Below are 241,565 nucleotides of genomic sequence, written 5' to 3'. Positions count from 1 at the left end.
CTTGGAAGGAGGCTTGAGCCTCTTGGAAGGAGGCTTCCAGGCCTCTTGGAAGGAGGCTGAGCCTCTTGGAAGGAGGCTTCCTGAGCCTCTTGGAGGAGGCTTCCGGGCCTCTTGGAGGAGGCTTCCAGGCCTCTTGGAAGGAGGCTTCCGAGCCTCTTGGAAGGGAGGCTTCCAGGCCCTCTTGGAAGGAGGCTGAGGCCTCTTGGAAGGAGGCTTCCAGGCCTCTTGGAAGGAGGCTTGAGCCTCTTGGAAGGAGGCTTCCGAGGAGCCTCTTGGAAGGAGGCTTCCAGGCCTCTTGGAAGGAGGCTTCCGAGCCTCTTGGAAGGAGGCTTCCGAGGCCTCTTGGAAGGAGGCTTGAGCCTCTTGGAAGGAGGCTTCTGAGCCTCTTGGAAGGAGGCTTCCGGGCCTCTTGGAAGGAGGCTTCCGAGCCTCTTGGAAGGGAGGCCTGAGCCTCTTGGAAGGAGGCTTCCAGAGCCCTCTTGGAGGAGGCTGAGCCTCTTGGAAGGAGGCTTGAGGCCTCTTGGAAGGAGGCTTCCTGAGCCTCTTGAAGGAGGCTTCCGAGGCCTCTTGGAAGGAGGCTGGAGCCTCTTGGAAGGAGGCTTCCGAGCCTCTTGGAAGGAGGCTTCTGAGCCTCTTGGAAGGAGGCTTGAGCCTCTTGGAAGGAGGCTTGAGGCCTCTTGAAGGAGGCTTCCTGAGGCCTCTTGGAAGGAGGCTTGAGGCCTCTTGGAAGGAGGCTTCCGAGCCTCTTGGAAGGAGGCCTCTTGGAGGCTTCCGGGCCTCTTGGAGGAGGCTTCCGAGCCCTCTTGGAAGGAGGGCTTCCAGGCCTCTTGGAAGGAGGCTGTTGAGCCTCTTGGAGGAGGCTTCCAGGCCTCTTGGAAGGAGGCTTGAGCCTCTTGGAAGGAGGGCTTCCGAGCCTCTTGGAAGGAGGCTGAGCCTCTTGGAGGAGGCTTCCAGGCCTCTTGGAAGGAGGCCTGAGCCTCTTGGAGGAGGCTTCCAGGCCTCTTGGAAGGAGGCTTCCAGGCCTCTTGGAAGGAGGCTTTGAGCCTCTTGGAAGGAGGCTTCCAGGCCTCTTGGAAGGAGGCTTCCGAGCCTCTGGAAGGAGGCTTCCAGGCCTCTTGGAAGGAGGCTGAGGCCTCTTGGAAGGAGGCTTCCAGGCCTCTTGGAAGGAGGCTGAGCCTCTTGGAAGGAGGCTTCTGAGCCTCTTGGAGGAGGCCTGAGCCTCTTGGAAGGAGGCTTCCAGCCTCTTGGAAGGAGGCTCTGAGGCCTCTTGGAAGGAGGCCTGAGCCTCTTGGAAGGAGGCTTCCGAGCCTCTTGGAAGGAGGCTTCCAGGCCTCTTGGAAGGAGGCTTCTGAGCCTCTTGGAGGAGGCTTCCGAGGCCTCTTGGAGGAGGCTTCTGGAGCCTCTTGGAAGGAGGCTTCTGAGCCCTCTTGGAAGGAGGCTTCCGAGCCTCTTGGAAGGAGGCTTGAGGCCTCTTGGAAGGAGGCTTCCGGAGCCTCTTGGAAGGAGGCTTCCAGGCCTCTTGGAAGGAGGCTTCCGAGGCCTCTTGGAGGCTTTGAGGCCTCTTGGAAGGAGGCTTCCCAGGCCTCTTGGAAGGAGGCTTCCGAGCCTCTTGGAAGGAGGCCTGAGCCTCTTGGAAGGAGGCTTCCAGGCCTCTTGGAAGGAGGCTTGAGGCCTCTTGGAAGGAGGCTTGAGCCTCTTGGAGGAGGCTTCCGAGCCTCTTGGAAGGAGGCTTCCGAGCCTCTTGGAAGGAGGCTGAGCCTCTTGGAAGGAGGCTTCCAGGCCTCTTGGAGGAGGCTTCCTGAGGCCTCTTGGAAGGAGGCACCAGGCCTCTTGGAAGGAGGCTTCCAGGCCTCTGGAAGGAGGCTTCCGAGGCCTCTTGGAGGAGGCTTCCGAGCCTCTTGGAAGGAGGCTTGAGCCTCTTGGAAGGAGGCTTCCGAGGCCTCTTGGAAGGAGGCTTCCGGGCCTCTTGGAGGAGGCTTCCAGGCCTCTTGGAGGAGGCTTTGAGGCCTCTTGGAAGGAGGCTTCCAGGCCTCTTGGAAGGAGGCTTGAGGCCTCTTGGAGGAGGCTTCCGAGGCCCTCTTGAAGGGAGGCTTCCGGGCCTCTTGAAAGGAGGCTTCCGAGGCCTCTTGAAAGGAGAGGCTTCCGAGCCTCTTGAAAGGAGCCTTCAGGCCTCTTGAAAGGAGCCTGAGGCCTCTTGAAGGAGGAGGCTTCTTGAGGCCTCTTGAAAGGAGGCTGAGCCCTCTTGAAAGGAGGCTTCTGAGGCCTCTTGAAAGGAGGCTTGAGGCCTCTTGAAAGGAGGCTTCTGAGCCTCTTGAAGGAGGCTTCCAGGCCCTCTTGAAAGGAGGCTTCCAGGCCTCTTGAAAGGAGGCTTCTGAGGCCTCTTGAAGGAGGCTTCTGAGCCTCTTGAAAGGAGGCTTCCGAGCCTCTTGAAGGAGGCTGGGCCTCTTGAAAGGAGGCTTCCTGAGCCTCTTGAAGGAGGCTTCTGAGCCTCTTGAAAGGAGGCTCTGAGCCTCTTGAAAGGGAGGCTTCCTGAGCCTCTTGAAGGAGGCTTCCAGGCCTCTTGAAAGGAGGCTTCTGAGGCCTCTTGAAGGAGGCTGGAGCCTCTTGAAAGGAGGCTTCGAGGCCTCTTGAAAGGAGGCTCGAGGCCTCTTGAAGGGAGGCTTCCTGAGCCTCTTGAAAGGAGGCTTCTGAGCCTCTTGAAAGGAGGCTTCCAAGCCTCTTGAAAGGAGGCTTCTGAGCCTCTTGAAAGAAGGCTGAGGCCTCTTGAAAGGAGGCTTCCGAGCCTCTTAAAAGGCGGCTTCCGAGCCTCTTGAAAGGAGGCTTCCGAGCCTCTTGAAAGGAGGCTTCCGTTTTGTCCTTTTGATCTCTTGTCCCACTGCACTATGGTCCAGTATACAGATTTACGCGAAAAGATGCATTTTACGCCAAAACTATATTTTTTAGAAAAAAAATCATGATTTTAGTAAAATTGGTAGAACTTTAAATAAAAAAACATATCCCCAATTTTTTGACATAATAAATTTTTCTTTCAGAAAAACGATTATAACTTTTTATCGGAAAAAGATATTAAGCATATTTTCCCATCAAAAGTTGCACTTTTTTGAGCTCTAAAAGTCACCTGAAGACGACTTTTTTGAGAAATCTAAAACAAAAAAAGTAGATCAACTATTTTTTTTTTTTAGGTACACCCTAATCCAATTAGGTAAAATTGCTCTAAATCATCCAACTTAAGAGCTACAGAAAAAGATTTTTTAGCAAAATTGATTGGAATGAGCTGCGCTACAACTTTGTAGAACATAACATTTAAATATTCCGAGAAATAAAAAAAATATTTTTTTGTATGATGGGCCACCCTATTTTTAGGTAGCACCATAATGATGGCCTGACTACTTCGAACAATTTTGTAGAACAACAGCTTTTTTCTAAAAAATATAGTTTTGGCGTAGAATGTATCTTTTCGCGTAAATCTGTATCCTGGAACATAGTGCACTGGTTGTGGTGGGTAAGATTCAATAAGCTTTGATATACTGGTCGCCATGCATATTACGTACAATTCAAAGTTTAAAAATAAAAAAAATATACATAATTACATAATTATTTGAATTTTTTAATACATCCGCCATTACGCATTTTTGTTCTAGGTACCCCCTAGGGCCAGTAAAAGTACATGTACCCCAGGCTGAAAACCGCTGATCTATTCGAATAAAATGTGGCACGAAAACTTTTCATTTAGTGTACCGTCGTCGGGGGTGACAATGGGTCAAATGGGGGTGAGAATGGGTCACTGTTTCAACTACTTAGAATGCTTGTAGAATGGATTAAATGTATCTGAGGGCAAGAAGACTAAAATATAAGAGACCTTTTTGAACGATTTTGTTCTACGACCTCCAGGCTGCCGGTGAGAGCGATGACCCATTCTCACCCTCCAGACCCATTGTCACCCCCGATGGCGGTAAGGAGAAAAATTATTTGGACAACATCCCATTTTTTATACCATCATTTCTGCGGCAATAGTGTATTTTTCCCTAAAATATGCATTATTTTATATTTATGACAATAATTCTTATCTGATTAAAATATCAATTAATTATTTCTCACAATACTTTATTCCGACTGTATTTGCTCTTATCCACGACAGATAGGACGTGGTTCTTGTATTTACACTCGGATAAGAACTTGCACAAGCCACCCCGTAGCTTATCACTCCAACGTGGAACACTACTTCGGTGTTAGGGTTGGTGTAAAGCACTGGTCCCCCTGAATCATACTGACAGCTGTCTCGCCCGTCTGCGTACGTACATATCTGATTCTTAGTGATTCCCGAACTGCTCAATATCTGTCGACACGTCTCGTAGCTCACCACGTTTAAATTGGCCTTTCTCAACACCAACGAAGCAGGAGCTCCATAATCAACCGTTCCCCATCCAACAGCTTCAACCGACACACCATCAAACGAAGCCGTTGACCATCGCCACGGCAGACAGGCTGGTCCAACTCCAGCATTGAAGACTATTTGATCCCGTGTGCGCACTATGGCTATGTCATTGATGACAGACTGCGCTCGATAGCCATTGTGGATTGTGAATGTGCTGATTGCCATCAATGTAGAGTAGGGGGTGTCGGCTCCTGTTGAGATGTCATGATCCCCCACAAGAAGGGCCGTGTTGGTGATTCTCTGTCCAGTAAGACAATGTGCGGCAGTCAGTGCATGGCGATTCGATACTGAAACCGATATAAACATAAAATTGAACGTGAGCTTAATCTAGAGCCAAATTTTGTATCTCAAAACGATATTATTGTTTGACAGTTTATATTAATTTCAGAACTGAACATAGACGCTAAACTAAATTGAAATTTGTGTCATATTTGAGCTTAATTCGAGAACTAAAAAGATTGTGTTCTTACTGATAGTCGCCCCACAAAAAACTTTCTTCGCAGATGAGCTCACTAATCCTGCAACCATTGGAAACTCGTTCACCAATGTCGGCATGCCATTGACGATCTTCACAGTCCTCCGACGGCCGCAGTCACATGGCGGAGGTTTGGCTACAATCTGACAGCGAAAGCGGCCCCCACTGGAAGCTTTCGGTGATCTCAAACCCACAGTCAGCTTGTTGGCAGTAGATTGCACGATAAACGATGCTAGTCCACAGTAGCGCTTTGCTCCCGATAGCAGAGCATTTCCGTTGAGAGATACCTCGATACGATCAACCGCACAATTAGTACTCTACGGAAATATATGTGTGTTACTAGGTTAAGTTGAATAATAACAAAATAAACGAAAACCTCACACTCGGAAGAATAACATCATAACAGTTCATGTAGAGTTGGAACCCAGTTGGCGCGTTTAACCGCCATCGGCAGTTGGTGTTCGGTTTGTAATAGCTCCCGTAGCCTGGCGATTGGATGTAAAACACTTCATTCTCCTGCACGGCTCGAACAGTGTCGCATCCAGAGAATGCGGCGAGGCTATTTACACTCGAGAGTGCGCTAAGGATGCTAACGATTGTAATCGATGCTGAAACGACGCCGTTATTGTATGTTCTCAAATGAAAGACAGAAGCAAAATAAGGAAGGAGATCTGAAACCCACCAATCGGATAAACGTGCATTTTGCAATAGGACCCCGAGCTGCTAAATTTTATCAACATGGTGGTAAAACAATTTGTCAGATGTTTCCTTATCTCCACAAAAATGAACAATTGCGATAAATAAACGTCCACGCTGTCAACGTGTCACAAGGTATCACTGATAACTAAATTTTTTGTAAACAGAGTTTTATCGTCTAAAAATGACGATGTTATAGAAACATATGCTCAAAGACAAGTAGCACAAACGTAATCGCAGTTATACACATTTTTACCACATTCAAGCATATTTTAAATTATAGCCTGAATTGTGTTTATTCTTCAATAAAATGGCTGGATACGACCGAGGTTGAGTCGATAATCATTTATACAAAACTTTTCTACGAACAGGAAGGTTACTTATTCTAGTACTACTTATAGATTTATTTTGTAGTGAGCAAAGAACAAAGAATTACCAATTCGAAAACATAAGCGCAAACACGCCACGGCATGGTGGCTAAAATCGTGTTTTTATCGCGTTTACCTAATAGTACCTTTATTATGTGATTTAGCGTAATGGCGTTTTTGAGAGTAAGTAAGTCGAGTAAGTCGATGCCCTTCTTTGGAAGTACCGTTTTGACTCAAATCCCGAGCATCATATTCCAAACACTGGCGTTTAAGCGACCTCAAACTAAAACATTGATCGGTTTTCGGCACTGACGATCAAGAATTCAAACGAATTCAAGATCCTACGGAGATAATTACATGATTAGAGCCAAGATGGTTATATCAACGCGAGTTTTCTGAATATGAATCATGTTCAGAATATAAAAACGGTATTCAGTCCCCCTAAGGTATACGGGAGGTATATGGAAGGTATACGTCTTCGCAAGAGTTGTAGCAAAAGTTCTACTGTCTTAGTCGAAGACACCAAATTCGTGTGGGGTTTGAGTAAAATGCCTTCAGCGTGTGTTAATAGATTCACACATCAGCGTGTCCATCGGCGAGCAGCAAGCCATGATTTTGCCCCCTTCTAGTCAGACCTCCGCGGCTTGCACACTCATCCACGGAGATATGCTGTCATAACTTCGTTCCGGCCATTTGGGGCCACACATTTTAGCGATCCTGCCAGTCTATTTTTTGGATCATGTCGCTGATTTCATGAGGTGAGTTGAATTAAAGTGTTTAAATTGTAACGAGTGATATATTTCAGTTTGCGCCTTTTGGAAGACCGTGGGCAAATGTTTTGTGGTTTGCTAAATCACAAGACGCGTCTCGAAGACCGTCGGAAAATGGTTTGTGGTTTGCTAAATCACAAGACGCGTCTCGAAGACCGTCGGAAAATGGATTGTGGTTTGCTAAATCGCAAGACGCGTCTCGAAGACCGTCGGAAATGGTTTGTGGTTTGCTAAATCACAAGACGCGTCTCGAAGACCGTCGGAAAATGGTTTGTGGTTTGCTAAATCACAAGACGCGTCTCGAAGATCGCCGGAAAATGGTTTGTGGTTTGCTAAATCACAAGACGCGTCTCGAAGACCGTCGGAAAATGGTTTGTGGTTTGCTAAATCACAAGACGCGTCTCGAAGACCGTCGGAAAATGGTTTGTGGTTTGCTAAATCACAAGACGCGTCTCGAAGACCGTCGGAAAATGGTTTGTGGTTTGCTAAATCACAAGACGCGTCTCGGAGACCGTCGGAAAATGGTTTGTGGTTTGCTAAATCACAAGACGCGTCTCGAAGATCGTCGGAAAATGGTTTGTGGTTTGCTAAATCACAAGACGCGTCTCGAAGACCGTCGGAAAATGGTTTGTGGTTTGCTAAATTACAAGACGCGTCTCGAAGACCGTCGGAAAATGGTTTGTGGTTTGCTAAATCACAAGACGCGTCTCGAAGACCGTCGGAAAATGGTTTGTGCTTTGCTAAATCACAAGACGCGTCTCGAAGATCGTCGAAAAATGGTTTGTGGTTTGCTAAATCACAAGACGCGTCTCGAAGACCGTCGGAAAATGGTTTGTGGTTTGCTAAATCACAAGACGCGTCTCGAAGACCGTCGGAAAATGGTTTGTGCTTTGCTAAATCACAAGACGCGTCTCGAAGACCGCTGGAAAAATGGTTTGTGGTTTGAAAAACATCAAAGCCTCACCTGGAAGACCGTAAGAAATTGGTTTGTGGTTTGTAAAATTACAATGCGCGTCTGGAAGATCGGCGGAAATGTTTTGTGGTTTAGAAAACTATAAGGCGTGTTTGAACGGTGACCGAAAAAAATGTATTGTAGTTTGTGAAACTACAAGGTGCGTATGGAAAACCAACGGAAAATGATTTACGATCTAGAAAATTCCAAAGTACTGCGTGCATTGATTTTGATTAAAACAAATTAAGATTTCATGAAGCCACTTGGCGATCTACATGAGACTACCAGTTGCGCTATAGTATATATAACGAAATCTGAGAGAAATGGAGAAATATTCAAATCTGTACTATTCGAAACTGTTCGGAAAGACAAATATATTATCTAGAAATTTATCTTGGAATGTACTGACTTAGTAGCCATAGCGGGATTACCTGTAGTATCAGATATCTTGGAGTTTGAAAAATTAATAAGGTTGCCGGATTTTACAAAGCTATTCGGAAGTTCGAATTTATTAAGCTTAAGATTAGTTTGGAGTTATTGGCTAGCAATACTTGTTGATGGAAAATGGTTGATGGTGTACTATACGCGAAACTAAAAGTTGTATTAAATGTACGCATTTGAATTGAATTTGAAATGGATTTTGGATTGGCTTTGTATTGGATTTGGTTTGGATTTGGATTGGAATTGGATTGGATTTAGATTTGGATTAGATTTGGATTTGGATTTGAATTGGATTTTGATTGGATTTGGATTGGATTTGGATTGGATTTGGATTGGATTTGGATTGGATTTGGATTGGATTTGGATTGGATTTGGATTTGGATTGGATTGGATTTGGGTTAGGATTGGATTTGATTTGGATTGGATTGGATTTTGTTTGGATTTGAATTGGATTTGGATAGGATTTTGATTGGATTTGGATTGGATTTGGATTGGATTTGGATTGGATTTGGATTGGAATGTTTTTTTTTTTAACTTTATTAGAGTGATTTTTAAGTTTTGACAAAGTTCATCACTTTGGATTGGATTGGATTTAGATTGGATATGAATTAGATTGGATATGAATTAGATTTGGATTGAATTTGCATTGGATTTGATTTGGATTGAATTTAGATTAGCATGGATTTTCTTACCTTTATTAGGTTGTTCTTAAATTTTATTAGTAATGAAGTTTAACACCGCTTAGTTTTAGATTCACTTGGGTAAGATTTGGAATGTTTTTTGGATGAAATTGTCATTGTACATATTTTACAAACAAAAGGAGGCCACTGGCTTCGTAAATTTGTTGTTCTCTAATCATCCAACGAAAGTATGAATCACGCTTTATCTTCACGTCCCACAGTTTGGGAACCCACACTCTGAATCATTGTTCTGGTAAAACCATGATGTTGAGTCAAGTTATTTTGGTGAGCAGTTTTAAATGAAATTAACCGGTTGCTCAATTGCATCCGATGTTCACCTTCGTCTCATTTAAATAACCCATGAGAAAAACAAGCATTGCATCCTATGCTAGAAGATTTTTTTGCGTTTTTTTTAATGAGAGAAGAAGGGAAATGTGGGGTTTAAGTAAAATGTCTTCAGCATGTGTTAATAGATTCACACATCAGCGTGTCAATCGGCGAGCAGCAAGCCATGATTTTGCCCCCTTCTAGTCAGATCTCCGCGGCGTGCACATCCACGGAGAGTTGCTGTCATAACTTACTTCCGGCCATTTGGGGCCCCACAGTTCGTAATTTAATTATTTTTGAAGATATATTGTTTTTATGCCAACAAGCCTCGAATAATTCCGACGAATAAGCATATATACATGCCAATGAAAATCGACTTTTCAAATTTCAAAAACGAATAGTGCTCAAAAGTTTTATCTCCTCGAAAAAAGGCCCTATGCAAAATTTCAGCTAAATCGGACTTCGTTAAATGTTTGACCAAAGCGGTCAAAATTTGACTATTTTGAAACACGAAAATTTCCCAGGAAAAAATCTAAATCATTTTTTTTATGCCAGATGTTTTAGAAATGCATGAAACGTCGAGATCTGATATCACCTCGAAAAAAAAATTTTTGAACAAAAATTGACACTTTGGGACTTTTGGCAAACTTTTGGCACTTGAAATTTTTTTTCGAAATTAAAAGTGTTTTAGCGTGCTTTGCGCAATAGTATTTTGGCCATAACTTCTGATCCCATAATCCAATCTGGCCAATTTCCAATGGCAAACAATGGGACAGGATTCTCAGTCAAATGTCAAACTTGTTGCGAGAAATTCGGCCAATGCTAAGTTCCAAAAAGTGTGTCTACAAAAAATACACACATACACACATGCATACATACACACAAACAGACATCACTGAGTCGATTGGTATATAACACTATGGGTTTCCGAGCCTTCTATCAAAAGTTTGGTTTTAGAGTGATCATATATAGCCTTTACGTATACTTAGTATACGAAAAAGGCAAAAAAGTTATGCCAAATGACACAAAAATGCATGAAACGTCGAGATCTGGTGTTATCCCGAAAAAAAAATTTTTTTGGAAACAATTGACTTTTTAGGACTTTTTAGTCTCAAAAAGTCAATTTTCCTCAAAAATTTTTTTTTAGTTAACACCAGATCTCGACGTTTCATGAATTTCTAAGACATCTGGCATAACAAAAAAAATCGGTTTCGAATTTTCCCTTGGGAAATTTTCGTGTTTCAAAATAGTCAAACTTTGACCGCTTTGGTCAAACACTTAACGAAGTCCGATTGAGCTGAAATTTTGCATAGAGACTTTTTTCGAGGAGATAAAACATTTAAGCACCATCCGTTTTTGAAATTTGATGGTCAAATTTTCCCTATACATTCCGTTGGCACCCTATTGGACATGCTACACATTTACCGTCTACTATAAGCGACAATGTCATTGATAGAATAGCTGAATAAGTTTTCCGTGCGATTATAAGAAAACGAAATATTATACATATTCAGTTGATTTTTCACCAGATGAATTAGGCAGCAGTTGTTAACAGAATCATAGATATATTGCAAGTTACTGCCTTGGTGTGGAGTAAAGGAAACTCTAAAATTTTAAATACTGATGACCGTAGGCTGCGTGAAAAACTTGAAGCTGACGGAAGACTTGGTTACCGCCAAGACGTCTTTCTCCGAAGGTACGTTTCATACTTCGCCGAATTAGGAGCTGTCATCCAAAGCGCTTTCGATCAAAGGAAAGTTCACCTAATTTCTCAAGATATATCGAACGCTTTTAACCGCACTTGGACCGCACTTGGACCGCACTTGTGCTCAAGCAACTGGAGGACTGAGATTTTATTGGTAACATTTTAACTTTTGTTCATAACTTCCTCTACCGGCTGCCCTCCTCGGTCTTTATCGGCCACCATCAAGATTAATTGACAGCCGATCACAAACCGGAAACTCGTCAAATTCCTCGAAGTCCCCATCGATCGAGGACTGTCCTTCATCCACATTTGCAAGCAGTCAAAAACCGGTTTCAGTTTCCGGTTTCGTTCCCTCTACACCCGCTGAGGCTGCCTGCGCCAGCTATTTGACGAAAAGTCGCCGCATACGCTTCCACCACATCTGGAATCCACAGGATCCCTCTCCTTGTTCAAGGCGTCAGTCTCTCTCTCCAGATCTACTGGCACGGAGCGAGGAGCTGGCACTCCTCCATTGCGAAGCGCTTTAAAAGAGGTAAGAATACGGAAGATCTACAAAGATCAGTCGCCGAGCTGCCAAACACCGAGTTTAGAAACCTTCAGTGCCGCTACACTACATTAACGATTCCCTTTGAGAGAAGGGGTCGACATAGCTGTTACTGATAGCAATACTGATGCCGGATCATTGAGGGATGCCAGGCGTTGGTCACCAAGGCCAGCGTTTCACGGCATCGGTTCCTACGGCTGACATTAAAGCCAGGAACAGAAAAATTGACGGCCAGGATTGGGCAGCTTCCAAGACCACGCAAATAGGGAAGGTCAAAAGATCCATGACACTCTGGTATGACATGTCCAGTCTCAAGTACCACCAATTCACATCCCGCTTTCGCACTGGTCACACCTGATTTTCACATAATTTCAGCGGAAGCCCCCTCCATACCACTCGTGAAATCTGCAAGGTATAAAACTCAGTAGAACTTGGCATTTCCCGGTGTACAAAGTTTAACATTCGTCGATCCAACTACGGAATATCGAACATATTAAATTCCTTGGGTATCCCTCACCTATCAGCCCCCATCTGCTTCCTCAACGATGGAGGGCTGTTCCACCAAATCTAGATCCATGTTGGGCCTCCCGCGCACCCAAATTTTGGTGTAAGCCCAGCCACGGAGGATTTCGGGCCTCTCTCTCCCTGGTCTTTCCAAGGTTGAAAGTCTCCCGGGCCCAGGATACCCAGCACCCCAAATTGGGTCGAAAGTCCTCTACTTCTCAGCTATAAACAAGGCCAGTTGGTCTTATTTTGCTAACATCGTTTCCTCATTTTGACATCAACCGACATCTCCTGTGTATCAGGAACTCGAAAACTCTCGATCTCAGAATGAGTCAACCGTTCTGCGTTCTTTTTTTTATTTTGTCTGACTGCGATTTGGATGTTGCCATCGCTTAGTTGGCCTTCTGATCAGTTTAATGTGGAAATTCTCCGCTCCGAATAGTTTTTTTGTGGTTTCCCTTTTTGATTGATTTTATGGATCGATGTTATGTGCTGAGTTTGGGTTTCCAGCAGGTTACAGCGATTCAACTCCTGAGAACAGCGCTTTTCAAACTTTGGATTTCTGGTTGTTCGTAGGTACATCCATTTCAGCCTTCACTCGTACTAGTGTATGAGAAAGGCAAAAATCTAGAATTGTGTGTCACTGTCAGCGGGAGTGACAATGGGTCTAGGGGGTGAGCATAAGACATCACTTTTACTGATAATCTGAGGTTCTTATATCAAATCCGTTCGAGGAGGTCTCTTGTAATTTAATTTTGTTGATCTCAGATCCCCTAGATCAACTTTCCATCCTTAGAGTGATTGTAAATTCTAGTAAAGTACGAGACATTGAAGACGACCTTGTTGATGTGGAAATACGAATATGTGAAGTTACAATCAAGTGGTGGAATTAAATTGGGTAGTACTAACTCGTCTTATGACAAGTCCTATTTCCGTGGGTCGAGGGGGATCCCGTTCGTATGAATATACGAATAAAAAAAATCGTGGGTCCAGGAACGATTGTTCTAGATTAAGGCTTATAGTATAGAGGTATTTGCCGCATAGTGTAGTCGTATTTCTGTTGATGAATAACTACAGTCGTTTAGTGTTCTCATCTGATACCACCATGTTTCACTACCGATCTTGATGACATTCCACTAGTGGTCCACGCTGCCACTTTCCAGAATATCTTTCGTTTCCATTTTTGGCTGTAATCTTTGTCTTAGATTGGCAGTAGGGGAAGAGGACTTCGTGAAAATCGTACCACTCGTGTCGATCCCTGCCCTTCGTTCATGCTGCATTCTTCTCTTCCACTAAGTTGAGTCATGAGTTTTCCGGCAACAGAATATCACCACTTTTTTGAAATGTGAATATTATCAATATGATTGAGATTTTTGACAATTTTTGAATGGCATCAACTAGCTATCTTGTTTAACTGATGCGTAATGTAAAAATACCCATGAATAGCGTTATAAATAAGACAATAAAGCAGTGTTTACTTAGCTAGGGCATATTGCAGCCCCTTCCCCTAATATGGCCGGATATAGCCAAATTCTTTTGCTAATTTCGGTCTAAATTTAAAACTTTATCTAATCGAATTTCAGATTGAAGTATGTACATTAAACTTATACCCTGAAAGCTGGATATGGGTATGATATGGGTCATGACTAAGTCATAATAATTATAAGAAGCCTGAATGATGCATATACATACATTGTGTATTGATAATGATACCGTTAGGATTTTATTTTCGACCTACAACAATGTGTGCTCTTCAAAGAATTTCCTGGAGTTTATAATTATATAATCCTCATATAAATACTGGCGAAACCTATATAACATATGTACCGGTCTTCCGCGTATAATCATTCTCATTCTAGTGAACTACAGATAACACATGGAGCGTATGTAAATAGCACCCGTTGCGCTTGTTTTTGATTATCTTCAGATAACATGATCAGCTCATAGAAACAGTAAATTATTCCCCAAATTAACGAATGAAAAACATCAGAAGGTTGCGTTTGTTCGCAACGCTTTATCTTATTTCAAAACAAGGTCCTCAAAAAAATGTCCTCCAAGTACATTCATCTTCATATACGTGGAATGGTGTCCACTTCCCTCCAAACCTCTACAGATCAACGGAGATCATTGTGATTCGAGTGACAGAGCGGAGTACAGTTCGCCGGATAAAACAGTTTTATTCTTTAGACGTATTGTTTGAACAACTGCCTCTCTCAATATTCGCAATATAGCTAGCTTTATTAGTTTATAATGTAAATTCACTTGCCGTCGATTTACCAATCGAAATTTGTACTTAAAACTGCCCAGTTGATAGTGGGAAAATGTGGTGGTTATTAAAGTTGATAGTTTTTGTGGTGTTACTTGATTCAAGCCATGGGCAAAGCTACGCCGGATGTGACTATACGTACAACTATAATTCCTACGCTGTAGGTTATATCCAATCTCCGAACTGGAGTAACTACTATACGCCTGGAACAAACTGCCGGTTTACGATCCAGGCACCAGCCAGACACTATCTGTACGCTCAGTGCTATGATATGTATCTTCCGTCCAGCTATGGGTGCTACTACGATAAACTGCTAGCGTCTTTGAATGGTGATTCCACCCTCGCTGGAGCCCAGGTTTACTGCGGATCTACTCCGTTCAACGTGGCTTCCAGTGGAAACAAGCTGGTAATAGCACTTCAGACCTCTCCCTATATGAGCGGGGGACGCTTCCGATGCCAAATCTCTGCTATTCCACTAAAATGCAACTGTGGCAGTCGAAAAACGGTGAGTTCTAAACATTTGATTTATATCATTCTTGTTGGTAATAAATTGCGTTTTGTTAGCCGCTCATTGTAGGAGGAGAGTCCACACAGGCGAATGAATTCCCTATGATGTCTGCAATTATCGACATCTCGTCCAAAGCACTCATCTGTGGTGCTACCATCAGTGAGAGAATTCATTGATTTAAACTCAAATTCAAAATTTATGAATATTTATTTCTTTTACCAACAGTTACTGACCGCCACGCACTAACTGCTGCCCACTGTATCGTTGGGCGTTCAATTGCAAACAGTGCACTTCTGGTAGGAGACCAGAACATGAATACTGGTACGGATACTCCTTATGCCAAACTGATGAGAATTTCAACATTCACCGCGCATGGCCAATACAGTGCCAGTGCCAAAACCAACGATATTGCCTTAGTTCGGACAGTGGACGAGATCATCTTCGATGCCGGAGTCAGCCGGGCTTGTCTTCCCTACGTTTATGCTTCTGCTAGTTTTGATAACATCAATTTGGAGGCCCTTGGATGGGGAACGTTGGATTTTGGTGGACCACAGGCAACCGATCTACAGAAGGTTAGTCTTCAGGTGATGAATTTGACAAGCTGTCGCAGTCAACTGTCGGGCATGAATTCGGTACAAGATAGCCAAATCTGTACTTATACTCCCGGGAAGGATAGCTGTCAGTACGACTCCGGTGGTCCACTGCTCTATACTGATCAATCCGGAGGGGTGGTCTACGCCATCGGAGTCATCAACTACGGTATAACGTGCGCTTCTAAATACCCCAGCGTCAGCGCCCGTGTCACATCCTATCTTAGCTGGATCGAAACCAACACCGGGTACGACTTTTGTGAGAAAGTGTAATAAAAATGCACACTCTGCATCACCAAGGAAGAGGAAAAAAAGGCGCATGAAATAAAACACGACAACGGAAATAAAAAGCATTTGCTGTGTTAAAAGTGCTTTTAAAAATAATTAATTGTTGGCATTCATTTGCGATTCCATTCACACTGCCGGCCCACAAGAGTCCGGCTGGCAGCAACCGGAAACCAAGTCAACCGGCGGACTCAACTAGAGTCTGCAGTGAAGAATCTCTGAATTAAATTTGGTCGAAATGTTGTGAGTTGGACAAATTTACCACAACAGTAGGGGCCCTCCTTAGCCTAGCGGCTATAACGCAATACCATGCTGATGGTGGCTGGGTTCGTCTATCATCGTGTTAGCCTCATGATACACGAATGCAAAAATGGTAACTTGGCTTAGAAACCTCGCGATTAATAACTGTGGAAGTGCTGAATGAACACTAACCAGCAAGGCGGCAATGTCCCAGTAGAAGAAGAAGAAGAAGTAGTTTTTAATTACAGAATCTCGCTCTGCAATATTTATTGATTGGGACTTAAGGACGAACTTTTCGGAATCCAGTTTATTTTCTCCTCGCGTTTTCGATAATGAAGCAACTAGCAACTGTTATCTTTTTATTCCACGCTTGCTGCGACGCAGCAAAGCTAAAATAAAATGATGACAACTATTCGTTGCTTCTTTGTTGAGATTGGTACCTCTGAAAATGCGAGGTGAAATTTATTTGAATTCTGGACAGTTTCACCTTAATGAATTGTTGCTAAGCAATCTAACATACAGGTAGTTATCTGGTCGGTTAAAATGAACCTCGGTTAAGGATCTTTTCGGGATCCAATTTGATTCCACCTTTCGTTTTCAAGGGCACCACTCTCAGTAATTAAGCAACGACCAACTGGCATCTTTTCTATTACACGCCACTGCGACGCAACAAAGCTAAAATAGAAAGGGGCCTTTCACAAATTACGTAACGCTGAAGGGGGAGGGAGGGGATCAAACCGAGCGTTACGATCCTTACAAAAAATTAAACTTCCCATACAAAAAGTGTTACGAAGAGGAGGGTGGGGGTCCAAAATCACCAAATTTAGCGTTACGTAATTTTAGAAAGATCCCAAAGATGTCAGTTATTCCACGGACAAACAGACATAACACTCGTGAAATTTTTATCGTTCACTAATTAACTGGTCAATTAAAATAATCATAGTCGGCCAATCACTCACTCGTGGCGTACGCATTGGATTTGCATGAGTTTGACGTTTGGCCACTACCTCCAACTGGTTCGCAATTTGACTAACTTAGTGAAAACAATAGATGTCGTTAGCGTTTTAACGTCAATGAATTAGATGAGAGAATATTCAATGTGTTAAGTCTGTTTATCTGTGGTTATTCGTTGCCTTATTGTTGAGATTGGTGCGAGGTGAAATTTATTTGGAATCTGGACAGTTTCACCTTCAAATAGATGCACAACCTGAGATTCGCGCAGCTGAGATCATTGAAAAAATTAAGGGTTTTGAAGAGTACTTTAAAAAGGTAATAGGGGAGGAGGTTCGGTTGTGGGCACCCTTTTGTGTTTGGTCCATAACTTTGGCCCTGGTTGATCTTATGTCGACATTTGCATAGCAATCGAAAGTTAAACTTATAACCTTACTACTAGCAAAGAAATTAATATGAGTTCATCGATTTAGAAAAAAATATTGACAATTTAGAAAATTTGACATTTTTGGACATTTTCATTTCGTGGTTCGGTTGTGGGCACCCTTGAAAACTTAGCAAAAAATAAAGAAGCATGAATAAAAACCACCCAGATTTAAAGACAAGGAATAGTTTATTCATTCTAAAAGCCAGGAGACGCTAAAAAAACTCAAATCAATTCACCTAGCAGTGATGATGCCTCCCTCGGTGCATTAAGGAGGATGTTGAAAAAAATCACCAAAGAAAGGTCTAAATAGCACTTTAGGTAAATGGGTTTTAATTTTTCATTGATTTACGTTTTATTGGTATGCATCACAGTCAAAAAAATCCTGATTAATCACCCTAGCGGCAATAGTGCCTTTCTCGTTCATTTCAAAAAATAATATTTTGGCCATAAATTTTGATCCCATAGTCCAGCGGTTCTCAACCTGAGGTACATGTATCCCTGGGGGTACCTTCGCTGGCCCTAGAGGGTACCTCGGACAAAAATGCGTAATGGCGGATGTATTACAATTCCAATCAAAACTCATTGATATAGTGTTGATAATTGTGTATTTTTATATCAAAAATTTATATTGTACATAATATGCAATGCGATCAATAAATCCCAATTGAATTCTGCCTTCCACAACCAGCACAATGTATAAAGGGCTGCGGAACAAAAGATCGAACGAGCAAAACGTCGAATGAATAAAATGATTTTTTTTCACTAATGCTCGGTTGCTTCGTTGTAAGAGGATCAGAAGCATTTTTCTTGGAAGCCTTCTTCCAAGCAGCTTGAAGGCCTTCTTACAAGAGGCTCGGAAGCCTCCTAGGCACTTCAGAAGCCTCTTTTCAAGTAATTAGGTTGCCTCCTTTCAAGAGGCTTGTAAGCCTTCTTTTAAGAAGCTCGGAAGCATCCTTTTAAGAGGCATGGAAACCTCCTTTCAAGAGATGCGGTAGCCTTCTTTTAGGAGGCTCGGAAGCCTTTTCCAAGAGGCTCAGAAGCCTCCTTTCAAGTGGCTGAAAAGCCTCTTTCCAAGAAGCTCGGAAGCCTATTTTCAAGAGGATCGGAAGCCTCCTTCCAAGAGGCTCAAAAATCCCTTTTCAGAGGCCCAAAAGCCTCCTTTCAAGAGGCTCGGAAGCCTCCCTTCCAAGAAGCTCAAAAGACTTCTACTCTAGAGGCTCAGAAGCCTCCTTTCAAAATATTTTCAAGAGGCTTGGAAGCCTCCTTTCAATATCTTTTCAAGAGGCTCGGAAGCATGCTTTCAATATCGTTTCAAGAGGCTCGGAAGCCTCTTTTGAAGAGGCTCAGAAGCCTACTTTCTAGAGGCTCAGAAGTCTTCTTTCAAGAGGCTCAAAAACCTCCGTCCAGGCTCAAAAGCCTCCTTCCAAGAAGCTCGGAAGGCTCCTTTCAAGAGGCTCGAAAGCCTCAATTCAAGAGGCTCAAAAGCATCCTTTCAAGAGGCTCAAAAGCCTCCCTCTAAGAGGCTCGGAAACGTCATTTCAAGAGGCTCGGAAGACTCCTTTCAAGAGGCTCGGAAGCCTCCTTTCAAAAAGCACGGAAGCCTTACAAGAGGCCCGGAAATCTCCTTTCAAGAGGCTCAAAATCCTCCTTTTCTAGAGGCTCGGAAGCCTTTTTTCAAGAGTCTCAAAAATCCCTTCCGAAAGACTCAGAAGCATCCTTTCAAAAGGCTCAAAAGCCTTCCTTTAAGAGGCTCTGAAGTGTTCTTTCAAGAAGCTCAAAATCCTCCTTTTCTAGAGGCTCAAAATCCTCTTTTCAAGAGGCTCCTATCAAGAGGCTCGGAAATCTCCTTTAAACATCCTTTAAAAAGGCTGTGAAGCCTTCCTCGGAAGCTCGGAAGCCTTCCTCGGAAGCTCGGAAGCCTTCCTCCAAAAGGCTTAGAAGCCTCTTTTCAAGAGGTTTGGAAGTCTCCTTTCAAGATCCTTTCAAGAGGCTCAAAAACCTCCTTCCAGGCTCAGAAGCCTCCTTTCAATAGGCTCAAAAGCCTCCTTCCAAGAGGCTCGGAAGACTCCTTTCAAGAGGTTAGGAAGCCACATTTCAAGAGACTTAAAAGCATCCTTTCAAGAGGCTCAAAAGCCTCCTTCTAAGAGGCTCGGAAGCGTTTATTCAAGAGGCTCAGAAGCCTCCTCCTTTCAAGAGGCTCGGAAGTTTCCTTTCGAGAGGCTCGGAAGCCTTCTTTCAAGAGGCTCAGAAGTCTACTTTCAAGTGGTTCGGAAGCCTTCTTTCAAGAGGCTTGGAAGCGTCGTTTCAAGCAGCAAAGGAAGCCTCCTTTTCAGTGGCTCAAAAACCGCCTTCAAGAGACTCAGAAGACTCTCTACAAGAGGCTCAGAAGCCTCCAATGAAAAGGCGCGGAAGTCTACTTCAAAGGGATTGAAAAGCTTAAAGGAGATTCCCTTCAAAGGGCTCGGTATTATTCTTTTAAAAGGATTGGAAGCCTAATTTTGAGAGGGGGTACCTCAATTAATGCAAAAGTTCCAAGGGGTACCTCTCAAGAAAAAGGTTGAGGACCCCTGCCATAGTCCGATCTGACCAATTTTCAATAGGAAACAATGGGAAAGCATTCTCCGTCGAATGCAACTTGTTGCAAGCAAATCGGTCAACGCTTTGTTCCAAAAAGTGTGTGTATAATGACTAGACATGCCCAAAGAACAAAAATATTAAATAAACTTATTATTTCGAACAATTATGTCAAACTAATTTAAAAAAAATGCCTTAAAACGTTATTAAAATAAGTTTAGGGACAAGTAAAACGATATTGAATGATTTATCAATAAAATGAGGGTGCCTATAACCGAACCAATAAAGATGCCCATAACCGAACTTCGCAGCCTTTTTGGAACGAGAAGAAAAAAAAATTCGCGCTAAAATTTTGATGGCAATCGACATTGGGCCTCAAAATAGATTAAATTTACTGTGTAAATACGCATTAGAACTCACTTTTTGAATAAAATCCTTTAATTTATGACACTTTGGAAAAGGCCAAAAAAAAACTTTCGTGTTGTTTTTCTTGTACGAAAAATTTATTTGTTTCTATTTCAAAGTAGAGATGCCCATCCGGTTTGATATTGAGCACAAAACATCATGCTATTATAACAAACAAATGATGGTTGTCAGAATGACAGCATCTCTTATCTGTCAAAAGATACATAGGGGTGCCCATAACCGAACAGTGCCCACAACCGAACCTCCTCCCCTATAATTCATGTATAGATCTTTCTGGTCTAATTTGAATCCTTAACATCATATTTGACTACAACAATTCATTTTTTTTTCAAAACTGTTAACTAAGGTAATGGTGAACTCCTCCATGATGAAAAACGTTTCATGTCAACTATAGCTTCTGATGGGTGCAGCTCATGATGAAGGTGGCATGCTTTCAATTCTTCGTCCTTGCCATTCTCTGGAATCAAGGAAGGGTCCCAGTGTGCTTCAGGAATCGAAGAAACTTCGGGCCGCAGAACCAGCTACTGTTCTTGTTGAAGTATGGCCATACGCCCTAACATTGTTGCTTCGTCTGCTGACTTCGTTTAATATCGTGTCCATCTCCTTCCATTCTTCACGCTTCGTTGTCTTTAGAATTTCTCCCACGCGATGAGAAACAAATAGACAATATTGCTGTGGGTCTTTGTGAATCCATGTATAAGCAGTACTTGAGTCAGTCCAAAGAAACCGTTGAGTTATTGGAAGTGTATGACCGTCCACTACTAGTTTCATTATACGCGTTCCTAGGACACAAGCATGAAGTTCCAGTCTAGGGATGCTAATTGGCTAGAGTGGGGCTAATTTTGCTTTCGCAGCTACAAGAGCTACTTCGACTTCTCCCAAGGCATTGATGATACGGAAGTAGCATGCACAAGAGAAAGCTAATGGGCTAGCATCTACAAATATATGAAGATGAATGTTTTCTAAACTGTTGATGTTCGGATGTCGAAAATAGCATCTAGGAAGACTGGTTCGCTCTATATCGTGAATTATACCAATCCACAAAACCACATGCACCGAGGGTCGACTGATGCTAGTTCATCTACTGATGCTTTGTGGGCGTATCCTTTGTTCACGTACTCTTGAGTTTGTCTTTGAAGTGCGTCTTTCAGAACATTTGCGTTGTGAACACACTGCAACTTCCTGAAAGCCATGGGGTAAGTGTAACTCGAACCCAACATACCTCCACAGAAGACCTGATTCATACCTTTCGCCAAGTGATACGGTGGTTCGTTCCAGTATGTCCAGTGCCCGTTTCTCTTCTTTCGGAAGACTGTTCACTGGTGAACGGGCGCCTATCTCATCCATTTTAAAATATGCGAAAAATGTTTCTTCAATTTTACTTTGACCACCGCGCCACAGATATGGAGGTTGTTTTCTGGTTGTCTTCTTTTTTCTCCGCCATATATACCTCAACCAAAGCGTGTTTTTAATGCCACTGGATGCCCTTTTCCTCCCTCACGCACTTTCAAAGGTAGAGCCAGCTTAAGGTGATCTACCAGTAATCGTGGAATTGCGTTACTGTATTCCGCTATTAGAACTTCACGAAGATGTGAGTAGTGTTGTTTCATCATCTATCGCCAGCGATTGCGTTGGTAGGTCCAGAGACGGAACAGTTCCGACATGGCTCATCCAAAAGCGTTTATTTCCGACAAGTAGCGATGGTCATTTTGACATTCAGTCTCTTACTCTGTGGGGGTTGTAATACCTTCATCTTCCATTTGTATCCACTCTGTGAACCTCCTGTGCATCGTTTGGGCGTGGAACACCCTGCACGTCACGTGCCTGACACTCACCTACCCGGGCTTTGATATTGCCAACAGGGTTCCGGACAGGTACCTTGCAGGTGGTACCAGCCTGTTGACATTTCGTAGCCCAGATAGTCCTCAATTAGTGTGGTGGTCACCCCATCCTGCAACAGAGTGGCACCACTTACCTTACACGTCTCCAATTTCTGAGGTACCGCAGAAGCATCAACCCCCCGACACTCCTGCCAGGCCTCACCAGACTTCAGTCATTCTAACACTACCAAGCATGCGTACCATGCGAGGCTTATTTGTGTACTCACCCATACACTAGGTCCCTCAATCTATGGGGGTATTACGAGAAATACCCCCAGCTCCCATTCGCTTGCATCACATGTGCACTACTTGGGGGTGAGTAGGTATCACCCGCTTGCCACCGAAGCAGCCATCACTCTGTGGAACCTCCACATGCTCCGTTAACGACCTGGCTAATTGTTACACCCCCAGGTCATTCATCCCTTCGGCACGGTTGCCTGACACCTTGGGATTCGGGGTTAGGGACGCCATATTGTCAGCTTCAGTGTTGTACTGAGCCTGGCAATATGGCCGAATTTACACCGTTACGCACTACTTCTGCGTATCCATTTCCCAACGTAACGGGGAAATAATATTATTTACTGCATCTCGACCAAACGATGTGTACGTTTAATCAAGTTAAGCTTAGCACTTCTTTAACTATTTGCACAATATGTACGAAACACTACAGATTCGTGGGCATTTCTAGATCATTGCACTGAATTTGCAAAAAAAAAACCGGAACGGGTTAGAAGATGATTAAAATTGCTGAAAAATTTTTACCTGAGATTGCTTTCAGCTCTTACTGACCATGACAGCTGTTTCTTGGACCTAATTGAAGTCGGTTGATCGGTTTTTGTGTGTCTCATATGCACAAACACATCGTCGGGGTTTAGCCAAAGCACACCAAGCGCCAACTAAAAATTACCAATTTTTCTGCTCAAACTTTCGTTTATCAGATTTAATTGATCGCAAATCGTATTGGATATCCCTCAACCCCATAACTGAAGATATCCTACTGCGAATGTATGCTTAAATTGATATGAAACAACTTCTGTTTTTCTTGAACGAACAAAATATCACAAGTCAGCCGAAAAGCCGCTTGGTGCGGTTTGGCTGAACCCCGACCACATATACAAGGACAAACAGACAATAGCTCAGTTCTTCGAGCTGATTGTATACACTGTATTCTGTTTTTACACGATTTACAGTTTTTAAATTTTGCACCCATTCTAAATGTTTAACGCAAATTAATTACCATGTGATTTTTCTTTGAATTATTTAAGATTTTTTGAAACATGTTGCAAAGATTTTGGTGAATTGAAGTCATTCGATCAAAAAGACGAGCGAAAAAAAACGTGTGTATAAGACTATGGGCCGACCCTCCAATAAAAAAATTAGATTTGGAAGTGAGGATAGCCTTCTGATACAACTTTTTGTATGAGAAAGGAAAATTATTTCATATCGGGTAAACTGCTGCCATAGAAACTTTGCGGCCACATTTGTGAAAAACAATTTGAGATACATATCTTAGTGCATTTTAGAAAGCTTCACAGGATTTTTCTAGTGAGCAAACCTATGCTATTATCAATTCTCTATCTGCGTATACTCAAGGCGGAGTATCCCACTGGATAAATAATAAAATCTAAGCTTTTATTTTCTAATTTCAAGTTAGCTCAATACCATAAAACCACGCTGATGAGTGAATATGAAGTATGCTTCTGTATAATCACATAATTCTTAAGTGAAATAAGGTTTTGAACGAAATTTGAAACGAAGAATCACAAAACTTCTATATTTTTATATACTTATAATTAATATAAAACTGAACTGATTGATCAGTTTCGGGAGCACACGCTCCACGATGTATTCCATTCAAAGCGGCACAAATGCTGGGATATTGCCTCATCGCCAATGGTATATAAATGGAAACGCGGCGATTTATAACAGGCTGCTTCTTCTGTTTTAATAACTCTTTTCGTCGCAAAACAGTTAGTTGACTTTGAAAAGTGAAATGAAAATACCGTACATAATGTAAAACCAATTTAATAAAAATTTCGCGGAAAAAAAATAAAATTTGATTTCGTATCGTTTCGAGTTCTCGAAAGAAAATCTATATTTCGTTTCGTTTCGAATCAACATAGACATTTTAAATTTCGTTTCGTTAGGAAAAAGTGTGTTATCGCATACCCTTACCACTGACTCTACAATGTTCGCGTCCGGAAGACACCGCGTACATATCCAATCACGATTAGCTGCAGACGCTGTCGCTCCGGCACATGAAAAGTGCCACCATTTGTTGCACTTATCGCAGCATACGAAATCATCAGCCGTATGTGGTCACCCAGTGGCCCCAGTAGAACAATTCGAACCGGTTTCGTTGTAGCAACTCAAATGTAACCGAACTCAGCTGTATATAGGTAACAGAAACCTCACTCAGGACCACTAATTAATCAGCTTTTCTCGTTGACAGCAAGTGATAGCGCTGTCCTTTTCCCTTGGTAGAAGCGGCGGTAAGTTGTCCGGATCAGATGAGATTGGAAACTCGATACTTAAACACCTATATAGCAAATACCACCTTCCCGGAACTACTTAACCAAGAAAAGTGTGGCCAAAAATTTCCGGAGGATTGGCAGAAGAGTTACGTCAATCGAATTCCAAAGAGCAAAGTCACTGGTCGAGAACGGTTCAGTTTTCGGCAGATTCATTTGACCTCCTAGCCTAGAGGATGGTGCTACGTGAGGAACTAGAAAAACAAGACAAGAATAAGGACACCCTGAATGCTAAATCATTGCTAGTTTCACGTTCGTCGATGACATTCTCCTAGTCTTTATTGGGAATGCCCCGGGACGTACCAGGACCGAAGCCGCTGACAGCTAGCAAATGGGCCCGGGACATGTGTGCAGAGGTAGGCAACAGTTATGATGCCACAACATCAAGTTAGGAGAACAATCCATCCCCAATCGTAAGAATATGAAAGCTCTGGGAGTATAAATCGATCAAGGACTCACGTTCCTCCACCACTTTCAATCCATCAAAGCTGCTGGACCAACTTGGTAACCCTTGTCAGGTCACACAAAAGCTGAACCAGTTTAATCGTATATAATGAACAGATTCGCAATATTCATACCAAAGTGGAGGTATGCCAATATTCATACCAAAGAAAACACAAAGTCTTGAACTTGTAAGCTATTTGTGAACTCTGTTCATCTTCAAATGAATTGGATTTTTGTCCAAAATAAACTGTGGAATTTATATCATTGCAGTTGCTTGATGCTTTTTGTATTTTGTATGGTTTCAACAGTATTACGATTAATATATACATTAATTCACACTGATGTAGGGTACTGCAAAGTATATAAGCTGGTACGACTGGTATGACTGAATTGTGATTAACTTCCACTTCAGCAGAAACTATGTCTTTCTTTTCTAATGTCTTTCGACAATAATCTGACAGAGTGCGAAATACAATGCAATTTTGATTTTTGACTGACACAAATGCTATTCTGTTTGCAGTTTGCAATACGATATTTTACTGGTTTACTGGGGACGTTTAACCGAAGCGTTCGGATTGCTTCTAGGTTACTCTCCTCCATACCCGCCGAATTTGCCTACTCCGAGGCAGCTATTGTGCTTTTTTACCACCATCTATCTGTCGCATTGCCACCATAACAGCTCCATTGCTCAACGATTTCATAGGGTGACATCTCAGAAGTGCTCAGAAGGTCACAGGCAGAATTTTCGAAATGACGTGTAATGAAGATCACGAGATGGGTCAGTGTCGAACCTGTAAAGTCGAAATCAGGGTCACCGGCTTTAATCTAACGATCTCAGCCAGTCTGCCGGACCAATGCGGCCGACCGTTTTGCCGATACACGCCCGTCGAAGAAGCTGATCCTAGTTCTCACCGACTCAGCCAGCGTCATCTGTACGCTGCAGAGTGAGCAGCTTAAGCACCACTGGATCCAGATTTGCCTAGTTCAAAACAAATACGTAAATGTTTAAATTATTTTTATTGTCATTTTTCGGCCACTTTCCGGTCACGCTGCATCGGTCTGGTGATAAGAAACGAAGTGAGCAAAACATGGCCTGGGTTGGGTTCGTTTGTGCTCGCTGGTCGTGTGCAGCAAGTAGGTACCAGCTTTGCAGGGAACGTCTTGTGCTGCTGCTGCTGTCGGCGCTAGAGCCACTATTTCAAACCGAGTGCCTTTACGAAAATGGAAGCTAGTGTAAGCGCGGGGTGCAAATGTGTTGTTTACTGTAAGTTTTTATTGCGTTATCAATCTGGTAGCACCAGCGAGAGAACAATGTTGTACGTGGTATGCCACGAACAATCGAAACAGTGGGATTATCATTAGATGGAAAACTGGACTTTGAATCTGGATAGTTTGCGTCAAACTGCGTATTTCAAGTTGAAGAAAAATTGACAAAACTTAATTCCAATTCTTATACAGAGTCTGCGGTATAAGCATATTATACTAAATTTATTGTATTCAGGACTTGTGATTTCCTAGATTAGTGATAAAATATCGAATGAAAATAAAGCAGGAAAAATACATTGGCTTTGAAACCTCGCAGTTGAAAACGCTCAATGAGCAATAAACTGCTACGCGGTAATGATCCCACTTGATTGATGAATCATCCTCAGCAATGAGTTTGATGAAAGAAGATACTCGCAAAAAAAAAACTTCAAATTATCCAATTGAAAACTTTTCCATAAATCACTATTAATGTAACAAATTGCTCGAAGCTGCTGCGAATAAAACCACCAATTACCGCATTATTTAAACCTCATTTGCGTCAAACTTTCCCATAGTTGCCATTATTCTCCGTTCAACAAGAAAGAATCCACCCTTCAACCGCCACAGTGCCATGCTGGTAAAACATTCGCTTGGGTATCATAAATAGCCTCACATCCAGCCAACATCCACCGAGGAATCCTTTGCTTCCGCATCACGAATTTTCTCGCCAATTCATTGGGCGCCCGATCATTGTTGTCGTTGGCACTGTCAGCGACAGCTGAGCTTAATATTTATACGCGACCAACCACCGCCCGCTCCAACCGAATATTCACCAACCAGCCAGCAGCCACCCATTTCTGGTGCTTTCGGAAAAATGGAAGCCCCACAGCACAGAATTTTCCATCTCCGTCCCCGTTTATGTGTTGTGAAATTATTTTACATAGCATTAAAAAGAAAGGCCTCGCAGCAACAACATTCAGCCAAACTTGGGACATCACCATGCGAGTCACACTTTGCTGGGGGTGAAGCGGCCGACCATCACCGAAACGAGTCTTCGGGGAACGCTTAGGATGGGCGTTAGTCATAAATTTTCTACATATCCACGATTTTACGCCTACTTCGAGATATCTGTAATGAGATTGTTGTCAAAATGTGACCTTTTTTTAAATTTAGAGAAATTGTGTTGTTGAAAACGTGACAAGTATTCACATTATACATCTAATCAAACGCAGATCATTACCAATCGAAGAATGTTGGACAACGAATGGTAATGTTCATTAAGAAATTTATATTTTGTTATTATTTAAGATAACAGATCTAAGACTTATCACTTCGAATCAGAGAAAATGCTAACAATATCAAATATATTGAATATAATTTAGTGCACGGTATGCAGAATTTTTGTATGCCGTGAGTTTAATGAAGAATCGAAATCTGAAGAATATTTTTGTAATCTTCTGTGCCTCTTCAAAAGTTTATAAAAGCAACCTCATCTTGGACTATGACACTTTACAACACTGTTGAAAATTCTATTGTAAAACCGTGATACGGTGATACCCTGGAAAATCATCAGTTTATTTTATTACTCTTTACGATTTCAAATTTTATTTCTTCGAACAAATATGTCGAAAGGCATGTTTCACTTTTACTGTCAGATCGTCTTCTTCGGTGGCTCTACATTTCAGCTGGCATATGGCCTATTTTTCATCTTAGTGTTCTATTAGCGTTATTGATTGACAGTTAAGTACTTTTTGCTCGCCATTGCATGAGTATGTATTTTGTGTGGCATTGGATGCACTTATGCCCAGGGAGCCGAGAATGTTTCTTAGGCCGAACCGAGAATCGAACTAGCTTTTTCCGGAATGGTAATCCTACGCCTTTGTCACAAGGCTAGTTGGAGACCCTAGTTTTCAGATAACACTTACAAATTTATGAAGGTCCATAAATATTTGAAAAAATATTAGGACATTTATTCCACAACCATTTAAAAAGTACCAAATACTGCAAACCTTATTAAGAAAACGTTCATGCATGAAGCATGAAAATGATTGAGAAATTTCAGGAATACAATAAAATAGGTACACTCAAATCGGATTAGATTTCTAGACATCGCTATAAAAATCATCAGTCTTGCCCTCAGATTTATCAACAATGTTTGAACGAACCTAAAATGGAGGGTTTATTTACTTTTACTCATGGGTTTTGCACTATCTCTTTAACATGGCAAAGCTTAAATTTCGGTCGACTTCTTTTATTTCTTTACTGGCAGACTCAACAAACTTCATCTCGCCTACAATTTATTTAGAAGTAATAAGGGGGGTGATAAGACTCTTCTACACAAAAGGGATACTGCCGCTAACCGCAAGTCGAGCACATCTGTATATGGCGTCCATAACAATATGTGCTCGACTTGCGGTTAGCGGCAGGATAGGTCTCGAACCACCATAGAAACGTTTTTTGTTTGAAAAAACCTCCTTATACTAAAATTGTCTCCGTTTGCTCGATCAGTTCTCAAATTAGTCTTAGCATTAGTATTGTTATGGTGTAATTCGTAGATTGGACACTAGTGTTACTCATGTTTTACTTTTGAGATCCTTATCTAGAATGCTATCAGAAATCAAGAAGGGGAGTGGTCCTTGATTCCAGTCTTAAACAAAAATAACAAAAGCATGAGGATTACTACTCCTGGCCACGCTCATCTTCACCGTAACTAGGGAGAGGAAGGAAGTGTTGATGTAGTACTTACTTAACGAGAGGCCACCGACTTAGCGACACCCTCATAAGTACCATGGAGTTGGATAATGAGGAAGGTATTCATTGGGTCAGGATTTGCCTGTAGCTGGCAATGTAACCGTGGTAGATCTTACCCCGTAACACACCACGTAAAGGTGTCTACCCAGCATGACGGGTCAAAACTCCGGCCATTTGTAAGTCCTACGTAAACTCGATCAGTTCCCAAATTATGCGGAAACATTTTTTGCCTTCACAAAACCTACACACACATACTAAATTTGAATCCATTAGCTTGATTAGTTCTGGAGTTGTTCAGAAATTTGTGTTTCATTTGTATGGGAGCCCTCGCTTGCACATGAGGGAGGGGTTATAAACCATAATAAGGTACCCCGTTCGACAGTATAAAGCAGAATTGGTCCCACTTGCCCCGTTTGAAGGGGTAAGTGGGTCCCACAGGTAAATTTATTTCTGTCACTACCAATATTTTTTGTAACTGAATAAATGGCTTACAACACGTCCACACTTCAACAACGGAAGCATATAATGATGTATCCGTGGTTAATGTCCTGAAATACTCTGTTTTCTTAGTATGCGTAAACAATTGTGTTGAACTAGCGTTTTTTTAGGTCCCACTTGCCCCGGGGTACCTTAACAACTTTCCCCGGCCCCAAAAATCCTTGCATAAAATTTTTTACGACAATCGGCTCAGTTTCGAGTCTATAAGGTTCAGACAGACAGAAATTCATTTTTATGTATATAGGAGATTGAGGCAGCAACGCCATGAACCTCTGGGTCTGCCTCTACTGCGATGTCCCTCTGGGTTCCAGTCTAGTGCTTGTTTATAGATTTCTTTTCCGGTCCTACTTAAGGTGTCGCCGACCAATCACTATTCACTAAACGCACATATCTACAGAATAAACCTTGTCGATAGCAACTTATGTAGGTGCGGAGCCGGTTACGATGACATTGATCACGTAGTTTGGTATTGCTCGGAAAACGACGCTTCCAGAGAGCAATTATTGAATACCCTTGCGGCCCGAGGTAAACAACCCTACAGGGAAGTAAGAGGTGTCTTGGGGGATCGTGATGTGGTGTATATGCAGGCTATTTATGCCTTTCTTTGCTCGTCTGACATCAAAGTTTAAAAGCTCTATATTTTTTCTTTCTCAGTTTTTTTCTTGTCTCTGTCTTCTTGTTCCATGTACCATGAAGCATTGGCAATCCGGAAGATGCTCCCGAACTTCCTGACCACAAGTCGAGCACGACGCCAAGCCATACCGTAAATGACGTGAAATACCCGGATGAGCAGCTGTAACACCTCAAACCTAAATTCCAAACTCGTCCGTCTCGTCTGAAATTACGCAATCTAACCTTGAGTCGCCACGAGTATCTTGGTCTATGTCCCTTTCCCCTTACTAATTGTTGATAATAAGAAGACTATGTCTGAAACTTGATTATGCATATGTACAACATGTGATAGATTTAGTTCGGAAAAGGTATTGGAGGGTAACCGCCCCTTCGGTGGGGTTTGATCCCACGACCCCAGTTCGCATGACAGGTGCTTTCCCTACTAAGCTACGAAGGACCTCCGTCGTCCTCCGCAGCTTAGCGGGTACTGATGAAACCAAATTCCCAGCACCAGGTACCAGCCGATCTCTCGCAATACATTTTCAGAACTAACTCTCTCAAATGTATTTTGTACACAATGTCAACCAAGTAGGGATGAGTATTTAATATTGTCCGGCTCCTACACACTTGCTTCATCAGCAACGGCGCTCAATGAAGTAGGGTTGTGTGAGGTTGTGCCAGTTTGGTCGTCAGATCCCAACACGACCACACAAGCGAAGAGAGATCGCCACTCGAGATCAGTACATTCAAAGTTAATTGCCTATATGCCGGGTATTAAGCCACCCGGGTGGAAATTAATTACTATGTCTGAAACTTGATTATGCATATGTACAACATGTGATAGATTTAGTTCGGAAAAGGTATTGGAGGGTAACCGCCCCTTCGGTGGGGTTGGATCCCACGACCCCAGTTCGCATGACAGGTGCTTTCCCTACTAAGCTACGAAGGACCTCCGTCGTCCTCCGCAGCTTAGCGGGTACTGATGAAACCAAATTCCAGCACCAGGTACCAGCCGATCTCTCGCAATACATTTTCAGAACTAACTCTCTCAAATGTATTTTTGTACACAATGTCAACCAAGTAGGATGAGTATTTAATATTGTCCGGCTCCTACACACTTGCTTCATCAGCAACGGCGCTCAATGAAGTAGGGTTGTGTGAGGTTGTGCCAGTTTGGTCGTCAGATCCCAACACGACCACACAAGCGAAGAGAGATCGCCACTCGAGATCAGTACATTCAAAGTTAATTGCCTATATGCCGGGTATTAAGCCACCCGGAGTGGAAATTAATTACTATGTCTGAAACTTGATTATGCATATGTACAACATGTGATAGATTTAGTTCGGAAAAGGTATTGGAGGGTAACCGCCCCTTCGGTGGGGTTTGATCCCACGACCCCAGTTCGCATGACAGGTGCTTTCCCTACTAAGCTACGAAGGACCTCCGTCGTCCTCCGCAGCTTAGCGGGTACTGATGAAACCAAATTCCCAGCACCAGGTACCAGCCGATCTCTCGCCGGACAATATTAAATACTCATCCTACTTGGTTGACATTGTGTACAAAAATACATTTGAGAGAGTTAGTTCTGAAAATGTATTGCGAGAGATCGGCTGGTACCTGGTGCTGGGAATTTGGTTTCATCAGTACCCGCTAAGCTGGCAGGAGGACGACGGAGGTCCCTCGGAGCTTAATAGGGAAAGCACCTGTCATGCGAACTGGGGTCGTGGGATCAAACCCCACCGAAGGGGCGGTTACCCTCCAATACCTTTTCCGAACTAAATCTATCACATGTTGTACATATGCATAATCAAGTTTCAGACATAGTAATTAATTTCCACTCCGGGTGGCTTAATACCCGGCATATAGGCAATTAACTTTGAATGTACGAATAAGAAGACATCAATTATTGTAAATATCATAAAGAGTCTAGGCTCCGTTAAATGTAATACACGCCTGAGCCTGTCAAAAAAACAATTGACAGGCTCAGGCGTGTAACCTATGTCAACCTTGGTACCGCCGGCTAACGTCATTTAGCCACCAACATATTTCAAGCTTTCAACATTCACCTTTGATTGCCCGGCTAGTATGAAACATGTTTACATCCAATGATATGGTTTTGCTGAAGTTGATGACTAAACCTGCCGAAGAGGAGCACTCGGCAGGATCATTGAGCTTATTCTGCATATAAGAGAGGAGTGAAACGTCATCCGCCAATTCGAAGTCGTTTAGCTGTCCCATGGCTGTACTGCCTATGATTGCATATCAGTGCCATATAGAAAAACATCAAATAGAGAAAATGAGAAACAAACATCAAGCCAATCATTATTGATTAATTGGCATTTATCGGTGAGTACAACATCTAAAGCTCAAAGTAAGAGGGAGCGCAACAATGAAGAACAGTATGGATAGGTGTCACAAGCGAGCGACGAGTATGAAGCGAACAGAAATTGAAATTTTTAGTAGAGGGCCAGTTGTGAGAACAGCATTGTTGAAATCGCTGTTATTCTGCCTAACGTCCACCCAGGAACAGCCGTTACATTATAGGTTAGTGCCACTAGGGCGTTTTGCTTCGCCAAAATGTTTGTTGTTTCTTCAAAATGTTGAAATTTTTGGTTTTTCCGACCTTCCCATATTTACACTATTTTGAAACTTTTTTCGCCTAACCTACATAATTTTAGATCTAGTTTTGTTACGGACATCTTAATGACGGTAAATATGAGGGAAACCACAAAAGGCGTTTTGTCTCGGGGGCGTTTTGGGGCCTCTTCCCCTAGTCAATTCTTGTATCTTCTATTTCAAGGCCATCTTTCTATTTCAATAGTCAAAAAATATTTGGGGAAGATGATGATGATGATACTACCATCTATTGTAGCAAGGCACCTGCCGATAGCACTGGCCATATCTGACAAACGATTTGATCATGACTATACTACTGTTTGTATTTCATCAGACTCCTGTATGAAGGGCCAAAAATGGGTGTGGTGGTTCCATAAGCAGAGGACACATTCCAGCGTAACGCGACACCATGAGGAGTCGACTTTCAATGAGAAATTAGGTCCGCATTCGAAAATTAACTTCGGGGACATATGATTAAACAGGTTTAAAATTATCCTCACTAAATTTCCTTTCTGATGGTATATTAATTTTAAGATTTTTCGCTTTGAATATGATTAATATAACGCGCTGCATTTCGTAACGCGACACCATCGCTGAAATGCACTTTTTTGCAATTGGCAATGCAAGTGCGTTTTTTAGCTCTGGTATAAGGTTTGGAATCTCGGTTTATTCCAAGCATTTCTCGTATACAATAAAAGAAATGAGGATGTGAATTCAAATTACGGATAAAAACGGATATTATATGAAAAATTTCTGGATTGATTTAAAACCCGCCGCGTTACGCTGATCAACGAACAGTGTTCTGCAAATGGTGTCGCGTTACGCGAACGTGTTTATTGTTGATGGAGTACATAATTTCAGTCGATCTCGATGCGGCATGTTGCATTTTACGTGGAATATTATCACATTATCTATCGTTGAATTTAGTTCCAGTTAGTGGTCGCGATCTGAAGTTTCGGCTATTAAGGTTTTAGGGACTAATCGGCCCGAATTCGGTACTGAACCAAAACCATTCACGTCACATATCCAGTTTTCAAAACGAAATCAATGCTAATGGGTTCACTGATTTTCAAATAAGTCACACCCAGGTATGATCAGGATCGGTTTTTCAATACGCGGTCAGATGATCGATCCCCCTAGAAGTGAGTTATATTTTTGCGTTGAAAAGTTCTATGTTGCTTTTTTCTGCGTTAACCATTTTGAAAGGTGATGATGACCCAAGCAAATCAGAAATGTTGAAGATGCACCTTTCTGTCGTTTTTTACTCTACGTTTCTACTGGAACGTGGTCTGTTTTCAACTTTTTATTTATACCCTTCCAAAGACATTGGTGTATGTTTCATGCCTCAACAAATGTTCATTACAAGAGAGTGCACTACTTAAGTGCATTTTAAATCTTTACGCTCTAGAGTCAATATTTTAAGTAAAATGAGAATTGCCGATACCTCCCATTTAAATTACACGGTCTGTCACGTGAGACGTGTCAGATTCGACAATTCTCGAGTCATTCAAGACGCATAATTGGCACAATTGTTGTATATTCAAGATCAAAGTGAAATTCATTCCAATGTCTAATATAATATGTCTTTATTAAGGACATTCCTCAAGGAATCCTAAATTAAATGCACTCGCGTTACCCCACTCAACAATAAAGCAACGCACAACTGCCATGTCCGTGAAATGGTAGAAGGAAACCGTGTTCAGGAGCAAATTGTTCGTTACGTATACTCTTATGAGTACATACCTGATGATGTTGAGTGCAAAGATGTGCGAGAGATGTTTAAAAAAGCCTCTATTCCTCTGAAGCCAATCTACTCAAACAAAAAATAATTGAGCCCTAGTTTTACGAGGGTTATTTATGGACGACCCCTATGAGTTCTACGAAACAACCAAATTTGCAATTTCAATTTTTCGTAACATTTCTTATGAGGGAACTCATTTTTTTAGTATGAACAGTTACCAAATGACACACCCCGTTCCACCCCCTATTTTGTTACGCTATTCATGTACAAACCCTTAGATATAAAATAGTTTTTTTCTTTTTTTGAACCATTAATTGTGATACTGTATACATAAACCGAAAGCCGTATATCCCTCATTCCAGAAGCACATTGAATTCGCGTAACGCGACACCATATTTTTGTACCTAGTGTAACCACATAAATAATGATCCGATTTTGGATCTTAATATATGAAAAGAAAGCTTTTGACGAGTACCGTCAACTGGGGGGAAAATGATCATTGAGGTGAAGATGATCATTTGATGTGTCAGTCAAAAGTGCCAAATTTTTTTATGAAACGGTAGTAAACAATATTCTCCGTTCAAGTAATGTTACCGCTAGGTAGAAATCCGAGTTTTTCTATTATAATCATGAAAATGTATTTTGTAGAAGAAAGAGAGAGATAGTCATAAATGACGCTATTTTTGTTTCAAATATTGACTTCGTAGACTTCTTTACGTAGTAAATTCAACATTCATACAAATAACCTAGTGTATTTTGACTACTAGGTCATAATGATTTTAGTAGAGCTGTCTTGATCAACTTCACCCCAAACCAAATTACTCAAAAAATATGTGATAATTTAATTTATTTTAATAAATGCGAACGCATTTCAGAAAACTAAAGTTGTTGATTATTGCAACGTATAGCAGTACATGTTTTGAAAATATTTGTTTCGATTTAAAATGTAAACACACATTGTTATTGCATGTTTTGTCTTAAAAATGATCATCTTCCCCCCAGTTGACGGTACTAAGAGAATCCAGATTATTACTTTTCCAATATGTGTACTTTTTGTATTGTATCAATAATACGAATATTTTCGTAACGCGACACCTTTTCAATGTCACTGTTTTAAAAATTTAAATATTTCATGAAAACAAAAATGTTCGAAACAATATAATTGGTACAAAAAATGTCATTATAAGCTCTACTTTATCATGTATTCATTAATATATTTGAACCCAAATAGGTGCGATGGAGCACATTTGTAAAAAAATGATTACGAAGTCTTTTTCTCATGCTAAAAGTCTACTACTTTGATTGGCTGATAAACTATGTTCCTAAACCAATTCTCAGTGGAAAAATGTTTTTTCTTATAATTCAATATGTATGTTTTCGTGTCCTATTGATACTGGACCCTAATTTTCAGTTTGAAATGTTGGTCCTTTGGCGTAGAAGTGCGTGGAATGTGTCAGAGACACTTATGCGAATCCACGGGATAAATAGAGAATCTCCTTCCAGAAGAAAGTTCGTACATACAATATTATAATCTAGCCTTCGTTTCCCAGATTGACCCAATAGATGGGGAGAAAAGCCCGCCCTTTATCCACGAGATGTTAACAATAGGAAGTTGGCGATTCCACTCTTCCTATCCAAATCGCTTCAATCGGGTGCCCTGATGGTTTTTTTAATGGTATATAATCATATAGTTTCAATATAGGTAATTTGGTAAATATATAAAATGGAATTCTCGCACCAAGTTTCAATTCCATGTCCTGGACGAGGAAGGACCTTTCTTCAACGCCAGCTAGTTATAGATTTATGCCTTCAGAGATAGAAAACCAATTGCTCTTCAAAAGATGTTCTGGTTTAGATCGGGAAATATGCTTCATTCTGGTTCAAAGATCGAGAAATAGACTTCTTGATTTCTGAAAAGATGAAATAAAAATACGGATGGCAGTATCATGAATAATGACATAATTGTTTTGATTGATATGAATATGTATTCTGAATTTTTTGCCTTTATCGTACAACGACCTTTTTTTCAGAAACATTTTTTTGATAAGTACAACACAACTATATTTTGAACTGTGGTGGGCTGGTTAATCAACAAAAATTGACAATAACTCTACAGTGATCTAATACGATCTAATGGAAGAATACGAAGAATTTGAAATACATTTCTTCTCTAGACATAATACGAAATGACAAAATATGAAAAGTGTTTGCTTATATGTAAACCGTTTGTTTAAAAAACTGCATATGTGACATTTTTGGGCAAAATGAGATTTTTATATATTCTGAATCCTCGTCCAAAAATACGTAATCTGGCAAAAAAAACGTAAAAAAATTTTGTTCGAAAACGTATGACTTTTTTTTTCGTACGCACTTTGAAGATTACGGAGATTATAAGTATTAATATAAATATAAGTATAAGTTTGCTGTAGCTATGGATAAGTTTTCAGCCGTTTTAAAGTGTCATGAAATAAGAGTAATGCTTTCTTAGATTTTCGATCTACCATGGTATTCTGAAGAAGTGAGAGATTCCTCTACTCAAATTGAAGAAATTGTAAGAATATTTTAGGGTTCGAAATTATTCAATAATCTAAAATATAGATAAGAAAATTATTTTGAGCTTTTTAGTGGAATGTTTTCACCTGTCATAAGACGAGTTTATACAATCCCACTGAATTCCACCACTTAATTGTATCTCGACAGATACGTATTTCGACCTCAAAAGTAAGGCCGTCTTCAGTGTCTCGTACTTGACTCGACTTAGTCGAGTTAAGTACGAGACACTGAAGACGGCCTTACCTTTGAGGTCGAAACACGTATCTGTCAAGATACAATTAAGTGGTGGAATTCAATGGGATTGTATAAACTCGTCTTATGACAGGTCTAAAATGTAGTTGATCATCATAGATATAGAGACATTTATAATAGGAAGTCTTCTTTATCTTTTTGAAAGCATTCAAGATTTAATTAAAATAAGTTTATAAAAATAATTCCTGTAACCACTCTCCGTACGGGTGAGAGTTTGACTAGGTTTTAATAATCCTAATAGAATTTTTCCAAGATCTGAGATTTTTATCATTGGAGTTAACAACGATATCTTTTTGTTTTATAATTCGGAAAAGGATTTTACAGATCCTAGAAGAAATTATCAAAGTTGGAAATTAAGACACAAACTTTCAAAAGATGGGTACGAGCCTGTCTCCGGCTGAAATATAATAAATTCAAAATAAATATTGTAGGAAATTTTGAAATAAATTTCTTATAATTTTTGGTCCGATTTTGTGAATTTCAAATTTATGTTATTTTGCTAGTGGACATTCAAAAGCATCCTGAAATGAACAATTCCTGGAATAATTTAACTGATCTACTAAATGAGTTAGTTAAATTCATGTTCTACAATTTTTTAACTGATCAGTATATATCCTCCGACTTCAAGGTCTTAACAGACTTGCCTATCTGAGGCCGAATTATATTGAATGGCGAAAACTGTATTAAAGGACTATAATAATAACTATGTTGAAATAAAGCTTGGTGGTGATCCAGCGATGGATGAGGTTGAATGTCGAGCAACCATAGAACGATCGGCAATTTGTCTATTATGCTACGTACAGCTATGATCCAATTGAGTGGGCTTTACATATTGTGTCCGTCGTCGTCGTAGTCTTCGATCCTCCATTTAGATCAAAGAACTATACGCAGCACGAGTCTACCAACAGGTTCATACATGAATTTAACAGACTACAAGATGTAATTTCTACAAACATGATAACATAAGTAATTCGTGATAGATTAAGATTATTTTAAGAGGACAATCGTATGTGTGACCATAATCATGTGTATTATGTATAAGTACACTACAAAAATTCCACACATTTTTATTGGCAAAAATCCATTAATTCAATTCATGATTCTAATTAGTGCACACATAACCACTCTCCACGCGAAGTACAAATATAATCTATAATCAAATAAAATGTATGTGTGGTCTCTAATATGCGTCAAAAAATATTTGGGGAAGAGGCCCCAAAACGCCCCCTCGAGGCAAAACGCCTTTTGTGTATTCCCTCATATTTACCGTATTTGACATGGCCGTAACGAAACTAGACGTAAAATTATGTAGGTTAGGCGAAAAAAGTGTCCAAATATCATATAGGAAGGCTGGAAAACCCGACAATTTCCACATTTTGACGAAGCATCTAACATTTCGGTGAGGCAAAACGCCCTAGGGCAACTAACCTACAACATACTACGCGTCTCCACGCACTGTCCATACCAGAATGCTGATTCGCCGACGCGTGGTGCGTTGTTCCCTAATAGCTACCAGCAAGAAGGCGTTTTGCCTCATAAGTTTTCCGGCAGCGAAATATCACCACTTTTTTGAAATGTGTTGCATGAGATAAAAATACCCATGAAAATCGTTACAGCTAAGACATTAAATCAGTCTTTGCTTAGCTAGGGCATATTTCCCCTCCTTCCCCTTCATCAAACTTGAGAATATGATAAGTCAAGGAAATTGTATTGCATTCAAACACATTGAATTTCGTTATAAATCGTAAGGTGGACGGATTCCGGTGCTGAACCAATTTTGGTCCCCTACGGTATGGCAGTTTGGAGTCCAACAGAAAACCGAGATCTGTCACATAGTGCACTGTTCCAATATTTGTTGCGAACAGGCAACAGTTAAAGGTGATCAGTTGCTCTTTTTTTTTCGAGTTGTGATCGAGCATTTTTTCGGGTTAAGCATTTATCTTTTCTTGCAGTAAGCGACAATCGGGTATTGTGCAGATGCACAAGAACGCAATTTAATATGGGAGGTAAACATTTAAAATGAGTCCAAAATTGTACAACTATAAATCGTGTAAAAACAGAATTCATGTACCCAAATCAATACCATTCGAAAACAAAAAATTGGTGTGCAAAACACGACACAAAATTAGCCTAAATTGCCCATTTTGCATGATATAGGAGCATGTTATTAATAATGAAGCAGATACCCTATGTAACAAGCCATGTAAGGCGATTTTTTTCAAAACATATTTGCCGTTATAACTATGGATCAATAGACTAGATCGGACCAATGATAATCGATCTCGCCCATCTCTGAATTGGCAATTGTACGCCTTTATTGGTTTAATCACCGTTACTTAGTATGTAGCTTTCTTTTTAATTTTTGGCATCAACAAGAAAGCCACATACAAATTTAAATAAACGCTTAAAGGGTGCTATGAAATACTACTGAATGTATTAAAAAACGAGACAATTGAAAAGTAGTTTGCGATAAAACGGTTTATGAGTAAAATTTATTTCTGAATTCATTCTAACACATTACTGATTTCATTTCAAAACATTAAAAAATCTACAGTTCTACACCTCCGCACGGGTTTATAGAGTTGACAAAGCACACAGATTTAGTAGCCAATATTTTATATCTACTTTGTTCGTTCATAATTCATCCAATCTCGCGCGGCACCCAACTCACGTGGTAATCCTCGGTCTACAGCTTCGGGAAAAAATATGACCCAAAATCATCCACGGTGAACCTTTTTTGTGCTTTTCTATCCAATGCTGCAACACGCAACGACTTTCACAATATTCACATCATTCGCGCTTACAATGGGCCACAAACTTCAATTTTGCGCGAACAACCAGTTTGAATGTTTTTAATCTTTCCTATGATTTACAGCAAGGAGCATTTTGACTATACAATCATTTTTTTCCTGGAATTTAAATAGAATGATATTCTTCTGAATATTGCATTTTGAATCTAACTCTCCCTTTCCGGATTGACAGTTCAATCTCAAAACAAAGTGAAGTCCCGAGAATGGGAACATAAGAATCATAGTTGGGAGGAAGAACAAATGCATTCTATTTCTTATTTTGCAATAATTGATTAACATAAATTTCTAAAACGTGTAAAATTTTGTCACAAAATTTAAATTCGTCGCCCATTGTAACGCCCTACTGCACGCAAAAGGACGTGTAGCTGTTAGCCATAATCCAGTCCAAAAAATCAGTCACTCTGGTGTTAACACTGGGATTTGTCGTGGCACAGGCGAACCCATAGCTGACAATGCCAACCTCGTAGACCAAACCGCTGTCGGGTTCGGTATAGAAAAGCGGCCCACCTGAATCGGACTGGAACAAATAAAAAGCACAAACACAAAAGTCAGTCGCCAATTCTATGATAAACGATAAAGTCAATCCGACAAGCCCTCCTCCGGTACCTGGCATGTATCCTTTGTCGGCGCGTAGGTGCACATCTTCTGGCGTTCAATGGTCGTGTTCAACCTAGTGGAACACTCCTGATTGCTGATAACGGTAAGGGCCACCTTGTTGAGGACATCCGACTTCGGTCCGCCAAAGTCCAAATCTCCCCAGCCGCAGGCTTCCACGGTGGCACCATCGAAGCTTTCACTCCGATATTTCCAGGGCAGACATACAGGGCCAACACCTTCGTTGAAGTTCATCGGTTGACTCGTCCGGATCAGTGCGATGTCATTCGAAACAGGGTTCGATGTAAATCCAGGGTGGGTCAAGAGCTTAGATATGCGATACACTCGGGCGTAGCTGGTATCGGATCCTGTGGTAAGATTGTGGTCACCTACCAGCAACGCAGTATCGTCAACGCTTCTCAACAATAGGCAATGTGCCGCCGACAGAGCGTGTTCGTCGGAAACTGTAAGTTCAGAGAAACGATTCTGTTTTTCAATTTTAATTGAAATTCATAATTTACCTACTAATGGTGGCCCCACATACGACGCCTCGTGATCTGATATCCACCAGCGCTGCCATCATAGGAAATTCGTTGACCATTGTCTCAACGCCATTGACAATACGGGTCTATAGAAAGAAGATTTAATTGGATAGAACGTTCAACAAAAATATTAAAACTATCAAACACACCCGTTTCTTTTTACCACAAGTACAACGTTGCGAGACTATTGACAACGTACAAAGGAAACGACCGCCACGACTTGTTGGTGCAGCTTTGATTCGCATAAAGAGTCTACTGCCCACAGAACTCTCTCGAATGACGCCTGTCCCGCAATATGTATAGGCGTCTTGTAGGTCTTCACGGCCAGTCAGAGAAAGGTAAAATGCATCTTGCCTGCAGTTCTCGCTCTGTTTTGGGGGAAATTTTATATATACGTTGCTTAAATAGTCTATTATGTCTAAGTAAACACCACCACCATGATATACGAATGCAAAAATGGTAAGTCGGCTTAGTAACCTAGCAGTTAATAACTGTGGAAGTGCTAAACCCTCTCCCGCCCTTGGTGTCTGTGGAGCACCTTCAAATTTAGCACCTACTAGCATTCATCGAATTATTGAAAACAATCAAATTAACTATTGATTTACAGTCAAAAACTTATTTTTTCGTTTTCCACTAATTTTAGCTATGCCAAATAACTTTTGTTCTAGCATTTTTCTCAAAGATGATTCCTTTCTATTAAAATCTTTGAAAAACGTCATGGGCGGGAAAGGGTTAATGAACACTAAGCTGTGAGGCGGCAATGTCCCAGCAGCGGGATGTAATTCCAGCAATGAAAAAAGAACACCACAAATTTTGAAACCGTGTGGCTAATAGTGAATAAAATGCAGGGTGTTGCTAAAAATTTCATCCGCATTTTTTAGAAAAAACAATAAAAAACAAACTCATTCGGTCGGAAGATATTTGGCCGAATGCCACTAGGCCGAACAAACCATTAGGGTGAAACCCATCTGGTCGAAAGGGTCATTAGGCAGAAAAGATATTTTGGCCGAAAGGGTCATTTGGCCAAACGGGTCATTTGGTCGAAAGGGTCATTTTGAAAAGTGAGAAATTAGGAATTAGAAAAGAGACGTCTCATTTTCACTCTTCATTTTTCTCTTCTCACTGTAAAAAGTGAGTAGACGTCTCACTTCTCACTTCCCATTTCTCACTTCTCGCTGTAAAAAGTGACTAGTGAGACGTCTCACTACCCACTTTGTACTACTCACTGTCGCACTTCTCACTCCTCATTTCTCACTTCTCACTGTAACTGAGACTACTCACGCTTCTCACTTTTTACAGTGATAAGAGAAAAACGAAGAGTGAGGCGTCTCACTATTCACTTTGCGCTTCTCACTTTTGACAGCGAGAAGTGAGAAATGAGGAATGAGAATTGAGACGTCTCTCTTCTTGCTCCTAATTTCTCACTTTGGGGCTGTCCATAAACCACGTAGACTCTTGAGGGGGGAGGGGGGTTTCGAAAAAGTCTACGATAGTCTACGAAGGGGGACGGGGGGCTTACCAAAAGTCTACGTAGACTTTTTATTTTTTTAACGATTTATACAGCAGCTTTGTGAGAAGTTCACTCGTTTGATTTTTTTTAGGATTTTCCGGTTTTTTTTTCTCCATAAAATGTAATGAATTTCACTGAAGTAAAAATCATGGATTTCACCAGGAAATTCTTCTGTGTTGAGTAGGAAAATTCTCCAAAGTATTCTATAAAAACTTTCGAAAAAAATTCATAATCTTCACTTGGATTTTATTGCAGCTTCTACAATTTTTTTTTTATTGTCGGCAGACACATCTTTGGAAACTATGGAAATTAAATAATGTTGTACTTCAACGGATTTTTTTGGAATTTACAAAGGAAGCATTTTGGAATATCCAAAAAAAGTCTTTGAAATGCCCAAAAGATATTCTTTGGAACTTGTAAAGGGGATTCTCCGAAATTTACATGAGAAAACCTTCAGAATATCCATCAGAGTCCCCGGAATTAAATAGGGGGTCCCGTAGCGTAGTTGGCTACACGTTCGCCTTACAAGCGAATGGTCATGGGTTCAATTCCCAGCCCCCCCACCAAACCCTCGTCAGTCGCCAGATCCCCAGCCCATACGGTGGCGTTTGGGGTACGCGCCTTACCGTCACGGCTGCCTGATGACGACTGACAACTTGTTCTTCTCGGAGGCATTCCTCCAACGTTGATTAATGACAACCGAACAATGCAACGATCATTGAATACACGACATGGACAAACGGACACAATGGACTCACGATGAGATGGACTGGCAACGACAACAATATTGGTAATGGAAATCTAAAAATAGATTCTGTGTGGATTCTGTAGAGCAGAATACCACAGTAGATCTCAGCACAGTAGGGGTTAAGTAACACAGAGTGCCTAACAAATAAATAAAGGAATAAAAAAAAATAGTCCCCGGAATTTTTTTTCTTAATTTCGAAAATTCTTCGGAATTTTTGCGAGGAATTCTTTGGACATATAAGGAAAATTCTTCGAAATTCCGTGGATAATACTTCTTTAATTTCTTTGGCAGTTCTAATGCAAATTCTTTGGAATTATCGATGGAAAATCTCCGGAATTTCTAAATAAATTGTTGAAAACTTCCACGAGAAATTATTTGAATTCCCCACCAAAAACTGTTTGAGTTTCCACAACAAAAAATTGTTTGCAGTTTTTGTAAAAAAGCCTTTGTAATTTTCATGAAAATTTATTCGAATTTTTTACGAGAAATTTGCAAAAAAATTAACTGAAAATTCTCCATAATTTCAACCGAATATTATTCAGAAAATTCTTTGCAAGAAAAAAATTGCGAGATGAATTTAAAAAATAAAGGGTATTTGCCAAATGTTGAACGGCTAATTTCTTCGCCAATTGTTGAACGCACGTGCATTTCTTATGAGAGTTCTACAATAGACGACAAAATTAGCCGTTCAACATTTGGCGGTTTCCCCTAGTAGGAAACCATTCTAAATTTCCACAGGAAATATATCGGAATGTCCGATTAAACTTAAAATTACCTCGGGAAATAATTCTACATTATAACAGAGAAATACTCGGTTTTTTAACGGGGAAACTTTTGGAATTAAGAAGAATATTCTTGGGATATCAAAAGATGATTATTCAGCGGAATATTGCATGAAATTTTATTATCACGGAGAGTTATTTGGAGTATTATCTGGTAGCTTTCAAGGTTATCAATTGGGAAATTTTCACGAAAACTCCACGCAAAACTTCTTGGAATGTAGACTTGACACTCTCGGAATTTTAACTCGAAATTCTGAAAATACTTCGTTTTTCACAAATTTGAACCGGCGTTCAGTTATAGGACAGATGCATGACAGATTTTAAGCAGTGGCGCGCCTATGCAAAAGTGTCGGCGATGGAGGCGCACACCTCTAGGAGGGATCGAATGCAACAGAAATTAAATTAATTGGCATTGAAATTTGATTTCTGGAGCTATGGACAGAAGATTAAATTTGATTTCCTTTCAAAATAATTTTTGTTTTGTTCAGTTTTTTTTAGTTATGTTTGAAATTCGAGTTTTATTGTAAAACATGGGAATGGATTTGAATAGCTGAATTGCTTGAAACGTATTTTTTCCAATCACATATGATGTTTTGTAAAATTTGGAAAAGTCTACGTCGACTTCATGGGGAGGGGGGAGGGGTTTCGGAAAAGTCTACGAAAGTCTACTAGGGGGGACGGGGGGGTTTAAAAAGGTGAAATTTCGGTCTACGTGGTTTGTGGACAGCCCCTTTCCAATTACCTATTCGGCTAAATGTCTTATTCGGCCAAATGTCCTATTCGCCCAAATGACCCTTTCGGCCTAATGACCCTTTCGGCCAAATGAGCATTTCGGCAAAACAACCCTTTCGGCCAAATGACCCTTTTGGCCTAATGACCCTTTCGGCCAAATGATCCTTTCGGCCAAACGACCCTTTCGGCCAAACTAGCCATTCGGCCAAATGACCGAATGGTCTGTTCGGCCAAATGGTATATTCGTCCAAACTACTTTCGGCCTAGTGGCATTCGACCAAATGACCCTACCCAGCGTGCGGAGAGCAATATTTGTGATGGTATAAATCTCACGACCTTTCTTCAGTCAGCACAGGACTGTTCGTTGAACGCAACTTGTTGCAAGCAATTCGCATTATGCGTCCCTTTTCTTTTTTACTCGTTATTATCTGAAGAAAATGTATTTTGGCCATAACTTCTGAGCCCGAATTAGCCAGTTTTCAATAGGAAACAATGGGACAGGAATCCCCGTCGAAGCATAGCGTTTGAGCCCATAGTTTTATAGTTGGCCAATTTTTAATAGGAAACAATGGGACAGGATTTCCAGTCGAATGCAATTTGTTGCAAGCAAATCGGTTAAAAAGAAGTGCTTGAAAAATGAGCTATACTTTTTTAAAACTTTTGAGCCCATACACACACACGCACACACAGACATCACCTCAATTCGTCTTTTTTTTTTTTTTTTTTTACAAGGGAGAATGCATTTACACACTAACCCAGTACACGTGCATTGTAGTTGCCAAACTACCACACGGAAGTGTTCTGGAGTGTCGGACTCGACCATACCGGTAATACCGACTAAACTCCCTTGGGCTCCACCGTCGTTTCCCCCAGGAACTACCTCGCAGTACTACTTCTGGGGGGACGGCAGTACTAAGCGTACTCACTCATTATCGCTCACACAGGCACTCGTCCCACGCGAGACTGACTTGGGTGCTCGCACCCCATTCACTCCATTTGAGTCTTACTTGGATGCTCTCCCGGACGCTCCGCTGCCATGCCTCGAGGTGTCAATAGCGGTAACTGCCTGGGCCTACAGATATTGCGCTACGACACTCTGCCTCAGCACGAGCAGATCAATCACACCACTGCCGAAGCAGACCATACGCTACCCTGCCGAAGCAGGGACACTCCCCATGCACCACATGTGCACAACTGTAGGTGTGTGGGTACAACCCACTGCTACCCTGCCGCCGAAGCAGCTTCTCCAAAGACCATTCGCTCCATGTGACCCTTTTCGGGTGCTCACTCTAACACTCCACTGCAATGCCTCGAGGTGTCGATGGGATACCTCGACTCCTGCCTCAGCATGTGCAGTCCATACTCAGACTTCTGCTGCGCTTTGAGGTGACAATAGCGGCGGAGACACGCTATGACACTCCTGCCTCAGCACAACCAGATCACTCACTCCCTGCCGAAGCAGCTCACGCGCTACCCTACCGAAGTAGGTACACTCCACAACTTATTCTAATACTCCACTGCCATGCCTCGAGGTGTCGATAGCGGTATGTGGGGACTAATCAACGATACTACGCTACGACACTCTTACCTTAGCATGTGCAGTCCATACTCAGACTTCTGCTGCGCTTCGAGGTGGCCATAGCGGCGGCGACTCGCTATGACACTCCTGCCTCAGCACAAACAGATCACTCACTCCCTGCCGAAGCAGCTCACGCACTACCCTACCGAAGTAGGGACACTCCACATGCCAGTTGGCACTCCCTCCCTGGGCTTGTGCTTTTGAAGCGGCACACAGTCGCTTTGATAGAGTCCGCTTACGGGCACTTGTGGTTTTTTGGGAGGGATTTTAGCAGAGCCCACTGCTAAATCCCACCACGCCCTAGGCAGTTCTCCCTGACTCGCAGACAGCTGGGGAGGGGTCGTCAAGCCCTTGGACATGGTCCATGCTGTCCCTACTGTCCCTGCTGCCCCAACCTCAATTCGTCTAGCTGAGTCGATCGGTATATAACACTATGGGTCTCCAGGCCTCTTAAAAAAAAAAGTTTGTTTTGGAGCGTACGTGTAAATAGTATTACGAGAAAATCAAAAAAGAATAAAAAATGGATTAAAAACGACAAAACAGGAAAAAGAGGAATATTGATAAGAAAAAGCAAAGAAGAAGAAAGAAGGAATAAATAAAAAGTTAGAAGGAAGGTAGAAGATAGAAATATAGAAGAGAAAACAGCCCGAGAGTTGCGTTTTGCAACCTATTGTAGTATTGTTAAATGGCATTCGGTCAAATGGCATAACTCCAAGTGGGACACAAAACCCAACCGGTACATCCACCCTATTGAGAAACCAATCACAGTAGAGGAAACTGGGGAGACTTGATCCCCTTTTCTCATTTCCGATATATCACAGCCAAAAATGAATCGCACATACTCTCTAAGAAATATATAATTTGACTTTACTGGTATGTGACAGTCTGTAAATTGTTGTTGTTATTGATACATAATTGTTTAGAGTTTTGTCAAAAATCGAATTCAAAAATATTCGGGAGGAAATGATCCCTCTCCAAGAACTTGCCTTGCTTTGATAAAATTAGAAAAGAGCTCTCTAATTTTTCAAATATTTTTTCTCCAGATACGTAGATTTTCCTATCTGCTATGTGCAGGGATCGTAATTGTCACTCATTCTTACGAGCAGAGAATGCTCCCTCACACTGATTTTCCCCGAGAAATCGGTTTGTGGGAAAAGATAAAAGGTGTCTCCCTCACTACCAGTGCCGCGAAAAGTTGATTTGCTCGTTTTCTCACCCCTTTTTGCCTTTCTCGTATACTAAGTATACGGAAAGGCTATAGAACTGCTCCAAAACCGAACTTTTTATAGAAGGCTCGGATACCCATAGTGTTATATACCAATCGACTCAGCTCGACGAATTGAGGTGATGTCTGTATGTGTGTATGTATGTGTACAAAAATGTGAGACACGTTTTTGGGCATTTATCGTTATCCGATTTGCTCGCAACAAGTTGCATTCGACGCGGAATGCAGTCCCATTGGCTCCTATTTAAAATTAGATCGATTGAACTTTGCGTTCCGGAGTTATGGCCAAAAAACTGTTTTTACGTGCAAAAAAAAAAGCAAAATGCTCCAATTTGGATTCGAACTCGTGATCTCTTGATCGGGAAGCGGCTACTACACCACAGCACCATCAATACACAAAGCATGTGACAAGATACATACAAATATAAATCATCGAATTGGGTATCTATTCATTATCTCTATAAGCATCAGAGTTTATCCTGCTAGGGTACCGATTCCTATACTGGAAGTATTAATGTATCGAGAAAAGAAAATATTAGCTTTTACCGTTGGTTATTAAAATATACAGTTTCAATACATTAACTTAGAGCAAGATTGCCGGTGGTGAGTATAAGCCGTTTGGCAGCGCATGCAGTATCATTACTTGACACTTTTCCGGTCGCTACTAAACGCGCTGCTAAAACAGTAGCGCAGCGGACAGGTGATCAAATTTGGTAGCGCGATAACAGCGCTGCTATTTGATGAACTATTAAACGTCACCTGTACGGAATGCAGCCACCAAAATGATAACCGAAAATAGTGACCAGTGCGAAAAAGAGTGACTAAACTAAAATGACAGCGCTGCGAGGATGATTAAAACACTCAAGCCCAGTAATGATGTTCTAATAGATAAACTATTGAAATCGCTTGGATACGCTGTTACTTTAATTGAGATAAAAGTAGATTCACTATTGATTCGAGGATGTTAATGCAAAATTGTATTGGTATAATTGCATAATTACATCCAAACTAGTAGACACATATGTGTATAATAATGGGAAGTATCAATAAGAACCCCTTAGGTTAAGGGTGCCCTATGCAAATTACTAAATAGTAATTTAGGGTAACTTTTTTACAATAGGATATCCGTTCAATAATCCTCTTCTCTGGTAAACGTTAGACATAACTTTTCTCATGTCTTATTGCTATCAAGCGCTAAGAAAAGCACAAATACCCTATATAACAGCCTGTAAATACTCCTCAGTCCTCATAAAGCAATTTCAAAAAGCATTGTGCTTTGTTTAACAAGTTCAACGCTCTCCCGTTCGAATGCGCATGGCAATGTGCCATCGCGCAGTGGTGGTCCCCCATACAAATGCTCGACTAAACCTACGATTGCGCTTAAAATTTAGCAACTGTAATTTTGTAAAGCTGAATTCATTTTGAAATTTAAATAGTTATTCGACATATGCTATCCAAATACTTCTGGAAGCCCATGACTTAGGATCACAGCAGCGTCTTAATTCTAACCTTGAAACAGTAAATTTCCCGCTTTTGTGCAGCAAGGCGCAATTCGCCAAACTAACCATTGTTAAGTTACAAAATATATATTTCAATTTCGGAGACGAGCCAGCCTCGGGCTGAAAGTCTCTTTAATAAAGACAAAAAAAAAATATTTCAAAGCATCATATCAGTTCTTTCCGAATCTTTCCCGATACAAAATTTAGTTAAATTTAATTTTCCCATAAATATATGTTTAGGAGATACTTTACACCATCAACTTGAACCAAGTCACCAAAAATTAAATTTACCAACTACAATTAACAAATTGAGGAATTATCATTGACTAAATGTGCAAAATTAAAATAATATCAGCTTCACGAAAGAACGATTTGTTTTGGTTTTTGTCTGGGTTTCCGCCACTGTGGATCGGTCGGCTTAACCATCATCGTAGCATCAGCGGCAAGCCGTGCTTCTGTTCTATTTTACGCATATGCATGCATCATTCTTTGTGGCGTTCAATCAGCATATTGGAGCGCAGCTGGTGTGCGGGAAGACGCAGGACGCATGCGCATTCGCTTCAGTCTCTTGCCGTCGGATGAATATTGCCGAAGGAAGCAACACACATCGCATTGCGTGCGGCAATGTTCTATTTTTAGCTCAGCGATCCGAGCAAATGAGATTTGGGGAAACAGGTTCATGAGTATGTATTACGGAAAAAAGAAAATTTTGTTTAGCTCCGCGGAAATAACGCGCAGAGGGAAATCCCCGGTCTCAATTCCTTATATAGCGTCGGCTGCACCATAAACTCGCAAGCTTCTAATTTTATTGAATAATTATGTCTTTTCTATTCAGTAAAGCATATTTTCTTTTATGCATTGAAGCAATAGAATAGTATTTCCTACTTATGTTTACTGTCTATTGAAACTCGGTGGGCAAGTTTGATTACTGCCAAGATAAATCAAAAGCTATTTATTTTCTGCTAACAATCATTAAAGAAAACTGTTGAGTACATATCGATTCTCAACTTATGTATTTATGTTTCATTTCCTACCTCCATCATCTAAAGTTCAGACCTGAATTCTTTCAAATATTCCAAATAATCAGATGGATTCAATTATAGAAATGTCATGAATATGAATATAAACAATACACAGCATTAGGTTCCATTGATTATTAGCATGGAAAATATTAAATACAATTTTTTTTAAAGGCGCTTGAATTTTCTAGTATTCAAAATTTTTCTTGCAATGCGTATTACCACACACAGTCTTGAAAAAAAAAAGATGGCTTACACGAGGATCGAACATAAATCCTCTGAATGAGAGCCTATCACGTTACCACTGAGCTATCTTTGCTTCTTGAGATATTAGTGTTCGAAGAACAAGATGCTACGCGATTTGCAATAAATAACTATTCCACTACATCAAGCCATCGGCTGCTTGTGCATCCAGCATTTTACGAGCGCTAATGGCCGCCACAATCCAACTCAGTTTTTGGTAGGGTGGAAACAGTTTGAAGTTTGGCTTGTGTCGTATGACACAAAAACGATAAGTTTTCATCATCATAATGATGAATTCATTATGATGATGATCGCTGCGGTATCATACGACACAAGCCAAACGTCAAATCGAATGCATCCTGCCAGAAAGTGAGTTAAATTGTTGCGGCCATTACCGCACGTAAAATGCTGGATACGTGCGGTAACGCACCGGGGGCTGTGCTTTGGTTCGGTGGCATATAATCTGAACCGATAAAAAGTTTAGTTATATCGGAATATAAGTCATGTTCGGGATTTGAGTCAAAACGGTACGATTGAGTTTACGTCAGGTGCTTTTGTGTCATTTCATTCAAATAAGTCACATATAATATTCTTATTGTTTTGGTGCGCAGGGAAGCAACTTCATAATCAATTTCAACATTTTATTTTGAATCCTCTGTAAATGCATTCTTCCTGGCGTTGCAGCAAATAACCCATATTGGCACAGTATATGTAAAATATGGCTGGCCTAACAATTAGTTTGTAAATCAAAAAAATATTTTAAGATTTTGATTTTCTATGAATATTCACTTACTTTTTTTTTTTTTTGTTTTGTCAAATTGACGGCTGGGACCAATGTGATCCATCTCGCCCTTACTATTATATATTACTATTATAATATTATAATATAATATTATAATATTTGTACCTTTTTGCTTGCATACCTTCTGTGTGGTTTTTGATAGTTAATTCATTCATGCTATACATAAGTCCTAAATCTTGGACTTCGCTAGACCAAATAATTGGAACCCCGTTCATAGTGACAGCATGTCTGTTAGAAGAATTCAAATAAAAAGCACTCGGATTATGTAGGAGAAAATGAGTTTTGGTAGGCTTCGGAGAAAATTTTCTATTTTTGGAAGTCAGTAGAAAAAGTATTCAAACTTTTCTATAATCCAAGTATGTTTTAGATAATTCAATAGTCTTAGTTCGATCATTGACAAACTACAATGACTCATTCCAGAGGTTAAATGTCAAAACGTGTTACAGCAGAGTTCTAGTGCGATTATTTTTCTACAGCTCTGCCTAATAGTTAGTTGTATTAATTCAACTAATAACAGAGTTAAAGCACTAGTTACTAATACTAAATGATAACAAAATTTCGATCAGTCTGTATACTAAGTTACTGCAACTAGCGCTATAACTCTGTTATTAGTGCAATAGAAACAACAATTAGGCAGAGTTGTAAAAGCCTACGCTCTAGAAGTCCTCCACATATCACTTTTGAAATTTAACCTCTGGAATGAGTTATTGACAAACTACTAAATTTTCGATATTACTAAATGATCGAAAACAGCCTTGCTATAATCCATAACAAATTACACGAAGGTAAGCAACGATTTTCGATTTTCCGATATAAGTTATCACTACGATATAAGTATTGCGCAATATGAGCTCAAGAATGCTGATTTTGGTAACACTAGCTCTGTCACGCGTTATCTATCAGATTTTGTGCTTGAATCGTTTACCTGTAAAGAGTGATCTGATAAATAATTTTGGATCAGTTTAGAAATTGAAATATTCAATTTTAACCATACATTCATCAGTTCAATCAAAGGTAATTGCCTATTTCCGGGGATTAAACCACCCGACTTGGACGTTAATTTACAATGTTTTGAAAACTCATATGTGAATATGTACGTTATGTGGAAGATATTGATTTGGAAAATGTATTGGAGGTAACCACTTTCCCTTCGATGGGACTCGAACCCATGACCCTACAGTACGCTAGACTGGTGCTTTAACCAACTAAGCTACGAAGGACCTCCGTCGGCCTTCGCAACCTAGCGGCTACTGAACGAGCTCGAGATTCCCAAATTGGACGCATAGTCAAATCACTCGCAATCCATTTATCAAGCCAATACTTCCACATGTGTATTATACACGTCCACATAGCTTACACAACCTCACTTGATCAGTACCGTTGCTGATGAAGAATGTGTATAGCCGCCAGACATTCTAAATACTCACGCTCCTCTAATGTGGGCGTGTACAATACACATGTGGAAGTATTGGCTTGATAAATGGATTGCGAGTGATTTGACTATGCGTCCAATTTGGGAATCTCGAGCTCGTTCAGTAGCCGCTAGGTTGCTAAGGCCGACGGAGGTCCTTCGTAGCTTAGTTGGTTAAAGCACCAGTCTAGCGTACTGTAGGGTCATGGGTTCGCGTCCCATCGAAGGGAAAGTGGTTACCTCCAATACATTTTCCAAATCAATATCTTCCACATAACGTACATATTCACATATGAGTTTTCATAACATACATTCATACCAATTACTGCGAAATGCAATTCATACCAATTACCGGAAAGCGCAACCCCAGTAGAATTCTCTTCCGATTTTTTTAAGTCGGATCAAATTGAAAAGTGTTTGAATAAGAAAATTATTTTGAGCTTTTTAGTGGAATGTCTTCACTTGTCATAAGACGAGTTTATACAATCCCATTGAATTCCACCACTTAATTGTATCTTGACAGATACGTATTTCGACCTCAACAGTAAGGCCGTCTTCAGTGTCTTGTACTTGACTCGACTTTGACTTCGAGACACTGAAGACACTGAAATAGCTATAGCTCCCCTATCATCACCGGCAAAAGATGTTCCGGACAGCGACAAACTTTATCTTGTAACTAAAACATCTTTTGATTTAATCAGGGGGAGAAGGCGGAGCACTGAATCCCTACCCCAACATGTGCGACATCTGGATTTGGTTCTAAACTGTAAACAACAGTGTTAATTCTCTACCACCTTTTTGTTAAGACGAGGCAATTTTTATGCACACTTTTGTTTTCGATATTTTATCAAAATTAAACACTCAATCATGCAGCAATATAACGATGTGGGATGCTTGAAATTATAGGGACTCGAAAAAGAATTTATTTGCAGTAAGGCCGATACAAATATTAAAAATCAATTTTGTCTCCCCCCCTCGGATTTTTTTTTGCCAAAAAATGGTATTTTGAGGGGGCAACAAAATAAAATTCGGATAATTTTGAGGATTTTCAAAACATTCTATAACAAATCCGAGGAGATTTTTTATTTTTTTCATTTTAATATTTATTTTTTATTATCCCCCCCCCCCCTCTTGACCTTTCGGAGACTAGTAGGACAAAAAGTCAATTAAATATTTGTAACGGCCTAACTAACCGAATATAAAAATGTTCACATTAACGATTGCGCCCTAACACCGGTTCTAAGCTTCGATGCAGAGTACACGAGCTTTGTTCGCCAGTGACAGGCGTATGAGGCCCTTGGATTTAATAGTTAGAGGCTTAAAAAAATATGGGTTCTTTGGGAAAGTTGACCTTAAATAATCCAAAGAATCGACTGAAATAATGGAACGAAATACAATTTTTGACGGGAAGGGTCAACTGAATTTTTATTTATATGAAGAATCATATTATTCAAAACAACAATTTCAAAAAAGCTAACTTATTGATTGGATGATAGAAGTCTAAGCTGGATTCTGGCTTCAAAACGGAAAGCACTCGAAAGTTTGACAAATGGAAACATTTGTTTTTTCTCACCACCGTTTTTTTGCTTTTCTCGTATTCAAAGCAATACGAACTTTTTCAGAAGAAGTATGTGTATGTGCATGTGTGCAAAAAAATCTAACTCATTTTTCTAAATCTTATCCTGAACCGATTATTTAAACGGCGAATCCTGTCCCATTGTTTCACATTAAAAATCAGCCCGAACTCACTATGGGCTCAAAAGTTATGGCAAAAATACAAATTTTTATACTATGCCTGAAACTCGATTTGTGCAATTGCACAACCTCATCGCATTCTCCGGGCACTTAACCTCATCCGATTTGCTTGCAACAAATTGCATCCGGCAGCAATTATAACAAATGTGAATTTTCAATTCATTCTATCTTTATTTACGAGATTCTCGACCCTAGGCCGGTTCATCTGGTATAAATAAATGTGAAAAATAAGTCTTATTCACCAATTGTTATTTTAGACTTTTCATATATGTTTATCAACTATTTTGAACGAGCGAGAAAGGCACCATCACCGCTAGGTGGATTAATCAGGGTTTTTTCCTTTTCGTGTCATCACCAATTGCAAAAAGAATGCCTTTATGGAACAAACAACCTAAACCCTACATGCAGTCGATGTGGTGGTATGGCTATAGTGACCGCATCCCATCGCCATTTTTGTTGATGTTCTAGGTTCGAATCCCGTTGCGGTCATAAATTTTTTGTAATTGCATATCGAAAATTTTCGCGGATAGTTAGTGAGGCGTAAAAGTGATGAAACGGAAAAAGAAATTCATCAAGTAGGCGGCACGACTTTCGCTTATCTTCTAGTTTCGCTCTAGAGAAAAGAGTGTTGGAAGAAATATGTTTTTCACTACAAACTCCGAAAAAAGATTCTCCTCCGACCCGAAAATTGCTTGATTTCGTCTCATCGAAACGAAAAGTACGAACCCTGGCTATGTGTATTCAAAAACGATTTTTTTATATGGAATTCGACAGCGCATGCAATCTTAGAATGTAGGGAGACTTGATTCCCTTTCTATGATATACTACTACTCAATAAATATTTTTTCCAATCCTTCATCAAATCTGTCAACTCTTCACAAAAAAAGCCACCTGAGAACAAAATAACAATTTATTCGGCAAATTTTTGTATGGATGGCTAATGGGAGATCAAGTATCCCCATATTGACGAAACAACTCAAATTTCAAATATCCTAAAATTGTGATGGAATGTTGACATTTTGACCACCTACAGATCATTTAGCATATTTATTGGTTTGCGCTGTTAAAAGAAATATTTCATTTGGTCATTGTTAGAAACTAAAAAAATCTTTAAGAGGGTCAAAACAAACAAACCGTCCTGCAGAATAAATACGCTTGCCAATCAAAAGTATAACTCACCACATAACGATCATTTGTAAAATCTATACTAGAATATGCTAGAACAAAACTTGAGAAAGATTTTAAAATAGATGTGCGAAAACTGAGGTGAGGTTGATTTCTAGGTGTCTTAACCTATGTATGTTCGCTAAGTACTTCTTGATTACTTAAACGATTTCAACCAAATTTGGTACACAAATTCTCTATCCTAAGGAGAAGATAACAACGGGGATGGGGAAGTAATTGAAAAGGGAGGAGGGTATGGGGGGGAGCGGTTCTCTTTAGAAAACGAGCTAATCAGAGTAACTAGCAACCCCCTGATCCGATTTCAACCAAATTTGGAACAAATATTCTCTATACTAAGGCATCGATTATATGGGAAGTGGGAGGATCATTGGAAAAACGGGGAGGGGGTATTGTTTGGAGAATGACCAATTGAGCGATAAAACTGAACCCTCGGACCGATTTCAACCAAATTTGGTGCACACATTCTCTATCGTGAGGAGAAGATAGCAAAGAGGGTGCAAGTGACATTGGGAAAAGGGGAGGGTATGATGTAAAGGCACAGACAAACAGGCGTAACTCTTAGGGAAAATCAGTTGAAAAAAAATCTTCATCGAGAATACTAGTGGCATCTGTTGCACATATGCTCGAATTATTGAAGCTCCACTTCTCAAGGGATCGTCTTGATCATCCATTTCTGCCGCAACACCAACTTGCTCATTTCTATAAGCTAAGCTTGTAGTCGTTGCTGCTATGGCGAATGTAATGGAATCAGCTGGAATCAGGAGTAACATCTAATGGACTCTGTAGCAAAAAACACACATTTACGCTCTAGTTATAAATCGATTTGAAACTTACACCATTTGTATGTGCCACTTCCAAAAATACTCAAGCACTGGAATTCTATTACCACTACCATTATAAATAAACCAATCCATTACATTTTAATTTTTGAAAATTTCAACGGTCATATAATTTCTTACACTGGGAATACGGAAATCCTCGCAAACGAAGCTGATTCTATTGCCATACGGAGCTCTGACTTCGTACGAGCAGTTCGTACCGGGAGGGTACAGTTGAGGATACGAGGGGGACGATAAGTAGTAATCCGAACCGATCTTCATATCCAACGAATAAAAACACTCAGCATTGGTTCCCGATAGAATCCAACTGCCAACTGGCAGTAGAACTAAACACACTACGGCAACGGTATCCATTCCGACGGTACTAATTACCACTGATTAACTCCCACCTACTAAGCCGTCCCACTGGCAACGGACTACTTTAAATAGGAAAGCCGGTGCTACCTATAGGTTGAACTTCTGTTTGTCGAACACTATAGTTCCAGTTCCGATAAACAAGAATATCCTATGAACCATAAATTCATTGTTGCTCAGCCATAGCATAGACAATCAGCCGTAGCAACCAGTACATTATGTTTTAAAATTTATGCTACCACCACTCTACTGCCAACTAGTGTTAAACGCAAAGTAAAAACGTAAGTTATATGAAGTGAGTGCCTCTGATTCAAAAGCTCGAAATCATTGAAATAAATAACATTTTTGTTTTCAATTCGTGGTCGATCATATCTCCATTGCTGTATCTGTTTGTCTGTGGCACGAATAGAGCCACTATCAATAGGTCGCTATTCCTATAACGGGTTTCTACCGTGGTGACACACATATGGATAATGTTAAATGTGAAGCACTGTGACCCGATATCCACTCATGGAAGTATGATAAAAGTCATATGAAGTAGGAAAAGTTCGATTGGATTCCATTCAATATTATTATGTACGAGTACACTGACCTATTGATTTTACCCCAACTATGTATGCTAATCCTAATAATTTTGAGGTATTAACAGATATGTTGGTATAAAAAAATATTAATGAAAGTTTTTAGTTGAATGTCTGCACGAGTGGGAATTATTTCTTTCATTTCAAACATTTGATTGTAACTTCATATATACGTGTTTTGACCTCAAGACAAGACAACATTACTGCATTTGAAATACACATTTTCAGAGTAACAATTAAGTTTTGTAGTTCGATGGTTTGTTGAACATTATTAGGTATATTTTTCGTGCTTCTGATGGTATTCAACCTTTCAAATATCACTCTAAATACCACTTATGTGGGTACTGTGTGCCACCAATTTTCGGATATGAACAGTAGGAATGAAAAATGCAAACCAAGCCGGGTAATAAATCTTCATTTCGAAAACGATACCCCACAATTGTTTTCATGATTTTGATTAGAATTTGATTGGCAGCACAAATGGGCTTCGTACATTTTCCAAACCCTCGCCCTCATCCCCAACGAAACACAATGTTAGTTGTTTTCACTTTTTTTGGAAGCCCCGATACTGTTTGGATGAGAATAGTCAAACTTGATATGCATCGGCTTGCATAGTGGTAGAACTTCGGTGCTGCAGTGATTATTCGTCCGTTCCGATGTTAGGCGCCACTTTCATTGCAGTCTGTCGTGCTGTGATATCCTGCAGCGAACAGCCGGATAGCTATCACCCACAGCTGGTACTGAGTTACGTGTACAATTTTTTGTTTGTTTCTACAATCAAATTTCGTTGGTTGAATTATTGCGAAATTACCTTTCATTGCCCGCTTTAAAACGGCATATAACTTTATACTTAAAATAGATAGACGCATAGACAATACATGAATAGAGGTTTGAGAAAACTAAGCTCATACTATAAATCATGTACTCCGGGTCTTAGCAATTGTTAGCTAAATTGCTGAGGCATTTTCGAAATAATCATTTCAAATTTGGTATGTATAGATACCTACGAATAATTTCACCCTATCTTCTAAAGAGTTTACATACAGTAAGTGTGATAACGTTGAAATATTATGATTCTAAGTGATGAACTTATGTCAGTAATAAAAAAATCATTTTAATAAAGTAATTAAAAACATTATGATTGTTCATCATTACATCTCTCACTGGGACATTGCGAGGTTTCTAATCCAAGTTGGCATTTTTTCATCTGTTTTTCATTATGCTAACACGATGATACTTTACGCAGCCTGCTTCAGCATGACCTTGCTTTGAAGCCGCGCGTCTTACACCGCACGACTTAGGAAGTCTCCAGACATTATAATTAGAAAGTCTAAAATAAGCAGACGAATGTAGTATTGGGAAACGAACTATGAACTTCCCCTAACAGTCCACCGCTCTCTCTATAATTCAAGACAACATTTTCAAAACGACTTATCTGCTTTTGTAAACAAAGATTCAAACGACGATTTGACGAATCTGATAGCTCTCCCACGCAAACCAACACCATCAACAGGTAGTGCAAACCTTCACCTACCTATTGGTGGAGTTGGTTTGCGTGGGAGAGATTTGAATTTGAATTATCTCCTTCAGATGGATAATATGTGATCCAAATTTTGTTAAAATTGGTCAAGGGGCTTAGAAGTTATACTGAAACACATCTTCTTCTTCTTATTGGCATTACATCCCCACACTGGGACAGAGCCGCCTCGCAGCTTAGTGTTCATTAAGCACTTCCACAGTTATTAACTGCGAGGTTTGTAAGCCAAGTTACCATTTTTGCATTCGTATATAATGAGGCCAACATGATGATACTTTTATGCCCAGGGAAGTCGAGACAATTTCCAATCAGAAAATTGTTTAGACCGGCACCGGGAATCGAACCCAGCCACCCTCAGCATGGTCTTGTTTTGTTGCCGCGCGTCTTACCGCACGGCTAAGGAGGGCCCCTGGAACTGAAACACATACAAATATGTAGGGGGAAAGACGGCTTTGGCAGGTTTTGTTCTATTATTGGCAGGGGGGTTTTTGTCGACCAAATTTTATGAAATTTGGCCACAAAATTCTTTGATATGCAAAGAATGTTTAGGCCAAATTTGAGCCTAGTCAGTCATGAAAAACCCCCTTGCCAATAATAGAACAAAACCTGCCAAAGCCGTCTTTCCCCCTATATACATAAATACAAAATTTAAATTGTATGTACCTACATTGACACATTGAAAAAAAAAGAATGCAAACAATTATAAAAACTATAGCATAAATGCACAATACACTGTTCAAGTTCAGGCTTGCCCAACCAACTATGTTATCACAATAGCATAAACCACTAATGCATTTATTGCGTACCATTTCCCGAATTCAATTACACGCGCACCCAATCCAAATGTACAACACCTATGCTATAATTTTGCATACGTAAACAAACCATCATCGCATAGATACATGCACCGGTGCTGTTTGCTTGTATAATTTATTTCCGCAATGTGATGGCAGCCAGCAGCAACAGCAGGCTATCATTAAATTTGCGACACCCGGTGAGCAGTCAATGAATGGAGTGTGAAGAACCGCACTGTTCATTCACATCGTGGGGCTGCTGGCTAGTGAGGAGGAGTCTACTACGTCTATAATATGCGACAAGTTCTCTAAATGTTCAAGCGTCAGCATTTCCTGCAGGTGGCGCAAACGAAATATAGGGAAGTTTATGTTTTTAAAAACCCTAATAAACTCCTAGTTATTTTTCGTTCTCAAAGCTTCCGTAAACAAAACGCTTTCGAGTACTTGCATTCAACATTGATGCTAGTATACGGAATCGTCGATGGGTGATGCCAAATTTTAAAGCTACCAAGCATCCTACTCATAATTTTTGCAACATTAAAAACTGAGGTTTCAAGAAAAAATGTTAGATTTTGTCCAGCTGAATTCGACAGATTGGTTGGTGCCTTTCTTGTAAATTCATTTCATTTATTTGGCTTGCATCTAAACAGATGTATGCTGTCCCAGGAACTGATAACACAGTAAAAATAAAAAGGATAAAAGCATTTATTGTTGATAAATTATCAAAGCATGTTTATTCTTATATGGTTTCTCTATATCTTATATAAACAATTCATTTTCACTGTCTACAATTACACTACTTATAAACAAGATCTCGAATTGTCCTACGTGCTTCATTGGGCGTCGTACAGACTTACTTCCGATGATCTTGGAAACTCGTTTCCAATATTCTGCAAAATGTTTACACAGTTTTAGCTGGTGCAACATGTTTACAAACGTATAAGTATCCTAGAGACCGGAAGAACCGCATCTGCAGAATATACCGCCAATTGTTTCACAAAAGAACTCACATACATTATCGACAAACACGTTCTGAAGTGAGAGTTCTGGAAGAAACAACGAATCCTATGCATGGCTAAACCAAGAGCTCAAACAAAATGTTATCCATATCAAATTGACTGGTTCCGTTGAAAATCGCCTATCAACCTGTGCAGACAATTGGCCAACTTTTCCAGGCCCATTTTGATGAATTCAGCTCCGATACCATCCTTAGCAGTTGCTTTATTGCTCTTGAGTTGTTGGATGGGTCCTCGACTTCTCTCAAGGTGGGCGCTGACGCAGTCGTCTTCTCCACTGTTTTGACTTTTACTCCCGGTACTCTAAGCGCCATTTAGGTGTTCCTCGAAGTGCTGCTTCTGTCTTTCGATCCCCAAACGTTTTTCAGACAAGATGCTCCAATCCTTATCCCTATCGAAGCCTTTGCGGGATGCGTTGAGCTAAAAGCTAAAAAGCACCTTGTTTCCGTTCAGTTTCATTAAAGGCATTTGTTGTATACGCTCCTGGCGTATAAACGCACCTTCTCATACAACACTACCAGCTCACACATCATCATATGAAGGTAAGGTACAGAACCTGCTATTTGCGCTCGTTGGTAAATCGTCACGACCAGATCTATTGTACACAAAAGCACAACAAAAAGTGAAAAGTGTTATCGATCGCTACACGTTCCCATCCTATCTAATACGCTGAATTTGCGCCTAATTATAAAGATTAATTAAAGTTAGTGACCAGTGAACTCAATTTGGTAATATTGCCCTATATATTATATGTATTATTGCCTAAATTATATGGATTATCCATCTCTAGAGTGTTCCCTTAAAATAGTGAATTTGTTCTAACCTAAATTCTACTTAAATTCTAAACCTACATGCGAAGGTAAATTTATTAGCCTAAATATTGAATAAATATTTAAGTCTAGATTGTTTCAGTACGGTTAGAAGAATAGAACAGTGAGATAGAACACTAGATAGCACGAAAGTTGAGACAGACCTCCTACGACCTTTGTGAATCGGATGACCCGCAATATTCTTGCACAACGGGACTAAACGTAAGTCGAAATGGGAAAAAACTAAACTGATTAAATAACAAACATAGGAAATAAGACACAAAGCATGTAAATCAAAACACATTTATACTCCATTACAGGAATATAATAATATCCACCTTTAAACATAAAACCTAAGTTTACGGTCGTTTTGTGTGGTATTATTATTTTGGAAAACCCCCAGTGCCGTGATAAGTTGGCAAATTCCAACAGCATTGACAAAACATCAAATCACAAATAAGTTGCATGAACATGTCAAAAATATTCAAATTCGGATCAATGTTTCATCAACATTGCAATGCAACACGTGTTTGGCAGTTGGAAACAAACAACCAAAGAATGCTGCACTGCATGGTGCAGGCATGGAACAAAAACGTTAAGTTGCATATGTTGTACCACGTTACATTAATGCGTCTTTCAAATTAAATTGTTTATATACATAAATTGATTTAGAGAAAAGTGGAGAGAATCTTCATATTTGACTTTGCATAGCTCAACGTTTTGAGTATGAGTAAGATTTTTTTTTTAGAATGGTTTTTATGCTTAGTTAACATGCAGTCGCTTAGAAGTTTTGAATGGTGCTGTGGTAGAGTGAAAGACTGTCATTCAAAAGATCCATAAATTGAATTGAATGTTTTATTTTTATTCTGCGGTAATAGTTTGCAACATTATTGCATTTTATTTTTGCATCCGAAGGATGTTTCCATAGGATCCACCACTTGCGATTTTTAGATCACATAAGCAACAGTTGCTTTTTCTGGAAAGTTGCAGTACAGTGAATTGTTCAGTAGTGAAACAAGTTGTGCTGCTTGGGTTACTTCAAGTTTATAGGAAGGCGACACGACATATTTTGCTTCTGATGAACATAACGTCAATAACGCCGATTGATATTGAATCCAAGACCGAACACGCTTCCCACTCAATCAACACAGTGCATAAAAGTCAAATGAGTACTGTAAAACCTCTTTTTACGCTCCCTTCTTCTACGCTCCCTCTTTTTACGCCCCTCTTTTTTCGCTCAAAATTACGCTCCCACTTTTTACGCTCCAAATTAGAAATAACGCTTCCTTTTTTACGCCCTATAGGAGCGCAAAAAAAAGTTTCAAGCATTTATATGAGGCAAATTTGGATTAGTTTCGGAGGTTGTTTTTATGTAATCTAAGTATTGCAAATGTTCTAGGAAAAGAATTTATGCTCGCATGCGAAGTGGTATTACCTGTTGTCATGGGTTGAACTCGATACAGTCAAAGCAGTGGCATAGCCAGAAAAATTGGGGGTGTCTGAACTTTTTTTTAATTGAGAGGGTCCGAAAAAAAATTTCTTCTAAAAATTTTGTCTCTGGGGGGGGGGGTTATGTCCAACACCACCCCCGTGGCTACGCCACTGAGTCAAGGTCTTCGGATCAATCTCCGTAATGGCGGCAGTTATCGAAGAATTAACAATTTGTGTGACCTTTTCTTAGTGTATGTTTGCATTCCAAGTAGTTCTTGTTGTTGTCATTGGTTCCAGGTAGTCTACGAACTCCATAGAGTCAAAGTCTGAGAATCAACCTCAGTAATGGAGGCAGTAAACAAGTCGTGTGACCAGTGTTGGTAAAAACTCAAAATCTCAAAACTCATGGATGATTCAAATCAAGCGTGAGTTGAAACGCCCCAACTCAGCACCTAAAAACTCATGGATGAGTTGAATCATCCATTTGAATCATCGTAGGTTTTCTTTTGTTCTCCTTCGTTAAAAACAGTGAATGGACGTTTGTTGCATAAATGTTAGACACTCTTTAATGTATAAGCAATAAATTGCCCCCAAATTCATTTCAAATGCGTTTTTAAACCAAAATGATTTTTTGGCAAATGAGTGAAATGATGCGTTTTAGCATGAAAAATTCAAGCGTGATGCATTCCTTTAAAATCGCAGACGATTTCGATCGCACGGGAGCGCTCATTGATTGAGATTTATGAGTGATTTTACCAACACTGCGTGTGACCCCTTCTTGCTACATGTTTGTATTTCAAGTAGATCTAGAGGTTGTCGTGGCGTTCAGGTTGTCTGGGAACTCCATGGAGTCAAGGTCTATCGAAATTAATGTAGGGCAAAAGACCCAATAGTGGAGGAACTAAGCTAGTGGAACCACCATTTGTTCGTTCACACCAATTCTGTACTTTATTTCGCTTACCTTAAGTATGTATTCGAAAGCTTCTCAATTATAATTCAATCTAAAAATGGTCGAATCGCAGTAGAATCCATCGTTGTTACCTAAAATGATACCTCCAATTATTGGTGCAATGTTCCAATAGTTGCGGTATTTTTTAATTTGTGTTCCTATAGTTGCGAATCCCATTGTTTTCATATGATACTCGCAACTATGGGAACACTACCGCAATTATTGGTGCAAAGCAGAGACAAAGATAAGGTATTTTAGTAATACATTACCGATTTTGATGCGATTTTCAACCTGTTTTATTTTATTTCACGTAATGACAGGTCAACAAATTGAATATTCACATGGGTTGCTGCGTTTAATACGTAGATTGTGTGAAAATAACACTACCGCAACTATAGGAACACCCACGACTATGGGAACTTTTACCCTATTGGCTTTTTTCGGTAATAATTATACTACTCAAAGCGAAAGGGAGTAGATGAAAGTAATGAAGATACAGATTTGATTGACACCGCAAGCGAGCGGCAAGTGTGAAATCAATGGAAACTGAAGATTAGCAGAGGGCCATATGAGAGAACAAGCATTGTTGAAATCGCTGTTATTCTGCCTAACGTCCACGCAGGAACGGCTTGGAAAGTGACGTGGTGATCACAGGCAATTGTTGAATCCTGTATCTGTATCTTCATTACTTTAGTACTCCCTTTCGCTTTGAGTAGTATAATTATCACCGAAAAAAGCCAATAAATTAATTTCGATAAAGTCACGCGGTGATCAAAGCTTTCCTTATTATAGAATCCAATTGACGAAATGAAATTGATGAAATACAGTTAGAATAAGATTCAATTTGGGCGAAGTATGAGCTTGCGAGATTTATGCCTGAAGATATTTAGCGCGCTCTTGTATAAATCTCTGAAAATATGCCACGAATCAATAGAACTGTTTACGCTTGCCGAACAGCACATTAGTAGATAATTATCACCGAAAAAGGCCAAAAAATTAATTTCGATAAAGTAACGGGGTGACCAAAGCTTTCCTAATTAGAGTCATGGTCTGTGGATGAACCTCCGAATTGGAAGCAATTATTGAAGCCCTTACATATACCCCTTCTTGGTATATGTTTGTATTTCAAGTAGTTCTTGTTGTTGTCGTGGGCTCCATGTAGTCTACGAACTCCATAGAGTAAAGGTCACTTGATCAACCTCCGTAATGGAGGCAGTTATTGAACAATAAACAAGTTATGTGACCCCTTCTTGGTATATACTTGAATTCCAAATAGTTCTTGTTGTTGTCATTGGTTCAGGTAGTCTATGAACTCCATAGAGTAAAGGTCCAACCTCCGTAATGGGAACAGTATTGAAGAATTAACATGTTGTGTGACTCCTTCTTGGTATATATTTTTATTCCAAGTAGTTCTTGTTCTTGTCGTGGGCTCCATGTAGTCTACGAACTCCATAGAGTCAATCTCTGTGGATCAACCTCCGTAATATGCAATGAAGGCGTTCTATTCTATGTACCACAAAGGGCATATACCACTTTTGAAACAATCCGAAAGATCTCTGGCTACGTGTGTAGATCTTAAGGCCTTTTCCAGGGTTTTCTTGGATGACCATGAACCTACGCAACGAACACATGATGATGAACGTCTTACTGTGCGTCATCAAGGATCTGCACCACTTATGGCTTCTTGATTTCTTGGCGTACCAAGAACACCTTTAAGCCTCAGCACTCAAACAATTGGACGACCATGATAACGAAAACAATTTTACGACCTTCTTCTTCTTATTGGCATTACATCCCCACACTGGGACAGAGCCGCATCGCAGCTTAGTGTTCATTGAGCACTTCCACAGTTATTAACTGCGAGGTTTCTAAGCCAAGTTACCATTTTTGCATTCGTATATCATCATCGTACGATGATACTTTTATGCCCAGGGAAGTCGAGACAATTTCCAACCCGAATTTGGACGACCCTTATACCGAAATTGGTAAAAGACACATCTTAAGGCTAAAAGTAAGTTAAATATCAAACTTTGCTTACCTAAAAGATTGCAAACTTTTTTACGCTCCAAATTCCAAATAGCGCTCCCTCTTTTTACGCCCTAAATTCGAAATAACACTCCCTCTTTTTACGCTCTGATTCAATTTACGCTCCCCCGTTTTGGGCGCAAAAAGAGGTTTTGCAGTACTACATTTGAAGTGAGAGCATGTGATGACACCCAGAAATAAAATGTTCAATAAACAAAAGGTATATGCCGGCACGGAGTACGAGAGATAAAGCCGTTCAAATATGAAACTCCATTTTTCTTCCAAAACAATCACCCTACATTTCCAGCTATTACATATGAATTACATAGCCATTGCCTGTAAATCTCTTGTATTCTTGTTCAATTATATTCGAAACGCTTGTTCAACACAAACAACTTTAAAATTAATTACTTGTAATGTCCGCGATTTCGATACATAATAGAACTTCATAACGTTAAATGATCACATCCTCGCGTTTATTTTAGTTTAATGGTCGGGTAAACACTTACAATGACCCAGTTTCGGTCGTTGTTGACCGAATGAGCAGGCTCGTGTTAGCTCTCCTGGCACAAATCATATTTATTGGCAAAATTAATGCAATTTCATGTGGTAAATTACTTTACGCAGTGGATACAGTGTCTAATGAACTCCGAATGGGTGATTCCCATGACTGAGCGGAAAGTTTTCGAATAGAGAAACAAACAGGTAGTTAAGGCAGGGGCACCCAACCCAACAAATAATAACTTCAAAGTTATTATTGACATTTGAATTGGCCATTCGTGTGGTATTTTCCTGAAGTGTAGTATTTAAGCAGATTCATTTAAAACCGCCTATTTTATCTCATCTTTGTTGTGACGTCATCACAGTAAGTATCAGAATCAATTTTAGTCTAAGCCACACAATTAGAATAAATTCCTCAAACTGCTTTAATCAATGGTCATCAAAACAACAATCAACATGCTATATCCTCACACTTCACGTAGCTCATAGCACTTTTATAATTGTCCTTATTTCCTAAATTGAAATAAAAACGAATGAATTCTAAGCCACTTCAAGCCAAACCATTCATTCCAACCAAAACCCAACGTCGAATGGCGCTGACTGAGTGGCAGAGAAGGAAAATCTAAAACCCACATAAAAATTCCCTTCCGGGAAGACGTGTACCGTCCATGTTTGCGTATTAACGCGGAATCATCGCACTCGCCAACTGAACATCGGGGACGGACTTTATGATGATCGTCGTGGTTTCGAGGGGTGGGTGGGTGGCGAGGGTGGTTGCAATTAATTTTTATCTTTTCTCTCCCACCGGGCACTCATGGTGCTTCATAAACAGGTAGCCACAATTGGAGTGAAATAAAAAACAAGATGCCCAGTGTCACACGACGATTTCCGTTGATTTTGTTTATTTGTGAATTCGGTCCTTTTTAATGGTATACAGAACAACTAATTGTATTATTATTAAAGAAACAATGTATGAAATGAAATTTGATTTTCCTCCAAGAATGCTCAATTCTTAATTTCATGACTTATTAGAATCGTTAAAACACCATTGCGTATTTGCGTACTTCAATTCACATTAGTTTTTTTTACAGAAATAATGCAAGCTTTAGCAAATAAAGTCCTGCTGAATGGAAAAAAAATCCGAAAAAGGAAATTTTTACAATTAAAGTGCTCAGATACAAAGTTAGAATAATTATGTTGGAAGTACATAGATAACCTTTTAAATTCAAAAACTGAATATTAGAATGACTCATAACAGTGTGTAGGAAGTGTATAAAACGTCTATCATTTGCCATCCAAACAACAACAACAAAAAACATTTAAAATCTTATCTTAGCTCTGCTTCACAGATTCCTATGTCATCAGTAAACATTTCCCTCGTCTGAGATTAGTAGCTTGCGCCGCAGGAAGACGGCACTGAACAAACTGGACTAGACGTGAGCCTTCTCATACCTAAGAAAGATGTGGGAATCGAATCGAACAATAAGAATATTTGTTTGAATCATGTCTGGTATAAAGAAACTTAGAGCTAGCAGATTAGAATTAAACCTATTCATCATATTTTTAAGAAATTCAAAAAAAAACCAAAGGTTGATCATGGTGAGAATAAGAATTCGCAGGACTCATCGTTGAAGACTTGCGCGTGCTCCTGATGGTACTCAAACATGCAGAAAATAAGCGAAAAAAGCAAATATAAACAATCCAAAATTTCTGGATATGTATGAAGCAGTCGAATACTTTAGAGATTTGATAACTGGTCGTGAATTTCGAACCTAAACAGATCACAAACCTCTCGATACCGCATACCACGTTTCCGGTCAGGCGAAAATGGCTGCTGATATGCACATTTCAGTAGATTCGACAAAACGTTACACTTCGTCACCGTCTTATCAACCTGTTTCCGGAAAATAAGCTTGCTGTCGAGGGTCAAGTCAAGCCTCAGCCTTAAGAATGATTTTACAATCCTCAGGCGGAACAAGTTCAAGAGATTTCTAGTGGGGGAAGGTGATGACCTGGGTTTTCGCCGCGTTGATTTAGATCTTCCAGCTGGTGAGGTACACTGCCAGGGCATCCAGGCGTCGATGGAGTTTTGCCACTAGCGCTCTGATCACTCTACCTTTGTAAACGAGAAAGGTGTCATCTGCGAACAGAGACAGAATGTATTTTGTATGCCGCTGTCTCGAGCTAGTATGACCTGCGTGATCACTAAATGAGTCTGCTGAAGCTACTTTCAACCAAGCGTCTCCACCAAGTTGGCAAAATAAAAGGAGTGAAATTGTCGATGAAATAGCAAAAAAAATTTGTCCTCATCTGCAGTGGATAAAGACAATGTTGCGTTCCATTTTAGCTGCAACAAATATGGTAACAGTTAGGTAATTTCTGTGAACTTTTCAAATTGCTATAGTTTGTATATTTTAAAAGTAAAACACAAATCATGCCAAAAGATGGCTTTATCATTGATAATTGATATATTTTTAACCGAAAACATTATCGAAAACCGACTAATTTTCTAAATGCGCGGCAGGCGATCATTGTCCTATTCTGATGCAGTTTGGGACAAACGCTTTTTGCAAGTTCATTGGGTCTCAATATTTAGAAGAGAGGACAATGCTGTAATTGGCAAAGTGGTAGTTTGACATTCGCTGCATGAAACCAAGACCATACCGAACAAAGGCTGTCTAATACGAAGATTTTAGTGTGGCGGAACACAAACAGGAGAAGAAACTACATAACGCCCTCTCCCGCGAGGTCAAACGCATTCAAGATTATTCATATACCACGGTGACAGCTAATGGGGTAGGTCTATTGCAAATGTCCATGACTCTCCAGAGACGCCTCGTCTATACGTTCTATCTATTCATGGAACAGGTAAACATTTTTAGATCAGAAATAACTTAATATACTTAAAAAATATTTCTGAACAATTAATTATTCGGGTAAATAATTTCTCAGGTAAATTTTTTAAACAATATTTCACGAGATATTTCCAATAAAATTTTAACATCTAACAAAACAAATCTTCTTCCACCTGGAACTTGGCCTGCTTTTCAACTTAGTAACAGCGGGAATGGAAAGAAAGGCTCGGAAAGAATATAACAAAGAAGCACAGTTCAATCTGATATACGTTACATAAAGAGTTGGCCTTAGTCTTTAAACTCATATTAATGAATAATAGCACATGGTTCGTGGTCCGCCGTCCAGTGTAGTTTAATCTTGCAGGTATCACATGACCGCTGGACGGCTGCCATTTCCGGATGATGCTTCTAATCCTGTGGATGAGCTGCTTCGTGTCTTTGGCCTTCCAATCACCTTTGTATACAATGGAACTCAGTAGACCAATAATCCTTTAACAGTTTTCGAGACATTTTCACGTTTAAAATTGTCCATCGTGTGCTTTTTCCACGATCTTTGTTCATTTGAAAGAATTGTACAATGCGAGTTGCAATACTTCCTGTTTTAACGGCATGTTTAAACAACTGAACATGTTGGAATAGAAGTGTGTGGCCGACCGTTTTCTGAATACTCCAAGGATTCATTCACATGAAAAAATATTTCTCTGAAGGCCTCATTGTTCTCATAGAAAATTATTGAAGTATTGGAATTTCCGTTTTTGAGTGACCACCCGTTATTTGGGTTTTCTCTTGTTTCGGACAGCAGAACGATGGCGCGATCGGCCGAAATATTGTGTTCTGCATTGCGCGGCCGGTAATAAAAATCAGTTCAGTGCGAGATTTCTCTTGTTTCGGACAGCAGAATGATGGCGCGATCGGACGAAATATTGTGTTCTGCATTGCGCGACCGGTGATAAAAATCAGTTCAGTGCATGATTTCTCTTGTTTCGGGCAGCAGAACGACGATCGCGCGATCGGTCGAAATATTGTGTTCTGCATTGCGCGCCCGGTAGGCCGGTAGTTAGTTTGTACTACTTTTCGCGCCCGATTCATAGCTAGGTAAAATCACTGTGTATAAAGAATGACACGGTCGTATCGCTTATCAGAGTGAATCCAGATCCAACGATGCCTACCAATTAACTGATAATCCTTCCTGTGGTTTTTGTGGAGACGCAGAGGTAAACACGGTCTTCAAATAGCAAAAACCACCTACTAATATTCCTTCCTTCTTCCTAACTGACTACAAGGACGTGGCCGGCGCCGTTATTGATCATTTGAATTTTAGAGTCACTGAAACTTGCACACTGAGAATGCTTGAACAATCCCAGTCAATCATTCAGTTGATTCTTTGTGCAATTTCACTGATTCTGGTCAATCACGGAGTAGCAACCATAGATATGTGTAGTCAGTCAAAGCTAAGCTAAGCTAAGCTAAGTGACCACCATATTAGATTAAATGCACAACTTGTATTTGAAATCACTCAGCTTGATGCATATTTTTAGCAGGATGGTGGAATAGGCGTACCAAAAGTCCACGAGACGCCCCTGGCTCTAAAATTTTTTTGCAAATTTGTAGATTTATGTTCGAAGTATTTTTGGAAAACTTCCTTCAGGAGAGAGAAGAAATTCACGAATTCACATATAACAATGAATCAACAATTTGAGGCCACAATACACGGTTCGAGGCCGCATCTCTCCATCCTCGGATACGCCCCACGCTCGCCAAGTCGTTTTGCACCTGGTCTGCCCATCTCGATCGCTGCGCTCCACGCCGTCTCGTACCTGCCGGATGGGAAGCGAAAACCATCTTTGCGGGGTTGCTGTCCGGCATTCTTGCAACATGTCCTGCCCATCGTACCTTTCCGGCTTTAGCTACCTTCTGGATACTGGGTTCGCCGTAGAGTTGGGCGAGCTCGTGGTTCATTCTTCGCCGCCACACACCGTCTTCTTGCACACCGCCAAAGATGATCATAAGCACCCGTCTCTCGAATACTCCGACTGCTTGCAAGTCCTCCTCGAGCATTGTCCATGTTTCATGTCCGTAGAGAACAACCGGTCTTATTAGCGTCTTGTACATGACACATTTGGTGCGGTGGCGAATCTTTTTCGACCGCAGTTTCTTCCGTAGTAGGCCCGACTTCCACAGATGATGCGCCTTCATATTTCACGACTAACGTTGTTGTCAGCCGTTAGCAAGGATCCGAGGTAGACGAATTCCTCGACCACCTCGAAGGTATCCCCGTCTATCGTAACACTGCTTCCCAGGCGGGCCCTGTCGCGCTCGGTTCCGCCCACAAGCATGTACTTTGTCTTTGACGCATTCACCACCAGTCCAACTTTTGTTGCTTCACGTTTCAGGCGGGTGTACAGTTCTGCCACCTTTGCAAATGTTCGGCCGACAATGTCCATGTCATCCGCGAAGCAAATAAATTGCCTTAATTGCCTTAAAAATCGTACCCTGGTTGTTACACCCGGCTCTCCGCATGACACCTTCTAGCGCAATGTTGAACAACAGGCACGAAAGTCCATCACCTTGTCTTAGTCCCCGGCGTGATTTGAACGAACTGGAGTGTTCGCCCGAAATCTTCACACAGTTTTGCACACCATCCACCGTTGCTTTGATCAGTCTGGTAAGCTTCTCAGGGAGTCTGTTCTCGTCCATAATTTTCCATAGCTCTACGCGGTCTATACTGTCGTATGCCGCCTTGAAATAAACGAACAGATGGTGCGTTGGGACCTGGTATTCACGGCATTTTTGAAGGATTTGCCGTACAGTGAAGATCTTGTCCGTTGTCGAGCGGCCGTGAACGAAGCCGGCTTGATAACTTCCCATGAACTCATTCACTAATGGTGACAGACGACGGAGATGGTTGGCTTCCATCGTCCGCTGAACTGACGTAGTCATCTCCTCCGCTGCCTTGACTTTCACTGCCTGTACTCTCAGCGCCATTCAAATGTTCTTCGTAGTGCTGCTTCCACCTTTCGATCACCACAGGTCGTCCGTCAAGATGCTCCCATCCTTATCCCGGTACATTTTGGCTCGCGGCACGAAGCCTTTTTGGGATGCGTTGAGCTTCTGGTAGAACTTGCGTGTTTCTTGAGAACGGCACAGCTGTTCCATCTCCTCGCACTCCGCTTCTTCCAGGGGGCGTTTCTTCTCCTGAAAAAGGCGAGTCTGCTGTCTCCGCTTCCGTCTATAACGTTCCACGTTCTGCCGGGTACCTTGCTGCAGCGCGACTGCCCGCGCAGAGTCCTTCTCCTCCAGAATCTGTCTGCACTCTTCGTCGAACCAATCGTTCCGTCGACTTCGTCCCATATATCCGACGTTGTCCTCTGCTGCGTCGTTAATGGCTGCTTTGACTGTATTCCAGCAGTCCTCAAAAGGGGCCCCATCGAGCTCACCCTCTTCCGGCAACGCTGTCTCGAGATACTGCGCGTATGCAGTGGCGACATCCGGTTGCTTCAGTTGCTCTAGGTCGTACCGCGGCGGTCGTCGGTACCGAACATTGTTGATGACGTTTTGATACATTTGATGATACATTTAAATATTTCTAAAATTTCTCCAGGAAATCCTCCAAGAATTCTTTCAGATTCGGATTCTCCCCTATTAATAATTTATAAAATTCCATTTGTCGTTCATTTTGGATATTCCTACAGGGATTCTTTCGTAAAATCTCCCGTAAAGCCTTTTTAAATATCTCTAGAAATTTAAATGTAAGATTCCTTCCAAAATTCATGCAGGAATCATTCCGGAAATTTGTTGAAAAAAATCATATGATATCAAAATATGGAAAAATGTAATAGGAAATCCTGGAGGAATTTTTAGAGGAGTTTCTAACGGAAATTTCAAAGGATTTCCTGAAGAAACTCCGTAAGGAATTTCTAAAAAATTCTCGAAGAAATTCCCAAAATAATTTCCAAATGAAACTTACGAAGGATTCTTAAAACAAATTGCAAAGGATTTTTTGAAGATATTCCTGAAAGAATGTGCAAAAGATATTACGAAGGAATTTCAAATAGAAATCCCGAGGGTCTAAAAGAATTTCTGTAAGAATTGTCAAATAAATCCGAAGAAATACCTAAAATTATTCTCGAATGAAATCCTGAAGAAGAAATTCCAAAGGGAAATTTCGTATGGAATTTCAATAATTTCTTCCTAGAGTTTCCAAAAGGATTTCTTGCGAAAGTACTGGCAGAGTTCTTAAAATTTATTTGGAATAAATTTTCAACGGAATTTCCAAAGATAATCCGAAAACGATAATCCGAAATTTTCTTATTGTTTTTTCTTTGAATTTTCGAAGGAATATTATGAGGAAAATCCAAAGAAATTTCTGGATTCATCACCGATGAAATTTCCGATAGATTTTCAGAAGAAATCCCAAGACATTCGGGAAGAATTCTTGAAAGAATGTCCAAAGAAATTCAAGAATGTCGAAATTCCACTGAATTTAATTTGAAAAATCCGTTTTAAATTTCCTTTTTCGAATTTGTTTCAGAAATTCCTTTGGAAATTCCTTTAAGAATTTCTTTGGAAAATTCTTCGGAAATATCCATCGGAAATTCTATCAGAAATACCTAAGCAAATTGTTTTAGGAATACCTTCGGATATTGTTTTAGGAGAAATCCTTCAGAAATTTCTCCAGAAAATTCTTGGAAAGTCAAAAATATTTTCGGAAATACCTGGGAAATTTTCTCGAAAATGCAGTTTTTTTTTTCAGAGTAATTTTGGCGTAAATAATTCAATTTCAAGGAAAATATTCAATTTGGTGGTGGGTCACGAGCCCCATCGTGCCGCAGCTTAGCTCCGCCAGTGACTACTGGTACTTGGTTTTGGAAAGATTATTTTTTTAAATTATTTTCTTGTTGTATATTGATGGAAGTATTAAAATTCATATTCGTGATAAGAAATCGGATCGTTTTTCTTTTCTGGAAATCCGATAAATTGATATACATCAATTAAGTATCTTTAAAATATCTCGTCTAGCTCAAACCGTTTTAGGGGTATATGGCATTACCATCATCATCATGATTTTCTGCTCGGCAGTGTCGAGATCATCCAGCAGTTTGACGGTAGTGTGTCAACGAAAGCTACGATCAAGAAAAAACTGGAATCGTTTTCTCAGGCGATGACATCAGCGGCCGAGCATCATGAAATCTTTGCACAATCTCAACCTGTCATTTGAACAGCTCAGAAAGAAAATCGACATCTAATATGTCCTTCTCAGTACCACTAATAAACTTACTATAGAGTTTTTCGTAGAAGAATAGATACCAAGGGTACCAAGGTGAGGAATGGTGCCATAATATTTTTTTCCTCAGTAACGCAAACAACAATTTCTACAAAAATAAATTAAAAAATATCCAATTAAATTAGATTCCTGAAGTTTATTGACATCGTATGACTTTAAGTTTTTAAGTTCTCAAAACAGAGAGCTATCATGGACATTTGATTATGTTGATTTATTCATTGATTTATATCAATCACTGCTAAAGAATTTTGCGTTGCTTTCTAAAATAAAAATTGTCGATTAATCTTGGTCAAAGAAGTTTGCGGTACACATCGATGAAAAGGTAGTGCCAATGAACGGTATTCATTGGTAATGCGTGGCAAATTATTATCACTTGCAAAGCTTTATCCAACAAGTAATTCACAATGGTATGCTTCATCAAAAAGTTGGCGCTTAGGCTTCAGCTTCGCAATGAAGAAGAACTGAAGATATTGTCGTATTCCAGCCGAAAACGGCTGATTGGAATCCGCCGTTGAAGAGCGGTGCGACTGTTCGTTTTAAAATTCGACAACAAACTGCCGGTGCAATCTTCGTCGTTGCTACTCCACCCGATGGCGCTACCAACACCATCTCACACTGCGCTGGCAGCAATGCGCCATACCCCGCCGCGCAACCTCTCCCAGCCCCTCACAAGCTACCGATTCATTGGCACACGCTTAAATGAAGCAGAGTTCGTCAGAAAATTCAATATGTTGCTCTCCATACTCTCAAATACGCAATCATGCACAGATTCTTCCACGATAGAGATCAGTATTAGCGCATATGCAAAATTGAGAATTCGAATCAAGTCTAATGTAAAACTTTCCACATTGTACTGTAAATTGGGGCACGCGAAATATGTGATTTCACGATTTTTGATTGCTGATGTTTAATGTACTATCCGCAATAGCAGAATCAATTCATAGTCTACAATCACTTAAACAAACTGAAATCATTAGCCGCTTGCTCTGAATACTACAGATATCATAACAAATTATTTCGCCAACAAGTGGTTTACAATGATATTATTCATCAATGGGGTGCAACTTCGGCGTCAGCTTCTGAGTTGCTATGCTATAACGAAGAAGTTAAGTCGTAACCAGTAAGGAATAAAAGTCAGTGGACAATTATCAACCTTCATTCATACCAATGACGACTACGTCGCCACCGACAGCAGCAGCTTAGTGAGATTTGAAGTTTTGGCATATAGTTAGTAGATGGAGATAGGAATTCTTATCTTTAAAGCAAACGGTTCTTCCGAGAGCTACTGCTAGACTCACTAAATAGTTTATGTTCAAAGTTATCATTACCCTTCGCGTAAAATACTCTAGAAATAGTTGTACGCAAAAAGCAGATTTTCAAGATTTTTAATAAAAAATGCCGACAAATATATTTGAAAAATAAATCCTGTCACACAAAAAACAAACACACCCCCCAACCCGCCGAATTATGTTTCTGCCCTAAATCAACAATAAAATTTCCCGAAAATTTTGATGATTTTCAAATTTGCTTTAAAAAGTACAAGGAGTTTTTTATATTTTTCATTTTAATATTGTTTTTTTATTATCCCCCCTCTACCTTTTGGAGACCATTAGGACATAATTTTTATTAAATACTAGCAGACCCGACAAACTTCGTTTCGTCTAAAATTGGTTTATTCTCTGATTAGATCTCGAGTTATGAAGAAATTGGTGTTTCATTTGTATGGGAGCCCCCCTTTCCAGAGCAGGGAGGAGTCTCGAACCATCTTAAGAATCTTCCCCGGCCCCAAAAACCTCTGCATACAAAATTTCACACCGATCGGCTCAGTAGTTTCAGAGTCTATATAAGGTTCAGACAGACAGAAATTCATTTTTATGTATATAGATTTGTAACGGCCTAACGCAAAAACTAAAATCGAATAATGGGTAATGTCTGAAACATATCCGCGAAGTTTACGTAGGACTTACAAATGGTTGGAGTTTTGACCCGTAACGCTTTACGTAGTGTGTTACGGGATAAGATCTACCACGGTTACATTGCCAGCTACAAGCAAATCCTGACCCAACGAATTCCTTCCTCACTATCCAACTACGTGGTACTTATGAGGGTGTCGCTAAGTCAATGGCCTCTCGTTAAGTAAGTACCACATCAATATTTCTTTTCTCTCACTAGTAACGGTGAAGATGAGCGTGGTCAGGAGTAGTAATCCTCATACTTTTGTTATTTTAGTTTAAGAATGGAATCAAGGACCACTTCCCATCCTGAATTCTGATACGGATCTCAAAAGCAGAAATGACAAAATAAGTTATCAGTTTGATATCATATAATACAATTTAGAAATCTACAGCAAAATGAAATTAAAACATATAATCAATCACGAAAATTAGACCTTGAAAACAAATCATGATTTTCGCTGATATCAGACTTTGCACGGGAAGCGATGTACAATGGCTTTATTCATCAAAGGGGCGGAGCTTCGGCTAGTGTTGTTCTGATATAATGACATAATCATGGCTCACGCAATTTCAGCTTCAGCTTAAATTTTATCTTGACCGGTTGGTAGGCAACCAACATCCAGCGACAGTGGTGATTATCAACAAAATTATCGTTTTACATATTTTCATCAATGACAAAAAATCAAAAAAACAAAAAATCGAATATCGATTAATAGCTTTCTATATTGAGGTATTTTTTTCCCAAATTGGTCACGAAAATAATAATAATAATAATGTTTGTACTGATTTTTTTTAGATTTAGACATATAATGCATCCTTAGTCATGGGCGTAGCCAGAGGGGGGCAGGGGGGGGGCCGTCGCCCCCCCTAAATTATGGAAAGATTGAACGGGTACTGAAATGAATTCCCTCAAACATGTGCACTTTACGATCCAATCATATACAGAAATAGGTGGTTGAAATTCAAAAGATTCCCAAAACTTATTAGGGCATCCCGGATCCATAATATATGAATGTTCAAAACAACTCGAAACATTTCGAGCTCAAGAATTCTCCTTGAAATCCTTCTAGAAGCTCCCCTGGGAACTTCTGAATTCCTCCGGAAAGTTATCCACAAATTCCTCTGAAAATCGTTCGAAAATCCTTCTCATGTAATTGTAATTCCTCCTTATCTAGAAACCCCCCAATTATATTTTTTTTAGGAAATTCACGAGGAAATTTCTTGAAGGTTTCTTTTCTTCTCTCCAAGATTTACTTCTAGATATTTCTTCGGCTATTCTCTCTTCAGGAAGAATCCGGCATTTCCTTCAGGGATGCCTTCGAGAGTTCCTTCAAGAATACATACGGAATTTCTTCCCAAAATTCTACCAGAAGTTTCTTCAAAAATTTATGACGGAAATCCTCCGATTTAGCTCCATAATTTCACTTGTAAATCTATAAGAAATTCCTTCGGAAATTCTTCTAGGAACTTCTCCGGGCATTCCTCTCGGAACTCTTCCTTTAATTCCTCCGGAATTACTTCCAGGAAATTTTCCGGGAATACCTCCAAACATTCAATAGCGAAATCATCTAGCATTCCAATCTGGAATTCTTTTCGCAATTACTTCAGAATATCCTTCAAGAAATCCTCTAGAAATATCTTCATGAATTTCTCCTGGAATTCGTCCAAGTATTTCCCCAAAAATTCTTACAGGTATTTTTTCGGGAGTTTCTTCAGGTACTTCTCCAGGAATTCCTTCAGGAGTTTCTCCGGGAGATTTTCCGCGGAAGTGTACTAGAATTCTTTCCGGACTTCACTCGGAATTTATTCGGATCTGCCAAGAGTTCTTCCAGAAATTTCTTCAGAACAATACGCAGGGATTTTCTTCAGCAACTCATCTGGGAATACTTTCAGGATTTCATCTGGGAATTTCTGCTTTCATTCCTCCAGGTATTTTTCTGGGAATTCCTTCAGATATTTTTTCGGAAATTCCTTTAGGACTTCCATGTGGGAATTCCTTCGGAAGTGCTTGTGGGAGTTCCTCCGGGAGTTCTTCCACGAGTTTTTCCTAGAAATTCTCCGGTAATACCTCCAGGAACTTCACAGGGAATTCCTGGACGATATTTGGCAGGAAATTCACGGGAAATGGGATTTCGGAAGTTCCTTCAGAAATATTTTTTCTCTTTCTCTAAGGTATTCCACCGGATGTTCCTCTGAAGTTCCATCAGTAGTCCCTTCGGAATTCAATCAGGCTTTTTTCCAGGAATTCATTTATCATTTCTTTAGGCATTTATCTACAAATTCCTCCAGAAGTTCCTCGGAGAATTTCTCTGGGAGTTCTTACGGGAATTCCTCCGGGAGGTTTTTTTAAAGAATTCTTCCAGGAGTTCCTCCTGGAACTCTTACGGAAGTTCCTTTGGGAGTTCATCCTAGAATTCTTACGAGAGTTCCTCCAAGATTTTCCCCGGAAATTCTTCCTGCAGTTCTTCAATAAATTCCTCCAGAAGTTCCATCGGCAGTTCCTCCGAGAATTCCTCTGATAATTTCTCCGGAAATTCCTATAGATAATCCCCCGGGAGTTCCTCCGGAAATTTCTCCGGGAGTTCCTTTTCAGAGAAACACCCGGAGAAACCGCGGGTGAAAATCCCGGAGGGATTCTCGTAGAAACTGCTGGTGGATCTCCCGGAGGAATTCCCGAAGGAACTGCCGGAGGGGCTCCTGTAAGATCTCCCGTAAGAACTCCCGGAGGAATTTCAGGAGGAACTCCTAGAAGAATTCCTAGAGGACCTCCCGGATGAGCTCCCAGAGGAACTATCGGAAGAACTTCGGGAGGAATTTCCAGCTTAATTTCTGAAGAAAGCCTAAACGATTTCCCGAAAAAAAGCCTGAATAATTTCCTGGAAATGCTTCTGGTGGAACTCCCAGAGGAATTTCCGGAGAAATTCCCGGATGAATTGCTGGTGGAATTCCCGGAGGAACTCTCGAAGGAATTTTCTGGAAGAATTTCTGAAGAAACTCCCGGGAGAATGTTCAAAGGAACCCCGGGGAAACCAGAAGCATTCTCGGAAACAAGAGAATTCATCTTATAGACAAATCTCGTCTAGCTTTCGAAACCTTTGCTGGGGTTTGTAGCTGGACCATCATCATCATCAGAGGACCTCCCGGAGAATTCCCTTAGGAGCTCGCAGAGAAATTCTCGGAGGAGCTTCTGGTGGAAAATCTATATAAATTCCTGAAGAAGCCTAAATAAATTCCAATTCTGTCGAAATTCCCCGAAGAATTTTCAGAGGAACTGCCGATAGAACTACCTGAATAATTCTCGAAGGAAATCCTAGAGAAATTCTTGGTGGAAACGCTGGTGGAACTCCTGGAAGAATTTCAGGACGAATTTTCGGAGAAACTCCTGGAGGATCTCCCAGTGGAAATCTTGAAGTTTACACCGGAATTCTTTCAGGATTTCATTGCGAATTAATCTAGGAATTTCTCAGAAAATTCCGTTGTTGATTTCATTTTCGGTATAATTTCTGTATAAATTTCCGGTGGAATTCCTGGAGAAATTCTTTGAAATTTTCACAAGAAATTATTCGAAACAATTCACGGAAAATTTTATGGAATTTACACAAGAAATTCGAAGATTTTTCGTGAAATTCTCAGGAATGTTTACTGGCAATTCTGCGGAATTTCCACGGAATATTCTTATTCTTTAAAATAATGGGAAACAGCACGAAATTATATGAATAATTGCAGGGAATTCTGCTGAACTTATTAAGAAGTTCGTGAAGATTTTCTTGGAGTAAATAATGATGAAATTTTCGGATCAATTCCCGGCAAAATTTATGGTGGAATTCCTGAAGACACTGCCGAAGAAGTTGCTGGAGGCATTCCTAAAGAATCCCTGATAGAATTTCGGATAGAATGCCTGGAGCAATTGTCGAAGGAATTCCTGGAGAAAGCTTGCATATTGATTTTTCTGCCTATTTTATAATAAATATTATTTCAGAGAGGATTTGTTTAGAAATTCAGATGTATGGTTCTAGTTTTCTTAAACCTATGGAAGAATGCAGGATTTTTATAATAATTGTTATAGCCGATTTTATATTCTTTCTGAATACTAAGTTCGTTAATATTTTTCTCACTTTATTTAAAAATATCTGATGAGCAATAAATCACGCATTTTTAAATCCATTATTGTTTTAATCACTATTGTTTCGATTTGATTTGGATTTGGTTTCATGTGTTAATATTCATGTGTTTTTATAAAACTACTATAAAACTACGATTTAGAAGGCCAAAAAAGTTGCCCCCCCCCTTCTCGAAATCCTGGCTACGCCCATGTCCTTAGTGCATGACCAAGTCAAGTCCTACGTTCACCTCGCGATTATGTCACTGACATTATCCACTGTTTGTTCGGTTCCGAACGTGTAAATTTACTAAATTAATGATTTCGTGTGTGTTACTTCTACGTGAAGTTAAACGATTTACAATGATATGGAAATGCTAATATCTCCACTGGCTCCACAGCTTCCACACTGATATTCTTCCCTCCCCTTCATGATAGCATTAGAGGCAGAAGAATTGATAGTTCCGTCGATATGTGCCATCACAAGAATTGCCTCCGCTTTCAAATCGACTTCTATAAAAACATTCTTCATGCCTGCCGTATCCTAACGGAACTATCAATTCTATACTTTCGCCTCTAATGCTATCATGAACATGTACGTCCAAGTTTGGAAGATGATATTAGCATTTCCATATCATTGTGTAAATTTAGTTTGAGCTTGTATTTATTTTCCTATATTTCATTTCCTAAAAGGATGTTACCTCATTACCCCCTAGTAATAGTTAAGTCTAATAGTCATGCACCTTTATAGTCCTTTCCCCCCAATTCTAGAAACTATAAGCAAAATAAATATCGTCTTGCCCCTTCTCTGTATGTCATGTCCAATGCAAGCTTCATCCACCAGGTTAGGTTTTTGTTTTCTTTTGTTGGCGTTGCCATCGTAATGGGTGGAGCTTATTAGGTGTCAATTGACACACACACACAAACAAGCAAACCATGTATAAAAAAGCCGCTGCTGCGCAGTGAATTTTGATTTTGTATTTTGTCGCTACGGAATAAACATTAAGAGGAAAAGCGAAACCCGAAGTTTTTACTGCCAGAAGCACCTCCCGATCCAGATTCCACTGCGCCGCTGCCGGAGAGCCGATCGCTGCTGCTGATCCACTGCCATACAGTCCACCCGTTCTGCCGCTCATCGGAGCGTCGTCGGAGGAAGCCAAGGAGGAGGCAACAGTCAAAATTGTCCTTCGATACGATCCATATTAGACCCCACCAGTGGTAATCTAATGTGGACACCGTTTCGACTGCACACGGACAATCTGTTGTTTTCCTCAGTCAAGATCCCGCTGCTGGAACCTCACCAAGAGACAACATTGTGTCCCAGCGATCCGATCCACTATAAGACCCTTCCGGTAATCTTTTGTGGATATCGGTTCGCCTTTGCACATGGATTACATGTTGTTCTCTGGCCTGTTGAGTGTTGGCCAGTAGCAACATTTTGACTGCACCCCCGGAAGGAAGAGTCCGTTTCCCGTTCCCATTTGTGACGTTGTGCACCGCACATTGTTTGGTCCAAATCGACCCGGATAGCAGCATCAGTGCCTTGCAGCTGCAGTAGGAATTCCCCATTTTGGCTCTGGTAGTATTTCCGTCGTGAGCCGACCATCCGATCGGCATCGTTCGCGTTCCGAAAAGTACAGTCCGCGCGAGTGAAGTGAAAAATTGAAACACGTCCGAACAAGTTTCGGCCAAGACAGTATAGTTGTGTGTGTGCCCGCTTGGGGCGAAGATAGATAGAGACAGTAAAGTAGTGAAGTGAGTGTGTGGTGCATCAATGTCGTTGAAGCACACGCCCCAGAAAAGTGCTAACGACAAAATGGCGGAGTTGAAAACACTTGTGCACCTCCGTGGCCAAGCGAAGGCCAAGGTGACCAGGATCCGGAAAGCAGTTGAAGGTGTCGAAGAAGCCGGTGTCGTTCAATTTACCCTCGCCCAGCTGAGGGTGTATGTGAGGAATTTGAGGTCTCACTTCCAGGAGTACCTCAATTTTCATCACCAAATCACCGCAATGCTATCACCGGAGAAGCTAGACGACAATGACGCAACGTACATCCAGTTTGAGAACCATCATATGGAAACCGCAACGATGGTGGAAGCTTTAATTGAATCCGCAACCCCGCAAGTCACTCCCGTCCAACCTTCAGGTGCTCAGCAGTCGCAGATTGTTGTTCAGCAGCAACCGCTTCCGCTTCCCATCCCCTCCTTTGATGGGAAGCCGGAAAACTGGCCACGATTCAATCAAATATTTTCGGATATCATGGCCCGATCGAAGGATTCCAACGCAGTGAAGCTACACCACCTTGAGAGAGCATTAGCGGGAGGCTCAGCTGCCAAGATTCTCGACCCGAAAACACTTAGCGAAGGCAACTTCACCCACGCCTGGGCGCTGCTGCTTGACATTTTTGAGGACGAGAGGAAGGCAGTCGATGCTCACATCCATGGGTTGCTGAGCCTAAAGCGGATGAGCAAGGAATGTTCCAAGCAGCTGAGGGAGCTGCTGAACGAAGTAACCCGCCACGTCGAGGGATTGAAGCTTTTGAAGCAGGATTTGGAAGGCGTTTCTGAAAGGTTTGTCGTCGTCGTTCTGTCCGATGCTTTCGATCCCGAGACGAGGAAGCAGTGGGAAGCCACCATTCCCCATAAGGAAATCCCGACATACGAAGACACCGTGCAGTATCTGAAGGAACGATGTTCGTTGTTGGAGCGTTGTGAAGCAAGCCATCCGACGTCAGCTAAGGAGTCCAGCCTGAAATCCATCCCGAAGCCCCCACCGGCGAGATCGTTCGCTATGGTTACACCGGTAACTAATAGTGAGACAATGTGTGAGATCTGCAGTGCGAGCCACCCCAATTTCAAGTGCGACAAGTTCCTATCCCTGACGGTACCCCAGCGTAGAATCAAGGTAAGAGAGCTTAATATTTGTTTCAATTGCCTGAGGAAAGGCCATATTGCCTCAAAATGCCCTTCGACAAAATCTTGCCAGGAGTGTCAAAGCAGACATAATACACTACTTCATGAGCCCAAGTTTGCCAAACCAAATCCAAAGCCCGTTGTTGAATCCCCAAGAACCAAACCTGAACCCACCCAAATTGTTGGAAGTACTCATGTTCCGCCCACTGTTGAAAGTGTTTCGTCCTTGTCCAATCCCGTACATAAGGTTTCTCATTCCGATGGCACGCTTTTGCTCACGGCCATGGTTGATGTCCTTGACTGCCATGGAAATACCCACCCTTGTCGCGCATTCCTCGATTGTGGTTCCCAACCACATCTAGTTTCCCGTTCCTTTGTGGAAGGCTTGGGAATCAGCCAGTTACCCACCCATGTGCAAGTATTTAGAGCAGCCGGTAAAAGATCGGTACTTGATAAGAAAACAACACTTACATTCCGTTCCCGTTGTATGAACTACCAAGCTCAAATCGAGTGTTTGGTCACCGATGTGGTGACAGGTACCCTCCCTGGTCAAAAATTGGATCCTCGATCATGGAAAATTCCCTCTGGTTTGTTGCTTGCCGATCCTACCTTCCATATCCCAGGTGAAATCCAATTATTGATTGGAGTTAAACTGTTCTTCCATTTGATGCTTCCCGGACAGTTGATGCTAGGCAACAGGCTACCCATTCTTAAGGAAACCAGATTGGGGTGGGTTGTTGCTGGTGGTGCTGAGGATGTGGATGATAATCAGCATTGCTATACAGCCAGTCTACGGCCATTATCAGAATGTATGGAGAAGTTTTGGTCTGTTGAGGCTGTTGAGTCTGTCGATGCCGTGTCCAAGGAGGAGCAGGATTGTGAGCAAATCTTCAATTCCACTACCTTTCGTAACCTGGATGGAACCTACACTGTCCAACTACCGTTGAAGGAATCAGTAAGCGAGCTAGGAACCAACCGAACGTTAGCTTTGAAACGATTTCACATGCTAGAGCAACGATTATCCAAAAATGCTGAGTTGAAGAATGCGTACACTGACTTCATCAATAAGTACAAGGATTTGTCCCATTGTAAGCAAGTTTCCGATTTTGACGACCCCCCTGGAAAGTTGGTTCACTACTTGCCCCATCACGCAGTCCTAAAACCAAGCAGTTCCACCACCCGTTTGAGAGTTGTTTTTGACGCCTCGGCACGAACAACAGGACCATCTCTAAATAATGTCCTAATGATCGGTCCCACTGTTCAGGATGACCTGTTTTCCATAATTCTCCGATTCCGTAAACATCGCTTCGCAATAACAGCCGACATTTCCAAAATGTATGGACGAATTCGTGTTGATGAGAAGCATTCCAGTCTACAGAGAATTTTTTGGAGGGATAATCCCAATGACCCACTCCAGATCCTCGAATTGACAACCGTGACCTACGGGACTGCCAGCGCCCCGTATTTGGCTACTCGAACATTGTTACAGCTTGCCCGAGATGAATCCCAGCGTTTCCCAATAGCGTCGAGGATCGTAGAAGAAGACGTATACGTAGATGATGTGGTAACAGGAGCAGATACCATCGACCAAGCTGTTCAGCTTCGTTCTGATTTGACGAATTTGATGATGTCAGGAGGTTTCCCGGTTCATAAATGGTGTGCAAGCGATACAACCATTCTGGACACCGTCGCTGAGGAAGACCGGGAGAAGTATTTGGAATTTGAAAATTCTGATGTGAACAAAGTCATAAAAACTCTAGGCCTACTATGGGATCCTGATGCCGATTCCTTCCGCTTTCATTGTGGATTGCCATTCCAACTTTTGACACCGCCAACCAAACGTATCGTACTCTCTGAAATCGCTCGGTTGTTTGATCCGTTAGGAATGGTTGCTCCCGTGATCGTCCTAGCGAAGGAGATCATGCAACGTTTATGGAAGGATGAAGTAGGATGGGACGACCGCTTGGAAGGTGATATTCTGCAGTCTTGGCTTACGTTTAGACAATCCTTGAAGTACGTTGAAATGATAAAAATTCCTCGCTTCGTTGGATTGGTGGACGCTGAATGTATCGAAATACATGGTTTTGCCGACGCTTCCAGTCGTGCTTATGGAGCAGTTATTTACGTGAGAGTTGTTTCTAGCACTGATGTTAAAGTTTCGCTACTCTGCAGCAAGTCAAGGATTGCCCCACTTAAGCCATTGACAATTCCCAAAATGGAGTTGTGTGCCGCCTTGTTGTTGTCCAGATTGGTTCCCAAGTGTGTATTATCGTTGAAGATTGACGTTCAGCGTATCTGTTTGTGGTCTGACAGCCAAATTGTACTCGCTTGGTTACAAAAGCCCGCCAGCCAACTAGATGTTTTTGTCCGCAATCGTGTGACGGAGATCAATTCATCCACCAATTATTGCGTTTGGTCGTATGTCCGTTCCGAAGATAACCCGGCAGATGTGGTATCTAGAGGGCAGTTGCCTCAGAGTCTTGCGATGAATAGTCTGTGGTGGAACGGACCACCCTTTTTGAAACTATACCAATATGATGTCGCCGTTCCAGACTCGTTACCAGAGTCAGAAGTACCGAACATGATTCCGACGTTACCGACTACCTGTGTTCCAGTTGTTCTACAAGACGTTCCTTTTCTCGAAACCTTTGGTTCATTCCGAAAACTACAGAGAGTTGTTGGTTATGTTTTTTGCGAACATCTGCAGACTCAATCGCGCAGATCGAGTATGTCATAACCATTTGACAGTATCTGAATTGCGCAAATCGCTGATTGCTATTGTTGGATTGTGTCAACGCCTTGAATTGTCCGATGAATTTGACTTAATTTCCTTGGGAAAGCCCAGCCGTCGTTTAGCAGCACTAGATCCTGTATTGGTAGATGGCTTGCTGAGAGTAGGAGGAAGACTAGAAAACTCTCGCTTGCCGTATGATGCTCGACACCAAATCTTGTTACCGAACAAAAGCCATGTTTCTGAAATGCTTATACGTGATATGCATTTGGAAAATCTCCACCTAGGACCATCCGGACTAATGTCGCTCATGCGTCAAAAATTTTGGTTGATTAACGCCAAATCAACCATTCGCAAGGTGTTGAGAAAGTGCGTTACCTGTTTCCGATCCAACCGTTGTCGTTGTCTGCAGCCCGTAATGGGACGTCTACCCGAAGCACGTGTAGTTCCAGCTGCACTGTTTTCCTGAACCGGCGTGGATTTTGCCGGACCAGTATTCATAAGGGTAGGTTTTCGGAAGTTCGTACGAGTAAAGGCCTATATTTGCATTTTATATATTTCGTGACCAAGGCCATACATTTAGAATTAGTATCCGACCTGTCATCTGCGGCCTTTGTAGCAGCTCTACAAAGATTTGTTAGCCGTCGTGGTCTAGTAGGCGAAATCCATTCCGACCGTGGCACAAACTTTGCTGGAGCAAAGTCAGAGCTCCACGACCTATATTTGATGTTCCGTGATGATCAAGCCAAAGGAAAATTCAATGACTTTTGCTGTGCCCGTGAAATTGTCTGGAAATTCATCCCACCTCGTTCGCCAAATTTTGGGGGTTTGTGGGAGGCTGGGGTGAAGAGCACAAAAACCCATTTAAAAAAGGTTCTGTCCAATGCCTGTCTTACGTACGAAGAGTTTTACACTGTGCTCACCCAAATTGAAGCAGTGCTAAATTCACGTCCTCTTTTCGCCAACTCTTTGGATCCCCATGAACCGTCTGCCTTAACCCCTGGACATTTTCTAATCGGCAGAGAATTGGTCGCTGTTCCAGAACCTACTCTTGAAGGAACTCCTGTAAATCATTTGACCCGTTGGAAGTATCTCCAGTCTCTCCGTGAAAAGTTTTGGAAACGTTGGTCAAATGAGTACCTGAACACATTGCAAGCTCGCTCAAAATGGGTTAAAGGATCTCCAAATGTAGTTCCCGGGCTTATTGTCCTAATAAAGGAAGACAATCTTCCCCCTCAGTCTTGGAAATTGGGTAAGATTTTGAAGGTGTATCCTGGCAATGATTCGGTGATAAGGGTGGTAGACGTAAAAACATCTACCGGGGTATACCGTCGCTCAGTCTCTAGACTAGCACCTCTTCCAATTGATGAAAACGATAAAGCTCTCGCACCTGCAGATCCACATATCAGCCCGGGGGGAGAAATGTTCAGTTCTGAACGTGTAAATTAAGTTTGAGCTTGTATTTATTTTCCTATATTTCATTTCCTAAAAGGATGTTACCTCATTACCCCTAGTAATAGTTAAGTCTAATAGTCATGCACCTTTATAGTCCTTTCCCCAATTCTAGAAACTATAAGCAAAATAAATATCGTCTTGCCCCTTCTCTGTATGTCATGTCCAATGCAAGCTTCATCCACCAGGTTAGGTTTTTGTTTTCTTTTGTTGGCGTTGCCATCGTAATGGGTGGAGCTTATTAGGTGTCAATTGACACACACACACAAACAAGCAAACCATGTATAAAAAAGCCGCTGCTGCGCAGTGAATTTTTGATTTTGTATTTTGTCGCTACGGAATAAACATTAAGAGGAAAAGCGAAACCCGAAGTTATTACTGCCAGAAGCACCTCCCGATCCAGATTCCACTGCGCCGCTGCCGGAGAGCCGATCGCTGCTGTTGATCCACTGCCATACAGTCCACCCGTTCTGCCGCTCATCGGAGCATCGTCGGAGGAAGCCAAGGAGGAGGCAACAGTCAAAAATTGTCCCTTCGATACGATCCATATTAGACCCCACCAGTGGTAATCTAATGTGGACACCGTTTCGACTGCACACGGACAATCTGTTGCTTTCCTCAGTCAAGATCCCGCTGCTGGAGCCTCAACAAGAGACAACATTGTGTCCCAGCGAGCCGATCCACTATAAGACCCTTCCGGTAATCTTTTGTGGATATCGGTTCGCCTTGCACATGGATTACATGTTGTTCTCTGGCCTGTTGAGTGTTGGCCAGTAGCAACATTTTGACTGCACCCCCGGAAGGAAGAGTCCGTTTCCCGTTCCCATTTGTGACGTTGTGCACCGCACATTGTTCGTTTTTTAATGTAATATCATTATATTATTGTAATATTCTCCAAAATAAAATATAATAATCAAATTTTTGGTACATGTACCATGGTATCAACTTTCTATGTCGGATAAGTGTTGAATAAGGTAATAATACCCATGCGAAACGTTACTGCTTATACTGCCGCTAACAGCAAGTCGAGCACATCTGTATATAGAGGCCCATATACAGATGTGCTCGACTTGCGGTTAGCGGCAATATATGTGAAGCACATGTGTGAAAGTGTGAAAGATTCAGTAGCATCGCAGGAGGATTAATTAAAGTTTTCGTAATAGACATCTAAAATACTCTCCCCAAAACAGATTTATCTCATTCTAGTATGGACTGCAAATCTAACAGTCTGTGAGTTTAACGCCCGGAGGAGAGTTATTAAATTTGTGAAACGAAAATAAATTGATGCTCAAAAAGTTTTTGCAGAAAATATTCCACGACCATTAGAAAACGGTGACAACTGTAGTCAAATTTCCTCCAGCCTGTAGGAGCTGTTTGTGCTGGAGTGGCATCATTTCCCCAATCTGGTCTCGAAGGCACTATTTGTGTCGATTTGTTGGTGTGATTTGACAAACGAAGCGCCCCTGTGCAGGAGGGAGTGAAAATGAAATTAGGCTTGTGTTTGGGTAATGATGATTATTTCGACACGAGATAATTGATTCTGTTTGTTAATTTGGATAAAATTCTCGTTTGATGAAGTTTTCTTTCACAATTACGATTTAGTTTAAATTTACTAGGCTTGAGCTTCATCATTAAAATTGCTTCAAGTTTCATTATAATAATAGTTAATACTATATGGACTAGTGAGCTTCCAATGCCATCCTACAATGTTTATGTTCCGAATAATTGAGTGTGAATATATCAAAATTTGTTAAGCTCATTAGTGTATCTGAATCAACATAAGTACCGTTGTATCTGTGGAGACGCGTGGTAGCTCATAAATTTAATCCGTATTTTCAGCCAGCATGGTTTTCCTTGCGACCCTCGATCAATCCGCATTGGCACAATCGGCCGCCTGTGGTTACTATACGCAAATTGATTCTGGCCAAACCTTCGCCATTTACTCGCCAAACTACGGAGGGCTTTATCCGGCGAACACCGACTGCCAATGGGTGCTAACGACAACACCTGGCTCCAGGATAGCGCTATCCTGCTCGGATGTTTACATACCACAGGTAAGGTAAATTCCTGCAATAAGGCTTCGCTTGACCGGTGAAGGCAGAGCTTGCTGACAAATATTGAACCATGCGCTTTGTGCTCTTTCGGACAAACAGAGCCCGTCTTGCTACTACGATAAGCTGGTGATTTCCACCGGTGGTAGAATGGATCTGGCCGATGCCAAAGCATATTGCGGAACGGGAACGGTTGCGGCCGAGTCGACCGGCAGCTCGATGGTGGTGGCACTGCAGGTGCCATCCACAACCTATGGGGGGCGGGTGTACTGCACTGCTTCGAAGATCAGTTGCCAATGCGGTATGCGGCGGAAGGTGAGTAAACTTCCAAGAAGAAGTGTGTTTGCCTTTTCGGAATTTTAATCACGTGATCAATTTTCTCAGAAAAAGATAGTCGGTGGCACTGAAACGCTCATCAACGAGTTTCCGATGATGGCCGCTATGGTGGATGTGGCGAGTGGAGACGGGATTTTCTGTGGTGCAACCATAAGTAAGTAAATAGTGCTATCATTCTGATAAGCTTAGGATAAAAAGTAATGTACATAAGCGATGAATTACAAGCACAATTGTTATCATGCTCAGTCCCAGATGGCTTGTCCAGTTACCATTTATCCACCCAAAAATAAGAACATAAAGGCCCCTACGCAATACAGCGGATCGGCGATGGAAATGACATATATGACAGTTTGCTCATAGCTTCTTCTTCAATGGCTCTACATTCCTACTGGAACTTGACCTGCTTTTAAACTATTCTATTATCAATCCCTTGGTTATCAATTGGAAGCTTTTCTATGCCCGCCATTGCATGAGTATGTATCTTGTGTGGCAAGTACAATGGATACACTATGCCCAGGGAGTCGAGAATGTTTCCAACCCGAAAACATCCTCCACCAGACCGAGAATCGAACTCGCCATCTCCGGATTGGCAATCCTACGCTTTTGCTCGCAAGGCTAACTGGAGACCCAATATATCTTCTATAAAATTTTCCGATTCCGTATTGTCTGGTTGCCTTGAAAACTGTTGGACAACGTCTTACCCTAAGATACTCTGTGTCAAATCGGAGTCTAAAGTTGGGGACCGTCACAAATTTATGTAAGATTTTTAACGTTAATAGCGCCTTTATTTTTCGATGGATTTCATAGATTTATAAATTAATCAACTATAGGAAGCTCTCCAATGGCAACTTTTATTAGGTTCTATTTGCGAAAAATTGCAAATAAATTACTTTGCAAAAAATCTAAATGGTAGCCCATTTAGGAATCGGATTGCTTTATGTTTAACTTAATACTAATAATTGGATAACCTAGCTACTACATATACTACCAAAATTGGATAGGGTGGTGACTAGCTCCGGGATCACTGGGTGATCGGATGCCAAGCAACGATCCTTAAACCGATCTTTACACTCACCAAAGCCCTCGTTAAGTGTTTGCAACCCTGTCCCTGATGTGCGAAGGAGTGTTCAGGATCACCTGCAGGAATTTGTGTTGGATCCGTTGGTGATGGGCTTTAGCGCAGCTCTCCCCGGGCAGCATGCCGTATTCGACCACTGGAAGGATGATTTGCTTGTAAGCAAGTCTATTTTCAGAGACAATGACGAACGACAATCGATCAGCGAGTACAGTAACTTCGATAGACCGTTACACTTCGTCAACGTTTTGCCAACCTATTAATAGGCTTACTGTCTAGAGTCAAGCCAATATATACGGCCTATAGAATTTTCCATAAAACAAAAATAAATTAGCACTCCTAAAAGCAAAGATTGCAATTATAAAAGAACAATTTTCCATAAAGATATCAAAATTTTTCATTGAAAAAAAAAAATTCCATAAACAAATCAACATTAGCAATAAACAAAAATTTTCACAAAATTAATACGTTTTTTTTTGCAGAAAAATAAAAACTTTCTCCAAAAAATCCCTGAATAATCCCGCCAGCGGTGATGTTGCCTTTCTCCTGTATTATAAAACAAGACATAATAGTAACAAGAAAAGCACATAAGAGAGGTCAAAATTGCACTTCAATTCACATTTATTCACGTCCATTTGAATGCACTGCAGCAGTTTTATGAAGAAGAATTTTTTATTTTTTTATTTTGAATTTTTTTTTCCAAGGCGGAGGGGGGGGGGAATGGGGAAAAACAATGTTTTTTAATAACTCCGGAACGCAATAGCCGATTGGGCCAATTTTCAATAGCGAAACATTAGGAAGGATTCCGAGTTGAATGCAACCTATTACAAGCAAATCGAATAAGACTAAGTCCAAAAAAGGGTGTCTCACATTGTTTTGTACACACGCTCATACATACATACATTCTTAAAAATCACTCTAATAAAGTTTAAAAAAAAAATACATACATACATACATACATACATACACACATACAGACATCACATCAATTCGTCGAGCTAAGTCGATTGGTATATAACACAATGGGTATCTGAACCTTCTATCAAAAGGTTTTGGAGTGATCATATATGTAAGAGAGAGTGAGACACACGACGATCCCTGAAGCAGACCTGAGGAGAGAGCTTAGGCAGTGTATCGCGAGATCCTAGAGCAACCGATCGAGTTTTAGCGTTGCTCCGCGAGCAGTGTGTTTTTTAAGGAAATCCCGTTTAATTATACTTTTTGTTATATTGAAATATCTTTAATAAAAATAAACAATCTCACATATAGCCTTTACGTATACTTTTTATACGTGAAAGCCAAAAAGCAATCCAGCTTTTTACGCTAGCCATAAATCTGGAGAGGGGTGATTCAAAGTGACAGATACTGTGTACAACTTTTTACACATGCATCCTAGTAGCCTTTTTATTTGTTGTTTCTTCTTAATGGCATTACATCCCCACACTGGTACAAAGCCGCCTCGCAGCTTAGTGTTCATTAAGCACTTCCACAGTTATTAACTGCGAGGTTTCTAAGCCAGGTTACCATTTTTGCATTCGTATATCATGAGGCTAACACGATGATACTTTTATGCCCAGGGAAGTCGAGACAATTTCCAATCCGAAAATTGCCTAGACCGGCACCGGGAATCGAACCCAGCCACCCTCAGCATGGTATTGCTTTGTAGCCGCGCGTCTTACCGCACGGCTAAGGAGAGGTTGTTTATCATCTATTATTATTCTTAAGGTCACTCCTGACGGAATCCAAGATTAAAAGTGCTCGCGTTTTCGGGGGCACACCACTCGATTCGGAGGCGGCGCACAACTGTCATTTTTGTTGATTTACCTTTGCTGCGTCGCAGCATGCGTGAAATAATAAAAATGACAGTTGTGCGTTGCTTCCGTACCGAGTGGTGTGCCCCCGAAAACGCGAGCACTTTTAATCTTGGATTCCGTCAGGAGTGACCTAAAGATTCCTTAACGCAGTAGGTTGTGTTGATAACATGCATAATAATAATTGTTATGAATTTCAGGCGTCCTTCAGTTATTTTCATAAATCGTCGTCACCATAAATCATAAATGCGTAATCACTCGATGCATTATGATATGTTTCGACACGGCATGCATAATTCCCAACCGTAAAGAATTGTGCATCGGCGGGAAAACCGCGACAATAGATTGCTTCTCATAAGTTTGAAAACGTATTAAATGGAAGATTTACTTTATTCCAGCAAATTGAATATCATGTCTAGATTTTATTGACTAGAATTATTAGAAGTTACAATGTCCCATAACAATGTTATTTAGATCTAGGCCCAGGTTCAGGATTAAAGGTTACCATTAAAGAGAAAAATGTGCCATGGCAGGAAACACTGCTCACCAAAGTCGAATCCAGTGAATAGATTTACAATTTGTAGCGTTAGAACCAGGATTTAGGCATTTAGGGGCTTTCCACAAACTTCGGCAGAATCATTTGTGACGTAAGAACCAGAATTTAGGGACTTCCCACACTCATTTGCAGATTCGGCAATGCTTCAAACCTAAAACGATATTAGAAGTAATCAATTAAAGTAGGGGTAATGACGGCTTTGGTAGGTTTTGTTCTATTATTGGCAGGGGGGTTTTTTATGACTGATTATGCTCAAATTTGGCTCAAACATTCTTTACATATCAAAGAATATTGTGGCCAAATTTCATAAAATTTGGTCGACAAAAACCACCCTGCCAATAATACAGTCAAACCTCCATGAGTCGATATTAAAGGAACCATCGACTCATGGAAATATCGAGATGAGGAATAGCAAATCTTTGGAAAGCCGTTTGAAGGGACCATCACAGTAACCCAGAAAATATTTTTTAATATGGCATAATTTGCTTCCATGAGTCGATATCGAGTCATAGAACATCGACTCATGGAGGTTTGACTGTAGAACAAAACCTGCCAAAGCCGTCTGTTCCCCTATTTTAAAGTATGAAATGAAAATAAAACAGAATTTTACAGACGACGATGAAAAACTTTGACGTTGTCATTTAAACAACACATTTTCCAACATATTACAGCATACTATGATCAAATTCGCCGCCTCCAAGAATATGGCCATTCGCAGCACCTACTTCCAACACAGCCTCCCGTATCGGTACACCTGGAGATCACCACTGCAGACAGAATCACAAATCGACCACGTTCTGATTGATGGACGGCACTTCTCCGACATTATCGACGCCAGGACATATCGTGGCGCTAACATCGACTCCGACCACTATCTGGTGATGGTTAAACTGCGCCCAAAACTATCCGTCATCAACAATGTTCGGTACCGACGACCGCCGCGGTACGACCTAGAGCGACTGAAGCAACCTGATGTCGCCACTGCATACGCGCAGCATCTCGAGGCAGCGTTGCCGGAAGAGGGTGAGCTCGATGAGGCCCCTCTTGAGGACTGCTGGAATACAGTCAAAGCAGCCATTAACGACACAGCGGAGAACAACGTCGGGTATATGGGTCGAAGTCGACGGAACGATTGGTTCGACGAAGAGTGCAGACAGATTATAGAGGAGAAGGACGCAGCGCGGGCGGCCGCGCTGCAGCAAGGTACCCGGCAGAACGTGGAACGTTATAGACGGAAGCGGAGACAGCAGACCCGCCTTTTTCAGGAGAAGAAACGCCGCCTGAAGAAGCGGAGTGCGAGGAGATGGAACAGCTGTGCCGTTCTCAAGATACACGCAAGTTCTATCAGAAGCTCAACGCATCCCGCAAAGGCTTCGTGCCGCGAGCCGAAATGTGCCGGGATAAGGATGGGAGCATCTTGACGGACGAACGTGTGGTGATCGAAAGGTGGAAGCAGCACTACGAGGAACATCTGAATGGCGCTGAGAGTACAGGCAGTGAAAGTCAAGGCAGCGGAGGAGATGACTACGTCAGTTCAGCGGACGATGGAAGCCAACCAGCCCCCACCTTGAGGGAAGTTAAGGATGCCATTCAACAGCTAAAGACCAATAAAGCAGCTGGTAAGGATGGTATCGGAGCTGAGCTCATCAAGATGGCCCCGGAGAAGCTAGCCACTTGCCTGCACAAACTGATAGTCAGAATCTGGGAAACCGAACAGCTACCGGAGGAGTGGAAGGAAGGGGTTATATGCCCCATCTACAAGAAAGGCGACAAACTGGAGTGTGAGAACTTTCGAGCGATCACCATCCTTAATGCCGCCTACAAAGTGATATCCCAGATCATCTTCCGTCGTCTGTCACCATTGGTGAATGAGTTCGTGGGAAGTTATCAAGCCGGCTTCGTTGACGGCCGCTCGACAACGGACCAGATCTTTACTGTACGGCAAATCCTTCAAAAATGCCGTGAATACCAGGTCCCAACGCACCATCTGTTCGTTGATTTCAAGGCGGCATACGACAGTATAGACCGCGTAGAGCTATGGAAAATTATGGACGAGAACAGCTTCCCTGGGAAGCTTACCAGACTGATCAAAGCAACGGTGGATGGTGTGCAAAACTGTGCGCCGGGGACAAAGACAAGGTGATGAACTTTCGTGCTTGTTGTTAAACATTGCGCTAGAAGGTGTCATGCGGAGAGCCGGGGTACGATTTTCAACAGATCCAGTCAATTTATTTGCTTCGCGGATGACATGGACATTGTCGGCCGAACATTTGCAAAGGTGGCAGAACTGTACACCCGCCTGAAACGTGAAGCAGCAAAAGTTGGACTGGTGGTGAATGCGTCAAAGACAAAGTACATGCTTGTGGGCGGAACCGAGCGCGACAGGGCCCGTCTGGGAAGCAGTGTTACGATAGACGGGGATACCTTCGAGGTGGTCGAGGAATTCGTCTACCTCGGATCCTTGCTAACGACTGACAACAACGTTAGTCGTGAAATACGAAGGCGCATCATCTGTGGAAGTCGGGCCTACTACGGGCTCCAGAAGAAACTGCGGTCGAAAAAGATTCGCCACCGCACCAAATGTGTCATGTACAAGACGCTTATAAGACCGGTTGTCCTCTACGGACATGAAACATGGACAATGCTCGAGGAGGACTTGCAAGCACTCGGAGTATTCGAGAGACGGGTGCTTAGGACCATCTTTGGCGGTGTGCAAGAAGACGGTGTGTGGCGGCAAAGAATGAACCATGAGCTCGCCCAACTCTACGGCGAACCCAGTATCCAGAAGGTAGCTAAAGCCGGAAGGGTACGATGGGCAGGACATGTTGCAAGAATGCCGGACAGCAACCCTGCAAAGATGGTGTTCGCTTCCGATCTGGCAGGTACGAGACGGCGTGGAGCGCAGTGAGCGAGATGGGCAGACCAGGTGCAAAACGACTTGGCGAGCGTGGGGCGTATCCGAGGATGGAGAGATGCGGCCTCGAACCGTGTATTGTGGCGTCAAATTGTTGATTCAGTGTTATCTGTTTAGATGTAAACTAAATAAATGAAATGAAATGAATGATCAAATTATAAATATTATAGTGGACTAGATACACAAACGTCAGAAAGGAGTGATTCAAAATTTATAACAAGATCTGCGTAAAAAGCTGGATAAAACTGATTTTGATTTTTTCGTGCATTTTTCTTATAATTGTAATTTTTGCTAATTTATTTTTGTTTTGTGGGAAAATTTTAATTGTTTATGGATCTTTGGCATTATTTAGGGAAATTATGTATTTATTTATTGCTTATACCCTGATTTCTTTATTTGCAATTTCCTATCGTCGTCTATCGTATTGTAGCCGTCCAATGTTTAGCCGCGGCGAACTCCGACGCGTATTGAACACCTTCGAGAGATAGTGGTCGAACGAGGTAGTGGTCGGATTCAATATTCACACTGCGGTAAGTGCAGACGTTCCTGATGTCGGAGACTGTCGATTAGAACGTGGTCGATTTGGTTTAACGTTTCTTGGTTAAGTGATTTCCATGTGGCCTTGTGGATATTCTTGCGGAGGAAGAAAATTCTTCGGACTACCTTTCCACGGCACGCTGCAAAGCTTATGTGTCGCTGGCTGATGTTATTCCATACGGTATGCAGACTATCCGGTCCGACCACCGGTCTATACATTTCATGTCACCGAGGACGATTTTGGCGTCCCACAATGGGCATCCATCATATGTCTGCTCCAGCTGGGCAATGAACGCTTCTTTCTCGTCGTCGGGTCTCCCTTCGTGTGGGAATTCAAAGGTGAACAGGTTGAATAGTAGGGGCCAAAGGATACTGCCCTGGGAGAAACCTGCGATGACGTCGTACCTGTCGTATACGCACTTGACTCAGTCGAAGAGTCATTCACATACATGAGAAATTCACATACATGGTATAAACATATTTTAAATAATCAGATGGTCTATCGTATTCACTACAGTACCCATTGGCATTCGCTCCACTTATTGAGACCCGGAATGTGCTCGCTGAAAGATAGATGATGATAATTTTCACCAGGTAGCTGAGAAGATTATAGTGTTGTAGTTTGTAAACCAGACCGTCAATGCCTTTTCAACATCAAGTAAGGCCATGGTAGAGGTTTTATAGACAAAACTTGTTCTGTCTGAGGATGTTAATTACTCAGGTCACGGTTGTTGCACGGTTCAACTACCGCTAAACGAAACTGTGCCTCGAGGCTTCCGAATGGGGATTATTTTCGCTTACTTCCAGGATGATGGGCAGTAGGTGAGTCTGAGGCACTGATTAAAGATTAGGGAAAGGTTCTCGAAGAACAGAGTCTTCATGTGTTTTAGCTCGAGATTTAGATTACTGTCGAAGCCTACGGCATTCATGTTTTTCGATGATTTGATATAGGCTTTCAATTCGTCAACTGATATCTCCAACTCCTCCGAGAAGTCGTGGAAGTAGTGTTGATAAAAACTCAATTTCTCAAATCTCATCCACGATTCAAATCGAGGCAAACCCCACCCGACTCATGGTCCAGAGAATCGTCCATGATTCGATTCGTGATTTCTGTGATTTCTTCTTCGTTCAATTCATCGGAATAACTTTCTTTACTTAAAACATTGCAATGGATTATAAATCCATACGTAAACATAAAATACGCTTCAATTGGGTTTTGACACTTTTTGGAGCGAAATCATTTTTCGTCGTATGAGCGAAACGATGCGATGCGAAACGATTATGCGTGAAAAACTCATGCGCGATGCTCTCCGTGCAGAATCGCAAGCGAGTCAGCTCTCGCATAAGGATTCGGTGAGAGAGATTTGATCACGATTCTTCCAACACTGCATGGGAGTTAGATTTAAATGGATGTTGCTCAAATTCTCGATTGCGGACTGACGATATTCTGTCGAACATTATTCGAGCTGATAAAATGATGTCCTATTTCGGTGGCTTTCTCTGCAGGAATTATCAAGCGATCCGATTGTTATCTAATGGGATTAAAGGCGGAATGAGTCGTGGCCTGGATTGTAAGATATTGATCAATTGAGAGAGCGCGGATCTCAGCGGCTTTTTAACTGACTTGTGATATTTTGTTCGAACAAAAAAAAATGGAAAGTATTTTATGTGAAATCATGCGTACATTTATTCTACGATATCCTCAGTTATGGAGTTGAACGATTATTTTATTTATTCAGACTAAGGCCGAAGTGGCCTGTGCGGTATATAAGAGTCTTCTCCATTCGGCTCGGTCCATGGCTACACGTCGCCAACCACGCAGTCTACGGAGGGTCCGCAAGTCATCTTCCACCTGATCGATCCACCTTGCCCGCTGCGCACCTCGCCTTCTTGTGCCCGTCGGATCGTTGTCGAGAACCATTTTCACCGGGTTGCTGTCCGACATTCTGGCTACGTGCCCGGCCCATCGCAGTCGTCCGATTTTCGCGGTGTGAACGATGGATGGTTCTCCCAGCAGCTGATGCAACTCGTGGTTCATTCGCCTCCTCCACGTACCGTCCGGAGTTGAACGATAGCCGATGCGATTTGTGATGAATTGAATCTGTTACACAAAAACTTTGGCAAAAAAATGGAAATTTTTCATTGGCGCTTGGTGTTATTTGGCAGAATTCCGACCATACGAAAAGTTGACTAATGTTTCACTTTTTTTTGGATTCAAGATCGACAAATCAACATTTAAATGGTATTTTATAAAAGTAAAATGCGGTTCCTTTATGCCACAAATCATCGGAGAGAGGTACTTAGAAGCAAATTTTAGTTGAACAATAGTTTAGTATTTAGAGCCTAATTCAAATTTGGGAAATAGTAGGTCCACAAAATTTTCTAGAAGCATTCCTTGATAAATTCCAAAGAGTCAGTTGGGACAAGCGGAATTCGTTTTCAATTCCGAGTTAGACATTTTAGTATGAAAATAGCGCTCTACCGCGAGAGACTTTAAATGGTATTTTTTTAAAGTAATTTATAGCAGATGAGAACGATAGAGATAAAAATATAGCCCACAAATATCACTCCAATAAAAAAATCCATTCAAATCTTTTCGTTGCAGTAACAAACTACCATGCATTAACCGCCGCTCATTGCCCAAGTGGACACAGCATTTCCAATCTGGCACTACTTGTTGGTGATCATAACATATCCACTGGAGTGGACTCCAGCTATGCAGCCCTGTACAAGGTAGCCTCGATTAAAATTCACGAATCGTACAGCAAAGTCACGAATCTGAACGACATAGCTTTGATCAAAACCAACAAGGAAATCGTCTTTTCAATTGGTGTAAGCCCCGTGTGCCTTCCATTCAAATACTATGGAGCGTCTTTTGTGGGCAACGAAATGGAAGCCGCTGGATGGGGTTCCACAGATTTCGGGGATCCTAAATCGAACGTTCTGCTAAAAGTTGCATTACCTGTGATCGATCCTAGTCAGTGTACCCAGACGTATCCTAACTTTGCTGTGACACAACTGTGCACCTTTGCTACAGGGAAGGACACATGCCAGAGTGACTCAGGTGGACCCCTGTTCTACACGGATTACTACAACGGGCTGCTTTATTTGGTAGGCATCACCAGCTACGGAATGGCATGTGCTACCAATGACCCGAGTGTCAGCACCAGGGTCACGGAGTATCTCGACTGGATAATGCAAAACACCGCTGAGTGGAATTATTGTTATCAATAAACATGTTTACACAACTGCATAATATTCAAGGTGAGTCTGGCTGAATTTTGTTTTATTATGATGTGAATGTCTCGATCGTTAACATCAGTAGCTATGGGTATTCCGTTGCGATCGCTGTTTTTGGCTGCATTGCTGCCTACGTTGATAAGTGCTTGGTTCGAGTCATGCGAACAACAGTTCCAATTAACTGAAAATGCAGATGTTCGGCTTGTTTCACCTTTCTATCCCAATCAAAATTATCCTTCAGGAAGTTCTTGTCGTTACACGCTCATCGCTCCTCTGGGGTATAGTATTCAAATGACTTGTGATATTGATATCAGTACGGCGCAAGGTGCATGCTCAACAGAATTATTCTACATATCGACCGAAGGTTTGACGGCCTTGGAAGGCAGTGAATACTTCTGTGGTAAAGGAAGTTTGAGCCGTAACTCCCTGTTTAATAAAATTATGGTTGCATACACTTCTTCGAGCACTACTAATGGGGGTAAGTTCGATTGCCGAATAAAGGTGGCAAAGCAGGACTGTGACTGCGGATGGTCTCGATCGCAAAAGATTGTTGGAGGTGTTGAAGCTGGTATCAATGAGTACACATCAATGGTTGGATTACTCGATGTCGTATTGGCAAGTGTATTCTGCTCAGGTGTAATAGGTAAGCAAATTAATAACTTCCAACATTTATCGTACAAATGCTTGAACTCACAATGATAACACATTAATCAAAATGAACTTACAGTTAATTACAGATACATTTTGACGGCTGCTCATTGTGTTCAAAATACGCCAAGCCCCCAACGCATCCAAGCTTTAGTCGGTGACCATAACTACAGAACCGGCCTTGATACACCTTATTCTCAAATTTATAATATTGAGAGCATTGTGTGGCATGAAAATTACAACCAAAATACTCGCGATAATGACATTGCTGTGTTGAAAACTACCGTGGACATGCAGTGGAACCGTGGTGTTGGGCCAGTCTGTCTGCCATTCAACTATTGGTATTACGACTTCAATAAACTGCAAGTAGATGTAGCTGGGTGGGGAACTACCAGCTACGGAGGACCCACCAGTTCAACGTTGCGGCGAGTGACGCTAGACGTTATAGCCAATGCTAACTGCAATGTTCAATACGTCAACAGTCAAAAGATATGCACATTTACACCCGGGAAGGATACCTGTCAGTATGATTCAGGTGGTCCGCTGTATCTGCGGGGTGAGCAACGGATGTATACGATCGGAATCGTTAGCTACGGAGGAGCCTGTGCTGCTTCTACTCCATCTGTCAACACAAGAATCACCGCCTATTTGACTTGGATACAGAGCAAAACTACGGATGCGACCTACTGCGTAAAGTAGATACTGGAAAAAAGACTCATTTGAAACCCGTAAACGCTCGCATAAATCGACTTTTATTCTATTAAACTAAATCATAACTAAAAATAGTAAACTTTGCGATGTTTAGATATATAGATATTCTAAGATGCATTAATTTGTCAATTCAATATATATATTACTGCAATAACTGCAGAACATAATTATCATAAATAACAACCGACAAATATGTTTTGATCATACAAACACTAGCATTACATATACTTTTAAGCTTTTTTCGAAAAATTTTTGCTGGGTAATATTTAGGCCGATCCAAATATTAAATTTATTTTGTGTCACTACCCCCACCCCCATCAAATTTCCAAAAATATTAAGGAAAAGTAAAAAAAAAATTTTTTAAGTATTTTTTTTATTATAGAGGCTTCTAGGATTTGTTTTTAAATTTTGAACATTATGCATCATCGTTTTTATCTTAGTACGAAATATATCTAATGTATCATTTATAGACCATAAATTTGTCACTAAGAGTAATTTAAATGAAAATACGAGCATATATCTCTATCGGCATAAATATTCTATTTCCTATCAGTTCACGAATATTAAGAGGACTCTTGCTTACAGATTCCGTCTAAAGCTCCCTTGCAATATGTTTTTAGACATCATCTGCATCATCTTTGCCTATACATAACACATTTCACGATAGAGTAGTAGATCAATCGTGTTGGGTCTCCAAATATTATGAAAACTCGTGAAGGTAACCCCAGCCTTGCTGACTCGAGAATCCATGTCGATCTCGAAATCCTCCGATCGTCCGTCGGCTACTGCAAAGTATGAGATGCTGTTTCCGTTGACAACCATCTGGCCATACTGACATTAATAATGGGACACGCCGCAAAGAAGCATACGGTCAGCTCGTTGAGTCCACTCCGCATGTAAGAACGTCGCAGAACTAATATAGCGTTTCGTAACCATTTACCACATCAGAGTCGTCTATATGTTCCACAATTATAAACTGCCAAAGCAGCTCAAGGTATGGTACACGGTCAATCGCCCCACCAAGATCGTATCGATTTCGCTGAGAAGTAACAGCCACCCTCAGCATGGTCTTGCTTTATAGCCGCGCATCTTACCGCTAGGCTAAGCTCCGACTCTATCAGAAAATCAAAAGATATTTTAGTTACAAGATAAAGATTGTCGCTGTCGTCGCTGTCCGGAACATCTTTTGCTGGCGAGGATAGGGGAGCTAAATGTCAAAGAAGGAAAATCCATACGATTTGACAGCTTGGTACCCAACATGTTCCGGACAGCAGAACAAAGGGAACCGAAGCGACAATCTTTATCTAGTAACTAAAATATCTTTTGAAAATCCCTTGCATCTCTACAACACAGATTTTCATGTTTTAACCTTTACTCCACAGGAAGAACTGCGGCTCGCATTGTACAATTCTTTAAAGCAAGCAAAGATTGTGGAAAAAATACTCGTTGAACATTTTGTGGTATTCTAGAATAACAGTGTAGATCAGGAAGTGAGGAGTTTGAAATAGACGTGTATGGAGTGTCAATGGAGTGAAAATAAAGAGCAGTAGTTTTGGTGACTATTGGTGTGGAACTTGATATTAATAATGGTAATGTTTAGTATTGATTATGGAATATCACACATTTTTAAGCATGAAAATGTTTCGAAAACTGTTAAAGTATCTTTGGTCTACAGACTCCATTGTATACAAAGATGAAAAATAGCGAATAAAGGGACACTTCCAGCTTGTTGACTTACACCAGAATGACAAAATATTAGGTAATGATTGCTACAACATTCGCACATCAACCTCAAGGCCCCTTTAGATTCGGAGGCTGCTTTTTGAAGAAATCTGGCTGAGACTTGAAGAAGCCATCCGAAGTGCTTGAACCAACATTTCAGCTGTCCAAGTCAGTGAGTAATTGCTTTTTTTGTCTTTATTATCGAGACTTTCAGCCCGAGGCTGGCTCGTCTCGACATCTCTGGTTGCTGCAGCCATCCTTTCTTCATCGTTCAAGAAGTCCACCCATGCCCACCTGTCCAGCCTGCAGCACCGCCCGACTGCCACTTACAGAGATATTTACCGTTGACGGGACTCGTACTTTGCTCCTTCGATTCTTCCCGTTCCACAGCCTTTGCCTCTCTACGCTCCTCAATCTCCCATTGGATTACATTTGTAATCCATTCTTTTTGCTGAGTGCGCAGCTCACCCAAGTATTGTACTTCCAGTTGAAAACCGAAGTGAGCTCTCGCGACGATTGAGTTTTTCCTTATTTCCTGATGTCGCAACTGCATCGCGACTAGTGCGCATCTATGCCACCGCCGTGCGCCGTGATGCGCACTAGTCGCGACGTAGTTGCGACAAAAGGAAACGGGAGAAAACTCGATAGTCGCGAGAGCTCACTTCGGTTTTCAACTAGAAATACAATATTTTTTTTAAATCTTTATTAAGAATGTTTTTAGCCCTAGGCTAGTTTACCTCAGAATCACCCAAGTTGTTCTCGACGGTTTCGATAAAAGCATTCTTCGCCGCTCACTTCTCTTCTACACTGTCATCTACCAGGATGTCCACTACTCGAGTCTTCAACGAACGATCTCTTCAGAGCTGGATATTCTAGTCCATGTTGTTTGTTCAAAAAACAGCAGACACGGCTGATGCCGATCGACTAGACAATATCAATCCCTGGGAAATGCGTGATAGCAGAAGAAAGTTTATTCATAAACTCTAAATCGTTTCTCCACGGTCTTTCTATTTTCACTGGATAGTACGGACTAATTTATAAACAATAACATACATTCATGAACAATACACATCAATACTTATGATTTGTCAATTGTCTTGGTCACACACATACATTTATCGCTACAATGAGCCAAGGTTATTGTCTATCCGGAACACCGGGCAAAGGCCGCTAATAGTGAAACCAGAAGTGTAGCGTTCACCGTCGGTAGTGATTTTTCGTCGTGGGTGATTGACAGTGGAACCAGTGCTCACATGACATCCGATGAGTCATTCTTTTCCTCACTGAAGAAGTGCGATATGGGGTCGGTTACCCTCGCTGATGGTAAACGTACACAGATGCTTGGTCACGGAAGTGGCGTGTTGTTTGGTGTCGACGACAAGGACAATACAGTGAAAATCGAAATGGATAATGTGCAGTACGTACCCGGGCTTGCATCAAGTTTGATTTCCGTGAGCCAGTTGAGCCGGAAAGGATTGAGTGTAAACTTTGGGAAGGATGTTTGCAACATATGCGATCAAAGTGGAAGTGTAGTGGTAACCGGAACGCGAAATAACGGACTGTATAACCTGCGGCAAGGAGTGACGTCATTGAGTGCCTCTGTTGGTCAACATACAGAGCATTGCCAACATCAGTGGCATCGGCGGCTAGGCCACCGTGATTGGGCTGCGGTCGAGCGTCTGTTGAAGGATGACATGGCTACTGGAGTGAAGGTAAGCAAATGTGATTTGAAAATCGTTTGCGAATGTTGTGCTGAGGGAAAGTCGGCTCGCGCTCCGTTTCCGCCGGTTGAGGAAAGGAAGTCTAGTCAAGTACTGGATATCATCCATACCGACTTATGTGGCCCTATGAAACAAACGACTCCGAGTGGCAACAGATATGTGATGCATCTTATATTGTCTATCCGGAATAAATTTATACCGCTTTTATACCGAAGTTGGATTTTTCTCCAGATACAGGCAACTTTCCCAACTTCGGAAGTAGTGCGCTGGATTCGCCTAAAGATGCGCTAAACAACGCATCAATTAGTTTGACAAATAAAACTTCGGAAGAAAGTTCGGTTCGGAAGTCCCGACTTCCGAATTCTAACTTGGTGCTACGCCGACATTAGATGAACACAGCCGTTTCACTGTGACATTTTCGTTCGATGGATAGAGAATGTATTCGGGCGTAAACCTCGTGTGATCCGCTCTGACGGCGAAGGAGAGTTTTCAAGCTCTGAGTTGCGAAGCTTCTTTAAAAAGGAGGGAATCGTACCGCAATATACTACGCCGTATTCACCGCAGTCTGACGGAGTCGCGGAGCGGAAAAATCGCTCAATAACAGAGATGGCAACTCGTATGTTGCTGGATTCTGGTTTGGAGAAGCGTTTTTGGGGCGAAGCCGTACTGACGATCACCTACCTCCAGAATCGGCTGCCGTCAAGATCTATCCAGCGTACTCCCTACGAGCTGTGGTAGGGAAGAAGGCCGGACCTCAGTTACATAAGAGTGTTTGGAAGTGAAGCCTATGTGCACATACCGTCAGTGAAAAGAGCTAAAATGGACAGCAAAGGGCGTAAACTCACCCTGGTTGGATATTCCATGGAGAATAAGGGGTACCGGTTTGTCGATCGAGAGACCAAACAAATCACTGTGAGCCGTGATGCACGGTTTAATTGAACTCGGAAATGGTTCGTCGTCGTTGCGGAGTTCTCGGTTGTTCCTGAGAAGGAGCAACGAGCTGTTATGGAAAAAGCTGGGTGGTGCGGATAGAATCAATTTGTCAAACTGAAGCCAATATTTTCTATTGTGCCGGAGCCAAACATTGAAGATTGTGGTTATGTTCGTTTTAGATCTTATATTGAGAAGTATTGTTATTATTTGGGAAAAAAATAAACTTAGTTTGAGTTTTGCATTCTTTGTAACAAATATATTCACATTATATTTCGAGTGGATAATTAGTAGGAATGCAACTAAAAAGCGAGATTTCACGAGATTCAGCAACTGATTTGGAGTAGGAATGTATGTAAACCATTGTAAAGTCATGTAGAGTCTCGCGCATTCGTGCATGGAAAGCATGGAAAGAGAAATTCGAAGAGCGGAAAATGTTTGACAGCCGGAGAACTGCAAAATAATTCTGCTTATAGGATTGATTTTAAAATATCCCGCTACTCGCTTGAGAACAGAAAATCGGCTCTATCCGCAGCACCCAGGGAAAAAGTGAAAATCCTGCCGTTCAAGAAAAACGGAGAAGAATCAGTGGGTGTGAAATCACCGCAAAGTGTACGTGAAGACCCTCTTAGCACAGAGAAACAGACGTCTCACTTAGAACAAAATGCAATCAAAATAATCGTCACGAAAACATGGTTGCCCAATGCTAAAATCACGGTGTGGCCAAGCGGCCCCACAACCAGTCGATGAACTGAGTGATAGTGAAAGTGTATACGACTCGTTGAGCGACAATTAGCATGAATCATGAAGAACAGAGATCGGCAAGGAAGACCCATGGTGTTAGGCACCAGTATTTGAACGATTTTGTGCTGGACATTGTAGCAGGAAGTGCGGAATGTTTTCAAGAAGAACCGAACAGTGTCGAAGAAGCTAAACAGAAGCAAGTGTGGCGGGATGCAATGATCGAAGAACTAGAGTCGCATCGAAGAAATGGAACCTGGGAGCTTGTGGCGATTCCGAAAGGACGCAAGCTCATCGGTTCAAAATGGGTTTTTAAGGCGAAGAAAAACGAGTTGGGACAGGTAGTGAAGTGCAAGGACCGCAAGCTATGCGCAGAAGTACGGTGAAGATTTCGACCAAGTGTATGCTCCGGTAACGCAACAAGCTACATTCCACATATTCCTTGCTGTGCCGCTAAGAAAGAACTTGCAGGTAAACATCTTGATATTAACACGGCGTATTTGAACGCGGAGCTTCAAGAGGACGTGTATATGAAGCAACCGCCATGTTACGCTGTATCCGGCCAGTAGGAGTTGGTTTGTCGGCTCAAACGCAGCATATACGGGCTGCGGCGGTCGGCGAGGTGTTGGAACAAGAAGCTTCAGGAAGTTCTGGGTCGGCTTGGTTTCCAACAGTCTACCGCTGATCAATGTTTATTCATCAACGTACCTTACGTGACACAACTGTGTTTCTATTGGTCTATGTGGACGACATTCTTGTCGCATCCGTCGACGAAAGTGAGATTCAGCGAGTTATTGAGGCCCTCAATGATGAATTTCAACTGACTTGCTTGGGGAATGTAAGCTATTTCCTTGGTATGGAGGTGAAACGTGAAGGAGGAGCATTTAAATTACGTTTGCTGGCGTATATTCAACAGCTGATTGACAAGTTCGGGAGTAGTCAAGCCGAATCCGCGAAATGCCCAATGGATCCTGGGTATGTAAAGACCGTAGATACTAGTAGTGATTTCGAGAGCGTTACCCAATACAGAAACTTGGTAGGCGATCTGCTCTACCTATCGGTGTGTGCCCGACCGGATAATGCCGCTGGTGCGGCAATCCTTGAACGAAGGTTTGCGAAACCAACGGAACGTGATTTGAAGGCTGCTAAACGTGTACTGCGCTATTTACAGGGTATAAAAGAGTACTACCTACATCCGAGAGCCGGTAGAGATAGTGTTCTTTCGGGGTACAGCGATTCGGACTGGGCAGATGACGCAGAAACACGCCGTTCAACATCGGGGTTTGTCATCAAGCTTGGTAACGGAGCGGTCGTATTGGCAAGCAGACGTCAAACGCGAGGTCAAACGTGCGTGACTCTCAGCTCCATGGAAGCCGAATATGTTGCGCTTTGTGAGGCCAGCCAGGACGCAATCTGGCTTAGGAAACTGCTAATTGACCTGGAAGAGGAGCGATCAGACCGACAATTATTAGAGAGGACAATCAGAGTTGCATATCATTTGCGAAGACTGGTCGATCAAGTCGAAGGTCGAAACATATCGACACGAAGGAGCGATACGTAGAGGAGCTATGTAGCAGTGGACAGTTGACCCTGGAGTACTGTTCAACCGATGTTATGGCAGCGGACGTCTCAACAAAGCCTCTTGGGCCTACGAGGCTCGAGCGTCTCCGGGATGTGCCCGGGGTTTGAGCGTAAAATGGCTGCAAATTGAGGAGGAGTGACGGAAAGCAATGCTTACGCCTTTTTTCGTTTGTTTGTTTGATCACCCCTTGCTTCAGAACAAGTAAGCCGAACTAGCAACAATGTTTATTTTTCCATACCAAAATTGTTTTTGTATCCGCGTGGACGCGACTTTTATTCGTTACTAATAAAGTTCCATTGAAAGTGAGTTTTCCTCGCGATTTATGTTTCTTCAACCTGAGTTCCGATTTCTTTCCGACGCACTGGTGTTTGACCGCTGTTCGCTGTGCTTTGTTTGCTCTGCTTATCGTTGTAGCAGTTTCCGCAACTCCCGTTGATAGTCCGACAGTCAATCGATTACAGATAAACATGGCTTTCTTTTAATATATTGATCTTACTTCTATGTCATGAAATGCGTCCTTTACAAGCTTTTTAAAATTGTGCCACTGGTGGGGGGAATTTAGTACAAATTCAGGACGTTTTAAAATCGCTAGATTTTACTACTTAACAATATGTACGAAAGTTTAAATGAACTTTATCACTTCCAGTATACCTAAATATGCATACTGTTTTAGGTTCATTTCCTGCCAATAAGATGGTAATTTAGACTGATTCCAAAATGGTTCAAACTAAAGAGGCTAAAGAGGCACTCATAACAAAGAGATGAAGTGTCAAAATTGGAACAGCGCATTTACTGTCAAATCAGTTGTTCCAATCGAGCACAAGGTTGTTAAAGGTAGGAGTATTGCGTCTCTTTGTTTTTCCAGGCTCGTTAGTTCAAACCATGATTGGATACCCTAATCTTTTATTGTGCATTTAGACCAAAACTGTTTATTGTCTATCCGGATAAAAGTTAGACCGATTTTTATACCGAAGTTGAATTTTTCTCCAGATACAGGCAACTTTCCCAACTTCGGAAATAGTGCGCTAGATTCGCCTAAAGATGCGCTAAACAACGCATCAATTAGTTTGACAGATAAAACTTCGGAAGAAAGTTCGGTTCGGAAGTCCCGACTTCCGAATTCTAAGTTGGTGCTACGCCGACAATATATGGCAGCAAGGCCCACTTCCGACGAGATTCACACGGAAAAATAAAATAAATATGCAGCACTGCACGGTGTTATCTGTCACAAAATCGAGCTTGTTTTGTCGCTGACAACGTCGCTGGCACCAAATTGAGGTTCGGAAGTCGATTTCCACACTTCCGAACGCTCTTCCGACAATGTTTTGGTAGCAAATTCAAATTTTGTTCTGACGTTCATGATGTCGGAAGTAAGTTCGGAAGTAAAACGTCGGAAGTCGGAATACAATTTAGTGCTGGCGACACAATAATAAAACAAGACAAAATTTTCAAAACGACTTTTAAAGGAACCTGCACTCAGAAATAAAATAAATCCGTAAAAGATTTGAAATTAACCTATTTAGACATTTTTCACTGTTATACTTTACGTAGTATAAAAAGTATACTATCCAGAATTATTAATTATACTAAGTTGGAATAACGCGAACTTATTTTTGTTTGTATTTTGTCTTTTGCGGAGTTTTATATTTTCTCCCATTTACGCCATTTTCTCCATTGCTCTAGTCCAGTGAAGTCGACGCGCTGAAATTTTTGTTTTGAAAATTTCAAATTTGTAAGTTTTCGGACTGTTACATATTGGTTTTTTTTACCACTGGGAAGGTAAACCTCTGAACACCTCAACCATTAGAACATGGTGAGATTAGACAAAGAAGGAGCGGCCAGCACCGGCTTTATCCCATCAAGGCAAGTGGGAACAGCGGCAAAGTTACTCCGGGAAGGATATTTGATTTCGTTATCATGAGCTACGCTGCTGGCGAAATTGTAAGGAGTATTTTTTTGCATATGCAGAACAAACATAAATTAAAGTGAAATTTTTTTTAGATTGCCGCGCAAACCTGAGATGAAGCGCATAATCGTAATCTACAACTTTTCGGCTTGCAACGGGTAGCTATTCATCTTGCTATCAGCCCTGATAAAATGGAGGAACATCGCATAGCTCGAAATCTTGAAGTACTGTTGTACACGTTGATGCTTCGTCTGATATGCGATTGTAAAGATGGTCATTTTCACGTATATGCCGGGCACCAAACTAATGGTTTTCTATTGGCGCGAGCTGACTAACAAAGATCTTGCCGGAACTCGATAACCATCTGATGATTTATACGGAACGGAGTGATACTGGTAAGCGCAACTGATAAATTTCATATCTCTCGACTGACGTTTTGATCTCATTCGGCAGGCTATGTATCATATTGCATCGTGCAAAATGTGTCTACCTGCGGGAAGTGGACAATGTCGTTCGATCCGAACTATTCTCTATCCTCGAAAGACAACCCAGCATAGAACCAAGGACCAAGGCACACGCATTCACTTCCAGCTTACTACCTCCAGATGGTCCTAAGAGCGATCTATTCTCATCAGCATATCTGATCATCAAATGGTGTTAATAAAAATAAACTTTCTCTGTGCAAAATCCATGCTTTAGTTTTTATTTTCATTTTGACAATAAAAAAACAACAGACGAACCTAACCTAGAAACTGTAAACATATCCTAAATAACATAAAAAGTTATAAAGCCTACTTATACTAGCGAATGTTTTTCTTAAAGTTATACTATCCCGGTATTGTTGGTTGGAATACGAATTTGGGGTCAACCAGGTGAATAGCCATTTAGAATGACTTTTAAGCTATTTAGTATAAATTTATTTCTGAGTGTGGAAAGAAAATTTTATTTACACGGAGAACCGAAACAACTCAAAATTGAGTCTTTTTCACTCAACTTGACAGCAAAGTGCAACAACTCAAAATTGAGTTATTCGCTAAGTACTCAATTTTGAGTTATTTTACTAAAACTTTGGTTGGGTGATTTTTACTTATAGTCAATGAGTCGACTCTGAGTGAAAATTACTAAAAATCTGGTTTTTACGGTAGCAAATTTTGGGCGAAATGAGGATTTGTTTCGTATCCAGCTTTCCACGCTCGGTAATGGCGGCTTATCGGTGTGTAAAAATCAATTGGTCACTGTACTGTTTGACACTAGCTGGAGGAAAGCCCACTGGCGTTCCTGGGTGAGGGGAAGGGAAAAAAGGCCTTTTCGGCACTGAGTTTTCCTCCAGCTAGTGTCAAACAGTACAGCGACCGATTGATTTTTGCACACCGACAAGCCGCCATTACCGAGCGTGGACAGCTGGATACATACTAAAATCTATAAATATCATCATGTTTTCATTTTTTTATTCAAACTATTTTAAAAATAGAAAAACTAACATAGTAATGACATATTGATAATGAATGACTTTAATGATCCTGCAAGATGTGTGCCGTGTCCTCTGCTGTCACGATCAAATAGTTGATGGAAACAACGTTTCGAATCTGTAAAAAGAAGAAAAATTGCCGAATTACTCAGAAAAAAGTCATGAAGGAAGTTGTAGGTAAATTTGGCTACGCCACTGAATGCCGGTGTCTTTATATGTAGTTTGAGGTTAGATCCCATAACCGCAAAAATTAATAAGCAATAATTTACTTGGGATATCAGGTATTTACATATAAAAATTAGTTCTAATAACGTCGTACTTACCTTGCGGGATTTGTGATAAAATCAAAGAGGTGGTTTCCGAGGTGATTTCTTGATGATTGCCGGTAAAATCATTAAGCCTTCCTAAAACTGTACGCAGAATAAATTAGTATTTCAGATATTGATAAGAAACTAATTGTAACTCACCCGCAGTGAAGTACCTTCCTCGGAACCTTGCATTTCGTTCCATTTTTGGCAAATTATCACACACAATTATCAATTTAAGTTGAAATTTAAGTTCGAAACTTCATGAAACGAACTCAGCTTCGGTTAAAATGGTTGTAAGTAAATTTTCAGCCAAAACCGTGTTAAGTGCCAACACTTAATTTTGGATACTTACATATAAACAAAATAACTCAGTGGAAAGTGTTGAGGGTAAACTTCGAAAATAAGTATAAATCACCCAACAACCAAAATAAAAATATATCCAAAATGGGAGTGTTGGCAGATTTCTCAAATTTGAGTAGTTTCACACTTGATTTTGGATAGTTTCGAATCTCAGTGTACGGTTCTGTGTTGAATAAATACCCCTCGGCGCTCTACTTTGCCGATTTGTCAGATTGGAAAAGGAAAATATGAACATAAGGGATGCCAGATGATATTTTCCAATGTCTTCACAGTCGTTTAAAAATGTCTTCAAATGTCTTCAATATTGAGATTATGATTATCAGCGAAAAATTTCAAAATCCAATAGGTCTTCTTCTTCTTCTTCTTCAATGGCTCTATATTCCAATTGGAACTTGGCCTGCTTTTCAACTTAGTATTAAATTAGCATTTCCTCAATATGCCCGCCATTGCATGAGTATGTATCTTGTGTAGCAAGTATTTATACAATACCCGGATAAAAAATATCATTGAAAAACAATAAATTTTATTGCTACAGCACCATTTAGTACATAATAATTACAATTGAATGTAATGGAAATTTTACAATGAAAGTGCATACAAATTTATTGTTTTGCACGATAAATTGAATGGTTAATTGGACTGGTACAATAAAAATAGGGGTTGTTATGTATCTTTACAATAAAAAAATCGAAAATTTTCCATACAAAATTCAGAGCAAAACAATTGATTTTACGGTTCTTCAATTGGATGATTTCTATAGACGAAACAATAGAAAACAATGTGTTTTAAATGTTTTTCCCCACTTTTTTTTATTGTTTTACTATACAAGTACTATCCAGTTTTCCGCGAGCGGTAATGGCCGTCAACTTGCCTGCGAGTTAGTCTCTGATTTTACGTTTGTGGATGTCAACTGCACCCACCGTTCCGAACATTCTGAACGATGTGGCATATAAGAAGGTGCTGATGAAATGAACGCAAGCCTTCTAATAGACTAACGCAAAATGAACTCCCCCAAGAAATTATGACGTTTGAGCGGGTCGCATAATGAACGCAAAATGAACTTTTGTTCGATAAGACGACCCGCTCAAATGTCAAAATCCATCGGGTGAGTGAATTTGATGAACTCCTGCACAGGTCTATATACCACATTGATCAAAATGCTCGGAACGGTGGGTGCAGTTGACCTCCACAAACGTCAAACTAGATACTAACCCGCAGGCAAGCTGGCGGCCATTACCGCTCGCGGAAAACTGGATAGCATTTAGAATGAATTACACTCCAGTACTACAATGGAAATACAATACAATTTAATGTTTTACAATTAATTTTTCTAACAGAGAAAAAATCACAGTTTTTGTTAGATGCAAAAAATACTGCCATCCTTACCAAACATCATTACAATTTGTAATTGGAAACAATCACTACATTTCTTAAAAAATAAACTGAACTAGTAAAATTTTTTTTTTTCACCATTTACCTTAAATATTCGAAGGTTTCATTTCAAAATAAATTAAGATTAACTTATTCTACATAAAAAGAAACTCTTGCACTTGTTCTTCCTGGAGCACACGATTGGCATTTTTCATTCGTAGTGACAAACCCTCTTCGCCCTCCTCGTCACGACGCTTGGTGGCTCTGAAGCAAGAATTCATTTCACTGTACTGTCGGTTTCTGGTGATCCATACTCTGGCGGTTTCTCGTGGTCCAACCAGCTCAACCTAGAATATAAAAAATCAAATTTTGTTCAGGATTATTTTATTTGTTCCTAATGAAGAAAACTTACCAACTAAGTTGAATCTAACACCGGAGCATATATTGCGATTCAGGATGTTGACACTATGCGGTGCTGCCGGAAATACACGTCGAACACCATCAAGGAAAATGATTGTTGCGGATGTCCAAGTGGGAATCAGAAGTCAGCTGACCTGATCTGCCCTTCAACCGTTTGGCCAGCGGCTTCCAACATTACTGCAACAGAAAACACTTTAACAAACACTGTCTCTTTCCGAAACTTGTTTCATGTTTTGGTGCGGAAGAAAACATGTCAAATCGCCAGCATACACACTCAACGGAAACTACGAAATACTCAAATAAAATAAATTAAAAATTTTAAGTTTATTAAAAAATCGATAATATAAAAGAATAATAAACATCTCGTAAAGCATAAATTGATGTTAACAGAATATAAAAAAAAAATGAAAAAAAAACATTTTTGTTCAAACAATAGAGTCAATTGAAACTTTACTGTTTTTAACTGTTGTTTATCATGAAAAACATATTCGAGGAATCGTTTATTTTTTATCTATAAAAATGATTTTCAAAACAATGGAATAGAATAGTTTTAACATTCTGTACATTTTTGATAAACAATACAAAACAATACAAATATAATAGAATGTATTAGTAACATTTTAATGTATTGTTCTTATAATGTGCCTACAATAAAGATTTTTTCTATCGTCAAAAAATTACAATGAAATTACAATAGATGGTACTGTGTACCATAAAATTTATAATATTTCAATGACTTATACCATACAAGTTACTGTAATTTTTTATCCGGGTAGATACACTATGCCCAGGGTGTCGACAATGTTTTCGACCTGACAACATCCTAGACCGGACCGAGAATCGAACTCACCATCTCCGGATTGGCAATCCTACGCCTTTGCTCGCAAGGATACTGGAGATCCCAATAGGTGTGTAAATTCAATAGTCTCCTTGTATTAGTGATGTTGAATAATGTTTATTTTTTTACCATTCAAATTGTTAGAATTGGGTCCTAAAATGAAGAATCGATATTCGATTTTCTTTCAGGGAACGATGAATGTAATCATTCTAATCGTGTCAGTTTTTCTTTAGACTCAAAAATCGAAAAGAACATTGTTTAATTTGAAATTGAAAAATAGATGAAAAATGCTTCCTCGACATTTTCGGTCTTGTTTGACGTACGGATTCAAACGCACTAGCAAAACACCGCAGGGCACTTGACTCAACCTTTGACAGTTTATATATGGGGATGACGTTTTGGGCTGATGGTTCATTCGTTCTGAAATGTTGCACAGCCCAAAATTTAAGACAAATTTTGTGTCTTAAACACAAAAATATTATTTTTACTGATTTAGAATTTTACCAGAATTTTTATAACAACGGTACAAGTATTCTTGACCGATGCACTATCGTTTGCAACCATAAACGAGGTAGGGCTTTAGGACCCAATTCAAGAGAATATGTTTTAAAATTCCTTATTTTTTTTAAAAACGAGTCTACCCTGGATTTTGCACTGAGTCGGATTTTTAAGCTGAATTTCCACGTTGAACTCTTCCAAATTTCTTTTTAAAGAATACCCTGTTGGGATTCAAAATTTACTGTGAAATACTTGAAAAACATCAAGAGAATTTTCTGAAGGAACGTCCGGATAAATATCTAGATCAACTTCCGGATAAATTCCCGATGGAGTTTCTTATCCAGCTTTCCACGCTCGGTAATGGCGGCTTGTCGGTGTGTAAAAATCAATCGGTCACTGTACTTTTTGACACTAGCTGGAGGAAAACTCACTGGCGAAAAGGCCTTTTTTCCCTTCCCCTCACCCAGGAACGCCAGTGAGCTTTCCTCCAGCTAGTGTCAAACAGTACAGTGACCGATTGATTTTTACACAGCAGCAAGCCGCCATTACCGAGCGTGGAAAGCTGGATAACTTTCTTCTGGATGAAGCTTCTTATTATTTCTGTAAGTCTCCTGAAAAAAAAATCTTGACACACAAAAAAAAATCGTTGGTAAAATTGAGAGAATCGTTGGTAACATTAAGAAAATGAGTTAGTGATTTTCAGTAGAAAGTATAGAACTGTTAAAGTTACCAATGCAAATACTGTGCTTCAGCAAACACCAATTGTTTGTCAAATCAAAAGTTATCCTCTCAAAATGAAATGTGGTTTTCTATTTGTAATTACTAGTGATGCTCTCAAAACAACGGGATTCATTAGCTTTCAATTTAAGTTAGTATTGTTTAATACAATTAATAAATGAAATAAACAAATTTTCAAAATTAAACATGTTGTTTACTTTATTTTTTTCTTGTATTCAGTAATGCGAAAAAACAGAAACTATCAAAAAATGAAACGCTCTTCATTGACCATTGCCAGCAGCCTGCCATCACTCACGAACCCGCATCTTATTATGTACTTCTCAGTACGGTCGCCTCACTCCGCTTCCCGGTTCTCCTCATCGGGTTTCAGGTTTTCTCCATTTTCGCATGGACACGATCCCTTCCAGCTCGTCGATTCCTTCTAGCTCGTCGATTCCCTCCGTTAGCAGAGGGCCAAACTATTCATGCAGTGTACGTAGGTCGTGCTGCACTTCAGTCATCTGAAAAAAAGCACATTGAGCCCCAATGAAAACTCCATTGAAAATCAAAATGCCGCAAATAAAAACGTACCTGGCCTTTTGTTCGTCAGAATATCCTTCGGTTTGGTGAACAGGGCGCGGTTTCCCTCTAATTTACCAACCAAGTACCTCACTTTGTCGGTTGAAAATTGAAATTAAACTCTGGAAATCGAAAAAGAGAAAACTCCGTTTTTTCAGATCTCTATTATGACATTATGAGTTGATTTTTTTTTCTTGTCGGTGTTGCCGAAAATGTGAAATATGAAAGTTAGTTTGAAATTTTTACAATTTTTGTTCTGAGTGCTCCAACTGTGAAAATCACAATTTTCAATTAGGGAAAAAGCTTTTAAATCAACGATTTTGTATTTGACTGAAATATTTCAGCACTCAAAAATACCAAAATTTGCAGACTTTTAAATTAAAATTGAAAAATGTTAAAAACACAACTTTTTTTTCTCTGTGGAGGAATTCCTGTTGGAACATATAAAAGATTTACTGAAGGAACTTCTAAAGAAAGTTCTGAAGGAACTTCCGGAGGAATGCTTGGAAGAACTTAAGGAAGGATTCCTGTAGAATCTTCAGGATGCATTCCGGAGGGATTTTAATGGAGGAATACCTGAAGGATTTTCCTGATGAATTTCTGAAGGATATTCCTGAATTTTCCGGCAATTTCCGGTGGAAACTTCTGGAGAAATTCTTTGAGATAGTTGGAGAAGCTTCTTAAGTATTGCTGCAGAAAATTCCGATAAAAATCCTGGAGGCATTCTTGGAGAGTAATTCGGCCACCTTGAAGGATCTTCCAGAGGAGGAACATCCGGAGGGATCCCTGGAATAGCTTCCGCAGAAATCCCGGGGGAAACTTTTAAAAGAATTCCTGGAAGAACTATTAGAGGAATTCGTGAAGGAACTATCAAAGGAGTTCTGGAGGATTTTTTTAAATAATCCCTGAAACTTCCGGACAATTTCCTGGATGAATTTCGGAAAGAATACCAGAATGTATGTTTGAAGAAATTCTTAGAGGAATTCTCAGAGAAAATACTGGAAGAATATCTAAAAATATTTCTAGAAGAATTATCAAAGGAATTCAAGGTAGAATTTAACGAAAGTGTGTCACAAGTTTCCTTTGATTTTGCTACTTAGTCTTTAATTAAAATTCTCTCGATTTTTTTGTGGACTTTCTCTGAATTTTTTAGGAACATTTTCACGTAGAAATTGACCATGGAAATAATGAGAAATAATTATTTAACACCAGAACAAATTCAATTTCTTGTCGGCAACCGTAAAAAAATTTATTAAAATTAATTGAGACAATTTTCTTGTGGAAATTAAAAGGGATTTATTGTGGGAGTTCAGAAAAACTTGTGGAAATTAAGGAGAATTTTCAATTTAAATTTTGGAGGATTCCCTTTATATCTTTTTACGGAAATTATAAGATATAAATTTTGAACTGAATTCCCAATTTCAATTCTCATGAGTTTAGACAAGAAATTCCTCATAATTTTCATCGGAAATTCTTCTTATTTTACACGAAAAATTCTTTGAAATTTTCACAGAAAATTCTTTTAAAAATTCACGGAAAATTTAAAGAGTTTCCCGACGGATATTTAGAGGAAAGTCACATAGAAATGCCGAAAAGAACAAATGAATTCAGAAGGAATTAAGATAAAATTGCAGGTTCTAGCTCAACGGTTGAATAAATTAAATTAAGTCATAGAAGAATTCAATCAATTTTTGCGTTCCGATGTAATAATCGAAATACCTTTTAACAAACACGTCAAAAACGCCGCCGCCGCCAAATTCTGCCATCGGGAATTTTTAACCAGCGCACAACTCAAAGTTATTATTGCGTATGAGGCGAGGTATGAGGTCTGAAAGGCGTTACAATTATCAGCCCGCTAGTGTGAAGGTATTTTTATGTTTGAGTTTCTAGGCCCGAGACAAAGACTTTTGTAATTTTGTTTGTATAATTTACATATAGAAGTCGCATAGTTTATAAGTAAAAACAATGTATTTTCCACTCGCTGGCTTATTGATTGTCTTCAAGTATCTTCAAAAAAGTAGATAAGTCTTCAAATACTTTGAAAAGTCTTCAAAATGTCTTCACGAAATAAATGTCTTCACAGAGATTGAAATGTCTTCAAATCTGGCATCTCTGAAATGACAATGACAGATAAATAATCAATGATTTACATATACGATATTTATAAGGTAAGGAAAAATTCCAACGACAAGCGTATTAGTATGCGGAGAAAAATGTAAACAAGAACTAGCATCCATAAATTACGTAACGCTCAGAGGGGGGGGGGGGGTTTGTCTGAAGTGTGACAATCCATTTAAAATTTTCAATTATTCATGCAAAAAGTGTGACAAGGGGGGGGGGTGGTTCATTTTTTTCGCCACACACGAATGGCACCAACACAAAACTAGGATCGCCTTACCTTATAGTATTTTCATTGGGCCACAGAGTACAGTCGAAAAAAGGGAAAAACGGAAAAAACAGTCAGCGGTATCAACAATTTTTCCCACATAGAATCGAAACATCGAACGGGAAGAAGCAAAAACCCAATAATTTTACGTTCAAATATTAATTTTCGTGAAACTCATCATGGGTGATCGCTACAACATTCACAGCCAGCTGGAACATCTTCAGAGCAAATACATTGGAACGGGACACGCCGATACAAACAAGTACGAGTGGCTCACGAACCAGCACCGGGACTCGCTCGCCAGCTACCTTGGCCATTACGATATGCTGAGTTACTTCGCCGTGGCGGAAAACGAGTCTAAGGCACGCATCCGGTTCAACATCATGGAAAAGATGCTGCAGCCGTGTGGTCCACCGCCGGAGAAACCCGAGGATTAATCCAGGTAATGTTTAGATTTTTCTCACAATAAAATCCTTGTATTCTGACGTTTTCAGGGTATTTTATTTTGCCCGAAAATATCTTGAATATAATTTAAAGACCTATTTGAAGACTACTTTCGGTTTTTTTTATTTGTAAAAAAGTGGCTTCCAACTCCCGACGGGTGAAAATAAGGCACATAATTTTTTTCTTTAGCATTAGCATTAGCATTGAGCAATTCGCACAAATTCGTAGGTGGTACAAGCCAAGACTATTGTATGAGAGTAGCATCACTTTCATCCGTTACCACAGATATTAATTTGGGACTAATCACTATCTCTTAGATGGAAGCAATGCACTCTCCAATAGTCGAGATCTGTCCTGGCCACGTCCTTGCGAATGCTGAGGAAGGGGAAGGATGGTTAGTAGGACACCTACTTAAGAAAGATGCAGAGAACTCTACGACCTCTCATAGGTGCCACGGGAGGTTTTGGGATTGTGTGGAAGGTTATAACAGTAGGAATCGTTTTGGTAGAACGTGAAACACAGAAAGAACTAAGATAGAAATACAAAGTAGGAAAGGGACGAGCCTGGAATTGAACCCACGACCTCCTGCTTATAAGGCAGAAGCGGTAGCCACTAGACCACCGAGCTCGTTACATAATTTTTTTCTTTACTTTTAAAAATAATATTGTTTCAACACATTGCATTGACTTTATATACTGCCGTGAATCGCATATCTGTCCCATCTTTGCTGGGTTTCCTATTCATATGGGACAAATATGCGATTCACGGCAGTATAGGCACTTGTATCCCTTTTCCACAGTATAATGGTGGTCTGTGTTCAAAAACTAATTCTTTAGGCAAATTTCTTCGACTGAGAAAATGACAGTCGAAGAAATTTGCCGACCATCTCTAAAATCCTCGTCCTAAAATACGTAGGGGGAATGACGGCTTTGGCAGGTTTTGTTCTAAACCGTCTAAGACGAATTAATTACTGTCCATTTAATTCCACCAGTTATTTTTCGTTATCTTTGCAGATACGTATTTCGACCACAACTGTGTGGTCGTCTTCAGTGTCTTGTACTTGACTCGACTTAGTACAAGACTTAAGTAGAGTCAAGTACAAGACACTGAAGACGACCACACAGTTGTGGTCGAAATAAGTATCTGCAAAGATAACGAAAAATAACTGGTGGAATTAAATGGACAGTACTTAATTCGTCTTAGACGGTTTAATACATTCCACTAAAAGAGCTTAATATATTTTTTTCAGGTTTTGTTCTATTATTGGCAGGGGTTTTTTTTATGACTGACTAGGCACAAATTTGGCATAATCATTCTTTGAATATCAAAGAATATTGTGGCCAAATTTCATAAAATTTGGTCGACAAAAATCCCCCTGCCAATAATAGAACAAAACCTGCCAAAGCCGTCTTTCCCCCTATAGTTAAAAAAAACGAGAAAAAAAGTGTTAAGTGGAAAACTCATCCACAAAGTACGTCACGCCTCTAAAAAGGGGGGGGGGGGGGTGTAAAGAACAGCGTGACGATCCATACAAAAATTAAGTAGAGGTTTGTTACAAATTCGTGACGAAGGGAGGGGAGGCGTTGAAAATCGCCATTTTTCGGGTGACGTATCTCATGGATCTTCCTATACCTATGTACATGCACTTTGGAGTTGTTTTGGTTTTCTCAGAAATGTGTATAATTGATGCATGTAGTTTCTCAAACAAAAGGTTCAAATAATGTTCTCAGATCACCGTCTAGAATTATCTTTTATCATTTTATGCTTGTATACTTATGTATTGGCAAATAAATACTATATTTAATGCAATAGGATTTTCAACTGCGCGGATAAAGAGAATGATAGGAGTTTCAGTTCTGCGAAAAAGTTTTGCTCTATTTTCAATATTGAAACTTATTTTTATTTGTTCATGAATCTTCAACAATCGAAACTTGACTTGTAGCTGTGGTATCTAAATCTTCATTGTCTTCCTCAGCATCAATATCTTCCTCTAAATCAATTTCCGACATATGCTGCTGTACCTTACTGACCAGCATCTGTTGAACGATGGGGGCTACTTCATTGTTCGTTTCGTTGAGTCTCTGACACGCTTCTTTTAGTTTACCCAAAGATATATCTCCAGCTTGTCTTATCTCGGATGTCTGATCTAGTGCGTGAAGCTTGGCCATGGTGATCACTCCATGGTTACCGTTTTTTCCACCCTCCAAGCTGAGACGTTCTTCTGCGAGCGTTGGATCCACATAGATTCTATCCCCAATGACTGCAACTGTCGAAGCCGTAACGATATCGAACATGGAAATGGTGGCGTCACTCAAGGCCAATCCGGCAGCGGTTATTACTGTAGCCAACACAGAACCATCATCCTCTAACACATTTGCAAAGATGTCGATTTGGAAGTTGGGGAATAGGTGTCGGCAAACAACCGGTTGTAGAGCCTTGGCCATTGCCGCCGCCAGTGACCGTTCTTCGGCGTCCGTTTGAGGGTTCTTCCGGTGTGTGCAAGCGAACGGTGAGAATTTAAAATCACAGTACAACTCGCCAAGAGCACGGAATTTGTTTTGCTTGGGAATCTCACGGGGATCAAATACCGAAACTATCACTTTGGTGTTTCCTAGTTCCACATAGGCAGAACCCTTGGCTGTCGAGACGACACCGAGCTTCATAACTGAAAATTATTAAAATTTATAATGACCCTTAGAATAAAAATAATCGCAACTTACAATATTTGCGGCTTTCATTGTCTTTTCGGCCACACTTCCTTTGGCCGCTAGAATCAAACACGTCCGCAGCCCGTTCTTCGAATGTTTTGTTCAGGTTTTTACCGAATATCTGATAGGGCAGTGATCCTTCGGGACCATTAATGCGCTTCTGATCAACAGGCATTGCTGCAAATCTCAGACGAATATGTACTTATCTATTAAATTGAATTCTGTCTTGTTTCTCACTAGAGCGACCGGTTGTGGTCAAAATACGCCTATCGGTCAAAATGTAAATAAATTTATAAAATTGAATAAATATATTAAGCCTACTAACCGGTATTATAGTCAATAAATTAGAAACAGTATCACTAAAAATCCTAAAATTCAGACAAATCAAATTAAATTTTATTCAATAATTCCTCACGCGTGTTGTGTGCGTTGTGGGTGTTGTGTTGTGTTGTGTTTCTTGTTTGCTTATTTTGACAGTAACTGTCAATCTTGTATTTCCTTTTCACGTTCTTCTCAAAGGGCTGACGTGGACGTGGCTGACACGGAATAGGCCTTTTCATGTGAGACTGCCGATACACGCTTACTTCAGTTCACCCAATTATGGGTGAAGAGTACCGAAAATCACCAAAACAAACCTACACACCAAATTTTCTTCCAGCCATCCAGCAAAACGATTTGCTGGAAACATACCAGCAAAGCAATGTTTTGCTGTATTACAGCATTCGTTTTATTAGTTTGCTGAATTTCAGCATTTGTTTTAACAAGACCTATTGTTTGCTGAAAACCAGCAAAGTTATCAAAATGTCAATTGGATATGTCACTCGATCTCTATCCAGCTTTCCACGCTCGGTAATACTAAAGACACACTGGTGGTACAAGTACCACGGTTATATACCCTAGTACATATTGTACCATGGTTTTCCTCGTTGTACCAGCATGGTACAAGGTGACACACTAGTGGTACAACTTGTACCATGGTACGAATACCACCAGTGTGTCATTAGTATAACGGCGGCTTATCGGTGGGTAAAAATCAATTGGTCACTGTACTGTTTGACACTAGCTGGAGGAAAGCCCTCTGGCGTTCCTGGGTGAGGGGAAGGGAAAAAAGGCCTTTTCGGTAATTTTTTCACCAAATTTTCGGCGATTTCCTTTGTTCAACTGTCAAAACTAGGGATCCTACATTCAGAGATATGCGAAAGCGGCCATCTTGAGCCAATCGAGCATTGAGAGCTGTCAGAATCTGAGCCAAATGAACATTGTTATTGTTGCGGATTAAATGGTATTGCGATTGTACTTAAAAAGATTTTACGAAAAATTTTGTCGAATAAACAATTTGTTTTACATTGGCAAGTTGAAGTAGTCTAGTTTATCCATGGTACTTTGTTTATTTGTATTGCACTTTTATTTTAGTGATAATGCACTGTTGGACGTTAGATAACGAAATCTGAAAATGACATTATGCGCAAAGTCATATTCGAGCTCCAACATTTTGCGCCACGGCAAGTGCTGGCAGCGTTTGTTTACAAAGATTACAGCGTTGCTAAATCGTCTGGAAAAGTATTCGCACATCTCTTAATATAGGATCCCTAGTCAAAACCACCGAAAATCTGTAAAATTATTCACCGAACAGTTCTGCTGTTGAGATATCGGTGAAATTTCACAGATATCTGCGATTTATTTTAAGTGTAATGTATATATGTAAAGAAAATATGGTGTGGATCAATTGGATTATCATCATAAACATTTATAAAACTGTCGATTAGGGTAATTTTTCCTCATTTCGGTCAACTTCGGTCACTATTCATTCATTTATTTAGTCTACATCTAAACAGATAACCCGAATAAAATGAAATTATACAACTATTTTTCTAGTTATCGTTTTTAGAGTATAAAGAACTATAGTTGAATTTTTAGAGGAATCATAGAAAATACTGTACGCTTATTATTCCATGAATGATATTTACGATAGCCCTTATATTATTTTGATTTTGGATGATACATTGAATGGGTTGTTAAGTATCGTTACCATTCAAAAACATCAACTTTTGCATGTATTTTTGCAAAGCAATTTTACCATGAATCATGAGTTTATCTTCATTTTTTATTCCACGCGATCATTCGAGTTTTGATTATATTCAACAAAAATAATAAATAGTATGATTTTTCAACGATTCAGCTGGTAATCCAAATTAAACGCTGTGCGATAATTATTCAATAACACAATTACTGTATTTTACGATGTATAATATTATTTTACAAACTTCAATGGGATAATATTTTGTTTTTTCTTCAATTTTGTGTAATAAAATAAGCCAACACTAAAAAGTTTCTGTTATATTTTATTTATAAAAAAATATAGCTTTTTCTAATCTTCTTAGTACATGTAGTGTATTTTGCCACATTCACCGCCATTGCCGAGCGCGAAAAGCAGCAAGCATAAGCTGCGTTAACAGGACCCCTTTCGTACAGATGTTCACTCAACAACTCCACCTGTAAATTATATTGAAAGAAAGAATACATTTAGCGGTGATGGAGCATTTCTATAATATATACGTAAGGATGCGATGCAAAGCGAGAGCGAGATTCGACGAAGTATTAGTTAAAAATTGTTGTTAACTCCACATGTTAGGCTCGATGTCCACGTCCACGTAGCGTCTTTTCAACAGTTAAAAACGCAAAAGTGAATCGGGGAAAAGCTTCCACGCGCTGATGTCTACCTGCATTATTTTAACACTGCGTGCACGTGGCGTTGAAAATACGCTACGTGGTCATCTGTTCACAATGATCGGGGATAAATGCATTGTATCACGCATGGTGTTCTTTCTAACAAATAGATGCGTGGAAATATAAAAGTAATAGTAAAAGTAGGTATTATTCAAGACGAAATTATATTATAAATATTTGTAAAATAGGTCCATTTAGGGTTAGCCGGTGGATACCTGTTCATAAAAGTAATTTCTGTTAAGATTTGTTTCATGACTGATACAACATCAAATAATAAACATTGCTAACCACTCGTGATACTAAAGCTCTGAACGCAATAAAATGGAACGCGACTGTAATGGCTAGATTTGAGCCTAAATATCATGATACGAACGTAGATAGGCGCAATATCTATAGGGACCAATCACCACTAACTGATATCGGCCCAATAATTGAAAGGTTATTGCGATTAGTCAAGTCGCAATACAGAAACACTCCGTGGATTTTGTAATGATGGTCTAGTCAGAGTTCCCCAAGTAACCAAAAGTTCCTTTAAAAGTACGTCAGCTAGTCTGAGCTGATTAAGCGAAAAGCGTACTTTTAACGGAACTTTTGGTTGCTTGGGTCCGGCATCCTGTGACAATACCGTTCAGTCATTGGATCAACGCACGGCCGTTTTACAAGCCGAGTACCACATTGAAAAGGGGCTATACATAAGAATATTACCTGCATAAGCATGTCATTGCGGTTCAGCTGATATGATGAATTCGGTAGCGCAGTAATGAACAGCGTATTGCACCGGCGTACAAGGTGGCGTAATACCATCCTATGTACAACCCGTGTGTATCCCCGTGTAATGGAAGAAAAAGGGTGCTTCTGTAGATAAACGAACATGTGGGAGAAAGAAAAATAGATTTAAAACATATTTCATATAATAGAGTTTTGACTTACATGCATTTTTTTAACCACCACTGAGATCGCCACTTCGATCACCACCGACTTCATTAAAAACTACGAAGCCTTCAAATCGGCCTGACCAAGTGACGTCGACTTTAACACTGAAAATAAAAATACTTCTTTTTATGTAGTCGGGTGTGAATAGCTACCCAAATTATATCATGTATGATTTTTCTTTACATATTATTTTCATTTCCCAATCCAGTAATCTTTACTATAAGATTTATAATCTGTCAACAATTTGGTGTGATCAAAGCGATTGATAAATTAATCATATGATTGTACGTGAATCGTACAGCTAATGTTGATCACATGCGGAATGGAAATCTTATAATAATAACCATTCAGTGTACGTTTTATTTCTATGCGGGAACACTGAATCAACAATTTTACGCCACAATACACGGTTCGAGGCCGCATCTCTCCATCCTCGAATACGCCCCACGCTCGCCAAGTCGTTTTGCACCTGGTCTGCTCATCTCGCTCGCTGCGCTCCACGCCGTCTCATACCTGCTGGATCGGAAGCGAACATCATCTTTGCAGGGTTGCTGTCTGGCATTCTTGCAACATGTCCTGCCCATCGTACCCTTTAGCGTACCGGCTTTAGCTACCTTATGGATACTGGGTATGCCGTAGAACTGAGTGAACTCGTTGTTCATTATTCGTCGCCACACACCGTCTTCTTGCACACCGCCAAAGATGGTCCTAAGCACCCGACTGTCGAATACTCCGAGTGCTTACAAGTCCTCCTCGAGCACTGTCCATGTTTCTTGCCCGTAGAGGACAACCGGTCTTATTAGCGTCTTGTACATGATACATTTGGTTCGGTGGCGAATCTTTTTTGACCGCAGTTTCTTCTGGAGCCCGTAGTAGGCCCGACTTCCACAGATGATGCGCCTTCGTATTTCACGACTAACATTGTTATCAGCCGTTAGCAAAGATCCGAGGTAGACGAATTCCTCGACCACCTCGAAGGTATCCCCGTCTATCGTAACACTGCTTCCCAGGCGGGCCCTGTCGCGATCGGTTCCACCCACAAGCATGTACTTTGTTTTTGACGCATTCACCACCAGTCCAACTTTTGTTGCTTCATATTTGGTTGCACTGTATTTTTATATTAAAACAATACGATGTTGGATTTCCTACACAGAAAAAAAATCCGTGGTAAAAACTACTATTTTGTAGACTACGTTTTGTTTTTATAACTACCATGAAATTTCAGTCAATTTTACCATGGTTTCAGAGAAATTCATCACTGTGACAACATTCCGCATGGACCACAGTTGATTTTTACTGCGCGCATGGTAAAATCAAACGGGTTTGTTATCTGCTGAAGATCGTCGGTGCATATTCTTAAAATAACCCTCGGAATGGTAGTTTCAACCGCAATATTTTTGGCGTGTAATTATGACGGCTTTACCGTTCAACAATATGCAATTTAAAGAAAAATAAGGCATATTTGGCGCAATGGGGTAAAATTTAATATTGTTATATTGCTAATATGCAATTTGAACAAAGTTTTTAAAAGTTACGAATGAATTAAACTTATGTGTTGAAATGGTCCAAAAACAATTGCAAGTATAGTAACATTAGAGAATTATGTTGACGTATTATATCCACGGTGTCAATACAATATGTGCAAACATCAAGAAACAATATATCCTATTGTATACCGTAGAGCATATGGTAATTCAATTGTTTACACTGTTGATCCTATGGTACTTTTTTATCCGGGTGTAGGGTAAATGATATATTTTGGACATAAGCCTGAGCTTCTTCGTTAAATTTTAGATAATGTGTAGGAAAATTTTTATCGAAAGTATGATCATTCCATACTTTTACCTCAACTCTAGCGGCTCCTGATGAGAATTCACAAATCAACTATTATTTATCTTTAAAATGATCTAAAATGTAAAGCTATCTACCAAAGTGCCTGCTGGACGCCAGTATGCAGGAGAACATGCATTATAGGACTCTTCGTAACATGCACCTGAAACACGTTTAAATTGGTTCAAACGGCAATCTTGAGGTCCTGCGGCCAAAGTTTGATTGTAATTGAGATACTAACATATTCCAATCGCTTAACATGAACTTGAGACGGATGAAAAAGGAGTGACCAAAATGAAGTTATGTTTTTATTCATCAGACATTTATTGGTCACCCCATGTACAGTACATGGATGAACCATTAATTGCCAACTTTCAGGCTGTTTTCAATGATATCGATAAGATTGCGAAACAATGTTAATTTCTGGTTTACTCTATGTCAGTTAAGCAAATAAATGCATTTGAATGAATGTGGATACGTGCAGGTAAGTCATACCATTGAGATCTGTAGGTGGTCATTTTTAAATTAGGAGAAAATGACTCTGTCCAAAATATATGCATTTTCCATGTCGAAATTATATATTTGATGTCCAAAAAGCAAATATTTCAGTTCGCAGTATATCACAGTTTACACCTAGTAAACGTAATTTACTCAAAAATTGGGCAATGGAGACACAAGACTAATCATAGGTTATGAATTTGGATGAACCTAGCGGTTTTCAATTGTTTTATACTATTCAATCTCGATATATTTTCTAATGAATGTCCTGCGCTTGTCCAAGATACATCATTTATCCTACCAAAAAATCTTTTCAGAAAAGCAAAAACGTAAAAATTTCTTCAGTAATAGCTAGATAGCAAATGTGAGCATGTTTCGAGACACTAATAGACCACTTATATGCATGTATGTGTGCGTATGTGTGCAATTCCTAAAATTTACTGAGTGTCCTCTGAGAATTTGAGCTTATTTGGATTAAAACTGATTTAGCACAAGCCGTTTCAAGTTTGCATGCAAATTAGTATGGGGAAATTTATTTTTTCATTATACTGATATTTAATGACGCTTTCATTAAGCGCATATTAAAAGAAAACCTACATTGCTAAATGGAATACTCAATAGCTTACACTCAGTGAAAACCTCGGTGAAAACCGCATCTTTATTAATTGTTCCAATAATTAAATAGTAATCGAATTTGATCTATACCGTGATTTTCTGGAGCTAATTGCATAACTCCTCAACATAACTTCAGGCTACTATGTTGCACTGCACGTTTCAGTGATACTAATTTGCATGCAAACTTGAAACGGCTTGTGCTAAATCAGTTTTAATTCAAATGAGCTCAAATTTTCAGAGGACACTCAGAACATGAATCAGATGAGCGCTGTGGAGCAAAATCGATTTTTTGAACCACCCTAAATTGTACATGCTACCAGCGTTACGATAGTTACTAGCCATGTTACAACAGTTATTCAATCCGACGAGCGCCTGATAGATAGGCAGCTTGACGTACAGTTCGTTTTCATCTATTTATTGTCACTCAACCCATGAAATCCGCCTTTTAGTAGGCAATAAATTTGTATTTTAAAACGTTCAATCGCCGTGGGAAGTTGAGTAGATTTATCTCGTTTTAAATACTGGAGTCTGGAAATATTTCCTTATAACTAAGGAAGGGTCAAAATCTCACTGTATGTGGATTAATCTGGGTTTTTGGATTTGGACTTGTTCAAAATGTGGTATAAATTTGGACCAAGAGTAGACCACGAGTGAAGTTGCTCGAGTGAAATCAGGAGTGATTCAGTTTCATTCCAAATTTTCGACCACTATTCTAGTTTGAATCTGGAGCAAAATAGAACAAACTAGCTAGTTTCCCCAGCAGTGTTCTATTCATGTTTTTCAAATTTTCAATTAAATGAAATCATCATGTTGGCGCCAAGAAAGGCGCCGTAATTGCAAAGTGGATTGATCCGTAGATAAAATGACGCATTCATACACCAAAACAATTGGAAAATATTTGAATCTCGTGATTCAATCGTGGTTCAAATCTGCAGAAAATAGAACGGAGCGTTATACCAGTTTTATTTTTTTAACATTTGACTGGTATAAAAAATGAATCTAGAACAGCTGCTGGGAAAATGAATGTTTCAGATTCATATTCAAACTGACAGCCCCGAACGATTTGAATCACTGCTGATTTTATTGCGAGAAGATATAGAAAAATTCGAACGAGGGTCCGACGGTCGACCGTCGGAAAGCTGTTCCGCAAACGTCAAATCACATGATGCACGGAAAATAATGTTGGTTGATTTTTTCGGTGTGAATGTTGATTATTGAAATCAAAGAAAATATGTAACTTTAAACGAGTGTTACATGCCGCTAAATATTTTAAATAACCTTTATGGTACTTTCAAGGCATTTCGGAACATATTTATGCGATTTTGAAACATTTTAGACTTCTCGAATATTCTTGATATCAAGGAATATCAACACTTTTCGCACAGTGCATGTCATTTGAAGTTTCCGACACTCAGTCTTCTTCTTCTTCTTTGCTCCGCAAAATTACACGCTCATTTTGATTTTACTCACCGGTGAGTAGTTTTGTATCGCCGTCTCTTTTTTTCCCACAGAAATTTTACTCACTTTTTGAAAAAAAAGTGGAACTACTCAAATTTTGAGTGGTTCCACTTTTTTTCAAAAGTGAGTAAAATTTCTGTGGGAAAAAAAGAGACGGCAATACAAAACTACTCACTATTGAGTAGAAAAAAATGAGCGTGTAGAAGTTATCTCTGTTCTCGCAATAAATATTTACCCTCAAGCTTGCCCTCAAGCGAGAAATGGAAAACAGTGGAAAGGGTAAACGCGTCTCAATTTTCCCTGAAAAAAGATTAACGTGTTTGAATATTTTTTTACTTCTTTTGTTTTGATCTGGTTCGCATTCTAGTTTTTTTATTGTTCAGCTTTTTGGAATAATTTTTTAGAATACCAAACAGAAAAATGTCTTTAACTCGTATCAAAACTTTAGTGGAGAATTATTCAAAGTTATGTAGATTCTGTCTAACTATAAACCCAGACGATTTGTCTCCACTCTTTGATAGAATGGTGGGCAAGACAGATATTTTTACCATCAACGCCATAGTCCGCGAAGTTCTTACTACACTTGGGATTCAGGTTCGTACCTTTGTATATTACTTTCGAATATTACCATGCAGAATAAACGGAATAAACTCCAAAATTTCTAACTCATCTAGTTTGCTCAAAATGATGCGTATCCTAACAGGATATGCGGCAACTGTCGGGATCTGCTGCACACCATTCAGCACTTTCGCGAAACGGCACAAGAATCAATCCAGTTACTGGATCGAGCACGGCTGCTAAAAGAGTTTCCCAGTGCTAGATTCGACGACGACCCACCGGTCGCAGTAATAGTGAAAGAGAACTATGAAATTCAAGAACCTGAACTTGATGTGGTCTACGAAGAACTTGTTGGCACATGCAAAGAGGAAGACGAGCCTGAAACGCCGGAAGTTAAATTGGATCAGCCAGATCAGCTGGAAAGTGTAGGACCAGCGCAAGATGATGAAAATATTAACACCAAAATTGAACCTGAATACACCGAAATGGAATGGGTCGTACTTGACGAAGGAGAAGTGGAATCACATCAGGAAGAAGAGACTACACATGAAACTGTATCTCATCAGGAAGACGTTTACGTGGACGAAGAATACATAGTAGATGAAGCAGATCAACCTTCCGAAACCTCCGAGTCATCCAATATTCAGCATGAACAAGAAAAAGAAGAAGAAGTGCACGTGGAACCTAAAGAACCTTATACCAAGCCACCTCGAATGTGTCCGATTTGCGGTGCTACATCTACCGCAATGAAGGTTCATATGAGAACGCACTCAAATGTTCGTCCCTTCCCATGCGATAAATGTGAGAAGAAATTCTACACCAACGCCAAACTCCGATCTCACATCGATTCCGTACACATAGGAGAGCGAAAATTTTCCTGTGAGGTATGCGGTAAGGCGTTCGTCCTTCGCAAGACTCTCAACGCCCACATGCTGTCTCATGCTGCGGAAAAGGACTTCGTTTGCTCGATATGTTCCAAGGGGTTCCTCTTCCGGTGGGCACTCGTGAAGCACGAGCGAGTTCACACCGGCGAGCGGCCGTACGAGTGCACTTTGGATGGGTGCGGGAAACGATTTGCCACATCGTCTAACCTGAAGCAGCACCAGAAAACCAATACCCATTACAAAAACCCGCGAGAGGACGTGTGTCAGCATTGCAACAAGCTGTTCCAAAACAAGTACGCTCTGAGGGCACATATGAAGACGCACGAGGTGAAAGTCGAAGTGGTCGACGATGCGCAAGTTTGAAGGTAAGTTGAATTACTGATAATAGAAAGGAAAATGTTTGAATCTAATAAGCTTTCGTTTTGTTGGATGACAATCCGGGTTTCAAGAGTAGTTTGTTATTCATAGTTTTGAGTAGTTCCGCTTTTGACGAACATTTGGAAATATTTCCCTGGGAAAGAAAAAAGAGTCGGCAATACAATTCACTTAGTTAATAAGTAGTAGAAAATTTCTACTAGAAATACAGCGTGAACTATCATTTCCAGTTGCGTCGCTTGATAAATCATAACTAGGCTCTCCGCAACAGCACCAAGCGCCCTTTTGACTGCCTTATGATGGTTTTTAGCTATCGAAGATATGATGAGACTAATAATCAGCACAAAGGACTAGATAGAAGACAGTTTAAATGAGCAGCCTGAAGTAGTAGAGGTACAAAAGGTCTGAGAGATGAAGAACCTATTTATTGCTCTATTAAGACGACATCATTGGTAGCAATCAACGTACTGTGCAGCTCAATTCCGGCGAATTTCGATGTCGTTTGTCATGATAATCCGCAATATTCGCAACTAAATTTGAGAAAACAAAGACAATATTCTGGATTCAATTCGGCGTTCCGGCAATACAGAATTGCAGTTTGATCAATTTGTTAAATCAACATACGGTCCGCTTTTTTTTATTGCCATCCATTTTTTAAGTTTTGTCATCAATTAGGCATCACTACCATGTGCTTAAAAGGTGCTGTCATCGTTGGTACTAATTAAAACACTTGTGGTTTCATTGGCGTTTAACAGTGGAATAATTATTTCTATTTATTTAACATGATAGTCTAGCGACAAGGATTACAATGATTATAACGGGTCGGCCAGTCGCGTTTCCGGTTTAGAATTGGGCGGCTTATGCGCCACTCCTGGTAGGAGACCGCCCAACAAGTTTTTGTTACCTTGCTTGATACCTTCTTAGGGGAAGGGTCACTTTTCTTAATGAGAAATCTGACTGGCTAACCTGCATACGTATGTCGTACTTCTCGTTTCCGAGCGGACACAACTAATTCCAAGAGATTTCCCAAATTAATTTTTCCGATATCCGGCCTGGAACCAAAGTCGTTCAGGCGGGGGTTTTCCTCATCGGACCAACCCAAAAAAGTTACCCGTTTCACCCCGTCCAAGATTGAAAAGCGATCAGAAGTCAGAATCGGGCTGACTACTCAGTAAATACACCCAAATATACGCTAATATACTCACGAACGCGAAGCGACATAAATTCTTTACAGACGCCAACTAAATACATTCAAATAGCAGATTTTGAACCGGTCTAACGCTTACGATCGAGATATTTCTTTCGCCTTTGATCCCTCCCATACATGAGGCTCCAATCAAGGTTTACATGGGTTTTATTGCAATGGATTTGTTTTAGGTAACTCATATTGCACTCACCGCATCAAAATAAAGTCGCTACTGTATATGTAGGTTAACATGCGAGAGGTTTTGTAGGAACTAGTCTACGGTGGTGCTATCTACTCGTTTCATAGCGGCAAATTTTGCTTTTTCATTAATCCATTATATCATCTCCCTGCATTCGCCTAGGCCTAGCATTTCCCACTGTTTCCTTCTGAGCTATCTGTGTGTGCGTGCAATTCCCTAATTTCTACGTGCGTACACTCTCTTCCAACTCTTCTTTCCCGATTGACCACCTACATAAAATTAAATTAACCGTTAAAAAGGTGAACGATGGAACATGTGCTGAGTGAGACGTCTGTTTCTCTGTGTAGCTAGTTTGGAGCGGACCTACGGATGGGGCTGCATTGCGCACTACTCCGGGCCTAGGCCTAGGGCTCCGGGCCAGGAACTCACGCCGACGGACGGCGTATTGCGTCGATGTTGTGATCACTCCCTTCCTGCTTCGGTGCGCTGACTTACGCATGGGTGCGGTATAAGCGTCCGTTCGTCTCCTGGCGCGCAAAGCAAAGTTGATGCGCCGTCGGTAGTTTGCTTGACTTGACAATGACGACGACGACAACGGCGATCTGCTGCTATGCGGTTGAAGAACGTGCAACTTGATTGATGTTGATTTGTGGTGGTTTAGCTTCGCCTGCCAAAGGTGCGGAAATGACGGTACGCAACCTTCTCCAGCCAAGTGTACCCCGGGAACTTTATAAGCCGATGCGTGGGGTCAAAACGGTTTTGATAAAAGGGGGTGTGTCGGCTTCACCAATGCTGCCACGAACCTATTTGTACACACAAACGATAATTTAGTTACTAGATAAAGATTTTCGCTGTCCGGAACATCTTTTGCTGGCTAGGATAGGGGATCTAAATGTCAATGAAGGAAAAATACATACGATTTGACAGTTTGATACCACACATGTTTCGGACAGCGGAACAAAGGGAACCGAAGCGACAATCTTTATCTAGTAACTAAAATATCTTTTGTACACACGCACGATGTTTGATCAACTGACTGAATTGAGCTTTTCTAACTTATGCTCGACTAGAGGCAAACAAAAATCGTATATTAGCTAACAACCTACTAAAAAACTATGTCACTTTTACCTCACAAAACACACTAAGGCACGGAACAAAATTGACCGCTTTTGCCTCTTCATGGAACGGAACAAAGTGAACGATTCCAGGTTGGGAAAATCCTCAGATACCGCGAAATTTTAGACATTGTCTCCATAGTTCGCGAAATTCAACGAAGTTTAAATTTGCGAACCCGAGCATCAAAAGAATTTATCCACGAAATCCCCCAAAATCGTGCATCTCATTCCCACAGACGATTCAAATTAGCCAGTAAGCTTGCTCGCTAAGAATCGTGCCAAGCGTGGAATGCTGGACAAGCCAAAGGTCAACGCAACTTCAAAAGACCGGCGTACGGGTCGTTGGCCGCAAGCTACGCGCTACTTTTGGCGTCATTAATCATCCAGTACAAACAAGGATCTACTGATGAACGATTTAGGCTGAAATTTCGTAGAACGTCATCCAATTGAGCATTCCACACTCTGCTCGATTGCTTCAAACCATAAAGCGCTTGCTTTAATCTACATACCTTGCCTTCTTGCTGATCGATCCACTGCGGCTGTACCATGTAGATCTCTTCGCCCTTCAGCTCCCCTTGCAGGAAAGCGGTGGCGACATTCATTTTGGTCGATATCAAAATAATGCTTCACTGCTAGCGCCATGAGGTAACATATTGTAGCATATAGCACTACGGGAGAGTATATCACGTCGTAATCCAAACCCGGTCGTTGCGCACAACCTTTTACGACTTGACGCACTTTGTAACGCTGTATTGTCCCACACGTCTACGTGTCATTCTCGCTCAACGACCTCAGCTCATCGTTCATTGCTTGAATCCAATGGTCTCTGCTCTGTCTGACCGGCATAGAACCTCTTCGTAGGTTTGTGAATCATCCATCACAAATGCAGTAGTCGCAAATATAACTGGGGGGAATCGTTTCACCAGAAACTGATCTATAGCTAATATAATCAGAATACTTGCCTGGATAAACGCACTCCCGACCACTGCGCCTTAACCCTTGCTGTATTTCAGTCGGCCTATTGTTGTGTGTTGGGAGCGCAACTTCAGTAGAATCCGTAGCATATTCGAATTCTTCGTCTTCGTTACTATGTACGTCGTCAACATCAGACACAAGCGGAAGAGTGGCGGCCTCATCTTGCAATTCGCCCGCACCAGCGCCGGCAGGTTTCTTCAAAATGTAGTTCGATGAACTCCACCAGTTTCACTTCATGACCATACGCAACGCTTGCGTTGGCCACACCTTCCGTAACTACGGCAACATCTTGACTTATTTGAAATTCACCACTGACAGGATCGTTGACTCTGTATCCTTTGGTATCATCACAGTAGCCAACGAAAATACCTTTCTTTGCTTTCGGATCAAACTTCTCACGCTTCGTCTTCGGCACATTCACCATCACGCGAGATCCAAAAACATTCAAATGTTGAAGATTTGGCATCCTTCCAGTCTATGCTTCTTCTGGTAACTTGAATTCTAGGGACTTTGTTGGGCATCGGTTGATCAAATAAGCGGCAGTCCAAATAGCTGCTTTCTCCACAAGTGTACGGTTCATTTGCTCTGAGACTCCATTCTACTCGGTCGTATACGGATACGTAGTTTGATACCGAATCCCTTCTTGTTTCAGAACTTACCGGGAACTTCGGTTGACATAATCCATTTCCGTTATCTCTCCGCAAAATCTTCATCTTCTTTCCTGATTGCCTTTCAGCAGTAGCTTTGAAATTTAGAAATGCTTCAAGCGCTTGACTTTTATGCTCGAGAAAGTATACCACAACTTTCCTGCTGGAATCGTCCAAGAAGGTAATGAAATAACGTGCCTTCCAGACACGACACACAATTACCAAATGCTTCGATCCTAAAATTTACATCTTTTGCCACACGCTTGAGTTTCTTCAAACTACCTTCATTCAAATGGCCAAGCCGTCTATGCCAAACATCGATGCCATTTGTCAGAAACGATTTCTCCACCCGATTGACTCGGTGTAATCCGCATTCCTCGATTCCGGTAACGACAAGTTTGCCGCATCCCAAACTTCGCACTTGTTGGATGTGAACACCACTGTTGTGTTGTGTGGTGTCATTACACTGAAAATATTCTACACGCTTGTATACACGGAAGAAAAAAAGTACCCAAAATTGAGTATTTTTAAACTTACTTTTGAGTTATTTTTCTCTTCTCTTTCATCCACTCTTTCTTTTGTTGTCAAAAACAAAAGAGTCAAACAATCCAACGACGCCAGTTCAATACGGGAAGCCAATGTTGAGTTTTATTACTCGAGGTCGAAATTGAGTGAATTAAACTTACATTTGGGTAAATAAATTTTCCGTTGGGTACTTTTTTAACATGGGAGTAAAGGCAAACTACTTCGACCCTACTTACTCAATTTTGGCTTCCCGTACGGATGTTCGAGGTTGGGTGAATTAAACTCACTATTGGGTAGTTTATTTCTTCCGTGTAATGTGCATTGAACGTGTTTCATCACTAGCATTTTTTATAAACAATCCACGTTCGATTCTGCAGAAATGTTATTGAATTTGAGCCACTAGCATAAACTATTAATTATAACGTGTTTTAAACTTCGTTCTACCAGCTTTCGCATTGGCGAAAACAGGAATATGGCGCCTAGTTGTAATAGCTCCTGAGTGAAGTTGGAAACAATTTTCGACATTCTTAAAAATTAAATTTCCCTTGTCATCCATTTCGGTTCAACATCTTCAGAATGGGTATGCATATTTACGAAAGGTGAGGTCAAGTCTGAATTGTTTCTTGTTTATCAAAACAAATTCTCATTTTCAGGGTATATTGATAATGGTGGAATACGAAATCATCATAAAGGAAAACACGTTTCGGATCTGCGTATCAATATGAACAAATTCATCATTGCCGAAATTAATAGCATGTATTTTCAAACTTGTTAAGAAAGCAATAAGTTTAATTATTATTTAATCGATTTGATTTATTCATTGATTTTCTGCTTAGGTACAAAGTGTAATCCGAGTGAGTGAGAGTGAGAAAGCGAGTGCGAGACGACCGTTGTTTTCAATAAAATGTAAGTTTCTAAATAAATTTAAGGCGAGTTTGGGATAACCGCACTAATCAAAGGTTGAGCGTGCTCGGGACGACCGCTAGCATAAAAATTTATAAACAACATAAATTTAAGCGTGTTCGGGACGACCGCTGGCTTCAACAAGACAATTTAAGCGTGTTCGGGACGACCGCTAGCATTGGTATTTGTATAACACGGCGAGCACGGGACGACCGCTAATTTCACTAAAAGGTTACTTTGTTTACTAATTGAGTGCGAGTTTGAGGTACCCACGCTAAGTGTTGAGCGTGTTCGGGACGACCGCTGGCATTAATATTTACCCAAAGGAAAGGATGATTTTCGTTTGGTAATAAACATGAGGGCGCCAAATAAGGCCATCCAACGGGAATATTTCCGTCTTCCTCTCATCGATGAGATGAAAGTTAAGTTACATGGAGCTAAGTACTTTTCCAAACTCGGACCTTTCAAACGCATACCACGCAAACGCATATCACCTCGAATTATGTAAGGAGTCTCGCGATTTAACTACCTTCTTAGCGGAATGTGGTATGTATCGTTTTACACGATTAATGTTTGGGGTAAACTGCGCTCCAGAGATATTCCAGAGAGAAATGTCTCGTATTCTGGAGCCAGTTGAAAACAAGATTGTCTATATCGATAACGTTCTCCTGTTCGCCGAAACATTGGAAAAACTTCGGAAAACAGTCTCTCGGGTACTGGGAATCCTAAGACTGCATAATTTAACTTTGAACACAAGCAAGTGTCAGTTTGACCAAACTCGCGTTACGTTCCTGGGACATGAGTTGGACGCAGAAGGGTTCCATATAGAGGAGGCAAAAGTGAAGGATGTGCGAAAGTTTCGCCCGCCATCGACCGTTTCAGAGCTGCGAAGTTTCTTAGGATTAGCCTTGTTTATTAGTCCCTACATTGAAAACTTTGCTGAGATTTCCGCACCGTTGTGGACCATAACGACAGCGAGAGCCTGGAGCTGGGGTGTGGAGCAAAGTGAATCATTTGAGATGATTAAAAATCGTATTATTGGTTGCACTACGTCACTATACAAGACCATTCTATATACGGACGCTTCTCCGACGGCACTCGGCGCCGTTTTGGTTCAAGAGAATGAACATAGTGTATCGCGAATAATCAGCTTTGCTTCGAAATCGCTTTCGACCACAGAAAAAAAGTATGCCCAGAACCAGCGTGAGGCCCTAGGAGCTGTATGGGCGGTGGAACACTTCGCATACTTTTTGGTGGGAAGGCATTTTATTCTTCGAACAGATGCCGAAGGTATTACCTTTATTCTAAACAGAACTCGTGAGAACTCAAAACGAGCCTTAACTAGAGCGGATGGATGGGCGTTAAAGTTAAGTCCTGATAGCTACGAAGTTGAATACGTTAAAGGCCGGGACAACATAGCGGATCCCTCATCGAGGTTGTACCAAGGAAATGATCACTCGTTCGATGAGGAAAACAGCCCTTGGGAGATTGCTCGCCTCGAAGCAAACCCAATTTTATTTATGACAGAAGATGAAATATCAAAGTATACCGCGGAAGACGAAACGCTCCAGCTGGTTATAACCGTGATCCTTTAGCGTCAAGCACGGGTCAAAGGAGATGCACTGTAACGGAGGAAAAAATGGAAGTTTGGTACTATGTGATGAAAATGGCCAAACTCTCAAACGTCATGTATCGCAGTCAAGAAAGGTTTATAAGTGGCGAGATGATGAGAAGACCAACTCTACAGTTACAGCAAATACATCAGCCGGGAAGCCCTCGGATGCATCGTCAAGCCGTCCTTGTCGGGATAAGAAAGTTCCGTCCTATCTGTCAGATTACGTCGAAGTTATTAAAGAATCATAGAGAAAACCATCGTAATTCAAATAAGTTGTTCTTAATAAAAAAACGTTTTTTTTTCTGCGTTGCCATATGAAAATCTAACAAATATTGTTTGGTCTTATTTTCAACATGTTATTTGTTTTTTAACTTTTACCAGAGAGGGGGGAAGATGTGTGGTATGCACATCCCTAATATCATGAGGAGCACGAACAGGTCTAACGAACAGCACCGATCCATCATCATATTTGACTCTCCTCTCGGACACCCGCATCAAGGCAGTCAGTACGTTGGGGACTTCCATTCGAGCCAGTCGTGTGAGTACATGGTGTTGGGAATCGCGTCGGGTAATCTCTCAGTGATAGTGCGAAAAGGCGAATCTTACACGATGCACAAATTTTTCTCGGAAAAGTGGTGCAATTATATGTGTGAAAAGGGGTATCGGAAAAAGATGGAAACCATGAAACATAGTAGAAGGAAGAAAAGCAGTGGAAAAGTGTGAAAATTGGTGGTGACTTTTAAGGCGGAAGGGTCGCCATATTTGAAACTGATCAGTGAGTGAAAAAGAAGTAGAAGAAGCATAAAGCGAGAAGAAATATTTTCTATAGTTCCTAAAGTTTCTGCGCGAGCGTGGTTCAGAGGTGAGGACTTAAGTCGAGGCTTCATTCGCACGATGTCGAGACTTATGTCCAATCACTATTCACTAAACGCACATCTGTACAGAATAAACCTTGTCGATAGCAACTTATGTAGGTGCGGAGCCGATTATGATGACATCGATCACGTAGTTTGGTTCTGCTCGGAAAATGACGCCTCCAGAGAGCGACTATTGGATATCCTTGTGGCCCGAGGTAAACAACCCTTCAGGGAAGTTCGAGGTGTTTTGGGAGATCGTGATGTATTCTATATGCAGGCCATCCCGAATAAAAAATATGATACAAAAGCTATATAACGTAATGTAACATTACTATTGTAAACAAAAAATTCACAATAGATTTTAATGTTGACACAACAATAGAATCACAATTCAATGTATTGTAATCAACCATTCAATGAACTGTAATTGAAGTTTTCGTAATAGAATATACGGGTGGTTAAGCATCGTAACAATTCAAAATTTAGCATTTTTTCATACATTTGAATTCGCAAAACAATAGATTATGATGTTTTTGTATTGTGTGAAAAGTTTCAGGATGAAGGAATTTTTTTCCCAGTGTACAATTCGAAGTCGGTAAAGTAGAACAAAAAGTAGGTTTCGCCAAAAATAACCAGCCCCCTGAAACGGCTGTCATCTGCATACAATTTGATTGAAGCCGAAAACTTGGTGCTAAACTTGGTGCTAACTGTCAAGCTGTGACTGTAAGCACGGAACACAGTGACGCATGCAACAATATCGCTCAAGGACAGATTTAATTCGGATAAAAAATAAATAAACAGCATTTTTATTTCATTTTGGGCTGTAGTTAAAAGAAAAAGCGCACCATCTAAAATATGATTTTAAACTTTATTGCAATTATCTCTATAGCTGATTCGTTCATGATTGCGCGGTCGGTAATAAAATTAATCAGTTCAGTGCGTGATCTCTCTTGTTCCGGACAGCAGAACGATCATGCGGTCGGCCGAATTATTGTGTTCTGCATTGCGCGGCCGGTAATAAAATTAATCAGTTCAGTGCGTGATCTCTCTTGTTTTGAAGCGGGCTTGGTAGTCATATGGCTACTGCTTCTGCCTCATACGCAGGAGGTCGTGGGTTCAATCCCAGGTCCGTTCCATTCTCCTACTTTATATCTTTCTCTTTATTTCTCATGTTCCAGCAATCGCTAGAACTGGAAATGGACTTCCATACCGTTTCCATTACTATTCCTATACCTTCAGCTTGAGTATTCTATCAGTAATCTGCTAGAATTGGAAATGAACTATAGAGTTCGTTTCCTACATCCAATTACAAATTCCATCAGTTACCTTCTCCTATCTATCACATTGGCAGCTCGTTAACCAAGACGGACCTCTGCCTCTCAAACCTAACCCAGAAATTCCAACATATTCCGCATGAACTCGTGGCAAGTGCAGAGGTATATTCGACTTGCAGTGGGCGAGTGATTGCATCATCATTTCCTCCCCCTTCCCTACATTGACTTGCATTCTGACGTGGCAGGCGCCAGTATGACCTAACAAATGAGATCACCAGTACTTGCACATTGAAGATGTGTGCTAGTCCCAAGCAAACATCTATTGATTCCCTGTGCAAGAACAGCTGATCTGGTCATAATGGAATAGCAACTACGAGCAGTCAATCAAGCTCAAGCTCAAGCTCAAGCATTATATCTATAGCTGATTCGTTCATTTCAGATACATACCTATGTTTCACTATAGCGCAAAAGTTATCAGCACTGTTTTTTGTCACAATATCAAATACCAAATTAATAATAATAACAAATTTGTCAAGTCTGCCTGATACCCATGTCGATAGTTTGATAGATGTCTGAAGGAATTTTACAAATATTTGGCATTGTGATTGTGGTAAAGAGTGGGCCATTAATTCCTAATGCATCTTTCTGTTTGAAAACCCAAATTTTTTAGTAGAAAAATAAGATTGCAAACCAATCAACTGATTGATCAGCAGCGATTTATTTTTCCTCTAAATTTAAAACAGAATCTGAAGCAAAATAAAACAAAAACGCTGGTATCTCCAGCAGTGTTCTGTTCATGTTTGAATTTTGTTTAAATAAATAAAATTATTATTTATCTTGCTGCTCAGAGATGCCGCGTAATTGCAAAGTGCATTGATCCGAATTCCGTAGTTAAAATAACACGTTCAATCGCCAAAACATAAAAAAATGAATCTCGTGATTTGTGCAGAAAAAACATAGCTGTGCAACAGTTTTGAGCTTTTGAATCTGAACTTAAATTATTCTAAATTAATTGACAGAGTTACAATCTATTTATTTAATTTCTCTCAAAATTTTTCCTAACCCAGTTAATTTGGTCATGTACAGCATTTTACGAGCGCTAATGACCGCCTCAGTTTTAGGGCTGTGAACCATTCCACCGATTCGTTTAACTTTTTGGTAAAATTTGACATTTCGATGGTTATTTTCCCATCGTGGTTAAAATTGTAGCAGGAAACCGACCCATTTGAGTATTGACAGATTGATAGTTATTTGGAACAAAATGGATTTGGTCCCAATTTTATCACGACCAAAGTTTAACAATCGAACTGTCAAATCTAAAATCTAACTATGCTCCAGACCAATGTTATTTTTAACCAAAGAGAAATATTGTGGATTTACAAGACAAAAGGATTTAAAGGTTGGTTCAGTAATCTGTTTCAAACGTTCGTTTTGCACCAAGGTTTGCAAAAATCAGTAGATTACCTTGCTTTTTAGTCCTTGAATGTTAAAACAGATGTCAACACATCGGAAAAGGAAGAGAAGTCTAAAGGAAACAGCAAAAATCACGTGGCAGCTTCGGTTCCCGCACGGAAGAATGTCTAAAAGCGAACAGGAATCTACCTGAATAGGACGCAAACCACTTTAGCCAAGCTTCAATTTTATCTTGCCCTTGAACCAAGCATGATCATGCAAGTGTGTGTGCTCCCGGTACACTAATACTGCCAAACAATCAAGCGGTTCAACTGTCAAAACCTCGCGCTTTTTTCGTCGCCATATTTTTTCACCAAGTCGAGTCGAGTGTCCTCAGTTCGGCAGTTCGAAGATGGTTCTGGTGATTCGGATTTCGTTTGATCCGGGAGAATTTTTCACTTGTGCTTTTGCATTGGAACTCGACGCCATCTTTTCCATTCGCAATTGCAGTTTTCGTGCAGAAACGGGATTCGGACGAATATCCAGCTGTAATTCCGATGGAATAATGGAGATTTCTAGTGAATGTCACGGATCGGATATGCAGTAATTATTTAAAGAGAAACAAGGGACCGGTAGCTGAATTGTCCGACTTAGGAACAACTTACCTCTTCGGGTAAGTTATTTTCAAGTTTTTCTATCAATTCAACGATTAATAGAAATATTTAAGTAAGATTTAAGAATATCTTACGAGAAAATTGGCAGTTATATTTGTCTTTTTTATTTCCTTCTAGGTATGGTCGCTCATACAAATGGATCGAAACGCGTCTCTTATTCATCGACGCCGCCAAGACCTTGATACGTGAAGTGCATTCAACGTTTTTTTACTCACGTCAAGGGCCCTCCGGGAAGTATCGTCGCGTGAATGGCGTGGTGGTGGCCGCGACAGAATAAGAATGTGTAGTATAGCAGGAGCATGCACAAAAAACAAAGACTTCCCATCAGCCGTAATGATATCGAAGAGTTCTGCAAACGTCCATCTGATCTAAAGCAGCCCAACGGAATTTCCATTCCATGCGATGATTACTTCTACCGCCAGTTTAAGTCAAGTGCCCGACAATCGAATTTATAGCGGAGAAACTTCTACCTAGACAACGGATATGGTTATGATTAATATTATATTATTTATTTACATATTTGCATATAGTCATAATGTTTTCATGTACTATATAAGAAATAAAACATTTTTTCATATTTTTTTACGCGCAATAAAATCCACCAGAAGTCACACAATGTAAACAAAATTAATAAGAAGAAGAATTACATTAGGTACCCTTATCTCCACCATGTCTAAGAAAAATCTAGTAGAATTGTGGTATCCATATCTAGGAGCTATCTATGAGTTTTCTAAGAGACCATAAGTGTCAAATCCTTTCCGGTTCAAACGGTCTACTCGTCTAAAATTTGAGGTAGACACCGGTTTAAACGGTTGTTGCATTTGAGGCGGATTTGAGGTCTGACAGGTTCTAGACATCGAAGAAAAATATCTAGGAGACTCATCTTTTTGTCTCAGAGATATCACGGTAGATTTCTAGAAGATCTTTCCAAGCGGGTTGTTTTGACAGATTTCCCTGTGAAAACTGGTGTGAATGTGAAAAACGGTGATTTTAACGACTGTTCAAGGAACGACTGTTTTGAACGGTCGCGTCCAATTGGGAAATCCACGTACAATAACCATCGAACTGTCAAATTTTAACTAAAAGTTAAACGAATCGGTGCAATGGTTCACAACCTAAGTAGGGTAGAGACAGTTTGAAGTTTGGCTTGTGTCGTTTGACATAAAAACGATAAGTTTGCATCATCACTGGCGATTAAAGGTTGCAAAAAGAAGAAGTCGAAGGATGATATTTAAAAATAATTGCACGGGGAGGCATACGGATTTTTTAAAACTCTTTTCAAGAATTCTAGAAGTATACGAAAATTATTTTAGGCTCTTTTAGTGGAATGTCTAGAAGTAATTTGATTAAAAACGAAAAGCAGTACGGGGTTGGACTTTTCTGTGACTGTGTATCAAGATTGATATCACAAAATAAAATTTGAATTCGAAAAATTGCGCTTATTATGCAGCAGAAGGAAAGTCCAGCCTAGTACTGCTAACCGTTGTCAATTTAATTGCTCCTACAATTTTTGAGAAGAGTTTTAAAAAACTTTCCGTATGTTTCGGTGATTTTGTTTCATATATTATCCTTCGACTTCTTCTTTTTCATGCAACCTTTATTCGCCAATAATGATAAATTTACGAGGATGATGATGATCGTTGTGATGACAAACTACAAAAGACAAACGTCAAATAGATTGCACATTGCCAGAACATGTTTGGTGATAATTTCGGCTGATGGTTGATTATGATTACTATATTGTGGTGGCTATTACCGCACGTAAAATGCTGGATAAATGAAGGAATCAGAACAATATAACTTAAGTTATTGAAATTAAAATTTTCACGGTCAAAAATCATTTTGCTATACATAATTGAATACCCGCGCGAAATGTAATCGGTGCAATATGAACGGAGCTTTATACTTCAAGAACAGCACTAGCGCCACACCAACAAACGGTGGCTTCAAGAACTTGCGCTTGTTTCACGGGGTTGAAAATAACAATTTGACATGTTTATGTTCTGTTTTTTGCTTTTGTTTTTAGTTTTCGCGATTCGAACCGCTGATAGTTCGAACAGTTCTTTTCTATGCTTTTCTCTGGCGCCTTAGCTCGCTGGGCCAGTTAGTATCATTAGAAGGATTTTAGTTCTGAGCAATGATATTTTCAAGGTACGTAGCATAGAGTTTAAATTCGGCAAGTAAGTTGAACAACTCGGTTGAATTTAAATGAGTTGCAGAAACAATTCGTGTTCAACTTTATTATCATCCAAATCAACGAGTTATTCAATTAACTGGTCCAATAACTTAGTATGAATGATGAGACCATCGAATAATATTTATATCTATTAGTCTTAGGTGTATTTGATAATGCTTGGTGAATCCTTGTAGAACATTCGTTCCGCCACTATTTACTCCGGCGGTCAAAAAAGGAAACGTCTGGTGGTTCGGCGATTCTTAAAAGTTAACTGTAAAGGTAAGTTTTTGCTATATACATTATAAATAATATTGTAAGCAATAATAGGTATTCAGATTACGCCATTTAGCATAGTAAAAATTGTGGTAAAGTTGAGAAAGAAATTGAATGCATGGGGATTAGTTTCAAGTTATACTGTATCATGTTATTTATTATCATAAATAGCGGAATCTAAATAGGCTATGAAGCGCTGAGCGCAATGTAACAGAACGACGACGGTAATGGCAGAATTTGAAAATTAGCCCATATTTTTTCTGTCACATCTCACATCCTGCAGTTATCTTCACCGTTCCGTTGTATACCGTTCGATGCTTAAGGACAGCAGCAAAGTTTTTCATTTAAATAGTACATCGGAAATACCTCTACAGAATAATAGTGATTGTGAAAACAATTACATTTTACATCCAACAATTACATTTTGAAGAAAGCTTAACCGTTGTGCCTACGCGAGAATTTATGATGCAGCTGGTTAAAGATGAGAGTTAAATTTATTTGAATTTGATTTTTGAATTCCATTGAATATTCTTTACCTCGAATTAAAAAAGTATGACCAGCAGTTCGACTTGTTCTAATGACCAAAATTCTAAGCAACGGATGATATGAGTTCTTTCACAAAAATTATCTAAAATTATCTAAAAGAAATATTTTCAAAGTGTGATGCTAACTTAAACGTGGTAATGTTTTGGCACAATGATATTGATTGACCTCAATACTTGTCAATCCTGTGCTGTGAGTATGACCTTTTTCGGAAATACAATAATACCACACATCCAGTTTTCTTTAGTAACACCAAATAAAAATAAAAACTTCAAATGCTAAATAAACCCGATACAATATATTAGAAAAACATCAATAATTATTGTAACCGTAAACAGTACTGTATTCACATTGTTAAACATCAATCATAATTTAGGCAATAAATTTTCAAACAATAAGTATACCATTGAAATTATTGTTCACGATGTAATATAATGTAAATATATTGTTTGTTCGATAAGCTATATGGTACTTTTTTATACGGGTTGTTCTTCTGACATCAAAATCTAATACTTTGTTTTTTTTTTCTTTCTTCAAAGTTTTTTTTTTAAGTCTCTGCCTGTCTGTTCCGTAGAGCTCCGCAGCTCTGGCCATCCGGAAGATGCTCCCAGTCGAACCATTCCTCGAGCACGACGACACACCACATCGTCACTGACGCCAAATAACCGGATGAGCAGCTGACATTATTTGATTATGATGATTCCCTGATTTCCGAATCCTAATCCCCTTCCATCCCTGAACATTGTAAACCTAACCTCGAGTCACCACGAGTACGTTGGCTTCTTCCCCTCTCTTATTAACTTCATAATAAAATGATATTGATTGTACATATCCCAAAGAACCATGGCTCCGTAAAGTGTTATACACGCCTGAGCCTACCAAATAAACGAAATTGGAAAAAAAGCGAGAAGAAAGTGAAGAACGGAAATGACGACGGAAATGACGGAAATGCGAAGCAATCTGACTTTTGTGAGCAAAGTTATAAAGAAAACAGAAATGCTCATTATTGATATTGATGTTATTCTTTTACATGTTAAATTGAATTTACCACAATTCAGTATTTCCCTAATAACTTTTGTTGCCAGCATCAAAACGTTTAGCAACAGCGACGATATTTTCCCTTATTTAATTTCCTATGTTGCTAACGTATTCATACATTTTTAGAGCTTAATCAGCAATAATGGGGAACGATTTTTCACAAAAGTTACTGTTTTCATAGTAATTTTCATACAAGCTTCACACGGCTTGTGCTCAGTCAAATTACATCCAAATTAGCTAAAAATTTAGGACGTTTATTAAAATGGCAAATGTCATCGTTTAAGTATAGGGGAGCAAAAAAGTCAAAATTTGAATCACTCTAATGTGACATTGCAGCGGCAGCAGGGAATGTACACAAAAATCCTGGAGCACCAAAAGAGAACATCACCTAGCTAGACAAGCTTGAACAATGAGACCATATCGCATCTACTCTGAGTTGCGGAACAGGGCTGATGGACAAAAAATAAATGAGTTTTCGCTCGGAGCCACTCTTCGCAAAATGGAACAATACAAGCCGTTTATCACGGATATGAAGATATGTCGGATTGCACAAATTTATCGTTTTTGTGAGCAGCTATATCAAGGCCAACGCTTTGGTAAACGATATCAACAGTGAATGTAGTATATATCTATCGCGCTTACGTGCCCAAGCATCTCGTGAGTATCACGGGGGTGATCCCTGGAATACCAACGGACATCGGTGTTGACGACATCAAGACGGACATCCTCTGCGAAGTTAGATCAGCGATCATTTTCTCCAAGTTGAGTCAAGCACAAGACACTGAAGACGTCCTTACTGATCTGTATCAAGTGGTGGAATTAAATGGGTAGTACTAATTGAAATTCGTCTTATGACAAGTGAAGACTTCCACTAAAAAGCTCTAAAACTATAAGAAAATTATGTTGAGCTTTTTAGTGGAATGTTTTCACCTGTCATAAGACGAGTTTAAACAATCCCATTGAATTCCACCACTTAATTGTATCTTGACAGATACGTATTTCGACCTCAAAAGTAAGGCCGTCTTCAGGTGTCCGTACTTGACTCGACTTGACAAAGTCGAGTCAAGTACGAGACACTGAAGACGGCCCTACTGTTGACGTAGATATACGTATCTGTCAAGATACAATTAAGTGGTGGAATTCAATGGGATTGTTTAATCTCGTCTTATGACAGGCTCTAAAACTAATTTTCTGTAACAGAAAAGAAAAACCATTATTAATAACGTAGGATCATCTCCCCTTGGATAAAAACGACTTTATTAGAATTTTATTTTTTTAATAATACATTTTTTTTTCAAAATATAGACAATATGGATGATAATTTCTCTGTACAATTTGAAATAAAACAAAATATTCATAGTATTGTAAAATTATTCACATTTTTTGTTTCAACTTTCTTGTTTGTAAACTACAACCTTTGGCATCTACGATCTACAACAGTGAAGAAGGGAGATACTGTAAAACTTTGAGTCTGCAATCGACTTTAATCAAATGCTCTCAGCTATTTGATTTTAATCGTAGCAAATGCATGATAAATTGGATCCAATCATAATCTACATGACTAATATCTCAACAGCAGGATATTCTGGAATCATCAATACCTCATAGAATATATATCAGCCGCTCAAGAGTTTTGATTCCTACCTATACAATTTACGGTGATGGTGATTCTTGTGCAAAATAAGCTAAAGATTGAAATCCGAATCTACACAGTTTAGCAAATAGTATTGTTGATAAAATCGTAACAGCCTAGTGCGGCTTCAGTTTTTCCGCTCAGCTTGATGCTGTTCAGCTTGTACTTGACATACTCTTCAATCCAGGATTGCGTCAGGTCCAGATACTTCTCCGGTGCCCCCGGCTGATAATCCCGGAAGCCAAACACCGGTATGGCGGCTTCAATTTGCGTACCATCCACCCAGTTGTTGTAGCTGTTAATTGTGATGATCTGGGCGTTATTCTTGAGCGCGGTTCGCCAAGCGACGTCGAAGTATTGCCCATTCGATCGATAACGCTTGATGTTGGGTATTCCGTGGATTTGGTTGGCGTTACGAGAATATTTCTTCCGATCGTAATACCCGGGACCAATGGTCGGCACAAACATAAGATGGTATGTATCGGCGAACTTTTTCAATTGCGACCAGTTCTTCCACGTGCTTACGTAGTTTGCGCCATTGCTCGGGAGGTACGTGTAAAAACCATCAAATCCTCCACGGCGTACGATTGATTTGTGCTCTTTGGTGGAAATATGCGCCAAGACTATAGCATCGTACATTGTTCCGCGAATAGTTAAAATGCCATTGCGTAAGAGTAATCGCATCCACTCTGCATCACTGATTTGATATGCCTTTCGGATGTAAAATATCGGAAGATCACGTTGTTTTGACATAACCTTAAAGTAGCTCAGCGTGCTACCATCTTCATCTTTTCCAAACAAATCGATAAAGTACTTAATGTTATTTCGAATACTCTCGATCGTTCGTTCCGGGTATTCCCGGAATTCGATCGCAATCTTGAGATTGTAGATGGCCGCTGTTTTGAAGATAGCTCTTAGCAAACCTTCATGGAAGGATGGATACCACACGAGAACAACGACACCAATGCCACAGTTTTGAATGTCGTTGAAGTGTTCTCTAATTATTGTTTCTGTAGTGTTGTACAATTTTCTTTTCGGATAAAATGCTACATTGATAATCTGATCATCGTTTGGACGAAATGAAACGGCTGATCCATTTTCGGTTATTCGGCTAACCACCTGTAATTAAAATAGGATATCAATAGTGATCGATATTGTTTTTCACGTGCGTTTGAAGAGATCCTTTTACCATTTGGTACACCTTGATGGTGTATGACAAAGGTAAACTGAAATAAATATTACTGCAACGCAGTAAACTTACCCGATCACTGGGCACCGTGGGATGGGATCTGTACCACGCGACCGGTGCATAGTAAAAGATCTGTATATTCTGGTTCAACGCGATGGTTCGATTCCGACGCACAGGTGAGCTTAGATCAGTATTTCTCCCTCCGGCTAGCCGCTTGATTTTATCTCTGATGATGCGGGACTTTACTTCATGTTCGTTGTACTTCTCTGGCACCAGAGCTGCGTTCTGGCTTCGCAACAGCTCGTAGCTGATCACGTTTTGATCGGGACCGGGAATCAACGGTTGTACAACCTTTTCTGGGGTGTTAAGCGTCGTGTAGAGGCAGAAAACCAAAAGCAGCAGCGAAGACACTCCGATGAAACAAATCAGCAGTTTCATCGATTTTATAGAGAACTTGAAGTTAAGAAAGGACATTTTCACAAATGGAATTTAGGTGATGCACTTTTCTACATTATAGCAGTCAATGTGAAGTTATTGAACTATTTTCGGAATAAAGAAGGTGGTTTTTGCAGAACGTCACACAGAATGTATTGTATCGAATCAAATTTGCCAATTCAACCGATTGAGATATATATACGCATGTGCGGAAACCATCCTGGAGAAAACGACATTAGCCAGCTGTTCTCATACCGTGACAGCTCATACGAGATGGAATAAGTGCTGTGTAGGGAGGGCATGTGAATCTGGCGATATTTATTGCATATTTCTAAACACAATTCTATTATTAGAATATTGCCGCTTCAGCAATTTCTATGCCTTAAATTTATTTGCATGTTGATATGGAATATTAACGCAAATGCACCACAGGTGACCCGGATTGATCGGAAAGCAAAATTATTACAAGCATTATTACGTTGTCTAGTTTGAATATCGTTCGGATTCATATGCACATATTTTTGGTTCGAAAACTCGTTTTTAGTGGAAATTTGATATTGGCGTTTATTGTCAACAGGTGAAATGGTCACCCAAATGACCGTGAGCTTAAAACCAAATTCATTAATATTGTTAAATCGTCAAGAACAGCATAAAAAATGTCTAAAGTGTATTTCTCGCGACACATTAAAGTTGAACACAGAATAGTATCTATTGAATAGACGAGACATGCTTCATATAGGCTCGTGTAGCCCATAGTTCTGGTCGAGGTTCTGGTAGCAGGGAGATTGAGGAGCGAGTGCGATCGGAGGTTACGGAAGTGTGTGTTGTTGATGTCCAGCATACTAAACAGCGTTGGATAGTCGCTGTTTGCTTGTAGAAGGTACCCGGATAAAAAATATCATTGAAAAACAATAAATTTTATTGCTACAGCACCATTTAGTACATAATAATTACAATTGAATGTAATGGAAATTTTACAATGAAAGTGCATAAAAATTTATTGTTTTGCACGATAAATTGAATGGTAAATGGGACTTTTACAATAAAAAATAGGGGTTGTTATGTATCTTTACAATAAAAAAATCGAAAATTTTCCATACAAAATTCAGAGCAAAACAATTGATTTTACGGTTCTTCAATTGGATGATTTCTATAGACGAAACAATAGAAAACAATGTGTTTTAAATGTTTTTCCCCACTTTTTTTTATTGTTTTACTATACAAGTACTATCCAGTTTTCCGCGAGCGGTAATGGCCGTCAACTTGCCTGCGAGTTAGTCTCTGATTTTACGTTTGTGGATGTCAACTGCACCCACCGTTCCGAACATTCTGAACGATGTGGCATATAAGAAGGTGCTGATGAAATGAACGCAAGCCTTCTAATAGACTAACGCAAAATGAACTCCCCCAAGAAATTATGACGTTTGAGCGGGTCGCATAATGAACGCAAAATGAACTTTTGTTCGATAAGACGACCCGCTCAAATGTCAAAATCCATCGGGTGAGTGAATTTGATGAACTCCTGCACAGGTCTATATACCACATTGATCAAAATGCTCGGAACGGTGGGTGCAGTTGACCTCCACAAACGTCAAACTAGATACTAACCCGCAGGCAAGCTGGCGGCCATTACCGCTCGCGGAAAACTGGATAGCATTTAGAATGAATTACACTCCAGTACTACAATGGAAATACAATACAATTTAATGTTTTACAATTAATTTTCTAACAGAGAAAAATCACAGTTTTTGTTAGATGCAAAAAATACTGCCATCCTTACTAAACATCATTACAATTTGTAATTGGAAACAATCACTACATTTCTTAAAAATAAACTGAACTAGTAAAATTTTTTTTTCACCATTTACCTTAAATATTCGAAGGTTTCATTTCAAAATAAATTAAGATTAACTTATTCTACATAAAAGAAACTCTTGCACTTGTTCTTCCTGGAGCACACGATTGGCATTTTTCATTCGTAGTGACAAACCCTCTTCGCCCTCCTCGTCACGACGCTTGGTGGCTCTGAAGCAAGAATTCATTTCACTGTACTGTCGGTTTCTGGTGATCCATACTCTGGCGGTTTCTCGTGGTCCAACCAGCTCAACCTAGAATATAAAAAATCAAATTTTGTTCAGGATTATTTTATTTGTTCCTAATGAAGAAAACTTACCAACTAAGTTGAATCTAACACCGGAGCATATATTGCGATTCAGGATGTTGACACTATGCGGTGCTGCCGGAAATACACGTCGAACACCATCAAGGAAAATGATTGTTGCGGATGTCCAAGTGGGAATCAGAAGTCAGCTGACCTGATCTGCCCTTCAACCGTTTGGCCAGCGGCTTCCAACATTACCGCAACAGAAAACACTTTTACAAACACTGTCTCTTTCCGAAACTTGTTTCATGTTTTGGTGCGGAAGAAAACATGTCAAATCGCCAGCATACACACTCAACGGAAACTACGAAATACTCAAATAAAATAAATTAAAAATTTTAAGTTTATTAAAAAATCGATAATATAAAAGAATAATAAACATCTCGTAAAGCATAAATTGATGTTAACAGAATATAAAAAAAAAATGAAAAAAAAACATTTTTGTTCAAACAATAGAGTCAATTGAAACTTTACTGTTTTTAACTGTTGTTTATCATGAAAAACATATTCGAGGAATCGTTTATTTTTTATCTATAAAAATGATTTTCAAAACAATGGAATAGAATAGTTTTAACATTCTGTACATTTTTGATAAACAATACAAAACAATACAAATATAATAGAATGTATTAGTAACATTTTAATGTATTGTTCTTATAATGTGCCTACAATAAAGATTTTTTCTATCGTCAAAAAATTACAATGAAATTACAATAGATGGTACTGTGTACCATAAAATTTATAATATTTCAATGACTTATACCATACAAGTTACTGTAATTTTTTATCCGGGTAGTCGACAAAGCAAGCTTTAGCCACATTATGTCTTGCCTCAAACAAGTCGTGATTGATAAGCATGAAACGGTTACTATACATAGCTGGAAAGGTTGATTGGGTCCGTCTTGAATGCCGTAGAGTAGCGGTTCTCAACTTGGGGTACATGTACCCCAGGGGGTCCCTTTGACAGAAATGCGTAATAGCGGATGTTGAATTATAAATTTATTATAAAACAGCAAAAATCAAAAACCTCTATACAGTTATTATGCATGTTGATCAAATGGGCAAAACGGATCGATTTTTTCAATGGATCAGTTAGAAGATATAAATCATAAAAGTTTAAGATATAATGATCCATGACAAGATATCTGGTACACAGACACAAAAAAAGAATAAAAATGATTGGTAGCATTTTTACGGTTCCGGAACTGATCGCCCTTTTCTGATGTTGGGAAGAGATTTAGCAAATGACGTTTTGTGTTTTGTGCTATCTTTCTATTTTATGTTGCGCTTTTCGAGCGTCATAGATTCTATGAAATAGCTCTTTTTTTCTCAAAGTCAACTGAAAAAAGAACCATCGTTGGATATAGATTCTTTTGACAAATCGTTAGCTATCTTTGGCATACTATTCAAGAAGAGTGCAACGCAAGTTGCCTTCAATGACACCGTATCAATTAGAACACAATTAAGTCGTAGTTTTAGATTGAAAAGAAGTCCACAAAAATGCCAACCATTTGTAAAATTTATCGGCTCCCTTAAACCTTCATCTCATTCTTCGGGTCTTTTTAAGCGGTTAAAACAGGATTTGGGTTCTGGTTCTGAAGATGAGAAATCACCTTGTATGATGATTTCCGCCAGAAGTAAGATCAATGAACCATACCACGTGGAAGTAACGGTTGAGAAAAACGTTTGATAATGGAAGTAAGCGTGAATTCCGAGACTTTTTTTTTTGAGAAATTTTAATAAATGTTTCATTGAAGATTGCCGCAAGAAACTATATGTGATTAATGGTAAAAAGCTTAGTATCGTGGAAAAGGTGAGATTTTCGGTAGAGCAAATTCAGAGCAACTTTATTTGATCGAGGAAACAAGGATTTCGTGCCGTCGATGGGTCGTTGCTGGCTGGGCATTTCCTACAGTGGATGGCGGAACACCTTTTCCAGATCGATAAAAACTGACGGACATATAAATGCCACGATCGATGGCGACGCAAAGAAAGAAGCGATTGTAGAAATTAAGAGTAAGTTTCCAACGCTTTTTGATAAGAACTTGTTGAATCCGATTGCAGCTTTTGAGGGGGATTTACTTCTTAAAGATGATACACAAGGTGGTTGAACATCTCGATTCTCTAGAGAGAGATGGTATCATTACTCCAATTGAGGCCAGTGAATGGGCGTCTCCGGTAGTGGTATGTCGTAATATTCCGATGGTGTCTTGCCGGGACGTAGAGGCGTGACCTCTCGAGGCTGTTGACCATCCATTGGAAAATTCGGAAAATTATTTAATTAACTCGTTATTACAGGACGGGGATAGAATCCACCCGAACTGATGCTGCTGTTGCGTGGGGAAAGTGCCGACCCACTGGTGTGACCGTCCGTCACCTCGTACGACCGAAGAATGAGCCGTGGTCCTAATGCACCACTGCTCGCTTCTGTGGGAGGAAGAAGGCCCGTCCGACCTACTGCTGCGTGGGGAAGCGCCGACCCACTGGTGTGACCGTCCGTCTGAAGAACGAACGGAACTTTTTTCATTTATTGTTAATGTTCTCTTTTTTTTCAAACATTCTGTTCTTGTTATGTTGAAATAATTCCAACGCCAGTCACGGTTTGTTTAAAATTGTTATCAGGGCTTGCATGCATCCTCCATCAACGCTGCATTTTCTTGTCTAGTTCGCCGATGCTGCAATTAGTCCTCCTAATAGTAGATAAGAAAAAATCTTATATATTTTTATATTTTTGCCTTTCTCGTATACAGAGTATACGTAAAGGCTATATGTTCGCTCCAAAAACGAACTTTTTATAGGAGGCCCGGAGACCCATAGTGTTATATACCGATCGACTCAGCTCGACGAATTGGAGTGATGTCTGTATGTGTGTATGTGTGTGTATGTGTGTGTGCGCAAAAAGTCTAGCTCACTTTTGGGTCACTTATTCTCAACCGATTTGCTCGCAACAATCCATTCGACGCAGAATCCTGTCCCATTGTTTCCTATTGAAAATTGATCCAATCGGACTATGGGCTTAGAAGTTATGGCCAAATAAAAGTTATGGCCAAATAAAATCATAAAAACCCAGATTAATCCACCTAGCGGCGATGATGCCTTTCTCGTGCGGTAAAAAAATAGTATTTTGGGCATTACTTCTAAGCCCACCGTCCGTTCGGGCCAATTTTCAATAGGAAATAATGAGACAAGATTCTGCGTCGAATACAACCTGTTGCGAGGAAATCGGTTCAGGGTAAGTGCATTAAAAGTGAGCTAGATTTTTTTACGCGCTTTTTTCTGAGAAAAAGTATTTTGGTCATAACTACCAAGCCCATTGTTCGATCCGGCCAATTTTCAATAGGAAACAATGGGGCAGGATACTGGGTCGAATGCAGCCTGTTGGGAGGTAATCCGTTTAGGGTAAATGCATTAAAAATGAGCTAGATTTTTTTACGCGCTTTTTTATGAGAAAAAGTATTTTGGTCATAACTACCAAGCCCATTGTTCGATTCGTCCAATTTTTAATAGGAAACAATGGGGTAGGATACTGCGTCGAATGCAGCCTGTTGTGAGGGAATCCATTCAAGGTAAGTGCATTAAAAGTGAACTAGACTTTTTTACGCGTTTTTTTATGAGAAAAAGTATTTTGGCCATAACTTCCAAGCCCATAGTCCGATCCGACCAATTTTCAATAGGAAACAATGGGGCAGTATACTTCGTCGAATACAACCTGTTGCGAGTAAATTGGTTGAGGGTAAGTGCGAAAAAAGTGAGCTAAACTTTTTGCTGTTTTGGTGCGCACATACACACACACATACACACACACACGCACACACACACACAGACATCACCTCAATTCGTCGAGCTGAGTTGATTGGTATATAACACTATGGGTCTCCGGGCCTCTTATAAAAAGTTCATTTTTGAAGCGAACATATAGCCTTTACGTATACTTAGTATACGAGAAAGGCAAAAAGCGCATTAAAGAGTCTAGTTCACTTTTTGGGCACTTATTCTCAACCGATTTGCCCGCAACAAGTTGCATTCGACGCAGAATCCTGTCCCATTGTTTCCAATTGAAAACTGACCCGATCGGACTATGGGCTTAGAAGTTATGGCCAAAATACCTTTTTTCATAAAAAAGCACATTAAAGAGTCTAGCTCACTTCTTGGGCACTTATTCTCAACCGATTTGCTCGCAACAAGTTGCATTCGACGGAGAATCTTGTCCCATTGTTTCATATTGAAAACTGACCCGATCAGACTATGGGCTTAGAAGTTATGACCAAAATTCTTTTTGCCTTTCTTGTATACAAAGTATAGGGGAGACTGGGTATTCCGATTGTATCACAGCTAAAAATAAATATACATACGCGATTTCCACACTGACTCTCTAAGAAATATAGTACTTAACTTTACTGATGTATGACAGTTCTAAAAATATTGTTGTTATTGATACATAATCGATTTTTTAAAGTGCTGTCAAAAGTCTACTTTTAAAATATTCGGGGGAAATTGATCCCTCTTCAAGAGCTTGCTTTGTTAAAATTAGAAAGATGCCCTCAGATTTTTAAAATATTTTTCCTTCAAAAAACGCGCAATTTTCGAATTGCTGTGCGTATACATTAACGATTTTTGTTATTGAATTCGACAGCACATGTTATTTTTAAATTTGGGGAGACTTAATCCTCTTTCTATGATATCTACCCAATAAATAATGTTTTCTGTCAACCCTTCATCAAATCTGTCAAATCTACAAAAAATCAGAAGCCTGAGAACAGATTTATATTTTTTTAATTTATTTCGCCAAATTTTTCCACATTTCCACCCGTACAAATCATTGAGCACATTTATGGCTTTGTGCTGTGAAAAAAACGAAAGCATTTGGTTATTGTTATGAAAAGTTATTCAAATTTTGCGTGGCTTATAAAAAAATCTTTAGGAAGGTCAAAACATACAAACCGCCCTGCATAATAAATAAGGTTGTCAACACAAAAAATAACTCACCACATAAAGGTCATTTGTCTAGAGGATCTATACTAAAAAATACGCTAGAACAAAACTACTTTAGTTCTCGATAAAACAGGGGGTGATCAAGTCTCCCCGGGGATCAAGTCTACCCACCTTCCCCTACTTAAAGGCTATATGTTCGCTCCAAAAATGAACTTTTTATAGGAGGCCCGTAGACTCATAGTGTTATATACCGATCGACTCAGCTCGACGAATTAAAGTGATGTCTGTGTGTATATGTGTGCGCAAAATAATCTCACTGATTTTTCAGGCACTTATCCTTAACCATTCTATTTCTTAGTCATTTATCCTCAACCGATTAGCTCGCAACAAGTTGCATTCGACGCGGAATCTTGTCCAATTGTTTCGTATCGAAAACCGGCCCAGTCTGACTATGGGCTTCGGAGTTATTTTATTTTCAGTTTTTACAAGAAAAATTCTTTTTCTCTATTTAGGCACTAACTCTCGGCCGATTCACTCGCAACATTCGACGCAGAATCATGTCCCAAAATTGGCCGGATCGGACTATGGGCTCAGAAGTTATGGCCAAAATACTTTTTTTTCATACCAAAAGTGCGAAGAAATTACTCACTCACAAGAAACGAGAAAGGCACTATCACCGCTAGGTGGATTAATCTGGGTTTTTTTAGATAAATATTTATAGAACTTGCCTTATTCAAAAATACTGAATAACACCATATCTTTGAATCGGTTTGGTTTCCGAGTTAATCTCTTTGGCCGTTGGACGATGCCCTCGTCTTCAATTATGTCATCTTCCAGATCAACCCTAGAATAACTTTCTGCATAGTCCTGTCTCCCATCTATTTGTTCTCCTTGCTTCTCTAGGCTAGTATTCGGAGACACCTGAAGACATGTCGAAACTTTTTTAACGTCTTGTACATTCCGAGAGTATTGCACGCCTCGTTGATTGCGAATCACGACCTTAGCTCCATCTCTAGCTACTATAACGAAGCGTTCTTCTGAAAATGTAGGGTCCGACTTCTGCTTTTTCTGCAAAGCTACTGAAACTGTGTCTCCTACTTGTATATCCGATAGTTCTGCGTTTCGACGTCTGTCGGAATACTGTTTGCTTGGATACTACGTCTTTCTCGAGAATGTCTGCGCAGTCCAATGGGTTCGGGGCGTTAGTTTCTTAAAGGCTAGGAAAGGTTCCGCGCCATTTCCAGCCCACTAGCAGTTCAAATGGGGTAACCCCAAGACGCGAAAGGGGGCATATTTTTTGTGCGTGTGAACGTATTGATCCAAGGCTACTCTCCAGTTTATTTTATCCAGACGAGCCGCTGCTAGCGCCTTCTTTATTACACAGTTCTGCCTCTCCACAGCGCCGTTGGAATGCACACTCAGGGTCTGTCTCATTTGGAGAATTAAACTTAAAAGTGACAATTCGAAAATTAAAAAATCACCCCGTTATAAGAATGGCTGGTGCTACCCAGCAATTCCAATAGGACATCGATGGAAAATGATTCGATATCTGTCAAAAGTAATCTTGCTCTGCGAGCAGGGTTATTTGATAATTATTGAAATGTCACTTTTAAGTTTAATTTCATTTTAATTATCCAATTGAGACAGAGCCTCAGAGGGATGGACTTGCGAATTTTAACGCCCTTTTCTTCCCACGTTTTAGTGAACCTCTCACTTTGGAACGGAGGACCGTTGTCGCTTTGCATTGCCAGGGGATAACCCCATATTTCAAATATTGGTAAGAGCTGTATTAGTTGTTTCTGCGTCTATATATTTTCTCATCTCGATTACATGAATGTATCGAGAGTAGGTTACTACTACCACAAGAAATTCTCCTAATCCAAAATGTCTGTCTGAAAAAAAAATCTATCCGGAGAATTTCCCAGGGTCCATTCGGTAATTCTCGACTAACAAGCGGAAGTGGTGCGCTTTTCTTTGAAAGTCTCAGGCATGTTTCACAACTGTCGATTAATTTCTGAACCTCTTCACTCATTCCTGGCCATCAGAAGTGGTTTCTCAGAATCCGTTTCATTGAACCTGCTCCTATGTGCCCTTGGTGTGCTAACTCAAGAGCCTTAGTTCGCAAAGTTTGAGGCAAAATTACTCCATTTTTTTTAAATATTAACGCACCCATCAGTCGTAACTGCTTGGCATGGCATTCATATGCTTGCAAGTGTTCGCTCCATTTGGCCAGTATCATACATTCTCTTACTTCCATCTGCTCCTTGTCGATTTCAGCTTCTAATTCAATATTATTCCAGTTGATTTCCATGCTACCCACATCTAATGCAAAGAGCAAGTGATGATCGGACGAGTCGTCGAAAGCCTCGACTGGTTTTGTTTCTATTACCATTCTAGATAGCGCGTCTGCTATATTCTTGTTACCCGGGATGCTCTCTACTGTGAATTCGTATTGCTGCAGTCTCAATGCCTCCATGTTTCGGCTCGTAATACAGCCCTTTTACCGATTCGGTGCATTCCGTCGAAAATAAATTCATTAGATTTGGCATCCGAACGGATTTTGAATGAGATGTTTAGCAAATAATTAGAGAACCTTTCCACTCCCCATACCATAGCTAAGGCCTCCTTCTGGGTATGGGGATACTTTTGTTCTGCTGGAAATAACGCCTTTGATGCGCAGGCAATGACTCTAGGTTTTGAATCCTTGTTTATTTAAACCAGCACCCAGGCCATGAGGTGAAGCATCAACATAAAGTTCCGTTTCGTCAGTCCGGTTATAGTAGCCTAGAGTTTTGATCTGCGTCCATGCTGTAGTTGTAAGGTATTCAAACTCTTGAAATCTTTGGACCAGTAAAAACCTTCCGCTCGTGCTAGCTCCCTCAATCGCCAAGCTCGATCTGCTCGGTGGAGTATGAAGCGATCAATATAGTTTATAAAGCCTAGAAAACTCTTGACTTCGTCCTGGTTCTGTGGTCTGCGGAAAACCCTGATCGACCTTATTTTCTCTTCCTCAACACTCCATCCATCTCCAGACAAATGAAATCCTAGAAAAGGTACTTTCTGTTGCCGCAACAAGCATTTACTTTCGTTGACTATGTGTGGTCCTCTAGTCGCTTCAGCACTTCTTTGAGGTTTGCATCGTGCTCTTCTATTGTTTCTCCGAAAAAAAGTACATCATCCAAATAGTGTATTGTGCCATTGCATCCAGAAAGAATGATAGCCTGCATTGCCTCCTGGAAAATGTCAGGCACATTACACAATCCAAATGGAAGCCGCCGACATCTGTGTCTATACCTATAACCTTCGCCCGAAAAATAGTTTGGTTATTGGCGGCATTTTTCGTCGAATTCTATGTGAAAAAATGCATTTTTCAAGTCGATGGTCGAAAATCATCGAGCTCCATGCAGTTCCATAAGTATTGCTTCAAAAGTTGGCATTTTGAAGGGCGTACGATATATGCATTTGTTTGGGCCTCTCAGGTTAACCACCAAGCGAATACCATCTTTGGCCTTGGGTACCACCAGTAATGACGAGCAGAACGATCGATCCATTTCTTCAGTCACGGGCTCGATAATTTTTGATTTCAATAGTTCATTGAGCTTTAACTGAACTATTCTCTTAAACCCAGGTGGTATGTGAGTGTATACGTTTCTAGCGGGAGGCAAGTCTTTGTTATAATGCAACAGCACCGGTAAATTTCGGGAATTCTTCCACTGTGGCGTCCATTACCCTATCCACCAATGCTAGTTCACATTTCCAGATATTCGTAAATGCTCCTATGGGAACTCGTAAGCCAACGTCCAGTAGACTATATCGTGCGGCTGTATTAAAACTCATTAATGATCTTGATTCTTCTACAACGTAGAATTTTTCAATATACACTGGTCTGTCCTGTGATACGTATAATGAAGCAGAAAAGGTTGCTATCACTTTGATCTCTCCTTGTAATGCATATGCGCGCAACCTTTTATCTGAGGAGTAGCATAGATCAAACACCGTGTTCAATTTGGACTTATTAGATAGAATCTTATCAAGTGTTTTTCTTGTTACGGTATTTACTTGAGCCCCGGAATCTATGAAAAATATAACAGCTACACGCCCTACAACGCAGGCATCTTCTTCTGTAGGTAGTTTTGTGGAGGGTACTGCGCATATAACTTCCTCAGTTCGGTTACCTCCGTTCCCTCCGTTTGACGTTATCGGTGGGAACACTTGTACCACAGACAAACAGACATAACACATTGAACATTTACTTATTAAATTCACCGTCGTTCAAACACTAACGACATCTGTTGATTTCAGTTAGTTGGGCAAATCACGAACCAGATGGCGGTAGTGATCAAACGTCAAACTCGAGCAAAAACGATACGCGCGCCACGAGTGATCGATTGGCCAACTAATGATTATTTGAATTGACCAGCAAATCAGTGAACGATGGAAATTTGACGAGTGTTATGTCTGTTTCTTGTACCTAGAATTTGAAGTGTCCATTATTAGGGCGAACCCGGATAAAAAATATCATTGAAAAACAATAAATTTTATTGCTACAGCACCATTTAGTACATAATAATTACAATTGAATGTAATGGAAATTTTACAATAAAAGTGCATAAAAATTTATTGTTTTGCACGATAAATTGAATGGTAAATGGGACTTTTACAATAAAAAATAGGGGTTGTTATGTATCTTTACAATAAAAAAATCGAAAATTTTCCATACAAAATTCAGAGCAAAACAATTGATTTTACGGTTCTTCAATTGGATGATTTCTATAGACGAAACAATAGAAAACAATGTGTTTTAAATGTTTTTCCTCACTTTTTTTATTGTTTTACTATACAAGTACTATCCAGTTTTGAGCGGTAATGGCCGTCAACTTGCCTGCGAGTTAGTCTCTGATTTTACGTTTGTGGATGTCAACTGCACCCACCGTTCCGAACATTCTGAACGATGTGGCATATAAGAAGGTGCTGATGAAATGAACGCAAGCCTTCTAATAGACTAACGCAAAATGAACTCCCCCAAGAAATTATGACGTTTGAGCGGGTCGCATAATGAACGCAAAATGAATTTTTGTTCGATAAGACGACCCGCTCAAATGTCAAAATCCATCGGGTGAGTGAATTTGATGAACTCCTGCACAGGTCTATATACCACATTGATCAAAATGCTCGGAACGGTGGGTGCAGTTGACCTCACAAACGTCAAACTAGATACTAACCGCAGACAAACTGGCAGCCATTACTGCTCGCGGAAAACTGGATAGCATTTAGAATGAATTACACTCCAGTACTACAATGGAAATACAATACAATTTAATGTTTTACAATTAATTTTTCTAACAGAGAAAAAATCACAGTTTTTGTTAGATGCAAAAAATACTGCCATCCTTACCAAACATCATTACAATTTGTAATTGGAAACAATCACTACATTTCTTAAAAAATAAACTGAACTAGTAAAATTTTTTTTTTCACCATTTACCTTAAATATTCGAAGGTTTCATTTCAAAATAAATTAAGATTAACTTATTCTACATAAAAAGAAACTCTTGCACTTGTTCTTCCTGGAGCACACGATTGGCATTTTTCATTCGTAGTGACAAACCCTCTTCGCCCTCCTCGTCACGACGCTTGGTGGCTCTGAAGCAAGAATTCATTTCACTGTACTGTCGGTTTCTGGTGATCCATACTCTGGCGGTTTCTCGTGGTCCAACCAGCTCAACCTAGAATATAAAAAATCAAATTTTGTTCAGGATTATTTTATTTGTTCCTAATGAAGAAAACTTACCAACTAAGTTGAATCTAACACCGGAGCATATATTGCGATTCAGGATGTTGACACTATGCGGTGCTGCCGGAAATACACGTCGAACACCATCAAGGAAAATGATTGTTGCGGATGTCCAAGTGGGAATCAGAAGTCAGCTGACCTGATCTGCCCTTCAACCGTTTGGCCAGCGGCTTCCAACATTACCGCAACAGAAAACACTTTTACAAACACTGTCTCTTTCCGAAACTTGTTTCATGTTTTGGTGCGGAAGAAAACATGTCAAATCGCCAGCATACACACTCAACGGAAACTACGAAATACTCAAATAAAAGAAATTAAAAATTTTAAGTTTATTAAAAAATCGATAATATAAAAGAATAATAAACATCTCGTAAAGCATAAATTGATGTTAACAGAATATAAAAAAAAAATGAAAAAAAACATTTTTGTTCAAACAATAGAGTCAATTGAAACTTTACTGTTTTTTAACTGTTGTTTATCATGAAAAACATATTCGAGGAATCGTTTATTTTTATCTATAAAATGATTTTCAAAACAATGGAATAGAATAGTTTTAACATTCTGTACATTTTGATAAACAATACAAAAAACAATACAAATATAATAGAAATGTATTAGTAACATTTTAATGTATTGTTCTTATAATGTGCCTACAATAAAGATTTTTTCTATCGTCAAAAAATTACAATGAAATTACAATAGATGGTACTGTGTACCATAAAATTTATAATATTTCAATGACTTATACCATACAAGTCACTGTAATTTTTTATCCGGGAAGCCAGAGTAAACGCGACGTGCGATGCGACGCGACGCGACAGTGCAATTTGACAACCTGTTGGTAATGATTGTTATTCTTTTACGTGAGTCGCGTCATCGCATCGCTCGTCGCGTTTACTCTGGCGGGCACCTTATGCTACCTCATCTAACTCTTTACTTGAACACCATCTGATACGTAAATGTTTTTCCTTATAGAAATCATTGCTTAATATAGTTTTTTAATTCGAATCAATAACATAACCCACGGCACGGCAAATGCTGGGTAAAGCGTACCATTGGTACTTCGCGTACCTGAAGGAATAAAATGGACCCCATCTCGCGGTCCTTAGCCTCTTAGCCAGCAACTCCTATCCCTACCTCCCCGTGGTGCTGGCCGGGATACGAGCAACCTTAGGGAAGATCGGGTAACCAACCCCGGTGGGAACTATGGTCGTATGCTGACAGGGAAGGGGGGGTTTGCTCCTCTCCGGAGGTACAAATCTTATTGAGCGTCTGTTCTCCATGTCATGCTGATCATCCATGGCGGCTGATCATCGTCCGAGTGCCACGATGTCAAAATCATCATAGGAGATTTGAACGCTCAGGTTGGCCAAGAGGAGGAGTTTAGACCGACTATTGGAAAGTTCAGCGCTCACCGGCTAACGAACGAAAACGGCCTACGACTAATTGATTTTGCTGCCTCCAAGAATATGGCCATTCGCAGCACCTACTTCCAACGCAGCCTTCCGTATCGGTACACCATTGCAGACAGAATCACAAATCGACCACGTTCTGATTGATGGACGGCACTTCTCCGACATTATCGACATCAGGACATATCGTGGCACTAACATCGACTCTGATCACTATCTGGTGATGGTGAAACTGCGCCCAAAACTATCCGTCATCAACAATGTTCGGTACCGACGACCGCCGCGGTACGACCTAGAGCGACTGAAGCAACCTGATGTCGCTACTGCATACGCGCAGTATCTCGAGGCAGCGTTGCCGGAAGAGGGTGAGCTCAATGGGGCTCCTCTCGAGGACTGCTGGAATACAGTCAAAGCAGCCATTAACGACGCAGAATGACGATAAGGACGGGAGCATCTTGACGGGCGAACGTGTGGTGATCGAAAGGTGCAAGCAGCACTACGGGGAACATTTGAATGGCGCTGAGAGTACAGGCAGTGAAAGTCAAGGCAGCGGAGGAGATGACTACGTCAGTTCAGCGGACGATGGAAGCCAACCAGCCCCCACCTTGAGGGAAGTTAAGAATGCCATTCAACAGCTAAAGACCAATAAAGCAGCTGGTAAGGATGGTATCGGAGCTGAGCTCATCAAGATGGGCCCGGAAAAGCTAGCTACTTGCCTGCACAAATTGATAGTCAGAATCTGGGAAACTGAACAGCTACCGGAGTAGTAGAAGAAAGGGGTTATATGCCCCATCTACAAGAAAGGCGACAAGCTGGAGTGTGAGAACTTTCGAGCGATCACCATCCTTAATACCGCCTACAAAGTGATATCCCAGATCATCTTCCGTCGTCTGTCACCATTAGTGAACGAGTTCGTGGGAAGTTATCAAGCCGGCTTCGTTGACGGCCGCTCGATAACGGACCAGATCTTTACTGTACGGCAAATCCTTCAAAAATGCCGTGAATACCAGGTCCCAACGCACCATCTGTTCGTTGATTTCAAGGCGGCATACGACAGTATAGACCGCGTAGAGCTATGGAAAATTATGGACGAGAACAGCTTCCTTGGGATCAAAGCAACGGTGGATGGTGTGCAAAACTGTGTGAAGATTTCGGGCGAACACTCCAGTTCATTCGAATCGCGCCGGGGACTAAGACAAGGTGATGGACTTTCGTGCCTGTTGTTCAACATTGCGCTAGAAGGTGTAATGCGGAGAGCCGGGTGTAACAGCCGGGCTACGATTTTCAACAGATCCAGTCAATTTATTTGCTTCGCGGATGACATGGACATTGTCGGCCGAACATTTGCAAAGGTGGCAGAACTGTACACCCGCCTGAAACGTGAAGCAACAAAAGTTGGACTGGTGGTGAATGCGTCAAAGACAAAGTACATGCTTGTGGGCGGAACCGAGCGCGACAGGGCCCGCCTGGGAAGCAGTGTTACGATAGACGGGGATACCTTCAAGGTGGTCGAGGAATTCGTCTACCTCGGATCCTTGCTTACGGCTGATAACAATGTCAGTCGTGAAATACGAAGGCGCATCATCTGTGGAAGTCGGGCCTACTACGGGCTCCAGAAGAAACTGCGCACCAAATGTGTCATGTACAAGACGTTAATAAGACCGGTAGTCCTGTACGGACATGAAACATGGACAATGCTCGAGGAGGACTTGCAAGCACTCGGAGTATTCGAGAGACGGGTGCTTAGGACCATCTTTGGCGGTGTGCAAGAAGAATGAACCATGAGCTCGCCCAGCTCTACGGCGAACCCAGTATCCAGAAGGTAGCTAAAGCCGGAAGGGTACGATGGGCAGGGCATGTTGCAAGCATGCCGGACATCAACCCTGCAAAGATGGTGTTTACTTCCGATCCGGCAAGTACGAGACGACGTGGAGCGCAGCGAGCGAGATGGGCAGACCAGGTGCAAAACGACTTGGCGAGCGTGAGGCGTATACGAGGATGGAGAGATGCGGCCTCGAACCGTGTATTGTGGAGTCAAATTGTTGATTCAGTGTTATCTTTTTAGATGTAGACTAAATAAAAGAAAAATAAAATGAGGAGCATAGGAATAGCGTACGATCCAGATTTTTTATTTGAGAATTTAGGAATATGGAAATAAATGATTTTAGAAATTTAGAAATATTGTTAATTAAGAAATTAGGGATTCAGAGATTCATGAACATGCGAATTTGGAAATTAATGGATTTATAAATTAAGGCACTTATGAATTAATGCATTTAGGAATTTGTGAGTTGACGAATTTAGGAATTTAGAATTTGAATTCTTAGTTACCTTCCAGAACGTTATAATGAAGCTCGTTTAGAAATTCAGCCTGAAGCCTTTCAGCCTATCGTGTTCCGAATCAGTTTTTTTCCAACTTTAATACAAGTGCGATAGTTTTGTTTTTATGGCTTGTTATGATTCGAAGAGGTGTTTTGCCTTGTTGTTCGTTATCTATTGAGAGCGATTTCTGCAATCCCTGTGCGGGGTTATTTAGAGAGAAAAGGCATAAAAGCGGTAAAATCAGGGGTTGTTCTTCTTGCCCCATTTTCCCCTAATGAGGATTTCTCATAAGAAAATCAGTTTTATGCAGATTGATAATTTATCCATGTTTCAGATTCATTAATTTATTTATTACATTTTCCCTATACTAAGTTGTTGGACATTTTGCAATGCTAAGTTTGACTACACTTTGAACAGTTCGTGAGTTTTCGAGAGCAAATAGCAGAATAGTGGTTCAAATATGGGGAGCTCATCCTGCCCATAACCCCTGCTTCTTAGGAGTTGCTATCTTTGTGAAAAAAGATTGAAAGATTATATTATTCCATCCCTAAGCCTTATAAATACATCTCCGAGCCATGTGTCTTGGTGTGATGCGCTTTTAAGGACGCCTTCGTTTGAAACGCCTTGCCACACAGCGGACACATTTCTTCCGGTGCTTCCTTAAGGTGGTTGGTGGTTTTCTGATGCTGAATCAAATTGGATACCGTAACGAATCGTTTACCACAGTCCGGCCTGGTACACACGTAGGGTCGCTCGCCAGTGTGGATTCGCTCGTGCGCGGTCAGCGACCATTTGAATAGGAAACTTTTCGAACATTGTGCACAAACGTGCTCCCTCTTCGTCGAATGGGACATTATATGGGCCTTGAGATTCTTTTTCAACACAAAGGATTTTCCACAAATCTCGCAACTGAACTTCCGCTCACCGACATGCACGGAATCGTAGTGGCACCTGAGCTTACCGTTTGTGTAAAATTTAAGATCGCACAAACTGCACGCAAATGGCCTGTCGTTGGTGTGAGTTCGCATGTGAACAGACATGGCCGTAGTTTTAGCACCACAAACAGAACAAATTTTTGCAGTGGGAGGTTTACGCGTTCTAGGAGCTTTTGGCGGTTTGTTATAGACTATGATTTCGCCTCCGTCCTCAATGGGGATAAAGCCGCCGTCTTCTAAATAATCTTCCTCCATATACTCGTCTTCTTCTTTGATTTGTTCCGGTAGTTTACCAATTGAAATCGCTGTGGTTGCAACATCGTTTTCCTCTTTGATCCTGATAACCTGGATAGTGGATAAGCATTCACAAATGAAACAAGAATCAAATGATTATTTGGCAATACCTATTGAACCATTGTATGCATCCGGCCGACAACCAGTTAATCATTTTATGCCGACAACCAGTTATTACCTCCAATATTTTATATCGTGTCAAGAAAGATGATTTACATGATCAACGCTCAATGTGTCATACCAAGAACAATCTTTCATTTGTGAGGAACTATAGGTAGTAATTAGGCTAAGAAACAAAAGTAATTGTAAGATTAGCGTGCGTCCTTCCGTAATCCGATATAAAGCATTGTACTAACTAGTTATCATACACAATAAAATTGCAATAACAATAGAATGGGTGGCCATTTACGTATACAAATATTAAATATAGCTCAAAGAAAACCCATCATCAATAGCGGAAAATACCACCCGAAACCATCGTTTCCTTAACAGAAAATATATCCATTTACAATTTTAAAAGGCGCTCAAACCTCATCATTATCCTCCCCGCCATCTGACTTCAGCGGCCTATCGCATTCAATTGGTGACTTATCTCGATCGGTAGTGTATTCCTCGTCTGAATAACGATCAACGACCGGTGAATCCGACTTTGTTTCTATTGCTTTCAAAAGCAGTGTCATCGATTTTTGGGCGTTTCTGCGAAAGTGGTGTACGGAAATCAGCGAATCACGGCAGCCAATACAGATAAGTTTGGGTAATGGGTCGTTGGAGGGTATCTGGGAAAAGAAATTCCCCTAATCGCAATTACTTCGGAGTTTCATGAGCAAGCTATTGAACCAACCTGTATCTGAAGTATCATCAATACGTTCTTGATGATCGGATTGAGGGCCATCACATCATCCGTAATTTTGTCATAAATACTATCCAACTCGTCAGCGTCGGAGTTTAAGCAAAAACGACACACTTTAAAGTTGTTCTTTTGAATACTTTTTATCCTATCAGAGGACATTTTTAACAGAATTTGGTTGCTAAAACTTTCAATCAATAGAAACGACAGAAACAGTCCAGCAGCGTCCTGATAAATAATGTGCGGAACAAATTAAACGAATTGAAAGAGCAAAACAAAACACAAAGTAATACACGATAGATGAAAACATGTATCTGTGAATTATTTTTAACTCAGCGATTTACGAAATAAGTAAATTTTACCTAGTGTACACGCAAAAAAGTCATTTTTGTTTGGGGTCTTTCACAAATAACGTAACGGTGAAGAGGGAGGGATGGGGTCAAGCCGAGCGTTACGATCCATACAAAAAATGAAACCTGGGGGTCCAAAATCACCAGAATTTTTAGCGTTACTTAATTTTAGAAAAAAAAAACCTTTACTCAATTGGCGCTTTGATGTTGCATGAAGAACGCTCAACTAAACTGTATTATAAGCATCCCGGATAAAAAATATCATTGAAAAACAATAAATTTTATTGCTACAGCACCATTTAGTACATAATAATTACAATTGAATGTAATGGAAATTTTACAATGAAAGTGCATACAAATTTATTGTTTTGCACGATAAATTGAATGGTAAATGGGACTTTACAATAAAAATAGGGGTTGTTATGTATCTTTACAATAAAAAATCGAAGATTTTCCATACAAAATTCAGAGCAAAACAATTGATTTTACGGTTCTTCAATTGGATGTTTTCTATAGACGAAACAATAGAAAACAATGTGTTTTAAATGTTTTTCCCCACTTTCTTTATTGTTTTACTATACAAGTACTATCCAGTTTTCCGCGAGCGGTAATGGCCGTCAACTTGCCTGCGAGTTAGTCTCTGATTTTACGTTTGTGGATGTCAACTGCACCCACCGTTCCGAACATTCTGAACGATGTGGCATATAAGAAGGTGCTGATGAAATGAACGCAAGCCTTCTAATAGACTAACGCAAAATGAACTCCCCCAAGAAATTATGACGTTTGAGCGGGTCGCATAATGAACGCAAAATGAATTTTTGTTCGATAAGACGACCCGCTCAAATGTCAAAATCCATCAGGTGAGTGAATTTGATGAACTCCTGCACAGGTCTATATACCACATTGATCAAAAATGCTCGGAACGGTGGGTGCAGTTTGACCTCTCCACAAACGTCAAACTAGATACTAACCCGCAGGCAAGTTGGCGGCCATTACTGCTCATGGAAAACTGGATAGCATTTAGAATGAATTACACTCCAGTACTACAATGGAAATACAATACAATTTAATGTTTTACAATTAATTTTTCTAACAGAGAAAAATCACAGTTTTTGTTAGATGCAAAAATACTGCCATCCTTACCAAACATCATTACAATTTGTAATTGGAAACAATCACTACATTTCTTAAAAATAAACTGAACTAGTAAAATTTTTTTTTCACCATTTACCTTAAATATCTGAAGGTTTCATTTCAAAATAAATTAAGATTAACTTATTCTACATAAAAGAAACTCTTGCACTTGTTCTTCCTGGAGCACACGATTGGCATTTTTCATTCGTGGTGACAAACCCTCTTCGCCCTCCTCGTCACGACGCTTGGTGGCTCTGAAGCAAGAATTCATTTCACTGTACTGTCGGTTTCTGGTGATCCATACTCTGGCGGTTTCTCGTGGTCCAACCAGCTCAACCTAGAATATAAAAATCAAATTTTGTTCAGGATTATTTTATTTGTTCCTAATGAAGAAAAACTTACCAACTAAAGTTGAATCTAACACCGGAGCATATATTGCGATTCAGGATGTTGACACTATGCGGTGCTGCCGGAAATACACGTCGAACACCATCAAGGAAAATGATTGTTGCGGATGTCCAAGTGGGAATCAGAAGTCAGCTGACCTGATCTGCCCTTCAACCGTTTGGCCAGCGGCTTCCAACATTACCGCAACAGAAAACACTTTAACAAACACTGTCTCTTTCCGAAACTTGTTTCATGTTTTGGTGCGGAAGAAAACATGTCAAATCGCCAGCATACACACTCAACGGAAACTACGAAATACTCTAATAAAATAAATTAAAAATTTTAAGTTTATTAAAAAATCGATAATATAAAAGAATAATAAACATCTCGTAAAGCATAAATTGATGTTAACAGAATATAAAAAAATGAAAAAACATTTTGTTCAAAACAATAGAGTCAATTGAAACTTTACTGTTTTTAACTGTTGTTTATCATGAAAAACATATTCGAGGAATCGTTTATTTTTTATCTATAAAAATGATTTTCAAAACAATGGAATAGAATAGTTTTAACATTCTGTACATTTTTGATAAACAATACAAAACAATACAAATATAATAGAATGTATTAGTAACATTTTAATGTATTGTTCTTATAATGTGCCTACAATAAAGATTTTTTCTATCGTCAAAAAATTACAATGAAATTACAATAGATGGTACTGTGTACCATAAAATTTATAATATTTCAATGACTTATACCATACAAGTTACTGTAATTTTTTATCCGGGATCATAAGCCTCATCTCATGAAACGTGAGAAAAATATCGATTTCTATTTTCATTAACACCCTTATTCTTGTTTACGTACGAACGCGCTTTCGAACGAAAGTTGATGTGCATTCTCGTTTACGCCAGCAAAATCAAATGGGGAAACGATTCGAACGAACTGCATTCGTTCGTCCGTAAACCAGTATAGGGGTGTAAGGGTGCGGCCAGAGTAGACGCGAAAAGCGATGCGAAGCGAAGCGTCCATACGATTTGACAGCTCCTTATTTTTGATTGTTATTCCTTTGCGTGCAATTTTCGCGTGGCGTCGCGTAGACGCGTCTACACCCAAAAAAATCTGCACGTTCTTTCCACCTGAAAAAATACGTAGATTTTTTCCACCTGAAATTCACGTAACTTTTACCTGATTTTCCGATAGAAATTTCATTCTACGTGAAAATCAGGTAAGTTCTACCTGAGTTTTGGATAGAATTCACCGGACACGTAAGTTTCACCTGAATTTTCTGAAGCATTTGCAGCTACGTGCGCACGTAAAATGTACCTGAAAATTCAGGTGGAAACAACGTTTAGATTATTTGGAGTGTACTCTGGCATTCACCTAAGTCTCTTATACACTCAGGGATCAAACAAATCTATAATAGTATGACAACAAATCTTTTTTTATATTTCCAAAGTTTAAACTACACGCTTAGATCAATTTACCTATTTATGAGTACTTGATTCACCCATATTTGGGTATTGCACATTTCACTCATATTATGAGTAAAATATACCGAGAAAATCGGTAAATTTCACCCATATTGTTGACAAAGCGACCTTACCCATTTATGAGTGAATGAGATTACTCATATTTGGGTGAAAAAACTGTCTTTGTGTTTGTTGTTTTTGTTGTCAAGTTGCAAACATAATCCAAGACTCCGAGATCAAACCTGAAAACTGTTCCGTTCCGGGTCCGGCGGCTCGTGGACCAGTAAATGTAAGTCAACATATAATTCCGAAGATTAATATTACATCTTCTTTTTCACATTATTATTTTATAAATTCTAGGTATCAAATAACCTTTCTTGCGAGTGGTGCCAGAGCGTCATATGCGACGGTGGAGCATCCACAACGGACCCCAACCCAGCAGTGCAGCAGTCCTCCTTTATCATCTCTCCATCTGTAGGGACGCATCCTATTTTCTACAACGGGTGCATCCTATTTTCCATCACTGAGTATAGCATCAGGAGGCAACAACCTAAATTCATTCATCGGAAACATTCAAATGCCCGGAGCAGCTTCGTTGAAGTCCAGCGTGTTCTGTTGCCTATCCACCACATTCAACGAATTCAGCTGCAGTGGAGAGCTTGCACCTGTTATGGAATCCAGAAACCACACACCCTGTTAACAGGTAAGTTTGAATTATTATGCATGCTTCTAACATGCACAAAAACACTCCTTTTTCCACCTTGCAGAAATATAGTCCGCCGGAACGAAATGACATCCTGCTCAAGAGTACTCAAAAATGTATGGTCCACCTGATTTGCAAGCCAGCGGTACCCACCCCATCAACAACCTTCGGATCGACTCTATCAAAATGTAAGTTGTAATGATTCGTGACTCTAACCCTCTCTAACCCTTACCATGAAACTTCATATCCGTCTTCTTGTAGGGACGGAAACAGTCATAGAACCAGATTATACCCACATCCCAAGATAGTGCTTGCAATCTTCGTGGATCGCACGCTTCTATCTACTTCGGCAATATCCAAGGAATCTGGCGATGGGTATAACTGCAGACACCCCATTCGACGATGACAACGAAGGTGGAAATGGTACCACCATAAATTATGTACACAGTTGTATATACTAATGGACCTGATGGTGGAACCGCGGATACTGTGTCGAGCAGAAGCGGTCGAATGGAAGTACATCGTTTAGGGGGAATATGCCCAAACAATCCTAAAGATCGATTACGTAAAGAGATTGTTCTTCCGCCTCAAAGTAGATCGTTCGATATTGGATTCCAAAAGCAATTAGCTCCAATTGCCAACACTGGTACCTTGAAGCATCTTGAACTGCGGAGGAGGGCTGCTATGCACTGAACGATACATCGTTGGAGGCAGAGAACGACGTTTTGGCAGTGGTCACTGGATGTGTCTTGGTATTGCCGACCAGATATGGATGCACCGGAAAGTAATGATTATCGCGATAGCGCGTTCGAGACCTCCGAGATCTAAACGATTTAGATTTCTGATTCGCACGGAAGAAACAGTCACCATTTCAATAATTACAACGATCATTAACATTTATCTCATCACGATCGTCTTCGAGACGAGAATGGGCATATGTAATCCTTAAACTTTCGTCAATACAGCAACCGGAAATCTGACGCATACTGCTACTCCATGAGGAACGGCTCCTGCTTTTTCCGGACCAACAGTAACCAGTAGCAACAATATGGTGTGCCACTTAGTTTTTTTACGATTTAAATCAAGGATTTTGTACTGTATCGATTTGAAATACTATTTATTTAAATAAAAATATATTTTTACTTTGCTTAATCCGACAATTTATTCCAATATTTTGAATGTCCCAAGCAAAAGCAAAACAAAGAAAAATTACACAAATGTGGGTGAAATTTACCAATAAACCGCTGTCATTCAAGTACCTATTTATGGGTGAAGTTTAGGGGAAGCCGGTTTACTCATATATAGGTAAATGACGATTTACCCATAAATACGTATGTGTACTTTTTGGCGATTATAGGTATTGTTCACCCATATTTAGGTGAACTGGAGTAAGCGTGTAGGCGTAGTTTAAAGAGTAATCTATTGAAAATTATAGGTTAATCTATCACTGAATTGTGCAATTGTATTTTCTAATGTATTGGTTGTTCTGTAAAATTTTCTGAAGTCACATTTTTCTCCGACTGCTGTTAGCAAGGCGGTCATTTTCGGTGTCGTATTAGTTTCAGCGATATTGATTGTTTTTCGGATCTGTTACGGCACTCTTTACTGCAACTGAAATAACGATCCGCGCGATTACCAAATAACATGGAATAATTATTCAAGCACGGATATACGAAGGCACAAGTTGAAGGTAGGTCTCAAAAATGATACACAACGAAAATACAGCTTATTGTGCTTTGATTTTAGAAAACTATGAGACTCCGGTACTTAGATCGTTTCAACAAGTTTCCGGCGGACCGTGAGAGTAAGTTGTGAAGATGTCATGTTGTAGTCACGGACGGAATGCCAGGAAACATCCTACGCCAACCAAAACATATTGTGAAGCCGTCGGGAAAATTAGATTGGCACGTCAGAAGATCAATCTCCGGCGCTGGATATGGTTATACGTGGTTATATTGAGAGGAATTTGTCGTTTTAGGCGAGGTATTTTGGGGCTAGATAAATATAAATGGGTCATTTGTTTTCTTGCGTTGCTCATATATTGCCTCGGTATAAAATCTTTTGTAGCACTTTTTTCCTTATAACCCATTGGGGAATAAAATGTTGAACGAAACAATTTTCTTGCGTCTTTTTATTTTTGTAAACTATCGAAAAATCAAAACAAAACAAAATTAAGTCGACAAATACTATTATCGATAACGTCGATTTATACTATTATCCGTATAAATTAAAGCTATACTAACCAAAGTATAGTCTGCGTATAATCAAAGATGGGGTCAACCAGGCAAATAGCGATTTAGAATGACTTTTAATCTATTTAGTATAGATTTTTCTCAGAGTGTAGCTTATATAGCTATAGCACAGACAAACAGACATAACACATTGAACATTTACTCATCAAATTCATCGTCGTTCAAACAGTGACGACATCTGTTGATTTCAGTTAGTTGGGCAAATCACGAACCAGATGGCGGTAGTGAGCAAACGTCAAACTCGAGCAAAAACGATGCGCGCGCCACGAGTGATCGATTGGCCAACTAATGATTATTTGAATTGACCAGTAAATCAGTAAACGATGGAAATTTGACGAGTATTATGTCTGTTTGTCTGTGGCTATAGCTATCCTATTATGAAGTTCATAGGAGGTATCTATAAAAAAATAAAACATAATATTTGTCTCATGATTTTTATCATTACTCTTAATGTGAAACAGTCATAAGACAAATCTTATGAAATCATACATTCCCAGGTAACCATTAAGCACTTTAATAAGCCTTATTTAAACCATATAACAACATTTCAGTGCCTAAAAGCTTTATATATAATTTTCAAGTGCTAATTAGCAGTATAAAATTCAAGCAGTAAAAGAAGCCGTATATGGGTATACAACGCTCCGATATAAGCCCTGTGGATTCAAGCCGAATAAGGGAATTATTATTACCAATTTAGAGCTACTATCTGTGACGTTTGGGTAGAATCAATAACAATAGCACCTAGAATTTTATAACCTGTCTCTTTTACTCGCATTGGAAATATTATTTTGTCAATCTGTCGTGTATGATAATGATAATAATATCTGCATCACATTGCATGCAAAATGCCAGTCTGCCAGATTAATATTTCATGATCAGTGAATTTATTCTACGGCAATCTAGGTATTTATTAATATTCACCTGAAAGCAACCCGTGAGCAACTTGACGTCTCCAGTACATTGTCAGTGTACCCCGAAAAATTGGTTCAGGTGGTTCTGTCAAACTTACTTATATCGGGAGCGTTTCCCGATTATGGCGTAAAAGGTTAAAGATAAACCTAAAAATTTTTTTTATTATTGTTAATAACACAATTGCATTACTCATTAGTTATTTTGGTATAGGCTCGTAGATACTCAAGCATTACGTGGCTGGGTGCTTAAAAATATAGATATAACTACAACGTGGTTTGTTGCTGGATTATTCGAAACAACTTTTGTTTTGTGAAGTATTAATGGGTGAACTGGGCTTTTGTCAATCCAGGTAATTAAAGATCTTTCGTGTTTGATTCAAGCATAATTTGTTTCTGTTGCAGACTTGCAGACTTGCAATCAGTATCACGACATTCGAGTTCCTACATGCAATCGAACATTGTTGAAAAATGTCTGCCTAATGGTTCGCGAGATGGTTCGGATGTTTTCCTGCGATTATGTTCTATATGTTCCCAGCCTCGGTGTATATCAACCAAAACTTGCAACTACACGATCTTCTGTAATGATATGCTCCCCGATTTTGTGTGATTTATGTATTTGAATCTTTTTTGTGGAAATAAATGTATTTGTCTTCAACTCTCATTTTTTTGTTTTCATCTCCAACAAAATATCAAACCAAAACAGAAATGATCAAAATATTCATCATTACTGACCATTTCGGTAATGATTAAAAAAATTACCGAAGTGCTCGGTAATTTTGACATTTCATGGGATGAACCAGTTTACCGATCGTTCGGTTGTTTCGTTATTTACCGAACAGGTTACCGAACGTTCAGCTGTTGAGAATTCGGTAAACGAATTAAGGCTCCCCCAAACCTAAGCGATTTCATCGCCGCGACGGCGACAACTAGTCGCCGCGATTCTATCGTTGGGTCGCTGCAGGCAATATTCTATTTACGCTTCCATACCAACGGCGACAGAATCGCTGTCGCCAAGCGATAGAATCGCGTCGCGACTGTCGTGTCGCGTGTGTTTGGGGGAACCTTTACCGAAGTCGGTAATTTATTCTAAGTGTGTACAAAAGATATTTTAGTTACTAGATAAAGATTGTCGCTGTCGTCGCTGTCCGGAACATCTTTTGCTGGCGAGGATAGGGGAGCTAAATGTCAAAGAAGGAAAATCCATACGATTTGACAGGTATGTACCACACATGTTTCGGACAGCAGAACAAAGGGAACCGAAGCGACAATCTTTATCTACACTGAGGAAAAAATCTGTATACATTTTATGTGTCGGCTATATAGATATTTGCAATAGCCTCAATCCAATACATTTTATGTGTACTCTTTATGAAATTTTTATTAGTGATGCACATACAACTTATGTATTATTGCAGATGTGTTGCATGAAGATAGATATTATTATTAATTGATATTCTTAATAGGTGTCATTAGCTATTGCAATAGGGCATTATCTTGATCGATCAATACAAATTATTAATAAAAAATATTTATTTTTCATTATTTATTCATTATGCATAAGCAGAACAAATCAAATGTATTTGTTTTCGGTGTTCATTTGAACATTACTACTAACAACACTATGCGATTCTCCTCAGGTCACTGGACCTGATGAAGACTCCGGGTGCTCAGGATCACAATAAGCATTTTGATTTCCCAGTCACATTTAGTCGAGCGCGCAGAAATACATGACATAATCGATGAAGTCGCCTTGATGCAGAAGGAAGTAGTGAACGCAACCCGATTGGAATACTTCTAGTTGTCGCGGCGTGGACACCACGGCATACACCTGTTCGGGAGGGACAACACTTTTCGATCACATTCGCCATCCGTTGTCTATATTAGTTTGCTCATTACGTTACGTTTGCTCAGATGATTACGCTCAGGAGTACAAGTGCCATCCATAAATGCCTGAAATAAAGAAATTTAATTCAAATAAGTCAAATATATTTCAGGAATTGTACAACATCTCATCATGTTTGCACTTTACCTTTAAATAAAGCGATGCAAGAGGAATAATCTCTCGAACGATATTCCGTGCCATTTTTTATTTGAACCGGTTCGAGTCCAGTTGGCTCCTGCATCAGATGCTGCTCTTCTCAGCAGCAGGATACTCCATCGTAGTAGATCGAAATGAATGGCAGGAAATCTTTTTCATAACCTCACGGACATTTTCGGGTGCAATCCTGGCAGCATGTAACCGGAACCTGTGTCGAAGAACAACTTTTCATGTTCCACAAAATTAGTCAACAGCAGAACCAAAGCTGCATAGGAGTGCTTATCACTGATTGGAATGATTTGTGCCGCTCGGAGTGACGCAGGAAGGTCCAGAATAGTTGCGTTAGGAGCGCTCCTTTTTGGAAGATGCTGCCCACGAAATAAGTACACCTGCTGGGGGAGTGAATAAATTGATACTCAGAATTTGTTTGCGAACATCATTTCACATCAGCTTATACTTACCCAGAAATAATCGCCAAGAATTATTTTGCACCCAGTCGGAAGTGTTGTTTTTAAATTAACTTCGTAGAACAGTCAGTTTTGTGCGAAATGTGACCTGGATACTTTTCAGCTCGTCTCAGTCTCGCCATTTTTTTTTTCGCTTCTACTGGTCGACGATCACTTTGTTTCGATGAGTTCCAAGAGAGATCAATAATATCAGCAACAATAATGTTGTTTATGTGTGAGATGTTATGGATTTTTACCATTAGTTCTCACACATATTTTAGATAAGGAATCTAATTGTCGTTTATTATTTAGGATCATTAAGCGTATGTGCATAGTTTTAAAGTCAATTAGGCGCTAATAAAATGTATGGTTAGTGCTATCTTCATGTTTTATGTGTAGCCACACATGTAAAAAAATATTGATTTATTTGTAGTGTAGTAACTAAAATATCTTTTGTTTGTACTGTTTATTCAGGAAAAATCTGAATTAGCGGGAGGCTTTCGTTGAGGTAAAAGTAACCTTACACCTTGGGAAAACTGTGCGCCGGATTTTGGTCCCCACGTCCCGTGTATTTTAAATGGGGCCGGGATTGTGATTATTCGTGCTCAATTTCGAATAATTCGTGCCCAACATAGCATAATATGAGAAACACGCGGGAAAAAAATCGCGAACCAAATTCCCGAGGAGTAAGGCTACCTTAATATGAAATTTTGGATTGGAATATTTCTCGACTCCCTTCATGCAAAAAGATGTTGCAGTTGAAATAATCGTACCGAGGGTTAATTTAAGAATATGCACCGACGATTTTCTGCAGTTAACAAACCCGTTAAACCCGTACATCATTACGTGCAGTGAAAGTAAACTGTGGTGGTTATTTATTTAATTAATATGGCACATCGATTTAAAAACTCTACAAAACTATTCTTCATTACGAAAATAACCATGTTTTATTCTGATCCAAATGTGTACACTACAAATAAATCAATATTTTTTTACATGTGTGGCTACACATAAAACATGAAGATAGCACTAACCATACATTTTATTAGCGCCTAATTGACTTTAAAACTATGCACATACGCTTAATGATCCTAAATAATAAACGACAATTAGATTCCTTATCTAAAATATGTGTGAGAACTAATGGTAAAAATCCATAACATCTCACACATAAACAACATTATTGTTGCTGATATTATTGATCTCTTGGAACTCATCGAAACAAAGTGATCGTCGACCAGTAGAAGCGAAAAAAAAAATGGCGATACTGAGACGAGCTGAAAAGTATCCAGGTCACATTTCGCACAAAACTGACTGTTTTACGAAGTTAATTTAAAAACAACACTTCCGACTGGGTGCAAAATAATTCTTGCCGATTATTTCTGGGTAAGTATAAGCTGATGTGAAATGATGTTCGCAAACAAATTCTGAGTATCAATTTATTCACTCCCCCAGCAGGTGTATTTATTTGGGGGGCAGCATCTCCAAAAAAGGGGCGCTCCAAACGCAACTTTTCGGGACCTTCCTGCGTCACTCCGAGCGGCACAAATCATTCCAATCAGTGATAAGCACTCCTATGCAGCTTTGGTTCTGCTGTTGACTAATTTTGTGGAACAGGAAAAGTTGTTCTTCGACACAGGTTCCGGTTACATGCTGCCAGGATTGCACCCGAAAATGTCCGTGAGGTTATGAAAAAGATTTCCTGCCATTCATTTCGATCTACTACGATGGAGTATCCTGCTGCTGAGAAGAGCAGCATCTGATGCAGGAGCCAACTGGACTGAACCTGGTTCAAATAAAAAAAAATGGCACGGAATATCGTTCGAGAGATTATTCCTCCTTGCATCGCTTTATTTAAAGGTAAAGTACAAACATGATGAGATGTTGTACAATTCCTGAAATACATTTGACTTATTTGAATTAAATTTCTTTATTTCAGGCATTTATGGATGGTGCACTTGTACTCCTGGAGCGTAATCCTCTATGAGCAAACTAATATAGACAACGGATGGCGAATGTGATCGAGAAGTGTTGTCCCTCCCGGACAGGTGTATGCCGTGGTGTCCACGCCGCGACAACTAGAAGTATTCCAATCGGGTTGCGTTCACTACTTCCTTCTGCATCAAGGCGACTTCATCGATTATGTCATGTATTTCTGCGCGCTCGACTAAATGTGACTGGGAAATCAAAATGCTTATTGTGATCCTGAGCACCCGGAGTCTTCATCAGGTCCAGTGACCTGAGGAGAATCGCATAGTGTTGTTAGTAGTAATGTTCAAATGAACACCGAAAACAAATACATTTGATTTGTTCTGCTTATGCATAATGAATAAATAATGAAAAATAAATATTTTTTATTAATAATTTGTATTGATCGATCAAGATAATGCCCTATTGCAATAGCTAATGACACCTATTAAGAATATCAATTAATAATAATATCTATCTTCATGCAACACATCTGCAATAATACATAAGTTGTATGTGCATCACTAATAAAAATTTCATAAAGAGTACACATAAAATGTATTGGATTGAGGCTATTGCAAATATCTATATAGCCGACACATAAAATGTATACAGATTTTTTCCTCAGTGTAGCATTACGTATGTTTTAAAAAGAAACTACCTAGTCATGATGATAGTATCAAATCAACCGCAAGTTCCTCACATCTTATCATTTTATGATAATCAAGTTATGAACTGCCGCGCATGTCGATTTTTGACGATTTTTATTTTCTTTCAGAAATAGGCTTAAAACGAACTCGTCTTTAAGAAAAACTGATAAAATAATAGGCTTTGTTCTAGAAATTTGAAAATTAAAACCCACTTGTGTTATGTTGCTATTTATTCGCATAACAGTCATATTCCAGATTTTGATACACTCTCGCACAAAACATCAATGTAATTATGGTCCATTTGATATTTCCATAGCAATGTATACAGATAAAGAATATTATGCCAAATTTTCTGAAAGATTGCTGGTTTTATCGATTTATTAGATTTTTTTAAATTTCTCCATGTAAAACGAGTTTGAAAAATTCAACGCCATATTCTTCAAGTTGAAGAAAACTGACATAGGACGCTTATGCGGATAGGGACAGTGAAGCTGTATGATAAAGAATAATCATTTATACAGCTAATAAATTTAACTTCTTAGAATCAACTATTAAAACTGCATAGATCAGTAGGAACTCGTTGTTTACAATTAAATAGGCGATATATAAAACAAATTTAGTTTTCCAAAGCGACAAATTTCAACACTTAAAACATTGGAAGTTTTGTTCAGAATCTTTTCATTAACCACAATTACCAATTCACCCTATCCATATGACACTCCTGTCCGTTGTTTGTTGACAACAAATGACGAAACAAAAAAACATGGTTTCTACGGAGGAAAAGTGTGGCGGCGGTGTAGGATGACGCATTGTGTATGTTTCGAAGCGCCATCTGCGATTTGGAAGTGGGTACGCGAAACTAAGCCCAAATGTCAAGTTGTGGGGGGGTTGCCTGAAAGATACTTTTCAGATGGGTTTATTGAATGTAAAAAATTTCCGTCTATAAATAACTGCAGATTGTATCATTTTCAATGCTTCTCGCCCTCGATACAGAGGCAGATGACATCCTTCTGCTTTTTATCCCTTCCCAACAATACATCCAAACAGATCCGTGATGGATCAGATGGTAAACTATGCGACCAACCTAAATCAAAAGCAACAAACACCAGTTCAAGTTCAAGCCCAGAGTTAAATTTAATTGGCAAAAAATCATTGAATCGCCAAAGGGAAGAAAAGAGAAAGAACACATTAAAATGTAAATAAATAAATATTTTCCATTTCATTTTTTTTTCGTTCCGTTCCAACTCGTCTAAAAATTTTGACATTTTGGCATGGGCGTGGAAAAATTGAGGGGGGCAAACACTATATCGGCCAAATAATTCGCCAAAAGCGGCTTTTGAGCAGCACTGATGCATAATTTAATTCTTATTAGCACTGTTAGCAGGTTTTTAATGCGACTATAGAACCGAAAAAATGTCGATTTTAACGGCTTAATGGTTACTTGGGTTAATAACGCAAGAAACCGAAAGTTTAGACAACTCTCGAGTCTGCGATAGAACCATCTAGACTGAATACCAATCGCATCAGAAAACATTACCGCCTCAGTTGAAGCAGCAACAGGCGTAGTAGAACCGATTTGGAGGATCAGAAATGTGAGTATTTTGTGCTTTGTTTGTCAGTATATGACGTTCAATAATTTTTTTTTCAAGTTCGTTTATTTGGTAGGCTCAGGCGTGTATAACACTTTACGGAGCAATATTTCTTTGTGATATATACAATCAATGTCATTTTTTTTTCAGTTAGTAAGAGAGGGATAGGAGCCAGCGTACTCGTGGTGACTCGAGGTTAGTTTACAATATTTAAGGATGGACGAGGCTTAGGATTCGGAATCAAGGCGTGTCTAATAATAATCTTTCAATGTGATACATTTTGCAGAATCTTGTTGCTGTCTCTGAAATCATGCAGAATACCAGCTCATTCGCTTCCAGCACCCTGAAATTTGTACCGGAAATCAAAAACAATCTCAACGAAACAACAATTGATTCGCATGAGCATGAGCATTATGACCGCACAATTCGTAGTTGCTACTCCGTGATTGACTGAACTTGCGAAATTGTACAGAGAACACAATGAATGGGGCTTGGGATTAGCTACCCATTCCCAATGTACACGTTTCGGGAGCTCAAATATTTAAAGTCAATAACGGCGCCGGCCACGTCCTTACGGTCATATAGGAATGGAAGGATTGTTAGTCCGACTCTCGTTGCTACTAGAGACCGAGTATACCTCTGCATCTCCACGATTGTCTTGGGATAGGATATCGTCTTAGTTACAAAGGATAATTTATCTGGATTCACTTTGGTAAGCGATGCGATCTATGGGATGGGAAATGACACTAATACGAGTTAAAAATTAAAAAACATGCACGCCCGGTGGCATATGCAAGCTAAGGAGATTCGCGTTTTGGACGACCGCACGGAAGCGCAGCACTCTGTACTCACTTGTTCGATGGCTACAGCAAACTATTGAAGAACTCGCTTTTTCACGAGACGTTTGGAAACAGCTGATATTACCGTCAATTGACAATTTTTCTATGAAAATGACAGCGTCGGATTTGAACGGTTTGCTCAGCGGTTGTAAACAATAGACTGGGGCCTTTCACAAATTACGTAACGCTGTAGGGGGAGGGAGGGGGTCAAGCAGAGTGTTACGATCCATACAAAAAAAATAAACCTTTCATACAAAAAGGGTTACGAGGGGGAGGGTGGGGGTCCAAAATCACCAAATTTAGCGTTACGTAACGCGTGTTACGCGTGTCACATGAAAAGGCCTATTGGGTAAATACAAACTTTATTTTTGGTAGTTTCATTTAACGGTAAACTGACATCGCCAAAATGTCAAAGTTCGTCTTTTCTTTTCCGTGTCTTTCTTCAAGCGCCGTTTCTCTTTCGACGTAGATTGTTGAGTGGATGGTTCTCTCGCATTTCTTCGCTGTTTATCGCCCGAAAAACATTGTACGTGAAAAATAGTGTTGTAAACTTTTTTTTATCAGTTTCCCCAACCATATCCACGCGTAGTGATCCCGGAAAAAGTGTTCCTTCCGTTGGTGCAGTGCTAGTTATTAAACTTTTCAGGACGAACTTTGCGGACGCATTTTGTTCTACCTCTGCACAGCGAAAATTTTACCGTCCACATCGCAGCGCAAGTACAGGAACCCCAATCTGGAGCACCAGGCGAGCAGTCGGGAAGGGATTCTCTTGCTACCTGAAAGAAAGAACATGACAGGGCCATTTGATACCCTAAAATAGTGGAGTAGTGATACGTTTTTTGGGTTGTTCTGTTTCGAATCGATCTGAAAAAATAAGCAAACGAGTGCTTCGAAACCGGATATTTCGTCTTTGTTTTTTTTTTGTTTCTTGGTGGTTTTGTGTAGAATTTTCTTACCCGTGAAGAAAGGGTTGATTACTTTACATAGGTATAATCTGCAGTTCAGTGAACCACGGCAGTGCACGGTAGAGCTTACGTGTTTGATAAAAATTAAGCATTTTTCTATATTAGATGAATTGAAACTATATTTTCTCTACGGTCCAGCTTAAAATTGCCAACTGGTTGACGAAACTAGAAGAAAAAAATCCACGATGGAGGAATCATATCTTAAGGATTTGGAAACGGCAGCGCACATCATTATGGTAAGAATCCTTTTTAATCTTGTATCACTTGTATGTTTAAATCTGCTGAACCACCATTCCAACACAAATAAGCAAAAAGATATATTGCAAGTGCTAGCGCTCTTAATAATAACAAAGCAACAAAATATGTATTATTGATTTTTTTATTTTTGCGTGCAGCAACAATTGCCCACCCACTCGTTTGTAATCCCAATTAAAAATATATTTTCGCCTTATTTTAAATTGAAAAGCACACGCAGCATTCGATAACTTAGTTGCAGGGGTCTATTATATTCGAGTTACGAAGATTTCCATTAATTGCATATTTACGTTATCCGCATGTTATTATCCAATGTTTGGTGGGTTCCCTATGTACATGGAATTATTATGCGTAGGACTGGAAGTTGATTGTTAGATTATATGTGAAATGCCTTCATCAGATCAAAAAGTCCCGCAACTCCAAAGTAAGAATAACTTGAAAATTATCATCTCTATCAAGAGCTCCATCCGTGGCGATGGCTAGTCATTAGCCTCTGGGTGTGTCCCTGCAACGATGTTCTGTTGGGTTCCATTCAGCTTACACTTGTTTGCAGATTTCGTTTCCGCCTCTACGTAAGTAGTGGCCGACACAGCCATACTGCCGTTCCAGAATTTCAGTAGCTATTGGCCTCTATAGTGACTTGTTTGATTATGAGGTCACCAGAAATGTTATACAACTGAATGAGACATTGTAATTCAATTTAATAGTTCAACAACAAGACCCAGAAGAAATGGAAGGACACTAAAATCTGTTCTTTCGGGCACTAAAGTGTTAGATTATAGTAACCTATGGAGTTCATACATCAAATAAATTAACACTAGCTACGTAGTAGACGTGTTTTTATTAATTAGTAACTCATTGGGTCATGGACCACAGAGTTTCCATGGATTGTACGACATTTCGCGGTAAAACATTCCGCGGTTAACCATTTCGCGGTGTACCAGTTCGCGGTCTACCACTTCGCGTTCAGTATCATATCGCGGTATAACATTTCGCGGTTTATATTATTTGGCGGTATACCATTCCGCGGTTAGTACTATTCCGCGGTGAAACTTTTCGCGGTCAATACCAATTTGCAGGTTTAATTTTACTAATGTTACAAGTAGTTCAATAATGTGTTCTTTAGCTGTGTAAAGCCGCAAAATTCACCTAATTATTATGTAAAGCGAATAATCATTGAGTTTACACCAGACTCATATAAATTCAAATCCCAACAAAAAAAAATGTTTTGAAACAAAACATATTTTTAAATGCGACTACCGCCACCGCATCGGGGGTGACAATGGGTATGGGGGTGAGAATGGGTCACCGCTTTCACCGGCAGTCAGGAGGTCGAAGAGCAAAACCGTCTAAAAAGGTCTCTTATATTTTAATCTACTTGCCCTCAGATGCATTTGTCACCCCTGATGACGGTAAAAGAATGCGAAACAGCACACTTTGCCTTATACCGGGCAAATACAAACATTTAAAGAAGGCGAAACAACAGATTTTTCGTTCTACCGGGCAAATGCAAATATTTAAAGAAGGCAAAACATCACAATTTGCCTTATACCGGGCAAATGCGAACATTTAAAGAAGACGAAACAACACATATTGTCTTATACCGGGCAAATGCGAACATTTGAAGAAGACAGCACATGATATTTAGCCTAATACCGGCTAACATTTATGAATAATTTTCAGTCATTCCATCTTCTGAGTTCTACCAGAATACCATAGCCTTTTAAGGTATTAAGACAGTGACCTTTATTATATGATATAGTGTATCTTGATGACAAAGTTCACACGTCTAATATTGACAATAATGTATATGTCTGCTGGAAATAACATAAAATAATGCGTAAAAGGAAGAGGAAAATACTTGAAAGGGAAACGCAATGAAAGAAAACGGCCATATGAAGAAGAAAATTAATAGTTGGTAGAAGAGAATGGCAAACTCTTAAAAATACAAAAAAAAAATCAAAAGATAAGCTAAGCTTGTATACCGCGAAACGGAGCACCGCGAAATTGTAAACCGCGAAATAATATATACCGCGAAACGGAATACCGCCAAATTGTATGAACCGCGAAACAGATTACCGCCAAATGATACAGACCGCGAAATGGTACACCGTGAAACGGTTTACCGCGGAATGTTTTACCGCGGAATGTCGGACAACCGTTTCCATGGCAACAATATAACAAAGTGCATAAAAAAATTCCTGAAGCAGTAAAATTTGTCAAGCCAAGTGGCGCAGAACGGAAGCGAAATCGGAATCGGAAGTCGCAGCGTAGTTGCCGGAAGTGATGGACGCCAAGTAATAAAGTCTGCTGTTAGAGGAACCGTATCTCTGCCGATAAAGCGATTGTGCGGACGCAAAAATTATTCTTCGTGGGCGTTTGCAACCTAGATGATCCTGATACGTTTTTGGGACGCTGTAGAACACGAAGGTGTCGTATCCCAACCGAATTGGTTGGACGAATCCGCCATTGAATAGCGGTGCGACATTCCGTCTCTAGAACCGACAACAGACGGACGGTGCGAGTCACCTCAGCCCCAGTCTCAATCTCGCATGCTACGATTTTCCCAACACTCACTCGCTCACATCAGCATCGATGCACTGAAGCATTATGCTGCTAATTAATCATCATTCAACATTAACTCCGGATTGGTTGGACGAATCCGCCATTGAATAGCGGTGCGACATTCCGTCTCTAAAATCGTCAATAAACTGACGGTTCGAGTCACCTCAGACTCAGTCTCAATCTCGCATGCTACGATTTTCCCAACACTCACTCGCTCACATCAGCATCGATGCACTGAAGCATTATGCTGCTAATTAATCATCATTCAACATTAACTCCGGATACTACAGAAGGGATGGATTTGGCCGATGGCCAAAAGAAGCTTGGACGAAATGTGAGCTGATGTCGACAAGTCACAAGTTGTCGAAAGTAGGGTTTCAAGTCGATGATACGTGGCTTTTGCTGATGTCTCTTGCTGATGGGACTACCCGAAATGTACGAGCCCATGATTATGGGTAAAGAAGCATCCGAAACGCGTATTACGGCAGATGGTGTTAAAGCCAAAATTCAACAAGATGTGAAGATGAGCAGTGCATTGGCGATGCATATTATAGTCAGCTGAAGTAGAAGAATATGAAGCAGAAGGACACATCCAACGTCAAGTGTTTCAAATGTAGGCGTCTGGGACATTTTGCTTCGGAGTGTCAGAAGGGTTATGCGAGAGGAAAAAAAGAAAAGAAGACCGATCAGCATGCAGCGCTCAGCGTTCCACAGACGTCTGGCAATCTCAACCATGATTGGATATTCGATTCTGGTGCCACTTCCCACATGTGCCGCAGTGGGGTAGTTCTCGAGAATGTTTGGCGAAGTGTGACAGCACATCAACGTTGCGAATAATGGCGAAGCATCGGTGGCCGCCACTGGAATCGTGGAACTAAAACTAAATGCAGAAGTTGAAGGTAATTCGTGCAAAGTAATCGTCTCTGGTGTCTTACGGTGTCTTACGGGTCTTACCAATCTGCTGCCTGTGCAAATTTGCAGTTTTGGCTTTCGTGTTATGTTCACTAAGAACACATGCGAGGTTCGGAAATAATCTGGCAAAGTGGTAGCTGTCGGCAAAGAAACTGCTGGTTTGCATTATTGAACCAGCAGACATCCTGCGCAGCGAAGAAAAACGATAATTTGATCCTGTGGCGTCGTCGGATGCGTCATCTGAACCAACACTTGAAGCAGTTCCGCACGATGGCAACAGGTATCGATTTCAACGATGTGTAAATTCCTGTGTGTGCCGTGTGTCTCCAGGGAATACACCAACGTCAGCTCTTCAAGAGGAAGGGAACACGAGCAAGTGGATTGTTGGAACTGATTACATTCCGACATGTGTGGAACGATGGAAAACGGCGGCGGCCTTCCTGATAAACCCTTCGCCGACAAAAGATTTGATTGTCACACCAGAGCAACAGTTCAAAGGAACGAAGCCGGATTTGTCAGCATTGCGAGTCTTTGGAGTCAATGTAATGTGTCATGTTCCTAAGATCAAGCGGCAAAAGTGGGATCCGAAATCAGTTCCCGATATTTTTTGTAGGGTATGCAGCGCAATCCAAGGCTTTCCGAGTGTATATTCTCAGTACACAATGGGTGGAAGTCTGTCGGGATGTCTTTGTGAGTGAGACCATTGAAGTTTCCATGCAGCAAGGAGAAACCGAACTAGGCTGTAATGACGACACAATTATTGAAGTTACTGTTGAAGCTTATTATGAAAGCAAATAGTGATCAAGTGGTTTCAGATAGAGAGCCATCGACACCCAGTGCCAGTGGTGATTTCAGAGGATTCTCCGATAGCTAAATCGAAGCATCTCCAGCGGAAAGTTCTGTGCTCCCCTTGCAATTTGAGGACCCACAAAGTATGGTAAGGCGTAGCGAGAGAGAGCGCCGTCCCCCAAACAAGTATTTGAATCATGATATGACGTGCAGTATCGTTCCCAAAAATAGTTCATGTGCACAGGAAACATTCGAGCTCGTGCGAGCCGCAGACGTTAGCGTTATCATAATCGCCGTTTATGTGGATGACTTCCTGTTTTTTTCAAACCAACCAAAGTGGGTGAAAATTATACAAAAAAAAAAAAATAAAATAAATAAGAAAAATTATAAAAGATCTCGGCGAGGCATACCACGCTCTTGGTATTAGGATCTCAAAACTAAATTAAACTGCCTGCACTCAAACCCGTTGCAACCGTTTGACAAAAGTAATCCAGGCCAGAATGGTGGACCTCAGAAATAGTGATTTTTCTAATAAGATCCGCGCTCTCCCAGACCGTGGTAAGCTGTTCTGGAAGTTGACCAAAATTCTAAAATCTAAGCCTCGACCCGTTCCACCTCTGATCCCATTAGACAGCATTGACTCTAAGGATCGCTTGATAACTCCTGCAGAGAAGGTCGCCGATATAGGTCGTCACTTTGTCAGCTCGCACAATCTTGGACAGATCATCATCAGTCCACACGAAGCAGCTGTTAACGAGCATGCTAACTACATTCGTTTATTCTCAACGACTTTTTGGAAGAGTTGGAGATCTCAGCTGGCGAATTGGCGGCCAAATCATCGAAAAATATGAAGGCCCTAGGCTTCGACAGCATCCTGAATCTCGAACTCAAACACATCAGTGTTCCATTCTTCGAGCACGAAATCGAAAACGCTTATTTTGAATCAGTGTCTCCATCTCAGCTACTTCCCATCGTCCTGGAAGTCAGCCAAAGTCATCCGGAAGCCTGGGAAGGATCCTTCCTCTCCAAAAAGTTATCGCCCCATCAGCCTTCTCTTAGGGTTATCCAAGCTGTTTGAATAAGCGATTCACAGCCGGTTACTTGAGTCTACCGAACACCACAACATCTTGCTCGAGGAACAGTTTGGTTTCCGATGCGGTCGATCAACCGTACACCAACTGACCCGAGTTACCATCGTCCTCAGACGGAACAAGTTTGTCTCAAAAACGGGAAAAGGTAGTTTCAAATACTCGATGTCGAGAAGGCGTTCGACAATGTATGATGGCCTGGTGTACAAACTGTAACGCTACAATATTTCCAGCTAACTGGTGAAAATGATCAACCTACCGGTAAGGACATTCTGGGTCTTTATCAGCGGAGCGAGTTCCAATGCGTACAACATCGTCGCAGTCGTCTCCCAAGGCAATATCCTTGGGCCCCTGCTTTTCAATCTGTTCCTTTTCAATATTCCAGAACCTCCAGAAGGAATTTTATCTCTGTTTGCACATGACAAAGGCGTTTACAACGGTAGAGTGGTCAGAGCGCTAGGGGCAAAACTCCAACGAGGCCTGGATGTCCCGACAGTACCTCACCAGCTGGAAGATATTAATCAACGCGGCGAAGACTCAGGCCATCATTTTCCCCCACTCTAAATCCCCCAAGCATGGTCCGCCTGGGGACTGTACAATCAACCTCAATGAACAAAAATGAAAATAAAAATGAATTTTACTACTACTAGGAGTGAAAGTTATAGACAACAATATTAATTAATCATATTATAATAACGCATCACATATTCCAGCTATATTGCATTTGTATCTATAAACTAAATACATCTGTTGAAAATTTTAAATCTGTTTTCAGGCTCCTCCTACAGTTGTCACCAAAGAACAACGGCAACAGTCGGAGAATATCTTTATGAACTTCCGTAAAACAAAATCGCCATACGTACTGTGCCAGACTATACTGGAGAAATCCGTCGTCGATTTAGTGCTTTTCGAAGCCTCCGATATCCTTAAGAAAGCTGTCGTTGCCGAATGGAACTATCTTCCCGATCAGGACAAAGCTACTTTGCGGCAATACTTGCTGAACTACATCATCCAACGGGACATTCCAGTATTCATTCGAGACAAATTGCTCCAAGTGGTAGCGATCATGATAAAACGGGCCAGCCTGGAGGATGTTGGCGCTGAGAGGGCACAGATTATCGAAGAGACAAAAAAGATGCTCGCTTCCGGTAACGTCAAGCAGCAAATCCTAAGTTACAGTATCATACTAGCCATTTTGGAAGAATATTGCAACATTGTCCGATCGGATGATAATGGCCTTACCACCTACGAGCATTTTCGCGCAAAGAAACAGTTCGAAGATTCTGACTTACTTAAGGTCTTTGTTATGACACTCCAGTCCATGGAAGAACTAATCAAAATGTTCGACGAGGCCAACTCAATGCATTTGTATCTGTTCAAACAGATGCTGTCTGTGATGGAAACCATTCTCACATGGGGTTTCCTGCTTCCCAAGGTGCGTGTGATGCGGCTACTTCAGCCGTCACTGTCGAAGAAAATTATCGACACCTCGGAAACAGTAACAAAAGCGTTACATGCTCCTCCGCTGCGGCTGAATGTCCACTTTAAGAATGTAATTTTTGAGCCGAAGCTGTTGGAGATATTCTTCTACATATATTGGAAGACAAGAGATAACGAAGAACTACAACCAAAAGTTCTGATATGTATACTGCAGTTGTCCACTTTGAAGGGTCCGATTATTACTGAAAATAAGGAGGAAAGTATGACCTATTTGGTCAATTACCTTACGCATTTCCTATCTATGCTCTCCACGTAAGTATCATCATTTATCAGTTGTTTAATCAATGGACATATTCACCGTTGTAACGACACTAACTTTTCATTTAAATAGCTAAAATTACTTCTTTTCATAATTAATTATTTTATTCACCAGGATTGAAGTCAAAGATAAGGAAGCTTATAGCTTTTCTCTCATTTTGAGAAAACTGCTCCAACTACTACCCAGAGCCGAAATCAAAGGATTGCCGAATAGCCTTTTTGAAGCATACATGCAGCAGAATCTGTCAATGACATTGAAATTTATCGAACTCTCGGCAATGGAGGAAGCGGTAAGTGCTTTTGATTACAGTAGTAAAACAAGGTACATCACCAGTAGGTGGTGCTTTTCCCAAGTATTATAAAAAAGATTATAAAAAGCACTTTAGAAGGATCAGATTTTTTGTTTTCACTTATTTCATATATTACCACTTTTGATTGATGTATCAATCGTCATGAAGTACAAAGAATGGTGTCATTTTTATATTATCTATGATGTTTTTGCAGATGGCCCCGGATGAAGCGGTGTACATCGACGCTCTGGGTAATCTACTGGAGATATGGCTTCACATTATCAGCGATAAAGATAACTTTCCGATCGAAGCCATGAAACCCTTCATCACGCAAATGTTCGAAAAGTTTATCCAATATCATTTGGCTGCTCCGGATGGAATGCGGGGAATTGGTCGTGATGGAGATTCAATAGACGAAATTGCCGAGTTTGAGGAATCCGATCGAGAACGCTTCAAGGAGCAGTTGATTATCATCGGGTACTTTGGGCGGGAAATCCTATCACATTCGTTGCCATTGCTTTCAAAGCTATTGGAAGATCGTATCCGCAGTTTGGGAACCCAGCTCCATGTGCTTCATTCAACCAAATCAATTGACGAGAGCAGTTCGAAAGCTTTGGTCAATCTGTTCGAAGATGCTCACTGGATCCTGCTGATTACTGGCCATGTATTGGCGATGGAGTCGGATGGGGAATCTGCATTGATACCGGCGGACATCTTGAACATATGCGATCAATACATTGTGAACAATGTAACGGATGTAAACAATAGTTTGAAGCTGTTAGCTTCCCCCAATCAAGACATTCAAGAAATTGCAAATGCCGAGGCTAATGCAGACCCCGTGATTCGATTGATTGCCGCTGGTTTCCGATTGTGCGAGCTGGAGAAAAATGTCATCGAAGTCCGAATGTATCAGTTCCTCAGCCCCGAGTTAAGCACTACATTGGTTTGGTTCTTACGAAGGTGGTCCGATGCATATCTAATGCCACTGAATGAAGATACGGTTAGTGCGACGTTTAAGCAAGCCTTCGGAAACGGATCCCCTGGATCAGTCTGGGTAATAAATTATTTATTGAACAAAATTTGCCTAAACGCTCAGTATTTACGGGCTGAGCAATCTGTAATTGAAGAGACTTGTGACCTGTTGCTTGTGCTGTTGAGCCGGAAGCAACGCTGCCAGGCAATCTTCAACTCGGAGTTCTTCCGATCGATTTGCGATTTAAAGAGCGTCGACTTACCGGTGTCAATCAAACGGAAAATGCTCAAAGGTTTTGTGATGATTGCAGCCAGTGTTGAAAACGAGGCACTGCGGGCGGATTATTTGGGAAAGATTCTGCTACCCATCGAAGACAAGTAAGATTCGAAAACAAATATAAAACACATTATTTTAATTGATAACCTTCGTTCATTTTAGGTACAAAATGTTGATCTCACATCAGAATTTCCAATCCGTCTATCAAAATGAGGATGTTAAATTGAAGGTGATCGAAATTCTGGAAGAGCTGATCGGTTGCGTTCAGGGGGCCTACTCTAACTCATTGACGATTATTTTTGCTAAGATACAAGGCATTTGTAAAGAGATTCCCACGTTTTTGAATCTCTATCATAACTATACGGTAAGTTGGATATTTTGTGACTTATTGTTTGATGTATAGCTGCGAGGATTTGAATATAACATATCTTACTTATCATTTCTGTATACACTCACGAGCATACCGTGAGAGACGTTTTTCGCAAGCTGCTACGGTAATGAATTGAGTCGAAGGAAAGAAATAGATCTGCAATTTGCATAACTTGACATCGTATTTGATCTTTAGTTTTGTGATCATTGTTGTGGACGACCGTCGACCCTGAAAAACTCGCTCAGGTTACGATATATTCCCTGATAAATTCCTTTGAAAGGACACAAAATGACAGTTGTGCGTTGCTTCCGTATTAAATGATGTGCCCTTGAAAACGCGAGTACTTTCGTGTTTGGATCCCATGAGGAGTGTCCTTAAATAAGCTCCAGTTTTGGTGGGCGCGATGACGCATTCCAGCTTGTTTTACCAGCTGTGCGATAAAATATATGGCCCCGAACGGAAAATTATCGAGAACGTAGCGTTTTATCATAGCTTCTTGGTGGGGCTGCCTATCTGCAGTGGTGGAAATACTCGCTTTACGAATAAGAAAAATCAATAAGATCCAATAATGTGGTCCTTAGGAATAGACGATCTTCTGGGAAGCTTAGAGAAAAAAGGTTTCGAGGTGATAGGCTTTGCTGATGATATTGTCATCATAGTGAGGAGTACCTCTTGAGCCTTTGGCATTGCTTGAGGTATCCCTCTAGCTCCCATGGCACGCGCGCGGGCTTGAGATTCCCCATGTTTGGCATCATCGCTTTATTCGGGGCTTTGCTTGCTTTACAAGTTCCACAGCTTCGGACATATCGCGCTACGTCTTCAATCATCTTCGGCCAGTAAAAGTGGTTTTGGATTTTCTGCCATGTTTTTTTGGAAACCTAGATGCGCTCGTGATGTTGAATCTTTGAAACTTTCTTGCAACTGCAGTTCTTGTAGAGTTCTTGGTTCACCATGCGGAAATCAGTCAACTTGTCACCGGCTTGCTGCACTCGTTGAACCATCTGCTGGTACCATTGATCGGCCGTAGCATCTACCGAAAACACTAGTACGTTAAGGTGGTTATACAACAAAGCCACAAATCGGCCATCTTGGAAACCACGTGCTTTTTTCTAGTGATTTTTCAAGAGCACGAATTGAGAGAACCACAACGCCCATGGGGATGAAACATCCGTAGATCTTTTGCTTACTTCTGCTAAACAATCGACTTTAATTTCAGCTTTGTACGAAAACTATCACGCTAGATTTGAACTTTTAATAATAGGAGTAGGAAATCGTGTGGTGAATTTAAAATTCACCACATGGCTTGATTGTATAATCACCTTAAGGGGATACGGGAAGCACAAACAATCATCAAATCGTCATTATTTTCATCATTGAATGCTTAATTTTTTTCTACAACAAATATGATTTTGGAAAAGTATCAGCGGCGCGTGCTTACTCTCCATCTACATGCTGATATATTTACAGTTACATCAAACAACTAAAAACCGAAATACGTCGCTCCAAAGTTACGAGGTGATAATGCTAGAAAAAGACAAAAGATAGGAAAAATAACACGGTGTGTAGTGCTTCCCCGAGTCACCTTAACGATCCTCGACAGTGCCTCTGGAACCATGTTGATAATTCCCTTGCTGTATTTGATGTCGAAATCGAATGCGTTGAGTCTCAGTATCCAGCGACTTATGAGCGCCTTCGAATTTTTCATGGACTTGAGATAGCTCAACGCTGAGTGATCGCAGTGCACCGTGAATTTCGTTCCTTGCCTCTGATGACGGCGAGACACTCCTGCTCGGTAACTGAGTATTTTCTCTCAGAGGATGATAGTTTTTCCGAGAAGTATGCGATGGGTCAAAACAGCACCTATCGCCACGTCGCTAGCGTCACAGGCGATGGCGAATGGCTTGCAGTGATCAGGCATCGCTAAAACTGGTGCTGATATGAGAGCTGATTTGAGCTTCAGAAATGCTTCGTCCGCTTCGCTTGTCCAGCGAAACTTCGCTTTTGTCTTTGTGAGCTCCGTGAGAGGAAATGCGATTCTCGAGAAGTTCACTATGAATCTGCGATACCAGTTCGACATATCTAGAAACCGTTGCACCTCCTTCCTGCACTGCGGAACTGGAAACCGAACTGTGCACTCAATCTTCTCCTGCTCGACGTTCCATCCACTCTGATTAAGCACGTACCCCAGGTCCTTCAACTCCTCCAAACAAAACTTCGATTTTTCGGCGGAGATGGTGAGTCCCGCATCCTTTAACTGTGCCGACCTTCTCCAGCATCTTGATGTGTTCATCGAAAGTACGGGAACAGATGATGATGTCATCGAGATAATGAAACACATGTGGCTCTAAGTCGGCAAACAAGTGGGTTATCAGACGCGCTAGGGCCTGGCTTGCTGTGCATAACCCGAATGGTACGACTTTAAACTGAAAGTGACCTCTCTGTGGCACCGTGAAGGCTGTAACTAGCATTAGCATTAGCATTAGCATTGTTACGGTGTAATTCGTAGATTGGACACTAGTGATACTCATGTTTTACTTTTGAGATCCTTATCTAGAATGCTATCAGAAATCAAGAAAGGGAGTGGTCCTTGATTCCAGTCTCAAACAAAAATAACAAAAGCATGAGGATTACTACTCCTGGCCACGCCCATCTTCACCGTAACTAGGGAGAGGAAGGAAGTGTTGATGTAGTACTTACTTAACGAGAGGCCACCGACTTAGCGACACCCTCATAAGTACCACGGAGTTGGATAATGAGGAAGGTAATCGTTGGGTCTGGATTTGCCTGTAGCTGGCAATGTAACCGTGGTAGATCTTACCCCGTAACACACCACGCGAAGGAGTCTACCCAGCATTACGGGTCGTGAAGGCTGTAACTGGACGAGAACTGACTTCCAGCGGTAGTTGCCAGATGGCATCTTTCAGGTCGATCGCTGAGATGTATGTGCAACCACTGAGATTGTTCAAATATCTGAGGTATTGGATACCCTTCGTTTACCATCACCGAGTTGAGGTGATGCGCGTCTAGGCATACGCGATACTGGCCAGTCTTCTTCTTCACGGCTACTAATGGGTTATTCCACGGTGAGATTAGTACCTCTTCAATCACATCGAGCTCCAGCATACGGTCTATCTCTTTGTTTTCTTCATCCAGCACGTACTTCGACATCGGGTATTAGCGTTGTTTCCGTGGTTTTGCGTCTCCTACGTCGATGCGGTGGATGTATCGATCCGTTCTACCCAGCTTTCCAGACTCTGCTTTCGGAAATTGACCTATAGCGATGGAGTCGATGGTGCTCTTCCGTGGATAACTGCTTCGTCGCTTCTTGTTTTGATGCTCTTCCTTCTCGGATTGCAGGTACAACAAATTGGCTTGATACCGAATGTGTCCCAGAAATTCATTCCGAATATCACACAGGTTGGCAGCGCTGGGAGCAGCAGCATGGTGACGACTTCGTTCTTGTTGTTATATGCTACAGGTAGCCGAGTGTACGATTGTATCCTGTGCTCAGTTCCGTCCGCAGTTCGTATACCTCCTCCAAGTGCTGTCTTCTGTAGTCCTAACTCCTGTGCTAACCCCTGGTTATCGGTTCCCCGCTATCGCGTTTCCCGAACGTTGGCGGCACGTCGGACAACTTCGCAGCAAGAATCCCTTCTTTCCACAGCGGTAACAAAACAGCACAGTCTGTGGTTTAGCACAGTCCATGAAGCGGTGTCTTTCTTCGTCACAATTACAGCACATTATCACCGCAGGTGGCCCACGAACGATTATTGTCTCAGGCACCTGTCCTTGTTGGAAGTTGGGACTACCGCCCGACGATTGTTGACGCTGCTGGTCGAAAACTTGCCTACCTACTGCTTCACGACGGTCGAATCGTAGTTTGAGAGCGTTCACTTGCTGTAGTACCGCCTTCATACGCTGGTCTATTCTCTCCTCTTCTTGCACTGGACAGTCGCTTTCCGCCGATACTTCACTGCTTGTGTAGCTCTGCGCGTTGTCTACTTCCAATGCATGGACTCTTCCAAAACGTTGCAATGGTTGCTGTGGTTTTGCATGACGCTGTGATGGATTTGGAGTGGCTAAAGCTGATTCTATCAAAGCACCATAAGGCAGCGAGATCCGACGCTGGTGTTGCTGCTGCTTCCGGAGTTCATCCAGTTCCTTGCATGCTTTCACCAGCAATCGCATGAAGTTCTGCGAAGCGGCGATGGGCGCATACGTTGAATTCATGTTCTTCTTGATTATAAACAGCTTCTCCAGATCGCTCATCGGTGGATCAACATATTGGAATAGGGTCGAGATGTCCTGGTAGAATTTGTTGAACGGCTCTTCCTATGCGGTGGCCTTGTATGCCTGGTAGGCCTGGTAGGCGGTGGTAGGCCTCTGCCCTCAAAATATAAGCATAGCTTGCTGGTAGGAACTCGTGTCTGATTAGGCGTTTGAAATCCTCCCAGGAACCGAATACACCTGTGGCATACATGTTGCTGTATCAGTTGAGAGCATCGTCCAACAGCAAATGTTTGACGCTTTTCAGCAGCAAATCATCTGCGATCTCTGCGGCGAATGTTTCTACCCGTTGCAGGAATGTGTTCATTGATGAGCCATCCTTTTCCCCCTTGTACCGGAACGGCCAGTTGTGAATTGCTTGCAGCGTCCTCGGAACGTTATCTTGGTTTCGATACGGAGCGCGGTTTTGCCATCGCTGATTCAGGTTGCGCAGCTGATTGTACTCCTGGAAGTGTAAATCCTCCCTAACGGCTGGCTCAACTGCTTCTGTTCTCGACTCATACGGACGTGGGGCGAAGCTACTGAATGTTGGCTCACGCATGCTGGATTCTTTCTGTAGGCTATACCTGCTACTCTGCACTGTTGGATGTTGACTCGCATTCCTGTAACCTCTTCCTCGATTGACTCGTTGAACTTCTAGGGATTCTGCTCCATGTTGACTGCCCTGGACCGTTGGACTATTTCGCGTTATAGGTGCTGCTAACGGATCGGTCATTGTTGGCGTCGATCTGGATTGTTGTCTAACTTCCTCGGTTTGGATGACGAAACCTTGATTTTCTTCACTTGACTGCTCCCTTGGATCTCCGTTCTCGTCGAATCCGGGTTTGTTTGCTCCGGGTGATGTGGAAGTCTGCTTTGTTCCTTTGTGAATAGCACCAGTGTTCTTCGCACGGCTCCGTCGAGTTCCGAAACTATTTTGCTTACTTCCAATTGACATTGACTGATATTGTCGACCAGTAACCAGTAGCGTGGGAAGAAGTGTCATAAATTGTGTTTTTAATTTCATCTTCCTGCATAAGAGCACGCAAACGGACGGCTCTCGCCCTGCGTGGAAGTGAACCAAGATTAGTTACGTGGCGCAACGCCAACCAACGTAACCTATTTGCTCTTCTGTCAGGCTTGCTGGATCCATGATCCTTAAGGTCTAAAATTAACCAACTAAGCAGAAATTGTGCCACAAACTCAACACAAATTTCCAAAAACTCGAAATTCTACAAACCACAAACTAAATGGTTCGTTTTGTTGGGCGCCAGTATTGTGAATTCCCGACTCGGTAGAGCAGAGTACTACAAATGACGGAATGCATAACTAACCCTAAGGGAAGATGGCGCAAATAAGTGAGAAAACATGATTTTAGCTTAACATCAGTGTATTAAAACGCACATTTTATGTCCCTATGCTTTCCCTATCAAATGGTGGTTCCTTGAACCAAGATAACATTTTGTCTTAAGACTAAGGGATTTTTACTCACGGTACCGGAGCTTACGCTAAACCTACGCCGCATCCCCTTGACCATGTCGGCAGTAGCAACATGACGACAGTGGCCGATTATTCGGCTCGTCGGTTGGCGGGAAAACGATCCGTCCACCTTACGCTCGCCGCGCGTTGTGTGGCGCGAAAGCACGCCCCGAACTCCCTTCTGTTTTTGCTGGGCCTCTCTCACACACGCAGGACTGAATGATCGCCCGTCGATGCCACGCTTCCCGGTCTGTTCCTTTCAGCCTTCCTGCTCTCGTAGAAATCACTGCCTCGTTGCGCTCCGCTTCTGGAAAAAAGCCTCACCGCTGATCGAATGCGGATTACAGCTATCCAAAAAACACCCTGTGGAGTTGCACGCACGTCAGATATCTCCATCGATTCAGCACTTTCAATAACAACTTATCCAGACCGTAGGAACCTGTGTCGTCGTTGTGGTGAGAAAGGGCACAAGGCGCATGAATGTGATAAGGCACCAAAGTGCCTTGTTTTCGGAGATCGTTTCTTTTCTCTGTGGCAACATGTTTCTTTTCGCAAACTGAAGCCGAATTGGAACATACTTTCCAGATAAATGGAAAAACGCCAAAGTTGTTCCAATTTTGAGCCGGACAAAAATCCTATCAATGGCTCTACATTCCAAGTCAACTGGAACTTGGCCCGCCTTTCAACTTAGTATTCTATTAGCTATTCATCAGTTATTAATTGAAAGCTTTTCTATGCCCGCCATTGACTCCCGTCTCGCAGTCAATTAGACACTGACGGACGCTGACCTTTCTGACCAATCGGTTCGGATTGATGCGGAAACCCGTTATTCGCCGAGTGCCGAGTGCTACTAGCACTTAAGGTACAATAATTTTGAGGTTAGAGTACCTATCGCCTGAATAGCTCCACTGACAAATTACCTTATTTCCGTAGTTGCCAATGCCCGTTTCGTTGCAGGCTATAGTACGGCCGTCAGCGGGAAAGTGTCGCATGCGTCCCTGTCCGTGATACGAAAGGTGCGAGGCCACTTTTTTTTCTAATACGTTTATTTAAAGGCTCACTCGCCGTAACCAGCTTTACAGAGCCAAAATCTTGATTACCAATTTCTGGTGTAACCCGTCCCGCTTTTATTTTTCTTCAATAATATTCTTTCTTTGCGTGCAACATAAACAACCCTGTCGTTGTGTTCCGTGCTTGAGGAACACTGATCACTGCAAACTTTTTTGGATTCATTTTCTTCCTTCCTTTTTGAACGCCGTCGCTTGTGTGTAACCTCAGTGTAGTCGGCAGATGAGCTCGATGTGTGTTCGTCTATGTCAGTCCATTCGTCTTCATTCTCTTATCTTCAACAATAGATTCGTTCGGCGGCGATAATATTTGTACACTCTAAATAATCATCACGTCATATTCACGTGAAAAATCACGTAACTGAACTGTCTTGAACAAACGACGATTGTTACGTGACGTTGGTAATGTTCACCTGAAATTCACGTAACTTTTACTAAAAATCTTGGTGAATATGTTTGTATGTACTCGTAAACAACTTAAGTGAGATTGTGTTAGTGTGATTGCAGCTTCGGCATTTACGGAAAACCAGCATTGTAAACAATCTTCACGTCAGATTTACCTGAAAACAAACGTGGTTATCATCCACCATACTTTTCACGTGGAAGTGACTTGACAATCACGTAAGAATGAATGATACATAACCTAAACATAGTTAGGCTTCGCAGAGGTAAAGGATATTTTAGGTGCAACTAGGCGAGAATTTTCCGAACCTCCAGTTCCCTCCTTGGAAAAAATATCAACGGAAGTCGCATGAAATTTAGAAGATTCGTAGAAAAGTGATTTGGAAGAAGTTTAAGCTACATGAAGTCTAGAACTACAGTTTTTCGGTAGCGTTAGCATATCAAATTTATTTCAGATTTCAACGTCCAAGGATGGACTACCTTTTGATTGGTTCAACATCGGAAATAGCAGCAATGTTTGTGAAAGAATCTAGTTTCAACATTGCTGTCCAAATCTGATAAATTTCATTCGACATTCGTTGATTTGTTCTCCAACAGTGTTTTTTTTTTGCGATAACTCCGAAGTGCAATTGCCGAATGACAGCATTCCTTGTCTAATATTAGAGACATCATTTTGCATCAAATGCATTTCAAGCGCATCAGCAACGCGAAGAGGTTTCCTATTTACGGCTGCTGGCAGTTACTAACTTATTTTGCATTCATTAAAAAAAAACAATTTTGTAATATATTTCAAAGCATACCTGATATCATGTAGCTTTCACTAAAAGTTCACGTAACCAGTGCGTAGCAATCACGTAAGGTTCACCTGATCAAACACGTAACTACTTTCAAGCTTCACGTCATTAGTACTGGAAAATCCAGTCAGATCCACCTGATAAATCACGTAACTCACCGAAGCTAAGTTTTGTTCAGGTTACATGCCATTCAGGTCACTCTTACGTGAAAAGTGTGGTGGATGAGAACCACATTTGTTTTCAGGTAAACATGACGTGAAGATTTTTCAGAGTGTAGTTCATTGTTTACGGGAGGAAAATCGGCTTGTGTAAACAACTCGTCGGATGGCTTGGTTGATGATGGAGCTGCTGATGGAGTTTTATTCCCAGTGAATGTGGAGACATCTTTACATTTTGCTCCCCGATGGGCAGGTTGGCTACATTGCATACAGGATTTAAGCTGGTTTTTGTATGTTACCATAGTAGTTTCGTTTGCAATAGTGATGAACGATGGAATGTGTCGGAGCAAATTCATCCTTATCACACGCACCCCGTTCGATATTCCGGGAAAATAGTGTTTCCACGTTTCATCCCTGATCGAAATAACTTCTCCGAATTTCAACATGAAATCGGTTATTGTAGTGTGGCTTACTGATGGCGGGAGATCGTGTACCCGAATGGTCACCGCCTCACAGTCGACGAAAACAGGAATACGAAACTCACTGTTTCCACAATGCATTATTCGCTTCCAGTTGTGCTCCGTCTGATAACGTGACACAACTTCTGCTGAATGCATTTCTATGAGCACACAGTTGCGAGAGTTATGCAACTGTATGCTTTTCACATCTGTATACTGAAGTTTTATTTCAGTCTCCAAAAACTGCTTCTCTTTTCCAGCATCTGGGCGAACTGGGAGCACACTAAAATCTATTACCAATGTGTTTTTACGCACACCATCCATTTTCCACAGACTGCTAACAAAGGCGAGAGAAATAAAGAAACGCGACCGACTTCGTTTGTGTCTAGCTGCCAACTGTGCGCGAGGCCACTTATTTGCAGTACGAATCCGGAGGTTGTTAGCCACGTGTCCCAATCGATCGAGCTTGGGAAAATAAACAATCGTGTTTTAATAAATTCACTTCCAGGAAAATAGCGAGCTTTAATCTAGGGCGCTAACGTATTAATCTTCAATTGAAGTGATAGAGATTTCAAGAAACTCGTAATCACTAACCGCGATAATCAGTATGGGGTGATTTTTAATCTCTATTGAAAAGAGTTCCAGCCCGAGACTGACTCGTCTCTAAAAGGGCGATGTGTAACGAACGAGCTTTACTAATGGTGTGGGCAATCAAAAATCAAATCAAAAAGCGGTTGTTCTTTTTAGTTACGTTTTTGATCTTAAATAGGTCTTCAAAACTATTTAAAGCTGTCAAAAAAATCTGATGAGAATTAAAATGTTCGACACAGTACCAACTGAACAAAAACAACATTGTGTATCGATGCAACACATTTTTAATAAACATATTATACAGAGAATACATTTTTTCCTGATTTTCATTAACCGTATATATTTTTTAATAAGTTTTTATGGATCTCAAAAAATACAGCAAGAAAGATTCAGATTTTAAAATAGCTCTTCCAGAAAAAAAAAACATTAAGTTTAAACTTATTTCCAGGTAATTGTCGAACTTATACTAGAACTGGTGTGCGAAATCGTTTCCAACATTGCCAACGTATCAACAGAGAAAGTCATCCGGACGGCCATCTTAGAATGCTGCTTTTCGGTGATCCGAATCTACGTGAAAAATAATTCCAATCGTGTGTCACTAGTTACTACCAATGAGGATAGTGATCCGGTGGATCTGATTCTCGTTCTAAAACTGATCAACCATCTGACGTCGAAGTTACTTTTCACGGACGACTTTGCGGGATCCGATGAAACCAATGCGCAGTCGTCGGAGATTTGCATTTTCGGCATCACGCACATCGTACCGCTCATTACGATAGATCTCATCAAGTATCCGGATCTCTGCATGCAATACTACAGTACAATCACTTCCTTCATCGAAGAAAAATCACATATAGTAAGTTAAAAATGGATATTAATGGGGACGTATGTTCTAATTGTCTTTTTACTGTAGATTCCCACTTTGCACCCAGACTTGCTCAAACAGTTGTTAGGTTCGATCGAGCTGGGCTTAAGTTCCTTCACATCGGAAGTCGAGTGCAAATGTTTAGAGTTTCTAGAAATATACGCCAACAGTGTATACTTCAATCAAGATCCGCAGGCTCCGATGGCGCAGCTGTTGCTCCCGTTCCTTAAGCTGATGCTGGACATGATTTTCGGGCAAAAAATCGACATGAACAATGCGATGGACTGGTACCGGACGGTGTTCGTGGTGATCTGCTGTTTCCCGGAGCACTACAGGGAACTGCTGCACAATTTCCTCAGCGAGCAGTTCGATTCCGAGGCGAGTATGAGTAAAGACTTGGCTGACAGTATGGCTATGGCGAGCAGCATAGAGTTTGTGAACAATCGATTAACCAAATCGAAATTTATTGATAAATTTGACAAGTTTGTCACGTTGGTTAGTACAATGTTGAAGAAATAAGTCTTGGTAGTTTTACAATTCTTTACTTTGAAAGTATGATATTTTTCAATCAGCCAATAAGGCATGCTATGTATTTATTTATTTTTTATAAAAGTGATATTCATTACTTCATTACTGAAATATTTAGTATTCATGTTAATAACTTCACTATGTTTTTTTTAACATTTGTCAGGTCAAACTATACTGGGGTCGCTTTCTACGTGGTTTGTTTTTCGTTGGGTGTGACCTTCGAATTCTATGAAACATTAAGTTGACCCCCATAAAAAAATGAACAGAACAGCTGGTATTGAAAACGTTGTGGAAACTTAGCGACCCCGGTGTATAGTGTTCAGAGAGAATCTTAGCATAGAATTCTAAAAATTGAAAAAAGTTTTTAAAAAATATCAAAATCTTCAAAATTATCACTTGTTTTTATTATTTTAAGGATCCCTCGATCATCTGAAAGGCTACATAATATAAAAAGTCGTTTGTTCAGGCCTAGATGTGTTTACTAAACAAAATATTATGAAAAAACGAGTGGGATGTCTATCTACGTTTGAATGCGTAGAAAGTACAATTCGAGCGTCATGAATCGATTGGCACAAATAAAGTGATTGTTCAACTAAGACTAAATGGTAACACCAAAAAGTCCGGTCGAAGGATATCGAATGATTCTACTAACATATACATTATATAGGAGAATTTTTACTGCGTCTACATTCTTCGTGTAATGGAGACAGTTTTGTGTCTTCTATTTGTTACGTTCGCCTTATTTGTTTGTGATCGTCTTTATAAATGTACTAACGTTTCCCTAAGTTTTTTTTTTATTTCATTCGTCGAGTATTTTATGTGTATAGCGGTGGATGACGATCGATCTTGTGGAACTACTGTAGATAGGAATGTGTACTTAGATAGGGACTTCAAAGTTTTTGTTCGTTTTTTTAAAACCTATTTTTTTAAATAATGAACTTTACAGTTGTTGAAATAAATTTCCATGGCCTTTCTCTTATTGATAGACTTGATCTTACTCTTATTGAATATCTCGTAGTCTGTCGAAATTGGACATCACACTTTACTCTGAAGCACTATCCGAAGCTTATGGCATCTAACACAATCACTTCTAGAGTTGTAGGTTTATTGTTTCCGTTTCGAATGAAAAAAAGTCCTCTTGTAAAACAGCAAGATGTAGCATGGCATATTAGGTAAAGACACATACATGGTCATGAAAATATAATTGGAAAATGAGCTGCGGGAGCTGGACTAGGAAACAATGTTTTGAGGTCGATTTTTACACGCACTTTTTGCATAACTTTTTAGTAACTGTATCAACGTAGTGAATGAAAATGAAGTGAATGCTATATATTTATACAACAGATTCAATGAAATGACGACATAAATATAGATTTTCGAAAGAATACGTAGTGTTTTGGAGTGAATGTTAGAGGTGGAGTTGTTTTTCAGTAAGCAAAATTGGTATGTACTTTGTAATACGATTTTCGATTATTTATTCTTTTTATTATACGCTTCGCTGTTGAAGAGAAACCGATCAAACTAGAATATATTTTATCGTAAATTATTATTAAGCGTTACTATTTATACAAAAGTCAGACTTTTACCATCGTTACATGATCAAAAACTTATGCTTCTCGAACCGTTGAGACAGTCACATGCGAATTTATTGTGAAAGGATTCTATTGTATCATTACACATTCGTCAACCCAAAGAAGTCATTCGTTGTTCCCCATCTCATGTAATACAAAACGCGAAATTTACCTTTTTTCTTGAACCGATGCTTAAAGTTATTAGTAGGAAACTGGATATACATTAAAATATAATCTTTCAGATTCTATTTTTACGTGTAAATAATAAATGTGTCGGCCATAAAATACATGTTATGTTGTATCATATGTATTCATAAACTATGCAGATACTTCCTTGAATATGAATCTAATTAAATAGATTGAATAGCAACACAAAATTGATTAAAACACAAATGAAGGAAACTGTCTTTTTCTCCTTCCGCATTGCACAGAAACATTCAATTCTGGAAAAAGTAATAAATTCTTAAACCTTTTCCGATACACTCTTGAAAACAATCAAACACTAGAAGAAATATATATCCACAACCCAATCTCTCTTTCGTAGAATAGTTCATAAGTTTTAAATAAAATCATGATCAAATATACGCGCATTTGTACAACAAACTAATCACAAAGCATCAGACAAGCCCCAATATCGAGCCGCATTAGCATATATTCAGGTCCCAACCGGAAAACAGTAATTCCTTTCGGTATAATCGATATTTCGAAATTTTTGGAAGTTACGACCGAGATAAACAGACAGAAGAGCATTCGCATTTGAATCAAACATACCTAAAAACAAAGACAATTGACTATTGATACAGGAACCGCAGCATCAAGGGTGATCAGAATCGCAGTTTCATTTTCCAGCTGCTGCGCCAGCCGAATATGAAAATGAATGGCTCAATGCTGGAGTCATGTGAACCGATATGTTTACCTATTACTTTCTAAAAGTACAAAATAACCTTTAACATGGAGGGATATACTTGAAGCAAGCTGGAACTATGTGAAAAAAAAAACATTTTGAGAGAGCGAATCACAGATATTAGTTAAGAGATTTTAAATTTATTCTTCCGAAAAGTGATACTGAAATGAACAAAAACAAAATAAAATAAACCAGGTAAAAATCCTGTATAACTGAAAGGCAAAGTTCTTGGTGAAAAACTGGTTGTTTGTCATTGGAACGTTTTATCCGAAAGCACGAAAGCAATAAGGCCGGGACAAACAATTATTTCTTCTTTTGTCCTCTTGGTTTTTCTATAATGAAACGGGTGGGGTAATAAAAAAACCCCTTAAAAATTTAAAAAGTGAAATTAATTAATGATAATTATTTCATTAATAAAAATGGTTAAATGAATAAAAGTTTTTCAAACACAAGCGACGCGACAATCGGAAGCGTAAATGGCACATTGCATGCAGCGACCCAGCGATAGAGTCGCGGCGACAGTCGCGCACTTGTGTATGGGGGAACCTCAAAATTGCTTATCTCATCAGTTCTTTTAATTTCTTTTTGGGAAGGGAATTATTTTTTTTTAATTATTCAGTACTTTAAATTCCTAGGTACTAGTTTTGTTCACAATTTTAGGTCCAATTCATCTACTCTTGTGGCACGGCAAATGCTGGGTAAAGCGTACCATTGGTACTCAGCCTCTTACCCAGCAACTCCTATCTCTATCTCCTCGTTGCGCTGGCCGGGATACGAGCAACCTCACAACACCGTCTGTTCCCCATGTTAGGGGTGGCTGATCATCGTCCGAGTGCCAGCTTGGGACTTTAAACTAAACTGTGCACATCATGCTGCATCGTGTCAGCATCGAGAAGGCAGCTTCTTCAACGCAACCTTGGTAAGGTAGCCTACCGAAGATTTAACAGTTACCAAGAAAGGCGAAAGTAGAGCAAACGAATTGATTCAACGGCAACAGACCCGGCAACGAATAAAGGACAACGATTGGTGGAAAGTCGGCTGCAGAAGGTCGGCGTGAGTGTGGCAGCAATCCAGGAAATACAGTGGCCCAGAACTGGAGAACGTGAATTCCGGGCGGTGGATCCCATAGCGAACACTTCATTCAAGTACCACATCTACTATACCGGCGGTGAACGAGAATTTGGCTTCATGGTAATCGGGAAACAGATGCAGCGCGTTATCCGGTGGAAGCCGATAAGCGACCGCATTTGCGTGTTGAGAATGAAGGGCAAGTTCTTCAACTATAGCCTGATCAGCATCTATGCTCCGACGAACGATAAGCCTGATGACGTGAAGGATGAGTTCTATGAGAGCCTTGATAAGGCCTACGGAGAGTGCCCATAACACGATGTAAAGATTGTCATTGGGGATGCAAATGCGCAGATCGGAAATGAAAGTTTCTTTCGTCCTGTCATTGGTACGGGAGGCCTTCATTCCGCTACCAACAATAATGGTCTGCGACTTATAAACTTTGCTGCTGCTAGACGGATGGTGATCAGCAGTATCTACTTCGCACGTAAGAATATTCGCAAACACACCTAGCAACATCCGAGTGGAGACACTTGCTCACAGATAGCTCACGTGCTGATCGACGGACGACATTTCTCGGATGTTATAGATGTAAGGTCCTTCAGAGGTCCGAACATTCACTCGGATCACTACCCTGTAGAGGCAAAAATTCGGACGCGACTTTCCAGCGTCACGAAACAACAGAACGATGCGTTTCAATACCCATTGTCAGTTGAAGGAGTTGCTGAACAGTACCACTAGAAGCTGGACGAGCGGATAGGAGCTGCCACCGGATCTGGCGACGTCAACAGATTGTGGGAAAATATCCACGAAGTTGTGATTACAACAGCACAGGAAGTGTTATGCACTGCACAGCGACACCAACGAAATGGTTGTTTTGATGAGGAGTGCCAGCGAGTGACGGACGTGAAAATTTTTGCTGAATGTCAAATGCTAGTGACACGTACTCGTTCTAACAGAGAGCGGTACTGTGTAGCAAGGGCACGAAGAGAGTATGATAGCTGAAGCGCAGGAGAACATGGATAGAATCGATATGCGGAGGTTTTTTGCAACTGTCAATGGCGCGCGGCATAAGACTGCGTCAGTGCCCGCCATGTGCAATGACCGAGAGGGGAATTTGCTGATAGACAAGACTATGGTGTCTGAAACTCGATTATGCATATGCAAAATATGTGATAGATTTAGTTCGGAAAAGGTATTGGAGGGTAACCGCCCCTTCGGTGGGGTTTAATCCCACGAAACCAGTATGCTAGACAGGTGCTTTCCCTACTGAGCTACGAAGGACCTCCGCCGACTTTGAATGTACTGAACTCGAGTGGTGATCTCTCTTTTCTTATGTGGTTGGGTCGGGATCTGACGACCAAATGACACAACCTCACACAACCCTATTTCATTGAGCGCCGTTGCTGATAAAGCAAGTGTGTAGGAGCCGGACAATACTAAATACTCATCCTACTTGGTTGGCATTTCTACAAAAATACATATGAGAGAGTTAGTTCTGAACATGTTTTGCGAGAGTTCGGCTGGTGCCCGGTGCTGGAAATTTGGTTTCATCAGTACCCGCTAAGCTGCCGACAGAGCATAAAATATTCATCTACATGAAGCAACTTCAGTCCGAATTTTGACAAACATCGCATGATTATTCAAAACATAAAATGACATAGTCAAACGACTGCTGCACCAGCTCATTCATTCGACTGTCACTGAGTGTGCTTACTATGTGCAGAAAAAATACAAAATTAGCATTGTTTATATTGATGTTTACCGTTGAAAGGGCCTCGCGGATGCAAATCGGATTCAGTTTAGTGTGATACATTACTTTACTCAATAAAAACGTGTTCAGATTTCCGATAGTTTATCGATTTGTAGAATGTGCATAAATATTCAGTGACTAATATTCAACTGAATATTGACAGTCCAGAGCCGAAAATGAATGTGCCTGGAAGTGAACAAAGGTGGACTTCACCAAAAAAAATTGTATTCTTTTACACTCTGGCTGCAAGGACGACGGAGGTCCTTCATAGCTTAGTAGGGAAAGCACCTGTCTAGCGTACTGGTTTCGTGGGATCAAACCCCACCGAAGGGGCGGTTACCCTCAATGCCTTTTCGAACTAAATCTATCACATGTTGTGCATATGTATAATCGAGTTTCGGACATAGTAATTAATTTCCACTCCGGTACCCAGCATATAGGCAATTAACTTTGATGTACCAATGTACTTGATGTACTTAATGTACCAAGACTATGGTGGCAGACAGGAGGAAGGAGGACAGATCCACTACATTACTATAGAGTTTAATTTTTCTTTATCCAAAAAGGTTCGACAGCGATTCCGATCATCGGCCGACATAATTCATAGTTAAAGTTTAGATCTAATAGGGCGTAAGTCCATGAAAAACAGTTTTTTGACTTCAATATTCCAGATGTTACGTAAAATTTCAATGGTTTTACCTAGTTTATTAATATTCGATCATAGGTTACAGAAAATATGCAATTAATTGGTGATTTTGAACCATTCTTCCTTAAATGAGTATGAACAGATAAGAGTCATGAATAAATAACTTTCCGTAATTTAAATGATCGTTCAGCCTGTTCTCGATCCTTTTTTTTACAGATTTCATACGAAAATCTAGAAATAACCACGACTCTGTGAGGTTCATTACATACATATTTTTCAATAATCAAAATCTCAAAAAGCATCATGAATCCACTAAACCTCTTAATATTACTTACATTACTTAAATCTTACTCTATTAATTCATTTAATTATTTATTCTTGTCTTCGTCTCGAATTTATAACTTCCACAGACTATATTATACTAAGTTCCTAATTCTACTTTTTAACACGGACTTTGACACACTAAAATCAAAACCATCACTAACATTATTGAAAAGTCTAACACAATTGTTATAATCGTTATAACCATAGGCAGTGTTATGCCTTCTAATAAGAAAAAGGTCCCTCACACGGAACTGTTTGGTGCTCCGGAAGGGAAGGGAAGGTGCATAAAAATTAACGTTTCTCAAAAGTAACGGGCTGTCTACGTTGCTCATGATAAATAAGGTCAGATATAAAAAGTCTTGCTAGTTTTTCCGTCTTAAATCTAATGTTTCTAAATCTAATAATCTGCAACGGTTGCAATAGTCTGGAAGATTATAGATAGGTCGTTCCATGGTAGCTGTCGAAGTGCGTGTCGTACGAAGCTGCGTTGAACTCGCTCCATGCGGATAATTTGAGTTGTGTGATGGGGCGACCATACTTCTTCTTCTTCTTATTGGCATTACATCCCCACACTGGGACAGAGCCGCCTCGCAGCTAAGTGTTCGCTAAGCACTTCCACAGTTATTAACTGCTAGGTTTCTAAGCCAGGCTACCATTTTGCATTCGTATATCATGAGGCTAGCACGATGATACTTTTATGCCCAGGGAAGTCGAGACAATTTCCAATCCGAAAATTGCCTAGACTGGCACCGGGAATCGAACCCAGCCACCCTCAGCATGGTCTTGCTTTGTAGCCGCGCGTCTTACCGCACGGCTAAGGAGGGCGACCATACACACACTACGTATTCCATTATGCTGCGAACAATCGAGCAGTATAATGCTTTAAGCGCGTGAACGTCAGTAAAACCGCTAGTTTTGCGACGAATAAATCCCAGTACCGCGAATGCTTTTGCTGTTGTCGTACTAACATGTTCGTTGAATCGAAGTTTGCTGTCCATAATAACACCTATGTCACGGATAGATTGAACTCGTTCCAGGACAACCGAGTTGATTCAATATTCCAACTCGTTTTTAAATTGACGGCGCGAATTCTTACACTTACATAAACTTACACTTGCTAATGTTCAGTTCTATTCCATTTTCGATGCACCATAACTGAAGCTCGTCAATATCGGCTTGAAGAGCACAGCAGTCAAGAAACGTTGAGATCACTTTTGAGATCGTCGGCATAGAGTAAGAGACGTGATTTTAAACGGTAGCACAAATGTTCACGAAGATAATAAACAACAAAGCTCCCAAAATGCTGCCTTGTGGGACGCCCGATGTAATACAAATAGTACGAAAACGTACTTTGTGGGCAGCAGGGACTATGTCCAAGGGCTTGACGATCCCTCCCCAGGCCATCTGCGAGTTGAGGCGCCTGCCTAGCATGTGGTGGGGTTTGACAGTGGGCCCTGTTAAACCTCTATAAAGCTGCATGAATCCGCAAGTAGGCTCCGCCAAAGCGACCGTGTGCCGCTCAAAGCGCACAAGCCCAAGTCCTGGTGTTAGGTGGGACGCTAAACAGCCCTGACACGACGGCCCTCCGACGAGACAGGAGGTTTGCGCAGGCCCAATAAGCCGCCTTTAAAAACAACTATTACGAACGACATAGAAGATAATACGACTTGTTATATTCGGCAACGACCCAGGGCGACGAAAAAGGATCACGATTGGAAGCTTGAAACATTAAACTGAAAGTCGCTAGGCTTCGCAGGTTGCGACAGGATAATCTACGATGAATTACATCCCCGCAACTTCGATGTCGTAGCGCTGCAGGAAATCTGCTGGACAGGACAGAAAGTGTGGAAAAGCGGGCATCGAGCGTCTACCTTCTACCAAAGCTGTGGCACCACCAACGAGCTGGGAACCGGCTTCATAGTGCTGGGAAAGATGCGCCAACGCGTGATTGGGTGGCAGCCAATCAACGCAAGGATGTGCAAGCTGAGGATAAAAGGCCGTTTCTTCAACTATAGCATTATCAACGTGCACTGCCCACACGAAGGGAGATCCGACGACGAGAAAGAAGCGTTCTATGCGCAGCTGGAGCAGACATACGATGGATGCCCACTGCGGGACGTCAAAATCGTCATCGGTGACATGAACGCTCAGGTAGAAAGGGAGGAAATAGTCCGGATAGACCGGATAGTCTGCATACCGTATCGAACGACAACGGCCAACGATGCATAAACTTTGCAGCCTTTCGCGGAATGGTAGTCCGAAGCACTTTCTTCCCCCGCAAGAATATCCACAAGGCCACATGGAAATCATCTAATCAAGTAACGGAAAACCAAATCGACCACGTTCTAATCGACGGTAAATTCTTCTCCGACATCACAAACGTATGCACTTACCGCAGTGCGAATATTGAATCCGACCACTACCTCGTCGCAGTATGTTTGCGCTCAAAACTCTCGACGGTGATCACCACGCGTCGGAGTCGTCCGCCGCGGCTTAACATTGGGCGGCGACAAGAAGCTAGACCAGCCCAAAACTACACGCAGCAGCTGGAAGTGACACTCCAAACAGAAGAGCAGCTAGGCGCAGCATCTCTTGAAGATGGCTGGAGAGATATTCGATCCGGAAGCACCGCAACCGCTGCACTAGGCACGGTGGCTCCGGATCAGAGAAACGACTGGTATGACGGCGAATGTGAGCAGTTAGTTGAGGAGAAGAATGCAGCATGGGCGAGATTGCTGCAACACCGCACGAGGGCGAACGAGGCACGATACAAACGGGCGCGGAACAGACAAAACTCGATTTTCCGGAGGAAAAAGCGCCAGCAGGAAGATCGAGACCGTGAAGAAACGGAGGAACTGTACCGCGCTAATAACGCACGAAAGTTCTATGAGAAGTTGAACCGTTCACGTAAGGGCCACGTGCCACAGCCCGATATGTGTAAGGACATAAACGGGAACCTTCTTACGAACGAGCGTGATGTGATCCAAAGGTGGCGGCAGCACTACGAAGAGCACCTGAATGGCGATATGGCAGACAACGGTGGCGGTATGGTAATGAACCTAGGAGCACGCGCGCAGGACATGCGACTTCCGGCTCCGAATCTCCAGGAAATCCAGGAGGAGATCGGCCGGCTGAAAACAACAAAGCCCCTGGAGTTGACCAACTACCAGGAGAGCTGTTTAAACACGGTGGTGAAGCACTGGCTAAAGCGCTGCACTGGGTGATTACCAAGGTTTGGGAGGATGAGGTTCTGCCGCAGGAGTGGATGGAAGGTGTCGTGTGTCCCATCTACAAAAAGGGCGATAAGCTGGATTGTAGCAACTACCGCGCAATCACATTGCTGAACGCCGCCTACAAGGTACTCTCCCAAATTTTATGCCGTCGACTAACACCAATTGCAAGAGAGTTCGTGGGGCAGTACCAGGCGGGATTTATGGGTGAACGCTCTACCACAGACCAGGTGTTCGCCATACGTCAGGTATTGCAGAAATGCCGCGAATACAACGTGCCCACACATCATCTATTTATCGACTTCAAAGCCGCATATGATACAATCGATCGGGACCAGCTATGGCAGCTAATGCACGAAAACGGATTTCCGGATAAACTGATACGGTTGATCAAGGCGACGATGGATCGGGTGATGTGCGTAGTTCGAGTTTCAGGGGCATTCTCGAGTCCCTTCGAAACGCGTAGAGGGTTACGGCAAGGTGATGGTCTTTCGTGTCTGCTATTCAACATCGCTTTGGAGGGAGTAATACGAAGGGCAGGGATTGACACGAGTGGTATGATTTTCACGAAGTCCGTCCAGTTATTTGGTTTCGCCGACGACATTGATATCATGGCACGTAACTTTGAGAGGATGGAGGAAGCCTACATCAGACTGAAAAGCGAAGCTAAACGGATTGGACTAGTCATCAACACGTCGAAGACGAAGTACATGATAGGAAAAGGCTCAAGAGAAGTCAATGTGAGCCACCCACCACGAGTTTCTATCGGTGGTGACGAAATCGAGGTGGTTGAAGAATTCGTGTACTTGGGCTCACTGGTGACCGCCGATAACGATACCAGCAGAGAAATTCGGAGACGCATAGTGGCAGGAAATCGTACGTACTTTGGACTCCGCAAGGAGCGTCTTGCGGATCGAATAGAGTTCGCCGCCGTACCAAACTGACTATCTACAAAACGCTTATAAGACCGGTAGTTCTCTACGGACACGAGGCCTGGACGATGCTCGTGGAGGACCAACGCGCACTGGGAGTTTTCGAAAGGAAAGTGTTGCGTACCATCTATGGTGGGGTGCAGATGGTGGACGGTACGTGGAATAGGCGAATGAACCACGAGTTGCATCAGCTGTTGGGAGAACCATCCATCGTTCACACCGCGAAAATCGGAAGACTGCGGTGGGCCGGGCACGTAGCCAGAATGTCGGACAGTAATCCGGTGAAAATAGTTCTCGACAACGATCCGACGGGAACAAGAAGGCGAGGTGCTCAGCGGGCAAGGTGGATCGATCAGGTGGAGGACGACTTGCGGACCCTCCGCAGACTGCGTGGTTGGCGAAGTGCAGCCATGGACCGAGCTAAATGGAGAAGTCTTTTATGTGCAGCACAGGCCACTCCGGCCTTAGTCTGATGATAAATAAATACTCCATTTATGCTGACAAACGCCTCTCTTCCACTCAGATAAGACTGCAGCCATCCAGTTAGCCATTTGGGAAAGCCAAGATATCGGAATTTGGCTATTGCGAGATCATGGGGAATTTCGTCGAACACCTTTGAGAAATCGAAATATATTTCATCCACTTGACGGCGACTTTCAATTTCCGTAGAAAGATTATTCACAAAACCGTGCTGCACGTTCGATATCGGTGGAAGTGAAGCCGTGTACAAACGCTGTGGACCAGATCTTCAAACACCTTGGCCAGGCAACACAGGATAGAAATACCTCTATAGTTCTCCACAGCATGATTATCACCAGCCTTGAAGATCGAAGTGATTGAGGCTAGTTTCATCGCATCTGGAAAAGTACTCTCATTTATCTTATCGATCTATTGATGATAAGCGTTAACCTTTTGTCTGCGCTCTAGGGTCTATATATGACCCCAGGCCACTTTGAAAGGCTGCCATTTTTTTAGTATTCAACCGATTCTCCTATTTTTTGGTAGTTTGGTGAAACTCGCCGAGATATGTCTTCTAGGTGCAAATTCGCTCAAAAAACCTTGAAAATAAGAGCTACAGTGTACTTTTAACAAAAAACTTACGATGTCTGTGCTCTGGTATCATATTGACCCCAAATTGAAATCGTCATAACCTTTTTACTGTTTGGCCAATTTTGGAGGTTTTGGACAGCTTCGAAGAATAATTTAATCATCTTTCAGGACGTTACCTAATATTGACCATAGGTGGGCGGGTACCTCGCGGAGAGGATTTTTTTTGTAAAAAAAGGTTCAAAAACAATTATTTTTATTTTTTTTCCTTGTCATAAGACGAGTTAATACAATCCCATTGAATTCCATCACTTATTTGTATCTTGACAGATACGTATTTCGACGTCAACAGGAAGGCCGTCTTCAGTGTCTCGTACTTGACTCGACAGTGTGCTTCCAATATTCTTGCATGAGTGAAATATTGCTCTAGCTTGTGATCCTTCGTACCTATACCCAAGTTATATTCGGCAAAATTGTTCAGTATGTCCAGGACTGCAAAGCGGTGCTCAGTGTTATGGGAAATTCTTCCAAAAGGTGGCGCTAGTGAGCAGTTATATTTGAGTAGATTGTTCCTTGTGAGATCTGACGTATTTTAGAGCGTAGTATATTTGGCAAATATTAATGTTGTGGTAGAGTCTACCAAAAGAAAAGATATTTTAGTTGCCAGATAAAGATTGTCGTTTTGGTTCCCTTTGTTCTGCTGTCCGAAACATGTGTGGTACCTAACTGTCAAATCGTATGTATTGTTCCTTCATTGACATTTAGATCCCCTATCCTCGCCAGCAAAAGATGTTCCGAACAGCGATGACAGCGACAATCTTAATCTGGTAACTAAAATATCTTTTACCAAAAGTTTTCTTTGTGTTCAACCTGCTGCTGCATTGCTATAATAGAATGCGCTCACAGAACATGTTTTAGGTCATCCACGAAAACCTTGGAGTTCAGGCCTTTGGGTCTACACGTGTATCCAAAGATCAACCAATTGTGCTATACCCACTCTCGAAAAAATCCGAAAACAGGTCCGCAACCCCTTCTGGTGAGTCAGCAACGGCGTCGTTGAAAGTCAGCTCGGCAGGAGTACGGTTTGTGCTTTTTCGACTTTTGATATACGACCAGAATGAAGCCGGGTTTTTTTTGCAGACGTCTCGAATCGAACAATATAACTACGGAAAGCAATTTCCTGACAATCACTGTATTGCGATTCAAGAAAACGAAGACTGCTCAATTTCTCATTCGATCGGGAACGGAAGTAGCGTTTACGTGATTTGCGGACAACACTCCGGAGATCCCATTCAACACAAACTCGTATATGATGCTACATACGATGCTAAGGTGGAGGCGATATACGTACAAGTTGTATGGGGAAGTGCGTATATCGCCTCTACTTTAGCGCCTTATATGATATCATATTCGATCTTGTGCTGTGTGGGATGTTCCTAAGTAACACCGAAAACATCATTATTAACGAAGGATTAATAATAATGTTGAATAAAGGTCGGGAAACTGAAATACAAAACTTGTTTGTTATGTTTAAGGAAAGATATGAAAAGGTTTTTGCAAAACATACAACAATTTGATCTGAGAAGAAGTTTCATACTACATTCTCAGAACTTGCTGATAACATGTCGATTTTTGATATTTGTTTGGTTTTCTGAGATGTTTCGTTTTACATTCTCACAACATAAAACATGTCCACAGGAAGATTTTACGAACAATTTGATTTATTTATTCAGTTTGTATATATTTATTAATATTATTAAAATTGTGTTCATCATTTAATGCATGCTTGTTTTCATTCGTTTTTTCTATAAAATTTATTTCTTTGAACGTGCTGGTCAGCATTTTTATTTCGGTTATTGAAAACATCCATAGTACTTATGTTTTGAGTCTTGTGAATGTGCAATCAAAAACAAGGTTGCGACTGAAAGATGTTGAAAATATCGATAATTTTATTCAAAGCAGTTTTTCATATCAAAACGTAACAAACTATATGTTCGAAAGATGTATTTTTTGCACTCACACAACAAACCGTGTTACTTGGGTTGTAATTCCACCAAGGTTGTCGGTATGCAATTCACCTCTTCATTTTGAGCGGAACTTGGGTCTGCAGTATATCGAATATTTTTTCATAGAAAATATCTACCATGCAATCGGTGTCTATAGCATGAAATTTCCGTCCAATCCACGTTCGACATTGCGCTATTTAAGTCAGAAAAATTACATCGCCGGAAGTCAAAATCAAAGGTACTGGAGCAGACACGATCCCTATCGTCGCTATAGCGTGCTGCATACTGTAATAAATGACCTCGATGTGAAGGACGAACGGTTTGTGATGATTATCCATTTTAAGAAGTGGCGTCGGTGGTTGAATGAGATTAGCAACGTTCGGATCGTTCACAAAAGCTAGGTCAAGAGTGCGACCATTCATATTTAGCAGATTGTTGAGTTGATACAGTCCAGAGCCAACCATTGACTTAACCATAGCTATTTCTTATTCAGATGATGCATTCGATGGGATCAGGCTGTTTACGTCTTCATCAAACGACCATGCTAACTATGGTAAGTTGTAATCACCAACAATGACGATCTAGTCCGAGTCCAATGCCATATCACAGATTTGATGTAGGTTTGATTTCCTCGAAAACTGTAACTAACTAAGGGTCAAATTCAGTTGGTACCTATAAATATTTGTAAAACCATCATCCTATGTGAATATGAGTATTTTCTTATAACATAATGAAAATATTTGCAAAATACAAAAAGTCACAGTTTTGATGTAACTTTTAATGTTTGTTTGATCAACATTCTGAAGCGACACGAGCATACTGTCCGCAAAACTTGCACTGGAACAATCAGTTGGGCAACAATATAACTTTTATCAGTGGTTAATATGATATAAAATTGCTTCCATCTTCAAAAATGTAACGTTTTTCGAAAATATGTTTCACTGATCAAAACGCCCCAGTGTAGGCAGGCCAATATGCCCTTACCAACTGGACACAAGCGCGGCGTGCCTGCAACAGTTACTTCCAAATGATATGGAAAAGATTGAAATGTAATTCACACCTGCTTAAAAGGACTTATGTTGTTTTTTTAATGTCAAGCACATAAGGATTTGTAACCTTTTTAGTATGGGATAGATAAAATACTAATGAAGGGCTATGAAACGTCTTTGGTTAAGGTGGGGCGTATTGCCCAGGCACTTTTTGAAATCCATTTTTTACGACTTTTCAAAAAAGATTTATTACGTGTTATCTGTAATATTTTTATATGACTACTCACGGGCAATGCATTTGCGACTTCCTGGACTACAAAATAACACAAAGCATAAATGCATAAATTGCGTTGAAAAGTAAAAAGTTATAAAGGAGTTGCCTTAGGGGGGTATATTATACCGTCTTACCCTATAGCAGAAGAATGCATACAGAGTACAGGACCGGCTGGGCGTAGAGCGTTGTTCTCTGTAGTTTAACACGCACATATTTAGTATTTAATATTTAATATTTATTATTTAATATTTAATATTTGGACTGCAAAATGGTGGGTTGACATCAAGGAAGGAGCGCCCAACAGAGCTCTGGTCCCCACAAGTCCCTATCTCTCGCTTCCACGGGTCTTCCGATGACAAAAGACCGCCAGCTAAGGGTTGTGTACATACTTTTGTTTGGGGGTTGTGGTTTGGGGACTTTTAAGTTTTAGCGCCAAAACTGGTCATTCGACGGTTCGTTTTTCATACTTTTCGACTCTGACCATTTCTAGGACCTACCAACTGTCCCAAGGGAACCTATAGAAGAAAGCATTCCTGTTTTTGCGCCAAAACTGATCATTCGAACGCTGTTTTTCATGGTTTTCGATCAGGAAGCGATGTTTGAATATAAGATGGACTACTGACGATTCTGACCGCTTCCGAAACCTACAGATTGTTCCAGGAGAGCCTGTAGAAGAGGACATTTCAGTTTGAGCGCCAAAAGAAGTCATTCGACTACTCTTTTTTCATGCTTTGCGATCATGAAGCGAGGAATAAACATAAAATGGATTATTGGCGATTCTGATAACTTCCGGAACCTATGGATTGCTCCAGGTGAACTTATAGACGGGGACATTAAAGTTTTGACGCCAAAACTAGTCATTCGATTGATCTTTTCATGGTTTTGATCAGTAAGTGAGGTATGAATATAGAATGGACCATTGACGATTCTGACCGCTTCCGTGACTTATGGATTGACCCAGGGAAATAAAATGATATTTCAGTTTTAGCAGTAAAACCAGTCATACTTCGTTTGGCGCTAAAACATAAAGGTCCCCTTCTACGGGTTTCCCTGGAGAAATCAGTTGGTCCTTGAAGAAGCATATTCATACCTCGCTTCCTGACAGAAACTATTAAAAAAGAAGCGTCGAATGACTAGCTCTTGCGCAGAAACAAAAATTCATCCTTCTGCAGGTAACCCTTGGGTAATCTGTTGGTTCCGGAAGCAACCAAAGTAGTCTATGATCTATTTGATATTCATACTTCGCTTCCTGATAGAAAACCATAAGCAACGAGCCTCAACAGGTTCCCCGGGGACAATCTGTAGGTCCTGGTAGTGGTCAAAACCATCAGTGGTCCATTTTATATTCATACCTCGCTTCCTGATAGAAAACCATGAAAACCGAACCGTCGAATGACCAGTTTTGGCGCTAAAACTTAAAAGTCCCCTTCTACAGGTTCCCCGGGGACAATCCGTAAGTCCCGGAATCGGTCAAAGCCGTCAGTGGTTCATTGTATATTCATACCTCGCTTCCTGATAGAAAACCATGAAAAACGAATCGAATGACCAGTTTTGGCGCTAAAACTGAAATGTCCCCTTCTACAGGTTCCCCGGGGGCACCCCAGCGACTTTAGGATCCGTCTTTTTAATTGGTTTTTCATTATTGACGTATCAGAAGACTTTTGGAATGTAATCATAATGGAAGATCGGTCAAAAAGCTTGATTCAAATGAATTTGTGGCCAGGTCCCTTTTAAAACTCCCGATCGGCACCGATTCTAAACAAATGGCCATATCTCACTTAATCCTGGTCCGATTTCGAATTTTAACATATGGTTCCAATCAGAAAGAGCCCTACTTTATTTGTGGTTACTAATATTATTCTGTTTTTAACCACAACTTATTCTAATACCCACCACAAATTCACGGTTCAGAACCTACCTTCGAAAACCCCGGAATATCTCCGGTATCCGATGACCATGGTCGGTTCCATGGACATATGGTGAAACTACATTAAATTTCTAGTTCAGGCATCTCTGAATTGTCAAAATCGGATAACATTGACATAGTTACAACACATCTAATTATGCCCACAATTTGCCTATCCCAGTTATTTTGGACATCCCCTGTAGATTTGCTCGAGATTTACACAGTTTGCGATTTCCACTGAATTGCAGTTTAAGCCGGATTTAACTGCTATCAAGATCCCTCCACCACGCTGAAGATCGCTGAAGGCGGCATTTCGGTCACAGCGGAAAACTGAGTAGTTTGCTGCGAACTCTGAGCTAGCGACATCGGAGCGTAACCACGTTTCAGTGAGCACAATAACATCGTGTTCACAGGTACATAGTTTGAGTAAAAGCTCGTTTGTTTTAGTACGGATTCCTTTCACGTTTTGATAGTAAACGGTCACGAACTTTACGACGGTATTTTCGAAATTTGCGGCTACAGATAATGATGAAATATCTGGCAGAGATGCAGATGCAGTATTTGTTACACGCGTTGATCTACAGCACTGCTCGTCATGTTGCTCTGCACGCTCAGTGAACTGGATTCTGTCACAGTACTGGAAAGTATAGTTTGTTTCCAAAAAACCCTTCGTGAGTTACTCTTTTCTTCGAATTCTCGAAAATAAATTTTACTAGGCCATGTAGAATCCGTCAGTGCTTTCTGCATCACATGCATCGGCATACCCACCTTGACATACACAAAGCTTATAAAGCGCACATCCAATGTGAACTATTGCATATTTTGACCAAGACTTGGTGGCTTTGGTGGAACCTGCCTGCGGATACATGCAGCTTATTGAAGTAGTTCAACAGAGCCCTATGTCCAACCCCACCCCATCCTACGCCAACACCACAACTTAGTGGCCTGGGGAAGGGTCATCAAGAAGCCATTGGACATAGCCCCTACTGGCATTGTTGTTGGATTTTACGTACACTTAGCTAACACGATGATACTTTTTATACCCAGAGAAAGTTTCCAACCCGAGAATTTCCTAGTCCGAACCAGGAATCGAACCCAGCCACCTTCAGCATGGTCTTGCGTTGATGTAATCATTCCTTGAGCATTACTTCTCTTATCTGCACAGTACATATACAGTGGATACTACCCTACCCATAAGGAACATCGTCACGCGCCCATTTCTCTCGTTATGTTACGTGGAGGCGCGTGGTACATCATAGGTTAGTGCTGCTAAGTGCGTTCTCCCTCGCCAAATCTGGCTGAGATGTTTTATTGAAGTGTGGGAAAGTTTTTCACACCTCTCTGTCTATTATTTGGATACATTTTTGTTTTGGGATCTCTTCTGATAATTTCTAATACTCAATGCCTGCATTCAAGTTATTTCGGATATAGTTAGAAAAAAAGAGGAAATAGTTTAATTTTATAATGTGTTTTATTTTATGTCCACTTTTCTATACATTCAATATAAAGTTTACCCATCCAATAATTGGTATCTCTCTCAGCTACAGAATACATTTATTTTTCCAAAAAGAAAAATTCCTTTAAAATCATACGCTTTTCCCGTATGGGTTCATCATCGATCATATCTCATATCATCATATTTTATCTCCCATTTCACTTGCGTAACTTAAACCAAAATTGAAACTACACATCTAGACATGCTCCTGTTGGTACAGTGTACCACTCATAATGGGGTTTGTCCTATGCGACAAACCGCCTCAAGTACTAAAACTAACATCTAGGCAACGATTATGTTGTGTTTGGAACTTTTTTGTTTTATTTTTTTCTTGCTTTTGATTATTTGATTTCATTTTACCACTAACAGTTGTGATTAGGTTTCATTCTCTCGTAATTAGTCTTATACAAAATAGTCGCGATAATTAACTAAACATCCTCAATTCGAGTCGTTAACAATAATATTTTTCCTTTGATTAGTGGAAATGATCGCTGGTTCACTTCTCATTTCCGATTACTGGCCTCCGCAATGGTCCGCAGGGTTTCAGATTTATTCAAGTGTAGGTGTTATTTTCCTCGTGTAGTATTGCATCACCCCAGCACTATTTTTTGTAACTATCCATTCTGCTACATGTGAGCTTTTTTTTGTAAATCATAATAGAACTTTGCGCTGCCAGTTTCATATTCTTCATATCTTCTGATAGTGAATAAATATCTTAGTAAACGATTAGTGCAAAAAAGGCGAAAAAGTCTAAATCAGTCTTTGAAATTTATTCGAAATAAAAAGTTAACGAAAGAGACGAAGTACGGAATCAAAGATACAACCTAATGAGCAATTCGAGCTAATAGATTCCATTTTTTCATTGCTGGTTTGTGGTTCTAATTTTTATCCATTTTAAGTGTTCATTCCTACTTCGATCCTATTCATTTTTTGCCTTTCTCGTACACTATTTTCAGTTAATAACAAATTTTTGTTTATTCAGTCTTGTTTTACATTGAAAAGAAAAATGTATTAATTTCTTCCATATGCTTCCTCTTTGCAGTCTACAAAACTAATCAAATATGGCATTTCTTGCAATTATTCACTAAACACATTAATGCTACGAAGAATTCCAGATATTTTTTGCTAATAGGTTGCTTCTTTCAATTGATTTTTTTCACATCTAGGTCTAACAACACAGGTATCAATTAATTCTTAGAGCTATGCTTCAGTTACCATTAATAATGTTCGATTTCTTGATTTTTTGCTTTACATTCCGATTGAGATATGGCTTCACAAATTAACAATCCTTGTGTAGTCCGAATGTCTTGGCATTGAACATAAATATGTATATATAAACAGGAGTTTTCGTTCCATAGGCACTCGTTGGTGATAGTTGCATAACAAAGATTTTGCTTAGCTCTGGGCCTAAAAAAAGTTTTTTTCGACCTAAGGATATAATGAAGGATACTTCCTAAAGTAATAGTACAGACTTTGATTTTTCTTTAAAGTGTTTGCTTCTACATTTGTGAGTGCGTTAACGCAGGCTTAACTAACGTATAACAAGGATTTCCGCTTTTAGAGATATTTACAATCTTTGCTTCAATGGGATCCCATTGTTTTGTTTCAATCCAATTTAATAATCAAATGAAACAAAACTTGTGAAAATTACTGTCTAGTACGGAACCTGATATGATTTCTTCTCTCCGTTTTTTCGTAACGTGCTATAGTACAGAAATAAAATGTTAATTTTTGTAAAAAAAAAGAAATTAAATACAAACAAATACGCATGCTGATATGATAGAAAATTAATAATTTACAATTATAATAGTTTATTAAAGCAAAATAAGAGTTTCTGTGAAAAGTTTTAAACAAATTGATTTATTGCACTCGGTAATATACGCTAGTTGTCTGAAAGTTTTGAAAATGGTCTCAATAGTGGGTTTCGCTGTTAGTATTCTAGTTCAGTCTATTGCATTATCTGTTTGCTGATTATTTTGTAGAGGTTTTTGTATTTTTGAAAAAAAAATAATTCTGGCGTTTGACACTGACATTAAAATTTAAAGAAATTATATTCAATGTTCAACACAATTTACATCAAAGTTAAAGAGAGAGAGGGACATGCGAAATCATTGAATTTAAGTTATTACTTGGAACCTGGAAAGCTTTTTGTTAATAATGATACGAATTACAATTCTTTCGTCGCAGTATATTTAAAGTTCTAAACATCCGAATTCAATTCGCACAAAAATACCCACTATGTGGGTTACACGTTAGTAAAATATGAACACAATATCGAATTCAATTAACGATGTGTTTTGTTTCTGTTCGAAATTTTGTGTTAGATACAAAATTATATTTCGAACAATCAATAACCATGGGGTACCAAAACTGAAGAATGGGTTGGATTGCCAATCCGGAGACAGTGATTCGAATTCATGTAATGCTTGGCATAGTAAGTATTAAAATAAGAAAATTGGGAATGCTTTTAGGAGCACTCAGTTGAACGGTAGACTCAGTTCTCACAAGAATAAAGAGCCATAAAGAAAAAAAAAACATTTCCCTGGACTAAAAGTCATTGAAAATCAAATTCGTTTTTCAAAAACAAACAGTTGATGGATGTAGTTCAACTATAATGAACAGTGTAGAACGTAAGAAAACAATTTCTTCAAAATTTGTCAACATATCTCCCGCCAATATTAGTGAAAATTAAACTAATAGATTCGTTTTCTGTCACTATAAATAATAACCATTGACTATTCAAGACATCCTAGAAGATATAAAAAATACAGCATTATTCTAATGTAAACAATAATAGGTGGGATTGCTTTATCAGGTTATTTCAAGGTAACTTATGTTGCGCGGCTTGGTAGTTAGTATTGTTCCGTATTACAGTTAAACAAATAATTCTCCCATTCATACCAATCCAATACACTTCCCTCTAATTGAGCTTTTTGTAAATGTCTTTTGTTTACTTTTCTCTTTACACGTTTAAAAAAATATGTTTCATAACCGTATTGGTAACGAAGGGAACTAGTTTTCATTCCTTTAGATGTTAGAAAAGTTCAATGTTCAGATGTTTTTGTTTTGTAAGGAAACACAATAGTACGAAAAGAAATTTCAACGCTTCTTCAGAGCAGCATGGCAATAGATTGCCAAACTATGAAATGGAAGAAACGAATGAAAAAAATGAAAACAAAACCATAAATTCTTACGAGGATTCCATTGGTGGTGCGTTGTTCGGCTCGGTCATCATTTCTCGCTTGATCGAATAATCATCTTTGAGTTTGCTCGGAGCCGGGACGATTACACCCTGCTGCTGAGGCGGCATCATCGACGGTGGTGGAGGAGGCGGAGGCTGTGACACGGAATGGGAAATGTGATGCTGCGGGATATGCTGAGGTTGCATGTGACTCGGTGGCATGGGAGGTGGTGACACTGATCCACGATCCGAGTCGTGCTCGCGCCTTGCCATCGACAGATCCTCCACGATATCATCGGTACTGCCGCTCACGTCTCTGAGATCTTTATGCTCACTAGGCCTGCGTTCCAGCCGTTCGTAACCTTCGGAGCCGTTGCTGTGGGGGTGACGGTCGCCTTCGCTCGGTTCACGAGGCACCTCACGATCCTCCGGGGAACTCATCGACACCGAACGCATGTACTTCATCAAAACGTTTGGACTAGGTGAACGATTGGAACCATGCGTTGTTGGGGTGGTGTTGATTCCGTTTACAGCAGCATGTGCTGCTGCAGCGAACGCCATAGCTTGAAGCGCTTCCCCGCCACGTGCCTCCAAAGCCTGTTGAAGGAACGAAGGATCGAGAAGGGCTGCAGCTGGGTGTGGTAAATGATGACCAGCGTGATTCATCATTCTGGCTTTGTCGTCATCGGCATGCTGCATTTGAGATTGTGATGGCATTTGTGGGTCTCCCGGATGACCCGGACCAAACATGTGCGATGCCCCGCTCAGACCGTATGGGAATGGTGCCGGGCTTCCACCGGAACTTGGACTTCGTTTTATCGTCCGGTTCATTGGTCGCCCGGTTGTGATTCCGAGCTTCTTTACCTTATCGTAGAGCGTTCGCGAAGGAACCCCAAACTTGCGGGACGCCTGGAGCGCGCTCATACCTTTGCGGACACATTCGATCGCGTTCAGGATGTCGGTTCGGGTGTACTGTTTGTATCGCTTCCATTCGGGTTTCTGCTGTTGGTGCGGGACGTAGGACGCTAGGCGTGCATCATCGGCACTGTAGTTTAGGCGGGGTTCCAGCATGGCATCATCATCGTACGATTTATCACCATATGGGGATAGTGGCTCTTTTATGTGCTGTGGACAAAACGAAAGAATGTTAGATTCGAAATATAGATATTACTGGGGTAAAGTCTACCTTGTATCCGCCGCCGTTGGAGTGATGACTGATGGCAAGTTCCGAAGAACGATGGTGTCCGGAAAGGTTGGCAGTGCCGACTGCTTCCGATTTCAGTCCCGGAAGCTGTACCATTCCTAATGGCGAGGGTGGAGTTTGCGAGGAATCAGCAGCATTCGGTTGTGCAAGAACGTTCCTTAGGATCGGTGTGTCCCGCAGCATGGTGGTCATGGACTGGAGCTTCTTGCGTTTGAGTGGGTTCATATCGGAGCTGGAGTCGTACACTGAGCTGAGCACATTGTGGAGTTGCGGGGGCTGGTGCATGGTAACTGGAATTTGACCGGGCATAGACCACCGAAGACTCTGCGATGGATGGGGGATTGAGGAGGATGAAGTTTGCGGTTGTTCATCTAGCGACGGTTCGTTCGAGTGTGGGTATGCTGGATGTGGAGGAGGGCGAGAATAGGACAATGAATCACGACGTTCGCGTTCTTCATACTCGCGTTCTCGTTCTCGCTCTCGGTCTCGTTCACGGTCACGGTCGCGATCACGGTCCTTTTCTGTTTCAATCGCTGTTGGACTGGTACGATTATACAAGCTTGTATAAGGCGATTTGTAGGTATACGGCGGTGATGAACTACTGCTTTGAGCAATGGAAACGTTGGTAGATGTAGAAATTACTGGCGGTGACTCTTGATTGCTACATGGTGGAGGTTGCGGTTTCGTACTGTAGTTATTATTGCTTACGTATGGTTCCTCTCGATCACGTTCATGCTCAACAACCATATTCTCGAATCTTCCTCTGATATCGGCCATATCGAACAGGCCTTTGACTTCGAGCTGTTCGGCAATTTTCATAATCCGCGGAATCTGGGCCTGTGTAACATTCACTTCCCCAGTATACATGTATTCGAGAAGTGCTCGCATTTCGAACTCCTGTACTCCTGGAAACAAAATGGTGCAGTGGTCCATGGGAACGTCCTGCAGAATGGCTTGGAAATACGGCGAGTTGGCCGCCAAAACAACGCGATGCGCTTTGAATTGAATCTGCTCGTCGACGTAGATCGTACAGTCGACGTAGCATTCCATCTTGATGAGCGCATCGAGAATCTCGACCAGGTTGGACTTGTGGTTATTCCATCGTAGACAGTAGGTTTGTGCCTCGTTACCACCCATGATGAATAATAGTCCTTGGGTTAGGTTGGCTGAAAATTTGTGAAAACGAAAACATGCTTAGTATCATTGAACGATAGAAGACAAAGTCTACGATAGTTGAGTCACGTCGCATAGTCAGTATGGGTAATGCTACTCGCTAATTTTCAAGGTCATCTAACTTGTTTTTGTTTACCGTCTTGCTGGGGACGTAGTGATAAGCGTTTCCAATCAGTCGGTGGAAAAGCGCCATGTGATTCAGATCATTGCCAATGATGTCAGGGCACAAGGAAGAGTGGGAATTTCCATTACGTGCCTACACATACCCTCGGACCGCCGCGAAATGTGACTGAAAGAATGGTGGCGCGGTGGCGATGAAAGCACCACACCAACCAATAACTACAGGCATGGAGCCACTTCAGACGATGAAGTAGCGAAAAATGTTCTTACAACCCAATCGTGATTACAATCAACCGACGGCACAGCGGAACGGAACACGGGAAAAATCATCGCGTGACTAATCAAGCGTCGGACTTGAAGCGCTTCTTGGAAGCTTAAATTTTGCAAATTTTATTATTTTGCCTGCTTTCGGGCGTAAAAAACACGTAGCAGGAACGGAAAGACACGAAATTGTGGCCTCCACACCGTCGCCGTCTTCTGGGTGGGTTGTGTGTGGGAAACAGTCGGTAATTACGATTCGGGAAATTTCTGGCCATATCATGGTTCGCGTGGTAGGGCTTCTGTGTGGGATAAAATGCGCTTACTGTGTATGGATGCTGGCGAAACTTTTATTTTGTTAACGGTAAAACATATTGTTAACAATGACAACTGTTCTGTTATGTGAAAAGAAACGCAACAGAATTGATATCAATGCCATCCCACTTGACGAAATTACGCTGTTTGTCAATTTTATTTTACATTTGACGTCCTTCTCTTCGTAGGAGATTGACATGTCATTGAGCTCTGTTTCGATTTATAAAATATTTGTTACAGAGCATCGAGTCAGGGAGAGTTGACTGTAGGCTGCAAAGAATTTTGAAGAATCATCTTGAGTTGCAGAATTAACCTGTCTAAGGTGCGCTTTACCATGACAACTCCCAGGCCTTTCCAAAGAGTTATGCGGAGGGCTGAACAAGGAGCGTGCGCTGACTGCTGTGGCACGTTTCCGTTGGCGGTCCGTGGAAGGCACATAAAACTAGAACCATTTTTCATTCCAGCAGATCGGTTGTGTGCTTTTTTTCACGTTTGCTGTTTTGTGCAGAATTGTTGAATGAAGGGCAGAGAAAGCCAATGGGAGCGTAATTGTATGGTAGGACAAGTGATTTGCATAAAATCGGGGGCTATTTCGCGATTAGTGTTATTACTGAAGGCAAGCTTGACGTTGTTGTTCTGCATTGTCAGTCAGCGAAGTAGACAGTAAAATTTTGTATGGAAGTTTTTCAAATTTTCACAGTCATGTCAAAGTGAAAACCGCTGCTGTTCATTTCTGCTACCAGTAATAGGTTAATTAACGCCAATCAGCTTGTGCTAATCAGTGGATCAAAATTTATGACACAATCATTTGTGCCCGCCTTACCCAGGGGTTAGATGCATCACCTCGCTGACGAGGGTACCACTCGTTGCACAATTCTGGATAGGGAAGCGGGTGGCCAATTACAGACATACACACCAACGTTCCCGAATTGGAGAGCACAATAGATCGAACGGCGTGTGAGATGCAATAAAATGCCATGCCACTAACTGACTGGCGGAAATGAGGGTTGGTGGCAATGTTGGTGAGCTCCCTCTTGTTTTCCTTTTTTTCTATCCTAGACAAGAATAGCGGTTGTAAACCCACTGCTCGCGATAGATGATTGTGCCGGGTATGTGCTGAGTGTAGGGGAGGAAGAATGCATACGCATCTTATGAATTTGTTTAATTGTAGTTTCAAGACATGGAATTGCAGGATATGAAAAAATAATGTTACATTATTGTTGCACATTCACTATGAAGTTTCAATTTATCCAAAAGGAATTTATCCAGGAAACGAAAGACAAAATCGGAGGACATTTTCTGTACAACCGATGCATTTTATACCGCACACCCCGCTTTTTTAATCTAAAAATATTAGAAAGCGATGAAAAAGGCCACGCAAGGGTCAAAGTACTTTCGTTTTTTTCGGTACACGATGCATTTTTGCACCCTCGTTTGGAAGCGAAATGTGTGTTTTGTGCGTACCCGGAAGTTATTTTCTTAATAATGAACATACTTTTTCAGCTCTCTTTTCATATCAAGTAATGGAAACCAACCGAATCGTTCTTGCTTATGCTGGTTCCTAACCGCAACATATTTGCTCAATCGCGTTGCTTTTTATCGAACTTCAAAAACAAAAACTCATAATCATATTTTTTTCCATGAACAATTTTGAAAACGAGTGGGCGGAGACCATCTCAAGGGACATTTCACACGGAAGCATTTTATTATTGTTTAGCACAAAGTTGCAATGAATGACACCCCGTTCCCATTCACATCGATCAACTTTATACTGACAAAGGGATGTTTGCGGCAAATGTGGAATAAATAAACTATCATCGCCTATTGTTGTCACGACGGGACGACGTAGTCCCTTCGAGCACGATGTGTGCAGATTTGGAATTGGGATGCAAGCGCATGGGAACGGAGCCGGTTGCGATTGCAACGTGGTGCATAAAAATGCCAGATTACGCAAATTGCGTGCCGGAAAATAGGAAAGCAATGTGAAATGGGAAAGGGATGCATCGTTATGCAAATTTTTATCTGTTTGGAGATATGAAACTGTGAAGGAATCTTCAAATAAGTGAGAGCGTGGGAATTTCCTTTGCAGTTTTTTGCACTGTTTCGCGTAATGGTTAGGGTTGACTTACAAAAGGATTCTTGAAGAATATCGTCAAAAACTGTAGGGGACGAAGAAAAAATAAATGTTCACTCTTAAATCAAATGTTTTGATAGGAGTCTGAAGCAGCAGCAGCATAGAACAAATCAGCCCACGAACTAAAATATTGAGATCTTACCAAGAAAATTCATATGTACGACGCATTTCATACACCCAAATTTGAATTTTTGCCTTTACTGAGAAAAATTGCTATTTGAAAATTCGGTTTTATTTATATTATCTGTCTATGATTGATGATTGATGATATCAAAATTTAAATCAGAGTGTGTGAATTTTATTTTCTGTAATATTCTGCCACTGCAAGCATAACAGACCCATAATAATATGAAATGGATATGGGACAGTTATGCTGGTGTTGACAGTAATTAAAAAAAAAATAAAATGCAGCCACATGTGAAAATGTGATATCGAAACCGCGACGATGTTCCCAGGCCCAGAAGTAAACAACATTTGGAGAACCTAGAACATCTGATTTGGACATCTCTAAATCGTCAATCATGCTCATAGCTTCAATCGTTTGATATTGGTTTTGTATCGCCCAGTTGACTTGGTAGATCAATTGGTCTGAATTCCAGAATGATTTGACGAACCTAGAACTTTTGTAGAAATATGGACTGCATTTCGTTATCCGACTTCTCTGAAATGGGGAAGGGCCGTTTGGCCGAAACCCATTTGGCCGAATGCCACTAGACCGAAAGTTATTTGGCCGAATGGGTCATTTGGCCGAATGCCACTAGGCCGTATGTTGTTTGGCCGAATGGGTCATTTGGCCGAAAGGGGCATTTGGCCAAAATGGTCATTTGGCCGAAAGGGTCATTCCGCCGAAAGGGTCATTTGACCGAAAGGATCGTTTGACCGAAATGGTCATTTGGCCGAAAGGGTCATTAGTTCGGAAGGGTCATTAGGCCGAAAGGGTCATTTGGCCGAATAGGACATTTGGCGAATTAGACATTTGGCCGAATAGGACATTTGGCCGAATTAGGCATTTGGCCGAATAGGTCATATGAACGTCTCACTCCTCATGTCTTCTAGCTGTCAAAAGTGAGAAGAGAAAAATGAAGAGTGAGAAGTGAGGTGTCTTACTGCTCACTCCTCATTTATCCCTTCTCGTTGTAGAAAGTGAGAAGGGCAAAGTGAGTAGTGAGACGCCTCACTACTCATTTCTCACTTCTCACTGTGAAAAGTGAGTAGTGCGAAGTGGGTAGGGAGACGTCTCAATACTCATTTCGCGCTTCTCACTTTTTACAGGAAGAAGAGAAAAACGAAGAGTGAGAAGTGAGACGTCTCTCTTCTCATTCCTAATTTCTCATTTTTCAAATGACCTATTCGGCCAAATGACCCTTTCGGCCAAATGACCCTTTCGGCCAAATGACCCTTTCGACCAAATGACCCTTTCGGCCAAATGACCCTTTTGGCCAAACGACCCTTTCGGCCAAATGAGTTTCGGCCTAATGGTTTGTTCGGCCTAGTGGCATTCAGCCAAATGGCTTTTGGCCGAATGGGTTTCGGCCAAACGACCCTTCCCCCTCTGAAATAGTATTTGTAGCATGCACGGTGTTATTATGCAATTTTCGTACATAAAAGCGTGGCGATCAACAATCTGAGATCAGTATCGAAAAATTTATGGGTTTACGAATAGTGTGAGTTTTTTTTTAGCTCTTCAGAAAGATCGTACAAAGTAGGTCAACGTTCAGGACTATAGTTCTCCACGAAATAGAAAAAAGTTTCAGATCTTAACATTGTCGCGATAAAATGTTATTACAATTTGAAAGTGCGATTCGGGTCATATTTTCCTGTACAAATTAGGAAGGGTAGCTAAAAGTATGATTAAACAGAGTTACATAAATAAGAATAAAATAAAGTTTGCACAATATACTGCACTAACGAGGCATATAACAATTTGACATTATTTATAGGAAATTATTTCCATTTCTACTCTCCTGGGATACATTTTTTTCTGCCATTTGTAAGAATCCCAATCCATGACCGAAATTTCTGAAGGGATGTCTACCCACTACACAGATTTGCCACAATTTAATAGATATGTTACACATATACACATTTTACCTTTTCTTTTATTCTTTTATATTGATGATTTTTCATATATTTCATTATAATGCATCATTAATTATATTTTCTATCTATTCCATAAACATTTTCTCACACAATTTAAATTGTTGAAACTCTAAACTAGCAACGACACTTTTTAATGAATATCAGCCCACTAAAAATGCTTCTTAGGTAAATTTCTGTGCGGAAATTCATTCAGAAGTAAATTATTATTTAATTGGAAGTGTCGAAAAATTCGTATATTCCTTATCAGTGGGATGCAGAAAAAATTAAAACTATAGATGAGCGAAAGTTCTCAGGAGGAAAATTTGAGAGTTTCATTGGTGCGTGCTCGGTGATGCTGGACATTGTATTTTTTTAGAATTAAATAGTTATTGACTTGTAGTGCATTATGATTAAGGAGGTGCCTTCTAGATGAGTTAAATTTCAAACACAATTCAGCGGAACGGCATCAGAAACGGTGAGACTTGATAGAAAATGTATGGGCAAACTAACGAATCCTGCCGTTTCCGTTACCGTTCCGCTGCATTGCATAGAGGACTTTACATTCATGGGGGCGTAAAATCACACAAATAACGCATCCTAAATGAGCGAAAAATTTAAGAGTTTGGAGGGTTGCCAGTATGGTGATCAGTGATGCGGACTATTAAGAACGAATATTTTTTCGGAAAGACACTCTCAGTGGAAGAAAATTATTTGTGACTTATGGCGTCTTAGAAATTGAAAGGCAACCCAAGCAACGCATCCCAGACGAGCAAAAATCCACAGGAAAGAAGCTTGCAAGCACAAGCTTATTCAGTGATGCTGGTTATTTAGGGTTTAGTGCGTGCGCGACAGTACTTTGGAAGGACCCATTCATTAATGTTAGATCTTCAAGGGCGCAACATTTTTGAAAAACGAAAAACAAATCTATAATGAAAAAGCCATTGATTTGTGGCAAATTTGAATATCTTCTTCTTCTTCTTCGTTGGCATTACATCCCTCACTGGGACAGAGCCGCCTCGCAGCTTAGTGTTCATTGAGCACTTCCACAGTTATTAACTGCGAGGTTTCTAAGCCAAGTTACCATTTCTGCATTCGTACATCATGAGGCTAACACGATGATACTTTTATGCCCAGGGAAGTCGAGACAATTTCCAATCCGAAAATTGCCTAGACCGGCACCGGGAATCGAACCCAGCCACCCTCAGCATGGTCTTGCTTTGTAGCCGCGCATCTTACCGCACGGCTAAGGAGGGCCCCCCTAAATATGTATGCTTGAAATCTATCGGGAAGCAAAATTACAAAAAAAAAAAAAAACAGTGCAAATCCTCAGGAGATAAATTCTAGAGTTTTGTGGTGTTCTTATTTAGTTATGCCAAATATTGAGAGCTCGAATTCTTCATAAAGGTGTGCATTTCTTAGAGAGTATATAAACAACAGCAAACATTCTCAGAAATACAAATGCTAAGAGGCAAGACGTGGCGTTTACTCAATGCTAGTGGTTCGTATGCGTGTTCATTAGAAAAGTGCTCTTAGTGAAGAAAAAACTGTAGATATCGATCGTAAATATCGTAAAGAGTCTCGTCTCCGTTAAGTGTTATACACGTCTGAGCTTGTCAAATAAACGGAATAGATAAAAAATAAGAAAAAAATTGTATATGGTACGTAGCGATTGTGAATACAATTTTCTGAAGATCTAAAATCTTCAAGAGGAAAATGTTTAGTGCTGTGGCGGTAAATTTGACAGCATTAATGGCAGACATTCTTTCAAAAGGCGCTTTTAGTAGACGCAAACCTTTATCAGAAGAAAATTATTTACTATTTCTAGTCCGCATCTTGTGGAGATCTTGAGGCGTCAATGGTACTATTTTTTTTTCGTAAAAGTGCTTTTAGTTTTAGCAAAATTGATTCTCATTTTTGGTACTAAAGAATATAAGTGTCTACAGGAGGACATTTGATAGAATTGAGGGGAGTATGCAATTTTTCATAAGCGATATGTTTCTGTAATTTTTCCGCATATGCTTGATAACATAAGTTTTTTTTTTCTATCAGAGTCTATTAGAAATAGTTGCACAAAAAGTAGAGTCAAATCTATCTTTTGAACATCGGCTGCCAACTGAGCTAAGTAAACAAAACCTTATTGGTAGAGCGGAAGTATTGTAATCGCCTGACGAACATTATGGCGAATTAAAACACAGAAACTAAACTAAACAAGAACTTATGATACCGTGGGGCATTAAAATCCGTACACTTAAGCACCTCAGTATGTGAAAAAGGGTCTGGAAAATTGAAAACGAATGCAAATTTTTATCGTTAAAAAAGGAGCGCGAAAGCCTCTATTTTCGAAGTTTGCACGTTTACACATTAGAAATTACAAAAAATATGATAAAATAATAAATTTAAGCAACGCATTTTGAATACAAGGGTAAAAATCCATACAGCTATTTTTTAACTAAATATATAAATTGTAGCAGACTATTTGAGTAAACTACCACTGCAAATAGTTAAATACGAACCTTTAGAAGTGATGCCTTTGATTTGTATTCCGCTTACATTACTTAATCTAGTTGCACTTAATTTTGATGGAGTTATGTTGTACTCACATAAAAGCGGCGTCAGAACCCGAGTAGACGAAAATAGCTCAATAATATCAAATGTTGATAAGATAGCAAAATGAGATATGAACCTGATTGATATAAGAGATAAAATATCAGACGACAATATCAATATTTTGCACTAAAATATCATGAGGAGATCAAGTTTTGCTATTTGTAATAAGTGATCAATATCATGTGCCATTAGTTTGTTCTTATCCATAGCATATCTTGATATTCAAATGATATTTCAGTGCAAATATTTGATATTGTTGCCTGTTCTTTTATCTCTTATATCAATCAAATCCATATCATGTTTTGTTATTCTGTGTATGGCTTCTGCCCGGGAAACTATGCGTTTGGTGGGTGGTGATTTGTTTTTGATTTATGTTGTTTTAATTTCAAAGCCTACTTTCCATCTCAATGTTCTAAAATCTGGCTGTCAAGCATATGAACTGAACAGGATAAGATAAATTATTTGTTAATTGATTACTTTAAATCTCCTATAACTTATTGACATCTCTTGAAGTGGACGGATTTCGATGCAGTGTGGATTTCGGCGTTGCTTTCACTTTTAAAACCTTCGAGAAACTTAACTATCTAGGTATAGAGGATTAGTTTAGTAGAAAAACGTTACTAGAAATCAGTGAAAAATAAGTTTGTTTACAAAACAACGTATATCAAAATCGCAAATGAATATGTAGCTTTAAGTGTTCTAATGTGAATTCGTAATGATTAGTTAATGATAGTTCTAACGTTTGATTGTCAAAAAAATGCCGAAAATTACGCAAAACTATTAATCTATTGAAATATTTGTTAGCAATCACTTAATACTAGTTATTTGAGCGCAAATAAATTGCGTTAATTTTTGTTCGCAAAACTCGGTGTACCTGCGACGGAGTTACATTTACTTTACTGAGTGTTACAAAACAATTTTGCTTTCGTAGTTTTAATTTAGTTTTTCTAGAACAAATTTTTTGAATTCAAAGAAATAACAATGTGGAGCTTTATTCGCTCAATTCCAAATCGATGCGCGATTGCGTAAAGATTCAAATTTAAATTTATCTCATGGCTTAGTAGGTAGAGACTTTTATTTTTATTCCCTTAAAGTCAAATCTGCTAAGCCCATTGAATGTCCAATTGAAATCGATAAAGTTTTCCGTAAATTTGCAATTTATCAACTTGAAATTGTTTGAAGGAACAATCGTAGTTACTAATCCTATAAAACCATGTTCGGACACACACACCGCATAATAAGCCGACTAGCTGAGCATCATTTCGGAACATTCATCACAAAAAAATGAGGCAACAACACCCAGTCTCATGAAAAAAAGTAAAAGTTGCACAATTTCGCCCTACGCTTTAGGGCCATCTTCATCGGGATTCTTCCATCCCTGGCAAAACCACCACGTTCGGTAAGGTCATAAAAATGCTATGAGAACGCTCGTCAAAAATGGGTCAAACAAAGGGCACTGTATACCTGAAAAAGGAGATCGTACGCACTCGTAGCTGCTGGTTTTACGGCAAGCATGCCGGGATTATAGGACCGGGGGATTTTTGCACTTTACATCGAATATAATGCGGAAAATCAGAACATAAAGAATGCATCACCCGCATCATCGGCTTGATTCTTTTCTTTCTATTTTTTTTTCTCGCTCAGTAGTGTGCCATTATTGCATCCTATGCTGAATTGCAAAGGCCGGGATGGGAATTTGGGGATTATTGTTTTCTGGTGGCCCTGAGCCATGGGAAAACGATGAGCCAGAAGTTAAGTTGTCAAGTTCTTTGAGGTCCTTATTTCCGGATCGCCGCTCGGCAGCTTTTGTGTGGTGCCATTTGGTACGGGATGATCTTAGGGCACTAATGATTATCCAATTTAAGGATTTCCTGTTTTCAAAAAGGAATTGTGTACAGAATTGATTGAGATGTCAATGTCAATATGCTTGCGTAATTTTTATGACTTAGATGCTATATTGCATTTGTGTCTGAGCTTGTAGTATTCTCTACATGATCAGTTCTATTTTACGATTCGACAATGTTACGCCGTACTTATTCGAACGTTGCACTTTTGATCTGTTCACGTGCGTGGTTGTTTTTTACGTAGTTAAGCCATTTTGTGTTGTTTTGAATGCTTTTCCAATGGAGACACATCCAACTCTTTCTTTATTGGGCCGAAGACATTTTTATACGACTCTAAAAACTCACTTCGAGTTGTTTTTAAGGAAATTTAAATTCAGCATCGAACAGCCGATTTTATTTGTCTAGATTTGTTACACGTTAAATTGAGAAAAAAATAGTGTACTTAATATTTGTAAATATCCGAAGTAGACAATAACTATTTTCTGATTCTTCAAAAAAGGATGGATCACTCCTGACCGCTAATTGTCGCGAAATATTAGCAAAATACTTCTTTTGGTAAACCAAAAGACCAACCAACTTCATCGCAATCAATTATACTAGACAGAAATGCTATTTGGATCAAACCTACGAAGACTTCTAAATGCCAATCTAATAATGATAGATTTTTATTGCTAGAATAAAGCCCCCGAGAGAAACCGTAAAGGGTTGCTGTGCGAATGATCGTCAACAATCACGCGCCTCCATCTCATCTCTTGGTAAGTCTGTTCGCTTTCGCTAAGCCAAAGTCGGTGGGCATTTTAGTTCCTCCTTAGCTATTTTTATACCCAAACTACATTACAGAACATCTGCCACGGAGATCACTGAGGATCGTTTGCAGCTTGTTCGCATCCAGTCAACGTGTATCCAAAACCCGATGTCGAAAGCGTCCTTTTTTCCCTAGCGAGAACTCGCGTCGGAGTTGCGTTGTGCAATTTAATGCACTCAAATCGACGAAGTAGATACGGAAAACAGCCACATGTGGTATAGTTTCAGTAAAAGGACGCGAAAAGTCCCTTTTTGGGAACATGTGTGCTAGGATTTTTTCGTTTTATGTCTGTCCGTAAGAGCGTCGTTTTTGTCTAAGTCCTGTTGAAGATTCTGCTCCGGTGAATGTAGAACTGTGATAGATAAACATTTTCAACTTACCTTATTTCAAACGGTTGTAGATTGCTAATTAGCTTGTCAGACGTATTGCTTCAGGATCACAGCTTCAGCCAGGCAGTGGATCATTATTACAATTCGTTAATTTTCTTCAGTTTGGTTGAACACACTTTTGTAGAAATTTTGACTTGTGTGTCCAGTAATTCGTTTTGCTTTCAGAATTAGATGGATTGAGCAATTTATAAATTTTGACTACCTCAAACACAGCGGGTCCGAAACAATTATTGTAAAGCAATGAGGTGTTTTTTTCTCAAGGATCGATTTTAATATAAATCCAAAATTTTGCTGTGCGAGGGAATTTTCTAACTGTTTAAATAATTTTGCTAATTAAGCGTGCACTACTTATTTCAATTAGTTTGATTTTTTTTGTTAACAGGTTACACTTTCGTCATTTGTTCAGTTTGTTTTCTTCTTTACTATTTATCACTTAGTTTATCAGTTTGTTCCCAAATATAAATTTACAGAAGTTTTTTTTGCAGCTATTCGCCCTTCACATGTTCATTTTCTTCTCCACTCGCACTTGACTTCTTGCTCACTTTTCCGCCGCACAGTTTCGCTTTGACCGTTGCACTTCCTGTGTGCGTGCACCACGCTCGCGCCCACCGCTGTTCTGGGGCTCACACACTGTATCTCTTCGCGCGGAGAGGGGCAAACTTTTTCGTCCTCACTCAACAAAATTTCATTTCGTACTGTTTTGATAGTTTTATTTTCATTTTCACACACCGTCGTCTGCAGTGCTGCGATTGCGATGCGATTATGCTGCCACTCTTATTGCTATTCGGGATCAAGAAGAAGAACTGTTGTGTGGGTGAGTTCCCTTCACGATGCTGTTTGTGTTGTTCCCTCGAAAGGGATCGCACGGAGGGACGATCACAAAGTGCGTATGAGTGCCTTTTCTTGGCACGATCGCTGACGATCGACGACAGAATGCCGCACTACGCGTGACAAGTGGAATGTTGCGTGTGCACTTTTGCGCCTCAACTCTTGTAACGCTTTCAGTATGCACACGTGGACCTTGGTGGAAACACTTTTATCACTTTATGAAACGTTACTTTTTGCACATTGAATTCAAAAATATGTCACTTGCTTGTTTATTTTGAATATTATTACATTGCCTAAAAAGTGGCAAAACTTATGATCTCCTACAATGTTTGACCTTTGATATTGACGGGCACTAACTCGAAACGTCACTGTTGCAACACAGCAGCGGAATGAAGAAGCTGTTCACACGTGAACTGACTTTCGGTTACTGGCCAAACCAATTCGTTCGAAAAGCCGTAAACAAACTCAGAAACGCGACAAACTATCGCCTGCCAGGCCAAACTTCGGCTCTACGTACGAATCGTGTATGTATGCCACCGAATTTGACGGTGAGTTCCGCGCATCCGACCTTCCGACATTTCCCGCACTGCCTTTCCCAGTGAATCGAGACTACCTTCCACCATCCACTGCTTTAACCCGCTCGCAATCTGAGGACGTCCTTTTCATCCCTTCTAAGTTTTTCACCTCATCGCAGATATTCCTGTCCTGCGCACACTCCACTATCACTCACCCATACACTGTCGGAGCTCAACACCCAACAGCTCGACAGGATTGCACATAGCATAAAATGCACCATCTACCGAAGCGACAACATGCTCTATGTATCGCAACGCGAATGCAATGTGCGAACGGAACCAAAAAATCCAACAAACTCCACACAGCATCAACAGCATAAACGACGCATGTCACAGGCAAGACGAAACTGTAGGCGAGGGGAGGGTTTCGCTATGTTCTGCCTATGTGCGTTCGTCTTTAGATTATTGAGACTCTGTGGATGGCAGCAGAGTCTGGGCCCGGCGGGTGAGTGCATTTTGGGTGCACTCGGGATGCAGCAGTTGCAGTGTGCGTGCGTACGCACCAGTCGGTGGTGGGGGTAATGCAAAATTTATGATACACTCGGGCTGTTGCTGGGCTAGAGCATAGATTGTGACGGTGGAGGGGATGGATGTACAATGTACATCTATCACTGAGTGTCTCTCGAGTCTAGGCGATTTAAGCTATGTGGAGATAGGAAAATTCAACTG

General features: G+C 40.5%; 13 protein-coding genes and 6 long non-coding RNA genes across 26 annotated transcripts; 10 read left to right on the top strand and 9 right to left on the bottom strand.

Annotated features, from left to right (window-relative positions):
* Positions 1–4,087: 4,087 nt before the first annotated feature.
* On the bottom strand, positions 4,088–6,078 carry LOC134222986 (venom serine protease-like). Its single transcript, XM_062702127.1, has 4 exons — positions 6,043–6,078; positions 5,292–5,633; positions 4,906–5,227; positions 4,088–4,722 (listed from the first exon to the last, which is right to left on the bottom strand). The coding sequence occupies exons 1-4, from the start codon at positions 6,076–6,078 to the stop codon at positions 4,088–4,090; spliced, it is 1,335 nt and encodes a 444-aa protein (XP_062558111.1).
* Positions 6,079–13,843: 7,765 nt separating this feature from the next.
* LOC134223921 (venom serine protease-like) lies at positions 13,844–15,645 on the top strand. Its single transcript, XM_062703144.1, has 3 exons — positions 13,844–14,668; positions 14,728–14,830; positions 14,897–15,645. Exons 1-3 carry the CDS (start codon positions 14,219–14,221, stop codon positions 15,532–15,534), a joined length of 1,191 nt encoding a protein of 396 aa, XP_062559128.1. The 5' UTR covers positions 13,844–14,218; the 3' UTR covers positions 15,535–15,645.
* A 24,130-nt stretch (positions 15,646–39,775) lies between these two features.
* LOC134223920 (venom serine protease-like) lies at positions 39,776–56,927 on the bottom strand. Its single transcript, XM_062703143.1, has 5 exons — positions 56,684–56,927; positions 41,384–41,602; positions 41,218–41,320; positions 40,705–41,156; positions 39,776–40,615 (listed from the first exon to the last, which is right to left on the bottom strand). Exons 1-5 carry the CDS (start codon positions 56,915–56,917, stop codon positions 40,439–40,441), a joined length of 1,185 nt encoding a protein of 394 aa, XP_062559127.1. The 5' UTR covers positions 56,918–56,927; the 3' UTR covers positions 39,776–40,438.
* A 9,862-nt stretch (positions 56,928–66,789) lies between these two features.
* Positions 66,790–100,465, top strand: LOC134223918 (venom serine protease-like). Of its 2 annotated transcripts, none has more exons than XM_062703141.1 (6): positions 66,790–66,924; positions 89,686–89,900; positions 90,000–90,212; positions 90,282–90,387; positions 99,732–100,390; positions 100,452–100,465. In XM_062703141.1, exons 2-5 carry the CDS (start codon positions 89,691–89,693, stop codon positions 100,358–100,360), a joined length of 1,158 nt encoding a protein of 385 aa, XP_062559125.1. In that variant the 5' UTR covers positions 66,790–66,924; positions 89,686–89,690; the 3' UTR covers positions 100,361–100,390; positions 100,452–100,465. The 2 variants fall into 2 exon arrangements, with proteins under 2 accessions (XP_062559125.1, XP_062559124.1); XM_062703140.1 differs by lacking the exon at positions 66,790–66,924 and adding an exon at positions 89,048–89,351.
* On the top strand, positions 82,528–86,400 carry LOC134222985 (uncharacterized). The gene has a single exon (XM_062702126.1). It carries the CDS (start codon positions 82,528–82,530, stop codon positions 86,398–86,400), a length of 3,873 nt encoding a protein of 1,290 aa, XP_062558110.1.
* On the top strand, positions 100,437–101,994 carry LOC134223919 (venom serine protease-like). Its single transcript, XM_062703142.1, has 2 exons — positions 100,437–101,009; positions 101,094–101,994. The coding sequence occupies exons 1-2, from the start codon at positions 100,454–100,456 to the stop codon at positions 101,711–101,713; spliced, it is 1,176 nt and encodes a 391-aa protein (XP_062559126.1). The 5' UTR covers positions 100,437–100,453; the 3' UTR covers positions 101,714–101,994.
* An 8,230-nt stretch (positions 101,995–110,224) lies between these two features.
* Positions 110,225–111,050, top strand: LOC134223917 (uncharacterized). The gene is made up of 3 exons (XR_009982776.1): positions 110,225–110,362; positions 110,423–110,722; positions 110,781–111,050. It is a non-coding gene; the product is annotated as an uncharacterized LOC134223917 (long non-coding RNA).
* Positions 111,051–111,849: 799 nt separating this feature from the next.
* LOC134223916 (uncharacterized) lies at positions 111,850–112,533 on the bottom strand. The gene is made up of 3 exons (XR_009982775.1): positions 112,263–112,533; positions 112,119–112,205; positions 111,850–111,913 (listed from the first exon to the last, which is right to left on the bottom strand). It is a non-coding gene; the product is annotated as an uncharacterized LOC134223916 (long non-coding RNA).
* A 6,774-nt stretch (positions 112,534–119,307) lies between these two features.
* Positions 119,308–119,788, top strand: LOC134223915 (splicing factor 3B subunit 5). The gene has a single exon (XM_062703139.1). It carries the CDS (start codon positions 119,452–119,454, stop codon positions 119,707–119,709), a length of 258 nt encoding a protein of 85 aa, XP_062559123.1. The 5' UTR covers positions 119,308–119,451; the 3' UTR covers positions 119,710–119,788.
* Positions 119,789–121,570: 1,782 nt separating this feature from the next.
* On the bottom strand, positions 121,571–122,876 carry LOC134223914 (exosome complex component MTR3-like). 2 transcript variants are annotated; one of them, XM_062703137.1, is made up of 3 exons: positions 122,750–122,876; positions 122,437–122,601; positions 121,571–122,381 (listed from the first exon to the last, which is right to left on the bottom strand). In XM_062703137.1, exons 2-3 carry the CDS (start codon positions 122,597–122,599, stop codon positions 121,624–121,626), a joined length of 921 nt encoding a protein of 306 aa, XP_062559121.1. In that variant the 5' UTR covers positions 122,600–122,601; positions 122,750–122,876; the 3' UTR covers positions 121,571–121,623. The 2 variants fall into 2 exon arrangements, with proteins under 2 accessions (XP_062559121.1, XP_062559120.1); XM_062703136.1 differs by having other exon boundaries at positions 122,437–122,690; positions 122,750–122,870.
* A 7,941-nt stretch (positions 122,877–130,817) lies between these two features.
* On the top strand, positions 130,818–132,332 carry LOC134223913 (zinc finger and SCAN domain-containing protein 31-like). Its single transcript, XM_062703135.1, has 2 exons — positions 130,818–131,079; positions 131,160–132,332. Exons 1-2 carry the CDS (start codon positions 130,906–130,908, stop codon positions 132,288–132,290), a joined length of 1,305 nt encoding a protein of 434 aa, XP_062559119.1. The 5' UTR covers positions 130,818–130,905; the 3' UTR covers positions 132,291–132,332.
* A 10,907-nt stretch (positions 132,333–143,239) lies between these two features.
* LOC134223912 (uncharacterized) lies at positions 143,240–144,241 on the top strand. The gene is made up of 2 exons (XR_009982774.1): positions 143,240–143,663; positions 143,782–144,241. It is a non-coding gene; the product is annotated as an uncharacterized LOC134223912 (long non-coding RNA).
* Positions 144,242–149,051: 4,810 nt separating this feature from the next.
* On the bottom strand, positions 149,052–151,186 carry LOC134223911 (glycoprotein endo-alpha-1,2-mannosidase). Its single transcript, XM_062703134.1, has 2 exons — positions 150,589–151,186; positions 149,052–150,446 (listed from the first exon to the last, which is right to left on the bottom strand). Exons 1-2 carry the CDS (start codon positions 150,988–150,990, stop codon positions 149,409–149,411), a joined length of 1,440 nt encoding a protein of 479 aa, XP_062559118.1. The 5' UTR covers positions 150,991–151,186; the 3' UTR covers positions 149,052–149,408.
* Positions 151,187–163,338: 12,152 nt separating this feature from the next.
* Positions 163,339–164,201, bottom strand: LOC134223910 (uncharacterized). The gene is made up of 2 exons (XR_009982773.1): positions 163,836–164,201; positions 163,339–163,770 (listed from the first exon to the last, which is right to left on the bottom strand). It is a non-coding gene; the product is annotated as an uncharacterized LOC134223910 (long non-coding RNA).
* Positions 164,202–167,900: 3,699 nt separating this feature from the next.
* On the bottom strand, positions 167,901–169,909 carry LOC134223909 (endothelial zinc finger protein induced by tumor necrosis factor alpha-like). The gene is made up of 3 exons (XM_062703133.1): positions 169,643–169,909; positions 169,332–169,577; positions 167,901–168,852 (listed from the first exon to the last, which is right to left on the bottom strand). Exons 1-3 carry the CDS (start codon positions 169,808–169,810, stop codon positions 168,127–168,129), a joined length of 1,140 nt encoding a protein of 379 aa, XP_062559117.1. The 5' UTR covers positions 169,811–169,909; the 3' UTR covers positions 167,901–168,126.
* Positions 169,910–173,084: 3,175 nt separating this feature from the next.
* On the top strand, positions 173,085–174,672 carry LOC134223907 (uncharacterized). The gene is made up of 4 exons (XR_009982771.1): positions 173,085–173,283; positions 173,355–173,697; positions 173,762–173,885; positions 173,959–174,672. It is a non-coding gene; the product is annotated as an uncharacterized LOC134223907 (long non-coding RNA).
* Positions 174,673–178,769: 4,097 nt separating this feature from the next.
* LOC134223906 (uncharacterized) lies at positions 178,770–180,438 on the bottom strand. Of its 2 annotated transcripts, XR_009982770.1 has the most exons (4): positions 180,425–180,438; positions 179,360–179,518; positions 178,890–179,290; positions 178,770–178,810 (listed from the first exon to the last, which is right to left on the bottom strand). It is a non-coding gene; the product is annotated as an uncharacterized LOC134223906 (long non-coding RNA). The 2 variants fall into 2 exon arrangements; XR_009982769.1 differs by lacking the exon at positions 180,425–180,438 and having other exon boundaries at positions 179,360–179,697.
* Positions 180,439–184,792: 4,354 nt separating this feature from the next.
* Positions 184,793–207,953, top strand: LOC134226784 (exportin-4-like). Of its 5 annotated transcripts, none has more exons than XM_062707768.1 (8): positions 184,793–184,916; positions 185,494–185,591; positions 191,740–192,716; positions 192,838–193,012; positions 193,227–194,362; positions 194,424–194,625; positions 204,295–204,702; positions 204,760–207,953. In XM_062707768.1, the coding sequence occupies exons 2-8, from the start codon at positions 185,541–185,543 to the stop codon at positions 205,228–205,230; spliced, it is 3,420 nt and encodes a 1,139-aa protein (XP_062563752.1). In that variant the 5' UTR covers positions 184,793–184,916; positions 185,494–185,540; the 3' UTR covers positions 205,231–207,953. The 5 variants fall into 5 exon arrangements, with proteins under 5 accessions (XP_062563752.1, XP_062563749.1, XP_062563753.1 ...); XM_062707769.1 differs by having other exon boundaries at positions 184,838–185,135; XM_062707767.1 differs by having other exon boundaries at positions 184,838–185,377.
* Positions 207,954–223,341: 15,388 nt separating this feature from the next.
* LOC134226782 (uncharacterized) lies at positions 223,342–240,765 on the bottom strand. Its single transcript, XM_062707763.1, has 3 exons — positions 239,485–240,765; positions 227,752–228,935; positions 223,342–227,690 (listed from the first exon to the last, which is right to left on the bottom strand). Exons 2-3 carry the CDS (start codon positions 228,904–228,906, stop codon positions 226,575–226,577), a joined length of 2,271 nt encoding a protein of 756 aa, XP_062563747.1. The 5' UTR covers positions 228,907–228,935; positions 239,485–240,765; the 3' UTR covers positions 223,342–226,574.
* Between the last annotated feature and the right edge of the window lie 800 nt (positions 240,766–241,565).

The sequence above is a fragment of the Armigeres subalbatus genome, chromosome 3 (genome assembly GCF_024139115.2).
Source record: "Armigeres subalbatus isolate Guangzhou_Male chromosome 3, GZ_Asu_2, whole genome shotgun sequence".
Classification (NCBI taxonomy): domain Eukaryota; kingdom Metazoa; phylum Arthropoda; class Insecta; order Diptera; family Culicidae; genus Armigeres; species Armigeres subalbatus.
This window is presented reverse-complemented; position numbering and strand designations above follow the sequence as displayed.

Bases quoted from the DNA above. Each gene is read 5' to 3' on its own strand.
- LOC134223919 (XM_062703142.1), top strand. From the start codon at position 100,454: ATGGGTATTCCGTTGCGATCGCTGTTTTTGGCTGCATTGCTGCCTACG. The intron at 101,010-101,093 runs GTAAGCAAATTA...ATGAACTTACAG, and splicing joins ATTCTGCTCAGGTGTAATAG to TTAATTACAGATACATTTTG.
- LOC134223918 (XM_062703140.1), top strand. From the start codon at position 89,330: ATGAAATTAGGCTTGTGTTTGG. The intron at 89,352-89,685 runs GTAATGATGATT...CCGTATTTTCAG, and splicing joins GAAATTAGGCTTGTGTTTGG to CCAGCATGGTTTTCCTTGCG. The intron at 90,213-90,281 runs GTGAGTAAACTT...CAATTTTCTCAG, and splicing joins AATGCGGTATGCGGCGGAAG to AAAAAGATAGTCGGTGGCAC.
- LOC134223911 (XM_062703134.1), bottom strand. From the start codon at position 150,990: ATGTCCTTTCTTAACTTCAAGTTCTCTATAAAATCGATGAAACTGCTG. The intron at 150,447-150,588 runs GTAAGTTTACTG...TTTTAATTACAG, and splicing joins CCACGGTGCCCAGTGATCGG to GTGGTTAGCCGAATAACCGA.
- LOC134223914 (XM_062703137.1), bottom strand. From the start codon at position 122,599: ATGCCTGTTGATCAGAAGCGCATTAATGGTCCCGAAGGATCACTGCCC. The intron at 122,382-122,436 runs GTAAGTTGCGAT...AATAATTTTCAG, and splicing joins CAATGAAAGCCGCAAATATT to TTATGAAGCTCGGTGTCGTC.
- LOC134223909 (XM_062703133.1), bottom strand. From the start codon at position 169,810: ATGTCCTCTGATAGGATAAAAAGTATTCAAAAGAACAACTTTAAAGTG. The intron at 169,578-169,642 runs GTTGGTTCAATA...TTCTTTTCCCAG, and splicing joins TGATGATACTTCAGATACAG to ATACCCTCCAACGACCCATT. The intron at 168,853-169,331 runs GTTTGAGCGCCT...TCCACTATCCAG, and splicing joins GCGGGGAGGATAATGATGAG to GTTATCAGGATCAAAGAGGA.
- LOC134226782 (XM_062707763.1), bottom strand. From the start codon at position 228,906: ATGGGTGGTAACGAGGCACAAACCTACTGTCTACGATGGAATAACCAC. The intron at 227,691-227,751 runs GTAGACTTTACC...TTTTGTCCACAG, and splicing joins CCAACGGCGGCGGATACAAG to CACATAAAAGAGCCACTATC.
- LOC134223915 (XM_062703139.1), top strand. From the start codon at position 119,452: ATGGGTGATCGCTACAACATTCACAGCCAGCTGGAACATCTTCAGAGC.
- LOC134222985 (XM_062702126.1), top strand. From the start codon at position 82,528: ATGTCGTTGAAGCACACGCCCCAGAAAAGTGCTAACGACAAAATGGCG.
- LOC134222986 (XM_062702127.1), bottom strand. From the start codon at position 6,078: ATGCCGTGGCGTGTTTGCGCTTATGTTTTCGAATTG. The intron at 5,228-5,291 runs GTGAGGTTTTCG...ATATTTCCGTAG, and splicing joins ATGATGTTATTCTTCCGAGT to AGTACTAATTGTGCGGTTGA. The intron at 4,723-4,905 runs GTAAGAACACAA...TATCGGTTTCAG, and splicing joins TTTTTGTGGGGCGACTATCA to TATCGAATCGCCATGCACTG.
- LOC134223920 (XM_062703143.1), bottom strand. From the start codon at position 56,917: ATGGATACCGTTGCCGTAGTGTGTTTAGTTCTACTGCCAGTTGGCAGT. The intron at 41,603-56,683 runs GTAAGAAATTAT...CCCCCAAAACAG, and splicing joins AGGATTTCCGTATTCCCAGT to AGCGAGAACTGCAGGCAAGA. The intron at 41,321-41,383 runs GTGTGTTTGATA...TTCTTTCTATAG, and splicing joins CTTGTGGTAAAAAGAAACGG to ACCCGTATTGTCAATGGCGT.
- LOC134223913 (XM_062703135.1), top strand. From the start codon at position 130,906: ATGTCTTTAACTCGTATCAAAACTTTAGTGGAGAATTATTCAAAGTTA. The intron at 131,080-131,159 runs GTTCGTACCTTT...TAACTCATCTAG, and splicing joins TTACTACACTTGGGATTCAG to TTTGCTCAAAATGATGCGTA.
- LOC134223921 (XM_062703144.1), top strand. From the start codon at position 14,219: ATGTGGTGGTTATTAAAGTTGATAGTTTTTGTGGTGTTACTTGATTCA. The intron at 14,669-14,727 runs GTGAGTTCTAAA...GCGTTTTGTTAG, and splicing joins ACTGTGGCAGTCGAAAAACG to CCGCTCATTGTAGGAGGAGA. The intron at 14,831-14,896 runs GTGAGAGAATTC...TTTTACCAACAG, and splicing joins CATCTGTGGTGCTACCATCA to TTACTGACCGCCACGCACTA.
- LOC134226784 (XM_062707768.1), top strand. From the start codon at position 185,541: ATGGAGGAATCATATCTTAAGGATTTGGAAACGGCAGCGCACATCATT. The intron at 192,717-192,837 runs GTAAGTATCATC...TTTATTCACCAG, and splicing joins TTCCTATCTATGCTCTCCAC to GATTGAAGTCAAAGATAAGG. The intron at 194,363-194,423 runs GTAAGATTCGAA...CGTTCATTTTAG, and splicing joins CTGCTACCCATCGAAGACAA to GTACAAAATGTTGATCTCAC.